The 234,786-nt window shown below is 44.3% G+C and overlaps 1 protein-coding gene across 9 annotated transcripts; it reads left to right on the top strand.

Annotated features, from left to right (window-relative positions):
- The first annotated feature begins 2,442 nt into the window (after window positions 1-2,442).
- Window positions 2,443-126,255, top strand: PTPN20 (protein tyrosine phosphatase non-receptor type 20). 9 transcript variants are annotated; one of them, XR_009734257.1, is made up of 12 exons: window positions 2,445-2,840; window positions 12,555-12,668; window positions 22,379-22,575; window positions 33,321-33,421; window positions 36,725-36,828; window positions 40,688-40,836; window positions 43,473-43,563; window positions 51,353-51,687; window positions 55,990-56,205; window positions 64,796-64,858; window positions 90,324-90,475; window positions 98,857-99,861. XR_009734257.1 is itself a non-coding variant. In XM_061405613.1 (11 exons), the coding sequence occupies exons 2-11, from the start codon at window positions 12,635-12,637 to the stop codon at window positions 122,538-122,540; spliced, it is 1,383 nt and encodes a 460-aa protein (XP_061261597.1). In that variant the 5' UTR covers window positions 2,444-2,840; window positions 12,578-12,634; the 3' UTR covers window positions 122,541-123,019. The 9 variants fall into 9 exon arrangements, 8 of the variants coding, with proteins under 8 accessions (XP_061261599.1, XP_061261597.1, XP_061261592.1 ...); XM_061405613.1 differs by lacking the exons at window positions 90,324-90,475; window positions 98,857-99,861 and adding an exon at window positions 122,448-123,019 and having other exon boundaries at window positions 2,444-2,840; window positions 12,578-12,668; XM_061405608.1 differs by lacking the exons at window positions 90,324-90,475; window positions 98,857-99,861 and adding an exon at window positions 122,448-123,018 and having other exon boundaries at window positions 2,444-2,840.
- Window positions 126,256-234,786: the final 108,531 nt, after the last annotated feature.

Below are 234,786 nucleotides of genomic sequence, written 5' to 3'. Positions count from 1 at the left end.
GTTTGCAATTCACTTCCTGCCACATCGTTATTTGACTCTTAATAAGCAGAGCTGGAAGTAGAAGGCAGGGCATTGTGGCAGGCTCCCCCGCCAACTTAGCAACTCTCCCATCATAGCCTAAGGACTCTCTCCTTAGGCTTGTGTGTGTGTGCAAGCAGAGCGGTAGACTGCTGCTCTGCAAATGGGTGAGCAACCAACTTAATGGATCGATCAATTAATATTTATGGGGCATTGACCATGTGCCAGGCCCAGGAACTAGGCAGCTGGGAATCCAGAACGAGGTAAGTGCATGTTCTTCGGCTTTTTAAATAAACTAGTGTTCAGCTTCCACTGGGATTTTTATTGGCCTTATACTTTCCACAGTTTATTTTTATAGAGTCTTTTATGTGAAGTATCTCAAGACTGAACAGAGAGATAGAAACACACAGAAAAGGCCCGCAGCTTCTTCCAAGCTCACAGTCCCCATTGACTCACACTTGGTGGTGCTGGGTGTGAAGAGCACCATCCAAAAATAAACCAGGCTGTAAAGTAGAGGTCTGTACCACGGGGAGCCTGTGGAAGGGCAGTGTGGCTGAAATGATTTGTTTTTTTGGTCAGCGTTGCTTGTTCTTAATTATCTGCTCTTCCCTGGCCCCAAGAAAGGTTTAGAAAACCCTGAACTTGAACACGGGCCTTAGGGGCTGTGAAGACATGACTTTGGGTCCTGAGGTTCTGGGTGCAAGCTGTTTACTGGAATCTGGGAGGCCCTCAAGGGTCCTTTCTGACTGTGTCTGGAGACTCACAGCTTGAGATGAGTGGCCATTTGGGCAGTAAATTCTTGCACTTGAAAGGAGCAGATGGGTCTTAGCTCAGGGGAGAGCAGAGTATGCCTGGCTCTCAGAGTTCATCCTGAGGGAGTCTGGGTGCTCAGACCAGGGTCAGGAAGGCAGACGGAGGTTCCAGAATCTGCATCACCTCTGTGCTGCTCACTGCTGCTACACTAGTTGAGCTTCTGAGGGATCCACAGTGGACCTGGAACTGAGCAGGGTATGAAAAGATGGTATCTGGGGGCAGCAGGGAGGGGACAACCAAGCTGTTGCTCTGCAATTGTCCACGGAGTTGGACAACCAACTCCTCAGTCAGGCTAGAAAGGGGACCTCTCAGTAGCAAAGGAGGAACTTAAATCTTGGCCTGCAAGACTCCTTGTAATACTTGTGATAGCAAGACTGCCAAAGAATGGCAGACATTTTGATGAAAAACTAACTTTATAATTCTTCAAATTTTTCACTGGTGAAAACAGAAGCAGCCTCTTGGGTATGTAACCACTGGGAATAGGATATGGTTTAAGAGAAAGCCGAGGGACAGGATGAGACCTCAGGGACCACTTCCACCAAGTGTTCATTCAGTCTCCATTCAGTGATTTCCCTATGCCATGCGTGACACTTCTCTCTGTGTTTCCCCATGACAGCCATATAATATGTAGGAACACATCAATAGAACATTCTGATTCATCTGTGCTGCTCAGATTTGTGAAACAGTGATGGTGTGCAGACTTTTGGCATTAGACACTAGGAGAAACAACAGAAACACCAACAGGAGCCCATCTTTTAAGGAGGAATCCTATCCTGAGATTGGAGGGATGGCCAGGCCTCTGGTGGAGAGTAGGCAGCTGTTGTGACTCACCGAGCAGGAAATTGACCCCTATGCCGGGACAGAGGGTGACCGGTTTTGCTCAGTTCCAGCTCAGTTCAGTTATATGGCTCCCTTGGATCAGGCTGTGGGCTAAGTGAGCCAGGTCTCATCATGCCTTAAGGAACTAGGTTCACCAGAGTGGCTCTGGTCAGGACCAAATGAAGAGAGGTGCTCTTGTTAGGATAAAACAATTCCGGCTTGTAGTACTGAGACAATGTCTATACGTTGAATTCCCCCTACACTGACCACCCTAGCTGAAACTGTCTCACTCGACTTAGCAGCTAAATGACCTCGCATCCTGGCACAGGCTAGTGACTCCTTTTCCAATAATCTATCCTGTCGGAAGTGCCTAAACACTACCTTCCTTATCCTGACACTGCAAACCAGCACCCTATCCTGGCTCCTCTCCAACTCAGTAGGAAACTTAGGGGCAGGTGTGAACCAGGCGGTCACCCCCAGAGAACACAGTCCTCAGTGGTTCAGTGGATGTGGGCATAGTTCAGAGAGTTGCTGGCATTGGGAAGGAGCATACACAGGGGAGCCGACCAGGGACCACAGGAAATCCACCACCGGGTCCGCGGTGATCGCGGCAGTGCTTCGGAAGGCCAGCAGAGGGAAGCACTGCTGCAGAGGCTCTGGAGCAGGGCGAGGCTCCGTGCGCAGGCCCACGGGAACCTCCAGGATTGGATGGCACCGATCTCGCCCGGCCTGAGAGCTCCCGCGTGAACCCAACTGGCAAGGGAGGGGGCTGGAGGCTGGCGGGCGGGGCGGTTGGGGCCAGGCTGGGCGGGGTATGATCCAGGTGAGGACAGGTAGTGGGGGCCAGGTGGGACTTGGGGGAGGGCAGAGGGGCTGCTGCACAGGAGCGTGAGAGGGCTGACTTGGGTCCAGCCAATGGTCTTGAGAGGAAAATGCCACTGGTGCCCACTGAAGAGTGGACTGTGGCCCCAGAGAGGTCTTTGGGCTGGATTCGGGCAGGCCCTGGGCAAAGTGAGGTCAGAGTCCGCTGAATCCTTGGGGGAAGATAGCCTGGGCAGTGTGATGCCCAGCTGTGCTGTGACATGTGTCATGGGTCCTGTGTGTCACAGGTTTGGGGCAGGAGTCACGTTGGTTCTGTGGTAAAGAAAGGCGTTGAACTCTCGCTGACGAGCATGGAACTGCTATGATTGGTAAGAAGCCATAATCGGGTCTTATGACACAGTTTCTGCTCCCTGGGCTGGGCAGGTTTGGAGGCCAAGAGCTCCATTCTCACTCAAGGACTAGTGAGGCTTGTAGGACTTAGAGAGAAACAGAGCATTAATTCATGATTAATTCCAAGGTATTTTTGAACACTTCCTGTGTGCTAGGACTTGCCTTCATAGAATTATATTCCAGGTGGGAGAGAGCCACTCAAGGCTGAGTTTTGGGCTTTTGCCTTGCTATTTAATGAGATGGGAGAATGCTGTAGGTGGATGGAATCAAAGATTGTTTTGAATATATTATGTTGAGACTCCTAATAGGTTTTTCCCCAACATACAACATAGGAACAATATACTTGGAAAGAATTTTACAGTGAATTTTACATTGAATATGCTTACCACCTAGACCCTACTATTAATATTTAGCTATGCTTGTTTTTCATCTCTACATCACTCTATCTGTCAATCACCTGGTATATTTTTTTTTTTTCATTGTGGTAAAACATATGTAATATAAACCACCTAGTCAGCTTTTAAGGTGGTATGTCAAATATGCCATTGGAAATTTGAGTCTAAAGTCCTAGGGGATTTTAGGGCTAGAATCGGTCTTTGGAATCATTACCACGTAGGTGGGATTTAAATTAAAGGACTAGGTGAGACCACCTAGGTTGGGAGTGTACATAGAGAAGAGGAAGGGAAGCCGGAGGGAGATGGTGGCCATCCACGGTGAATATGCAAGAATAGTTTGGCACTTAAGAGGATTTTCATCATTTTAAGAAGAAAAACTTTGGTAGAATAGAGGGGTCTTAAAGTCAAGTGGAATTTTCTTTTAAGATAAGGGAAACTAGAATATGTTTATGTGCTGCTGCTGCTAAGTTGCTTCAGTCGTGTCCAACTCTGTGCGACCCCATGGACTCAGCCTACCAGGCTTCTCCGTCCCTGGGATTATCCAGGCAAGAACACTGGAGTGGGTTGCCATTTCCTTCTCCAGTGCATGAAAGTGAAAAGTGAAAGTGAGGTCGCTCAGTCACATCCGACTCTTAGCGACCCCATAGACTGCAGCCCACCAGGCGCCCCCATCCATGGGATTTTCCAGACAAGAGGACTGGAGTGGGGTGCCATTGCTTCTCCGTTTATGTGCTGCTGCTGCTGCTGCTGCTAAATCGCTTCAGTCGTGTCTGACTCTGTGTGAGCCCAGAGATGGCAGCCCACCAGGCTCCCCCGTCCCTGGGATTCTCCAGGCAAGAACACTGGAGTGGGGTGCCATTGCATGGGATTGAATTCATAGAAAGGGGAACAGATGAGATGCAGATGAGAAAGGGGAACGTTTCAGGGGAAGTACTTGAGTACCTCAGAGAGGAGACCCCAGTGCTGGTGAGCAGTTGGCTTTGAAATGAATAGGAAAATACATTCCATCGTATCTAGAGGGGAAGCTGAGGAAAGTACAGATGCAGACAGGTGGTAGAGGCACAATCTATGAAGGCAGCCACCGGCTGAGAGTAAGGGCAGCAGGGGAGAGGAGAAGAGGCGTTAGGAGATACATGTGACGTAGCCCTTCTGGAGAGTGGGAAACTGAACTAAGGGAAATGGAATTGGATTGCTAGGCAGCGCTGAGTGCCTGTTTGGGATGTGTATTCATGAACTTAAAAGTGAGATTAACCCAGTGGGGTTGTTGGCTTCCTGTGGGTGGGAAAAGTGTTGTGAAGATTAGGTGAGGTAATACATGGAAAACGTTTAGTATGGTCGCAAGCATATGGTGACTGTTACCTGTTTGAGTCCTTACTTTGTTTTTTTCTTTTGTTTATACAAATGTGACTGAGGAAAATGACATTTACCACCAGAGGGGAATCTTCTCCTGTGACATATTCTCTAACCAACGTCCACCACAGTCTGCAGCTACTTGAAAGTGTAGCTCCTGGTGTGGTTACATTTATACAACTTGATACTTGAGCATGTTTTTCTAAAAACAGCCAAACTGTAGCAAATAGAGCTTTCCATTTCCAGACCAACTCATAACCTTGGACTGGAGGGGCTGGGGGTTTTCCTCAGTGACAGTGTAAGATTTTGTGAATGTCTGTTATTACTTGTTTTATTGGCTCTGCTGTTAATGGGAATCCACAGATCTAAGATCAGCAGGGAAAATGTTCAGCCTCATAGGTTGTAATTTCTCCCTGACTGCTTGGGCTGTATTATGATACAGATAATAATAATGGCTGACCCTGACAGCTCTTAAAAGTGCCGGGCACTGTCTAGAAGCACATTATATGCATAGTCTTGTTGAATTGTCACCTCAACTCAACGAGGCGGGTACTATTATCATCTCTGTTTTTCAGATGCAAAAGTAGGCTCAGAGGCGTTAAGTAACTTGCCCTGGGTACACATGGTCTGATATCTAGTTTCTGCTGCAGACTTCAACTTTTTTTTTTTTTTCTAAGAACTTAGTCATCACTCATCTATACCATACTAGTGGAGTAGACAAGATAATGGACTGAAGCAGGTTGACTGGATTCAGAAACTGCTACCAATTAGCTATGTGACTTTGGGCAAAATATTTAACCTCTGTTCCTTTTTTTGTTTTTATCCATGAAATAAGAATAATAATAATACCTATCTATAAGGTTCTTGTGAGGATCACATGAATTAATATACTTAATAAACTTAAATTAATGCCTGGTAGCGCAGCCATGGTGGTGTGTGTACTGACTGACACCCCTAAAATCATTTTCTGAGGTTTCTGCTGCTGGATTTAGGTTGAGCTTGGAAATGCTCTTAACTCAGGGATCATCTTTGTTTTCCCTACTTTTATGACCTCTCCGAGGGAAGCAAACATATCAGTTTTCTTCTCAGTGCAGAGAACAACTTGGATTTCATTCAGATTCATCTGACCAGTGATATTCATTTAATTTGTCCTGGCATTGCAATACTATTTAGAGGGAAATAAAGCTTGGGGAGTAATGTGATTCCATTTTGTCCTCACCAGATCAGCAGCCTCTCACAGGGGTTTGGTTAGAAAGGACAGTGGACTATATAGCTAGCGCTGGGCACAGTGTGTGGTAAATGATTGGGTCAAGGGGCATCACAGGAACATGTTCTGAAAAGATCTGTAAAATCAAGACCTACTGTGATGTGTCACTTCATCTGCTGACTAAAAGCCACTGAGCAGGCTTGGCACAGGAGGCCAGTGAAAGTCCTAAAGGATGTTTTCTGGTGGACAACAGGGAGACTGAATGCATGGCATAAAGTAAAGGTTCCCAGTGGGTCTGCACCAGAATATTGCGGGAGTTTTATGAAGCTTTGCAAAATGATAGGCTTTACATCCACAGATTCTGAATCAGTAAGTCATGATGGGGTTCTGGACTCAATCCGTTTTTTAAGAGCTCCCTGAATGATTCTTATGTACAGTTAGCATGGGATATCATTAATGCAAATCAGTGCTTTTCAGTCCTGTGTTTTAAAATCACTGTTGAGTTAAATTTTTAAAAAAATACTGATGTTCTAGACTCACCCCAGAGATTCTAAGTCAGTTGACTTGGGCCAAGTGATAGTTAAAAAAAAAAAAAGTCTTCTTAGGTAATTAACCTACAGCCAGGTTTGAGAATCACGTGGCTTCAGACATCATCTTATCAGGAGAGTGAAAAAGTTTGTATTTCTAAATGTGCCCAATGCAGATGTTCAATTTAATAATCAAGTAAGAAAGAAAAATACTAATTGATGATTGTTATTGTTCGTTGCTGCGTTGTGTCTGACTCTTTGCGACTCCATGGACCGCGGCCCACTAGGCTTCCCTGTGCTTCACCATCTCCCGGAGTTTGCTAAAACTCACATCCATTGAGTCGGCGATGCCATCGCACCACCGCATCCTCTGTTGCCCCTTCTCCTCCTGCCCTCAGTCTTTCCCAGCAACAGGGTCTTTTCTAATGAGTTGACTCTTCACATCAGGTAGTCAAAGTATTGGAACTTCAGCTTCAGCATCAATCCTTCCAAAAATTATTCAGGGTTGATTTCCTTTAGGATTGACTGGTTTGATCTCCTTGCAGTCCAAGGAACTCTCAGGAGTCTTCTTTAGCACCACAGTTTGAAAGCAACAATTCTTCAGTGCTCAACCTTCTTTATGGTCTAACTTTCACATCCATATATGACTGCTGGAAAAACCGTAGCTTTGACTATATGGACCTTTGTTGGCAAAGTGATGTTAACTGCTTTTTAATATGCTGCTTAGGTTTTTCATAGTTTTTCTTCTAAGGAGCAAGTGTCTTTAACTTCATGGCTTCAGGCACTGTCTGAAATAAGTTAATGATTGAATTAGCATTTATCACCAGGCAGTGAAGATTTCATCAGGTTTTCCCTGGGGAGGAGAATTATCATTTACTGAGAACTTTATCTGTAGTCTTACTTTTAGACAATGACTCCGGGAAGTGTGTATTATTTCCACTTTGTAGGTGAGAATTTTGGGGCAAAGGGAAGTTAAGTGACTTGTCCCAGATTTACACCCAGATGCAGGCAGCTCTGTGGTTTAGGCTCCGTTTCCTCAGTGGTTCCCAGCTTGATCTGGGGTAGGGATCGGCACTTTGCAAAGCTCTCCAGGTAATTCTGACACGCAGCTGAAGTTAATGGCCTCTGCATGGAGCCTTCTGGTGGTCCGCATTCGTCTTCTTTTATAACAGCATGTCGTCCTCTGTAGGGTACAGTCTAACAGCATGTCGTCCTCTGTAGGGTACAGTCTAACACCATGTCGTCCTCTGTAGGGTACAGTCTAACCGCATGTCGTCCTCTGTGCTCTGTGACTGGCTCCTTCCCCCACACGTTCACTTATCTTAGTGTCCTTTCTTTTCTTTCCTGCCTCTTAATAAATATGTTTTGAGTGCCCAGTTTGTGCCATCTTTCTTGGTGCGGAGATGACAAAAATGGTAACAAGACTGACCAAGTCACCAGCCTCATGGTCCTTATATTGACTGAGATACACAGTAAACATATAAGCAGATAAATTTTGACTTATTCCATACATACGTAAGCAAATTTTAAGGTAATAACAGGTGCTTCTAAGGAAAATAAACAGGGTAATAAGTGATCCAGGCAGCAGTAATGAGCATTCCAGTTGCTTCACATTGTTGCCAAAACTACTTTATATTGTTTTGTGTGCGTATGTTTCATTTCAGCCATTCTAAAAATAGGTATGTGGTGATATCTTAGTATTGTTTTCTTTTGCATTTTTCTGTTGGCCAATGGTGATGAGCATCTTTTCATCTGTTTGTGTACCATTTGTATTTTTACTTTGTAAAAAAAAATTATTTTTTTGAAATTTTTTGCCCGTTTGAAAAAACATTGTGTTGATTTTCTTTTTGAGTTGTAAAACTTCTTATATGTTTGGATATGTTCTTTTTCTAAAATTCCCCTCTTTTCTTTCCAACCCCTTTACTAGAATTGCCTTTAACATCTGCATTTATATATTTAATTTTACAAAATTAAATTCTTTTTTTTTTTTTGACCATGCCACACAACATGTATGACCTGGTTCCCTGACAAGGAATTGAACCCGGGTACCCTGCATTGGGAGCGTGAAGTCTTAGCCACTGCACTACCAGGAAAATCCCTAACATTTGTATTTGCATCAATAGTGTTTTTAAGGCAATCTAAGTTCTTTCTGTACCTCAGAACTCTTCCATCTTCTACCCATTACCTAATTCCAGATTTTTAGGTAATTATTACATCAGCACAACATTCTGGTGCCAGAATATATATTAGTTTCCTAGGTTTTCCATAACAGAATTCTACAAACTGGATGATTTAAAAAAAGAAAAATGCATTCTTTCACATTTGGAGGCAAAATTCTGAAATTAAGTTGTCAGCAAGCCTTGCTGGCTTTAAAGTCTCTATGAGAGAATCTTTCCTTGCCTCCCTCTTTTCATGATTGCCAGTACTCTTTGAGTTCCTTGGTTTGTAGACATTTGACTCCAATTTTTGCCTCTGTTATCGCATGGATTTCTTCCTCTGTATCTGTGTCCAAATTTCACTCGTCTTTTAAGGATATCAGTCATTGGGTTAGAAACTCATCCTCACCTGGGTATACCTGGAAATGCCCTATAAATTCACATTCACGGAGACTGGAGGTTAGGACTTTAAAATAGCTCTTTAAAGGACACAGTCACATAGGAGAAATCCAGATGACCTTGGTTTTGGCAATGAATTTTTTAGACACAACACCAAAAGAAAGAAGAAAAAACTTACAGACTGGACTTTATTAAAATTAAAAATTTCTGTGAAAGATATTGTTAAGAAAATAAAGACAAGTTGTACACTAGGAGAGAATGTTTGCAAAACACATATCTGATAAAGGCCTTATCATAGAGTTGGAATCATACAGCCAATCTGGAATCATACCTTTTCAGACTGGCTTTTTTCCCAGAGCAACATTCACTTAAGATTCCTCCATATCTATTTCTGGCTAGATAGCTTATTTCTTTTTATCATTGAATAATATTTCATTGTGGATATACCATAGTTTATCCATTCCACTGTTGAATCACATCTTGATTACTTCCAGTTTTTGCTGATTATGAATAAACCAACTACATTCATTTGAACGCATGTTTTTGTGTGGACATAGTTGCAGATCAGTTGGGTAAATACCTAGGAGAACAATTGCTGGTCATACGGCAACACTATTTCAAGCTTTATAAGGATCTGCTAAATAGTTTTCTAGAGTGACTGTAATTTTGTGTTCTCAGCAGTGAGTCCGCATTCTTGCCAGCATTTAATATTGTCACGTTTTTGAATTTTAACCATTCTTATAGTTAGCTCTTAACCTCTTATTGTAGTTTTATTTTGCAGTTCTCTAGGGGTGATGGACAGGGAGGCCTGGCATGCTGCCATTCATGGGGTCACAAAGAGTTGGACACGACTGAGCGACTGAGCCAACTGACCTGAGTGACATGTGCTGTTGAGCGTCTTTTCATATGCTGGTTTGCCATTTGTACCTTTTTTTTTGGCCATACCGAGTGTCATATGGGGTCTTAGTTTCCTGACTGGGGGTCGAACCTGTGCCCCCTGAAGTGGAAGCATGGACTCTTAACCACTGGACTGCCAGGGAATTCCCTGCCATCTGTACGTATTCTTGGGTAGAGTGTCAGTTTTGCTTTTTTCCCTATTTTAGAATTGGTTTGTTTTCTTATTGATTTTTACAAAAATACTTATTTATCCCACTCCTGGGCATGTATCTGGAGAAAACTTTTAATTTGAAAAGATACATGCATATCAGTGTTCATAGCAGCATTATTTACAATAGCCAAGACATGGAAGCACCTAAGTGTCCACTGATGGATGAATGGATAAGGAAGATACGGTAAACATAAACAGTGGGCTGCTGTCCAGCCATAAGAAAGGACGAAATAATGCCATTTGCAGCAACATGGATGGACCCAAAGATTATCACGTTAAGTCAAAGAAAAATACATGATGTCACTTGTCTGTATCACGTTAAGTCAGACAAAGAAAAATGCATAATGTCACTTGTCTGTGGGATCTAAGATACACAGATGAACTTATTTATAAGCAGAAACAGACTCACAGACGTAGACAACAAATTTACGGTTACCAAAGGCGGAAGGGGGCGAGGCAGGGATAAATTAGGAGTCTAAGATTAACAGATGCAAACCACTATATATAAAATGGGCTTCCCTGGGCGCTCAGATGGTAAAGAATCTGCCTGTAGTGTGGGACACCTGGGTTCATTCCCTGGGGTGGGAAGATCCCCTGGAGGAGGGCATGGCATCCTGCTCCAGTATTTTTGCCTGGAGAATCCCCACGGACAGAGGAGCTTGGTAAGCTACAGTCCATGGGGTTGCAAAGAGTGTGACACGACTGAGCGACTGAGCACAGTGCAGTGTTTATAAAATAGATAAGCAACAAGCTTCTATGGTATAGCACAGAAAACTATACTCAAACCCTGTAAGAAGCTGAAATGGAAAATACTCTGTGTGTGTGTGTTTATAATTGACTCACTTTGGTGTACACCAGAAACTAACACAATGTTGTAAACCAACTATACTTCAAAAACTTTTATAAAGATTGTATTGTTTAAAATATTTTCGGTCATATATTTGGGAGGCAGAAGCTTGGGCATCGTTCTTGGTGGGTTTCATTTAACAATAAATGTTTGACTTTTCAGTGTTATTTCCAGAGGAGGCTCATCACTTATGTCCAGCACCTCAGTACCAGTCACAAGGCCACTGCTGTCCTTTTATTATTTTTTTGGCCTTATGGCATGTGAGATCTTAGTTCCCTGACCAGGAATCAAACCCACGTCTTCTGCTTTAGAAATGTAGAGTCTTAACCACTGAACTTCTAGGGAAGTCCTGATGTCTTTTTAAAAAGAAGAAATCTACCCACCCCCCGCCCCCTTCATAAAAGTAGAAGTTTCAAAAAATTTAAAATGTATCTCATTAAAATTTGAAATGAAACCATGTTAAGGATTTTATTCAATTTATTTATTAGTGAAGCAGCCTGGAACGTGGCAAAGGTGGTTCTGAGAACATTTCGAGGGTCTAGGTTTTAATACGTATTTTGAACAAATGTCAGAGTAAGATTGCTAGGTCAGATTTTAAAAGCCTGGTCTATGTCCAACAGGGCGATAAATTATAATCTTTGGTATTATCTTTCTTTATCCAGACGGAAATTATTTGTATCCCTACAGGATGAAGATTTATAGGTTAACATGTATTCTTACTAAGTCTAGGACTTTTAATCAACAGTAAATAATGAATTGTACAAAGTACAATCCCTTTATATTATTAAATAATCCTTGGGAGGGCCTTTTAAACACCATTCTCATATAACGTTGGAAGGACATGCCACCTATGATTTTGCCTTACTTCCATGTTTTAAATAATCATTCTTAACATACTGTATCATAAAGTTTTAAAATATATGTTTCAAAATAATAACTTTTAGGTTCAGTTATAGTAACCTTATTTCTGTAGTGGAATGGAAAGAATCTTCCTGCAGTGCAGAAGATAAGAGTTCAATCTCTGGGTTGGGAAGATCCCCTGGCTTAGGAAATGGCAACTCACTCTAGTATTCTACAGAGGAGCCTGGCAGGTTATGGTTCATGGGCTGGTAAAGAGTCAGACATGACTTAGCAACCAGCACTTTCACTTCATTTCATTGGCAAGTAAACTATAAGTCTCCAGACCAAAACAAAACAAAAAAATTCCCTCTAAATTTTAACCAATAGGAACAATATAACATCATCTTACAGGCCTACTATGGCAAAGATCAGAAAAGAAAAAAATGTTTATCCTATGTGAGGGCTGTTTTATAGGTTGAAAATGAACTCCTTGAAGTCAGGCTCTGAACTTAATTTTTATCCTTCAATAATGAGTCCCCAGCACCTAATTCAGAATAAGTTTGGCATAAAAGAATTAATGCACTGAATCAGTTCAGTTCAGTCATTCAGTCGTGTCCGACTCTTTGCGCCCCCATGGGCGGCAGCACGCCAGGCTTCCCTGTCCATCACCAACTCCCGGAGCTCACTCAAACCCATGTCCATTGAGTCAGTGATGCCATCCAACCATCTCATCCTCTGTTGTCCCCTCCTCCTCCCGGCCTTCAATTTGCCGAATAACAGTGACTGAATAAATGAGTAATAATATGTTAAAACTGTGAGAACTCGAGTTGTCTAAAATTCCTTTACGTTGTATGTTTGACCAGGTGAAAAACAATTGTTTTCTCAGAACACAAGGCTCAGTACCTGGAGAAGCCTTTTACCCATCTCTTTTGGGAATGACGGCATGTCTTCGCCGGAAAATGCTACAGCAGCGTCTGGTAGGTTCTTACGCACTGTGCGCTGTGGCGGGTGCGGGAGCAGGAGAGTCAGGGCAGTGCTCCTCAGACTGCAAATACCTATGAACCACCTGTGAACGTGTTAACCTGCACATTCTGATTCACTGGGTCTGCGGTGGGGCCCAAGAGTCTGCATCTCTTAAGCCACCGTGCTGAGAATAGCAAAGATTAGACGCTTGTGTTTTATTTTACTCTGATTACGTAATGTTTATTTCTGATTGTAGGTGTACTATGTATGTATTACAGAAATGCCTCTGTACTTTAGAAAGTATATAAAAGCACAGAAACACAAAGAAGAGGATTTTGTGTATAATACTAACGCAGTATTTTATTAGAGGCTGACTGTCCCCAGCCGACCCCTGTTGTCACTGTCGTGCATGCCTCACACGTTAGCAGCTTGCCATCAGTTTTCAACATTTCTTTTGTACCTTTTTCACTCCTTCCTTGTTCAGCTTAGCCTTTGGTTGCTCTTCTACGCTGCCTCCCTGTCATCGGTGTGGGTGTTGCTCCCTCCAGCTAGAGGTTTAAGCCAGAGCTCTACAAAGGGCGTTCCCTGCCAGGCTGCCGCTTTAGCCTTGCCGGTCTGACTCCACAAGTATTCTGGTCCTGTTTGCAATCTGAAAGGCCTGGAGGCCACTTGCTTTCTCATTGTGATATTACTTATCCATAACATGGGTGTCGTTTCCAGTTTTTGTTCGCTTTGATTATAAATACTATTATTGATCTATTAATAATGTTTATAGATTTTGTTCTTTCATTGAATTATTTCTTTAGGATGTGTGCTAATCGCTTCAGTCGTGTCCAACTTTTTGCAGTGCCATGGATTGTAGCCTGTTAGGCTCCTTTGTCCATGGGATTCTCCAGGCAGAAATACTAGAGTGGGTCACCATGCCCGCCTCAAGGGGATCCTCCTGACCCAGGGATCGAACCTGCGTCTCTTACGTCTCCTGCATAGGCAGGTGGGCTCTTTACCACTAGCGCCACCTGGGAAGCCCAATTTATTCTTTAGGATAAATTCTCCAGATGGGGATCCTTGAGCTAATGGATCTGAATTTTGTATTACTTTTTATTATTAGAAGAGTTTATATCACACTACCAGCAATATATTGGTTATACTGTAATCTCACCACATTTGGTGTTATCATAGCAAGAAGAATTGTGGTTAATTTACTTGTTTTGAAATGATGCCTTGAGCTTCCTTTAATTTACATTGCTGTGTTTACTGTCCAGGATTATTTATTTCCTTTTGTGTAACCAGATTTTTTAAAAAAATCTGCTTGATACTTTTCCCATTTTAAGCTAACTGTGCACTAACCATTCTATCAATTATCTTCTGACCTTCTATTTGAGAACCTGATGAAATTTAAATTTTAAAGGAATCTTTTGAATTATAATTTGACTCAGCTTCTTTCCTATTACATCCTACGCACTCCATGACTTTGTTTTAGCGTCTGGGCAAAGGACAAAAAACAGTATACAAAGAATATTTGTCATTAATTTTCTTAAGACACTTCCAAATTAATATGCAAGTGACTCAACTGGGTGTGCTTTCTTGAAAGAAATAAAAATAAAATTAGCAATTCTCATAGTTTATTGGTAGAACTTTTCAGATTCTGAATGTATTTTTCTATATTCAAAAAAACCTACATTGTTATAGTAATTTATACTTTTATTCTTTATTGCCACTTAGTGAACTACCTCTTTTCTCAAGTAAAGATGATTCTTTGTAAAATTGAAAAGTTAAACATATGGATGAATTTAAAATCCAAAATAAGAGAGAGACGAAGCAAGAGCCAAACTACTTTATTATTTTTAAAATTTTTATTGGAGTATAGCTGATTTACAATATTGTGTAGGTGTGCAGCAAAGTGCGTCAGTTATACGTATATCCATTCCTTTTTAGATTCTTTTCCCGTATGGGCCATTACATAGTACTGAGGGGTTCCCCATGCTGTACAGGAGGCCTTTATTAGTTATCTACTCTATATGTAGTGGTCTGTACGTGTCAGTCTCAGTCTTCCAATTCACCTCTTCCCCCACTCATTTCCAGGTAACCAGAAGTTTGTTTTCTACATGCTCTACTTCCGTTTTGTAGATAAGTTCACCTGTACCCTTTTTTTGATTCCACATATAAGCGATATCATATGATATCTGTCTTTCTCTGTCTCACCTCCCTCATATAAGGGCTTCTAGGTCCCTCTATGTTGCTACAAATGGCGTTACTTTGTCCTTTTTTATGGCCGGTAACAGACATCCTGCAATGTGAAGTCAAGTGGGCCTTAGAAAGCATCACTACGAACAAAGCTAGTGCAGGCGATGGAATTCCAGTGGAGCTATTCCAAATCCTGAAAGATGATGCTGTGAAAGTGCTGCACTCAATATGCCAGCAAATTTGGAAAACTCAGCAGCGGCCACAGGACTGGAAAAGGTCAGTTTTCATTCCAATCCCAAAGAAAGGCAATGCCAAAGAATGCTCAAACTACCGCACAATTGCACTCATCTCACATGCTAGTAAAGTAATGCTCAAAATTCTCCAAGCCAGGCTTCAGCAATATGTGAATGGTGAACTTCCAGAGGTTCAAGCTGGTTTTAGAAAAGGCAGAGGAACCAGAGATCCAATTGCCAACATCCGCTGGATCATGGAAAAAGCAAGAGATTCCAAAAAAACATCTATTTCTGTTTTATTGACTATGCCAAAGACTTTGACTGTGTGGATCACAATAAACTGTGGAAAATTCTGAGAGATGGGAATACCAGACCACCTGACCTGCCTCTTGAGAAACCTATATGCAGGTCAGGAAGCAACAGTTAGAACTGGACATGGAACAACAGACTGGTTCCAAACAGGAAAAGGAGTACGTCAAGGCTGTATATTGTCACCCTGTTTATTTAACTTATATGCAGAGTACATTGTGAGAAACGCTGGGCTGGAAGAAGCGCAAGCTGGAATCAAGATTGCCGGGAGAAATATCAATAACCTCAGATATGCAGATGACACCACCCTTATGGCAGAAAGTAAAGAGGAACTAAAGAGCCTCTTGATGCAAGTGAAAGAGGAGAGTGAAAAGGTTGGCTTAAAGCTCAACATTCAGAAAACGAAGATCATGGCATCTGGTCCCATCACTTCCTGGGAAATAGATGGGGAAACAGTGGAAACAGTGTCAGACTTTATTTTTTGGGGCTCTACAGTCACTGTAGATGGTGACTGCAGCCATGAAATTAAAAGATGCTTACTCCTTGGAAGGAAAGTTATGACCAACCTAGATAGCATATTCAAAAGCAGAGACATTACTTTGCCAACAAAGGTCCATCTAATCAAGGCTATGGTTTTTCCAGTGGTCATGTATGGATATGAGAGTTGGACTGTGAAGAAAGCTGAGCGCCGAAGAATTGATGCTTTTGAACTGTGGTGTTGAAGAAGACTCTTGAGAGTCCCTTGGACTGCAAGGAGATCCAACCAGTCCATCCTAAAGGAGATCAGTCCTGGGTGTTCACTGGAAGGACTGATGCTAAAGCTGAAACTCCAGTACTTTGGCCACCTCATGGGAAGAGTTGACTCATTGGAAAAGACTCTGATGCTGGGAGGGATTAGGGGCAGGAGGAGAAGGGGATGACAGAGGATGAGCTGGCTGGATGGCATCACCGACTCGATGGACATGAGTTTGAGTGAACTCCGGGAGTTGGTGATGGACAGGCAGGCCTGGCGTCCTGCAGTTCATGGGGTTGCAAAGAGTCGGACACGACTGAATGACTGAACTGAACTGAATAAACGGTAATAGGATATAATAAATATAATAAGATGTAAAAAGTGGTAATAAAGATGATAATACTCCATCTTATACATGTGCCACATCTTCTTTATCCATCCCTCTTCTGATGAATTTATTGTAGGTTGCTTCTATTGTATTGCTTTTAAACCACAGAAATCTTTCATTCAGTTCCTTTCATAGATTTTCATTTGTTTTGATTATGCTTTAAACATATTACTTTATTTTTTTTAATTTTATTTTATTTTTAAACTTTACAATATTGTATTAGTTTTGCCAAATATCGAAATGAATCCGCCACAGGTATACATGTGTTCCCTATCCTGAACCCTCCTCCCTCCTCCCTCCCCATACCATCCCTCTGGGTCGTCCCAGTGCACCAGCCCCAAGCATCCAGTATCGTGCATCGAACCTGGACTGGTGACTCGTTTCATACATGATATTATACACAAACATATTACTTTAAAAGCCTTTGTTAATGCCAACATCTAGAACTCCTATATGTCTGTTTCTGTTATCTGTTATGTCTCTCATTTCAGTCTTGAGGGTGTATTGGATGGATAGTAAGCGTGAAAATAGCAGGCTTGTTAAAAGGCAGTGGCAGTAATTAAGACAAATGGTGACAACTTGAACAATGGTAGTGGCATTAGAAGAGGAGAGCAATATTCAAGAGGTCAAAAAATAAGGCTGCTCCCATAGGTGGGAAGGGAGCAAGAAGCTTTACGTCCTAGAGGAGGGAGTAATATTAGTATATGTATATTATTTGGGGTTGCCTTATAAAGAAGATTTGTTTCTATTCCTCTACTTATTTACTTATTAATTTGCTTATATCAGTATCGGAGAAGGCAATGGCACCCCACTCCAGTAACTCTTGCCTGGAAAATCCCATGGGTGGAGGAGTCTGGTAGGCTGCAGTCCATGGGTCGCTAGGAGTCGGACACGACTGAGTGACTTCCCTTTCACTTTTCACTTTCATGCATTGGAGAAGGACATGGCAACCCACTCCAGTGTTCTTGCCTGGAGAATCCCAGGCATGGGGGAGCCTGGTGGGCTTCTGTCTATGGGGTCATACAGAGTCGGACACGACTGAAGCGACTTAGCAGCAGCATATCAGTATGGACTCGTGCATATGTATTTTATAATTTATGCTATAATCTAGTTATGTTATTTACTTTGTTCAAATTGTTCCAGTCTGGGCCCTTGGGAGCTCTTTCACGTTGACTCCTGTGTCTCTTTGACATAACCCATGCTTTTGTTTTCTGAGCGTTTAATGACTTTAATTATGTGATAAGATACTCCAGGCTTATCTTACGGTATCTGAAAGTTGTTGTCACATGTACTTTTGTCCTATTTTCTGGTTGTGAATAAGTTTTGCAGCACTGAATCCCTCATGGGCAGAAGTGAAAGTCAGTTTCTTTATTAACTGATGATGGACAGTTTTTCATACATTTATTAGTTTTTAAGTATTCTTCTTCCATGAATTGCTTGTTAATAATTCTTCTAGACATTTTTTTCCATGTAACTGACCTCTGTAGCATTTGAAGCTCCTTCTTAGGTTTGAAGAGCTCACTGTTGTTTAAATCTGGATATGAGGCAATGGTGGCAGTGATATCCAATGTCAGGGGCTTTAGGGAGCTACAGTGCAATTATAACATTCATTATCAGGAGTGTTAGACTTGTATCCCACAGCATTCAGAGGACCATATCTTATTGCTCAGTTTTTGTTTGTTTTTTTTTTTAGTGGTTAAAGGAGTTTCCCAGACGACATGAGGTAAATTTTCTCTATTCTCAAATCAGTAATAGTTGGTTTCTCTTCTTATTGAATTTTAAGAATTCTTTATATATCCTAGATAAATTTTGTCATCAGTTATATCATTTTCCCCTAGTAAATGCTTATTTTTTGATACTATCTTTTAAATGAATATTCAAATATCAGTTTTTTCTTATATAAACTCTGCTTTCATGATTCCAAAATCTGTCTCTACTCTGAAATAATAAAAATAGTCTCTTTTCTTTTGTATATTTTGATTTTTGATCTTATGCAGTGAGGAAGGGATATGATCTTTCTTTTATGGTAGGTAAACCAATTGTCCCAGCCTCATTTATTTTATTTTTCTGGTGTGCAGCCTATACTTTATTTTTTTATTTTAATTGGAGGCTAATTACTTTACAATATTGTGGTGGTTTTGCCATACATTCACATGAATCAGCCATGGGTGCATATGTGATCCCTATCATGACCCTGCCTCCCACCTCCCTCCCCATCCTATCTCTCAGGATCATCCCAGTGCACCAGCCCTGAGCACCCTGCCTCATGCATGGATTTCTGTGTGTTAATTTTATATCCTGCAACTTTACTGTATTCATGGATTAGCTCTAGTAATTTTCTAGTGGAGTCTTTGGGGTTTTTCTATGTAGAGGACCATGTCATCTGCATACAGTGAGAGTTTTACTTCTTCTTTTCCAATCTGGATTCCTTTTATTTCATTTTCTGCTCTGATTGCTGTGGCCAAAACTTCCAAAACTATGTTGGATAGTAGTGGTGAGAATGGGCACCCTTGTCTTGTTCCTGACTTTAGGGGAAATGCTTTCAATTTTTCACCATTGAGGATAATTTTGCTGTGGGTTTCTCATATGTGGCTTTTATTATGTTGAGATATGTTGCTTCTATGCCTGCTTTCTGGAGGGTTTTTGTCATAAATGGATGTTGAATTTTGTCAAAGGCTTTCTCTGCATCTATTGAGATAATCATACAGTTTTTATCTTTTAATTTGTTAATGTGGTGTATCACATTGATTGATTTGTGGATACTGAAGAATCCTTCATCCCTGAGATAAAGCCCACTTGGTCATGATGTATGATCTTTTTAATATGTTGTGGGATTCTGTTTGCTAGAATTTTGTTAAAGATTTTGCATCTATGTTCATCAGTGATATTGGCCTGTAGTTTCCTTTTTTTGTGGAATCTTTGTTTGGTTTTGGTATTAAGGTGATGGTGGCCTCAGAATGAGTTTGGAAGTTTACCTTCCTCTGCAATTTTCTGGAAAAGTTTGAGTAGGATAGGTGTTAGCTCTTCTCTAAATTTTTGGTAGAATTCAGCTGTGAAGCCATCTGGTCCTGGGCTTTTGTTTGTTGGAAGATTTCTGATTATGGTTTTGATTTCTGTGCTTGTGATGGGTCTGTTAAGATTTTCTATTTCTTCCTGTTTCAGTTTTGGAAAGTTACACTTCTCTAAGAATTTGTCCATTTCTTCCAGGTTGTCCATTTTATTGGCATGTAGTTGCTGCTAGTAGTCTCTTATGACCCTTTGTATTCCTGTGTTGTCCGCATTTATTTTAGTACTTTCCCCACTCTAATCTGCACTGCCCTTGTTATCAGATGGCAGATGCTCTTACAGGCTCAGGACTGTTTTTGAATCTCAGTTCCTTTATACTGACCTGCTTTCCCATCCTTTCACCAATTCACACTGTTTTGATGACTTTAGTTTATAGTAAGTATTGCTGTCTTATAGGGCAAATACACCCAGTCTGTTCTCCTTTTCCAGAATTGTTTTCCTGTTCTTAGATTTCTGTTTCCTAGTTTGTTTACACACACACACATACACACACACACACGCAAATACCCCCCCACATCCTACTTGAATATTTATCAGATTTCCATTGAATCTGTGGTTTAATTTAAAGGGTACTTACCATTATTATGATAGGAGTTTTCATTTGTATGAAATATAGGTTATTTATTCTATTTTTGTAACTTTTAACAAAATTTTGCAATTTTCACTATACATTTTTGGTTTGGTCTATTTCTATTACCTTGTATTTTTATTGCTACTGTGAATGACACATTTTCCTTTGCAGTTGCAGTATCTGGTTGTTGGCCTATGAATGATCCTAATTTATTGATCTCATGTCAACTCTTTCGTCAGACTTTCTTATTATTACTAGTATTTGACCTTGGAGTCTCTTTAATTTTCTATGTAGACAATTACAGTATTTGCAGATAACAATTTACTTGCTTTTTCCCCAGTCATTATGTCTTTAATGTTAAATAAGTAGTAGGCTTTCTTATATTTTCTTTAAAACAATGAGAATGTGTCTAAAGTTTTGCCATTAAGGATAATGTTGGTTCAATATTTTGATTAGATAAACTTGTCTATAAATTAAAGAAGTTTTCTTCTGTTTCTACCTTGAAATACTATTGAATTTTTCATATGATTTTTTTATGTTCAGATGATAATAGGACTTCTGTCCTTTTTTTTGTTAATATGCCATTTTGCATTGACAGATTTTTGTGAAACTGAGCATACTTTGAATTCTTGAGATAAATCTTCATCTGTGCATTTTTTCCACTGTATCATTTAGTCGTATTTTATTTAGGACTTTTGCAGCTATGTCCATTTTTGAATTTGACTTGTAATTTTCTTACTTGTATTTTACATGCATTGTTTTCATGTCAGGATTTGCTAACCTTTTAATATAAATGAAATATCAGTACTTAACATTTTTGTTAAAACAGTTTGCATAAGAAAAAGATTTTTGTTCATTGGAAATTTGATAAAATGTCATCTGGGGATCTGTTTGGGTCCAGATTCCTTTTTCCTCCAGGGTGTGAGACATTTTATTATTGGTTTAACTTTCTAAATAGTTATACTATTCAGACTTTCTGTACGTTCTTGAGTAGATTTTGATAATTTATAATTTTATAAAAGTTTCCATTTAATCAAGTTTGTCTAATTGAATTTTCTTATTAGTTCTTAAAATGATAGTTGGATTTGTGATTGTGCCTTTTTTTTTTTCATTTTTGCTATTATAAGGTGTAGTGAAACAAGTTTGTATATTTTTAAGCCTTTGATTTCAGAGAAACAACTTTTGATTTTGTTGATTATTCTTATTATGTTATGTTAGCTTATTTTCTATTTGTTATTTTTCTTTGTGATATCTTTCTGTTTTGCGAGATTTCCTCAGTTATTCTTGGCCTTTGTTATTGAATACAAAATACATTTTTGTCATTTCTTCTGTCTTTTAAAAACTGTTTTTCCAACTATACATTTCCCCTTTAAACACTTCCTTAGCCACTTCACATTAGTTTTAATATGTTGTGTTTCATTGATATTTCTTAATATATACTTAGAAAGTTAATTCATGTTATAGTTCATAATTTCTATTTGATTTCCTTTTTTGACACATTAAGAAATGCATTTTTCCATTTTACTGTACTTGTTTACTATGCTTTACTTTTTATTGTTGATTTTTTAATATGCTATGTTATAAATTTCTAAATCGTAATGTTTAAGTTTACTGTGATATAAGAAACAGTACTCTGAGTGCTCACTTCTAAGATCAGAGAAAAATAACTCCCTTGGTTTCTATGAAAGATTCTGTGGAGTGAAATTAGCAGAGTAATTACCAAAAATCTTAACATAAAGCCAACAGTGGTGGGGATGATTCATATGACATTCTTCAATAAAGTCTAAAACAGCTTTCTATGTACACTAACATATTTCTGATTTATTATTAACAATACAAAATGTAAAAATAAGACTTACATAACACACTATTCTTTATCCAAGAAATAGACTCTGAAACACAGAAGAATTGAATTCTATAGATCCCAGTGCATAGGTTCTGTAGGTGGTATATATTTAGAATTTTCCTGAAGAGTCCTTTACTGAGTAATATGGAAGCAGGAACAAAGGGACTGCTCAAAAATCCACTTTCTGAGGAAAATCCTAGAGGTAGGATCATGTTTGCTAAGTTATTTTTTAAAAGCAAGGAAAAAAGTGATTAATATAGATTAAGATGAGGTGACTCTAAAATGGAAAAGTGGATGAAAATTCCCCTCATGTAACTTCACTTTTCTCACTAAGTGTCAACCTGTCCTCTGTAACCCTTTACATTTAATCAGTTCTTTCCTTTTCTTTGTTCAGGAGAAGATCAGCGAGGAAAGGACTCTGATATGAAAAACCTGAATGTACCTTTGCCTGTATCACCTCATGATGACCTTCCCTCATCAAGTCACGACGACCTGCATTCATCAAGCTGTGAAGACCTGCATTACTCATCATGTCACGACGACCTGCATTCATCGAGTCAGGAGACGACACCTAGACCAGTGAATCATAAGGTAAGCCTGGAAGGAGAGGGATCTCTGCTGGTTGGCTGTGTTGTTGCTGTTGTTCAGTTACCCGGTCATGTCTGACTCTTTGCCACCCCATGGACTGCAGCACAGCAGGCCTTCCTGTCCCTCACCGTCTCCTGAAGTTTGCCCAGGTTCATGTCATTGCACGAGTGATGCCAGCAGCTGTCTCATCCTCTGACACCCTCTTCTCTTGTGCTAGATGTTTCCCAGCATCAGGGACTTTCCCAATGACTCAGCTGTTCCCATGAGATGACCAAAATCATGGAGTTTCGGCTTTAGCGTCAGTCCTTCCAACGAGTATTCAGGGTTGATTTGATCTCCTTGCTGTTCAAGGGACTCTCAGGAGTCTTCTCCAGCAAGTTTGAAGGCATCAGTTCTTCAGCACTCCGCCTTATTTATAGTCCAGCTCTCACAACCATATGTGACTATTGGAAAAGCCATAGCCTTGACTAGACGACCTTTGTTGTCAGAGTAATGTCTCTGCTTTTTAATATGCTGTCTAGATTGGTCAAAGCTTTTCTTCAAGGAGCAAGTGTCTTTTAATTTCATGGCTGAGTCATCATCTGCAGTGATTTTGGAGTTCAAGAAAATAAAGTCTGTCACTGTTTCCACTGTTTACCCTATTTGTCATGAAGTGATGGGACCAGATGCTATGATCTTAGTTTTTTGAATGTTGAGTTTTAAGCCAGCTTTTTCACTCTCCTCTTTCACTTTCATCAAGAGCCTCTTTAGTTCCTCTTTGCTTTCTGCCATAAGGGTAGGGTCATCTGCATATCTGAGGTTACTGATATTTCTCCCGGCAATCCTGATTCCAGCTTGTGCTTTATCCAGCCCGACATTTCTCATGATGTACTCTGCATATAAGTTAAATAAGGAGGGTGACAGTATACAGTCTTGATGTACTCCTTTCCCAATTTGGAACCAGTCCATTGTTCCATGTCTGGTTCTAACTGTTGCTTCTTGACCTGCATACAGGTTCCTCAGGAAGCAAGTAAGGTGGTCTGGTATTCCCATATCCATAAGAATTTTCCAGTTTGTTGTGATCCACACAGTCAAAGGATTTGGCATAGTCAATAAAGCAGAAGTAGATGGTTTTCTGGAATTTTCTTGCTTTTCTGTGATCCAATGGATGTTGGCAATTTGATCTCTGGTTCCCCTGCCTTTTCTAAATTCAGCTTGAACATTTGGAAGTTCTCAGTTCACGTACTGTTGAAGCCTGCCTTGGAGAATTTTGAGCATTACTCTGCTAGCGTGTGACATGAGTCCAATTGTGTGGTAGTTTGAGCATTCTTTGGCATTGCCTTTCTTAGGGATTGGAATGAAAACTGACCTTTTCCAGTCCTGTGGCCACTGCTGCATTCTCCAAATTTGCTGGCATATTGAGTGCAGTACTTTCACAGCATCATCTTTTAGGATTTTAAACAGCTCACCTGGAATTCCGTCACCTCCACTAGCTTTGTTTGCAGTGATGTTTCCTAAGACCCACTTGACTTCAGACTCCAGGATGTCTGGCGTTAGGCGAGTGGTCACACCATCACGGTTATCTGGGTCACTAGATCTTTTCTGTATAGTTTTTCTGTGTAGTCTTGCCACTGTTTCTTAACACCTTCTGCTTCTGTTAGGTCCACACCGTTTCTGTCCTTTACGAAAAGGGAAATGCATTTTCATCTGGTGGGTGCCTTGCCCTTTTTTCTTATCTGATCTATTGGAGCTTTGGGACTTCAATCATGTTGCTGTCCTCATATTCACTTCCAGTAGGTTCCAGAATTAATAGAGATAAAAATCAGTGCCCAGAGCAGGAACTGTCTCCCCCACTTTCCCAATTTGGTTGCCGCTGCCACCCAGGGCCGACAGGTATGCTCCTGCTTTGAAAAACATCACTGTGGCTTGATTGTTCCCTCATGTAGAAGTCCGTCCATTCCTCTGGACATGTAAGATGGCCACATCTAAGCAGCCATCCCCTTTGTGGCTGGCAGTCTTTCTCAGTGTAATCCACGGTTCTCAGTTCCGCTGCTGATACTTCTCTCTGATCTGAATGATTTTCTACTTGGAGAAATATTTGGAAGTGAGAAACTTCATGGACTGTCTCGAGTAGATCCTTTACATAACAATACTTGATTGTCTTCTAGAACTGAGTATATCTTATTTTTAAAAATTTTTCAAAGTTATCTATTTAAAGAAAATGTATATGATTTTTTTTGAGTAACTGAGTATATTTTATAGTTTGGATTTTTCCTCTGTATTTTGTGACTTGACTTTTGTAGGATGAGTTATGATACTCTTTAAAGTTTCCTTTTAGAAAAGAATATCTTAGAATACTTCTGGGTGTTTTTAGAATATGTTGTGAAAATCAGCTAGTTTTATTAGAATTTGCCTTGCTTACATTTCATGAATTAATTTGGTATTATAGTCAGTTGATAGTCTTTCAGTTATGATGCTGTCCCTAGGAATTGTCTAGACTTCATAGACTTGTGTGTTGATGATTAGATTTAGTAGATAGATAAATAAATTTTTATTCCAACACTCACTTTAAAGGTGAAAAAACTAAGTCCCAGGGAGCTGAAATGATTTGTCTGTGATCATACAGCTCTTCAAGTCACATAAAAAAGACTGGAAACCAGGCTTCAATCTCTTAGCATGACTATTTTCAAATTTCACTCATAAATCTTTGGCATATATAGTGCTGAACAGTTAACTTAGGCTCCTTGGAAAAATGTATCCAATCTTTTTTTTGATATTAATTTGACAAAAAGAGCACTCTCCAAAAAGACCTGGCATCTTGATAATTTAAAATATTTCTCTTTGTGCCTTCTTGGCATTGTTAACCAAATCACATTTCATTCCATCAGAGACATGTTAGAGTCCTGAGTGAGCCTTATTTGAATTACAGCTGTGTAGAACAGTTTGCTTCTTTGATAAATATAATCTAGTTTATTTTGAAGCATGGCTTAAAGTATATCTCAGGTTTAAATTATGGTAGGACTTCTCACTCAGTTGATGTCACTTTTTCTTAGCAAATGAGTTATGTACAAATGGTTTTTTAGCATGTCTTTTTGGAGATGGGAGGGATCTTGTCAAAGTGTAAGCATGGCCCCATTTCTTTTTTGCATATCCTTTTCTTGTGGATGGTCTTGATCCCTGTCTTGTGTACAATGTCACAAACCTCTGTTCATAGTTCACCAGACACTCTGTCAATCAGATCTCGTCCCTTAAATCTATTTCTCACTTATGCTGTATAATCGTTAGGGATTTGATTTAGGTCATGCCTGAATGGTCTAGTGGTTTTCCCTACTTTCTTCAATTTAAGTCTGAATTGGCAATAAGGAGTTCATGATCTGAGCCACAGTCAGCTCCAGGTCTTGTTTTTGCTGACTGTTTAGAGCTTCTCCATCTTTGGCTGCAAAGAATATGATCAATCTGATTTCAGTGTTGACCATCTGGTGATGTCCATGTGTAGAGCCTTCTCTTCTGTTGTTGGAAGAGGGTGTTTACTATGATCAGTGAATTCTCTCAGCAATACTCTATTAGCCTAAAGAATAGCAAGGAGAGATAAGAAAGCCTTCTTCAGTGATCGTTGCAAAGAAATATAAATAGAGGAAAACAATAGAATGAGAAAGATTAGAGTTCTCTTCAGGGAATTTAGAGATACCAAGGGAACATTTCATGCAAAGATGGGCTCAATAAAGGACAGAAACAGTATGGACCTAACAGAAGCAGAAGATATTAAGAAGAGGTGGCAAGAATACACAGAAGAACTGTACAAAAAAGATCTTCACGGCCCAGATAATCACGATGGTGTGATCACTGACCTAGAGCCAGACATCCTGGAATGTGAAGTCAAGTGGGCCATAGGAAGCATCACTACGAACAAAGCTAATGGAGGTGACGGAATTCCAGTTGAGCTAATTCAAATCCTAAAAGATGATGCTGTGAAAGTGTTGCACTCAACATGCCAGCAAATTTGGAGAATGTAGCAGTAGCCACAGGACTGGAAAAAGTCAGTTTCATTCCAATCCCTAAGAAAGGCAATGCCAAAGAATGTTAAACTACTTCACAATTGCACTCATCTCACATGCTAACATGGTAATGCTCAAAATTCTCCAAGCCAGGCTTCAACAATATGTGAACCGTGAACTTCCAGATGTTCAAGCTGGTTTTAGAAAAGGCAAAGGAACCAGAGATCAAATTGCCAACATCTGCTGGATTATGGAAAAAGCAAGAGAATTCTAGAAAACCATCTACTTCTGCTTTATTGACTATTCAAAAGCCTTTGACTGTGTGGATCACAATAAACTGTGGAAAATTCTGAAAGAGATGGAAATACCAGACCACCTGACCTGCCTCCTGAGAAATCTGTATGCACATCAGGAAACAACAGTTAGAACTGGACGTGGAACAGCAGACTGGTTCCAAATAGGAAAAGGAGTACATCAAGGCTGTATATTCTCACCTGCTTATTTAACTTATATGCAGAGTACATCATAAGAAATGCTGGGCTGGAAGAAGCACAAGCTGGAATCAAGATTGCCGGGAGAAATATCAATAACCTCAGATATGCAGATGACACCCACTTATGCCAAAAAGTGAAGAACTAAAGAGCCTCTTGATGAAAGTGAAAGAGGAGAGTGAAAAAGTTGGCTTAAAACTCAACATTCAGAAAACAAAGATCATAGCATCCAGTCCCATCATTTCATGGCAGATAGATGGAGAAACAGTGGAAACAGTGGGAGACTTTATTTTGGGGGGCTCCAAAATCACTGCAGATGGTGACTGCAGCCATGAAATTAAAAGACGCTTGCTCCTTGGAAGGAAAGTTATGACCAACCTAGACAGCATATTCAAAAGCAGAGGCTTTACTTTGCCAACAAAGGTCCATCTAGTCAAGGCTATGGTTTTTCCAGTAGTCATGTATGGATGTGAGAGTTGGACTGTGAAGAAAGCTGAGCGCCGAAGAATTGATGGTTTTGAACTGTGGTGTTGGAGAAGACTCTTGAGAGTCCCTTGGACTGCAAGGAGATCCAACCAGTCAATCCCAAAGGAAATCAGTCCAGAATGTTCATTGGAGGGACTGATGTTGAAGCTGAAACTCCAATACTTGGGCCACCTGATGTGAAGAGCTGACTCATTTGAAAAGATCCTGATGTTGCGAAAGATTGAAGGCGGGAGGAGAAAGGGATGACAGAGGATGAGATGGTTGGATGGCATCAGCAACTTGATGGACATGAGTTTGAGAAAACTCTGGGAGTTGGTGATGGACAGGGAATCCTGGTGTGCCTCAGTCCATGGAGTCACAAAGAGTCAGACATGACTGAGTGACTGAACTGAACTCATGTCATATTAATGGATAATAAAACTTAATATAATGAAGATAACAGTTTTTCTTAATTTAAATTACAAAGTTATTTTAACCTAGTTTTAATACAGATTTCAAATTTTGTGTGTTTGTAGGTGAGGGAGAGAGAGATTTAATCAGCTGAATCAAACTTACTTGGGGAAACAGAAGGCCAAAAATATGCAGTATTAGGAAAGGAAGGCGAAGTGTGTATGTGGTGGAATGAGAACTGGGATAACTGCAGATTATCAAGACTCATTATAAACCTTAAGGGTTGAGGAAATGTGGTAGTAATTTAGGAAGTGGCAAATAAGACAGATGAAACTGCTTAGAGATTACAGAAGATGACCTATGCATATATGGGAACTCCTTCTGTGACAAGTGGCATTGTGGATAGAATGGTCTGTTCAATTTATGGTGCGGATACAACTGGTTATTCCGAGAGGAAAAATAGTGCTTTGAACTGCTCAGACTGAAAACTCATACACAACAGCCAGACAGTGCTGATAGGTTGTACTGAAAGGGTTTGTTTTTGTAAATTTGGGGTGAAGGTGTGGCAGAAAAAGATAAAGTCCCATTTCCTAATGAAATCACAGTGTGACGAATTCAGGGACTGGCTAGTGATGCAGCTCAGTTCAGTCACTCAGTCATGTCCGATTCTTTGTGACCCCATGGACTGCAGAACGCCAGACTTCCCTGGCCATCACCAACCAGACCAGCTTGTGATTTATCCAGTCTGGCATTTTCCCATGGTGTACTCTGCATATAAGTTAAATAAGCAGGGTGACGATAAACGGCCTTGTACTTCTTTCCCAATTTTGAACCAGTCTGTTTTTCCATTCCAGTTCTTACTGTTGCTTCTAGACCGCATACAGGTTTCTTAGGAGACAGGTAAAGTGATCTGGTATTCCCACCTCTAAGAACTTTCCACAGTTTGTTGTGATCCTCACAGTCAAAGGCTTTGTGTAGTCAATGAAGAAGTAGTATTTTTCTGGAATTCCCTTATTTTCTCCATGATCCAACTAATGTTGCCAATTTGATCTCTGGGTCCTCTGCCTTTTCTAAACTCGGCTTGTACATCTGGAAGTTCTCAGTTCATTTACTGCTGAAGCTTAGCTTGAAGGGTTTTGAGCATAACCTTACTAGTATGCAAAACGAATACAATTTAGGGTAGTTTGAATATTCTTTGGCATTGCCCTTCTGACCTTTTCCAGTCCTGTGACCAATGCTGAGTTTTGCAAATTTGCTGACATATTGAGTGCAGCACTTTAACAGCATCCTCTTTTAAGATTTTTTGTTTGTTTGTTTGTTTTTTCTCTTTTAGGATTTTAAATAGCTCAGCTGGGATTCCATCACCTCCACTAGTGGCTATTTATGTGAAGTTAAAACTTAATAAGTGATATGTTTTGACTTATACTGCAAAACGAATGTGCTTGATAAGAGTTCTAGGTAGTTATACCATTAATATGCTTATATTTAAAATGAATTGTGCTTCGGTCCATGTTCTAGAATGTCAGCTGTATATATGTCCACAAGTGTATACATACCCACAAGAAGTATTTCAAGTCTAGGAAATTTCGTGGAATCAAGCAAAACACATACACATGAATATGGACTAAGAAGAGGGGAAAGGATTAATGTTTCACAAAATAAGAATCATCAAAAGACACTTCAAAAAGATGACAAGGCATAACACAGTGTATGGCTGGAGATGCTGCCTAAGAAATAGGTGGGAGCTGAGGGTGGAAAATTAGGCAGAGGCCAGACCGTGGCGGCCTTCTGGACTTTCGACCTGCTGTTCCTTTTGGTCAGGATGCTTTCCTGTCTCTTTGTCTAACTTTCCTTCTATCTTTTAGGTACATGGTGATTAAGTATCACCATACTTTGTTACTGCATTATTTTAGCTTTTATATGTTTGCTTGTGTATTTTCTCTTTCCCCATGAGAATGTATGCATTTCACATGGGCAGAACACATCGTGCCTCTTATTCAGTGTTTTATCTGTAGCACTTAGAACAGTATCTCCATGTATTTGGACCCAGAAAAGAACTGTCAGATGAATGGGTTAATTGAAGCAGAATTGAGGGCAAAAATATTGATTACTTATTCCTTATTTTAAGGTGTTTTTTCCCTTTAATTATATTCAATTTATTTACCAGTGGTCTGGGTACTGTACAGGACAGTGCACAGTCAACAATGTGGACTAAAGTCCATTTAGTAGCACAAAGTCTCACGGCAGAGACATGCCTAGAATTACTGGATTAAATTACACAAGCACGGAAATAAAGATAAATAATCTTTATTTATTAGTGTGTTCAGATCAGATCAGATCAGATCAGTCGCTCAGTCGTGTCCGACTCTTTGCGACCCCATGAATCGCAGCACGCCAGGCCTCCCTGTCCATCACCAACTCCCGGAGTTCACTCAGACTCACGTCCATCGAGTCGGTGATGCCATCCAGCCATCTCATCCTCTGTCATCCCCTTCTCCTCCTGCCCCCAATCCCTCCCAGCATCAGAGTCTTTTCCAATCAGTCAACTCTTCGCATGAGGTGGCCAAAGAACTGGAGTTTCAGCTTTAGCATCAATCTTTCCAAAGAAATCCCAGGGCTGATCCCCTTCAGAATGGACTGGTTGGATCTCCTTGCAGTCCAAGGGACTCTCAAGAGTCTTCTCCAACACCACACTTCAAAAGCATCAATTCTTCGGCGCTCAGCCTTCTTCACAGTCCAACTCTCACATCCATACATGACCACAGGAAAAACCATAGCCTTGACTAGACAAACCTTTGTTGGCAAAGTAATGTCTCTGCTTTTGAATATGCTATCTAGGTTGGTCATAACTTTCCTTCCAAGGAGTAAGTGTCTTTTAATTTCATGGCTGCAGTCACCATCTGCAGTGATTTTGGAGCCCAGAAAAATAAAGTCTGACACTGTTTCCACTGTTTCCCCATCTATTTCCCATGAAATGATGGGACCAGATGCCACGATCTTCGTTTTCTGAATGTTGAGCTTTAAGCCAACTTTTTCACTCTCCACTTTCACTTTCATCAAGAGGCTTTTTAGTTCCTCTTCACTTTCTGCCATAAGGGTGGTGTCATCTGCATGTCTGAGGTTATTGATATTTCTCCCGGCAATCTTGATTCCAGCTTGTGTTTCTTCCAGTCCAGCGTTTCTCATGATGTACTCTGCATATAAGTTAAATAAGCAGGGTGACAATATACAGCCTTGACGAACTCCTTTTCCTATTTGGAACCAGTCTGTTGTTCCATGTCCAGTTCTAACTGTTGCTTCCTGACCTTCATACAGATTTCTCAAGAGGCAGATCAGGTCGGCTGGTATTCCCATCTCTTGAAGAATTTTCCACAGTTTATTGTGATCCACACAGTCAATGGCTTTGGCATAGTCAATAAAGCAGAAATAGATGTTTTTCTGGAACTCTCTTGCTTTTTCCATGATCCAGCAGATGTTTGCAATTTGATCTCTGGTTCCTCTGCCTTTTCTAAAACCAGCTTGAACATCTGGAAGTTCATGGTTCACATATTGCTGAAGCCTGGCTTGGAGAATTTTGAGCATTACTTTACTAGCATGAGAGATGAGTGCAATTGTGCGGTAGTTTGAGCATTCTTTGGCATTGCCTTTCTTTGGGATTGGAATGAAAACTGACCTTTTCCAGTCCCGTGGCCACTGCTGAGTTTTGCAAATTTGCTGGCATATTGAGTGCAGCACTTTCACGGCATCATCTTTCAGGATTTGGAAGAGCTCAACTGGAATTCCATCCCCTCCACTAGCTTTGTTCGTAGTGATGCTTCCTAAGGCCCACTTGACTTCACATTCCAAGATGTCTGGCTCTAGGTCAGTGATCACACCATCGTGATTATCTGGGTCATGAAGATCTTTTTTGTACAGTTCTTCTGTGTATTCTTGCCATCTCTTCTTAATATCTTCTGCTTCTGTTAGGTCCATACCATTTCTGTCCTTTATCGAGCCCATCTTTGCATGAAATGTTCCTTTGGTATCTCTGATTTTCTTGAAGAGATCCCTAGTCTTTCCCATTCTGTTGTTTTCCTCTATTTCTTTGCATTAATCGCTGAAGAAGGCTTTCTTATCTCTTCTTGCTATTCTTTGGAACTCTGCATTCAGATATTTATATCTTTCCTTTTCTCCTTTGCTTTTTGCTTCTCTTCTTTTCACAGCTATTTGTAAGGCCTCCCCAGACAGCCATTTTGCTTTTTTGCATTTCTTTTCTATGGGAATGGTCTTGATCCCTGTCACCTGTAAAGTGTCACGAACCTCATTCCATAGCTCATCAGGTACTCTATCTATCAGATCTAGGGCCTTAAATCTATGTCTCACTTCTACTGTATAATCATAAGGGATTTGATTTAGGTCATACCTGAATGGTCTAGTGGTTTTCCCTACTTTCTTCAATTTAAGTCTGAATTTGGCAATAAGGAGTTCATGGTCTGAGCCACAGTCAGCTCCTGGTCTTGTTTTTGCTGACTGTATAGAGCTTCTCCATCTTTGGCTGCAAAGAATATAATCAATCTGATTTCGGTGTTGACTATCTGGTGATGTCCATGTGTAGAGTCTTCTCTTGTGTTGTTAGAAGAGGGTGTTTGTTATGACCAGTGCATTTTCTTGGCAAAACTCTATTAGTCTTTGCCCTGCTTCATTCTGTATTCCAAGGCCAAATTTGCCTGTTACTCCAGGTGTTTCTTGACTTTCTACTTTTACATTCCAGTCCCCTATAATGAAAAGGACATCTTTTTTGGGTGTTAGTTCTAAAAGGTCTTGTAGGTCTTCATAGAACCGTTCAACTTCAGCTTCCTCAGCGTTACTGGTTGGGACATAGACTTGGATTACTGTGATATTGAATAGTTTGCCTTGGAAACAAACAGAGATCATTCTGTCATTTTTGAGATTGCATCCAAGTACTGCATTTCGGACTCTTTTGTTGACCATCATGGCCACTCCATTTCTTCTGAGGGATTCCTACCCACAGTAGTAGATATAATGGTCATCTGAGTAAGCTAAATGAGATAAGCACTCATTATAAGAATCTCCTCTGGGTTGCAATAGTAATTTTTTTTTTTTTTAAGAAAAATAAGCTTTCTTTTTATGAACTTTTGGAAAATAACTTGGATGATTAAAAGTTGGGTGATTCAATAGAAATAATTTATATGTGCATGGTACTCTACATGCTGTTTTGATGGATTGGAAAACATTGAAAGGGCGATATACATTTCAAGTGATTTTCTAAGAGTAGAAATCACACCATGATTGTGATTTAATTCTATTATTGAAGACCTTATTGCTCATCATGAGAAGCTATAGAAATCATTTTCTCTTAAACTATTGATTCCTAAAACATAGCTATAATTTTTTTATACGCCTATAGGTTTTTCAAAATGAAGTTAACTCAAGGAAGCTAAAAGTCTTTCTTAGAGATTTCCAACATAGTGATGATTTTGAAGATCAGTTTAAAGACGAGGCTGAAAGGTATAACTCATATGCTTATTTAGTAAGTTTTCTACTTATTCATATTCATAGCTAAACCTTTGATGGAGGCTGAATAGCGGCCCTCAAATGTTTGATTATTTTTAAAAATATAGTACTTTGTAGTAAGTACAATCTGACTTATCTAGAAATAGGATGTATTTATGATCTCATAAATATGATATTAACACAAGAAAAAGGTATTCCTAAAGAATTCAGTTTCTCTATCATCTCAACAATTACCCAGTTCCAAAACCTTTGTAAGTGTGTTTTGAGTTCTTGGATGGGGCAGTGTACTTGAAGTAAGGTAAAGCTTAGTACACAATTAAGTTTTATAAGACATTACATATTTCCAGAAAGAAAATAATGTATACTAGAAATGGAACTATTATCATGGTGAATACTATATATGAAAAAATTTAAAAACTTGGAGAAAAAGTAAATTTCCATTAGAAACAAAAGAAACAGTAACTTTAATGCTTATAAAATATTCTAATTTAGGTGTTATGTACAAAGACATTAAATAAGAAAATATTTTATTGAGTCATATTTTCTTAGAGATTTGTAAGTAATATTAGCTACAGTCACTGGAAGAGCACTGCATAATAAGGTATATAGTATACAGTTGTATAAACAACTTTCAGAAATGCATTAAATGAATAATAAATAACATTAATTCAAAAGTGTTTTGAGATAATATTATATGTTACTAATATATACTAATTATTAGATACTAATTACATACTAAGCACTGTATACAAATACAAAATATTAATAGTTCTTGTTCTGTAGTTTACTGTTGGGGCTCAGACACCTAAAAGAGAAAGTTAAATACAGTAGTAAATATTGTTATAGAATCAGAGTCCAAGGATTGTGGGTACAGAAAACAAAAACTATGCAAGGGGGAGAGTTCTCCAGCAGCTGTTTTGAGGAAAAGAGATTTTGGTTGGATTTAGGATCTTAAATAAACAGAGATTCAGCAGGTGAAACAAGGGAAGAAAATTTCAAGCTGTGGGAAGAAGTTTGAGTAAAAATAAGGAGCCGTGAAAATATCTTATTATTGATGAGAAATGTTATGTGTCAAGAGTTATAGGATATACGTTTCTTGGAATTCCAGGAAGCTTGGGAAGATGAGAGACAGAAAATATAAAGTGGGCCATAGTTTGAGTGAACTGAATATATGTGAAACCAAGGAGTACACATTTTATTCAGTCTGTTAGAATGAAAATAAAGCACAGATGGAGTCTTTTTGCATCTTCCTGTCTGTCTATCAGTCATCCATCTATCTGTTATCTATCAGGAAGGAGGCTTGATGCTGAAAGACAGCTGCTAGGAAATGGAGAAAGTGGATGTTTACAGTAACTCAAGAAAGGGGGGAGGAGCAAAGAGTTAGGAACCTGTTATGACCCACAGAAACAAAAGGGAAAGACATTTACTTTGTTAAGGCTGAGGCATAAAGTACATAAAGGAAATTAATAGAGATGAGGACAGAAAAGTAGGCAAGGGTGAGACTATTAGCCTCCTGGATTTATGGTTTCAGTGAGGAGCCTGAGTCTATCCTGAGGTTGGTGGGAAAGTACACCACCTAAATTTTCATTTAGGGGAGAATTTTCTCAGAAATTGGAGAGCAGACCCAGAAATCACATTAGGAGCCTTTTGCTAAATGGGCTTGCAAATGAAAGTGCAAAAAGAGCCCAGCTGATAGCGTAAGTGAGTACACTGAGTAGTGAGAAGGTGGAAAGGAAGTGGAAAGGGAACGTGGGCTGGTATTTGAGAACCTGATAGAGTATATAGCACAGTATTTCGATGGAGATAGAAAGATTAAAGGGTTTTTTAAGGGTTTTTTATTTTTAAGATGAGAGAGAATCAGTTGATTCATGTCTATTCTTACGATATGGAAGAATTTGTAGGTAGGGAGAAATTAGTTATATTAAGAAAATATTCAACATTCAAAAAACTAAGATCATGGCATCCGGTCCCATCACTTCATGGCAAATAGATGGGGAAACAATGGAAACAGTGACAGACTTTATTTTGGAGGGCTCCAAGAGCACTGCAGATGATGACTACAGCCATGAAATTAGAAGATGATTACTCCTTGGTAGAAAAACTATGATCAACCTAGAGAGCATTTTAAAAAGCAGAGACAGTACTTTGCCAACAAAGGTCCATCTTGTCAAAACTATGGTTTTTCCAGTAGTTACGTATGGATGTGAGAGTTGGACTATAAAGAAAGCTGAATGTGGAAGAATTGATGTTTTTGAACTGTGGTGTTGGAGAAGACTCTTAAGAGTCCCTTGGACTGCAAGGAGATCCAACCAGTCAATCCTAAAGGAAATCAGTCCTGAATGCTCATTGGAAGGACTGATGCTGAAGTTGAAACTCCAATACTTTGGCCACCTGATGCAAAGAACTGACTCATTTGAAAAGACCCTGATGCTGGGGAAGGTTGCAGGGAGGAGGAGAAGGGGACGGCAGAGGATGGGATGGTTGGATGGCATCACCAACTCAATGGACATGAGTTTGAGCAAGCTCGGGAACTGATGATGGACAGGGAAGCCTGGTGTGCTGCAGTCCGTGTGGTCGCAAAGAGTCGGACACAACTGAGCGACGGAATTGAGGTGAACCGAACTGAAGAAAACATAATTTTAGAAAGGTGTCTCAGAGGAGACAGCATAGAGGTGAAAACATGAAAGGATTAATTCTGAACGTGGAGAAAACAAGGAATAATGAAGAATGTTGATGCACTTAAGTGTACACTTTTAAAGAGAGTAAGTTGAAAAAGTTCTTACTTTCTGGCTTACATTTCATGGAAGGGGCTGCACTGTTGCTAAGGCAGAGCATTGAGAAAGGTAGCACATGAGAACGGTAGTTCAGAAATTAGGAGTGGTAGAGTAAACGGAGTAGACACACCAGTGTTTTCCAAACGGTTCTCTGCTGATGCTAGAAAGCCCAGTGACCCCCGTGCTTATGGTTCTCCGCTGATGCTAGAAAGCCCGGTGACCCCCGTACTTTTCTTCTACCGCAGCCTGGATAAAGCACGAAAGAAATGAATAGGGGGACTGATCTAAGGTGGCTGGTTTGCAAGCGAAGTGAAAGCTAAAGTTGGAGTTTGTGATCAGACGTTGGGACTTTGGAACTCTCTCTTTGAAACTGGGCCAGTTCCTGGGGTTGACAATGGAAGCGGGTGGTTGAACTGAAATGGAGGTGAATGTCAATTGACTAGTTAATGTAGATTATCAGAGATTCTCTCTTAAATACACGTACATTCTCTAAGCCATGGACAAATATAAATTTCTTTTCTAGTGAGAATGACGGCACCTTGCGGAAAACCAGTAGCTTCTTTCTAAAGCAGAAGTCGAGCAGTGAAGATGAAGAGCTTGCAGGGCCTTCCCATCCTGCACTTCAGGGTATGACCTCATCCCGTTTTATTAGCAGATTCTTGATGAGGCTCTATTTCAGAGGTATGCACAAAGAAATTTCTAATAGAGATGCAGGAAAAGAGCTAGGAAAAACTTTTTCAAAAGGGAAAAAGATGATTTTCTAGGATTTTCCTTTAAAAATGAAGAAACTGTTCCATACCTCACATTAATAAAGGCTACATTTCTATCTATTCTTTCTTTAAGTATTTTAGTATAGCAAACATGCCAATTTAATAAAATGAGCTGTTTATTTCTTAACAACTTTTATAGAGTAAATATGACCTGCTTCTTCATTTACTTAATTTGAATTTGTTGCACAATAGTTACTTTGTACTCTTGCCTGGAAAACCCCATGGACGGAGGAGCCTGGTGGGCTGCAGTCCATGGGGTCGCTAAGAGTCGGACACAACTGAGTGACCTCACTTTCACTTTTCACTTTCATGCATTGGAGAAGGAAACGGCAACCCACTCCGGTGTTCTTGCCTGGAGAATCCCAGGGATGGGGGAGCCTGGTGGGCTGCCGTCCATGGGGTCGCACAGAGTCGGACACGACTGAAGTGACTTAGCATTAGTAGCAGCAGCAGTTACTTTGTAAGTAAAATAATAGCTTTTTTGGGGGATTATACATTATCATATGTGGGGAAAAAAGAAAATATAGGTATGAATGATAAAGTAAACCATAATACTGTCTCTGCCTTCTCTCAGCAGTTTTTTTCCCAGCAAGGCTAGAACACATTGAGAAGCCAAATGGGTGTTTCTGTTGGGGATGGAAGATGATAAAAATGGCTTTGAATGGGAATTTTGTCTGCTCCTTGGGCTTCCTAGTGGCTACTTCCTGGTGGCTCAGATGGTAAAGCATATGCCTACAATGCGGGAGACCTGGGTTCAATCCTTGGGTCGGGAAGATCTCCTGGAGAAGGAAATAGCAACCCACTCCAGAATTCTTGCCTGGAAAATCCCATGGACAGAGGAGCCTGGTAGGCTACAGTCCATGGGGTCGCAAAGAGTCGGACACAACTGAGTGACTTCACTTCTGGGCTTCCTAGAGATACTTGTGGGAAATTTTAGGATTTCTGTGACTGCCTCTCCCCACCAACAGTTCCTCATTTTTGCCTCTAGAAAGAGCTTTTGGGTATAACAGGGTCCAAGACAAGATGAGTTTCTCATGGCAGTGCAGATTCTTAGAAACTTCTATCTTTTCTTTATGCCAGTTCTTTTGTTTAATTGCTTCTTGTGTATTTTTGCTGGTATTTACTTGATTTTTGTTATAAGATTTGGCTTTGGAAAGAGATTTCACTTACGCATTTTACCTCAGAATTATTCTGGTTTTTTTTTTTTTTTTAAATGAGAGCCCTTTTATGTATCAGGATTTCTCTCTGTTTTTCTGGCTGTGTTGGGTCTTAGTTGCAGCATGTGGGATCTTTGTTGTGGCGCCAGGCTTCTCTCTAGTTGTGATGCATGGACTCCAGAGCGCATGGACTTTGTAGATTGTGACGTGCAGTCTCTCTAGTTGAGGCACCTGGGCTCAGTAGCTGAGGTGTGTGGATTTAGTTACCCTGAGGCATGTGGGAACCAAGTTCCCCAACCAGGGATCGAACCCCCTGCATTGGAAAGCAGATTCTCAACCACCAGACCACTAGGGAAATCCCTCAAAATTCATATTAAAAAAAATTATTTTAATATTGACTTTCTAGATTTATGGCATTTTGGCCAGTGTACATGATCTTTAAAATTTTAGATATTTAGAATCTAGATTATTGACATGACCTAAAAGACCATTAGTTTTTCAGAAAATTTCCATATGTACTATTAAATAGAATGTATTCTCTTTTGTTATGATTGGTTACAAGTATACAGCTATATAATATAGATCTGTATCTGTAGTATAATATATCATTATTGTTTTTGTTGTTGTTCAGTCGTTCAGTCATATCCAACTTTTTGCAACCCCATGGACTGCAGCATTCCAGACTTCCCTGTCTTCCACCATCTCCCTGAGCTTGCTCAAACTCATGTCCATTGAGTCGGTGATGCCATCCAAATTACTTACAATTGTATATAGCATACAGAGATGTATGTTATACATTTATTTTAGTGCTATCAATTATATAGATCCTCTTAATCCTTGTGATGTGTGTGTGTGTATGCACACGTGCATGCTTGATCGGTTTTAGAATTAGAGTCAGAGGTGTGTTAGACTCTGCATATACTCTCATCTCAGATTCCAGGATCCAGGGACTTCTAAACACTTGGTCCCAGAGAGGACAAAAGTTCTTTCTTTTTCCCGTCCATGTCTTGTATGTGTTTTGTTTTAGTCCAGTCACTCAGATGTGCCTGATGCTTTGTGAGCCCATAGACTGCAGCATGCCAGGCTTCCCTGTCCTTCTGTATCTCCCCACTTCTTTACCATTTGAGCCACCAGGGACACCCTCTGTATCTCCCAGAGTTTGCTAAAACTCACGTCCATTGAGTCAGTGATGTCATCCAACCATCTCATCCTGCGTTGCCCCCTTCTCTTCCTGCCCTCAGTCTTTCCCAGCATCAGTGTCTTTTCCAATAAGTCGGTTCTTCGCATCAGGTGGCCAAAGTATTGGAGTTTCAGCTTCAGCATAAGTCCTTCCAATGAATATTCAGGAATGATTTCCTTTAGGGTGGACTGATTTGATCTCCTTGTTGTCCAAGAGACTCTCAAGTCTTCTCCAACACCACAGTTCAAAAGCATCAATTCTTTGGCACACAGCCTTCTTTATGGTCCAACTCTCATATCTATACATGACTACTGGAAAAACCATAACTTTGACTGTATCAGCAAAAGTAATGTCTCTTTGTCAGCAAAGTCATGTCTCTACTTTATAATGTGCCAAGTTTGCCATAGCTCCTCTTTCAAGGAGCAAGCATCTTTTAATTCCGTGGCTGCCATCACTGTCTGCAGTGCTTTTGGAGCCCTCCAAAATCAAGCCTGTCACTGTTTCCATTGTTTCCCGTTTATTTGCCATTAAGTGATGGGACCAGCTGCTGTGATCTTCATTTCTGAATGTTGAGTTTTAAGCCCGCTTTTCACTCTCCTCTTTCACCTTCATCAAGCAGCTCTTTAGTTCCTCTTTGCTTTCTGCCATTAGGTTGGTGTCATCTGCATAGCTGAGGTTATTGATATTTCTCCCAGCAATCTTGATTCCAGCTTGTGCTTCATCCAGCCCAGCATTTCACCTGATGTACTCTGCATATAAGTTACATAAGCAAGGTGACAATATACAGCCTTGATGTACTCCTTTTCCAGTTTGCAACCAGTCCGTTGTTCCATGTCTGGTTCTAATTGTTGCTTCTTGATCTGCGTACAGGTTTCTCAGGAGGCAGGTAAGATGGTCTGATATTCCCATCTCTTTAAGAATCTTCCACAGTTTGTTGTGATCCACGCAGAGAATTTAGCATAGACAATGAAACAAAAATAGATGGTTTTCTGGAATTCCCTTGCTTTTTCTATGATCCAACAGATGTTGGCAATTTGATCTCTGGTTCTTTTGCCTTGCTTGCCTTGGCATAATTGTCAATATATACACTTAGTCACATTATAAAACAGATTACTTCTCAGTGTATCATATCTATTTATAATGCAATAGTTTTTTTCTAAGAATAGTGGATTTTGTGTAATTTCAAGGCATATAGTCATGATTTTTCCAAAATAAGGACCCTTCCTTTAAAAATAATAATAGACTCTTCACCTCTGGAAAAATAAAATTTCATTAATTCTTAAATGGCTGGCTCTTTACTTAAAAGAAAACAATAAAAATAAAATCTCCCTTCACACATATATAAGTAACTTAGAGATGTGAATTTTTCTCTTTCTTAGGTATGGAAATTGTTTCTGAAAAGGAGCTAGCTCAGTTAGCTCTGGTTCGACCATTAATATTCAATACACAGGAGGAATCAACCATCAGGGATTATTTTAAAATACTTACAAAAAAAGTATCAGAAGATGAAATCACCCAGGAATTTAAAGTAAATATTTTGGTTTTAACCAAGGTCTATATGTGATTTGTTTTTCTACTTCTCGATCAGAGAATATCTGTTTTTTTTTTTTCCAGGTTGAATATATTGTTTTTATTTTTAAATATTAAATTTGTTTCTAAAGTAATGGGTGTACATAGTAAAAGAATAAAATAGCATAAAATGTTATAAAACAGATAAAGTCTCTTTTTCTCTCTTGATTCCCTATACCACTATTAAATCTGTCATATAAACTTTCAGAAAAATTGCTGGCATGTACTTTATTATTTTGCTCTTTCTTTCCTTTTATAAAGAATTCCAATAAGAAATAATTCCTAAATATATTATGAGCATATATAGCTCTATCTCATTCTTTTAAGTATTGCATGGTAGTTATATGAATGAAGACTTTTTTTCTTTAAATAGTCCTCTATGATGAACATTTAGCTTATTACAGATGTTGTTATTATGAAAAACATTGCCCCTCTTCATTCGTGTTCCTATGCATAGTCTTTAGAACAAATTCCTGGAAAGACAACCAGTATTTTGTGCTGTTAGATTTTTGGGTCTTTACTCATCTTTTAAGTGACAGATGATTTCTTGTTGATATTCTAATTGGCATTTCTTAATTTGAGAACAGATAGCTTTCCATATGCTTTTAAGCCTTTCATATTTGTTTTCAGTGAACTAGTTCCAGTTGTTTGTCTAGTTTTCTATTTATTCCTTTTCTTATCAATTATTAACTGTTTATATAATGAAGAAATTACCCGCTTTGTACGTGTTTTGTATAGACGGTAAAATTTTCCACTTTGTTTTTTGTGTTACATGTGTATGCATGTACATTTACTGTGAAGAAATAGCTAATTTTTAATGGTTGAATGTCATTCTTCTGGGGGCTTCAGGGTTTTCTGCATCCTTTAGGGACTCCCCTTTCAATCTAGGAACATAGCAATTATTTCTTGCTTTTTTTCCTAATATTTTGTGATTTTTTTCAATGCATAAATCTTTCATCCAGCTAGCATTTGATTTGTTATAAGATATTTGGTAGGGATGCAACACTCTATAGCTAGTCAGTTGTCCAATGATCCTCTTGTCGCAACTTCTCTTCAGGGATGTGAAATGCTACTTTTTCATATACTGAAGCACCACATGTATTTTATTTTTGTGGTTTTTAAAATTGATTTGTTTATTCATGTACCAAACTTTTAAAATTAACATAGCTTTGTATTATATTTTACCATCGATTAAGACTCGTCTTCCCTCATCACTCTTCTTTTATAGAATTGTTCTGCTTCTTTTTACAATTGCTTTTTTCTAGATTACTTTTAGAATTGGTTTGTAGAAAGATTAAACTGTAAAAATAGGTGTGGAAATTGTTTCTGAAAAGGAGCTAGTTCAGTTAGCTGTAGTTCAACCATTAATATTCAATACTCAGGAGCAGTCAACCATCAGGGATTATTTTAAAATACTTACAAAAAAAAGTATCAGAATATGAAATCACCCAGGAATTTGTGGTAAATATTTTGGTTTTAACCAAGATCTATGTGCTGCCCTGATATTATCTTATAGCTTAAAACCTGGATCCTCATTCTCCGTTGCAGTAGTGGCCAACATTAACTTATGGTAGTGCCAAATTGGCTACCCAAGAGTTACTGAAGAGGTTTTCAAAAGTGTGCACCCTCAGGCTTTCTCCGCAATTGTTCAACTAGAGTAGGGCTGGGTGCGTGCCAGTTCCCTCTGTGTGTGAGACGAGGCCTTCCTGGTTAGTTTGAGTCCCCTTGTGTTCTGCATGCCTGCGTCCTGTGCTGTTGTTGCCATGCTGCTGATTGTTTTCTAAGAGGACCTGTGTACGCCCATGCCTTTATTACTGTTCCCCTACCTGGTGTGATACCCATTCGCCTCTTCTTTCCTTTCACACACACCCATTTCCATGCTGCTAACTTCTGAGCCTCGAAGGCTCAGTTTAAGTGCTGCTTTCCTTCGAGGAGCTTTCCTTTCCGTGCCTTCGAGTGCAGTCTAGTCATTCATGCTAGCGTGTCTCTACATTGATCATGTGGCCACCTCTCTAGCTGCTGTTAACTTCTTACGTATAAAGCCATTTTCAGAGTCATCGTTGTACTGCAGAATGTGGGACAGTGATGAGTACATACTAAATGTTCATTTAATGTCGAATTCACAGTTGGTAATAAAGTTTTGAAAAGAAGAATTCTTTAGTGTTCTAACTCTAATTTCTTCATGGGGCAAGGAGTAAATTGTGAGAATTTATATTTTGTTTCTGTTATTTTATTATTTTCATTTATAAAATGATAGATATAGGGGTTGGTCCTATGAAGTTAATGTTCTGTATTGGCTTTTTATTTTAATGAAAAATGAAAAATCTTGGAGTTCAAGGGAAAAAGTATCTCCAGAGAGTTGAGCATTTCCTTATCAAGCAACTTGCTGATTCATATCTCAAATCCGAGATATTTTATATAGGACTTTTCCAGTGGAGCTCTGACTTCTTTACTTACCATATACACATTTAATATCAGGATATGTCATAAAGGGACTTGAGAATCATGAACACTACACAAAGACAGATATTTTTTCTCCCCTCCTTTTTTTTCTGTCATAGTAAATATATTACGTATATTTCTTACCTTTTAAAGGCTTTGGAAGTTAAGAATCTGCCTGCTGTTTTCCACTCTGGGAATGAACTACACAACAGAGACAAAAATAGATATCGAGATATTCTTCCATGTAAGCTAACAATGGTTTTAATTACTTTCCTATTTACACTTGATAAAAGGTAAGAAGTGGGTTGTATGGCTTTCAGTGTTAGCCGTTTTGACCTGTGGCCATGATGAAGAGCTCCGGAAGCTAGCACCGGCTGACCTGGGCATATTCTTGGTTATCTTAGGTCATGAAGAAGGTCCAGCCTTCTATCCCAGGTAAATCTACTCACTGTCACAGGATTCTTTTCACAAGTCCTTCAACCCTGTTCTTATGCATTGCTGCTGCTGCTGTCGCTTTAGTCGTGTCTGACTGTGCGACCCCATAGACGGCAGCCCACCAGGCTCCTCCATCCATGGGATTTTCTAGGCAAAAGTACTGGAGTGGGGTGCCATTGCCTTCTCCGTTTTTATGCATTACTACTTCTAAAACATCTTATGGCTATTCGAGGTGTTTTGTATTTCCATACACATTGTGAAATTATTTGTTCTAGCTCTGTGAAGAAACCGTTGGTAGCTTGATAGGGATTGCATTGAATCTATAAATTGCTTTGGGTAGTATACTCATTTTCACTATATTTATTCTTCCAATCCATGAACATGGTATATTTCTCCATCTGTTAGTGTCCTCTTTGATTTCTTTCACCAGTGTTTTATAGTTTTCTATATATAGGTCTTTAGTTTCTTTAGGTAGATATATTCCTAAGTATTTTATTCTTTTCATTGCAATGGTGAATGGAATTGTTTCCTTAATTTCTCTTTCTATTTTCTCATTATTAGTGTATAGGAATGCAAGGCATTTCTGTGTGTTGATTTTATATCCTGCAACTTTACTATATTCATTGATTAGTTCTAGTAATTTTCTGGTGAAGTCTTTAGGGTTTTCTATGTAGAGGATCATGTCATCTGCAAACAGTGAGAGTTTTACTTCTTCTTTTCCAATTTGGATTCCTTTTATTTCTTTTTGTGCTCTGATTGCTGTGGCCAAAACTTCCAAAACTATGTTGAATAGTAATGGTGAAAGTGGGCACCCTTGTCTTGTTCCTGACTTTAGAGGAAATGCTTTCAATTTTTCACCATCAAGGATAATGTTTGCTGTGGGTTTGTCATATATAGCTTTTATTATGTTGTGGTATGTTCCTTCTGGAACTGGAGGAATCAACCTGCCTGACTTCAGGCTCTACTACAAAGCCACAGTCCTCAAGACAGTATGGTACTGGCACAAAGACAGAAATATAGATCAATGGAACAAAATAGAAAACCCAGAGATAAATCCACGCACATATGGACACCTTATCTTTGACAAACGAGGCAAGAATATACAATGGATTAAAGACAATCTCTTTAACAAGTGGTGCTGGGAAAAGTGGTCAACCACTTGTAAAAGAATGAAACTAGAACACTTTATAACACCATACACAAAAATAAACTCAAAATGGATTAAAGATCTAAACATAAGGCCAGAAACTATAAAACTCCTAGAAGAGAACATAGGCAAAACACTCTCCGACATACATCACAGCAGGATCCTCTATGACCCACCTCCCAGAATGTTGGAAATAAAAGCAAAAATAAATGGGGCCTAATTAAACTTAAAAGCTTCTGTACAACAAAGGAAATTATAAGCAAGGTGAAAAGACAGCCTTCAGAATGGGAGAAAATAATAGCAAATGAAGCAACAGACAAACAACTAATCTCAAAAATATACAAGCAACTCCTACAGCTCAACTCCAGAAAAATAAATGACCCAATCAAAAAATGGGCCAAAGAACTAAATAGACATTTCTCCAAAGAAGACATACAGATGGCTAACAAACACATGAAAAGATGCTCAACATCACTCATTATCAGAGAAATGCAAATCAAAACCACTATGAGGTACCATTTCACGCCAGTCAGAATGGCTGGGATCCAAAAGTCTACAAGCAATAAATGCTGGAGAGGGTGTGGAGAAAAGGGAACCCTCTTACACTGTTGGTGGGAATGCAAACTAGTACAGCCACTATGGAGAACAGTGTGGAGATTCCTTAAAAAACTGGAAATAGAACTGCCTTATGATCCAGCAATCCCACTGCTGGGCATACACACTGAGGAAACCAGAAGGGAAAGAGACGCATGTACCCCAATGTTCATCGCAGCACTGTTTATAATAGCCAGGACATGGAAGCAACCTAGATGTCCATCAGCAGATGAATGGATAAGAAAGCAGTGGTACATATACACAATGGAGTATTACTCAGCCATTAAAAAGAATACATTTGAATCAGTTCTAATGAGGTGGATGAAACTGGAGCCTATTATACACAGTGAAGTAAACCAGAAAGAAAAACACCAATACAATGTACTAATGCATATATATGGAATTTAGAAAGATGGTAACAATAACCCTGTATATGAGACAGCAAAAGAGACACTGATGTATAGAACAGTCTTTTGGACTCTGTGGGAGAGGGAGAGGGTGGGATGATTTGGGAGAATGGCATTGAAACATGTATAATATCATATATGAAATGAGTCTCCAGTCCAGGTTTGATGCACGATACTGGATGCTTGGGGCTGGTGCACTGGGACGACCCAGAGGGATGGTATGGGGAGGGAGGAGGGAGGAGGGTTCAGGATGGGGAACACATGTATACCTGTGGTGGATTCATTTTGATATATGGCAATACCAATACAATATTGTAAAGTTAAAAAATAAAATAAAATTAATTAAAAAAAAATAAAACATCTTATGCATTGTTGCAGCTAAAACAGAAAGTTTATTACTGAGACATCTTCCCCTTTTGCCACCCTAAGCCCTTACCAGCTTCCCTGATCATTTTGTTTAGACACACAAATACGGTGGTGCTATTTCTATCCTTTGTCCTGAACAATGAAGCTGCCAATCTACCCTCCAACAGGAGGCTTCCCTTTGATCGTTGCCAAAGACTTACTCATTGCTTTCCAGGGCTAGTTTCTTCCCCACCCAGTTACAGATTCATCTGTCTCAGACCTTCCAAAGAGCAGAAATAAAGCAACACAATGTTACTTTTAGGGTGGAAATCTCATTTTTATGCCTCACATTCCTTTCAAAGTCAAAAAAATTTTCCCAAATTAAGTTAACATTTTTCTTCCTACAAAATGACCTTCTTCTTTATCCTGTATCTTGTTTAGTTTAACCACTCATTTGTTCAAGCCAGAGAACCCGCGTCAGCTGCAGTATCCAAAGTGGTCACAAAGTCCTTTCAATCCTGCCTTCTTAATACCGCAGGAGTCCTCGCGCATCTCAATTGCCACTGCCGCTAGCCTAGATTGAGCCTGGTTTCTCTCTCAGCCAGTCTCTGTTTTCTTCACTGCCTCTACTCCCATCTACTCACAGTAGCTACTGAAATAATCCCCCTAAAAGCTCTGAAGGCACAAATAAGTTACACGAAGTGGCCAAAATCCCCCACTTCTGCTGCATGACCTTCTCTTTCCCAGCCTGCACCTGCGGCTTCATGACAGGTTCCCCACGATCAGGTGACCAAGGACAGGAGAACTGGGCCCGGGTAACAGATGGCTCTGCATGCCATGCAGGCTGCGTGCTATGCAGGCAGCACCTAGGAGTAGCTAGCAGCTGCTCCAAGGGCCTTTTTGGGACATGCCTGAAAGACAGTGGTGAAGGGAAGTCCTCTCAGTTGGTAGAACTTTAAGCAGTGTACTTGGTTGTTCATTCTGCTTGGAAGCAGAAATGGCGAGAGGCACAAATCTTTATTAATTCATGGGCTGTAGTCAGTTGTTTGACTGGATTGTCAGAGACTTAGAAGAAACATAACTGGGAAGTTGATCACAAGGAAATCTGGGAGAGATAAGTGTGTATAGATCTCTCTGAAAGGGCGAAAACATGAATATATTTGTGTCTTTTGTGAACGTTCATTGAAGGGTGATTTAAGAAGAGGTTTTAACAATCAAGTGGATAGGATGACCTATTCTGTGGATACTAGTCAGCCTCTTTCCAAATACTCCTGTCATTACCCAATGGATTAATGAATAAAGTAGACTTGCTGGCAGGAATAGAGGCTATGCATGGACTCATCAACATGGACTTCTCACCAGGCTGACCTTGCTATGGCCATTTCTGAGTGCCCAATCTGCCAGTAGCAGAGACCGGCACTGAGGCCCTAAGATGACAGCATTTCCAAGAGTGACCAGCCCCCTAGCTACCTGATGACAGGTTGATTACATTGAATTGCTTCTGTCATAGAAGGAACAATTGCTTTTTTGCAGTCTAAAATAGACACAATATGGATTTGCCTTCCCTGCATACAAACTTCTACCAAATCTACCAAATGGACCTGAAGAATGCCTTACCACCATCGTGGTAGTCCACACAGCCTTGCTTCTGATCAAGGAACTCACTTAGAGGCAAATTATTTGTGACAGTGGGCCCATGATCATGTAATTCACTGGCCTTGACACACTCCTCCTCATTCCGAGGGAGCTGGCTTGATAGAGCAATGGAATGACCTTTTGTAGACACAGTAACAGTGCCAGCTAGGTGGCTGTACCTCACAGGGCTGGAGCAGTGTTCGCCAAGAGGTTATATTTGCTCCAAATTAGGGTTCAATACATGATGCTATTTCTGCCACAGCCAGGAGTCAGGAGTCAAGGGATGGAGATGAGAGTGGCCCCAGTCACTGTCACCTCTGAAGTGAAAGTGGCTCCGTTGTGTCTGACTCTTTGTGATTCCATGGACTGTAGCATGGGCAGCCATTCCCTTCTCCAGGGGATCCTCTCACCTCAGGGATCGAACCCCTGTCTCCTGCATTGCAGGCAGATTCTTTACTGTCTGAGCCACCAGGGAAGCCTCACTGTTACCGCTGCTGCTGCTAAGTCACTTCAGTCGTGTCTGACTCTGTGTGACCCCATAGACAGCAGCCCACCAGGCTCCCCCGTCCCTGGGATTCTCCAGGCAAGAACACTGGAGTGGGTTGCCATTTCCTTCTCCAGTGCATCAAAGTGAAAAGTCAAAGTGAAGTCGCTCAGTCGTGTCCGACTCTTAGCAACCCCATGGCCTGCAGCCTACCAGGCTCCTCCGCCCATGGGATTTTCCAGGCAAGAGTACTGGAGTGGGGTGCCACTGCCTTCTCCGATACCGCTAGTTACTGCTAGTGATCCACTAACACAGGTTTTGCTTCCTGTCGCTGTGACCTTGTGCTCTGCTGGTCTCAAGGTCTTAGTGGCTCTCTTCATTAATGGCATCTGGTATTTGGTAAGGACTTTCCACCTGAAAACTTGAGTCTTCCTTGAAGGGCAGCAAATCATGGAATTATTTGTAGATTGTGGAGTCTAGAAGAATTGCCGCATAATACGAAACAAATGACTTAGGTGCTTTGAATAAATATTCCTTATCTGAAAGGCATGAATAATAATATGACTCTTCAAAGGACTGTTTTGAAGTTCAGATGAGGTGATGCATGGCTTGCGTGTTTGCGCTAAATTCTCTTTTTGAGGGGAACTGAGACTAAACCGCCACCTCCACCTTTCTCCTGTGGCCGCCAGAGCTATTTCTTTCCTGCTGAATACAAGCATACCTGGTCTTATAGTGCTGCACTTTATTGTCCTTTGCAGACACTGTGTTTTTTTTTATAGATTGAAAGTTTGTGACAAGTCTGTGTTGAACACCATTTTTCCAACAGCATTTCTTCACTTCGTGTCTCCGTGCCATGTTTTGGTAATTTCTGCCATGTGTCAGGCTTCGTCATTATTATCGTATCTGTTACAGTGATCTACGATCAGCGACTGTGACGTTACTCTCGCAAAAACAGTACAACTTGCTGCAGGTTCAGATGATGGTCAGCATCTATTTTTTAGCAGTAGGGTATTTTTTTAATTAAAATATGTACTTCATTTTATATAAACATAATGTTATTATTGCACATTTACTAGACTACAGTGTCGTGTAAACATAACTTTTATATGCTCTAGGGGACAAAAAAATTCATGTGGCTTACTTATTGCGATAGTCCCTTTATTGTGGTGGTCCGGAACCAAACCTATGTGGTCTCCGACGTATGCCTGTGTTCTATAGTTTGTTTCTGAAATCCTTTCCTTTTATATATTCCCTTTGTATGTTCTGCATCCTTCAGTATTTTAATAATTATTGTCCTTCTTTTCATCTATTTTTTTTTTTTGGTTCTGGGAAAATTCCTTAAGCTGTTTTCTAAATCACTAATTTGTTTTTCTGTTTTCTTCTCACTTTAGGGATTTTTAATTGATAAATTGTGTTTTTTATTTGAAAGCAAGCTTTTATTACTTTAGATTGTTTAATTTTTACTTATTAAATTCCCCCTTTGAAAATAAAAAGTTACTTCCTACTACAAAACGGTACATATTCACTGTAAAAATTTAGATAATAAAACAGCCCCTACTAGCATTTGGATAAATGCTGTGCTGTGTTGTGCTCAGTTGTGTCGGACTCTTTGTGACCCCATGGACTTCCAGCAGCCTGCCGGTCTTCTCTGTCCATGGGATTTTTCAGGCAAGAATACTGGAGTGGGTTGTCATTTCCTTCTGCAGGGAATCTTCCTCACCCAGGAACTGAACCCACATCTCCTGCATTGGCAGGCAGATTCTTTACTTCTGAGCTACCAGAGAAGCTCTTATATATGATATATATGTATATATACATATATATGATGAAAGATCTCACTTTAATACTCTTTTACCTCCTTTGTAATTTAATAATGTAACAAATTTATATCAATAAACAAACATATATATGTATATCATCCTTTAAATAATAAAATAATGTTTGCTGAGATTTTATTTAAAATACAAATAAGAGTTTTTAAAGTATTCTTCTCTTATAGAAAGGAAGATATTTGCTGTGATTTCTCAGAATGGTATCCTTTTGTGGAGTACTAGGTATCTTTATATATCTAGTGATTGTTTTGTCTCTTCATATTTACAAGGAGAGATTTATGTCTGCTATTTTTGAATTTGAGAAAGGTTCTGTCAGAACTGGTGTAAGCCCTGTTCAGAGATCTTGTCACAGTGTGTTTGGTAGATGAGTGGGCTTCCTGACTTGAGTACTAGGGAGGAGCTACTGGTGAGACCCCTGCATGGCAGGAAAAGATCCTCTTTTTATTCTCTCTGTAGGAGCAGTGGTGGAACCAGAGCTCCAGATGTCCATGTAGAGTGAAGAGAGAGTTCCCGGGCCACTGAGCCACGTAATTGGCTTTTCCCCTCTCAAATTTGTTAATAGTCGTCCATACTTTGAGCAAGTCCCCTTTGTAGCATCCTTTTGCCACAGTACTTTTGCTTTCATGAGCATGCTGCTTCACCGGTGAAAGCTGAGGATGGATACAAAAGATGGCCACTCTGTGTGCAGGCAGTCGATAGAATTCTAATAATCCTAGAATTTGTATAAACTATCCCAGTCTTTTTTTCCAAAAACATTTGTTCCTTTCTGGCCACTGCTGCTCTGAGCTTTCAGGTTCTCTGGATTTGTAGGAGAACGCCATTCATTCACTTGCTCCTTCTGAGGGCTCCTCCTTTGCTGTGTTTAGTTATAGGCTAGGAGATAGATACCTCCCTTGGCCTATTCCTACTTGTGCCATATGTAACACAAATCTCTCAAGATGTCTGGATACTGCTGGCATTCTTCTCTTTTTAGTAGAAACCGATTTTTTTCTAAACCTTACTCTAATTGTATATTGCTAGAAATTTCTATGCCATCTTTTCTATTAGTCAAAGAGATAAACAGATTTACTTTTGTGAAATGGTTTCATGAAATCTGCGTGTATTGCACATCCTGCTTTTCCTTTATCTACTATATGTTTCTGTTTTTGTAATAGATGATTCAACACGTGTTCCTCTTGGAGAAAACAAGGACTACATCAATGCCAGTTACATTAAAATAGCCAATTCTAGAGAAGAGTACTACTATATTGCTACCCAAGGGCCACTGCCAACTACCACGAATGACTTTTGGCAAATGGTTTGGGAAAATAACTCTAATGTTATTGCCATGATAACCAAAGAGAAAGAAGGTGGAGTTACCAAATGCCACCATTACTGGCCTATTTCTATGAAGAAACCTTTGGAATTGAATAGCTGTCGTATCTTCCTGGAGAACTACCAGATACTTCGGTATTTCATCATTCGAATGTTTCAAGTTGTCAAGAAGTCTGTAAGTTAAAAAATAAAATCAGCATTAGATATATATTTCCTTATATATGCACACATGTCAGAGAGGAAGTTAGGAGTAAGGTGGGCCATAGCTGGGGACACTTGTTTAAAGTAACTTGTTTTTACTTCTCCCTGCTACCAGAAACTAAGACAATGCCATTTCTTCTTCTGCCTAACCAAACTCTGACTGGAGAGACGAAATAATTGAAAAGGAGAGTTGGGGCGGTTGAGAAAGAGTACTGGAAGTTACCTAATCCTGGGGTGTGCTTTGGCTATCTCTGCTGAGAGGGACAGATGTGATGAAGTCCTCGAGACGTGCTGATAATCACTGGGCCGGGCGTGGCAGCAGCTGTTTGGGGCGCTCACTGGTCCTTGCAGTTACTGCGCTCAGTGGATGGTAATACCGAGATCTGTATGAGCTGCAGAAAGGAGGCTCTCTTTTGGTTTGGACAGATGATTTGCTAGAGGAGGTGACATCTGAATTTATGCAAGTGAGAAAAATGAAAACAGTAAGTAGATGATGAAGGTATAAAATAGCATGGGGCATATGTACAGAGAGATGTGGGTAGTTAAGAGTTTCTGGAATGTAAAAGTTCAAATGCCAGGGAGAAATGAGAGATGAGATGAGGCTATAGAAAATAAGTAGAGAAAGCCGGAACATGAAATGTTTTGGATTTCAGCTAAGGAGCACAAACTTTATTATGAAGATAATTAGGAGACATTGAAGAATTTTATTAAGAAGGGTATATGATCAACTTAGGGCAACTAGCAATTAGACAGAAAGCAAAGACTTTGATGCTTTTCTGATAAAATTGGCAGACTTTATATGACTTATGACTTGTGACTTATAAGGAGTGTTCAAAAATTATACTGTCCAATGTGATAGCCACATTTGACTGTTTTAGATTTAAATTATTTAAACTTACATAAAATACCAAATTTAGTTCCTCACTTGCAATAGCCATACTTCTAGTGTTTAATCACATATTACTAGTGACTACCACATGGGCAGCACAGATACAGAGCGTCTGCATTCTTGTAGAAAGTAATACTGGGAAGTATTGGTCTAGAATAATCCATAGAACAATTCATGTCTTGCTCTAACAGACTCAGAAAATAGCAAAGGAATGAGTTATAAGAGAAAGTGATGTTACATTGCTCTAAGTGGATTTGATTAGCAAGTAGGTAATACATGTGTTCTATAGGAGTGAAGGGGTGGGAGTTAAATTGGAAACTTGAAGAGTGATGAGATTTGGAATCATCACCGAAGAAGTTGGTTGGAGCACAGGCAATGATCAGGAAAAGGTTGCTGAAGGTGCTGAGGTTGGAACCCATAATTTGCTATAACAATAAAATATGCAACTATGTGATTTTTTTTTTTTTTTCCTAACCATGGGATTCCTGAACAGAGATTATGGGACTGATTCAGGGAGGGATGTTGCTCAGGATATGTGGCAAGATTCAAAGGATGAATGGAGTTGACAGTTTGGTAAGAGAATGATTTAGATAATCAGTCATAAAGTCTAAACTTAGGGAGATGAATGGAGTCAGCAGCTAGGAGGAAATAGAGGACGTCAAGGGCAGAATTCCATCTAGTCACATTGTTGGAGGTGAAGCACAGATAAAGCAGTAGCATAAGAGTTTTTGCTCAGAAAATGATGTTGGAATCTGAGAACTGGAAGATTTTTGATACTGGCCATTATAGGTGATGGTGAGTCCAAGAAGTAATCACACTGTGAGGACTAGAAGACATGAATGGCCTCCTCTGTAAGAGAGAAATAAAAATGTGAGGCCAGCGTGTCGGTTTGGCTGTTGAGATCCCAAATTTGCCCTGTCAGAATCTGTGGTAAGGTGACAGTGATGAGAAGACAAAGTTAAGAGGTATGAAACTTAAAAAGAAGTGGAGTTTTTGTACAAGGAGAAGAAATAATGAGTTGGAAATTGTGTTGGGCAGCAAGGAGAATGCAACTAATCTCTAGACTCTGTAGTACCTGGAGCACAGGAGAATAGGTTGCCTGGATTAGAGAGAACTGCAGAGTGCAACACCCATGGAGGCAAGGCAAGGAAGTAGAAGCAGCATTTAGGGAAGTGATGATGCCTTCCAAGAGTTCACTGTAGCATGGGGGCCTGAGGAGATCAAACCAGTCAATCCTAAAGGAATTCAGTCACTGGAAGGACTGATGCTGAAGCTGAAATTCCAATACTTTGGCCACTCAATGCGAAGAACTGACTCATTGCAAAAGACCCTGATGCTGGGGAAGATTGAAGGCAGGAGGAGAAGGGGATGACAGAGGATGATATGGTTGGATGGCATCACTGACTCAACGGACATGAGTTTGAGCAAGCTCTGGGAGATGGTGATGGAGAGGGAATCCTGGCATGCTGCAGTCCATGGGGTGGCAAAGAGTTGGACACGACTGAGCGACTGAACTGAGCTGGGGGTCTGAGTGAGAAGGGAGATATTGAAAAGATAAAGTCGGGAGAGAGACAGAAAGAAAGAATTGAGGAGTCTGAAGATCAGAGTACACAGTGGTGTGACCAGGGAGGCCGAGAATAATAACAGTGTTTGAAATTGACGTCGGGCTTGCTAGCTGCGTGTGAGGCCCTGCCTTTGCTCTGTGCTGAGGCCCTGCCTTTGCTCTGTATGCCCGGGGATTTGCCTGAGGCCTCCCTCTCCTAACACTTGATTCCCCGATGTGAACCAAGTACTGTGTCAGGCGCTGGAGGTAGAAAGCAGGCACAGGCTCCACTCTTAGAGTACTTACAGTCTAGTGGGGAAGGAAGACACCAGTTCTAAATGGCATGTGATGTGTGCTGTGGCAGAGAAGGACAGCATGCTTGGAGAATATAGGTCAGGTGGGAGGCCCAGAGGAACAATCCGTCTGAAAAGATTCAAATGTTCAGGTCCACCTGTGGAGTTGGCAAGGTGATCTAGAATGGTGGCCTTTGGACTGATGTTCCCAGATCTCAAGACCATGGGGCTGACGTTTGAAGAATCTGCCTCATGTACTGGGTCAGGAAAGCAGTGATGCCCACCTTTGTGCAGATTCTCAGTGGTCACCAGTGTAGGAAAGGTTTAATTCCTGAAATACGTGATGGAGTGAGACCTATCCTCACTGGTTCCTTCACGCGATTTTTAAGCATCGTTCGCCTCGTCCAGTTTCATGCACCAATGATTCAAACTTGAGTCTATTTTCTAACACCATAGAAAATGGTATTTTTATTTGGAACTTGGGGGGGAAAAGTGGTGCATTAAGGAGAAGTAGAGAAGGAGTGAGAAATCCTTCCTGAATTTCTTCACAAGCGTGCCCACTGGAGTAAAATGAGGGTTCCACACTGGGGAAGGGGTGAACCCTCTGAAAGAATGATGGGTAAACTCAAAGCATCTTATCTGTCAACCCCTGGGAGAGTCCATAACTCCACTTTCAGGGGGCTCAGCGAAAGAATAAGGACCAAAGTCTACTCACATGGTCATTAACCACCCTGTCCTGGTTGCCAGAGGAGGTTGCTTCCCATCAAACCCTGATTAAGCAGCTTGACAGCACCTACCTGTTTTAATTAAATTTAGTATCATATTTGGGCTTCTCTGGTGAAGAATAAAGAATCCGCCTCCAATGCGGGAGACCTCGGTTATATCCCTGGGTTGGGAAGATCCCCTGGAGGAGGGCATGGCAATCCACTCTAGTATTCTTGTCTGGAGAATCCCCATGGACCAAGGAACCTGGAGGGCTACAGTCCATGGAGTCGCAAAGAGTTGGACATGACTGAGCGACTAAGCACAGCACATCATAATATTGAATCCAAGATATATTGCTTTCCTACATTATTCCCAACATGTTAGCTCATTTCCACTCTGTTTTGGATTCCTGGTTTGTTTGGTTTCTTCTGCATTCTCATGGTGCAGAAGAAAGATGGTAGCGTTAGATTTGGAAGGACTACATTATTGTCCCAGCTCTAAACATATGAGCCTCCTGACCTAGCATACATCTATCAGTCACTCAAATTCTTACTTTTTCATCTGTAAAATGAGGATAACACAGTGTCTGCCACCCCAGGGCTGATGTGAGGATTAAATGAGATAATGCATGTGGAGTCTTTGGCACCGTTCCTCCAGAGTAAGTCCTAAATTCATGTTACCTGTTAGTAGTCCTATTTTTATTAATGTATTACCATATGGCCATTATTATTACTATTTGTGGCATATTAGAAATTAAGAGAAGCTCTCTAATATGAGGAGTTGATAAATCTCTCTTCTCTCTCTCCCCTTCCCTGTCTCTCTCCCTCCCCACCCCCGCCCCCACAGACGGGAGCTAGTCACTTTGTGAAACACTTGCAGTTCACCAACTGGCCAGACCATGGCACTCCTGCTTCAGCAGAAGGGTTTATAAAGTACGTTCGTTATGTGAGGAAGAGCCACCTCACAGGGCCCGTCGTCGTCCACTGCAGCGCAGGCGTGGGTCGGACAGGGGTGTTCCTGTGTGTGGATGTCGTATTCTGTGCCATTGAAAAGAACTTTACGGTAAGTGTGTGAATTAAGCACCCAAACTGATGCTGTTAGTAAACACTATTTCTAACAGCCTTCTCATAGCTGGAGACTAATATTTGGCCTTCAAGAGCAACTGAGTCAATAGAAAGCGTGTCAGCTTTCGATACCTGCTTCTGACTTAATGGCTGCAGGTTCTTGGAGGTGGTTCTGAGGATTAAACTAAATAGATAATGCAAATGAATGGCTTCAGACAATGTCTGGAGTACAGTAAATATGAGTCCATTTTTCTTTTCTTGCTTCCACCCACATGTACAGTTTTTAGAGTCTTGTTAAAGAATGTCAGTGACGTGTGCCTGTTTATTTTTTGGTTGCCCTGCACAGCATGTGGGATCTTACTTCCCTGACCAGGGGTCAAACCTGTGCCCTTTGCAGTGAAAACATGGATTCTTAACCAGTGGATCACTGGGGAAGGCCCAAAGGTGTGTCTGTTTTTAATGAATAGAAATACATGCATGTGAGCACATTGGGGAAAAAAGTAGACTTCAGAGTTAATGAGAGGTCCCTGGGTCTGACTGCTAGTTTGCCACACACTTTAGATTTTGGTGTCTTTGTACAAATTGCTCATTTTCTCTGAAATCTAGTTTTCTCTTACATAAAATAAGGATAATAATATTGCTGGGTGTTAGTCAACCATTAACAATTCTTTACTTTCTTCCTAAATTTGGAACCAGCTAAGAGACAGACACAAGAATTAGACATGTAGTGATTTTACTCTTACCTTTAGATTGACTAATTAGGGAGCATGACTTTAGATTTGTGCCCCAGAAGGCCTGCTTGTACTGAACTGCTTTCCTGTGCTGCCGAGGTGAGGGAAGACATTGTTTACTTAGCAGGCACTTGGGCTGGGGAGGGTGGTGCCTCTTACTGTGTCTCCACGGAATAGGAAAGTCGGCAGCTCAGTCAAAAGGCAACAAGGGCTGGGAGGCATTTGCCCTGATAGGCAAATTCTGCGGTTTTCTTATTATCAGCATAAATGTTAAATCACTGCTCTCTCAGGCTATATGCAGTTATACCCCAGCAGTGACCAGGCCACCCCTATGACAACAAATGGGTTGCATAAGTTCTACATGTTTACATCCTAAGGTCGCATTATGTCGGGGATAGAAAAATGGCCTCTACCAGGGACTTTCTAAAGGACAGAGGAAGTCTCTTCTTCTCAGAAGCTTGAGCCAGTATCTCCTAGCATTTCCCTGTTTGTGATTCAGCTATAACCCTTTCCTTAAACTAACCACTGTGGGAGATACTGGTCCATTAAAGTCAGGACTACTCTAGGCTATAAGGCTGAGGATAAAAAAGTAACGGTTTCCCAAAGCAAGCTGAGAGTTTTATTACAAACAGGAATATAAACTGGGTGGTCAAAAAATGACAAAAATACTAAAAAATGCTGAAAATTTCAGTAGTATGAATCTGATGTTACCTGTTCCTGTAATTAATGTTGTTTTATCCTTTTAACAGAAAATACATTAGCATAATTTTTATTTTATATGTTCTTCATCATAATTAATTTGTTTATATTTGTTCTCATTTTATATAACTTATAGAAATTGTAAAAACTATAAATATTGTATTTTATGCTTCTACGGAGCACTTTTTTTCCCCTGCCGTTATACCTTTTGCAAACTCAAAATGTGGTTTATAATAAGTCATCTGTCAGCTTAAATAACAGTGTTTTTCTTAGCAGTATGTAAAATAGTAATGTATTTTACAATTAAGGGTGCTCCCCACTCCAGTACTCTTGCCTGGAAAACCCCATGGATGGAGGAGCCTGGTGGGCTGCAGTCCATGGGGTCGCTAAGTCGGACACGACTGAGCAACTTCAGTTTCACGCATTGGAGAAAGAAATGGCAACCCACTCCAGTGTTCTTGCCCCGAGAATCCCAGGGACGGGGGAGCCTAGTGAGCTGCCATCTATGGGGTCGCACAGAGTCGGACACGACTGAAGCAACTTAGCAGCAGCAGCAGCAGATTTGATGGAAAATGGTTCAGAAATAGGAAATGCATTCATTGTTGCCTTATTGGCTTTTCATAGAGGCTTGAGATGTCCAGTATCCTTACTGATGCCCATCTCTACTCTTTTCAGAAATTTTGTTCACCAGAGCTACTCAAAGTATGGTCTTAGACCAGTACCAATCTGTGAATGTTTGTTATTTGCAGAAAGATAAGTTTGCTGAAATTGAGAGTAAGCATTTAGAAACTTTCAAAGCAGTTTGATATATTTCAGAGACATCCACGAGCGTGACAGTGGGTTGGTCTGGTAAACAGGATGCAGACCGGTTTGTGTGCTGTGGAACTCACACAGAGAGTCCTACATGCTGCAGGCTGCTTTCAGCCACATGTGACCGACATTTTAAGATTAGTTTATCAGTTATAACTCTAAAGGATATGAAGATCTGAGAAAATATAATGCTTTATTTCTTTTTACTGTTATTTTATAGTCAGTTTTATTTTTAAGTAAGCTTGCGTAAAAATCCTTAAAACACTGGGAACAAGCTGGCTCTTCTCTTGAGGAAAACCTGAGATTGTTCTGTAGTTGAAACATTCTTGATAGAACTTTCCCCTCTAACATGCTGTTCATCATACAGCGACAGTTAAATATCAGTTACCATATTATTATGTAACGAAGTGAATAGTCCAAAATTTAACACATTAACCTTCACAAAATCAAAAATACTTACCGTATCACTAAACACACTGTCTGGTTCATCTGGAAGGGGTTCTTTGGTTTTTGTTTTTTTGGTAGCAAGACTGTTTTTAAAAATTTGTTTTTAATTGGAGGGTAATTGCTTTACAGTGTTGTATTGGTCTCTGACATACAACAGCGTGAATCAGTCACAAGCATACATATGCACCCTCCTTCCTGAACCTCTCTCCCACCTCCGACCGCATCCTGCCGCTCGAGGCTGTCACAGAGCACCAAGCTGAGCTCCCTGTGTCGTATAGCAGCTCCCCGTGCAGCTGTCTGTTCTACATATGGTGATTCATATGTCTCAGAGCTACTGTCTCAGCGTGTCCCAACCTCTCCTCCCTTCACCGTGTCCACAAGTCTGTTCTCTACGGCTGTGTCTCTATTCCTGCTTTGCGAATAGATTCATCAGTACCATTTTTCTGGATTCCACGTATATGCGTTAACGTATGATATTTGTTTTCCTCTTTCCGACTTACTTCACTCAGTGTAACAGTCTCTAGGTTCATCCACCTCACTAGAACAGACTCACATTTGGGATAAATTCTTTAATCTGTGTAACTATCTCAGACTGTTTTCTTGTCATTGCAGTTCTACGACCAGAACATAATCCTACACAAAACTTAAGCTCCAAATTACATTTGATGACAATGTCGTACTTTGCAATTTCATGCCATTTAAAATTAGTTCAGTTCAGTCGCTCAGTCGTGTCCGACTCTTTACAACCCCATGGACTGCAGCACACCAGGCTTCCCTGTCCATCACCAACTCCCTGAGCTTGCTCAAACTCATGTCCATTGAGTCAGTGATGCCATCCAAGCATCTCATTCTCTGTCCTCTTCTCCTGCTTTAAGTCTTCCCCAGCAATGAGGACTCTTTTGCAATGAGTCAGTTCTTTGCATCAGGTGGCCAGAGTATTGGAATTTCAGCTTCAGCATCAGTCCTTCCAGTGAATGTTCAGGACTGATTTTCTTTAGGATTGACTGATTTGATCTCCTTGTAGTCCAAGGGACTCTCAAGAGTCTTCTTCAACACAACAGTTCAAAAGCACCAGTTCTTCGGTGCTCAGCTTTCTTTATGGTCCAACTTTCGCGTCCATACATGACTACTGGAAAAACCATATTTGTGAGCAATTTTGTGCCATTTAAAATTAGTTAGTTGTAATTGCCAGTAATAAAACAGAAAAGGAAAAATTCTTCTTTCTTATCACTTCATGTTCAAATCACACATATACTGAGTCATTATGTTAGCAGTATCTTTTATTCAATAAGTTGTGATGGTAAATACTTTGCTACTTTTGTTTTGTGAGCTGGTACTGCTCTGTATCACTCGCCAGTCCCTGAATTTGTCACACTGTGATTTCATTAGAAAAATGGAACTTGACCTTTTTCTGCCACACCTTCACTCCAAATTTTCAATAAAACACTTTCAGTATGACTTCTATCACCATTGTCTGGTTGTCGTGTATGTGTTTTTAATCTTAGCCGTTCAAAGCATAATTTTGTAAGTCTGCAAAGTATATATGTTTCATGTGAAATATTGAACATGAGCTTTTTAATTTAGTATTCTTTAAAATAATTCTTTTGTCTTGGAGCCTATTTCTTTTGTTCTGTATGTGACAAGTAAATTTTAATTGTTTCTTTGCTATGTTAGCCAGTACATCTTTGCAATTAATACAAGTGTGGTTTTAGCACTTCACAGTCAATAATGGCTCTAAAACTCAATATATGAGGAATCATAATTCCAGGTAAAATTAACATGAACTCTTTTGGTCTTCATTTCTTTGCAGTTACTTCCATTATTATTATTTGGTTAACCACTAAAGCTATATTCAGAAAAGCTGTGCTTTTCTTGAGAAGACAATCCAGTGACACTTCTTTTGCTATCAGTAAATTAAGGTTAAAAATGAATAATACAAATTTATTTCCATAACTTGCCTAATCTTAAAATATAAATTATAAAACAGACTTTCAAGAAACAATGGATTCTAAATTCAATGAAGTTGAATTTGTATCATATTTCCTTTCATGGATCATTCTTTCGGTGTCAAGTTTGAGAACTCTTCACCTTGCCTGGGTCCCAAAGAATCTTTCCAATGTCATTTCTTCAAGTTCTATGGTTTCATGTTTGACATTTAAGTCTGTAGCCCATTTTGAGTTCATTGTTTTTAGAAGGGGCGAGGCTTAAGTCAAGGTTCACTTTTTTTTTTTTTTTGCCTAAAGATGTCCAGCTGTTAAGTTTCCTTTGTTGAAAAGGCTATTCTTCCTCCACTGAATTGCTTTTGCACCTTTGTCAGAAATGATTTTGAATATTTAGTTCAAAATCATTTCGTTTGAATATTTTGAATATTCTAGTTCCATATTCCGTTTCACTGATCTATGTATCTATCCTTTGCCAATACCACACTTTGGATTCCTGTAGCTATATAGGAAATCTTAACACAGGGAGAGTGATTCTTTCTCTTTCAAAATTGTTTTAGCTATTATAAGTCTGTGCCTTTCAATATAAATTTTAAAATTAGCTTTTCTATGTTTATAAAAAAAGCTTGATGAATTTTGATAGGATGAATTTTACTATGTTGGATCTTCCAATATGAATGTGGTATGTCAATTTATTTAGGTCTTCTTTGATCTTCTTTGATTTCTTTCATCAGCATTTTGTTATTTTCATCATACAGCTTCTGTACGTGTTTTGTTAGATTTATCTTATTTCATTTTCTTTCAAGCAGTAAATGGTATTGTGTTTTTACTATTGTGTTCATTGTATGTACATGTATATACAAGTGCAGTTGATTTTTTCATGTTGATCTTGTATCCTGTGATCTTGTTGAACTCACTTTTTGGTTCTAAGAGGGTGTTTTGCCCTGCTTTGTTCTGTTTTTAGATTCCTTGAGATCTTCTACATAGATGATCATCCCAGCCGCAAGCAGGGACATGCCTCTCCCTTCCCAATGCATTTGCTTCTTATTTCTTTATCTGGTCTCACTGCACTACCTGGAGCTTCAAGTGTTGTATTGAAAACGGGTAGAGCGTACATTCTTGCCATCGCTAATATTAGGGGAAAAGCCAATGAAAATAATTCGTTCTGTGAAAGACCCTGTGAGGTAGATGGAAAGACAAGCTACAGACTCAGAGAAACTGTTTGCAACCACATGTCCAACAAAGGTCTCACACCTAGAATTTGTAAAGACCTCAAACCTTATAAGTAAGCAAGCAATTCAGTTAGAAAATAGGTAAAAGACATGAAGTTTCAATGATAAGGATGAATCAATGACAGTCACATGAAAAGAGGCTCAACTTCATTAGCCTTTAGGTAAATGAAATCAAAGAGATTTCAAACCAGTCAATGTTAAAGGAAATCAACCCTAAATACTCTATGGAAGGACTGATGTTGAAGCTCAATGCTTTGGCCACCTGATGCAAACAGCTGACTCATTAGAAAAGACCCTGTTGCTGGGGAAGATTGAAGGCAGAAGGAGAAAAGGGCGACAGAGGATGAGAGGGCTGGGTGGCATCACTGACTCAATGGACATGAGTTTGAGCAAACTCCAGGAAATGCTGAGGGACAGGGAAGCCTGGCGTGCTGCAATCCATGGGATTGAGAATAGTCAGACACAACTTGGCGACTGAACAACGACAACAAAATGAAATTAAAACCATGGTGAAATATCACTAGGTATTGATTAGAAAGGCCAATACAAAAAATAATGACAACACCAAGTGCTGATGAAGATTTGAAAAAAACTGGATTAGTTATACATTGCTTATGCTTCGCAGGTGGCTCAGTGGTGAAGACTCTGTCTACCAATGCAGGAGACATGGCTTTGATCCATGGGGCAGGAAGATCCCCTGGAGGAGCAGTGGCAACCCACTCCAGTATTCCTGCCTGGAGAATCCCACGGACAGAGGAGCCTGGTGGGCTACAGTCCATAGGGTCTCAAAGTGTCAGACACGAGTGAGCAGCAGCAGCATCCATTGCTTATAGGAATGAATGTAAAATGGTGCATCCAGTCTGGAAAGTAGTTTTTAAATTTCTTAGAAAAAAAAAACAAAAGCAGAATTAAACTAATCTTACCATATAATCCTAGCAATAATACTCTTGGGTGTTTATTCCATGGAAATGAAAACTTCAGTTCATGTAAAAACCTGTATGTATGTGTTCATAGCACATCTATTTATCATCCCCCTAAACTGGAAAACAACCTAGATGTCCTTCAACACACCCATACTGTGAAATACTGCTGCTGGTGCTGCTGCTGCTGCTGAGTCACTTCAGTCGTATCCGTCTCTGTGCGACCCCAGAGACGGCAGCCCACCAGGCTCCCCCGTCCCTGGGATTCTCCAGGCAAGAACACTGGAGTGGGTTGCCATTTCCTTCTCCAGTGCATGAAAGTGAAAAGTGAAAGTGAAGTCGCTCAGTCGTGCCCGACTCTTCGCAACCCCATGGACTGCAGCCCACCAGGCTCCTCCATCCATGGGATTTTCCAGGCAAGAGTACTGGAGTGGGGTGCCATTGCCTTCTCCGACTGTGGAATACTATTTAGTAACAAAAAGGAATGAACTATTGATATACTCAATTTTCATGAATCTCAAAGCAATCAGCAATGACAAAAAGTCTCAAAAAATTGGATATTAAATGATTCCTTTATATAATCTGCTTGAAATAACAAAACTGTAGAGATTCAGAACAGATTACTGGTCGCCAAGGGTTGAGGCAGTTGGAGCGGGTGGGTAGTTCTAATAGACAACAGGAGGAAGGCTTATGGTGCTATAGTTATGCGTCTTGGTTGTGGCTGCAGTTACATGGATCTTCACGTGTGATAACTTTGTATACAATAATACATGTATGCCTATGTTGACGAATGATTGCGTGTAAAACTGGCAAAATATGAAAAGGCTAGTAAATTATACCAATGTCAATTTCCTGGTTTCGATATTATACTCTAATTGGTATAATACTAGGTGAAAAGATACACAGACTATCCCTGTACATTTTTTGCAACTTACTATGTATCTATAGTTATTTCAATATAAAAATATTTAAAGGAGTAATTAAACTTTTAAGTTATAGTAACACAAAGTTGTAAAAATAAAGGCATACTTAACATTTCTCTGATTTTTATGTGCTTTTGGATGATAGTTGACAGTTGACAAATCTTAAATTTCATGTGGTCTTATTGCACATGTCTGGTCCTCAGCTTGCACCACGTGTGACTTTTCAAGCAAGTTGAACAACACCTGAGCTGGTCTATATCCTGTTCCACTGATGAGGCTGCTTGGCATGGCACCACTGTCAGATTGCCATTAAGATTTTCTAAACACTTGTTACCAGTTTCTGGACTTAGCTCACTTTGGTCTGGCAACAGCCTTTTGCAGACCTGCACCAGCTTGGTGACCACACTGGGCAGTGCTGTTCTCCATGCACAGGTGCAGAATCTGGGGTTGGGCCAACTGCTGCTCAGGGTCTCCATTTGAGTTGAGAGGGCTCTTTATATGAGAAACAGCTGTGTTACTGTTGTGGCCAGAAAAGGTTTTCTATGCTTCAGACTCTTGCAGAATCACAATGCTGCTTTAAGTTCTCCCTTTGGAGAACAGAAAAGTATACACAGGGGCAAATTTGTTGTTATTTCTTTTGGAGAACATTTCTTATTATAAATGATTGCTTCCTGCTTTTTCCTGGAAACCCATTTGAACAAGTCTTCCTTATCCACTAGACTAGGTTAAACATAGTACATGCTCTTATGACTGAAAACGAGAACTTGCCAGTTAAATCTTGAGATATCTTTTACTGGAAAGAAGTATGGCATACTCCTTAGGCATCTGTGGGTTTTGTGTTTTCCCCCTCTCTGGATAATACAAAATTACTGTCATCCTGTTACAGTTCGACATCATGAATATAGTGAGCCAAATGAGAGAACAGCGTCATGGAATGGTCCAAACAAAGGTAAGTCATGCCACATAAATTCTCATAAGAACAATAATGATATAAAGATGAATATTACATTGTAACATACATTGTATAGCACGTTACAATTTGTAAAGCTGTTTTACCTACACAATTTCATGGAATTCTCACTGTTTGAGGTAAACATAAGTTATGCTCTGACATTACTGATGACCTACCTCAAGTTCAGAGCAATGAAGTTTGTTTTATCAGAGAGCAAGTGTAGGAGCCAAATCTGAAACTGAAGTCTCCTAATGCCCAAACACATGCTTAGTCCATAATACCATGTTATTTAAGTAACATATCTAAAGTTATTTTCCATAAATTTATGAATGGCAATTTTAGGACATTTATTTGCAACTAAAGTATCAGTCATTGGCATGTCATAAAAAAGATAGCATAAATATCACAGGTATTAGTTATACTAATTATTGAAGGGTCAAGAGAATATGGATAATAAAAACAAACAGGTACCCCTAAATCTTTTTTATGGTTTTTTAAGGCAATGTTCAGTGATATGAAGTATTTCCTTTGAACTAGGGTTGCCTAAGAGATGTGAGGCTACATCTTTAAAAAGTTTAAATTTGATTCATCCAATGAAGATATAAAGAGACTGATATTGAGTCAGATTCCCCTCTGTTCAGTTAACTAATTCTAGACCAAAGACTATATTATTACCGTTTATCTTCCTTATGCTTTAAAAAATGTATTCATATAAGAAGTTCTTGGTTAAATGTTAACCTTTTTTAGGCAGTTCTTTTTAGGTTAAGGCACTCTTTTTAGGCACTTTGTGGTTAAAAAGTACAAATGTCTTTTCTGAAAGTGGATATTGGTATTCAATTAACATTCCATTGTTTTTCATGTATGTGTGTGTTTAGGAGCAGTATATGTTTTGTTATAAAATTGTGCTTGAAGTTCTTCAGAAGCTTTGGACTGTAAAGTAAGAACTATTGCCTCACACTTGAAATTATAAGCAAGTGGCTTGGAGCCTCCTCTTAAAGAACACGTTCAAGCTGTGCTTGAAGGGCTTTGCTTATACAAATGTGCTTTCTTGGTATATCGTTTGACTTTCTGACAGTTCCCTGAAGGCAGTGCCATTTGGTTTGGGGTAAATGGTGTTTACCCACTGATCTTACTTAGGTAATATCAAATACCTTCCCATATTTTCCCATGAAATGAAAGTTATGTAAAACGACTTCCGTCTATTTGGTTGAAGAGATTACAGAACCCAGTAAAGGATTTAAACTCTATTATTTAAGATTTTATTTGGAAAGACAGCTGGAGGGAGCTGAGAATTTTCAGGATCACAAGATCATGAGCTTATATCATGATTTCTTACAAGCATTTTCAAGACAGATACGTATCCACGTTTTTTAACTAGAGTCTGTACTTTTAGGTGGTATTTGAATAGCTTAAGTCACTAAAGAACCCAGTTAGAAAGGGTCAACTTTCTATGCAAATTGGATTCCCTTTCGCTGTATTTCTCTACTCCTGTGGAGCCCCAGGGACCTCAAAGGACAAGCTGCCTTTCTAGAGCAGCTGGACAAGGTCTGGGAATTTTCATGGGTGGGCAGAGTTCCTCTTCTCCATCACTTGAGCACACTGGTGGACAGTCCAAAACTAAAATAGATGTTTATGTAGAAGTCCAAGAGGAAATTTTTGCCCGTTCTTGAGTTCTTTCCTATCCCACCCTAACACTTTACATGTTAGTCTGCTTTGTTAAAAGCAAACATTACATCTTACTTGCCTCTTAATCTCTGCCCTTTAGCTTTAGAGGGCAATAAACTTTGATATAAGCTTTATTACGTACTTCCAGGTATCTGTTACGCCAGATATATTTTTCAAACTAAAATCTATGATGATTATTTTTTTCTTCAGTGTTCCATTAAATCATTTATTTCCATTACTGCCCCACCTCTGCCGTGACGTTTAGAAGTTGGCTTTGGGAACCAGATTCTGGAGAACCAAATTTGTAGTTGTGAAAATGAAAACTTCCATATTCTGTTTTTCAAAAGATGTGGCCATTATTAAATTCATCTTATTATAGGACTTTGCCTCATACAGTTATAATGATATTTTTGTCAAGGAATTTTAGTGACCAGTTATACTTGATTATAAACTATAAAGCAAGTGATACATGTCTTTCTATGATGTAATTCAGTTGAGATCAGAGAAGTCTTTGCATTGTACTGAGAAGGTTTCTAATATTAATCCATAAGTCTTGAATTTTTAAGAGCTTATTTTGTTCCCTTAGCTGAATGAACACTTGAATAGGTTGAATTAAAATTGATACTTCTCATTTTAAAAATAATTAAATGCTGGAAATGTAATTTATATTAAATGAATTGATTTTGCCTATTTACATTATTTTTGTAAATAATAATCTGTGGTAAACATTAATTTTGATGATTGGCGTTTAATATTTATATTACTAATTTTCTCTTCTCTCATAGTAAAATAATAAATATAATGTACAGTAATATTTATGAAAAGGATTCTATGCTATTATTTAAATTGAAAGATTTACTATGTATTGCCTGAAGTATTTTTATTATTTGGACCTTGAAATGTTCTTATAAAAAAAATTTCCACAATTCTTGATGGAAACATGTCTCTTCTTTAATGTCTGCCTCATATTTTTATAGCTGGACTAATTTTTAGTTTTTCAGGGAAATAAGTAAATATGAAAATACTAATTGCATTTGTTTTTATTTCGTTTTGGGGAAGTGAATCCCAAATTGAAAATTTTTGACTAATTGAAATACAAAGTTTTATGCCAATAATAAATCAATTTTTGCCTTAGGATATGAATATGAAACTCCCACTAACACCTATGAAAGTGAAAGTGAAGTCGCTCAGTTGTGTCTGACTCTTTGCAACCCTGTGGACTGTAGCCCACCAGGCTCCTCCATCCATGGGATTCTCCAGGCAAGAATACTAGAGTGGGTTGCCATTTCCTTCTCCAGGGGATCTTCCTGACCCAGGGTTGAACCCAGGTCTCCCTCATTGCAGGCAGACGCTTTAACCTCTGAGCCACTAGGAAAGCCCTAACTAACACCTATATGAGTATATAAATGCTTATTTAGAGGAACTTTTACAACATTTAAATATAAGCATATATGTACATATTAGCCTCAACTTTAAATATAGTTTAAATCACATGCTCTTGGTGAATTTATATACTGGACCCAAACTTTTCAGGAATAAATGTAGGTTTTATGCTCATGTAAGTCTCACCAATTTAGTTGTCTTTTGGACCTTTGCCGGGGTCCAGCCCCGGTGGATCCAGGGAATTCGAAGGGGAGACAGCATCGGCGATCAGGAAACAACAGCTTATTTAAATGTTAATTAAAGATATAAAGAGTGGTTAAATAAGGTAGCTCAGTGAGGAAATTCAGTGGAGAAAAGAGGCTGAATAATTTCTCAGCCTCAGTGAGAGAAAGAACGACATGGGGAGACCAAGCTTCGGTGAACAAGGCCCGCACTTTATTTTCCAAAGTAGTTTTTATACCTTAAGTTATGCATAGAGGATAATGGGGGAAGGGGTGGAGTCCTGCAGTAAGCCAGGCTTTCTTTCTGCAAACTTATCATATGCAAAAGTTTAGGTGATTTGCATCATCTTCTGGCCCGGAGGCCTGTTAACATTTTAAGACCCTTTCTTCAGAAAACTTATTTTTCTCTAAAGGTGATTAGTCAGGCGACACCCTCCAAAAGTATTAGATAAAGTTGCATTCCTACGGGGCAAAGGTGTGGTGGGCTACAACAAGAAAAAGAATTAACTCAAGGGTCCCAGGTTACAAACATTAAAGCTACTACTTACACCAATTATATTAATCAATACACTGCCAGGGACACAGCAGGTAAGGGATATGGAAACAGCAGCAAACATTGACCCAACAAGTGAAAAACCCTTCACCAATACAATTTCTAATCAATCTTTTAACTGCTCAAAGGAATCTGTATTTAGACAGTTTAGAACACCTCATGCCTCTCACAGTTGGGAGGCTCTGAGCAATCACATGAGGCCGGAAAAACCTATTCAGGCAGGCTAGAGGACTTCCAAAGGAGTTTGTAGGTTGAAACACTGTCACACCCAGGAATTATTAACTGGAGCTGTAAGTTAACTCTTTTTTCAGAGAGAGGTAGTGGGGGACAGCCCCCCGTAAAGTCAGAGGTGTAGGTGAGAGCACAAAGCAGAAAGTAGGCAGACTCTGGTTTTGGGGGTAGATGCTCGAGAATTTCCAGGGGGACTCCTGAGGCTCGATCCCGCCTTTGTGTATGCCAAGCCTCCTTCCTCATGACCTTTGCCACGGGCGGAGCTCCTCATGCTGGCTCCCGGCAGACCTTTCACCCCCAATTTGTCTAAAGGACTATTGAATTTTTTATTAAGTTTACAATTGTTACTCAAAGGTCATTTCAGTGATTTATTTATACTGAAAAATTTCAAGGAAAACAGCTTAAATAACTTTAAAACAAATAAGTTTCATGTTCTACTTACTTTTTCTTAATCTCCAGAAAAAATTAATTTTCCTTAATGTTGTCTTGAATTTCAAGTAACTAAACGAGAAGATTGGAAAGTATTCATTAAATAGGTCAATGATGGGACAATGAGTCATTCAGGGGAGCACTCAGTTTGTCCATTGCCACAATCACAAAGCAATACTAATGACCTCATAATGAGACAGTTTGAATTAGAAGGAATTTTAAAAGATATCTGATGCAACCATCATATCTGAAACCTCAACATTTTTTAAATACTACTAGCAAGCAACATCATATTTGGAGATGAAAAAATAGAGTCTTCTGATTAACAAAACAGAACCTCCTGTTAGCACTATAGTGAGAACTGCTCTACAGTTATCCAGCCAACACAATAAGATTGCAGAATGGTATAATTGGCATAAATGTTAGCAAATTGGAACATATAATCTTTTGTTTGGATATTTTGCCCACCTAGAAATAGTGAACTCAAGTATAGTATTAGAAAACTCATTATGAAGTATGGATAAAAAATATCTATGCACCAAAAATTAATCTTTCTCTATATCAAGGGTCTGGAGAAGGCGATGGCAGCCCACTCCAGTACTCTTGCCTGGAAAATCCCATGGATGGAGGAGCCTGGTAGACTGCAGTCCATGGGGTCGTGAAGAATCGGACATGACTGAGCGACTTCACCTTCACTTTTCAGTTTCATGCATTGGAGAAGGAAATGGCAACCCACTCCAGTGTTCTTGCCTGGAGAATCCCAGGGATGGGGGAGCCTGGTGGGCTGCCGTCTATGGGGTCGCACAGAGTCGGACACGGCTGACGCGACTTAGCAGCAGCAGTAGCATATCAAGGGTCAGCAAATTAGCCTGCAGGCCAAATCTGACCTATTGCCTATTTTTGTAAATAGAGTTCTTCTTTGTATATTGTCTGTAGCTGCTTTTGTGCTGCAATGGCAGTGGCAAGGTGGTAGAGATCATATGGCCCATAAAGTCTGAAATATTTATCATCATGACCCTTTAAAGAAGAAGTTAGCTAAGCTCGGATATATATCTCTAATGGGAAAAGTATCTCTGAGCAATAGGGATATGTATCGTATATATTCTATAAAATGTATAAAATACTGAAGATTAAACTTAGCGGGAACTTGACCAACCAATGCTGATATTCTGAATGAATATAAATGCATGAACCATGATATTTTGTAAAGAAAAATTAATTGTGAGGAAGGGAGAGGGTTTGCCTTAGCAATAATCAAGGTATTGTCCAAAGTCACAGTAATTAAAACAATGTGATGCTAGTATAGGGATACATAAATGGTTCAGTGGAACAAAATAGTCAAAAGTAGACTCCATAGACTCATATATATTTGTGAATATTTAATGCATGTGTGTGCATGTTCAGGTGCTTCAGTCATGTCTGATTCTTTGCAACCCTATTGATCATAGTCCCTGCCAGGGTTCTCTGTCCATGGGGTTCTCCTGGCAAGAATACTGGAGTGGGTTGCTATGCCCTTCTCCAGAGGATCTTCCTGACCCAGGGATTGAACCTCCATCACTTAAGTCTCCTGCATTGGTAAGCAGGTTCTTTACCACTAGCACCGCCTGAGAAACCCATTTCATTTAATACATATCATATGTGAAAAATGGCATTTCAAATCCAGAGCTTCAAAATATATGAAGCCAAAAACTGATAGAACTGACAAAAGTGGAAAGATAGAAAAATCTTCAACTATAGTTAAAGGTTTTACCTCTTAATAGTTGATAGGAATAAGTAGACGGAACATCAGTAAGGCTGTAAAAGAGTTGTGGAGCAGTATCACCCTGCTTCACCTAATTGACATTTGTAGAGCACTGCACCAAACTATAGCAGAACACACAGTTTTTAAAGTGCGTGTGGAATATTCACCAGCAGATTATACTTGGGGTTCAAAATAGTCTCAATATAAGTAAAAGGAAAAGAACTATATGTTTATGGAATTAAATGGAGATCAACAATATAAAAGTATTTTGAAAATTCCAAGGTATTTGGAAATTTAACAATGTACTCCTAAATAACTTATGAGTCAAACAAAAAAGAGAAATTAGAAAATATTTTGAAATGAATGAAAACAGAAGAATATCAGCTTGTAAGATGCAGTGACAAAGTTTAGGGGGAAACTTGAAAAACTTTTTTGAGAAAGCTAGAGCAATATTTAGAGGGGAATTTGTGGCCTTAGATACATATGTTAGGAAAGAAAGGGCAAAATTAGTAAGATAAACAAACATTAATCTCAAGAAGTTAAAGGACAGCAAAATTAGCCAAAGTAAAGTTGGAGGAAGTTAAGACTAGAAACAAATGACATAACAAATATATAATAAGGGGAATCAATATAGCTTGATCAACATTGATTCTATTAATAGTAAGACATCTAGAAAGCTGAGAGAAGGCATAAATAATGAGGAGCATGAATGGAAAACAAATTATTATAGAATCTGGAGACTTTACAGAAAGAAAATGCAGGCTCCAAGTAAAGACAAAAAAAAAAACAAAAGCAAAAGTGAGAACGTATCAAACTAAAAGGCTACTGCACAGCGAAGAAAACTGTCAACGAAATGAAAAATGCAGCCTATAGGAAGAGATAAAATATTCCTAAATCATGCCTGAAAATGAGTTAATGCCCAAAACTTATAAAGAACTCACACAACTCAATAACAAACAACAAGTAACAACAAACCAAAAAGGAAGCTGATTTTTAAAAAATGAGCAGATGATCTGAACAGACATTTTTTCCACCCAAGATGTCCTACTGGTCCAAGAAAAGATGCTCAGCATCACTAATCGTCAGGGAAGTGCATATCAGAACCACAGTGAAACATCACCTCACACCTGGCAGATTGGCTGTTACCAAAGAGATACATAAGTTTTGGCATGTGGACAAAGGGGAACCTGCGTAAAATATTGATGGGAATGTAAATTGGTGCAGCCATCACAGAAAACACCACGGAGGCCCCTTAAAGTGAAAGTGAAAGTTGCTCAGTCATTTCTGACTCTTTTCGCAACCCCATGGACTATTCAGTTCAGTCCCTCAGTCGTGTCTGACTCTGCAACCCCATGGACTGCAGCACGCGAGGCCTCCCTGTCCATCACCAACTCTCGGAGTTTACTCAGACTCGTGTCCATTGAGTCAGTGATGCCATCCAACATTCTCATCCTCTGTCGTCCCGTTCTCCTCCTGCCTTCAATCTTTCCTAGCATCAGGGTCTTTTCAAATGAGTCAGTTCTTTGCATCAGGTGGCCAAAGTATGGGAGTTTCAGCTTCAGCATCAGTCCTTTCAGTGAATATTCAGGACTGATTTCCTTCAGGATGGACTGGTTGGTTCTTCTTGCTGTGTAAGGGACTCTCAAGAGTCTTCTCCAACACCACAGTTCAAAAGCATCAATTCTTCATGCTCATCTTTGTTTATAGTCCAACTCTCACATCTGTACATGACTACTGGAAAAACCATAGCCTTGACTGGATGGACCTTTGTTGGCAAAGTAATCTCTCTGCTTTTTAAAAGCTGTCTAGATTGGTCATACCTTTCTTCCAAGGAACAAGCGTCTTTTAATTTCATGGCTGCAGTCACCATCTGCAGTGATTTTGGAGCCCAAGAAAATAAAGTCTGTCACTGTTTCCACTGTTTCGCCATCTACTTGCCATGAAGTGATGGGACCAGATGCCATGATCTAAGTTTTCTGAATGTTGAGTTTTAAGCCAACTTTTTAATTCTCTTTCACTTTCATCAAGAGGCTCTTTAGTTCTTCATTTTCTGCTTAAGGGTGGTGTCATCTGCATATCTGAGGTTATTGATATTTCTCCCGGCAATCTTGATTCCAGCTGGTGCTTCATCCATTCCAGCATCTCTTATGATGTACTCTGCTTATAAGTTAAATAAACAGAGTGACAATATACAGCCTTGACGAACTCCTTTTCCTATTTGGAACCAGTCTGTTGTTCCATGTCCAGTTCTAACTGTTGCTTCTTGACCTGCATACAGATTTCTCAGGAGGCAGATCAGGTGGTCTGGTATTCCCATCTCTTGAAGAATTTTCCACAGTTTATTGTGATCCACACAGTCAAAGGCTTTGGCATAGTCAATAAAGCAGAAGTAGATGGTTTTCTGGAACTCTCTTGCTTTGTCTATGATAACAGATATTGGCAATTTGAACTCTGGTTCCTCTGCCTTTTCTAAATCCAGCTTGAGCATCTGGAAGTTCACGGTTCATGTATTGTTGAAGCCTAGCTTGGAGAATTTTGAGCATTACTTTGCTAGTATGTGAGATGAGTGCGATTGTAAGGTAGTTTGAGCATTCTTTAGCATGCCTTTCTTTGGGACGGAATGAAAACTGACCTTTTCCAGTCCCGTGGCCACTGGTGAGTTTTCCAAATTTTTTGGCATGTTGAGTGCAGCACTTTCACAGCATCATCTTTTAAGATTTGAAATAGCTCAACTGGAATTCCATCATCTACACTAGCTTTGTTCGTAGTGATGCTTTCTAAGGCCCACTTGACTTCACATTCCAGGATGTCTGGCTCTAGGTCAGTGATCACACCATCGTGATTATCTGGGCCATGAAGATCTTTTTGTATAGTTCTTCTGTGTATTCTTGCCACCTCTTCTTAATATCTTCTGCTTCTGTTAGGTCCATACCATTTCTGTCCTTTATCGAGCCCATCTTTGCATGACATGTTCCCTTGGTATCTCTAATTTCCTTGAAGAGATCTTTAGTCTTTCCCATTCCATTGTTTTCCTCTATTTCTTTGCACTGATCACTGAAGAAAGCTTTCTGATATTTCCATGCTATTCTTTGGAACTCTGCATTCAAATGGGTATATCTTTCCTTTTCTCCTTTGCTTTTCACTTCTCTTCTTTTCTCAACTGTTTGTAAGCCCTCCTAAGACAACCATTTTGCCTTTTCACATTTCTTTTTCTTGGGGATGATCTTGATCACTGCTTCCTGTACAATGTCACAAACCTCTGTGCATAGTTCTTCAGGAACTCTATCAGATTTAGTCCCTTAAATCTATTTCTCACTTCCACTGTATAGTCATAAGGGATTTCATTTAGGTCATACATGAATGGTCTAGTGGTTTTCCCTGCTTTCTTCAATTTAAGTCTGAATTTAGCAATAAAGAGTTCATGATCTGAGCCACAGTCAGCTCCTGGTCTTGTTTTTGCTGACTGTATAGAGCTTCTCCATCTTTGGCTGCAAAGAATATAATCAATCTGATTTCGGTATTGACCATCTAGTGATGTCCATGTGTAAAGTCTTCTCTTGTGTTGTTGGAAGAGGATGTTTGCTATGATCAGTGCGTTCTCTTGGCAAAACTCTATTACCCTTTGCCCTGCTTCATTTTGTATCCCAAGGCCAAATTTGCCTGTTACTCCAGGTGTTTCTTGACTTCCTACTTTTGCATTCCAGTCCCCTATAATGAAAAGGACATCTTTTTGGGGTGTTAGTTCTAGAAGGTCTTGTAGGTCTTCATAGAACCATTCAACTTCTTCAGCATTACTGGTCGGGGTGTAGACTTGGATTACCATGATGTTGAATGGTTTGCTTTGGAAACGAACAGAGATCATTCTGTTGTTTTTGACATTGCATCCAAGTACTGCATTTCGGACTCTTGTTGACCATGATGGCTACCCCATTTCTTCTAAGGGATTCCTGCCCACAGTAGTAGATATAATGGTCATCTGAGTTAAATTCACCCATTCCAGTCCATTTTAGTTTGCTGATTCCTAAAATGTCAGTGTTCCCTCTTGCCATCTCCTGTTTCATCACTTCCAATTTGCCTTGATTCATGGACCTGACATTCCAGGTTCCTATACAATATTGCTCTTTACAGCATCAGACTTTACTTCCATCACCAGTCACACACACAACTGGGTGTTGTTTTTTCTTTGGCTCTATCCCTTCATTCTTTGTGGAGTTATTTCTCCACTGATCTCCAGTAGCATATTGGGCACCTACTGACCTGGCGAGTTCATCTTTCAGTGTCCTATCTTTTTGCCTTTTCATACTGTTCATGGGGTTCTCAAGGCAAGAATACTGAAGTGGTTTGCCATTACCTTCTCCAGTGGACCATGTTTGTCAAAACTTTCTACCATGACCCGTCTGTCTTGGGTGGCCCTACATGGCATGGCTGATAGTTTCACTGAGTTAGACAAGGCTGTGGTTCATGTGACCATATTGGTTAGTTTCCTGTGATTGTGGTTTTCAGTCTATCTGCCCTCTGGTGGAGAAGGATAAGAGGCTTATGGAAGCTTTCTGATGGAAGAAACTGACTGAGGGGAAAACTGGGTCTTGTTCTGATGGGCGGGGCCATATTCAGTAAATCGTTAATCCAATTTTCTGTTGAAGGGCAGGGCTGTGTTCCCTCCCTGTTATTTGACCTGGACAAACTATGGTGGAGGTAATGAAGATAATGGAGACCTCCTTCAAAAGGTCCCATGCAGGCACTGCTGCACTCAGTGCCCCCAACCCTGCAGCAGGTGACCGCTGACCCGTGCTTCCACCGAGACTCCTGGACACTCACAGGCAAGTATGGGTCAGTCTCTTGTGGGGTCACGACTCCTTTCTCCTGGGTCCTGATTTGCACAAGATTCTGTTTGTACCCTCCCAGAATCTGTTTCCCCACATCCTGTGTAAGTTCTGGAGGATCTATTGTGGGGTTAATGGTGACCTCCTCCAAGAGGGCTTATGCCATACCCAGGTCTACTGCACCCAGAGCCCCTGCCCCCGCAGCAGTCCATTGCTGACCCGTACCTCCTCAGGAGACACCCAAACACAGTTCTGTCTCAGTCTCTGTGGGGTCTCTGGGTCTTGGTTTGTACAAGGTTTGTTTGAGCCCTCTGAGCGTCTCTGGCGGGTATGGAGTTTGACTCTAAATGCGATCTCGCCCCTCCTACCACCTTGCTGGGGCTTCTCCTTTGCCCTTGGACATGGGGTATCTCCTTCAAGTCACTCCAGCGCTGCACAGCCACCGCCCAAGCACCCTGCAGCTGCAGCTCCAGCCGCCATGCCGCTCCGTGGACTATGCAGTCCATAGAGTTCTCTAGGCCAGAATACTGGAGTGGGTAGCCGTTCCCTTCTCTGGGGATCTTCCCAACCCAGGGACTGAACCCAGATCTCCTGCATTACAGGTGGACTCTTTGCCAGCTGAGCCACAAGGGAACACCTTAAGGAGTTAAAAATGGAACTATTCTATGATCCAGCAATTCCACTTCTAGGTATTCATCCAAAGAAAATTAAAACACTAATTTGAAAAAAATATATGTACCCTCATCTTCACAGCAGCATTATTACTATAGCCAAGATATGGAAACAACCAAAGTGTTCATCCATAGATGGATGAATGGATATAGATGTGAGATACACACACACGCACACACACACACACACACACACACACACACACACACAGATAAACATACACACAGTGGAATACTATTCAGCAACAGAAAAGGAAATCTTGCTATTTGCAAGAACATGAGTGGACCTTGAGGACATTATGCTAAGTGAAATAAATCAGAGAAAGACAAATACTACATGATCGCACTTAAATGTGAAATCTAAAAAATGAAACAAAACAAAGACCAAGCTCATGGATATAGAAAACAGATTGGTGTCTACTAGAAGCCATAGCCGGAGAAGGCAATGGCAGCCCACTCCAGTACTCTTGCCTGGAAAATCCCATGGACGGAGGAGCCTGGTGGGCTGCAGTCCATGGGGTCGCTAAGAGCCGGACACGACTGAGCGACTTCACTTTCACTTTTCAGTTTCATGCACTGGAGAAGGAAGTGGCAACCTACTCCAGTGTTCTTGCCTGGAGAATCCCAGGGACAGCAGAGCCTGGTGGGCTGCCGTCTATGGGTCACACAGAGTCGGACACGACTGAAGTGACTTAGCAGCAGAAGAAGCCATAGCTGGGGAGTGGACGAAATGAGTGAAGGGGGTCAAAGGTACAAATTTCCAGTTATAAAATAAGTCATGGGAATATAATATACAGCTTGGTGACCATTGATAATAATATGGTCACCAATAAAATATCTGAAAACTGCTAAAAGAGTAGATTTTTAAAGTGCTCATCACAAGAAAAAAAATTTAAACATATGGTAAAGGATGTTAACTAGACTTGTTCTGGTGATCATTTTGCAGTGTATACAAATACAGAACCATTATGTTGTATACCTGAAAACTTACATAATGTTATATGTCAATTATCCCTCAATAAAAATGTTGAAAAAAGAAAATGAAAGCATATCAATAAGTTTGTGCCAATACACTTGAAATGGACAGATTCCTAGAAAAATACTAAAACTAATAATCAAAATAGAAATTCATAGTAAGTAGGTTTAAAATGTCAAAGAAATGGATTCCTAATTAGAACCATTCCTCAATAAAAACCAGGTAGGTGGCTTCACTGGCAAGTTCTAAAAAAATAATTAGAGATTTCTCCAATCTTATCCAGTTCTCTGATAGAAAAAAAGATTAGCATAACATTGCTAGCGAAACCCGGAAAGGAACTATGAGAACTCACCAGGTCAATCTGACACATGAACATGTATGCACATATCCGAGACAAAGTGGTGGCAAACTGAGCCCAGGAAAAAACTGTTAGAAGACAGTTTAAAGACAGCGTAATTATTACTTTAATTACAAAATATACACAAGTCAAAATGTGTGTTTATCTTATCAATTAATGATAGGGAACCCCTAACCTAGTTCTCAGGAAAAATTTTAAAAATCATTCATAATTAGGTAAAATATAAGCTATAAGAATAAATTTATAGTACAGGGAATATAGCCAATATTTTACAATAACTATTAATATAAACGGATTATAACCTCCATTGAGAACACCAAGTAATCCTTTTGGTCCACTTCAAAGTCTTTCATGAATTTTCATGGCAATATAAAAAGAATCATCATCAAATTTGGCTTATTCTAGAAATGCCAAATTAGTTTAACAATGTAAAATCAATGAATGTGATTCATCACATTAATGGATTAAAAGGGAAAATCCTACACACAGCTCAATAAATGCAGAAAAAAATTTTGATGAAATTTTATATCCACTTGATTTTTAAAAAGAAAGTTCTTAGCAAACTAGGAACCGAAGAGAATTGCTTTAATCTGCTAGCAAACAGATGCAGCAAAGTTAGAGGAAATGCTCATTTAACAGTAAGACATGGCTGCCCTCCGACAAGTCAAGGGCTGCTTCGGACTTGTCTTCTGAAATGCTGGGGAGCTATGGAACTGGGGAACCGAGTCCGCTACACAGTCAAGCTTGGATAGTAGCTCCAAGGAAATGACTCAGTGTCCCTTCATGGGAAAGATCATGCCTTCCTTACTGCTGATGATTCTTTCTAGATATTTGAGGGCTTTGGTTAATTATACACCATAGAACAGCATTAATATTCTCAAACAGTATCCTTTCTGCTCAGTATCAGCACTTGGGATGTCAGCAATCCAGAACCAATCTTCTCACAAATCCAACGTAGAAAACTTACTTCACAGAAATGCCTGTTAGTGTTTTTATTCTCTCAAAAAATACATCTGAAGAGCTCAGTACTGTAGTGTTAGGGTGCTTGTTTACAGGGAATTCCGCCTGTATGAAGCAGAAAATGAAGCAGAACATTAAAGCTGTTTGCAACAAAGGGCCAGATCAAAGAGACACAGCAGTCAGAGTCTGAGCAGTTCTGGCCCTACAAAACAAAACGGTGCGTGAGTCCCTTAGGGACTGTCCAAGCTGGCCTGTCATTGAGCATCGGGGTCTATTGTGGCCTGCCCGGGATGCCTGAGCTGGCATACTACTGTGAGCAGCTTATTTTTATGAGTGTTCTAATGACCTCTAAGGGGAGACAATGTCTCTGCCCACTGGCACTAACTGCTACCCTCAGAGCTGAGTGATGGCATTTGGCCACAGTGGCCACCCCCTAGCTCCTCTGGTCAAGTCCTGTGGGGGAGAGAGGGGGCAGAGAGACTGCCAGGCTTCTACCGGAGACAAGGAGCCTGAGTAAGGCATTTGTAAGGAGGCCTGGGGTTGAGCAGGGTCACTCACATCTCCTCTGGCTCTTGACCTTCAGGGGAAGTATGTTGATGAAAAGATAAGCTATAAAAGCAAGTCATAGAAAGCAGTGCAATAATAACAAATAATCTGGGAATACACCTTTGCTGGGATTCATTAAATGAGAAGAAAAGAGGCCTCTGCTCATCACTGTAATACCGAGGCCAGGGCTAGATCTGTGCCTGTGGCCAGGATGGTGTCCTACTCGGAAGGCGTCTGGGGAAGTGCAGCAACCTGCGCGGTAATGCTGGGAGACAGCGAGAGAGCCTGGGTAGATCTGTGGGCAGGGGGCACCCTGCTGAGTAGGCTGCTTTGCTGGAGAACCACAAGTGTACACTACTAGACTCTGATGCTGGGAGGGACTGGGGGCAGGAGGAGAAGGGGACGACAGAGGATGAGATGGCTGGATGGCATCACTGACTCGATGAACATGAGTCTAGGTGAACTCTGGGAGTTGGTGATGGACAGGGAGGCCTGGCATGCTGAGATTCATGGGGTCGCAAAGAGTCGGACACGACTGAGCGACTGAACTGAACTGAACTGAAGTGCCCTCTCTGTCTATTCTCACTCACAAGTTCCCTAGTTGTCCACACCCAGATACATGGAGTGTCATGCAGGTGTGATCTCCTGGTACTTCTCTGCTTTCCCCACCACCCACCTTTCTTCAGAGCAGAGCAGGAAGGGACAGTGTCACATTGCACTTAAAGCCCTCTCCTTGAAATAGGTGCAGAATTACGAAGCATTACACACTTTTCTCACCCTCACCCCTAGACTGTTAGAGTGATTGTTTATATCACAGCTTGTTTATATACTACAGCAAACACAACATCATAACTATTGATGGGTGACTTTCTTATGAGCTGTCATAGGCTCAACTGTGCTTTCCTCTGCTTTGAGTCATTATTACCGAGTGTGATGCCTAAAGAGAGTAAGTTCTCAGTAAAAGTCAGATGAATGGAGAATGGATGAACAGAAAAGTTGTCTGCATACCTATCATGTAATGTCAGTATTCTGGAGCAATGTTCGTTTCATAGGCATTGGTTTATGACATGAGCATACTATCCAGAAATGCTTAGGCATATTCCACAGAGACCAGTCCCATGAGAGTCAATACGAGAAGAGTTCTTGGGACATACTGCATTCCATAGGCTTCCTGGTGGCTCAGTTGGTAAAGAATCTGTGTACAACGCAGGAGACCTGGATTCGATCCCTGGGTTGGCAAGATCCCCTGGAGAAGGGAATGGCTACCCACACCAGTATTCTTGCCTGGAGAATTCCATGGGCAGAGAAGTCTGGGGCGCTACAGTCCATGCGGTCGCAAAGAGTCGAACATGACTGAGTGACTAACTTCATTCTGCGGGAGTTCCATAGTACAGATTAGTATACTAGCATCAGATGGACCAGAAGAAGGACTTGCACACAGAAAGTGCCATCTCTCTTGATCTTTGGCATGAAATTATGATTATAGGAAGAAGGATAAATGAATTAAATATTGGGTTGTAATAGAAAACTTACTTTTGTCTCTTTAGTGGTTACATAGGAATTCTATTGCATTTATTAGCATTTATCCTCCAATCGCTTTTCCCAAGAAGGGCTCATGAGTTCTATATTCCATGTCTGGAATATTTGAAAATGTCTTTCTCGTGTAGTATGATGTTTGTCTGCATAAAATTCACATGTCATTCTTTTCTCATTTGGAGGGTTTTGTAGATATTGTAGAGATTTGTAGACATTTTGTAGATATGCACCTAACCGCATAGCATTGAATGTTGTTATGGAGGAAGCTATTGTGTTGAAAACATAACTCTCATTCAAACAGACAGGTAACATATTTCATTGTTCCATTTAACTTATTAATGGCCAGACCAGCAGGAAGACAAAAGGGTTGGCTGGGTTTAAGAAACGAAATTTTTCCCCAAGCACCATGTACTCACGTTTAAACTTTTGTTGTTCTCCCATGGCCTTTTTCTCCTCCTCCTCCTCCTCTCTGAGGTCTTCTGTCTCCTCTAATTCTTGTTTTGTGGGTCCGTGATTCTCATCTGTCAGGTGTTCTTCAGCTGCTGGTTGCCTGTCTCCTCTCCTCTGGTGTTTGAATGTTTCCCATGGTCGCTCCTTTCCACTTGGACAGGAAACCCTGCTGTCTACAGTGAACACTCAAGGGTGGTGTGGGTATCGTCAGGGCTGGAAGCTTGGACTTCACTCTGCTGCCTCTCAACTTGTCCTTATTGGCGCTGACTTCTCGTATGTCCCTGCTCCTCAATTTCAAGTAGTTCATATATTTGGATGAGTGAATGAATGTCCATATCTTATTTTTCGGGTGCATTTTCCTAATGCTTCGGTGAAGCCAGTCACCACAAACGCTCGTTTACTGTTAGAGAAACCAAGTGAATAAGCAGCTTAGTGCTGTCACAGAGGGCCTTCAGGAGTTCTCCTTCTTCATGAAGTGAAAAGAGATGTTGCCTTCTCATGCTGCAGTGCTAAAGACTAGAATTGTTAGTAGATAACACTTGACACTCTCTCCCAGACCATCTCTCAAGAGAAGCAGTCTGGTAACAATGAACAACAACCACCATCTTGACTGCTGCTGCTCTTTTGTATAAGGCATTTTGGGAACCACTGTTAAGCGAATCCTTCTGGACTTCGGGATTCCCTTTTGCTTAGCTTTTTCTGTTGATAACAGGTAAAGCAAAGGTTGTTGGCTAAAGATAAGTCAGAGTGTTGGTCAACCCTAGTCTTCTCTCCACATGCATAGTGCTTGGGTATGCTGAAAGTGCCTAGCCCTGTGTGTCCCAGAGACAGGGGTAAGAAGGTGAGCTTCTGATTCAGAGCCCTTTCCACCCTGCAACCTGGGAAGACATGACTCACTCACAGAGAATGATCAGAAGGAAAACAAGGATTGCATCAGAACAGGGGCTCACCAGGCCCCTTCAGAACCCTGCTGCTGGCTGCGGCATGCTGTCCACGCCGGCCCGGCTATGTGCTTCTGGCCCCGCACAGGCGCAGTGCAGGCATCCTCTCGCATGGGTGTGGTGCATATGTCGTTCCTCCTGCTACGAGAGGAGGATCATGGCCATCTTTTAAGTGGAAGTGGTTGTTCATCTTTCCACAGACAGTAGTGAGACCCTGAGGCCTGTTCCTTGTACTGACTTTTCCTGGCTCGAGAGATCCAAGCTGAGAACAAGCCATCATTGTATTCCAGGCTGCTGAAAAGGAAGGGTGGGTACCAGAATTGGCAGGCCCCAGTTGCTGGGATCAGCTGTCATTTGTCTGTTTCTTGGTTGTTTCCCAACTTCTTTCTAACTCAGGGTCCCTTCAGAGAGGATAGGTCAGCACTGGGTCAGGCTTAGAACAGACACAGCTCCTCTCAGAATTGTTATGCTCTAATTTTCCATGTGATTTTTCTCTTACAAAACAATCCATCCCACCTGAGGACAGAAAAGAAAAAAAAAACAAAAACAGACCACAATATTAAAAGTTTATTGTTGGAGTGATAATTTTACTGCTCACCTCTGGATTAACCTTGGTCTAACACATTTCCAACTTCATTGTATTCACTCTGTATTGTTAGCGCTTAAAGTATTTTCTGTGCCCCGAAGCATTAATTAAATGAGCGGTTGCATAAATGACAGAAGAGGCAGAGAGGTGAGTTTATTCCAACTTTAAATGTAGTTGAATGCCTGTTCTTTGTGTGACCTGCCGGGGAGAGCAGCAACAGCCACCCTGGAGTGTGAGAGCAGTGTCTCCTTGCTGAGCAAGATCCCAGCACAGGGACTGCTTCGGTCTGTTACCCCATCTGAAGCTCACAGGAACCCCCTAAAGAGAGTTAATTGGTCTTTGTTGGAGAGGCGGACTCTAAGTCACATGGAATTATACCCAGAGCCGGCCCCACGGTTCTCCATCCCTCTGCACTCCCTGAGCTCTTCACTGGAGCTCAGGGTTCCCTGCTTTTCTGCTTGGATTTGGAGCTGACAATGAGCCTCCTTTTGGACAGAAACACAGCCACCCTGACACTTCCTGTGTGGGCTGATTTTCCACTTGGCAGCAGCACTGGCCCCCAGAGCCCACAGTGCCCAGGGCACCTATTGTTTGAACTCAGGTGGCTTCTGTGTGACCGGAAGCCCCACGTTCTCACCCCTCTGGGCTGCTCAGCCCGCTCCCTGGTAAAGGCTGACCTGGAATGACAGGCAGTTTCTACAGTTAGCTTTGAGAGGGTGGGATGTGCTCTATCAAAGAAGGAAGGTGGGAGGCCGTTGGATCAGTGTTTGCCTGGATCCTTTATAACCACCTCGAAACGGTTTCCTGCCACTAAGGCAGTCCCACCTTTGTCATCCCCCCACCACAGGGCACCCACTCACCCCTGCCAGCAGTCACAGTGTGTGCCCATCTAGGAGAGTCTGTTACCTCTAATGAGATTACTCTGCTCAAAGCCTGGCCTGGCTCCCCTCCATGTAACCAGAAAGCTCCAAACCGGCTGGGTAGGCCAACTGTGAAGCCTTCTCCACTGGCACAGCCTTCTGCTTCCTGGGGAAGGAAACTGGCCGACAGCAGCCTCACATCTAGGTCTGGAAATGGGGTGCTGGCAAACCAAGTCTGCTCTGAGGTCGCCAGGTTAGCCTCCAGGACAAACAGGCCCTGCTTACCCGGGGCCCAGGCACCGAGAGCGGGGCAAAGCTGCAAGGGCCCCAGGCCAGGAACAGCTGCCCACGGGGCCTTCAGCTCAGGAGGCCATCGCTCAAGCCAAAGAAGCGCCATGAACCAAGGCCAGGCTTGGACTCTCAGGGTGACTGGAATAACAGGCCGATAGTCTCCCAGGCTTGGAGACAGTCCCAGTGTGCGGAGAGCCCTGAGCCCACAGGGGCCTCTCAAGCTGAAGGGTCTCCATAGAGGTCGTACCTGCTGAGCAGGGTGCAGTGCAGTACCCTGGCCCAGCCTCCCCTCTCGGGCTCTCTTGTGGAGCTGAGCACGCTGCTGGCACTCAGCAGTTCATAAATCACCGTCCTGCAAGGCCTTCAGCTGGGATAACTGCACAGCTGGAGGAATTTTCTTTTTTCCCCCCAAACTTAACACATCATAAAACACAGCCGTTTAGGGAATGAGAACAACCAGGAGGTGTTTTTGCCTCAGAGGCTCTGTTCTAGGAAAGCTTGAAAGGTGAGGTTTGGAGCCTGATACATCTCCACTCCCAGTCAGCCTTACCAGAGCATGAGAACGGCCATTTCCACGGGTCCCCAGGCACCTTCTGAACTGGCAGGCTGGCTGCTTGGCCAGGGCCAGCCAGACCTGGGGCAGAAAGAGGCCAGGGCTCTCTCTCCAGGGCCATCTTGGGTTCGTGACAGGTGGGTTTACTGTAAGCGAGTATAAATTCGTCCCAAAATTTGGTCCTGAGTCTCCTCATCCCATTCAGAGTCTGTCGGCACATGACCCTAGGTTCTGCCAGCCAAAGACAAGGCCTAGTCCAGAGGAGAGCTCGGAGGTGCCTGGCTACAGTCTGGTTAAGGAGGGAGTCTCCGCCAAGCCACAGCTTCTATTTCGTATCAGATCAAGATTCTCCAACATGGGTATTAAAGACTTTACTTTCATTCATTAATTCATTGACTTACTCTCTTTTCCTTTTCTTTCATGTCATAAATATTACTGAGTATTTCTTAAGTGTCAGAGACAGCCTAAGCAGTAGAAGCAGATAGGTGCCTGTTCCCACGGTGCTTTCAAACACTTCAGGAAGATTACAATGCCTATAATTTAAACATCATCTCATCATGATTATTTGAGGAGATGCAAGGTATGAAAGGAAGCAGGCGCCTGGAGAATGTGACAGAGGAAGGGGATCCGTTCTTAGGGTTCAGGACTAGTGACAAGGGGGCAGTGACGTCTGAGCTGAGATCTGCAGGGCAAATAAGAGTTAGTTTGCTGAGGGCCCACCAGATGTGGCAAATGGCAGCGACAGAGCTGCCTGCAATGGGCCTATGCAGGGGGAGCGAGCTGTGTCCAGGGAATTGAGAGACCAGTGCAGCTAGTCAAGCGAGGGTGGCGGGTGAGAGCTGAGGGAGGGTAGTGGCTGGGCTCAGGGGCTCAGCTGGGGGCTGTGTACTAGACAGTTTCTCCTGGAACCTTTCCAGAAGGCTCCTCCTGGAAAGTAGGGGCAGTGGCATCTGCTTGGAGTGAGGGGGACTGTACACAGTGGGAGAGTTTAGCAGGAGGGCAAGTTGACAAGAAAGACATGGTGGGTGTGAAATACAGGACTTTGGGATATTGAAATGTGGGTCCATAGCAGAGTCCATTTTCTCTTCCTTTTCTGAACATCTCCATATGTATGTGCACCTCAAACTTCATATATACGGTTCTTTATACAGATGAACACATATGATTATATATATTAGATTTTATATATATTAAGATTATGCTCTTCATATATATGTATATTTTTTTTTAGTTGAAGCAAGTAGTATGAGAAAAGGAGCAGAAGAGAGAAATGTGTTGCATTCTGGAAACTGCAAGCTAATCAGCTTGACTGGAGCCAAGGATGAGGGGGAAGGGCTGGCTTAGTTTATGTCCCCGAGGGTAACTAAAAAGAAGGAACAGATGGGTCATATTAGCTTCTCAGGATAAAGGTCACCTTAATTGGAGGCTGGGGATGACTGCACGCCAGTGAACTGGTCCAGCTGATGTGACTTGCAGGATGCAGGAGGACTCACCTGCCCCACAGCCTCCTGAGAGCATTGCTCTTAGACTAGAGTGCTTTTCAGAATCGTCAATCCCATGAGTCTGAGAAAAAAGGCCAAGGAAATTACAAACAAAGAAAAACCAAAAACAGCCTCCAAACTCCCTTTTTCTCTCCTTGGGAGGACTGTCTTTGTTAAAGTCTCCTTGGTAGCTAAAGCTGTGAGAAGTCGTGGTTCAGCAAAACTGTAACTGTTTAACCCAGAATCAAGTTATTGATCCTGTCTTTTAGCTTCTGTATTCTGATGCTTGGACACCTTGGGACCTTGCTGCCAGTTCCCAAAGGTAGTAAACAACCTACCTGAGAGTATGTTTTTCAACTGCAAACCAACCAGCCCAGGGCCCATACCCGACTACCTCCTTCAGTGGTTCTCACACTTTGGGCCAGTATCCATCTGCCCTAATCACCCAGGGCCACATACTTGAAACATGCCCCAGAACTACTAAAATTGTTCACACTAGCTAATCCTAAGCAACCTCATTCTGCCCTGTCTAGTCATTCCCACGAAAACCACAATAAAGGCATTTGCCCACAATTTCCCCCTTCCTCTGCTTCCTGATTGACCCTGGTGGCCCTACATGGCAGGCTGTGTCTCCTGTTTCTAGGGATCTGTGGATATAACAAAGTCTTTCAAGACAATCATTTCCAAGTCTGCGTGTCTTATCATACCTGATTAAAACAAGTCCCAGTACCCTTACACAGCTCTATGGGTAGTCTGACCAGGACAGTCCTTCCTGACACCTATTGCTCTACGTAATTTCTATAATTCTCCAAAGTGTCCCAGTCTGGATGATAAGTTTTAAAGGGCCATGTCTCCTCATTGAGAATCCTAGGTGATATGGAGCAAAAGAGGAGGGTCAAGGGCAGAATCCTAGAGATTTGTGGGAAGGAAACAGGGTTAATGTGAAGTGGGAGAACTTGTCACATCAGAGAAACTGAGACTTGGAAAGTCACAAAAGTAACAATTCGTGAAGAAGCCAAAGGAAGTGAGCGCCGCAGACGGCAGAGTGGGAAGTGGTGACTGCACAGCTCACTGCTCAGCGTTAGAATCACGGAGAGAAGCTGGGATGGAGATGGGCAGGAATCCGAAAGGCAACAAGCCTAAGGACATAGTTTATTTCAAGGGGGTAAACTCGGTTTTCCTGAGTTTTGTAGAAGAGAAGTCACAAGACAGAAAACATAGCGAGAAAGCATCATCTCTTTAAAAAAAATGGTGCTGCGGAAACTGCGCTGCTGCTAAGTCGCTTCAGTCGTGTCCGACTCCTAGCGACCCCGTGGACTGCAGCCTCCCAGGCTCCTCTCTGTCCATGGGATTTTCCAGGCAAGAGTACTGGAGTGGGGTGCCATTGCCTTCTCCGGGGGAAACTCCATATCCACGTGCAAAAGAATGAAACTGGACTTCTATTTGATGCCATAAATAAAAATCAAAGCAAAATGGATTATATATGTAAGTGTGAGACCTGAAACTATAAAGTTCCTCGAAGAAACCATTGGTGGGGGCGGGGGGAACTTCTCGACATTGGTCTTTGCAATGACTTCTTGGATTTGATACCAAAAGTACAGGAAATAAAACCAAAAATAGACAAGTGGGACTTTATCAAAGTGGAAAAATGGAAAGGAAACAGCAGACAACAGTGAAACGACATCCTATGGAATGAGAGAAAATACATGCAAACCGTCCATCTAACAGGGGGTACTATCCCAAACATAAACATCTACTTCAACTCAACAGCAACCCCCTCCAATAACCCAATTAGAAAATGGTCAGAGTGCTTGTGTATACATTTGTCCAAAGGAGGCATACACATGGCCACCAGGCGTATGGAAAGGTGTTCAATATCCCCAGTCATCAAGGAAATGAAGATCAAAACCACAGCGGGATATTACCTCATGTCTGTTAGGATGATAATTAGCAAAAGCAAAAGATAACTGTTGGCAAGAATGTGGAGGGTTGGAATGCTTGTACAGTGTTGGTGGGAATGTAGAATGGCACAGCTGCTATGGAAAACAGCACAGAGATTGCTCAAGAAAATTAAAACCAGAACTATGATCTGGCACTCTCACCTCTGGGTGTATATCCAAAAAAATGAAATCAAGAAGCCTAAAAGATACCTGTATCCCCACGTCCACTACAGCGTTATACACAATAGTCATGATATGGAAGCAAATCAAATGTTTATCAACAGATGAATGGACAAAGAAATGATATGTATCATATATATGTATATACTGAATCTTTAAAAAAGGAAATTCTGCCGTTTGTGACTGCGTGGATGAACCTAGAGAACATTATGCCACGTGAAGTAAGCTGGTCACAGGACACACACTGCATGATCCCACTTATATGAGCCGTCTAAAATAGCCAGCCTCAGAGAAGCAGAGAGTAAAATGGTGGTTGTCAGAGGCTGGGGTGTAGGAGGAGGTGAGGAGTTGTTTTCAATGGGTATAGAATTTATTATACAAGATGATAAATTCTAGAGATTTTGTTATACAACATCTTACCTGTTAGTTAACAATATAGTATTGTGTGTGTGTGTGTATGCGTGCTGCTGCTGCTGCTGCTAAGTCACTTCAAGTTGTGTTGAAGTCTTTGCAATGCTATGGACCGTAGCCTGCCAGGCTCCTCTGTCCATGGGATTCTCCAGGCAAGAATCCTGGAGTGGACTGACACGTTCTCCTTCAAGGGATCTTCCCGCCCAGGGATCTAACTTGGGTCTCCCGCATCTCCTGCATTGCAGGCAAGTTCTTTACCACTAAGCCATCAGGGAAGCCCCATAGTATTGTACTCTTTAACATATGTAAAGAAGATTGATCTCATGTTATATTCTTACTGAAAAAAAAGAACACAAGGAAATTTTCTTGAAAGTGATGTATATTTTTAGTGCCTTGGTGCTGTGGTTGTGGGATCGTATCATAGGAGTATACATATGTCCAAATTCATCAAGATGTATAAATTAAATATATGCATGCTTTTGTATATGAATTATATCTCAGTAAAGCTAAAAAAAAGAAAAAAAGAAGTTATAAGACAGAAATGTGGAAAGAGGTCAAGAAGGAATCAGGAAGGTGAGGGATCCAGAGTCCAGGAGGAAAAGTTTGTCTTGAAAAGAGGAAGACTATTTCTCCATAAAGACCCACTGGGGGAAGATAGAGACATTCTGAGGCAAAGGGGAGAGAAAGTAAGAACGTCATTATCAGATGAAATCTCAATAAATTACGAAGCTCATTCCTCAGGAAGTGGGGGTGCGTGTGTGGGCTTGGAGAGAGGAGAAAGATTGGGAACAGCTGCTGGAGGAACCTGCTGGAGGCCAGCAAGGGAGGAAAAACTGGGTTATGCAGCAGCCTCAAGGGGCCCGGGAGGTTTGCAAGGCCTGGCTTGCTGAGCCGAAGCGTGCAGTTCTACAGCCTCCCTCTCTGCGCTGCACGGACCAAGGGGCACAGGGGAAGCGAGGTGCTGGCTCCGCTGGTGCTGGAGCCTGGCAAGGTGGGAATGGCAAAATGCCAGGAGAGCCAGGGATTTTGAACCATATGTGAGCTTAGAGTTGAAACTGATTTCGAAAAGAACTTGTGGGATGAGAAAATGGGTGATCTTTAGGGAGATAAAGAGCAGATGAAGGAGGACTGGGGAGAGATGGAAGTAGGAGCAGATTGTGGTCAATGAGGGTTACATCAGAGGGACTGGCGATGGAGTGATTCTTACTATTTAAGATTCTATGCTCACCTAAGTCTTCGCTACCCCAAGGGTCCCTTTCAGGCCAATTTTGCTCCATGAAAGTGCATGTAGCCCTCACTTTGCATGGTCTAATATGCATGAATGTCTGTTACCCAGCTTTCAAGATTTTCTTTTTTTTAGTTTTCAGATGTGTTAGCTTTGAAATTGAACAGGACACTTTGCGACACGCTTGGGTATAAGAATACTTCTCCCCCAACCACATCCCCCGTCTCTTGAAGTAAAAGCCTTTGCTTCAGGCCTCCCCTGAATCTCAAAAGGCTCAAGAGTTAATGGTTAGGAAAATGTGAACATGTAGTACTAAGAATATCTGTTGGGCCAGGAAACTGGTAATAATTTAAACAACACATCAGTCATACAGCATGGAATCTATAACGCATGTCAGAGTCTATAATGCACTTTTGATTATAAAAATTAAAGGTCATATTTTATATCTCAGGATAAGAGGTAAAACTGACTTCAGGCAAAAATAACCAATTGAAGACAAGGGCTCCATGGCTGGGTGGCTGAGCCTGGCAAGATCCTTATTGTACTTGAGAGGAAGGATTGAGATGAATAACAATGCAGATTATTCTCAGCTCAAAGGAGAAGGTAAGTCAGGGATACAGATTGGAAAGATCAGGGTAACAACTGCAAGAACAGAAAAATGTCATCATTTCAAAACCATCAAGAAAGCAAAAATTGCCTGTGCAGGAAAAATATAAATAAAAAGAGAAGCAATAGGAAGGTATGGAAAAAAGAAGTTATAAAATAAGATAGCTGAAGTAAGTCCAAGTTACATCAGTAATCACAAAAAAGCAAACAGATTAACTTACTTATTAAAAGATAGATACCATCAGGTTAAAAAATTTTTAAATCCATCCATATGCTGTTACAAGCGACAGAACTGAAATAAAATTATGCAGAAAATTAAGGGATAGAAAAAATACACATATCAGGCATATGTAAACCTAAATAATGATGGTGAAGCAATATTAATCACAGATACAATAGAATTTAGGCAAATGGCATTTGGGGGTAATGGGAATTCACTATCCTAAAATAATTATCTGCAATTATGAGCTGGATGTTCTTGAATAGCATAGCCCTGGAGTATCAAAACCAATATTGTATCAATATGCATAAGGCAAAAGCGAACAGAATGATAAAAAATTGCAAAGCTATAACCATAATGTAAGATTTTAATTCACTTCTATATATACAGATAAGAAAATTAGTAGACAGAGAATCCAAACACTATCCCCCTGCATAATCTGATAAATAAATATACCACCTTGGAATCATTGTTGGGGCAGTTCTCTGAAAACTCTGGTGGACATCCAGGCTGGCACTTCTTTCTGATGGAGATGGCTTTGTTGGTAACAAGACAAAAATCACTGTCCTTCAAAACCTAGGAAGTAATGGCACTGACATGAAGTAACTAGAAACCTGTCCGGGTGGCAGGCTAAGTGCCGTGTTCTGGGTTAGTGCTCTGAGCCTCAGGATTCCCATCTGGAAGATGGGCATGGGAACCGTGTGTGGTCTGCTGACTGGGAGCACAGACTGGCAGGAGGAGGGGAGGAAACGAATAGGCTTTGAGCCCATTAAGCTCCATGCATATGCCAGTGTCCTGATGCTGTGAGATGTTCTTGTGGATTCAGACCAGAATGCTACTGTGTTCACAGAAGGTACGAGACAAATCATGGCTGGATTAGTTAGACAGGGAGCAGAATAAATCAGCCATACCAAGAGTTTGGTCTTTTGGGAGGAAAGCCTGGTTTGAACAGGGAGCTATTATTGTCCTGGAAATGAGGGAATTGGGAGTGTCCAGGTCATCAGAGCCCAGCTAATTAAGGCTGGACTTAGTCACCCTAACAGGAAGTCTGGGAGCCTGATAGCTGGAGGCCAGCGGACTTGATGCTACCATCCCCTGAGGTCCTGCCAGGCCACAGAGGCTTGGCCCTGGGACACTAACGGGTTCCATCCTGGGCCCACGCCTGAACCCACCGATGCGTGGAACCACTTACTCCTGAGAGCTGGTTCAGGGGCCCTGGTTCAGGTGGGGTAGATCCCCACCCCAGCCAATGCTTGAAGGCCTACATGACACTCCATTTTCAGTGAAGAAAGAAAGGCTACTTCCAGGGAAGGAAGAGTCTGGAAGCTAAAGGAATGGGGTCATATTAATTATCTATGCTGTGTAACAGGCTACGAATTTAGCAACCGAACACCCAGTTATCATATCTTAGTTCTTGTAGGTCAGAAGTATAGATGGGCTCTGCTGGGTCACCTGCCAAGGGTCCCACGAGACTGAAATCACCAGGCCAGAGTCTTATCTGGAGGCTCTTGGCGGATTCTGCTTCCCAGCTGTCTCAGGTTGCTGGCAGGATTTAGGTCTTTGTGAATTTCCATCTGAGGTCCCTATGTTCTTGCTGGCCACGATCTGGGTTCTGCTTTAAGCTCGCAGTAACCATCCTCAGGTCCTGGCCCCCTGCTCCTCTCTCTCAGCAAGGGAGCCCCTCCTTCATGCCTAAGCCCCCTTACATGTCAGACCTCTCCGAGTGCCTTGTCTCCCACCAACCAGAGAAAACCGCATTTAGAGGTCCCAGGCAATTATGTTAGGTTTGACGAGATCCCTCCAAGTCTCCCTGTCTTAAGGTCACCTGATTAGCAGCCTCAATGCCATCTGTAAAGTCCCTCTGCCATATAAGTAACTTCATCCAGGGAGGGGTATTTCATCATAGTCACAAGTCTTACCCACACTCAAGGGACAGAGGTTGTACAGGGCAAGGGGCTTCAGGCCCACCTCGGCCTTCTACCCTTCCCACAGGGCTTGGAGGTGAAATGGTCAGGTTGGGCCAGAAAGGAGTTTCCTGGCCCCTGGTGAGCTGTGGAGTTTGATTTTGGTGAATTCCTGTCATGCTGGGAATCTAGAAGCCTGGACCTTGCTGTCAGCTGAGCTGTGCTCACCACTTCTTGCTGTATCTGTTACTTAAAGTCACCCTGAACCTACTGGCTTGAAGACCAATGTTTATTTAGCTCGGACACTGCAGGGTGAGCTGGGACAGGACTCCGCATGGAGGTGTCAGCAGGGGCAGCTTGACTTGGGACTAAGGGTCAGCTTCAAAGGAGTCTCACTTTGTGGCTGATGAGCAGGCGCTGGCTGGTGGCAGGGTCCGGGCTGCAGCTGAGGCCCGGGGTCTGGGTTCCTCCTGTGCATCCACTCAGGCTTCCTCACACATGGTGACTGAGTTCCAAGAGCAACATTCCAAGAAGTGGAGGCTACCAGCTCCTTGCAGCCCACCCGAAGAACTGGCACAGGATTGCTCCTGCCCCGTTCTCTTGGTCGAGCCATTCCAGGACCAGATTCAAGGAGAGAGGGCAGAATCCCAGCCTCTAGGTGCCAGGAGTATCATAAAATTGGGGGAACAAAGACTGTTTAAGAAGGGCCACCCATGCTGTGTGACCTAGCCAAAGACTCTGAACCTCATCTAGAAAAGAGGACAAACACTTCCTCCTCTTGTTGGGAGGAAGGACGAAGCTGGTGCGAGCCCCGTCTGGGAGCCTGGGACTCAGAGGCGAGTTCTCTGTGCTTTGCAGAGCTGTGCCGCTGCTGCACCTGATCCGAGGGGCCACAGGAGAAAAGGGGCTTGGCTAGGCGCGCACAAGGGGAGACCCAATAGCCGCCTTGAACATGGCTCCCAGGGCCTGTTTTGGAGAGCCACGTCCTGGGATGCCTGCAGAGAGGCCGCAGGTCAGCGTGCCAGTGGGCTGCTTTAGAGCAGCAGCAGAGGTGGAAGCTGGGAGGCTTCCTCCCACTCTCCCACTCTAGCCAGGAGGACACACAGGGACTTAGAGATGCCTGAGTGCTGCTGGGGCAGTAGAAGCTGGACAGGTGTGCCTCCCACAGCTGTGGGTGGTGACTGAGTGCATCCCTGGGCTCCCTGGGAGAAAGGCAGAGTCAGCCCGCTATTGGGGCTGTTAGCACCTGGTCCAGGGGACTCCCAGCAGGCCATCAGAGTGCTGGAGCCCTGGCCCCGTCCTCATCCTGGAGAGGGTCCTGCTCCCTCCAGTAAGGGCAGAGGTCAAGGGCGTCTGTGGCTGGAGGTGACACCACAGCCCCACTCAGCGGAGGGAGGCCCATGCTGACACCATCAGATCTGCTCTCCAGGCGGCTGGGCTGCCAGGTCCTGATTCTCCAGAGATGGCAGTCTGCACTCCGGTCACCAGCTGGGAAGAGGTGGGCTCTCCATCAGCCTCCAGCCCCCAAACAGGGTCTGACTTAGGGTTTTCCATCACTTCAAGCCGTTTGGGAGAGCGATACACCAAGCCAGGCTTCGGTTTGGAAAGGAGAAAGGAAACTTTTGTTGAGTCTGTTTCGTGCCAGGCACTGTGCTAAACGTGTCCTCTGATCCAATGCCTATTTTGTAGCAGGGAAACTGGCACTAGAAAGGCGAAGGAAAGGTCCAGCTGTTAGTTATCCAAGGCTGCACAGCAAATCACTCCAATTGGCAACTTAAACATTTATCAGCTCACAGCTGTGTGGGGCAGGAATCCAGGTGTGGCTTGGCTGGCCCCTGGCTGAGGTCTCTCACAGGCTTCATTCAGGTGTTGCCGGGGGCTGTGGTATCATCTCAAGGCTCGACTGGGGCGGGCCTGCCTGCGAGCTCGCCCAGTGATGCTGGCACCATTCACTTACGTGCTGTTTGTTGACTGAAGCCCCTCTTGTGAGGTTCCTTGTCACGTGGGCCTCTCCATAGGGTAGCTCAGGGCCTGGCAGCTGGCTTCCTTCAGAACAAGGAAGCGAGAAAGCAAGAGTGGGCACTCAGGATGGAACCCAGAGTCTTTTTTGTAACAATTTTGGAAGTGATATCACATCATTTCCCCATATTCTCTTCTTTAGAAGAAAGTCACTAGGGGCCCCTTCTGTTCAAGGAGAGGAATTACACAAAGGAGATGGGATACCCAGGATACCCAGAGCCAGAGCTGGGTTTGACCTCACCTGTCTCTGACTGCAGCCTTTGTGCCATAGACCCCACCCCACCCACCACACACTCATACCACACACTTATCACAATCTGCATGTACACATACCTACACACATTCAGAGATACTCACACAAACCACACACACACACACACACACACTTACCAAACCACATACATGTACACATTCACACTCACACCCCGTTGTCAGGAGGAGGCTGAGGACAAGGCAGCTATAGCAACGAGCACTGAGAATCGGGGTTCTGTTGTCACTTAGAAAATCATCTTGGGACCAAAAATAGAATGCTGGGCCAAGCACGAATAGAAGTATTAGTTCAAGAAGGAAGTTATAGGCTCCCTAGCAACATTTTAGAAAATGCAGTAATTTCTGGAGCTCAGAGGAGCGGCGGCATCAGCTGCAGGGCCCGGTGTCTGGAGTCCCTCCCTGGCTGGGTGGGCTTGGATAAGCCGTCCTTTCTGTGTGATGGTGACGCCTACGTCACGGCTTGAAGCCTGGCAGTGCTAGGCCCTTAGCAAATGTGACCTCACCCCATTTCCCTTTCAGACACTTTGGCTGTCCTCACAAGTCCCAGAATCCGTTTTTGGATAGAAAAAGGAAGCATTGTTTTACAGATGCTGATGGCCAGCCCCAAGGCGAGACCCAGCAGGGGGCAGGCTGGGAAACATCTGCGTGTGGGTGCAGGTGTGGGGAAGGGTTGGGGTAAGCGTTCGCTATGGTGTATGTGTGCCTGTCACGCGTGAGAGAGGTGGGATAGGAGGGTGCTTAGAACACCCACCCCAGAAAGCTGCTCACTGATGCGTGGTGCCAACTATATCCAGGAGGTGGCGCTGCGCGCCTGTGCAGCCGCAGCTCAGGGCCAGAGCCGGTGAGTCCTGACTGCTGCGTATCAGGTCTGTGCTCCCAGCTGTGTTCCCAGTCAGAAGTCTGTGGCCAACAAATGAGCCTCATCTGGAAATTGCTGCCATCAGACCCACCCGAATTCTATTTGAGGATGGGCTTAATAGTCCACTTCCCAGTGCTGCACTTGTTAATTTCAGGGAGGAAGAAAGCCTTCACTTGCACCAGGAAAGCACTTTTCACGCAATACTGATTTGGATCTTCACAAATAACCTGTCCAGTGAGGACACTGAGGTTTAGAGGTTCAGCAGCTGCCCAGGGTCACACAGCCGGGAGGCGAAGGAAACCTGGACTGCCTTCAGTCTCTTCCTATGGCCCCACCTTGGTCCTGCTCCAGGCTCAGTGGAGGGGGCTGTGCTGGGGGCAGGGCAGGGAACTTGTGGGCGCATCGAGGGTCGTGGACCGAGAGAAGACTGAGGCCAGATGGCGGAGGGGCTTCTGTGATCAGGGCTTTGCTCTTCCTCTGCCTCCTGGGGTGGGAGTGCCTGTAGGGCTTGTGAGCCCAGAGCAGTGTGAGTGGACATTAATGGCCTCTTTCTTTAAGGGGAAGAAGCCATGGGCATGCCCTAGGGTTGCCCAGCGTGTTTCCACAGCTGCTAGTTCCTGCCATATGGGCAGCCCTTCAAGCCCTTGACACACGGTTCTGAAGTCCTGAGTCTAGCAAGGCAGGACCCTTTCCAGTGGGACACACACGGGCAGACTGGGCTCAGAGGCAATGGAGCTGGGAAGGAGCTCTTGGGGAGTTTGAGGGTGGGGGCTGGGGGAGGGGGAGAGGCAGGCTGATTCCTCTGCGTTTCTGAAGACTCTGCAGTCCCCTAGTCAGGGAATCCAGGTTTCCCCTGAGTTGCCTGAGATGAGCAAAGGTGGCTGGATGGCAGGGAGCGGAGGAGGGTGGGTGACCAGGACCCAGCCCCAGCCTGAGCAAGCACCGCTGCAGGAGGGGAGGGAACACCTGATTTGCACCCACCTCTGAGCCAGGTGTGCAGGACAGGTTGCCTGGCTAACTCCTGCGAGAAACCTGATGACGGAGCCACCTTACCCCAGGAAGGGACGGCATAGGAAGGGTGGGGAGGGTGCCGCCCAGGCTGACTCGGACAACAGAAGATCACGTACTGCCCTGGAGGAGGGTAAGCGCCTGGCTCAGGTCTCTGTGTGAGGCTCTCTGTTCCCCTGGCCCTGTCCACCCAAGCTCAGTGTCCCTTTTCCTCATCCTCAGCCTGTCTGCAAGGAAGCTGCACTGCCACCCTTCCTTTCGCACTTCTGTGTCCCCAGGGCCTGTCACAGAGCCCCATGCTGGATACCTGGAGTGCCCTCTGCCTGCCCACCCCCGACAGCGTTTGTCCAGCTATGCCTGGCTTTCTGACTGAAACACTGCAATCCCTTCGCTCTGTTCCCCACCGCTCTGCCTGAACAGGGGGATGTTTCCCTAGTCGGTGTCCCAACTCCAGGATCACCTCTCTCAGGCTTTAACTGCCAGTTCCACTCAAGAGAGCTTCAGTGGGAACCTGTCCTGAAGCCATGCTCCATGTTCCCACAAGGAATGGTTCCCACGCAGCAGGAAAGGGGCCTTTCTGCACTTGAAGCACCTCTGCTCCCAGGGCTGCTTGCCACTTAGAATCTAAAGTGGGGGCACCTTAGCACGTCTCTCCAGGCCCCGAAGGCCCAGGCCCTCTGGCCCCTGCCTGCCTCTGCAGCCTGTGCCCCGCCCCAGCATCCCAGCAGCCTGGGCGGTCTGCATCTGAGCCATGAGCCACAGTGGGGTTCCTGCCTCTGCTTTGGATGGGCCTTGCCAGGGGGTCAAGGAGTGGGAACGTGCAGGCTGTGGTAGGACCTGGGAGGTCACCCTGCAAGGGAAGGAAGCCCCCAACATTTGTCTTTGGGGCCTTGACGTAAAATAAATTTGGACATACATTTGGACTTTGCCCCCAGTTCCCGGCACACAGCTCTAAAACCTTTGGAATTTCCCGAGCATAGGAATGTCTCTAGTTATTTGTAAAGAGCACCTTGACTGTACCTGGCATTATGTCTCGGAGGCACATGGCACCCTGGTGGGCCCTCAAGAGAGCTACAGGATGGTGGTGGGGGGGGGTGGCCATCAGAAAGACCAAGCAAGAGATTAGAGGTTGAGAACTTTCAGTCCTACCAGTTCTGACCCCTGGAGGGTGGGCATGGGGGGCTGAGCAGTGATTTGCTCAATCTCCCTATGTGATGAAACCCCAAGAAAAGATCCCGAACCAAGGCAGCCTGAAGAGTCTGTGGGCTGGTGAACATGTGGACGTGCTATGAGGGACCCCTGGACCCCTGCGTCCCCCCACCCCGATCTTGTCCTGTGCCCTTCTTCTGGTTGTTCATTTGTGGCCTCTAAACTGTATTAGTCAGCATAGGATTTTCCCACGTTCTCTGTGTTGTTCTAGCAAAGTATCAAATCTGGGGGGTGGTTCACGAGAATCCCCAGTGTGTGGTCTGCTGAGCAGAAGTGCGGGTAGCCTAAGGACACCTGCCAACTTGGGGCCGGCATCGGCAACAGAGGAAGTCCAGGAGGACTAAGTCCTTATCCTTATCCTGTGGGGTCTGCTCTGACATCGGGCAGTTAGCATCAGAAATGAAATGAATTGTAGGCACCCCATCAATGTGGAGAGCTGGTGTTGGAACGGTGCAAGCCTGCAGCCTTCTTCACCAACCTCACCGCCTACATTCATCCCCTCCATGACGATGTTCCAGACACACTGGTGTGTGATCCAGGTGCCATCCTGAGGCAAAGTGAACTCCCAAGCATTACGGGAGAAAAATCAGGGAGCACAAGGGCAATGCATCCTTCTGTGGTAGAGTCATCTGGAGTTACCTGGAGGAGGGAGAGAGAACAGAGACAGTTCCCTGGGGAGGGCTTCCCTTGCCCAAGTACTCAGTCTCATGTTCTCAGTCACTCAGTCATGTCTGACTCTTTGCGACCCCCTCTTTGTAGCCCCCCAGGCTCCTCTGTCCATGCGGATTCTCCAAGCAAGAATACTGGAAGGGATTGCCCTTTCCTACTCCAGGGGATCTTCCAGACCCAAGAATTGAACTTGTGTCTCTTGTTTCTTCTGCATTGGCAGGCAGATGTTTTTACCACTGCTCCACCTGGGAAGCGCCCTTTGCCCAGGGTTCAGCACTAAATCTCAGGCCAGGGAAAGGGTTCCCACAGTGACTGCTGCGTGGTGCCCAGGGGACACGCAGCCATGGATACAGCCGCCACACCCGCACACCCTCTGTGAAGTCCCAGGGTGGTTGGCAGCACCTGGAGTCAAGGTAAACTGAGGAATGTGATAACAGATGTCCCTCCAGTTAGGTTTACCATTTCAGAATCAAAGTGGACCAGCTTGGGACTGAGGGCATATGATGAGTGAAGCAAGGGGACCTGCCTGGCTGGCATGGCTATTCTGGACATTGAGGTCTTCTTTAAACTGATCGTGACTCTGGCAGGCATGGTGTCTGCACAATTCCTGCTTGTGTGGTTATAGGCTGGCTCACTAAAGAACCTTCTCTGGCATTTTCTGGGTCTTTCACATCCTGTTTTCCAGACTCCCTCCATGAGAAGGGACTGCTGTGGGCATTTGAGAGCTCTGAGGCTTGCTGGCTTTTGTCCTCCAAGCTTGGCAGTGGGCTGGAAATGGGAACAGGACACGGTAGCAAGAATCAGGGCTGTTGGAAAATCACAAAAACGTGTTTTGATGATGCTGTTGTAAGCTCTCCAGTCTATAAAGAATTCCAAATGGTGTAATGGGAAGCAGTCACAGATCCCAGGCCTAGACCCTCCAGTTCCCATCCCTGTGCCTGGGAAAGATATTGACTCCTCCAGGCACACAGCAAGGCTCCAATCATAGAAACTCAGATGAGCCCTCCAGAATGTGGAGAGGGCATGATGTAGTTTGTCTTTTTTAACTTATTCAGAAATTCCACCCGAGATTACTTATATGTGTAAGACCTGATCAATAGAGTCCTCGTGATAGGCTGAAAAACTTGAGTTGGTCAGCGTGTGTGCAACTCATTCACTCAGTTGACATTTTCTGAGTCCTTTCTGAGTGTTCGCTGAAGCCCTGGGGTAGTGCTTCTATAAATGTGGCCACCAGCATCATCACTAAGAAGATTTGAAGTTGGAAATGCAGATTTTCAGATACTATCCAGACTCACTCATCAAAAACCGTGAACAGGAGCGGCCCCAGCGTTGTGCTCTAACAGGCCTTTACAGTTGCTTTTGATGCACGCTTAGGTTTGACAGTCACTTCCCTACAGTGTGCTCCGTGCTGGGGGTGGAGGACAAAGTGGGTCATAGGGAAATAGAAAGAGAGTTAAGAGTGTGGGAAAGCGAAGAAAGGCACCAAGTTAGGGAAGCAGGCGCAAAGCCAGGTTAGCGAGTTTACTTTCCTTGAAATGTATGGGAAACCACTGATGTCCATGCTGGACGTTTAGGAACAGCTTCTTGAGTACTGTGTTGAGGGTGACTTGGAGGGGATCCAGATTGGAATTCAACCAGTTAGAAGGCTGGTGCATGAATAATCCAGACCAAAGATGACGAGAGTCTGAGTTAGGGGAAGCGCAGTGGGAAGGGCAGAGGGTGGCTGGAGCTGAGAAAAATTAGGTAAATGTGAACTCACTGGTGGGGTAGACGTCTCAAATGAGTCCCAGGTTTCTGGCGAGGGGACTGGGTGGTGGTGATGTCATTCTTTGGAGCAAGGAACAGGAGTGAGTTTGGAAGAACCAGTAATGAGTTCAGTTTGGGACATGGTGAGTTTGAACGGCCCTTGGAACTTCTGGATTGAAATGCAGGTCTGGCGCCAGAGGAGATGGGGCTGGAGGTGTGGAGGGAGGTGGGAGGGCCCCCCGGGAGTGTCAGGGATAAGCTGAGCAGGGGCCCCTGGCTGGGCCTTCTATAAGCACAGCCCCTGAGACCATTGCCCGTCACCAAATCTACTGTGGCTTGAGTTCAAGGATGTGAAAGGGTCAGGGACATCTCGTGTGGAGGCTGGGGAGCAAGGCTCTGCTACTCGGATTGGGTGGGGCCGGGGGATGAAGACGAGGTTCAGTGTGAATCAGGGCTGCCAGAAGCCCATCCCCATGCTCGCTGTATCCATAGAGGTGGGACCGCTCGAATGAGGGCATGGGGCCTCTTCAGGGCCGCTCAGGCCCCACAGAGGTGGTGTCCCAGAAGAGCCTGAGAGAAAAAGAGAAGGGCCCGGAACCCACCCAGTGTAGTGGCTGAGTGGAGGGTGCTGCCCACACAGCAGGGTAAAGGGAGGGAGCCGATGCGTCTGTTTCCTGGTGGCACTTCCTCTGGGTGGCTCTGTACCTCCTGGAGAAGGCAGCCAGAGGAGGGGGCTGCCAAGACTTTGAAGGAGCCTTCTGACTGTGGAGTTGTAGTCCCTCCCAGGACCCCGTCCCCCAGGGATGTCTTGAGAAGCTGGACTCCATTTAGGGGATAATACAGAAGTGGCCCTTCTTGCAGGAACTGGTTCTGATGGATCTTGGAAATTGCCTCTGCGCTGAGAAGGGGGTGGTTCTGTGACTCGTTCTCCAGGCAGCTGTACACCAAGTATTGGCTGGCAAGGTGATCCAGGTTGTGGCCTTGGTCGTGGTGGTCATGACAGCTTACTGGATGGCTCTTGGCTGGGAGGGCACCTTGGGACAGCTTTCCCTGAATGAAGGGCCAAGGGTTTCAGACTTGATCCTATTTTCTTTCCATTCATTTGCTTCTTTGTTATGGTTCTGGTTCTCCAGCTATATTTGCTTAGTGGCCTTTTTATTAAAAGGAAATCAGAAACTGGGAGATAAGCATCCCGTGACTATTTTGAGGATGAAGAAGGGTGCACAGGCAATTCCAAAGCCGTTCATACAGCTTTGAGGTGAACGTGCTAAGTGGCAGCATGTGATGCAAGGGTGGCCCAGGGCAAGTCGGGAGCCGGGAGCCCTGAGAAGGCATGTGCCGAGCAGACATGCGGACGTGTGTGTGTCACAGTTCCTATATTTGGCCCCTCTAGACTGGTGGTGATGAGAGACACATGGACACGGGAAACAGCAGGCAGAAAGCATGGTATTAGGGTTGGTGTGGTGGATGGGTTGAGGTGGGCACAGAGTGCTTAGATATTGTCTGATAATTGATGGATAAATAAAAGCAGTAAGACCCTTCCAAGCCAGGGAGTAGTTGGTGTTGGGATGTGCAGGTGGTGGAGCCCTCAAGCAGGTTTGTGGAGTTTCCAGTGGTTCAGTGTGACTGAAGTAGCAAAGAGGAGGCCAGGGGCTAAGTAGGGGCAGAGGTGAGGTGACGTGCCCCATGCCCTGCTTCGCTCTGCTCTGGTGGAGACAAGAGCTCTTCCATGACTTTCTGCAGGGAAGTGGCACCATGGGCATTTTCTCAAGACTGCTTCAGCAGCCGTGGTCTAGATAATGGGTAAGGAAGGTGCAACCAGGTCAGTGGAAACGGGTCAGGAGAGGAGAGGGTGGGCAGAGATAGGAGGTGGGGCCAGCGGTACTCTGAAGCTGATGGGAAGCTTGGCTCCTCACGTGCATAATCTGGCCTGGAAGATTAGAGAAAGATCTTCGCTCCCTTGGTGGTAGAGTCGAGCCCTGGGGCTTCATTCCTGGGCATGGCTCTGAGGCAGGTGTTAGTCAGGGGTGAGTTGCCCAAGGTCACAGTGTTGAAAGCAGAGCTCTGCCTCCAACCTGTGTTGCTCCCATGAATCATGATGTTTTTCACTCATTCCACAGCCTTCCCAGCGTTCAAGCTCTAAATGCAGCTACACACACACACACACACACACACACACACCCTAACTACACTGAATACACTAAACAATCGGCTTTGTTTGAATCAAGAAACAAATGGTTGGTTGAGGGGCCAGCTTGTGACCAGAGTCACCAAGCGTACTTGCTTCTCTGTGACCTCAGAAAGCCAGCCCCACTGGCCCAGGGATCACTTTCTGGCAGGAAAAGATGAGGGGCAGGCTCAAGCGCTCAAGGCTTTGAAGCAGTTTCAGTTGGGCTTCCAAGCCAAGACGCATGGCTGAATTTGTCCAGGGAAGCGATCACGCACCCATCTTCATTTCCTTGGCTATAAAATGGAAGGAGAACCCAAGAACCTAATCCCATAGAGTTGGTGTGGGTGTGACCTGGGAAGAACTGGACCACACGATGGCCATGGTACCTGGTCGTGGCAGGTGCCCCTGAAGTGACAGGGCTCATGGGCATTGGCGTCGGTGGCCGCCACCTTCTCTCACCATCACCATCATCAGCATCACTGCTGTCATTAACCTCCCCACCTCCTTGTCTTTGCGGTCTGTTCTCTACGTTAACCTAGGGACAGTGATTGGGGGGAACAGTAATGAATACAAATCGCTCCCTAGCCACCTCGGAGGCTGTCGTTAGCATCTCGGCCTCCCAGGGCTGATCGTCCTCGTACCGCCTGAGCAGCTGCTGTCAGAGCGCGGGAGCATGGGCCTGATGAAGACAGATGACGCCTCCTCTGCCGGGCCTTCGCCTGGGGTAATGGTGTGCAAAAACGGGGCCAAGCATTTATTCAGAACTCTGCTCTCTGCTCCGAGCTGAGTAATTGGAGGCAGGTGCTAACTGCAATTTAAATAAAATGTTGAGTTAATCAGGTCAGTCTGACAAGGATGTTACGAGTCCCCTTTCAAGTTTCCAACAGAAATTTGAAGGCAACTTGGAGGCCTGAGGAAGTGTGGTCATTTCTTAAGTTTCTCTGCAAAGATAAGTTAAAGGAATTATTTTTTAAAGGCCTATTTATTTTCACTTTTGTGATATAAAAATGAGATGGTTAGAAGACCAGCAAATATATCTGTCTAATCCATCATATAATTATGTGAAGTACTCAGCATGGGGCTGTCACGCTCACCTTTTGAGGGAGCACCCAAAGCGAACATAGTCAAATCCAATAGACCTAGATGCCTGGCCTTGGACAGCAAAATCAGTGCCCATGGGTTCCCAAACTTAGAAGCCAGAATGCCACCCTTCCCCCCACCACAGTGTCTGGACAAGACCAAGAGGAACGATATAAAGTCCATACCTGTCCTGTCCGCACAACTTAGGCTCAGAGGGTTAAAAAAAATAAATGTCCGAAGTCCCAAGACTCCTGGCGTACAGGGGCCCTGCTGGGGTGCAAGCCAGAGGCATTGTCTCATACAGCCACTGTGGCCTCTGCCCAGGCCACTCTCAGCTCCCGACCTGCACAACCCACCCAGTGGCCAAGCCCTGATCATGCTGCTCTAGTACGACCACAAGCCGCCACAGGCTCGCTTTCTCCATGCTTTGTCTTGGTCTCAGGCCCTCCAGGAATCCGATCCCCCACTCAGCTCCTCCCGTGGCTGTTGCCCGTGAGTGAGGCTGCCCATCTTGAAGCTAACTGGTACCTTCCAAGCCCATCCCTCCTTTCATCATTCCAAACATGATTAAAAATTCCATTTTCATTTCTGGAACCTACCTGGTAGTCCAGAAATTTGACAGTGTTTCCTGAGAAGTCCAGAGTTAGGTCAAGAGGCTGCCCTGGACCTGAAAAGACTTGTTAGGGAGGCCGCGGCTGGGAGCTGAGTGAAGAGGAACATGAGACAGTCCCAGCCTTATCTGGGTGGTGGCCGGTTCCTAAGGTTCTACAGTAAGTGGTGTGACTCCTTGTGAGGCAGTGTGGGCTGCAGGAAAGGCATGGTCTATTCAGTCCAGAGAAGCTGGGGGACTGAGTCCCAGATCCACCTGTTACTATTAGTGTTGCTTTGGAGGGACATCTACTCTCTTCAAGCTGTTTCTCTGCAGACCTGAGTCAGCTTCAGCAGAAGTTGAATTTATTGGAAGAGATCAGGCCAGGGCCAAAGAAGCCTGGTGCATGGGCTTGGAGAACAGGTAGGAATCAAGGCAAGGTGGCGCTGCCAAGGTCAGCTACATGACCTTGGCATGTGGGTTGGGAGGGTGTGGGCCCAGGCCACTGCTGCCGCCACGCTGGCCCCACTGCCCCGTGCTGCCGCCCCCGCCCTTTCCCACTGCTGGCTGGAGGAGTGTGGGGACATGGCCTGTGGGCGGGGAGGAGAAAGGCTGAAGAGCTGTGCGTGAATTGCTCAGTTTTGATAGTGGTGGTTGTGCCTTGCGTCCCCTGAGCCTCAGGCCAAGGCCGGTTCTCCAAGCGTGAAAGGGCATCCAGAGGCTTGGCAGCCAGCCGAGAGAATGAGAAGCAGCCTAGTGCCAATTCACATGTTTTCTGGGGACCCTGGTGATTAAAGATAAGGTCTGAAGTGTTCTGGGTGCCCTAAGGCCCTTTCCCCATCAACTTCCTCAGGCTGAGTCTCGTGGCCCGTGGGGAATCCTCTGATTTTCCCGGAGAAGATTTTGAGGGGTATGTGGCCTAGCCTTACCCAATTGGTTTGGGGTCCAAATGCCTAATACCTGGATCAGAGGGAAAAGGAAAGGGGCTAATTGATTGATTGACTTTTATGTCACAAACCCAAGGGTAAAAGGAGGGACTTAGTCATCTGGGTGATTAATTTGGGCATCTTGGGAGATAATTAGGAGGTCATTTATCTTTTTCTTTTAATTAGGATTTCCATGGAGAAAAGCTGGAGTCTGCTACCAGACATCTTGCTGGTTTGTGAGCCATAGCTCTAGCTGCCCAAACAAGACCAAGGCAACTGTTCACCCTCAGCTTGTTCTACCAAAGACACAAAATAAAAGCCAAGTGCCAAGAGTGTGGTGGACTGAGGTTTGTGTCCCCTCCTTACTGACTGTGGGTTTTACTTGACTTTGCCAGGCTTCAGAAGCGTCTCTCCAAATAGAAATCAGGGTCTAGTGTTCAGGGTGACTATGAAGATACAACAAAACCATTGTTGTAAACTTCCTGGAACAAAGTTGGCAAAATTTCTCTGTAAAGAGTCAGATAGTAAATATTTTAGGCTTTGCGGGCCATACGGTCTTTGTCGCAAATACTTAATCCTGACGTTGTAGCCTGAAAGCACCCAAAGACAAAACATGGACCTGGTTGTGTTCCAATAAAACTTGACTGACAAACGACAGTGGGCAGAATTCAACCTGCAGGCCTTAGTTGGCTGAAAATAGTAGGTGTTGAATAAAAGTGAGGTCCCTTCTATCAGAGGAAGCTGAATTGGATGATAAAGAAGCTGAATAACGTGTTCAACAAAAGTGGGGCTTAAGATCAGGCAGGAGGAAGAGAAAGGGGCTCAGAAGGTTTCCTCAAGAATGACTGGATTGTACCATAGAGCATCTGCCCTGACACATAAGCACCACCAGCCACAGGCAGGCCTAACTTGAACGCTCTCTCTCCTACAGGGGTCTAGAAAGAGGCTGGAGAATATCCTGGGCCAGTAGATACAGGCTGGCCACATGGCTGCATTGAGTAGGGATAAGTCTTGGGCCAGGGCTGACCATCACTCCAAAACGGAAGCGCCACCACTGGGAGTCCTGACCAGAGGACAGTGAGTGGGGCAGGGGCTCTGAGCTGGAGCCTTGCCCGTGCTACCTTGTCCTGGAAGTGAGCATCTTTGCTCATCCTTGCTCATGCCCTGTGGACATTTTCCGGGCCCATGGGACACTTTAGAGCTAGTTCCTGAACATATGAATACTTTCTGTGCAGGAGCTCATGCCAACTCTTTCATCTAGGCTGATATTGCCAGGTCTTAACTTTAGTGGTCTCATATTTATAGCCTTTGTTTTGCAATCAGCAAAGGAGTCTTCTGTCCGTTTGTCCTCAGCTGGGATCTGGAGCAAGATAAGAGCAAGATGAGAGCAAGGGCTGGGAGCTGGGAGGAGGCTCGAGCAAGGGCCCCGGGTCACAAGAAGGACTGAGTGAGTTTGGGAGGCAAAAGGAGATATGACTGATACCTGGGTATATTATTCACCCCTTGTGCAAGGATTTGTGCTCAGCAACTGACTTGGCCCCAGGCTTTCACCTTTCACCTGCCCTTCTTGGGTATAGGGACAGAGGAAGATCATATTGATGGAGTTGCTCATGATCTAGGGGGCTGAGAGTCTGGGAAATAACCAACAAGAGAAGCCATTTAGGATTACATTTTTATTTCTCCCCTGTATGTTTGGCTAGTTCCCATTATTCAGAATTGTCCTTGAATTTTAATCTGTTTTGTTTTTAATGACAGCGATATAGACCCTCAGAATTATCCCAAGTATCCTGATGCTGCTGCTGCTGCTAAGTCGCTTCAGTCGTGTCCGACTCTGTGTGACCCCATAGACGGCAGCCCACCAGGCTCCCCCATCCCTGGGATTCTCCAGGCAAGAACACTGGAGTGGTTGCCATTGCCTTCTCCGCCAAGTATCCTATTAGGTCATAAGTGTGTTGTTATCAACGTGAGAATATCCCGCAGGGCCCCTCCAGTCTCCTTGCACTGAGAGGAGAGGGCCGCTGACGGTGGTGGTGTTCGCAGCATGTGGCTAGGCTCTGGCAGCGGCACCATTTGTGACCCAGGCATGGGGTCCAGGTAGGAGAGCCCCTCTTCTGGACTTGGTTAAGGAAGACCTGTCATCTTTCCTGAGGCACAGCAGGCTGCATCACCTTTTTCTCTCTCTCACTTGGCAGAGTGGGCTTTCTTAGTCTGAAGCCCCAGCTGTGCTTTTCAACATCCCATTAGCAGAGGGACTGAGGTTGAAGTCCGGTCCCCTCCGTGATGCTTGACCCTGGAGTGCTTAATTAGTGTGTGACACCAATTGTCCATAATTTCCGCCCAAGCCCTGCTATGATTTCTCCAGCACAAACATGGCTCAGGGATTACTGATAAGGGGCAGAAGGGCCAGAGCAGAAAGCCCAGCATTTCTCGCGTCCACGGCCAAGGCATTGCACAGCCGATGTTGCTAATCCTTTAATGAGGGCCTAGTGGCTGCTGAGGGCAGGGGCCAGGGAAGCAGGGAGGGATGGAAGAGCACAGCCTGGACTGCACAGAAGCCCCAGGAATGCCTTACATTAACAAACCTAGCTCGTGGGGCAGCTGTTCCCACCTCTTCTTGATGCTTATGGAAACTTGTGCTAATTATAGACAGCAACGTGGCTCTGGAAAGGAAGTTCTTTCTGAAATCTCATGGCCTCCAGTGATAATATTTTAGAGCTGTGACATGAACATCAACGGTCCATTGTAGGTGGGCAGGATGAGAACATGCCAGCCCAGCACAGCCTCCGCACCCATGCCTGCCAGACAGATGCCCGGGAGAGCACCATCTGGCTGTGAACCAAAGTGGTTCATAAGTGCATTTTTGAAACCAGACAGTCTTAGGTTCAAACCCCACTTCTGCTTCTACCCATTGTGGGTTTGACCTGTGGTGCATTTCTTATGGGCCCAAGAGAGGGTCTCCTGGCTGAGTGGAGACCTGCCCTTCAGCCTCATCATTGCAGCTTGCACATTCAGGGCACCCCTGCCATATCTCCTGAAAGATGCTGCTGCTGGACTACAGAGAACCTGAGTGGTTCCTTCTCTCTTTAATCCCAAAGCCCACGGCAGTTGGCAGTTTGCACTATCTCCTCCCAGCCCTGGGATTTAGCGACAGGTGCCTTGGAACGTGTGCCCCAGAGCCCATCCTAAGCAACCCATTGAAAATAAGGAAAATAATTTGTTTGCTCTTCCAAAAGAGGTGTAGAAAAAATAGGCCTTATCTTAGATGCGAGCCAACTCTCTTCAAATTGATCTGTCTCAGAAGAAGTAAGAACGTGCAGGGGTTTTCCTCCTGGGTAAGAGGGGGATATGACAAGAGCCTGGAAACTTGGCAGGGATGCCCTGGATCACAGCTCTGGCATCAGTCCACTTGGCCGTGGACAGGGGAGAAACCTTCCAGTTGTCCGGACGCAGTTCCCTCCTCGGCTTTAGATGAGGCAGGCACACGTGTGGGCGTGGCACAGATGGGACTCGAGCCAGCAAGGGAGGTCTCACTCCTCCACTTGACCTCAAGTTGGTGGACACTTCCCAGCATTTAATGAGCACCACTGTGCGCCAGGCACTCACAGGTGGTACTTCCCACGGTGACAGGTGACCCTGGAGGAGCACAGTTTTCTAGCCTATCGCAGGGCCTCCTGATCCTGGCTAGGTGGGGTGAGCTCAGAGGTCCTGGGACCAGCCAGGCAGGAATAGCCTGGCTATGTTCTTGTGAATAGCCACCCATGTGAGGCCTGATGGGCGGAACTGTTGCAGAGAGAACTTCAGGAGGTGGCCCTGAGCTCTCGGCACCTGGATCCTGAGCCTCCAAGGATCACAGCAGCCAGGCCTCCATGTAATCATGGACTCAGGGAGCCCAAGGACTCACTGGGATGGCTAGGTTACAGCCTGAATGGGAAACAGCCATGGGGGATGGGTCCCAAGACATCCCATGGGAGAAAGCATTTCTCCAAAAGGGCCTGGGGACAAGAAAGCTGATTTGCTAGTACTTTCTGGGTCCCCTCCTTAGTGTAACACAGAAGGCATCTGTGTGTTAAAGGCCCCCACCTTGCCCTCTGCCAAGCTGTTGCTGAGGCAACCTGGCCCTGCTGAGGGGCTGGGTGTAGAGGTGAGACCCTGGGGCTGGAGGCAAACCTGTCAGAGGAAGTCCTGGGTGGCCAAGTGGGCTGGGGCGACCAGAGCAAAGAGGTGGGCTCAGAGTGGGGACACAGAGAGCCAGCGTCTAGTCTCGCAGGCCAAGGGCAGTGGGCACTGTAAGGGCTGAGGACACAGCCTCCCCAGTGTAGCCGCAACAGAGCCCCCAGAGGGGAAAGTGAGACAGCAGCCCATTCCACCTGGGTGTGGGGGTCTCTGAGTGCTGAGGATGCTCAGATTTGGGCAAGCAAATATCTGAGAAGGAGCTCTCGCTGGTGCCAGATGCTGCTCTGGGGCCTGTGCACGAGATTGCTCTCTGAATCTCCACGTGGGCCCTCCCAGCTTGCTTTAGTGGGGAGAGCGTGAGGAGACAGGGCAGGAAAGGTCCCCTCGCTTGACTGGGGTCACACAGTGGCTTGGAAGGGACCCGGTAATGTGGACTTTGGCTCTGTGCACCCCTCGAGCCCATGCAGGCTGAGGTATCTCTGGGTGATGGGAAGAGGTGGTCTGGGGGCCAGAAAGGACCACCACCATCCAGGAGCCTGGCCAGGCTGCTAAACCTTCCTACCTACCCACCTCTCCCAAGCCCTCCCTGCTCTGATGGGCCCAGTGCCGAGGCCAAGCAAGCTGGAGGCGGGCGTTGCTGGGGAGGCAGGAGGGCCTGGTGCAACGCCCCAGCTGGAAGGCGATGTGGGAAACTTCTGCTTGAGGAAAGCTGCTCAAACGCGCCCCTGGGCCTCTGGGTTCAAGGTCTCGTTTTCCCACTGCCTCTACAAATGGAAAAGGGGCTCCAGCAGCTGAGGCCTGAACAATGGTCCTGCTGGCTGCCCGGCTCACCACCAGGATGAGGGGCCCTGGCGGCCAACAACTGCCCTCTGAATGCGGTGCCTTTGAAAGTCTCCTCCTGGGAAACTGGGCATTGGGGCCTGGGACCTTCATGCTGCCCCATGTTCCTCCTTTCTCCGCAGAGCCCTGAGCTCAGGGGAGAGCCTGGGCATGAGAGGGTGTCAGGGAAAAGGACTTCTGGGAGCAGGGGTCTTACGCAGAAAGGTGAGAGGAGGGGGACGCACGCGGCACAGGGCAGCGAAGAGAAGCGGTGTGAGTCTGTCTGCGGGCAGCAGGGCTGGGGGCTGTGAGGGGTGCATAAAGTGGGTGTACCTGGCAGGCGAGCGTGTCTGTGAGGTTGTGGGTAGGAGGTGCTCCCAGGAAACAGGGCTGCGGTTTGAGTGGAGGGTGGATGAGTGAGCGAGTAGGAAGCCGGTAAGCAGGCTGGTCTCAGGACGCAAGGCTTTAGTTGCCATGGGGAGCCCTCAAGGCTTGGGAGGAAGCAGCGGACGCCTGTGGAGTGTGGGGTGGAGTGCAGAAGCCCGCAGAGGCAGGGGACTAGTTGGGCCCCAGGCCCTCCTTCTGTGAGGGCGATGGCCTGAAGGAAGAGGCTGAGGGCCAGTTCTGTGGGGCGGGGGCCATTGGAGGAGGGCCAGGGGACCCCACAGCAAACTGAAGACAGGGAGTGAAGGCTGGGGGCACCCCAGACACGGTGAGTCTGGGGCAGTGTCTGCATGCAGTAGGTCCTTATAGACTTGTTGGCTATGTGACTGGTTGGTTTGTGGTGCCAGTGGGCACAGGGTGCTCAAGACGGGCATCCGTGTGTGTGTGATTGAGGAAGTGGTGTATGTGTGCACCACTCGTCTCTCCCTGTGGCCAAGGTTGAAGCGTCATCTTCATCATGACCAGCAGGGGGAGCTATGCCACTGAGTGGCCCCTCCCCCCAATCTTTCCAGGAAACACTTCCAACAGCTGAAATACATACTTTTACATTTTTGAGTGGGTGCCCATCTCTGGCATCGCTTGGATGGTAATCTAACTCCCGTCCTAGCTGGCAAGCCGTCCACACCTCATTGCCTCCTGTGCTAATAATACCACAGGATGTCGCACCCGGAGCAGCCTGGGGTTCCTGGTCCCCTCAACACTTCTCAGCCCTGAGGAAGGGACAGACAGTCCCTGTTAAAAGGCATCTGAAGCGTGTATGAAATAAAGTCAGAGAAAGGGAAGTCCTCCGTCCACACAGGAGGAGCAACAGGGAGCCTGAAGGCCAGGGGCTTCTCTGGAGCAGGACACCCAGGCCTCTGTCCTCCCAGATTTGGGGGCCTCAGGGCCGCCTGGCAGGGTATGGTTTTCTTGGGAGTGGCAAACAGTAAGAATGGGGCCCTGGGAACGCTGCTGGGACCCTCAGGTCACACCTGGAGGGGGCTGCTTGGCCTCTGCTAATTTTGTACTCACTGTATTGTGGACTCATGCAGCATGCTGCTGCTGCTGCTAAGTCACTTCAGTTGTGTCCGACTCTGTGTGACCCCAGAGACGGCAGCCCACCAGGCTCCCCCGTCCCTGGGATTCTCCAGGCAAGAACACTGGAATGCATGCAGCATGAAGAATGCACCAACAAGGCAAGAGTGGGTGTCAGATGGCCCAGAGGAGGGGTTCACTTCGGCTGGGGGTTGGGGGAGCTGCCAGGCACAGCTTCGGTGGAAGGTCTGTCTGAACTGTGTTCTGGAGGATGAATAAGAGTTGGCTGGGCTGCGTTCCACGATCAAGGCCTGTGTTGCACAAGCAGGAAGAATGAGCCGGGTGGCTGGGGGCAGGTGGTAGAAGGTCACAGGTTCGTGCCAAGAGCTGAGGCCAACCACCGCCATGGGGCGCTCAGGCAGCTGAACTCACACATGGTGGACCCCAGGACCAACGGTAGACTGTCAGGGAGGGGCTCACTCCTAGGACCAGGGGGCTGGAAGGGATGGAGGCTGATCACTGAAGCCAGCAGGGGTGGTCCCGAATCCTACCTGGGTATTTTTAGAGTCAACATTAAGACAAACTAAACTTTCAAATCTGAGCCTTTCCAGGGACAACTAGCCAGCTTCTCTGGAGCTGGGAATTCCAACTGTAAATGGGAAATGGGAGTAGGGTGGGGCGATGATAAAGCCTGACAGGGCAGTTGTGAAGGTTAGATGAGACATTCATAATCACTCATCAGCACCTCACGCATAGTAGGGATCAACAAATGCTAACCATTATTATTATTCCAGGGTTTCTGCAGGTTAGGAAGTTGGGATGAAATTTAAGTATGGTATCTAATTTTGTGTCTTTTTATCTAGCATGAGTTTTATGGATGAAGATGAAGGTCAGTTGAGCTTAGTCACTTGCCCTGGCCACTCAGCCTTAGCTCAGCAAAGCTGGTAACTGACCCACACACATCGCTTCTCACCACCTGAGGGGTAGGCCTCGCTGGGGCCAGCTGTGCGTGGCAGGACCAACTTCGGGTGCTGTGGGACTCAGCCCCTGGCAGGCTCTCAGACCTGGTTGCCTGAGTGGAGACAGAAGATAGCTGTGCGTTTAAACATCATCTTTGGTAGCAGCAAAGAAGGGGAAAGAAACCCAAGCAAGCATGTCATCAGCAGCCTGGCCCTCCAGGGACCCCTGTGCCCTGGACCATCCTGCTGCCTTGGATTAGTTTGTGGTCGGCCATGCTGGGTGAGAGGCAGGAAGAGCAGCCCAGGGGTCTGCAGGCCAAGGGCAGGTTGAGCAGTCTGGAGGCTGCAGGCTGTCCTGGTCCCTGCGTGGGGAGCATCTGAGTACCTCGATGGCTCTGGGGCACAGGGCATGAGGCCCAGGTGGGGGCAAAGGAAGAGTGTGGGATATGTGAGGAGCCTTCCTGCCAATCCTCAGGGTGGTCTAGAGGTTAGGGGATGGGTGTTAGGGGATACCAAACGGAGGTAGGGCATAAACGTGGTGTGCAGGTCAAATTTGTCCAGCCAAGGTATTTGACTTCACTTACATAGTGCTTCTCAAAATATTTTTGATTATGTCCCACACAGCATTTTGCTATCAAAAAATCCAGGTTTGAAGTTTCTCTTGAAAAAATGGAGGATCTAACCACACTGCGAGAGAAGAGACAGCCTCTGTGGTTGGGGAAAGGGCTCCTGCAGACCGCACTGCTGTCTGTACTGCCCCTCTTCACTGCTTACATGTTCCCCACTGGACCACTCTGTTAGCAGCCCCCACTATGGATGGGGTGCCCTCCTCCAGCCCTTGGCCCCTCCCCAGGGCCCTCAGTCTATGATCCTAGTTGCTCTGGAGAGGAGTATGGGGGTGGTGACAGGTGCCCAAGGTCATTGGTCTCAGCAGTCCAGAGTAGAGTAGGGAGTGAATGGGGGAGCAGTGAGAGAGGGCTTCCCCACCTCAGAACTAATGATTCGGGTTTGGGCTGGAAACCCTGATGGGAGGAACCACCCCAGGACCCTGTGAGTGGCTCAACCTCTGATTCTCTCGTTCTGGGAGACAGAAGGCTGGAGCTGAGTGACCCCAGTCACAGTGATAGGGAGGAATGCTCCACTCACTCTGGGGAGGTGAAGGGAAAGGGCAGAAAGAGGCTCCTAAACTTTCCAGAAGCTTCCAGATAGATCACAAGCTTCCAGGACAGACAACAGACATGGGAGCAACTGCTGTTAACCCCAAGCTGAGGGGGAGGCAGGAATGTGGAGAAGAGGCTCCACAGTTCCCTGGGGCAGGCATGCCTGGGAAGCACAAGAAGAGCTCCCTGGTGTCAGGAACAGAGGCGAGCGCTGGGTCAGCCTGGGCTGAGCAACGCAGCCGGACCCACCATGCAGGCCCCAGGTGACCCCGGGCACAGAGATGAGCCTGAAGGTGACGGGGTGGGGAGGAGACAGGAGAGAGAGACTGAGCGAGAAGGGGAGAGGGAGAGAGACAGAGAGACAGACAGAGGGAGACGCAGGTGAGAGATGGAGACAGACAGAGATCTGCAGAGACAGGGAGACATAGATTTAGATCAAGAAAGAAAAGGAAATTGAATGAGCTTCTTGGGACCTGTCAGTTCGACCTGACTTGGGACCAGCCGGGGGCCCACCCCTCTGCACTGAAGACCTGAGAACAGCTGGTCCTCTTGTCTCCCCTCCAAGGCCTGGCTCGTGGCCTGTGTCAGGGCTTGTCCTGTACTAATGATGCTGGCGTGCTCCAGGTGTCCAAGAACTCTCCTTATGATGATTGCAGCTCTGTCTCCTGCTAGGAGATCCCTGCCCTCCAGGGAAAGCACACCAGGGAAGCTTCAGCCAGCCTGCAAGCATCTGGGAAAGCACCGCGGGGGCTGTGTGTGTTCTGCTGATGCCCAGTAAGATCGGGCGAGGCCAGTGCTGTCCTCAGAAGCAGCCGGGCTGGGCAGGAAGGCTCGGCAACCTGTCTGAGCCCAGTCTCAGGCCCTGCCCACCGAGAGGGGCCTGTTGTTGAGGACCCACAGACAGAGGTTTTGGGAGGCATTGATGACAAAATTAAAACCATATTTTTCTGTGTTGGAAGACTGAGCTGTGATAAATTTGGAAAGTAATAAATATCAGAGCTTTGCAGACCATTTCCCGGCATCTCACAGCACACCAGCCGGAGTGGCTTGCCCCCAGCTGTGTGTGGCCTGGACCAGGGGCTGCTCCAATCGGTTAAGGTGGGGCCGTGCTTGGGAATGCTGAGTGCATTTCACTAGATGCTGGTGGGGGGGCGCTTCCAAGTGGATGGTTTGGAAGCCCACGAGCAGGCCATGTTGGGGCGGGGGGAATGCCCTCTTGGGAGTTGTGGCCAAAACAGACCATGGTTATTCAGTGTGGTTTCCAGCTGCCTCCAAGTCTGCCTTGGCCAGCTGGGACTGTGTGGTACGCCTCCCCCCGTGGATCTCAGTTTCCCCAGCTTCTCCAAGACATCGGCCAACCTTCTGTGATGCGGACATTCTTCCAAGCAGGCTCGAAGGAGGCACCCAAGGCTTCCTGGAGGTAGAGCCTTTGCAGTGGATGGTTCCCTGTGTCATGAACCGGCCTGAGTAACACTGAGTAAAGGATCAAAGAACTTACAGTCATTGGAAGGGCTCTGTGTCACCTCATTTCTGTGGCTGCTCGTGGCCTTTGCTAGCTGGATAGACATATAGAAACTCCTTTTGTATGAATACCAGGATAAGGGAGATCAGAGGGTGTGGGTGCAGAGCCTCTGGCAGGACAGGGTCTGCGGGCCACACCATGTTCAGGTACCCACTTCTGGGGGCTTTCCTCCTGGGCTGCACCTGGCTGGTGGCCTCAAAGTGCCCTGAGCCCACGCTGCCCTTGGGGTTTCCTGGCTTTTCTCTGTACCTGGCAGAGCTGTGCATCTAGCTTGACGTCTCTGGGCCCCCCTTTTTCCCTCTGGAGCCCCTTCTTCCTGGGATTGGGCCCCAGGACTCCCCTGACCTGTGAAGACTTCCTATGGCCCTGAGTCCCATGAACAATCTCCTCATGGCTGGCCCTTGCACAAAGGCGACCATGGCAGGACCAGCCAGTGGCACCAGCTCCATCCCTGCTCTGACCACCGTGTTTGCCCATCTCCTCCCTGGCTTCAGGGGCGATGAGCCAGCTCGTGGGCTCGTCTCACGCGTACACAGGTGCCATGCATGGACCAGGCACACAAAGGCACGTAGGATTTTTGCCTCCTTTCCCCTCGCTTATTTCTGTTTAAAAGCTTATAACTGTACAGCATGTTTAATTTATATATTTCCATAATCCCAGCCTTATTTCTAAAGACTGAGCAGCCTAGAGAAGCTAGTTTGAGTTTGGGATGAATAATATTGAACCATTCAACCTAAAATGGAGCCATGAGAATCCCACTGGACGGGGTGGAGTCTATGTCCTCGCTTTGTAGTTACCATGATGTACCACTGTGATAGCAGTATCCAAAGGGGCAGAGCCAGGTTCCCAGAAATAACTCAGTCCCTCACTTTACGGAGAGGGGAATGAGGTCCATCACGTGGGCTCTTGTTCTTTTTCTGCTTCCTGGTCTTTGTAAGGTCTAAAGAACGCCACAGCTGAAGGACATTTTCAGATTATATTCTCTTAGACATTCCCATCCAGGTATGTCCATAACTCCTGTGACAGTGATGACCAAGAGTATGCCTGGGGGCTGCATTCAATAGCTTACCTACAGTGGGGAAAGCCCACATTAGAAGCAAGGAATCTTGCAGAGTGGCTCCTAACTTACCTGAGTTGCTGAATCAAAGTGGGCAAAGGCTTCAGGTATCCTGGAGAAATGAGGTGGGTTTAGTCATCATTTTTTTGATGACTAAAGCAATTTATTTTAAAGAAAGACAGATGACAGACATTCCTGTGGGAGCAGGTGTGTCAGTCTCTTAGTGTAGGTGTCTGATTTCCTTCTATGACTGGTTCATTTGAATAAAGCATGTTCTTCTGATTATCAAAGTTACCTGTGCTCATCACACACACACACACACACACACACACACACACACACGGATAGAAAATAAAGAAGAAATCAACAATCGCAAATGGCAGCACTCAGAAGCATTCTAGCAATACTCTGGTAAATTTCTTCTAGTTCTAGACACCTAACTGCACACAGGAGAGGAATTTTTTAAAACACTGTTGCTATCATATCGCCATTGTGCCATGTAATGCCATGGGAGCTTCATTTTGCTGACATATTTGCCTGCATTTCTAATCATTTCTGTTCATAGATTCCTGGAGGGGCATCACAGGGCTGAAGGGTGTGAGCATGTTGACTATATCCTGCCAGTTTGTCTTCCAGAAAGTGTGAGCCGCTTCATTTTGTCTCCAGGAGGGCGATAGTGCCCACCACCAGTCTTTAAGAAAGGATTAGGGCTGGGGATGACTCAGAAGTGAGCTGGTGCCTAGTTATCTAGTGACCTGATGCCAATCCGATCCTCTCGTGATGCAGAGCTGCCTGGCAGGGGTCCTTCTGCTCAGGTGTCAGGGACAGAGAGCTGGCCTCCTGTAGAAAAGCCTACACTTCTACAGGTTCTTAGGTTGGCTCTGTATGCCTTTGGCCACCAGGCAACTTCCCACGAAAGACTGGGGCGATGGCGAGTCTGGGGGCAAGTGAGCCCCATTCCGGCCATGTCAGTCGCAGTAGACCTGGGTTCTAGTAGTTCTTCTTCAATTTGGGAAACTTCTTTAAGAAAAAACACAGGAGTATGAGCACAAAATTAGATCTAAAAAATGAACGTTTCCAATGTGACCAGAATCACAATAAATCAGACATTTTTAAAAGGCGATAAATAACATCAATACCATTAAGCCCTTCAAACACATAATTTTGACTCACTTCTAGCCATCCTTCTATAACACTTTCCTTACATTTGGCTGAGCAGTCTTTGTTCTCTTCATGTGACAATGATTTTCTGCAGTCATAATAAAAAGATAATTTAGTCTTTCTTCAGAGCATGGCTGATCAAAAATAGTAATAGTGTTTGAGTAGTTTAGAAAAATTGCTTTCAATTTCGTAACTCTCTGGTAATGATATGTAAATTATAGGATATTATCAGATTTGGGGAAGATTTGTTTTATGTTTCTGTTTGTATCTGAGGAATAAAATTTGAGGGCATTTCAAGCTTTTGCATGGTTTTTATTCTTAAATAGTCTTTGAATGATGATATTCGCATCTTTGTCCATGTTATAGCGACATTTCTCTATTTTGTGTTTTTTTTCATTGTCAGTCTTATTGAATTCAGCAGGAAATTTAAATATCTTCCCATTATCTTTCTGGGATTCACTGCTTTTAATTCACTCCTTTCAACATTCCAAGACCCTATTTATGCTTTTCATTAGAGAATTAGCTCTTCCTCTTCATGGTAAAACCTGAACATTTAAAATTTTAATATGATTAACAATATTTTTATTGATTCCATTGCACATCTTTAAAACTTGTCATAGTCCATTTGATTTTCTAATGTGATATTTTTCTTAGTTTCTTTTTTTTAAATATAAATTTATTTATTTTAATTGGAGGTTAATTACTTTACAATAGTGTATTGGTTTTGCCATACATCAACATGAATCCACCATGGGTGTACACGTGTTCCCCATCCTGAACCCCCCTCCCACCTCTCTCCCGATACCATCCCTCTGGGTCATCCCAGTGTACCGGCCCCAAGCATCCAGTATCATGCATCGAACCTGGACTGGCGATTCGTTTCACATATGATATACATGTTTCAATGCTATTCTCCCAGATCATTCCACCCTCTCCCTCTCCCACAGAGTCCAAAAGAGTGGTCTATACATCTGTGTCTCTTAGTTTCTTTTTTTTTTTAATTGAAGTCTAGTTTCTGTACAATTTTATATGTTACAGATATACAATATAGTGATTCACAATTTTAAAGTTTCTCTCCATTTATAGTTATTGTCAAATATTGGCTATATTCCCCATGCTGTCTGATAAATGCCTCCTTGTAGCTTATTTTCTATTTAGTAGTTTGTGCCTCTTGCTCTCCTACCCCTGCATTCTTCTTCCCACCGGTAACTACTGGTTTGTTTTCTATATCGTGAGTATGCCTCATCTCTAAGTTTCTTAATTAAAAATTTAAGTACAAAAATTTATTTGTACAAATAACTTATTTGTTTTATTGCAACATTTTAAGATGCCTTCTTAAATTATAATTTAAACAATGTATTCCCAATTGAATCTCTCCTTAGCTGGATATGAAAATGCCTGGAGTCCCACCAGGGCCACGTAGTGGGGGTGGGGATGTACGTGACAAAGGGGTATCCCCCGTGCAAAGAGAAGGCAATCTCACTTTTTGTATTGGGCTTCCCTGGGGGCTCAGATGGTAAAAATATCTGCCTGCAATATAGGAGACCTGGGTTTGATCTCTAGATTGGGAAGCTCCTCTGGAGAAGGGAATGGCTAACCACTCCAGTATTCTTGCCTGGGGAATTCCATGGGCAGAGGAGCCCGTCAGGCTGCAGTCTATAGAGTCACAGAGCTGGACACAACTGAGCGACTAACACAGGGCCTTGAAAGGGGCTCCTGCAAACTCAGAGCCTGGCTTACAAGTGTTGTTAGCTTGAAGGTAAGGCCACCTGTGGCATTGATCTTGGATTGCCATCCCTGTGCACTTTGGAATCTCTATTCAAAGGACTTTCAGTCTTTCCAAAGCCTTAGCCTGAGTTGATGACAGTGGCTTAGCAGGCCAGGTGAGATGGACTCGACCATGTTCGTTATTCAGCTTCACCAGGGGAGCTAAGAAGACATTTCTGTAATCCCGACAAACCTGCTCTCTCATGTTGAGGAATACCTACCAATCTGCGTTTGTGCTTGGGTTCAAGAGCAAGGGAGAAGGCCTGAAGATATTTTATGGATCTATATCTCTTATAAATTCCTTAAAATAGTTTCAGGTTATTTTTGTCTTTAAAAATCAATATAATTCAAGAAAAAGAAAAGACAAGCTTCTGACTGGAAGGTATATCTAATAAAAGACTTATGTACACTATACAAGGAACTCTCACAACAGTAAGAAAATGCATGCCGCTGACTAGGAGAAAATGTTTTCAAAAGACATATCTGATAAAGGACAATGTCAAATATACAACGACTTCTTAAAAGTTTACAGTAAGAAAGTGAACAACTCAAGTAAAAATGGGCAAAAATTTGTATATACAGTATGATTCTAACCAAGTGATACCCTAGAAAAGGGAAAGTGATATTGTAGAAAAGGGGATAGTAAAAAAAGATCAATAATTGTCAGGGCCTTCTGAGGAGAGAGGGATGAAGAGGGGAAGCACAGAGGCTTTTTAGAGAAGATCCGATGACTGACAATGGTGGATGCATGTCATTCCAGGCAGACCTTGGAGGTACTGTGTATTCAGCTCCAGACCAATGCAATGAGGTAAATTTTGCAAAAAGCAAGTCGCAAATTTTTTGGTTTCCCAGCACATATAAAAATTATGCTTACATTCTACTGTGGTCTATTATGTGTACAATAACATTATGTATAAAAAACAATGTACATACCTTAATTAAAAATGCTTTATTGCTAAAAAATGTTAACTATTATCTGAGACTTCAGTGAGTCAGAACGGTAACATCAAAAATCACTGGTCACAGATCACCACAACAAATATAATAATAATCAGAAAGTTTGAGGTATTTCAAGAACCATCAAAATATGTCAGACAAGTAGTGAGCAAATGTTGTTGGAAAAAAAATGGCACCAATAGATTTGCTCATTGCAGAGTTGCCACAAACCTTCAGTTTGTAGGAAACACAGTATCTGTGAAATGCAATAAAACACGATATGCCTGTGTACACTTGTCCAAACTCATAGAATGTATAGCACCAAGAGTGAGCCCGAGTGTAAACCATGGACTTTGGGTGATGGATGTGTAAGTATAGGTTCGTCGATTGTAATGAGGGTACCACTCTGCTGGGGTGGGTGTCGATAATGGGGATGGTAAGCACATGAGCGCAAGAACATATGGCAGATCTCTACATTACTCCCGGCTCAATTTTGCCGTGAACCTACCTCTCCAAAAAATAAAAAGCTGTTAAAAACAATATATTCCATGATTTTATACTTTAATAGCCACTTCTAAGTAATTCATTCAATCCATATTTATTAATCGGTCTCTGAGGCCCAAGGGACATAGTCAAGAAACAGGCTGAAGAGATTCCTAGGGTCACAATATAATTCTGCAGAAAGACCATCATCCAGAAATGAAAATAACCGAAATAATCATAATAGCCATAAGTGTTTTCTTCAGTCATCTGTATTTCACAGAAATAATGAGCGAGGTGGGGGCGGGGGACATGAAATAGTCTACAGGATGAGGGCATTTTTCCCAAGGAAGTGACATCTGACCTGAAGGGTGGTTGGAGTCACTCAGGTCAAGAGAGCGGCAGCAAGAGGCCAGGGGAATAAAAAGATCAGTAGGAGGCCCTGAGCAGGGAGGGGCTGGGGCTCTGAGGTGCAGAGAGAAGGAGTCTGGCTGCAGCTCAAGTTGCAAGGGGGTGGCTGTCCAGAGCGTGTGATTGTGCACAGGGCTCTGCGGAGGGGCAGGGCCAGCCCTGCTGTGCCAGGGGCTGCACCAGGGCTCTGCTTTCTCTCCAAATGGACCAGAAATATTCAAAAGGCTTTAGTGAGGGGTGGACATGATTGGACTGTGTTTCGAAAATATTATCCTGGCTAATGCCCAGAATGGGTCAGGTAGGGGAAAGAGTGGATATGGAAGACTAGTTAAGAGACACCGCAGTGACCGAGGCAGGAAAGCATGTTGGCCAGTGTGGTGAGAGAGAAATGGACAGAGCCAGGAGAGCTTCTTAGACTGGAGACAGGGGACAGCATCAGAGAGATATGGGGTTATATCCTGAGACAGAGGACGCTGGAGTGGAGGAGACCTGGGAATGAGGATGAAGCGGTCGCTGTGGATCTGCCGAGTGAGATGGGCTGCTTGTAGCCAGACCCCCACGTGCAGTCTGGGCTGGAGACATAACTCTGAGCAGATAGACAGTAATTGGAGCCATGCGGCAGATGAAATCATCTAAGGGGAACGTGTGGGCTGAGACCAGCAGGGAACAGGGCCCCCACGGCCGCCTCCGTCCCCTGTCAGGACATCATCAGTTCTTCAGCAACCAAAGCTGGAGCCTACATTTGCTCCTTGCTCTCCAGGTGACAAAGGCCTCACACCAAACCATGTCGCTGTGATTCCTCACCAGACCCTTAGAGGCAATCGTGCTTATACCCACTGGGAGGCTTTGCAGTGCAGGGGAGACAGAGTGGGGCGGGGAATCACAGAGGCCGAGGGTCTGATTCACAGGGTACTAATCCTGACCCCTGAGAGAAGTGGAGATCCAATGACATGCTGCATTTATAAAGCACCAGGCACCGTGCCTGACACATGGCTGTTGAGGCTTTAAGGGACTCATAAATAACACGCCATTACGCTCCTCCTCTGCTCACATCCAACTGAGAAATGAGACACTGGGGCCAGATCAACTGAGAAGTGGATGAGCGATGGCATCCTTGCGGCCCTGCTGATGGACAGCAGGCTTAGCTCTGCAGTCCACATGGGGTGCTCACCTGTCTGCACCTGCCAGCATCCTCCCCATCACATGGTCACATCGAGGGGCAGCCCACCTGAGGGACTGTGTGGGCCAGCAGAGCAGTCAAACTCAGCCGAGAGCAATGGAAAGATGCTCAGACATTTCACTCTCCCTGGTGAGCAATCCTCCAGGCACCTGGAGCTCCCCTACGCCAGCCCCCGGACCTTATTATGCTAACCAAGTGTCCGTCTCTGTCATCCTAGCCTGGTGTGTTCCTGACTCAGAGGAAGAGGAGAAAGAAGAAAAGAAAAAAAAATCTTCCACATACTATAAAAACAAGCAGGGATGTATCATGAGGGAAAATGAAACTTGTGCATGAATTTTAAGGATTATAAACAAGATTTCAAATAATTTTCTGGATTGCTGCTTCTTTCTGTCTGTGCCCCAAATGCCCCAAGTGACTTCTTCATTCACTAGAGATTCGTTGGATAAAAAGTTCAAAATGTGCTGACTTCACCCATTTAATCATTTCCTTGTTGTTTCTTTGGTAGATTTTTTTTTAATTTATGTTTATCAAAGTCATACATGTACATAGTTTTAAAAGTTAAAGGGTTCTGCATGACTTGTAATGAAAACCAGCATTTGCCTTCCCCCCTGCCGACCCTCCTCCCCAGAGGCCATCACTTTGAATCCTTCTGGTGCTTTCCTTCTAATTTTAAAATAACATGCTTAGACTTGCATTTCTTGATTTTCCAGTTTAAATGTTATTTGATGAATTCTGACTATGGAAGAGGAGGACTTAGCACTCTAAAGCCACCCTCCACCTCTCCCCCCCTGCAAATGCACACTCTCTTCATCCTCCCGTCACGGTAGTTATAGCGTGATTTTTGGCCAAATCAATACTCGGTTTTATGTAGTTATGACTATGTTCATATTATTCACAGCTAAACCATGTAGAGCACATTTCCTATCTTGTACAGCATTTTGTTTTGCTTGGAATAAAGAGTTGCCAAGTTTTCTCTTTGTTTAGTGTTTGATTACTAGTCATTCGTAGACTCTGGGCTCAAGGAGGCTCTCCTTGCTCTTTGTACAGATTCATGTGCTCTCCAGCGTGGACTGGCCACTCCCTGTACTGACCCCCTCCACCTCATGGTCTTGGGGTCCTGGGCACCCCTTTGACTTCCCCGAGTTGAGTCTCTTGGTTTTCTCCTGTTTTGATGAACTGCCTCCTCCAAGAGGTTCCTGAGAAACGTTTTATGTTAATACAGTGTTTTGAGAGTTTGTTCAGGCAAAACTTAGCCATTCTACCCTCACATTTTATTGGCAGCTTGGGTGAGATGCTTGACCCTCAAACTGAAGCTGTCACCCACTGCCTTCCGGCTCACAGAGCTGCTGTTGAGAAGTCAGAGGCTGTTCTCTTCAGGCCAGTTTCCTCTCTGAAATCTCTCAGACATTTCATTCTTGTGCTGCTCGGGTGTGGGGTATCATTTCATATGGGGGTTTTCAAACTGGAGACTCATGATTGTTACTCACAATCTGGTAAATATTCTTTTATTATTTTCTACCCCTCCAGCTCATCCTCCCAATCTTTCTCTCTGGTTCTCATTTCTAACCCGTTCTGCTTCATAGTCATGGACCTCCTGAGCTGATTCTCTAGAGTTTGCAGTTTTTCTCTCCTATGCTTCATCTCTTTGGTTGTGTTTTGTCTTTTGAAAGATGTCTTAACCTTTCTGTTGAAGCTTATTGTATGCTAATTTGTTTTACATATTTGCCATGCTAATTTCCAAAAACACTTTAAAAATTCTGAACGATTCTTTTAAAACCATCTTTATTTTGTAAGCATCCTGCTCACTCATTTCATGGATACAAGAATTATCTTCTTATTTCCTGGATATAGCACTTGTAATTTACATATATTAATCATTTTTTTCTCCCCCACTCTTTGAGGTGTCTCTGTTTCTTCTAAGTTCTTTTTTGCTGTTTGATAGTTTTCTCCTGTGACTTGATGTAATAGTAAGGCTGTAACAAACACATTGGAAGTTCTGTGTGTCTGGGTGGGGCTTTGTTGGAGAAAGACTAGTCTGGGCCATTTTACTGGATGGGGGTGAGGGATTGAATTGCCAGTTCTGAATAGATTCTATTGGGCTGGCCCAGTATCCCCAAGAGAAAAGTCATCCAAAATCCCACTGAGTTCTTAGTTCTCAAGGAGAAAGAGGTATAGGGTGTGAGTTTCAGCATTCAGCACGTTCACTTTATCTCCGTGGTCAGCCTGGTACCCTCATGTGCATCTGCGCCCATGGCTCCTGAATCCAGAGCCCCCAGTTCCCTCTTGCTAGACAGCAGAGCCCCATCTTCTGCCAGGATAACGGGGAAGTAGTTCCTGACCTGTACAAATCAGGGCCAGGGACCATGGGCCGAAACATTCTCATACTGATTTTTAACTAGCCCTTTGTTTTTGGTTCCACTCATATTACCACCTGCAGAAGTACTTGCCGCTTGGATCTTGATCCTTTACTGGCAGACCCTGCTTTGCTTCCAGGCTCCGCCTGTCACCTGGGTAGGCTTCCGGCTTCTCACATCTGCTGCATCACGGCCACTCAGGCAGCTGGTTTCCGGGTTCCAAGCTCTTGTCTCTGTTGCTTCCTCTCCGTTTTTTTGTCCTCACCTTATTTTCCCTCCTTCGCTGTCATTTAGGAAACTTCCGGGAGAGACTGGATTAACACCCTGGGTAGCCCACGGATCTTCCTTCGCTTACTCTCTTCTGGAGACTCCTCCATCCCGCCCTGCCCTGCCCCTACCAGCCCAGGACCGAGCCCCTGTCTCCCTCTGCCTCGCAGGTGGGTGGGAAATGAGTGATTAGAAAGCACTTCTGGCAGGCTCTGCACCCAGCCTTTGGGCCCTGGGGGGTAGTTGGCATCCACGGTGCTGTGCTCGACCTTTGGAGTCTGCGCAAACCAAGAAAGAAAGAGCCCCCTGGAGCATCCAGCACCATCGCCTTCGTCTTAATGGTCTCTTCCAATCCTTTACCTATTTTTCCATCAGATTGTTTTCTTTGTGTGATTTGTAAGAGTTGTTTTTGGCTATGAATCCTGTGCTTGCTAGAAAATTCCAAATGCTTGTTTTTTTTTTTTAAAGTTTCTTTATGATGTGTTTTAATTTTTGTGAGATTACGCAGTTGTTTCCTTTATGGATTCTGGGTGTTGAATCTTCCTTTCTGTGGAAAGGCACCCCCACCCTAAAGTTGTGTAAATAATTCTCTCCCTAAAGCTTTCATGGCTTTTTTTTTTTTTCATGGCTTTTTTATTTAGCCTTTTAAAATATCAATTTTTCACGTCAAAGAATGCATCCTAATGTACCCCAATAGTCAACACAGAGACGTGTCACAGGATAAGTTAACAATCCTTCCCTTTTTACTTCCAGGTCAACTTCTTCAGGTTATCAGCCTTAGCAGTTTGAGGTCATCCACACCCTTCTTCTGAGTGCTAAGATGCTTCAGTCATGTCCAAATCTTGTTGCAACACTATGGACTATAGCCTGCCAGGCTCTATTCATGGAAATCTTCAGGCAAGAATACTGGGGTGGGCTGCCATTACCTTCTCCACCCCTTCTCTTGCTGCTGCTGCTGCTGCTGCTGCTAAGTCGCTTCAGTCGTGTCCAACTCTGTGCGACCCCAGAGACGGCAGCCCACCAGGCTCCCCTGTCCCTGGGATTCTCCAGGCAAAAACACTGGAGTGGCTTGCTATTTCCTTCTCCAATGCAAATTCAGATTTATGGGATTTAATTTTGCTTTGTTTTTATTAAAATCGGAAGATGGCACTTTAATATCTCTGAAACTAATTTTAAAGCTTTATTTATTATAGATTCTGTTGTTGCACTTTAAGAACATGTTTAATAAAAATTTTAATGGAGATAGCTATAGATTTACATGTACTTGTAAACAATACTGTGTATCTTTCATCCATTTTCCTCCAACAGTAATATCTTGCAAAACTGTAAGATATCTTGTAATATCTTGCAAAGCTGTTCAGTGTCACAGCCAGGATAGTGGCTCCAGGGATGACCCAGGGATCTTCTCCCCAGCTTTATTTGTACTTCTCTCTGTGTGTATGTGGGTGTACAACATTATCACGGGGGCAGGTTCATGTATCCACCACCACAGTCAAGATACAGAGCAGTTCATCACCATCAGGATCCTTTTCTGTCTCCCTTTTATTAGCACATCCGCTTCCCTCCTGCATGCTCCCTGCAGCAACACTTCATCCACCTTCCTCCAGTCCCTAACCCCTGGCAACATTAGACTCCTCTATTCCCATAATTTTGTCATTTCAAAACGTTATATAAATGAAACCTACAATGTAGTAGCTTTCTGGATTGCTTTATTCACTCAGCGTAATTCTTTGGATCATCCAGGGTCTCCCAATAGCTCCTTCCTCTTTACTGCTGAGTAGGATTCCATAGAATGGACAGACCACTGTTTGTTTAACATTCACCTGTTAGAGGACATCTGGTTTGGATTTTAGTTTTGGGCTACTGTGAATAAAGTTACTATGAATCCTTGAGTACAGGTTTCTGTGTGAACACGAGTTTGATTTCTCTGGAAAAATGCCCAGGAATGAAAAGATGTGGGTCGTATGGTAATGCATGGTTAGTTTTATAAAAATTTGCCGTTTTCCATTTTCCAGACTGTGAAACTATTTTTAAAAATATTGTCTGAGACCCTTCGGGGTTCCTAAACGCAGATCGAGCCTTTTTGTTTCTCGCAGCTCTGTCTCATGGTGTGGATGTCGTGCAGCTGAATCCACCATTCGGGTTGTCTTGGTATTTTGCTGCTGTCAGTGATGCTGTGATGCGCTTCCTCTTACAGAGAGTCTTACACACTGGCCTTGATTTCCACAGGCTGGGTTTTCAGAATTGATAGATTTAGTAGATGTGGCGTATTTCTTTCCAAAAAATCATGGGAATTCACAGTCTCACAAGCAATGTGTGAAACTGGCCATTTCCCCACTTCCTCGCTAGTAGTGTAAACTGTCAGTCTTAATTTTATTCTAATCTTTTATTTTTTAAGTTATTTAAATCCCTATGGAACTAACTTTGGAGTGCATTATAGACTAGAGGTCTAACTTTACCCTCCTACCCTAAAGTCTTCCAGTTAGCTATTATTGCATGGCAAGCTAATCTCCAAACTTAGTGGCCAAAACAAATAATTTGTTATTACTACATCGTCTGATTATGGGATTAGAAATTGGGACAGGGCATAGCAGCAATGACTTCTTCTTGGTCCATTATGTCTGGGAACTCAGCTAGGATGCCTCATACAGCTGGGGGCTGACCCAGGATCTTCCTCCACCTCTCTTTCTCACTGGCTGTCCATGTGGTGAGCATGGACTTCCTCACAGCATGTCTGCCGCAGGGTATCAAACTTCTCACACGACAGCTCCGGGCTCCAGGAGAGAGGCAGCAGCCAGCGGTCTCTTAACGTCCAGGACTAGAGCCGACATAGCGTCACTCCTGCCGCCCTCTAGTGGTTAAAGCAGTTAAAATCCACCCCAGATTCACAAGTGGAAGCAGAGACTCCGCCTCTCAATGGGAAGAGCATCAAGGACTTTATAACCATCTTTGATCTGTTACACAGATGTTGATACCTAATTCTGCTAGTTCTGTTTACTTCATTATTCTTTTTTCATTTGTGGGCTTCCCTGGTGGCTCAGATGGTAACGAATCTGCCTGCAGTGCAGGAGACCTAGGTTCAATCCCAGGGTCCAGAAGATCCCCTGGAGAAGGCAATGGCAACCCACTCTGGTATTCTTGCCTGGAGAATTTCATGAACAGAGAGGAGCTACTTTTTTCTTGGACTCTATTCCCTTTCACTAATTTGTCTTTTCCTCACCTAAAGCTGTTATGTTCTGATTCCTACAGCATTATAATATATCTTGATACCTAGTAAGATTTGTGCACCATTATTGGCTCCCTTAGCCCAAAATCAGCCCTCATACAAGCTGATCATTTTGTAAATTTGCCTTTTCAGGTTCCCTGCTGCTAGGCTATATGGCCCAGAATCACTTGTCTGACATCCTAAACTGGGAGCCAGTGATGTAAAGAATCAGGGACAATGCAGAATTATTTCCAGAAGCAGTAGCAGCAAGAATGTGTAAGTATACATTCAAGTGATGTTTTTCCTGCTTTGGGATTTGAAGATATTTATTTTCCCCTTTGAGGGATGGCTAGTGCTGCCCGGTCTGTTTGGTTACCTGAATGGGGATCCCCTGGACTCAGATACTGGCATCAACTCTGAAGTGTGAACCAGGGCTGGGGGAGAAAAGAAAGTTGTTCATCCCAGTGAGAAGAACTACAGGGCCTCCTGCCTCAGAAGCTTCCAACGATCAGCGTTCACACAAGGTATGATAAGTGCTCTGAGCACACAAGAGGCTGCCTCCCCTTCATCCTGGCTTACTGCTGTCGTCCTTCAGTCGCTCAGTCGTGTCCAATTCTTTTGAAACCCCATGACTGCAGCCCACCAGGCTCCTCTGTCCATGGGATTTCCCAGGCAAGAATACTGAAGTGGGTTGCCATTTCCTCCTCCAGGAGATCTGCCTGACCCAGAGATGGGACCCACATCCCTTGCAAGTCTCCTATATTGCAAGCAGATTTTTTTACCACTGAGCCACCAGGGATGCCCTCATTATGGCCTACAAGCACACTAAATGTCTTTTTGGAAAGGCTGGCATGTGAGGGGAGGGTTAATTTGGGGCAAGTGCTTCAGATGTACAGGAAGACCCTGAGTAAGACAACCATTGCGAGAAACATGCCAGGCACTATTAAGCCACCTCAAGGCCAGTGAAGGGAGGGAGACCCAGATAGAAGTGATGCTGGCTGCCTCGGACATATGCTGTAGTGTCCATTTCCTAGATGTAGAAATGAAAGAGGAGCTTAAGAGAAGAGGCCGTCACACCTTTGCATGGAAAGCTGCAGCCTCAAATTGTGAACCATTGTTTCTTTCCTTCAAAAGACTGAGCAATCAGTGCTGCTTTGGTTTTGATTTTCCATGTAAAAGAAAAGGGCAGAGACATAGCTTTTTTTTCTGAGAGCTACTGTCCACAGACAGGAAGCCTGGGAAGATTAGAGGGAAGATTGATGTGTGACATTTTAATATGGGATTTGGGAAGGATTGCTGTTTTTTTGTAAATCAATGTCTTTTGTCCATAGTCTCAATAGATACGGATTTGTCACTGGTGATAATTTAACCATAACATAACCTCGGGCAAAATCCCGTCTGCCTCTAATGAGAAGCCTCTCAATAGGCCATAGCAAAATCTGCATGTGTAAGTTTTCCTAGATGGGGAGGGACTCACTTTACCTATTTCCAGGAGATGGGGAAACATGTTATGACTGCTAAGATGGAAAACAAGTTTCAGCTGCTATCTGTCTGGGTCTATAGAGTGATAAGTCACAGTCACACTTCTAAGGGGATCAATAGATATAAATATCATCTGTAAAACACTAGTAGATGACTATGTGTTAAACTGGGCTGCTGTTCCAGGGCATGTGGTGAGGAAGACCTGTGCTATACTACACTCTGAGCACTGAATAAGGATAAAGGTGTCCCTACTTTCAGCTTTTATGAGTTGGAACAAACAGTATTTACCAAGTAGTAGAGCAGAGAGCTCGGAGAAGGCAATGGCAACCCACTCTAGTACTCTTGCCTGGAAAATCCCATGGGCGGAGGAGCATGGTGGGCTGCAGTCCATGGGGTCACTAAGAGTTGGACATGACTGCGTGACTTCACTTTCACTTTTCATTTTCATGCATTGGAGAAGGAAATGGCAACCCACTCCAGTGTTCTTGCCTGGAGAATCCCAGGGACAGGGGAGCCCGGTGGGCTGCCATCTCTGGGGTCGCACAGAGTCGGACACGACTGAAGCGACTTAGCAGCAGCAGCAGGGCAGAGAGCTAGATTGAAAGAAACGGTTCCTTGTGATACAATGGGAGCAGTGCCTGCAGTGCCTACATGTAGCGCACTTGTTGGGTGTGGCCATGTTAGCTGGGAAGGGCAGCTTCTCTGCTGACAGCTCAGCGTCCGTGCTGAGTGCTTGACCATGGGACGAAGGGGAAGCAGACATAGGGAGGTCTTGTCCTATAGACCCTCTCCACCACTTGCCTCTGTAGCCTCCATGAGTTTAGTCTCTTATCTGTCATTGGGCTCTAAACAAATTCTCAAGTTTCAGTTCCTCCCTGCATCCTGCTCCTTTGTTTAGGACATTCACACACACAGGCACACAGCTCGTGTGCCTACAGTGCTTTCCCCTGGTATTAACCTGGAGAACATCTGGCTTTGTGTTTTCCATCTACTACCTGGGCAGCATTCAAAACCCCAACAGGACACAAACACATGTGTTGCTGAGTAAGTCTCCCCTCTGCCCGGGCGCCCGCTCCCTCAGATCTCAGCACAATGGCACCGCCTCAGGAGGCTTCCCTGCTTCCCATAACTCAGTTATGCTCTCCTGGGAGGTTAATCTTAGTTCCTAGGAAAGCTGTTAAGCATAGATTTATTCGTGATTATTTATGTGGTGTATGTCTTCCCCGTATAGTTGTATCAGGAGAAGAGAAACACTGTGCATTTTGTTAATCACTTTTCTCAGGCTCCAACCCAGACCCTGATGCTTGGATGATCCATCAAAGTTGGTCGTCTATGCTCATCTTGCTGCTTGAAGAATAAAGAATGATGCGTCAGTGTCTTAGGGTGCTGAAGCAAATCATCACAACTGTGGGGCTTAAAACAAGAGAAACTTATTCTCTCCCAATTCTGGAGGCCAGAAGTCTGCTATCAAGGTATCATCAGGGCTGTGTGCCCTCTCAAGGTTGTAGATCCGGCCTTGCTTCTCAGTTTCTGAGGTTGTTGGCCACCCTTGCTGTTGCTCGGCTTGTGGGTACACACTCCAGGCTTTGCCTCCACTGTTGCCTGACATTCTTCCCCTATGTCTATTTGTGTCTCTTCCTCTTCTTGTAAAGAAACCAGTCATATTGGATTAAGGGCTCACTTGACATCAGTATGACCTCATCCTAACTTAACTAACTCTATCTGCAATGGGCATACTTCCCAATAAGGCCACATTCAGAAATTCCAGGAAGGACATGAATTTGAGAGCCTACAATCCGACCCTACACAGCTGAGGTGTCTCCCGTTCAGCCTTCAGCTATTGCTGGGATAATGCTCCTGGTGTGCCCTCCTCACTAACGGATCTGTCCTGACTTCCTTGGGCTCCATGAAGGAGCAAGTTGATGCCTTTTGATCTATGGCAGAAAGTTGTGGAGGAGCAAGGAAAGGCCAAAGGCTCACTCCTGAGAGAGGAGACCCACTCTTTCACTGACAATCCAGAGAGAAGGGTTGGATTCAAATCCAGGTTTCTCAGAAGTTAGTAAATACTTGTTTTTCTGCACACTCTGCAAGCCGCTGTAGCATCTGCAGGCTGGGAGGCATGGCTCCTCAATATCGAGAATGAACTTGAGGTCTTCCTTGGTAATGACAGAGCATCTTTATAATGGGACATGGGCACTGTTCCTCTGGGTTCTTCCTAAATCACGAGGTTTGAATTACATCATCTGGGTAGTGGGATCCAAATCCATCCTGGGTTTGCCAGCTCCAGGGCCTGAGTACCTGACCTTGGGCATGACATATTTGAAGCCTAGAACACATGGGCCAGAGCAGTGGAAAGTGAGCCTCAGACAGGCTCTCCTCACACCTTGGGGTCAGACATGTTCCTGGGCAACTGATAAGCCCTTGCCTCTAAAAGACTCACAGTCCATTACATTTTGCCTTTGCCAACATAGGGGGTGGGTGGGCTTGGTTTGGTTTCCAGGAACCAAAGAGAATAAATACAAAAATGTTTGTACTATAGAAGACTGAGTGGAGCGGAGAGATATGAGGGAAAGAAAGAAAGTGAAGTCGCACAGTCGTGTCTGACTCTTTGAGATCCCATGGACTGTAGCCCGACCAGACGCCTCTGTCCATGAGGATTTCCCAGGCAAGAATACTGGAGTGAGTTGCCATTTCCTTCTCCAGGGGATCTTCCCGACCCAGGGATCGAACTTGGGTCTCCCTCACTGCAGGCAGACACTTTACCATTTGAGCCACCAGAGAAGTTGATATGAGGGGAGTTAGAGCATTTTGTCTAGTTGGCTCTCAAGTACATAAAATCTGTAGCAGGATCGATGAAGGCATAAAAGTAATGACCTTGTCAAATAAAACCATGGATATCTTTACTGAGCTATAATTCACATATCACACAATCCCCCCATTTAAAGTGTACAGTTTGATGATTTTGATATATTTACAAGCTATGAAATTTCAAATCAATTTTAGAACATTTTCATCACCCCAAATAGAAATACTTCATTTTTAAGCTCTAATTCCTGCATTCTCCAAGCTGTAACAAAGTAGTAAGCTACTTTCTGTCTCTGTAGATCTGCCTGTCCTGGGTATTCCATATAAATGAACACATACAGTGCGTGGACCTTCGTGACTGGCTTCTTTCACTCACCATCGTGTCTTTTAAATTCACCCACACCGTAGAGTGTGTCAGTACTGCATTCCTTTTGTGGCTGGATAGTGTTCCATTGTACGGATATACTGAATCTTGTTTTACCCATTCATCTTTTGATGGGCATTTGGGTTTCACCCCTTTTGTCTATCATGAATAATGCTTTAATAAATTTATATGCAAATGTTTGTGTGGACATATGTTTCCATTTCTCTTGAGTATATACCCAGGGGTGAAACTGTTTGGTTACATAGTAACTCTATTTTTAACATTTTGAAGAACTGCCAGATTATTTTCCGTAACAGTTGCACCATTTTGCATTCTTATCAGCAATGTTTGAGGGTTCTACCTTTGCCAACACTTGTTAGTATCCGACTTTTTGATCATAGCAAACCTAGTACCTATGAAGTGCTGTCTTATTGTGGTTTTGGTGTGCATATCCCTGATGGCTAATGTTGCCTCTCTCTTCACATGCTTATTGGCCTTTTGTATGTCTTCTTTGGAGAAATGTCTATTCAGATCCTTTGCCCATTTTCTGATTGGGTTATCTGTCAATTTATTATTAAGTTGTAATAGTTCTTTGTTTATTTTGAATACAAGTATCATATAAAATCGGAGAAGGCAATGGCACCCCACTCCAGTACTCTTGCCTGGAAAATCCCATGGACGGAGGAGCCTGGTGGGCCGCAGTCCATGGGGTCGCTAAGAGTCGGACACGACTGAGCGACTTTACTTTCACTTTTCACTTTCATGCATTGGAGAAGGAAATGGCAACCCACTCCAGCATTCTTGCCTGGAGAATCCCAGGGATGGGGGAGCCTGGTGAGCTGCCGTCTATTGGGTCACACAGAGTCGGACACTACTGAAGCGACTTAGCAGCATCATATAAAATATAAGATTTGTAGAAAGTTCTTCCCACTCTATGTGTTGGTATTTAATTTTAATGATGGTATCCTTTGAAGCACAAAGTTTTAAATTTCAATGAATTCTAAAATATCAGTTGTTTTCTTTTGTTGCTAATGGCTTTTGGTGTCATATCCAAGACTCCTTTGCAAATGACAGGCCTTGAAGATTTAGGCCTGTGTTTTCTTCTAAGAGCTCAGTAGTTTTATCTAACATAAGGTCATTGATTCATCTTGACTTAAAAACCACAGATATGTTTTACAATAATCAGATGTTTGGAAAGAAAGTGCAAGACAACTTACCCAATGACAAATTTGTGGTCTTTAGCAAATTTATCTACTTAACCTATTCATTTCTGTGTGCTCATTTATTTACACAAACATATAATAATAACAGTAATACAACAATAATAGCTATTGTAGCCATTAAATGGTGTACTAATTTCCCTCACAATAGGGACTTGGTAGTGAAAAGGTGGGGGCTCTTGGTGCACCACAGCCTCTACTAGAAAATCCTTCAAACTAGCACTTGACCTAGAAAAGTAACCATTTAATTCAGCTTTGAGGACCAGTACACAAAGGCTGTGCTCGTGTTTTCACTCCTCTGAATGACCAAGAAGCTGCCACTACTTTCTAGAACTTCTGTTGTAATTCTACCTGCCTCCCAACAGGGGCAATCCAGGATAAAGGAAGACAGTGGCAGCCTCATGCCAGTGGGATTGTTCTCACTCAGGATTGACTGTGGGAATAAGAATCCCCCATGCTGGTCTGTTCAGGGCATCTGGAGTTGGAAAAGCAGACAGAAGCAACACCAGTTCCCTTGTAGACAGCAAGCAACAGCCAACTGAAGCTTAGCCAGAGAGTGGGAGCCAGAGGGCTGGCTAGTGTCTGCGTTTGGTCTATCTGAAGGAAGGGCCAGGGAAGGCCATGCCAGGCAGGGTTCTTTTTGGTAATGATACAGATACAGAAATCTAACTTCTCAGGGTACCTGGGACTGTCTGAGCACAAGGGATTGACTAAAAATAAACAAGCTGTTAAGATATTGATGGTAATTACAATCATGGTGGTGGTGATGATGATGATGACATAGCTAACATGTACTTTGGAACTTTTTTGTGCCAAGGTCTAGGCTAAGTAGTTTGCATAAACTATCTCTACAAATCTTCTTCATAAACCTCTAAAGTAGATACTATTTTTATCCTTTATAAGAGAAAACTTACCATGAGTAGGCTGGGTAAGTTCTTCAAGTCACATAGCCAGAAAGTGGTGAACCATTATTTAAACTTTGCCAGTCTTACACTAGACCCTACGCCCCTCTCCAAGTCTTCCTTTTCTCATTAAAGGGTGCCATCCTTCACCTAGCTGCTCAAGCCAAATCTTCTAGGAGTCAGCCTTTAGTCCTTTTATTTGTAAACATTCTATAACTAATTTATCAGCAAGTCTCATAAATTTTACCTTCAAAGTTTCTCTTCAACATGGCCAGTTAGCCTTATCCCCCAACCTGCCACTGCATCAGTCAGAAAGAGCTAGGTTATGCCTCAGTAACAAGTAGATCCTAATTCTTGGTGGCTTAAAATAGCAAAAGTTTTCTTGCTCTTGTTCTACATGCATTGCTGGTTGATAGGGCTCTGCTCCATATTATCCTTACTCAAGGAGGCAGGTTGACAGAATTTCTAGAATTCAGAAAGTGTGGCAAAGAAAGGGCAAGGTGTGTGCAAGCTCTTAGAAGTATCTTCTCGCATGTTTTGGTTGAAGCAAATCACATGTCCACGCCTGATTTCACAGGACTGGGGGATGCTGCTCTATCACAGCCCCAGGGGAGCCCTAGAGACACGGGAGAGCAGCAGCATCACTGCCGCAGCCCCTGGAGGTCCAGTCTGCGCTCTCTCCTACACAGAGAACTTTAACAACCTCAAACCAGCCCCCTATTTCTGCCTTTGCCCTCCAAGGCTTTCTTCATGTAAAGATAGAATGATCTAAAACCTAGATCACTTTCCTCTCAGGCTTAGAGTCCTAAATAGCTTCCACGACATTAACAGTAAAAATAAAAGCTCTCACCCTGGCCTACAAGGCTCCAAAACAAGGGTCAGCACACTACAGTCCTCTCACCAAATCTGGTCCACAGCCTGTCTCTGTCAATAAAGTTTTATTGGTACACAGCCACACCCATTCATTTACACATCGCCTGTGGCTGCTCTCATGAAACAGCGGCAAAGCTGAGTAGATATGACAGAGATTGTACGGCTGCAAAACTTGAATATCTAACTACCCCCTTACAGAGACAGCTTGTTGACTCCTATTGTGAAAGACCTGGACTCTGCCTCCCCCGACCCCCAATCTCATCTCTTCTCACTCCCCGTGGCTACCTCCCTTCAGCCATCCTGGACTGCCTATTATTTCCCAAACTGTCCAGGTCCCTCCCACTTCAGGACCATTGCACATTCCACCCTTCTTCCTGGAAGCCTCTTCCTTCACTTTTTAACATTATTTATTCCAGGAATGAATGGCTGATTTCTTCTCTGATAGCACCACCTTCTCAGAGGGTTCTGCCTGATCCCCCCTACAACAGCAACCCCTCAATCTTGTCTGCATTCCTTGTCATATTCCTCTGCCCTTGACACTGCAATACAGATTTTATTCATTTGCGTGTTTCCCATCTTCTTCCATATTTAAGTTTGTGAGGTCTTAAAGTTTTGGGTTGAGGGGCCTGGAATTATCTCAGTACCTGGGTAATCTCTTACAACCTGTGCCTTCTGCATCTCCCATTCTAAACTGATCAATACCCTCCTGAGGAAGGGATTTTTAATTTTTGGCCCGAGCTCTAGCGTACATTTCCAACAGATTTTCAAGATCGTTTGATGTTTGAGGATTTTAATTTTTGCATTTGAGGAACAAGGACAATGGTGGTATTATGATGCCTCTTTAAAACCACTTCAAGCAGATTCCGGCCATCTCTGGGAGGCAAACTTTGAACATCTCTGCAGTCCCCAGGGAGAACAATCTTCTGTAACTTTGAAGCCAAATAGGATTTCTGAAAAGGAAGTTACAGTCCATTGAAAACTCTCAGTGGAGCGTGAAGAGCAGAGGTTTCCCTGTGGTGGAGCTGCAGCTGGGCCTGCCCGGGCTAGACGTGCCCTTCTCAGCTGGAGGGAGACCGCACAGACAGCACGGTGGGCAGGCTGGAGACGGGATGAGTCCTGGATCTGACCATGTGCTCCGAGACCAGCTTAGAAGATGAAATATCCTTTCCTCAACCTTGCTGTGAATGTGGCCAGCTCAAACGAATTAAGGTGACTAAGACAGAGAAGACAGAATAAAAACAAACAGAGATTGCCTTATCTGTTCCTCGGCAGAGATACTCTGGAATGGGGCACTCAGTGGTCAAGAATCCACCCGCCAAAGCAGAAGATGCGCGTTCGATCCCTTGGTCAGGAAGATCCCCTGGAAAAGGAAATGGCAACCCAATCCAGTATTCTGGCCTGGGAAATCCCATGGACAGAGGAGTCTAGCTGGCTACAGGCCATGGTGTTGTAAAAGAGTCAAATACGATTTAGCTTAAACAAAAACAATACATTGGGATATATCAGAAACAAAGAACTGAGATTTCTGATGGTTGGGTGAACGTCTACGGGGGAAGGTAGACGTTTGCCCAATCTTCCTGATAAGAGCTCCTCATGCCGCCCTTTCCTGCTCGGCCACACGGAAGGAAATGCAGGGGTGCTGAGAGATTTCGCTGCCTTCCTGGCTTCCTGCCACTCTCATGGGATCTTCTGCCACCCACACCCTCGTCTGCCTGTTCAGGGGCTGGTGCTCTGGACCATTCCCTGGAGTACCCTGGGGTCTGCCCTGCCTCACCGCAAATGATTCCCTTTCCTCCATTGATCAGTAAAGTCCAAGCTTAGCTGACCATTCCAGGCCATTTGCAGTCTGTGTCCAAGATCATCTCCTCTTTCTTTCTGCCATCAACTTACCCTGTGTTTAACCAATTCAGCATCCAGCTATTTCTCAATGATTCTGGCACTGCCCTGCTCCTTGCTTTGGTTCATGGTTTTCCAGACTCCCTGGTATCTCCTACTTCTGTCTACAGGAGTGTATTTATCCTCCAAGGCCTTTATTCCAAAGGCCTCCTATTCCATAGGCCTCCCATTTCACCTCACCTGTGACATTCCATCTGCTTCCTTGTAGCCCCATCATGGGTATCTGTGCCTCTGTCATGGCAGCTTCACACACCTCCCTTCCACGGAACTCCATAGGAACAGACCACGGCTTATTCAGCTTCTTTCCATTCCTTTTTGCTGGCCACCCAAGGGACCTGGTGCAGACAGTGAGTTAGAGGGTGTTTAGCAGATGAATAAATGCTGTAAGAATAGGGACTAGTGCTATAATTCACACTGGATTTACATGTGGCTTCCCCAGAAAGCTTGGCATCTCTGAGGTAGTGGGTGAAGGTGGAATAGGACAAGATACTGTGAAAGAGAAGAAAACCTAAGCCAGAGAAGGCACTCGGGTTGTGGCTCCCGTGCAAGGCTGGCTAACTGATTGGAGCGAATGACTAGGGTGACTGGTTGGAGCAAGGACAGGAGTAACTGGTCAGGGTAAGCGATTGGGGTTATCTGCTGAGTCCTGTGCAAGGGGACGGAGAGCCTTTATCTGGCTCTTCCAGGGCAGGTTATGGAGTGCTGCCTGATGTAATCCCAGTGGAACATACATGAGTACTCACATCTGTGTCAAAGGTGCGAGTCTCCGAGAAAAAAAAGAGGAAGGCAAATCTCAGCTTCAGGGATCAGATGAGCTATGCCTGTGGAGGCTTTGCCACTTCTCCTGCGGTGCCCTCTGATGCCTTTAGAAGTACCTCCAGGTGGACCGAGCTGCTCTCACCTTGGATGTGTGTGGGGAGCTTGTCCTTGTAGCTGTGCAGTCGTGAAGCACAGCCCTCACCCCATCCTGACTCCTTTCTGTGTCTTGTCGACCCTTGGCCATGCCCACTGGGGTCTCAGCCACACACATAGCCCAGACCTAGCCACACTTGGGGTCCTCTCCTCACTCCAGCTCTCTCTCTCAAAGGTCAGAAACCTCCACAGGCACCATGCTACAGTCATTCATTTCAGAAAGTTCACTTTGGCACAGTTCTGACAAGGGCCATGGTGGGCAGGTGGCCTGGTTCTTGTTCTGGGTGCGGACTAATGCTCTACCAAGAAACCCATGTTCTACAGAAAGGCCCAGCAGGTCCCTGTTCAAAGGCTGCTCCCCTCCAGTGGCTGAGCAGAACAGCTCCACCCCAGAGGTCGTGCTAGACGCCAGGAGCTGCAGTGCCGAGGGAAGAGAAGCACTGTCACTAGAATCCTGATGGTCACTGGGGTGGGGGGATAGAAAATCTGGGGGTAGCAATCAGACGAAGGGGAGAAGCCACGACAGCCAGGTGTGGAGGAGAGCACAGTTCAGGGCAGGCCAGGCCCACTGCCCCCCTGGATGGGTTTAAAATCATCTACTTCCCAGCAGACGAAGGCCAAGAGGTCAGTGCTACCCCCCAGATTGCCTCCATAATGTGGGGGAAAAAAGGCAAGGTCAACCAGTCCATCCTAAAGGAGCTCAGTCCTGGGTGTTCATTGGAAGGAATGATGCTGAAGCTGAAACTCCAGTACTTTGGCCACCTCATGCAAAGAGTTGACTCATTGGAAAAGACCCTGATGCTGGGAGGGATTGCGGGCAGGAGGAGAAGGGGACGACAGAGGATGAGATGGCTGGATGGCATCACTGACTCGAAGAAAAGAAGTTTGAGTGAACTCCGGGAGTTGGTGATGGACAGGGAGGCCTGGTGTGCTGCAGTCCATAGGGTTGCAGAGTCAGACATGACTGAGCAACTGAACTGAACTGAAGTCCCTTTTCCATTAGCAAAGTCACACTTGTTTCCATTCCTTTGGGGGAGGGTCAGGATAGGGGCAAGTGTGATATAGCCAGGGTAGAAGAGTCCTCATGGCTCCCAAAGACACAAGGTGAAATCTATCCTTGTTTTCTAAAGATGTCACCTCACAGCCATATCCTAGAACAGCCCAGAGTCCTCCTAGGCCCACTGAAGCCCACATGGATGCCACCCTCCCATCCTGGTGAGTGCCACTTTTTGGTTGCCAGTCCCAGCTCTGCCCGCTTACATCCTTATCTCTTCTCTTACCACTTCTCATAAGAGCTTCTTCTGCCATATTTCTCCACCAATGCACCTTCCACGTGCCTTTTGGAAAGGTCTCTCAAGGTGAAAATCTGTGCACACATCTCTCCCTGTGCACACGCTGTGACTGCTTTCTGGAACACCCTTCCTGTGCCCTGCTTTGGGCGAGGGCAGGAGTGATGGGGAGGGAGTTAGGATATCTGGGAAGGACTTGGGGCTGGATCCTGTTGACTGGTGATTCTCAAACTTGTTCATGTGGCAAAGGTCCTGGAAGACATGGGCTCATTCTTCAGAATACCACAGCCTACTGGTAGATTTCATTCTAATGTGACCACAGGAAGGTACATATTAAATTCAAAGACGGTCCTCTGATATGCAGGACTGTCACGCTCCTTATGCACGTGCAACTCTTGACATGTGTAATGTGTTAAAACACATGACCAAGTCTTTCAAATCATGTGCACTTTCAATTTGCTCAGTCATTTTCTAATATGCTTGGTTTCATAGACTGGAGCCCATGGTTGTATAAATCTTATCACCTTGCTGAGCCCTGAGTTTCTAAGCCTACAAGGTAAGCATAACAGCAATTCCACAAGGATTCAGTAGATAAACCTCCAGTGCACACTGGAGCTGCTCAGGACATGCCAGCAGCTTTTTCACTGTCACTTTTCCATGCATACCACTGGCCCCTCTACTTGTGACCCACGGTCCCAGCTGGGAACGTGGTCTCTTTCAATAGTACATATTTAATCATTTTTCCTGCCCAATATCCACGTATCTTCGTCATCCCAATATCTCTGTGGGGAATTCTCCTCCCTCTGGGTGAAGGATTGAAGGAATTTAATGCAAACTACTGGCCTCCCATAGGCTTCCCTTGTGGCTCAAGGGTAAAGAATCCACCTGCCAAACAAGAGTTGTGGGTTCGATCCCTGGGTCAGGAAGGTCTCCTGGAGAAGGAAATGGCAACCCACTCCAGTATTCTTGCCTGGAGAATCCCATGGACAGAGGAGCCTGGCGGGCTAAGTCCATGGGGTCGCAAAGGATAGGACACAACTTGGTGACCAAAGAACAGCAACACACGGGCTTCCATCGAGGCAACAGGGCTGCTTTCTGGATGCTGCCCGGTGGGTCTGCAGAGGAAGCCAGGCTCATTCCCGAACTTTTCATTATAAAATTCTCAGTTTTTTTTTTTTTTCCTCCATGTGAAAGAAAGTTGTGGGAACGGCTGGGACCCAGGATCTCCGAGGCCTGTGTGTCACAGATATCACTCTGACCCGTGAGGGAGGTCCCAGAGGTAGGTGATCCAGGACCCCCGAGTTCTCACAGGTCACTGGGAGGCAGACGGGTCAAGGGTCTGGAAAGTTTTTCGGGGAAGGGCTTATTTTGGGTCCTGAGAGACTGGGGTCTCTGATACCACACACAGAGGAGGTTCACTTCTGCCACCCAAGGCGCAGCACGACTGCTCTTACCAGCACGGAAGAGCCGTTGGAAGCCAGGCAGAGATCCTTAGCAGAAGTCCAGGGTGTGCTGAGGCTGGGGAGCTGCAGCCATAGAAGTGGGAAAGAGAAGTGGAGGTGACTCCGGAGCATCAGTGTCCACTCCCCTTGCTCCTGCAGGCCAGGCACATCTGCTTCCACTAGGTCCGTCTGAGATCCTCTGTTTCTTTGTCTAGAAAGGGGACACACTACTTGCCTCCTGCCACCATGGAGGTTAAATGAAATAGTGTATCAGAAATGCCTGGAACATTGAGGGCCTTCTCCCTGTGGCAGATGGCATCAGAGCAGACAGAGGAGGGCTCCAGCATGCGCCAAGTTCACCGTATCTGCTATGGGCAGGGAAGGAGCAATGTCACTGTATCTTCTATGATTAGAGACCAGAAATTATAGCCAGGAGAAAAAGCATTCTCGAAAAGGTTGGTACCGAGGGTGGGGAAGCCCAGGAGTAGCATAACAGGATTTGAACCACAACATGGGGACTGACCATAGACACAGGACTGAAGACCAAGCCTGAGTCCAGCCCCTGGGCATCTCTTCCCTGAAGCTGATGGCTGTGTGAGCAGGTGGGTGTGTGTGAGTTCATTATGAGTGTGTGGAGACTGCTAGTCACAACGAACTCATGCTGGAAAATTCTTCTCCTAATTAGTCATTTCTGTTGAACTTAAACTGCCCAGCAAATCTCATTTTGAAGTTTATCCAAGATGTGATTATGTTCTTTTCCATATAATCTCTTTCTTTGAGAGTCCTGGTAAAAGAAGGCTAATTGGATGCTGTTTGTTTGTAGTAAGAATACACAAAACCAGGTGGAACCAAGTGGCCTTGTGCTTCCTGCTGTGGGGCCAAGGCCAGGACCATGGCCCTGATTGGGGCTGTTCATCCAGGACCCACCCCTGGGAGGGAGGCCGCTGGCGACGGGCAGTCCTGAGCAGGACCAGAAAAGTGAGGACAGAGGACTCCTCTCACTCACACTCTGCTCTCCCCTTGGGAGTCAGCAGCCTGCCCTCAATCAGCTTTTGGCCTCGCTCTCAATTTCCATTTCCCTTTCTGACAACACAGGCCAAACTCCCAGAAGAAGAAAGATGAGTTTCTAATGCAAAACAGAATCTGTTTGAACCAAGGTCAGGAGAGTTTCCTGACTTTCATGAGGAAGGGGAAGAACTTCCAGGTCAGGAGACCAGAGGTGCCACTAGGCATGGAGGCATGGAGCTAGTGGGGATGAGTGTACTTAGGTTGGACAGGAAAGCTTGGGAGCGAGCTCTGGGCATTAGGGCGGGTCTGCTGGGGGAAAGTTGGGAGAATGGAGGCCTTTCATTCAGGCCTGTCCTGAATCCCATCGTTCAACCCCCTTTCATTCTGCCAGAGGCCCCCTTGACCTGCTAAAATTGAGTTGGGGGCTGGTGGTCTCCAGCATCCTAAGGGACATGCAATATTCAGTCCTCAGGGGAGGCTGTGGGGGCCAGAGGAAGAGGAAACTGGCCTCCACCTGTTGCAGGGCCAGTCCTGACCCAGGATGTCAAGAGAGAAAGGAGCTGGGAGGGGAACAGAGTGAAAGAAAGGCAGCCAGGAATCTGCCACAGTGGCCCCGAGCACAGGGTCCCCCCAGCTTCCCTCGGCCTCACCCTAGAAAGGCAGACACCCAGGTTCCCTGGTAAGGCGGCCTCCTGCTGGGAGGGAGGTGGGAAACAGGACCCAGAGCAGGTGTGGACTCGAGAGCTCGAACACAGGGTCCTCCCCAGCTTCCCGCAGCCTCACCCTGGAAAGGCAGACACCCGGGTTCCCCAGTGAGGTGGCCTCCTGCTGGGAGGGAGGTGGGAAACTGGACCCAGAGTGGGTGTGGACTCGAGAGCTCAGTTTCTCCAGCAAGGAGAACCTTTGTAGCCAAAGTGATGACCAAAACCTCAAGAGCTAAGCTCCCCTGGAAGGGAGCGAGCAGAGAGAAGACACTGCAAAGTTCCCCAAGTTTTCTTTCCTCCTTTGCCCTCTTCGCACTCTTCACACACACAGGCCCACAGAGCCTTGCCCGTTTTCCCTTCTTGTCTTTGGAACTTGTGAGGTAACTGCTGGAGAGAGATGGATGAAGTCAAGTGTAAAACCCACAGCCCATGTGGCTCCTCTGAATGTCAGTAAAACCCTCATTGAGCTAGGGGGAAGCTCAAAGGTTTCCTCAGACTGCACAAGGTATCAGAAATCCAGGCTCACGAGCCACAGTAAAACTACGAAAGAGAGTGACAAGCCTACCTACCCTGTGAAGGCTGCGTGCTGGCCCAGATATGCCTTTCTTCTGGTAAATCTGCAGGAAATCCAACCCTCTGACTGCAGTTCATAGGGGAAGAAAGACCTCAAACTACGTGGTGAAAAAGTCAGGGAGATTTATCCATACTGGGCTGTGCTTAGTCACTCAATCGTGTCTGACTCTTTGTGATCCCAAGGACTGTGGCCGAGCAGGCTCCTCTGTCCAAGGAATTCTTCAGGAAAGAATACTGAAGTGGGTTGCCATGCCCTCCCCCAGGGGATCTTCCCAACTCAGGGATCAAACCCAAGTCTCCCTCGTTGCGGGCTGATTCTTTACCATCTGTACGGGAACAAATAGAGTATCTAGAGAAAGCCACCACATAAAACATGGGAAGGATTTAACAAATGTCCAGGCACCGATACAAACATACTTTAGCAAGAAAACAAGATGGAAGGAAAGAAATAACAAAGGAAGGAAAGAAGGGAGGGAGGGGATAGAGCCTGGAAAACATAGATGAGAAAGATATTCTGAAAGAAAATGTAATCCAAGAAAGAAACTCCTTTAGGTACATCTGTTTGTTCATTGAGCATTCTCTATGCTCTACCAGGCCCTCTTCTACGCACTCAAACATGCATCACTTTCCTTAATTCTTATAACACTTATAAGAATTAAAGTGTTACGGAGGTAGATCTCATTATAAACCACATTTTATAAGCCTCAAGTAAATTGAGGCTTTTAAAGAGAAATGAGAAAACAGACACAGAGAGGGTAATTAACTTGCCCAAGTGGCAAGTCTAGTATTCAAAATCACGAAAATCTAGATAAATTACATGATTACCAAAAATCTTGATAAATGCATAAAGGTACAAGAGAAAAAAATTGTAATTCTACTGCCAAAAGTTAACAACTTCTTCCTGTCAGTTATCTATTTAAGTTTATTTTTATAGCAGCTCTTAGTGTACTTTATTACAAAAATTTTTGAAAAAGAAAATTTAAAACTACTTAAAATCTGTGAATTGAAATTACCTTTCCACAATATCTGCTTTCTTCTGCCTCTACCAGTCTACCAGGAGAAGGCAGATTCTTTACCACTGAGACACCTGGGGAGCCCATACTTGCTATTGTTTAAAAACACTGCTCTGGAGCAGCGGCTGCATGGTGCTGGAGTGACTGTGAGGAGGTACCCCACTCTAAGGGCAGAGAAGCCCCAGCAAGATGACAGACACGGGAATGGTGGCTGCGTGGCGCTGGAGCGACTGTGAGGAGGTACCCCACTCTAAGGGCAGAGAAGCCCCAGCAAGATGACAGACATGGGAATGGTGGCTGCGTGGCGCTGGAGCGACTGTGAGGAGATACCCCACGTCTAAGGGCAGAGAAGCCCCAGCAAGATGGGAATGGTGGCTGCGTGGCGCTGGAGCGACTGTGAGGAGGTATCCAATACCCAAGGGCAAAGGAGAAGCCCCAGCAAGACGGTAGCAGGGGCGAGATCGCATTTAGAATCAAATCCCATACCCGCCAGAGACGCTCAGAGGGCTCAAACACACCTTGTGTGCACCAGGACCCAGAGACCTCAAAGAGACTGAGACAGAACTGTGTGCGGGTGTCTCCTGAGTAGGTACGGGTCAGCGGTGGACTGCTGTGGGGGCAGGGGCTCTGGTGCAGCAGACCTGGGTATGGCGTAAGCCCTCTTGGAGAAGGTCGCCATTAAGCCACCATAGAGCCATCAGAACTTACACAGAACTGGGGAACAGACGCTGGGAGGGCACACACAGAATCTTGTGTGCACCAGGACCCAGCAGAAAGGAGCAGTGACCCCACAAGAGACTGACCCAGACTTCCTCCTGAGTGTCCAGGAGTCTCTCAGAGGCATGGGTTGGCGGTGGCCTGCTGCAGGGTCGGGGGCGCTGAGTGCAGCAGTGCATGTATGGGAGATTTTGGAGGAGGTCACCATTATCTTCATTACCTCCACCATAGTTTGTCCTCAGGTCAAATAACAGGGAGGGAACACAGAAAATTGGATTAAAGATTTACTGAGCATGGCCCCGCCCATCAGAACAACACCCAGTTTCCCCCTCAGTCAGTCTCTCCTATCAAGAAGCTTCCATAAGCCCATTATCTTTTTCCATCAGAGGGCAGACAGACTGAAAACCACAATCACAGAAAACTAACCAATCTGATCACATGGACCACAGCCTTGTCTAACTCAATGAAACTATGAGCCATGCCATGTAGCCATCCAAGACAGACATGTCATGGTGGAGAGTTCTGACAAAACATGGTCCACTGGAGAAGGGAATGGCAAACCACTTCAGTATTCTTGCCTTGAGAATCCCATGAACAGCATGAAAAAGCAAAAAGATAGGACACTGAAAGATGAACTCCCCAGGTCAGTAGGTGCCCAATATGCTACTGGAGATCAGTGGAGAACTAACTTCAGAAAGAATAAAGAGATGGAGCCAAAGCAAAAACAACACCAAGTTGTGGATGTGACTGGTGATGGAAGTAAAGTCTGATGCTGTAAAGAGAAATATTGCATAGGAACCTGGAATGTTAGCTCCATGAATGAAAGCAAATTGGAAGTGATCAAACAGGAGACGGCAAAAGTGAACATTGACATTTTAGGAATCAACGAACTAAAATGGACTGAAATGGGTGAATTTAACTTAGATGACCATTATATCTACTACTGTGGGCAAGAATCCCTCAGAAGGAATGGAGTAGCCATCATAGTCAACAAAAGAGTCCAAAATGCAGTACTTGGATGCCATCTCAAAAGCAACAGAATGAGCTCTCTTTGTTTCCAAGGCAAACCATTCAATATCACAGTAATCCAAGTCTATGTTCCTATCAATAATGCTGAAAAAGCTGAAGTTGAATGGTTCTATGAAGACCTACAAGACCTTCTAGAACTAACACCCAAAAAAGATGTCCTTTTCATTATAGGGGACTGGAATGCAAAAGTAGGAAGTCAAGAAACATCTGGAATAACAGGCAAATTCGGCCTTGGAATATGGGATGAAGCAGGGCAAAGACTAATAGAGTTTTGCCAAGAGAACCCATAGGTTAGCATAGTAAACACCCTCTTCCAACAACACAAGAGAACACTCTACACATGGACATCACCAGATGGTCAATACTGAAATCAGACTGATTATATTCTTTGCAGCCAAAAATGGAGAAGCTCTATGCAGTCAGCAGAAACAAGACCGGGAGCTGACTGTGGCTCAGATCATGAACTCCTTATTGCCAAATTCGGACTTAAATTGAAGAAAGTAGGGAAAACCACTAGACCATTCAGTATGACCTAAAGCAAATCCCTTATGACTATACAGTGGAAGTGACAAATAGATTCCAGGGATTAGATCTGATAGAGTTCCTGAAGAACTGTCAACGGAGGTTCGTGACATTGTACAGGAGACAGAGATCAAGACCATCCCCAAGAAAAAGAAATACAAAACGGCAAAATAGCTGTCTGGGGAGGCCTTACAAACAGCTGAGGAAAGAAGAGAAGCGAAAAGCAAAGGAGAAAAGGAAAGATAAACTGATTTGAATGCAGAATTCCAAAGACTAGAAAGGAAAGATAAGAAAGCCTTCCTCAGTGATCAGTGCAAAGAAATAGAGGAAAACAATGGAATGGGGAAGACTAGCAATCTCTTCAAGAAAATTAGAGATACCAAGGGAATATTTCAGGCAAAGATGGGTACAATAAAAGACAGAAATGGTACGGACCTAACAGAAACAGAAGATATTGAGAAGAGGTGGTGAGAATACACAGAACTATACAAAAAAGATCTTCATGGCCCAGATAATAACAATGGTATGATCACTCACCTAGAACCAGACATACTGGAATGTGAAGTAAAGCAGGCTGGAGGAAGCATCACTATGAATGAAGCTAGTGGAGGTGATAGAATTCTCGTTGAGCTATTTCAAATCCTAAAAAATGATGCTGTGAAAGTGCTGAACTCAATATGCCAGCAAATTTGGAAAATTCAGCAGTGGCCACAGGACTGGGAAAGGTCAGTTTTCATTCCAATCCCAAAGAAAGGCAATGTCAAAGAATGCTCAAACTACCACTCATCTCACACACCAGCAAAGTAATGCTCAAAATTCTCTAAGCCAGGCTTCAACAGTACATGAATTGTGAACTTCCAGATGTTCAAGCTGGTTTTAGAAAAGGCAGAGGAACCAGAGATCAAATTGCCAACATTTGTTGGATCATCGAAAAAGCAAGAGAGTTCCAGAAAAACATCTACCTCTGCTTTACTGACTACACCAAAGCATTTGACTGTGTGGATCACAACAAACGGTGGAAAATTCTGAAAGAGATGGGAATACCAGACGACCTAACCTGCCTCCTGAGAAATCTGTATGCAGGTCAAGAAGCAACAGTTAGAACTGGACATGGAACAGCAGACTGGTTCCAAATAAGAAAAGGAGTACATTAAGGCTGTATATTGTCACCATGCTTATTTAACTTATATGCAGAGTACATTATGAGAAATGCTGGATTGGATGAAGCACAAGCTGAAATCAAGATTGCCTGGAGAAATATCAATAACCTCACAGATGCAGATGACACCACCCTTAAGGCAGAAAGTGAAGAGGAACTAAAAAGCCTCTTGATGAAAGTGAAAGAGGATAGTGAAAAAGTTGGTTTAAAGCTCAACATTCAGAAAGCAAAGATCATGGCATCTGGTCCCATCACTTCATGGGAAATAGATGGGGAAACAGTGGAAACAGTCTCTGACTTTATTTTTGGGGCTCCAAAATCACTGCAGATGGTGACTGCAGCCACAAAATTAAAAGACGCTTACTCCTTGAAAGAAAAGTTATAACCAACCTAGACAGCATATTCAAAAGCAGAGACATTACTTTGCCAACAAAGGTCCATCTAGTCAAGGCTATAGTTTTTCCAGTAGTCATGTATGGATGTGAGAGTTGGACTATAAAGAAAGTTGAGCTTTGAAGAATTGATGCTTTTGAATAGTGGTGTTGGAGAAGACTCTTGAGAGTCACTTGGACAGCAAAGAGATCCAATCAGTCAATCCTAAAGGAAATCAGTCCTGAATTTTCACTGGAAGGACTGATGTTGAATTGAAACTCCAATACTTTGGCCACCTGATGCAAAGAACTGACTATTTGAAAAGACCCTGATGCTGGGAAAGGTTGAAGGCAGGAGGAGAAGGGGATGACAGAGGATGAGATGTTTCGATGGCCTCACCGACTCAGTGGACGTGAGTTCGGGTAAACTCTGGGAGTTGGTGATGGACAGGGAAGCCTGGCGTGCTGCAGTCCATGGGGTCCCAAAGAATCAGACACAAGTGAGTGACTGAACTGAACTGAACTGTACTTGGTATATATAGCTTGATTTTTTGTTTGTTTCTCGGATTGAATTATTCCTTCGTTAGCCATTATATTTCATTTCTTTAGAAAGGTCTGTTTAGATTGCCGTTATTTTGTCTGTAACACGATAGGTACTTTTATATGCAGATTGAAATTTTTCTTCACTTCAGTAAACTAAAAACATCTGTATCTTCAAATACATGTTTTGCTCCTATATTATGATTCTCTGAAATATCAATTTCCCCCCGTTGTATTGTCTTTATGTATTATCTTCTCTTAACAGTTTCTATCTGCTTTCAAACAGATCTGTCTTATATGTCAGTTGCTTGACATTTAGTTGGATGAGGTATAAAATTCTTACTACTATTCTCAGAAACATTCAAAGAATATATTAAGATACTTCATCCCAAAACCATGAAAAATATTTTCTATGGAAAATTTCTCTGTCCGTTAGCAGAGAGCATGAAATTATACACAGAAGTGAAAATAATAATATTATTATCCCAATGTCAAAATTATTATGTAATATACAGCTTGGTGACTATATTTAATACCATATTGCACATTTGAAAGTTGTTGAGAGAGTTAGACCTTTAAAGTTCTCATCTTAAGAAAAAACATTTTGTGTGACTATGTGTGGTAACTAACATTAACTAGACTTTTTGTAATGGTTATTTTACAATATATAAAAATATCAAATCGTTATACTGTTTATATCAAATTATTATATTTGATATATATCATTATATCAAATCATTATATTGTACACCTGAAACTAACATAATGTTGTATGTCAATTATACCTCAATGAAACAAATTTCATAAGACTTACAAAAATGAAAACATATACATAAATTAAAATATTGTGCATTATTATTCCCAATTTTCAAAATTCCACATAAAGCTTAAAAGAAAATGCAGAGAAACTCTCCGAGGACTTGGAACAATGTAATAAGAAAGATGCAGATGTGTTAGAGAAGAGGTAAATGAACTGGAAAATGAAATGTAGAAGAGTTGCCATCTATCCGTTCCAGGAAATAGGAACAGAGAAAATGAAGAGAAGTAAGTAAAGAAGTAATAGTGTTTCCATAGTCTAAACAAATATCTTCAAATTAAAAGGAGTTGCTGAGTGCCAAGCAGGAAAGATGGGGGAAGAGTGAAGGGAAAGTTGAATTCCTTCTAGAGAGAACAAAGGAGAAAGCTACAATGGAAGGAGAATCCAACAGGCCTTCTGGCCGGCATCACTACAAACTGGAATTAAAGGCAGAAAGGACTTCGGTGTCCTAAAGGAAAATTATTGTATACTTATAACCCTGTCAATTAGATGTCAGAGTGAAAGTCAGATATTTTCAGTCTTAACAAGGATTCAGGAATTTTCTCTCCCATATGTCCTGTCTAAAAAGAAAAAAAAAAAAAGACAACCAGATTCTCCAGACAAAACAAAAGGCTTGAAAGAAAGTCATGGTGCAAACATGAGACAAGCTAAAACTTGGCATAATTTTAAGCAAAGAATGGCATTTTTAAAAGGGAATCTATTTGACTTTAAACCTTAGAATATTCTCAGTAGAACAGCAAAAATTCAGTGACCTAGGAAAACATTCTTGTCCTTATGTAGATGTTTCTCTAATAAAAATATCTGGCTGAACCACAGGAAATTGCCACATTTTTGGGAGGTAAAAGCAGATTGAATATAAGGAATTTCATATGGTTCATATGATTCAACTGAATACATAATTATACTGTCAAAAGTTCTTTTTGTTGGGCTTTGACTTTCAGAATCAACATATAAATAAAAGCTGAGACACAATGGCAGTTTCAAACAAGATATAAATGATAAAAACTTTGAAAATGTAAAAGCCATGCTCTGTTTAGGAGGTGGAAGTTTGAGGAAGGTAGAAAGAAGTTCAGGGGTACAAAATCCCAAGGATACTGGAATCCCAAGATACTAATTATACTTAGTGAATCAAGAATAGAATGGATATTATAACGTAAAACAAATAGGTACGTACATTAATACTGAGAACTAAGATTTTCACTAATGTCAAAGGAAATATGGGTAAAAACTAAAATAAAAATCCTATTTCATTAAATTTGAATTGGGAAATCACAACAAATTCATAAGTTTATGTGTAGCCACCTGTCAATCCATCCATACAGCTACCGTAGATCTGCCTGAAGAAACAGCAAAATGCCAGTAACAAGGGACCTATATGGTGACCCATAGACTACAGAGGAAGTGACATTATGTGACACCCAGGCTAGAGTGTAACAAAAGTAGGTTATTCCAGGTTCTTCTGGTGTTATTCACTCTCGGAACCTACCCATCTCGTTGTGAGAAGGCCTAAGTAGCCTGTGGAAAAGCCTCCATGAAGAGACCCCAGCCCACAGCCCCCGCTGAACTCCTAGCTGACAGCCAGAGTCAGCTTACCAGCCTTGTGGATGAGCCATGTTGAAAGCTGACCTTCTAACCCCTAGGCTTATGCTAGGGACAGAAATGAGCCACCCTGTCCAGCTGAACTTATTCATGAGCAAAATGAAGGACTGTTGTTATTTTAAGCCACTATAGTTTGAGAGCAATTTGTTATGCAGCTACAGACAACTCATATGAAGCTCATCTAAGAAAAAGATATAAACTGATGCAGGGTTCAATAACTGAGGCACATTAATATGAGGAGATGACAGGCCCAGCCCTGACTGCCACCTGACAGCCTTCTCTTCTGAGCAAACCGCTCTTACATTCTGGCAAGTCTGGAGCATTACAAGACAAGAGTGAGAACCGCCTGCCCTCTGTCGGACTTCCAAGTTAAAAAAATTATACCTCTGTCACCATATATAAACATTTTTTGGAACGGCGTAAAAAGTGTTCTTGTTGTAATACTGTTTTTGAATTATGGGATTCACTAGAGCTCCAGATTACTCCTTTGCAAATGTCAAGGGTTTCCCCTATCATCCAGGTTTATAAAACTCTTTCTGCACAATTTGTGTTCCCACTAGGCTGTCGAGAGCATTTAGTGAGGGTTTATAACAGTCTGAACATTATCCTGCTGCCCTTTGTAAATCATGTCCATCCCTGTGCCAACTAAGTTGGTGCCTCTCAATCTCCTGGGGGCTTGATTCAGCAGCCCTAGGCGGCCCTACAGTCTATACATCCAACAAGGAATGCCCTTGAGAAGAAAGCGTTGGGAAGGGATGGTGCTGGTTCAGGTCACAATCCGTCATGTCCCTGGGGGAGATGTAAATTCAGACAATGAATATCGAAGCCTTAGGCTAGTTGGCAACCTTCGAATTTTACTGAGGCTCCTACTTATTTCCTATGGGAAGAGCATGAGTTTTCTAGAGAAAGGGAGGATCCTGTACCTGGTAGCACTCCGAAGTCCTTTCTGCACTGTAGTTAGCCAAATGGAGGTTGAATCTATCTCTCTACCTGAGTTGAGGCAGCCTGTCTCTAGCCCTGAACTCATATCCCCTCAGTGTGTCTGGCCTTGCAGCCTGAACTAAGCCAGGAAACCTCTTGGGAGATAAACCTCACAGCATCTCCCAACCCGCACCCGCCCCGTCATCCTCACACTTGTTATACTTGGAATATAGGCAAGAGGTCTGCCTATGGAGCTAGGCACGTGTAAGTCAGCAGCTCAGCTCCAAGCCCCTTACTAGCTGAGCGATCACAGTGAAGGTCCTCTCTCTTGTAAACTTGACTTCTTCATTTGAACGATGAGCCATGATACCCTCCCAAAGGCCCATGTGATAATGCAACTACAGCAGAGTTACTTAACAGAGTGCCACACACGGACACATGCCTAAAGAGGGAGCTAGACGACACAGCTTGGGAATCTGGCGATACATCTCATTTAAACACACTTTCAAGATGAGAGCCCAAGGTATCCATTGACCTGTGATCGTCAGAGATGACTTGTGACCTGAGAAGTGCTGGCTGAATGCATTGTTTTCTCTGCCTTGCACAAAACACCACTCTATTTCACATTTGAACACACAGCAGTCGGAAATCAGAGGCCCCTGTGTGTTTTATGGACTCCCCTTGCTCTTGAATTCAGCATTATAAAGAGAATTTTCTTGGCCCCCAATGTCTGCTTCCCCCACAGTCACAATTCCCCAGTTCCTCAGTAAGCCATCTGCAAAGCCTGCTATCATATGTCATATTCCCTGATGCTTCCTGTGGCCAGGATTTTGGGGCTCCCCTGAGACTGTCCCAGGCCAAGCCTGTCAGCCCTCACCTCTGTGACGACCGCTCCCCGACACCCCTGCCTCTAATGGGCTCTTTGTCCTGAGCAGGGTTCCCTTGAAGAAGGAGAGATTTGCTTTCTCCCTGGGCCCTGATTTCTACCCCTTCCTCAGTCCCCACCCTCCGAGTTGGGTTGAGTCATGAATTTTGTTTTTTATGAAGTGCAGTTCGTCTCAGCAAGCTTTCCAATCACGCTTCTGTCATTTAAAAGTACTTTTATTCAGATTATGTGGACTGGTTTATGTAGCTTTGTGGTCAAAACTATTTTTTTTAAATTTTTATTTTTTATTGTATATGAGTTTATTTTTTCCCTATCATATAAATACTAAGATTTGCACACAGTAAAATTAACTCTTTTGGGTGTATAATTCTTACAGTTCTACGTACATAAACGTACGTAGATAGGTTCTTAAAACCATCATCACACAGGGGATATAGAACAATCCCAACATCCTGAAGAATCCCTGACCCCTACCCAGCCTCAGCAACTATTGGTTTACATTTTTGTCCCTGTCATTTTTCCTTTTGCAGATTGTCACATAAATCTGCAGGCAATTTGCAGATTGTCGCATAAATGGATTAAAACACCTTTTGTTACTGGCTTCTTTCTTATTTTTGAAAATATACTTAATTACAAGACAAATGCCACAAGGATGCTAAAAGCTAGGCAGAGATTTTTTTCCTGCTGCAAAATCAAAGTGATTGAGTTGCTATTTAGACCAGGTAGGAAAGCCTGGCTGTGGGGTCCTGTGGTGGGACTGAGGCCTGCTGTGGGTGCCAAGCAGGTGCCCAGAAGGGGACCATGGTGCTCAGTGACTGATGACCCACGCTGTGCTGGCACAGCCTGGGGCCACACTGCCTTTAATCTCCACACGAACTCTGCAAGTCCTGTCTTCCTCAATCTGCTGAAGAGGAAAACCAGTCAAAGAGGCTAATACATTGTGTAAGGTTGTGTGTTAGAAGCAGGTGGGGCTGAAAATCAAACCCAGTCCTTCTGATTCTTCTCACTGAGTTCCCAGGACCAGCTCTGGCTCAGCAAATGCCTCCTATTCACACTCTGGAGACAGATGGTCCCTGAGAACCTGTCTTAAAATTGACATTTAAAGAAAATGCTCTTGGACACCAGCGAATTTAGCTCCGGGACTTACAGACCTCTGCCAGTGGAGAATCACTGGCTTCCTCCCAGGGCCTCAGTTCCCTCCTTGTGTAATGGGCCAGTGCTACATGCTGCCAAGTGTTCTTGGAGGCTCCAAAGAGATGCTGTACATGCTGCTCAGGGGGTCTTTCTGACGGTTCTGCAGGTCCAGTTGAAATGGAATCAGAGATGGCTGGCCATGCAGCCCTCCCCATGCCAGGGCCCAGTGGAGCCCGGCATCTTCCAGGCCCTTTCTGGCCCTGGGCTCTCTAGGGTGGGCGCTGTCAACCAGACGCCTGCGTCATTCTACGGAGCAGTTCTCCTTTCCTTTCCAAGGGCAGACCCTAAAATGGCTCCTTTTCTTTTCTTCCTACGGATTCTGGGGGATTCTTATCTACATGGAAAATGTAGTAAACAGTACAATTTACAAACTTAATCTGCTTAGTATGAAATTGAGGTGCTTGAGCTCAGCTGGCTCTGGGCCTATGGTCCTTTTTAGACTGTTTTGGAAAAAAAAAAATGTGTTAGGGTCAGCAAATCCTTTTCCTCCAGACCGCCTCTTAATTTTTAAACCCCTTTGTACTTCAAGGGAAATGCAAGCCGTATGTTTCCAACCCATTTTCCCTTCGGTCACTAAAGCTGTTGTGAAAGAGTTATTGAAGGTTTGGACAGCGCTTTTCTCAGGACAGGAAGTTGCGTTGCTTTCCTGTGAGCAAGCTCTGATTTCCAAAGATCTGAGAAAGGGCCAGAACCCCCAGTCCAGCAGGATTTCAACAGACAGAAGGAGTGCCTTCTTTAGCCAATACTTACATTTTGGTTCTTTTAGATTCTATGTCCCTTTGAAGAAACAACTCAGCAAGGATCATTAATTTATTTTTCCAAAAAGCCATTTCAAGGCCAAATTGCCAACACAATTCAACAGAGGTACATAAACGTTTTTGCAGTGAAATCTGAAATTGGGCAAATTCCCCCTGTCTCATGTTTCTTTGTGGGTTTAGAATTGGACTAGAAATCAAGGCAGGCTCTGACTTTTTCTATAGCCTCCAGTGATCTGCAGTTGTCTTAGTGTTGCTGAGATGGTTTTCAGATTAGTCTCAAACAATCAGATTAAGAGAGGAGCTTACCTAGGAAAGGGTCTGGGGTCTTAGCAGTAAACCCAAATATAAAATCAATGGAGGTCTTAGCGACAGTGGTTCAAAGCTATTGATTTGTGCCTCAGGTTTTCTGAGTAATGGGCTTCAGGTTTGGTTCTGGTTTTATTCCACATGCGAGTTACCTCTTCCTTCTGGTCTTTCCATGAGGGAAAGAAACCAGCTGGCCTGTGAGCTCCAGAAGGCCCTGGAGGGGCCCTGTCTGTTTTGTTCCTATTGTATCCAACTAGAACCTGGAATATAGTTCTAATTTGGTATATTTGTTAAAAGGGAGAATGAATGAATGCCTAATGCCCCTGCTCCTTTATTTCCTGTAGTAAAGGTCTCAGGTAACTAAGCCTCCTCACTCTTCAGCTCCCCTTTCTGATGTGGTCCCAGAACTTCCCTGTCTGGCCTTCAGACTGCTATAAATCATACCTCCATTTGTAAATCAGCTATGAAAATTATAAAAGAGCTATTGAGTTAGAAATTCTTAAAACTTGTCTATTGGCTACTTCCAGGTTCCCCCTGGTACTTACATGGAGACAGTTTCTGTATTAGCTGGACATGGAGGGATCACTTATGACAGAAATGTCCTAGATCTATAATTTCACCTGCCAAACTGAGATGGGGAGACAATGAGGGTTGGTGGGGGTGGGGTGGTGAATCTGGCTTTATAAGAAAAACAACAGGCCCAGGTGACATGGCTCAGCAGGCATAGGCAGCAACGGACAGACCATAAGGGTGCACTCCTGGCTCCCAGATGCGTGAGTCCTAAGATAGTGTATGATGGCTGTCCACGGGGTGGCCAGGGTGGATGACATTTAGACTTTCAGGAAGGCTGGGAGGTGGTAGGCTTGTCCTAAACCCCTAGCAAGATTCAGAGTTAGGTCTCCAGTCTTGGGGGGCTACTCTCTCCAGCCAAAATTAGCTCTAACTCAAGAAGAGCTGGGATTCATTGAGAATCATCTTTTAGGAACCAGGCAGAAATTCAGTTGCCAGAAGGAGAACACAAGGCCAGAACTAGACCAGCAGCAGTTGTGACCCTCAACACAGCCCTAAGTGAAGAGTTAGGACTACCTCAAAGCCCCGACTTGACACTAGGACTAGGGTGTGAAGAGCGAGAGGCAGAGGCAGGCTGAAACAGGTCAGGCGCACCCTTCCTGCATCCAGCTTCTCTTCTCAGGTGATTATGACTTAAAATGCTTGACAGTTTGGAAATGAAATCAGAGCACAAGAGAAGGACCACAGCTCTTCTTCACATGCCAGGTCCTTCTTGGACAAAGAGGATTTTCAAGCTGTGCATGGATTGCCTTTAGCTCTATCTGCAAACTCTGGATTACCTGTCATGGCATGGCTGGGTCTGATCATGGGCTTCTACTTTGATGAAAACAGCCACTCAGCCTGTGGTTGTGGATACTTCACTCTACTCTCTTTCATCTCCAGTTTAATGCTTATAAGATCCCTGAGAGGTGGGACCCCCTCCCCTACCCCGCACTCACTATTTACATGTGGGAATATGGATGTAAGTCAGTAAATGAGAAGACAGGTCAGAGGCCAAAGGCTTGGCCAGGTCCTTGCTCATCTCTGTGGATTCCCAGGATGACCATGGGCTCCTTGGGAAGCCCACGTCATCTTTGCCACTTGAACTCCCCCAGAATCCAAACACTCAGTTCCTAATCACAGTCACAGTTGTCCCAGGTCATCTACCCACAGTCTGCAGAGGGACCCAGGCTTCTGTGGCTGCAGCACTACAGCTCGGCCTCTTCATCCCTCACTGGGCATGTCCTGGTCACTGCTGCCCTGTGTGTCCAGCCCTGGCTCATCCACTACTATGGCCCCAGCATTGCCTGGTGGTTGCCCTACCCCTTTCTCAGGAGGCTTAATACATTTGGGACAAATCCACAGGGAAGTGGCCCCCTGCCATCCAATATGAAGTGGTGAAGGCCAGAGGTGGACTCTGCAAGGGATTAAATGTGCTCAAGGGAACTTTCCAAGAAGTTCTCAGAGCATGCATTCTAAGCTTCAAACAATAAACCTGGAAATAAGCAGAAAAACCAGGACCTAAAAGCACCTAACCACAAAGGATCTAAAAATAGTTTCCTAAATATCAACCAGGCAGGGAGGAAATTCAAAGAAAGTAAGAGCATTTGAGAATATAACTAAAATGTAGATACTCTGACAAACTGTGCAGACTCAGACCACACCATTCTCAGAGAGAAAGTAATTTCTTTAGATGGCAATTTGAAAAAAAAAAAAAAGCTAAAGGAGCTTTAATGACCTAAAAAATTAACAAAGAAACAAAGATGTTGATTCACAGAACAAGAGGAGGGGTGGGGAAGAAAGACCAATGGCAGGGAAAAAACTGAGCTAGAGACAGAGCAAATCAATGTGGGTTAATTCCTAGAAAAAAATGTTTAACAAAGCCACAGGAACAATTTTTAACAGAAAATAGAAGCTGACATACTTAGAGATGAAAAAAGGCTGATGAAAATTCAGAGCAATATAAAGGTTTGAAGCCTCAGCACACACTTTCAGGAAGTAAACAGAACGGCCAGGGATGGGGGTGGGGGAGTGGGGTTGGTGTTGGGGGTCAGGGGGAGGACCGGGGTGGGGGTGCCCTCAGAACCAGACTGCTGGATCTGCATCTCGTCTCTCCAAGCTACTTAACTTCCGTTCTGCCTGGTTCCTTCCGTAAAATAGGGAGGATAATGATAGCCTTCCTCTCGTGGGTTTTGCAAAATTTCAGTGAGTTAATCCAGGTCACCTATGGGAGCATTTCAGGGAGAGAAGCCGTCTGAGTGCCACGTGATGCCAGTCACAGAGCTCAAAGCAGCCCACAAGGCCTGCACTAGTCTTACCCTATCTTACAGAGAAAGACCTCTCAGGGTCATCTAACATTCTTAGAAAGATTTTTCCAAGTTGGGGAAGGATCGTAGAGCTGTCACAGGGTTGAGAGAGCTGAGTCTGTTTTCCCTAAGGTGGCATGCCCTGGGGAATAGCTGACATCACAAGTGGAAGCTAAAGGGAGGTACATTGTCATGGCTAGTTCTACACGTCAAATTGACGGGGCTCAGGGATGCTCAGAGAGCTATACAGCATTATTTCTGGGTGCGTCTGTGAGGAACAGATTAGCATTTGAACCGGTGAAATGAGTAAGGAAGATCCACCCTCCCCAATGCAAGTGCATCATCCAATTTGCTGAGCGCCTGAATAGAACCAAAAGGTGGAAGAAGGATGAATTTGCTTTCTCTGCTTGAGTTGAGACATCCATCTTCTCCTGCCTTTCAGTATTTGTGCTCCTGATTCTCAAACCCTCAGGCTTAGACAGTTAAGACACCACTCTACTGGGCCTTCAGCTGGTGGATGGCAGATCATTATCTTCTCAGCATCCATAATCACATGGGCCAATTCCTTATAATAATCTCTTTCTCTGTATGCAGGTCGAGAAGCAACAGTTAGAACTGGACATGGAACAACAGACTGGTTCCAAATCGGGAAAGGAGTACATCAAGGCTGTATGTTGTCACCCTGCTTATTTAACTTATATGCAGAGTACATCATGAGAAATGCCGGGCTGGATGAAGCTGGAATCAAGCTGGAATCAAGATTGTTGGGAGAAATACCAGTAACCTCAGATATGCAGATGACATCACCCTTATGTCAGAAAGTGAACTAAAGAGCCTCTTGATGAAAGTGAAAGAGAAGAGTGAAAAAGTTGGCTTAACTCAACATTCAGAAAATGGAGATCATGGCATCCAGTCCCATCATTTCATGGCAAATAAATGGGGAAACAATGGAAACAGTGAGAGGTTTTATTTCTGGGGGCTCCAAAATCACTGCAGGTGGTGACTGCAGCCATGAAATTAAAAGACGCTTGCTCTTTGGAAGAAAAGCTATGACCAACCTAGATAACATATTGAAAAGCAGAGACATTACTTTGCGAACAAAGGTCCATCTAGTCAAGGCTATGGTTTTTCCAGTAGTCATGTATGGATGTGAGAGTTGGACTATAAAGAAAACTGAGCACCGAAGCATTGATGCTTTTGAACTGTGGTGCTGGAGAAGACTCTTGAGAGTCTCTTGGACTGCAAGGAGATCCAACCAGTCAATCCTAAAAGAAATCATTCCTGAATATTCATTGGAAGGACTGATGTTGAAGCTGAAACTCCAATACTTTGGCCACCTGATGTGAGGAACTGGCTCATTGGAAAAGACCCTGCTGCTGGGAAAGATTGAAGGCAGGAGGAGAAGGGGATGACAGAGGATGAAATGGTTGGATGGCATCACCGACTTGATGGATATGTTTTTGAGCAGGCTCCTGGAGTTGGTGATGGACAGGGAAGCCTGGCGTGCTGCAGTCCGTAGGGTTGCAGGTGGGACACGACTGAGCTACTGAACTGATGTATCTGTGTATCTATCCTGTTTGTTCTGTTTCTCTGGAGAATCATGACTAATACATTCAATTCAGTGTAAGTGTGCTAACTTAAATGTTTGCACATTTAACCGTCAATGTCTGTTTTCTTGAGTATTTTCCCCTTTCTCTCTCAGCTTCCAAGTTTGGGAGCAATGAAAAAATGGCTTGACTTTTATGTTTCTCAAAACCTTAGTCTGGTATAGAAGCAATATCTTGTGCCTATGAGAAGAAAACTGTTACTGCTAAGGGAAAAAAGGGCTTCTTCTAGAGGCTAGAAAAGATCTTGGTTGGTGATATAGGCATGGAGGGAGTGGGCACATGGAGAGACCAGGATGCATGGTGAGAATGGACATGCCTACTTCCTGGGCAGAGACTGCTGGAGTTTCAAGGAGGCAATGAAGCCCCAAAGAGTAACTGAGAATGTCACAAGCCTCTTGTGCCCAGGATGCTCCTCAGAGGCACAGGCAGACTCCAAGTGATGGAAGGCACAGTGATGGGGCAGATGAGCTGAGGACAGCTTGAGGTCTGCAGGAGCCATGGCAACAAGCAGGAGAGGGCCTCCAATGGAGACGGTGGAGACCCAGGGTCAGCAACCGATGAGACTATGCTCATCGTGGCAGACATCCAAGTAGACAGAGAGCTCAAGGGTTGGGCGCTGCTTAGCTTTTAGTCTCCTCTTAAACAACCACGACCTTGGTGGGGAAAAGAAAGGACAACTGATGAAATTTAATTTTTTTCATAAACTTAATAGCATGAGACTTTCAAATAGAAATTAAGTAGAATTGGATTTATAGACTGAGAGTCTGCTTTCTATGTTAAGAAACAATTTTTTTTGCCCACTAGTTCCCTGGTGGCTCAGATGATAAAGAATCCTGCAATACAGGAGACCTGGGTTTGATCCCTGGGTTTGGAAGATCTCTTAGAGAGAGAAATGGCTACCCACTCTAGTATTCTTGCCTGGAGAGTTCCGTGGACAGAGGAGGCTTGTGGGCTACAGTCCACATGGTCAGAAAGAGTCAGACATAACTGAGCAACTAACACTGCTGCTGCTAAGTCACTTCAGTCATGTCCGACTCTGTGTGACCCCACAGACGGCAGCCCACCAGGCTCCCCCATCCCTGGGATTCTCCAGGCAAGAACACTGGAGTGGGTTGCCATTTCCTTCTCCAATGCATGAAAGTGAAAAGTGAAAGTGAAGTCGCTCAGTCGTGTCCAACTCTTAGCGACCCCATGGACTGCAGCCCACCAGGCTCCTCCGTCCATGGGACTTTCCAGGCAAGAGGACTGGAAAGTGGGGTGCCATCGCCTTCTCCGAGCAACTAACACTAGAGGTACTAAATGTAGAGGTCCTCTGTCACTGAAATGTTCCAGAAGGGACTGGATAAACCTTTGCTGAGGACACTTAGAAGAAATGCACACAGAGTCCAGAAACTGGCCCACCTAGAAATTCTATGATTGTATGAATTTAATAGATAGAAAGATGACAGCTGCCAAGAAAGACTCAGGGGGAAGTCTGAAATTTTCTGACTCCAAAATGTCTCCTTCTACCAACTAAACCTCATGATCATTGATCCATTTCTGATGGAAATAGTCATGGAATATATGAGGTTGATGAAGGGAGATATAGAATTTGGGAATAGAAGATGGTGATGCCAAAGAGAGGTTCTGTGTGGGTCATTGAAAGGGAGTGGCCAGCACATGGACAATGCTGTACAGCATGAGTGACTAAGTGGGGTTTGCACAGTTGAGGGATGCTCTAGGGGAGTGATGGCAGGGGGTGCATACTATGAGGATGACTGATGGCTTGTGTCAGGAGATACAGGATATGGGTGCCCAGTGGAGAGGATGAGTGGGGTATACAATTGGGAGTTGACTATGTGTGGAGCATAAGGCAGACTATCCTGGTGGGTGTTGGTTGGTTCAGTGGTCTTTCCTCTGTGAAATACCCTTGTGGGTACTTGGAATTGTACCAGATTGATTTTTAAAAAATGATCTAACTTGGCCTTCTGTAAGCTTTTTCTTCAATTCTAGAATATTATCAGCTATTATCTCTTTAAATATTGTCTCTCTTGTTTTCTTATTATAGAACTCCTGTTAGTTGTATGTTGAAGATTCTTAATCTATCCCCCATGGTCTTGACTTCTTTGTCATATTTTCCATCTCTCTTTTTTTTTTGGCTCTTCTTACTAATTAGCTTATTAAAGATTTTTAAGTTTGGTTTTCTCAACCATCACTTCTCTTCCATTCTATTTCTCTGTTTATCTCTTCTAACATCATTTGTTTTTGTTTCAACAACTGTACTTTCTGCTTTCAGATTTCTAATTCTTTTGTATGCTCCTATCCTATCGTATAGCGTCTGCTGTTTGACTCATAACCTCCTATTCTTATTTTATGAATGTAAATTCTTAAAATTTACATTTATTCCTTCCTTTTTCTCTAGGGGAATTTTAAGCTTACCAATTTCAAAGTCCTTTTCAAATGACTTTGTTATTTTCATTTTCTCTAGAGGTTAGTTCTCCCATTTATTGGATTTGTTAACTGTCATTCACAGTGTTATACTTTCTTGTTTGTTTCATACTTTTGGCTTTGAGGCTCATCTTGCTGTGGGTTTATTTTTCTGGTTATTATTTTTAAAGTTTTTTTTCCAAATTCTCTTCTTATTGCATGGTGGTTTTCCAAATTCAGCCAGCTTTCTTGTGGTCTGCATCTCAGAACAGTCTTATGAAAGGGCTCAGGGTTCCTACCCTTTGGGAAGAGGAAGTCCTGGTCCCTGGGCCTGTGAATGCACCCAGTTACACAATCCTAGGGACACCATTTACATGGAATAAAATGTCAACAGGGCCCTTTAGAAGTGTGCAATAAGATGGCCCTCATGGTAACCCATTTCCAGTCTTGAGACGCCCCTTCTCTTGTCTTTGACTTCTTACAAGTACCACTTTTCCGAGGCTCAGAGAAGATACATCTCCTACTTAAGGAAATTCATCAGGGAGTGGTCCAAAGTCTGTGCATTTTTCTGCTACAGTGTGGTGCAACACAGAGCTGTTAAAAAATGTTATAGAAAATAAGAGGGTCCTTGAAATTTGGCGCTGAAGGTATTTCTAGGATCTACTGAAAATAAGATTACTCACATTTTGCCACGTGTGCACTTGTTTGTGGAGAAGGAGGAAGATGAGAACACACTAGTTGGGGCTTTACTGCTCCAGACTGCCCCATGTCTGCTATTGCTGAAAGGACTGGATCCTGAGAGAGTATCAGAGAAGGGACTATGTTTGTCCCAGGAGACTTGTCTGTGATTCTTGCAGTTCCTTTCACCACTACTGAGATTGAGAGGGGCTACTCTCCTCCAGTCAGAACTGTCTCTGGCTTTCAAACAGCCCCAGGATTGTGTTACACAGATATTGGATGTGATTTTCCAAAACCACGCTTCACTTTGAGTTTGTATCACTGTCAGGCAGCCTTCCCTACTGCTTCAGAGGCGAAGGATGGAGCCCAGCTGAAGACTCAGCAAACACACACATAAGCCTTTGTACGTTTCCTTTCTGATACATGACCTGATGGGTTCAATAACCCCGGAAATATTTGATCTTTATGCTGTGAGTCCCCAGGTCACCAGTGTACTGGAGACCAGTGCTTGAAGTCTCTCCTGCTAAAACCAAGTCACCAGAGGAAAAAAAAATCTCAAGGTTACCATGGGAACTGACTGCATGTTCAACCAATCTGATTTTGGGAGGAGGGTTCAAGCCCCCTCCTCTGGGTAAGTCTGTCATAGGGAGTGGGGGAGCTGCCTGGTTTTTACCATGCTTAGCATGGTACCTGACACATGGATGACTCTTAGTGACTAAAGGGGAACACTTGAACCCATGATAATAGACCTATCCATTGTCACCACTCAAGAATGGCAAAGGGGAAAGGAGCAAAATAGTTCATTATCAGTGGATCCAATCCAAAAGATGACAATCTGCATGCACTCCGGGTTTTCAAAGTAGATGAAACTGCTTTTCTAAATGTTTTAGGTCTGGAAAACTTCAAAGGTACTTGGCCAAGCAAGTCCTGTCTTAATTTTTAAATCCTGGTCTATTTTAAGAGAAATGTAAGTTGCCTGTTTCTGATTCACTTATACTTGATTTGTCAAAACACTCTTGTTTTAAGAGGTATTTGTTGTCCAGAAGTCCTTGTGACCCCTGCTGGAAGTCTGCATCCTAAGTCAGGAATTGGTTCTGGGCAGTTGCCCTCATTTCAGATCTATGTCTCATCACCCTGGAGGGCTCCAAGGTCCTAAAGAGTCCTGCCTGTCTTTCCCCCTCTTTTAGAAGTAGACAGGGACTTTAAAAGAAGAGGCTGTGGCTGGTTGTCCTCAGATCCCCAACCAAGTCTTAGAGGTTTGGCTAAAAACCTTGAACACTCTTCCCAGAGGAGAGTAAATAGAGCCTTGTAAAAATACAGCAGTTGTGTTCCTTTGACTTTACGAAGTTTACACACTTGAAGTGTAGCATGATAAATGAATGTGTTTTTCTGTGCTTACCTCTATTTGGTCTGCTGTATAAGAGTCTGCATTCATTAGAGTGATATCTAAAATGACAAATCGTCCTTTTAAAGTATTTTTAAATTGAAGAAAAATTTACATGTAGTTAAAGGTACAGGTCTTAAGTGCATAAATTGAGGATATCTGACAAATGTATACACCCATATACAACAATACAGTCACATTATACAATATTTCCATCACTCCAGAAAGTTTACTTGTGCCTCCTTCCAGTAAATTCCATCGTCTGTAAGCAGCTGCTGTTCTGACTCCTGCGACTGTGGTGGCCAGCTTGTAAGATTGCCTCCCAAAGACGTGCATTTTAGCATTCATGCTCTGTGTATCCCCTCCAATGGTGTATGTGTTGGATCAAGTGACGTCTTACTCCCTCTGTGGGTAGGGTGGGTTATAGAGACTACAACTTCTGTGTTTCTTGCACTGTCTCCTGGACACCCGTCTCTGGAGGAAGCCAGCTGCCATGGGACAGGTCCATTAGAAGAGGCCCATGAGGCAAGGAACTGATTTCACCAGCCCACAACCATCAAATAGCTGAGATCTGCCAACAGCCACACCAGTGAGCTTGGAAACAAGCAGTCCTCAAGTAAAACTCTGAGATGACTGCAGCCCTGGCCAATACCTTGAAACAGCCTGTGAGAATCTAAAGACATCCTAACCCTCAAAAACCATGAGATAATACATGCTTGACAGTTTAAGCTAATAACTTTTGGCATAATTTGTTATGCAGCAATAAATAACCAATGTAATCACTGTTGATTTGTTTTGCTCTTGAACTTTAAGAAAGTGAAATCATACAGCATGTATTCTTTCATGATTGGCTTCCTTTGTTTAACAGGATACCTGCAAGATTCATCTGCGTCGTTGTGCGGATCAGAACTTCATGCTTTTTCAGTGATGCGTAAATTTCATTGCATGAATATGTGACCGTGTATTTACCACGTCCTATTGGTAAACAGTTGGGTTGTTTCCAGTTTTATGCTTTTTTGAACGGAGGTGAATAAAGCTGCTATGAACATTCTTACATAAGTCTTTCGTTGAACATACGTTTTCGTTTTCCTTGGGTAAATACCTGGGAATCCAATTGCTGAGCCATTGCTGATTAATAATAGAAGAAACTTCAAAATGGGCTCCAACGTAGCTGTACCATTTTGAACTTCTTTGTGCAAAAGTATCTATTCAAGGCTTCCTCCTACTTACTTTTTTATACTTTTTCAAGTTTTTCGGTGGAAACTTAGATTGCTGACTTTTATTTTTTTTATTTTTTTTTAATTTTATTTTATTTTTAAACTTTACAATATTGTATTAGTTTTGCCAAATATGGAAATGAATCCACCAAAGGTATATCCACGTTCCCCATCCTGAACCCTCCTCCCTCCTCCCTCCCCTACCCTCCCTCTGGGTCGTCCCAGTGCACCAGCCCCAAGCATCCAGTACCGTGCATCGAACCTGGACTGGCGACTCATTTCATACATGATATTATACATGTTTCAATGCTATTCTCCCAAATCTCCCCACCCTCTCCCTCTCCCACAGAGTCCATAAGACTGATCTATACATCGGTGTCTCTTTTGCTGTCTCATACACAGGGTTATTGTTACCATCTTTCTAAATTCCATATATATGCGTTAGTATACTGTATTGGTGTTTTTCTTTCTGGCTTACTTCACTCTGTATAATAGGCTCCAGTTTCATCCATCTCATTAGAACTGATTCAAATGTATTCTTTTTAATGGCTGAGTAATACTCCATTGTGTATATGTACCAAAGCTTTCTTATCCATTCATCTGCTGATGGGCATCTAGGTTGCTTCCATGTCCTGGCTATTATAAACAGTGCTGCGATGAACATTGGGGTACACGTGTCTCTTTCCCTTCTGGCTTCCTCAGTGTGTATGCCCAGCAGTGGGATTGCTGGATCATAAGGCAGTTCTATTTCCAGTTTTTAAAGGAATCTCCACACTGTTCTCCATAGTGGCTGTACTAGTTTGCATTCCCACCAACAGTGTAAGAGAGTTCCCTTTTCTCCACACCCTCTCCAGCATTTATTGCTCATAGACTCTTGGATCGCAGCCATTCTGACTGGCGTGAAATGGTACCTCATAGTGGTTTTGATTTGCATTTCTCTGATAATGAGTGATGTTGAGCATCTTTTCATGTGTTTGTTAGCCATCTGTATGTCTTCTTTGGAGAAATGTCTATTTAGTTCTTTGGCCCATTTTTTGATTGGGTCATTTATTTTTCTGGAGTTGAGCTGTAGGAGTTGCTTGTATATTTTTGAGATTAGTTGTTTGTCAGTTGCTTCATTTGCTATTATTTTCTCCCATTCTGAAGGCTGCCTTTTCACCTTGCTAATAGTTTCCTTTGTTGTGCAGAAGCTTTTAATTAGGTCCCATTTGTTTATTTTTGCTTTTATTTCCAATATTCTGGGAGGTGGATCATAGAGGATCCTGCTATGATGTATGTCGGAGAGTGTTTTGCCTATGTTCTCCTCTAGGAGTTTTATAGTTTCTGGTCTTACGTTTAGATCTTTAATCCATAATATAAATATTAAAAGATATAAATTTTCCCCTAAGCAGCAGCAAGAATCTCCCAAATATATCATGTATGCCTCCTCAGCTCAGTGAAACATCCTCTGTTTGAGTTCCATCCCCACCTCCTTGTATGATGGCTAAAATTTGCTTCTAGGCAGAAAACCAGCATGAACGTGGAGCTCACTCCATGTGATTCCTTTTTTAAAAAGATCACAGACCTGTCTTTTCCTTGGCTCAATACTCGTAAACATTTTCCTCGTATATTTTGTGCAGTCTTATAGTTATTTTCATTAGGAGGACAATTTTAGAACCAATTACTTCGTGATGACTAGAAGCTGAAATCCTGATTGATCATTTTTACATTTTGGTTCAAGGGCTCAATAATTTATTTTCTAGTTATTTACACTTTCCTTTCAGTTTTGGCTCCTTGACATTTGTTTTTGGAGAGCAGTCATTGACGAGCTCAGACATGAGCTACTGGAAAGGTAGTTAGTGTTGTGGAAAAACATGGGCTGTGGGAAAACCTGACTTCAAATCCTAGTTTAGTAATTTTAGTAAGCCTACAACTTTAGGCCAATTTAACTAATCAGTGTGAGCTTTCTTATCTGAAAATGGGGATTGTAATATAATATGAATACTGATGCTTTAAGATAACATTTATAGAATGATCACTCTGTGCCAGGAATTTTGCTAAGGGTTTTCAACTTGAAGTTTCTTTGCGAGGATAGACATAATGATATGTGTAAGTGGGCCTGGGGCATGGGAAGAGAAAAATGAAAGATTCTGGAACTCAAGTAGATCTGACAGCCCTAATGGCCAATCTTTGCCTAAGCATTATTGGTTGGTACTAAGTCCTCATTATGGTGATGACATTTTGTCCTCACCAACAGCAAGGGAAATGATAAGCCTCATGGAAGCGTGAGTGACTGAATGACTCCTGGATGTTAGTTGCTAGTTTTCTACATGAATATATTGGTAATGGGATTATACCCATTACAACTTCTCAGTAATATTTGTAGTGCAATTAAATGTTTGAATGATTAAAAGTTTAAATAAGTTATGGAAGGGAGGACTTAGTTAATGTTTTATTGCATCATTGAGTTCTGTTCTCTTAGCAAAGTAGAGAGCAGCAGCTTTCTTGATCAAGACTGTTAAATAAACCTCAAGTGTTGCATGAGTCAGTGTAGTCTAGGTTCCATTTTAATGACAAACAGTTCCTAAATCTCAGGGAGTCAGTGCCAAGCTTGTTTCTCATTGTTACATGTCGAGTTCAGGGCATGGAATCCAGCTCATTGTAGTTTCTCAGGGATATGAGGTTATTGAGACTACTTTTCTATGTGTGCTTAAGCATTGAGACGGGGGAAAGGAATAGAGAACCCACTCAGCTGTCTGTCAAGAGCTTCTGCACATCTCATCAGCTAAGGAGGTCATTTATTCATACATAATAAATTATGAGGAGGAAAATTTTAGTACATCCCCAGGATTAGGCCCTATTGACTACACTATATTTGTAGGTTTCACCAAGGCAGCTTGAGCCATTTCAGCCACACTTTCATTTGGCAGCACCTGGCATTCACAAGTGTTTTTGCCAAAGAACCATCATGACTTTAAAATGATTATTCGTCTATTGGACGTATGGTCCATGTTTTTTCCTTAAGACTCTCGTAGCTAAAAAGACTGCCATTTCAGTCAGTCTATGTCTCACTCCATCTTTTATAACAAAGATTTTCAAAACCATGAAGTTTCATTTTAGCCAATGAAAAAAGATACATCAAGCATAAAAAGTTAAAACTTCTGTCAAAAAATCAGGACTGTGTGCTTTCTTTGGTTCCTAATTACTTTTGAAACTTAATGGCACCTCACTCCAGTACTCTTGCCTGGAAAATCCATGGACAGAGGAGCCTGGTGGCCTGCAGTCCATGGGGTCGCTAAGAGTTGGACACGACTGAGCGACTTCACTTTCACTTTTCACTTTCATGCATTGGAGAAGGCAATGGCAACCCACTCCAGTGTTCTTGCCTGGAAAATCCCATGGACAGAGGAGCCTGGTAGGCTACAGTCCATGGGGTCGCTAAGAGTTGGACACGACTGAGCAACTTCACTTTCACTTTTCACTTTCATGCATTGGAGAAGGCAATGGCAACCCACTCCAGTGTTCTTGCCTAGAAAATCCCATGGACAGAGGAGCCTGGTGGGCTGCAGTCCATGGGGTCGCTAAGAGTTGGACATGACTGAGCGACTTCACTTTAAGTTGACTAATGATTACAATATCATATAAACCTTAATCCATTTGTATACTAGGTCAACAAATTCTTTCAGGGCCATTAACACTTGTCATCAGATTTTCTTACACTGCGTATGTGATAGAAGGATCACAGCGAGGTCAAGCCTATTGGTATGTAAGCTTGTAGGGAACATACAGATACATATATGTACATACACACACATCAGTGCAATATACTGATGCACGTGTGACGCAATACACTGACACATTTTTGTCTCTTTTCTTTTCTTTTGAGTGACAGCACATATTCACAAGCTTTACAAACACCGTGGTGGGCAGTGGGACTGTGTTGGCAGCACGAGCTTTACGGGCATAGAACCCATCCAACCCCACTGAGCCCCATGTTCAGAAGGGTCTCATATTTAGCTTAATGCTCTGGTGTTTCTGTCTTGAGTTTCTTAATAACTCTTTAATAAAGGACCCCACATTTTCTTTTCACACAAGGTCCTGCATATTTTGTAGCCAGTCTTGTAGATGGGGCACTGACTATTTGTCTTTTTTCCTCATTGGCAGACGTAAAAACTGAGGTTTGCCAATGTGGCCATCACCTGCAATTGGGAAGTGGAAGACGGATGGGGCCAGTCTGGCCAGTGCTATATGTGAGTCTGAGGGAGAGATATAAATAACTTAAACAGTTTTCCTTGAAACAATAAATAAATGTTCCCCTCCCCAGGAAAGTCTCTTCCTAAGGTTCCTTCTATGGGCCTTTTTGAGGCCTTTTTCCAGCAGCAGCAAACCTCTCGCTGCCTGCCATCCTAGGACTGGCTGAACTCGAAGTCAGCCGGTACTAAACAGGGGAGGGGTAATAGCCAAGTTATACAATAACTGGTATAATAGCCCCCAGATTCAAGGATGATATGGATCATCCATGATATGGATCCCCATGCAGGTACTCTGGGCACCCAGAGCTGCTCTCACACACACATCTCAAGGCTAGGACAGGAGGCTGCATTGTCCATACCGCCAGGCTGATGCTCATGGTGAGAGCTAGTGGGGACCCCTGCTTTCTACCTGACTGTCACGCCAGGAGCCCTCTTTTCACTTCTGCCACCAAACACCACTTCAGGAGATTATTTATGAGAGCAGTTTTGTGCCACACGGGCCAGTCCTAAGAAGCAAAACTTACAGTGAGATCCCAGCAGGTGAAAGGAAGTTCTCCTCCCACCCTGACACCAGACTATCTTACTTGTAGACCTGAAATTTGGTCTAAGATGGATATGGGGGGCTGGGGCTGAGGCTTCCAGAGGTTGAGTCTGTGTTATGTGCCTGGCTCTCATTTTCCCTGCCTCTTGCTCACACAGTCATTAAAGGACCCTCACAACCTCCTAACCAAACCCAATGATCCCCATCAAGCAGATGCTCAGACTCCAACTGGACGGGACTGGAAGGGGAGGTCCTTATTTCAGAAACATCCCAGTTCACCTCAGGATAGCTCTGATAGTAAGAAAAATCTTCCCTACTGTTATAACTTTGGAAGATGTCAGCTTGGATGAGTCCAACTCCTTTTCTCAGAATTCATTTTCAGCTATGTTTCTGATTACCATGGGTCACAGGAAGATTCTTGGGAGACTAGGAGGGTTGACAAGGGGCCCCTTGGAAGAAAAGCTATGACAAACCTAGATAGCATAATAAAAAGAAGAGACATTACTTTACTGACAAAGGTCCGTCTAGTAAAAGCTATGGTTTTTCAAGTAGTCCTGTATGGATGTGACAGCTGGACCATAAAGAAAGATGAGCACTGAAGAACTGATGCTTTTGAACTGTGGTGTTGGAGAAGACTCTTGAGACTCCCTTGGACAGCAAAATCAAACCAGTCAGTCCTAAAGGAAATCAGTCCTGAATATTCATTGGAAGGACTGATGCTGAAGCTGAAACTCCAATACTTTGGCCACCTGATGAGAAGAAATGATTCATTGGAAAAGACCCTGATGCTGGGAAAGATTGAAGGCAGGAGGAGAACGGGATGGTTGGATGGCATCACTAAGTCTATGGACATGAGTTTGAGCAAGCTCCAGGAGTTGGTGATGGACAGGGAAGCCTGGCATGCTGTGGTCCATGGGGTTGCAAAGAGTCATACATGATTGAGCAACTGAACTGACTGACTGAGGAGGTTTGATGGGGAAGTAGCAGCAGACACTTTCTGCTGACTACTGATTTACCAGAATGGTATGAAGCCATAGCCTGATCTGTTCCTCTAAACTCAAGGCCAAATATATGTGTTTAACCTCATGATGGAGGGCCCAGCTTCTGCAGGTTCTTGTCACCAGGGCAGAGACAACAAGAGCGGACACATTTTTAGCCCAGCCTCCCACTTGTAGGTTCCAGCCTCCTTGTGATTGTCCCTCCCTGACAGCCTTCCCTGTGGACTGTAAGCTCCAGCATCAGCCTGGAGGACAACAGCCATGCAGAGACTGCTTAGCCAAACCACCTCCCATGACTGGGTTAGAGCAGTTCCCTACAACAGAGCATAAATATATATAGATATATAAAATCTCCTATTGGTTCTGCTTCTCTGGGTGAACCCCAACGTTACACTTAGGTCACATTGGAATTGAGGTTCCTTTAACTTGCACGTGTAGGCCCCAACTTGACTTCTGGGTGTCATCAGTTAAGTTCAGTCAATTGCTCAGTCGTGTCAGACTCTTTGCGACCGCATGGACCACAGCACACCAGGCCTCCCTGTCCATCACCAACTCCCAGAGTTTACTCAAACTCATGTCCATTGAGTCAGTCACTCCATTCAACCATCTCATCCTCTGTCGTCCCCTTCTCCTCCTGACCTCAATCTTTCCCCGCATCAGGGTCTTTTCCAATGAGTCAGCTCTTCAAATCGGGTGGCCAAAGTATTGGAGTTTCAGCTTCAACATCAGTCCTTCTAATGAATATTCAGGACTGATCTCCTTTAGGATTGACTGGTTGGATCTCCTTGGAGTCCAAGGGAGTCTCAAGAGTCTTCTCCAACACCACAGTTCAGAAGCACCAATTCTTCGGCGCTCAGCTTTCTTTATAGCCCAGCTCTCACATCCATACGTGTCATAAGGAACACATTTTCCTCCCTGTGCATCAGTCCTCTGCCTGCATTTGCTCTTCTCCAGCCTAGAGATCCTCGGGATCTTCAGATGTGCTGCTCTGGAATGCATGAGCCCTTTCCAAAGCTGCCTCTCTTATGTCTAGTCCTGTTGTCTCAGTAGGACACGTAGGACTTGCCCAGATTGCCCAGATGAGACCTTCGCTTTATTAAGTCCTTGTCACAAACCCTTCACACAGGGCTCAGACAAAACATGTTTATTAATGACCCCTAGTTCTTGCCTGAGTTCACAAGCACACTTTGTTTTTTTCTGCCCGCAGTAGGGAGAGATTGGCCATGGGAGAAACTAACCCACTCTGGATTTGTTTGGTTTCTGCCTGGAGTCTAAATGCCGGGCCAGGCTGAGCCTCCTCTGTCTCCTTATCACTCATAACACATGCCAGGCTTGGTGGGCCTCTGTCAGCCTCCGCACTGCCCCTTGCGTGGGTTTTGGCTGCAAGAGGGCTTCAGGGGCCTGGCAATGACATTGCCTCACTTAAGCCGGGCCTGCTCACGCACCCCCTCACTCCCAGAATGGACTCATAGTGAAGCCACTTTAGCTGGCTGAGCTTTTCCACTTGATTCTCTGTGGCTAACTGGCTTCCTAAGTCAGTGAACATTCCAGACCCTCACACCCTCCCCCCGCCCCAGTCTTGCCCCCATGACTCAGGGCTCTGACAGACGGATGTAAAAAGAGAACTAGAAATGGACCCATCTTTCGATATGCTTCTTTACTACTGCTATCCAGGGCCCGTGGTTCTGTCTTTTGGCCTCATTTATCTGCCCAGGAAAATTGTTCAGCCCTCTTTCAGACTTTTTCATTATAACAATGAGGCAGTAAGACTAAGTACTTGACCTCTGGATCCCTGAAAAAAACAGCTAACCCCCAAATCTAGGCAGAGTCCAAACCTCACTTTATCCTTGGCCCACCCAGACTCCTTAATTTCTGGCCACATATGTACACTGTCTGCAATTGTTAAGCTCTCCACTGCTTACTCCTATGCTTTTAATGACTCTCATAACCTTGGAACAAAAATCTCTTTCAAGAGAGACGATCCCAAGAAAATTCAAAGGATATTTCTGAGATCCCAGAGGAGAAAGACAGAGGGCAGAGCTGAGGTCTTAGAGGTTGACTTATGTATGCTTAGTATCACTATAAGCTGTGACTCTGCATCAGGCATTGCCAGGATAGTCATTCAGAATGACTGTTGTGTCTATGACAGTGTATGTCTGTCCCTAGACAATTACTATGGAGATAATTAAAGGCAGATTCTGGGCTTCCCTGGTGGCTCAGGCGGTAAAGAATCTGCCTGCAGTGTTGGACACCCAGGTTCAATCCCTGGGTCAGGAAGATCCCCTGGAGAAAGAACTGGCAATCCATTCCACTATTCTTGCTTGGTGGGCTATAGTCCATCGGGTCGCAAAGAGACATGAGTAACACTTTCATTTCCTTTCACATTTATCCGAGCTTCTCCTAAATGCTGCACTCTGTTGGGAGAACCAGGAAGAATGGGCAGGACACCACTTCCTACCTGGGCCGTGCCAGTGCACCCAGGGGACCTGCTGGGGCCGGCAGGACAGCAGCGTGATGCCTCTTCCTTTCCCATCACTCTCCCGTGCCTCTCTCCAGCCTCCCAAGCCTGACCCCTTTGGGAAGGCAAGCAGAGTTTGGCTTCAGCTTGCAATGCTCCCACTCTACCTCACTCCACTTGGTTTGCTGCCTCATATGTCCTGAAAAAGATGGTTTTTCTCAAGCAATTTTTCCTCTTCCCACACCAACCAGTGGACCTCTTTTCATGAGGGCACAGTGTTTGGGTCAAATCTAGATTTTTTTTGACCTAGATTTGAATCTAGGTTCTCTCACTTGATAACTGGGTTCCTTTGCCAAGTGAATGATACCTTCATGTTCCAAGTAAATGGAGACAATCATAGCCATGAGGAAGGTCCCTGGTAGAGTGTAGCACCTTATAGGCACATTTTGTACATATAGGACTCCTCTCTTCCTGTTCTTATCAACCACAATCACTCAGTAATCACCTCCTCATGCCCCTGACCAAGGATACTGCTCTCTTTCAAGCAAGGGAGCCTGGAGCTCAGTGGCCTCAATCTGCAAGACCATAGATTCCTGAGTGTGTAGCCCAGCTGAAATTCCCTCCCCGGGAGGCCGTCAAAACAGTCCATGCCTCCTAAAGCAATTCTCCCAGGAGGTGCTGCAGCTCCAGAAACAACTTACCACAGTTCACGGGAAAGTTTATCCTGTAATCAAACTGTAAGAAACACAACAGCCTCTTCTGCCCTATGCTGCTGAAGCTTATGATAGTAACTCAGTGATTTAAAAAATATATATATTGTGTTGACATATGTCTATTCCTGGGCAAAAAAAGAAAGGAGAGAAGATACAAGTGCAATTTTTTTTAACCCACGTTCAGGAGAAAGCATGCAACTGTGTTCCTCCCACAGCAGGATTCCTGGGCTGTGAGGTTTTGGTCCCAGGGAAGGCAGGGCTTCCGCAAGGCTGGCGGCGGACTTTCCAGTACCCTTAACTTTGGTGAAAACAGTGCAGCAAGGACCAAGAATAGGCACGGATGAATGCAGACACAGGATGCTGGGAGTGTCTCCAGCTGGAAGGGCCCGGCGCGAGGAAATGAGGCCTGGGATCTGCTGAGCCCTGCAACTGATACATGTGTGGCCTGGATCAGGTCACCTCTGATCCTCTACTTTCCCTACTGTGAAAAGCATCACAATCCCAGTGAAAACTGATAGGCAGGTGTCTGGTCTCTCTCTCTCCTTTGTCCCATTGGTGAGGATGGGGCCCAGATACTGTCTCTGCCTTGGAGGAGTCTTTTTTCTGCCTCCTGCGCTCGCGAGACCTGTGGGTATCCTGGGCACCTGCCAGTCTTCCCCTGGCAACGAGAGCAGACTACCAGCAGGGCTCAGCCCATAAACCTTGCAGGATCTTCAGAGGGCAGTGAGCGAGCAGGGAGAGGCCTCCCTCAAGCATAGCACACAGGGCCAGTGTTTATCAGCTCATGCCCTGTGCCAGGTACACACGCCATCCTCACAACAGCCCTGTGAGGGCAGTATGGAAAATGAGACCCAGAGAGGTTTGGTCACATGCCCCGGGCATCCAGCCAGTGGACCCAGAGGGCCATGACCACCTCCTAAGCTACCTACTTGGGAGGGAGCGGAAGGCCCACTCCAAGAGAGGTCCTGCAGATGGTGTGTGGGTGTGCTCCTTACTGCAGACAAACTTTCTCTGTCTCCACTCTGCTTTGTTCCATCTTCCCTGGGATCAGAGGCTATGGACGAGAAGCACTGTGGAGTCCCGATGAGTCCATTGTCCAGGACTCTGCAATCACTGGGGCCCTGCCTTCTCTAAGCCTTGGGCAGGAATCTGTATGGGTATCTATAAAGGACCAGGCATGATACCAACTCCTTATTCCATAACCTGCCCATTATGCGGATTGGCAAACTGAGCCTCAGAGAAGATCAAAAACAGTTTAAGCTCACCCAACATGACTACAATTCTCTGCAAAGCTGATGGTCGGGTCATCCCAACCTTCTAAGGTGACAATGCTGACTTCACCCAGCCACTGAGCAACCAGGGGATCCCAATCAGCAGAATCGCAGCAGCAGCTCTCACCTCATCCAACTGTAGAGAACATTTGTTAGGATAAGTAGAGCATGTACGCTTTGCTTAAGAATCTTGATCTTCTCTGATAGACAGAAGACTGCTCTCTTTTTCTTTTACACCTTGGATCCTAATCATTGCTGTGTGTGCAAATACATGTGTTCTGTTTTGCATTGTAGAAAACAAGACAAAACCACCGACACCTAAAAGGCACCTGAGAAATTAGGAGGGAACTAACACGTGTGTTTGGTTGCCTCACGTGCCAGGCTCTGTTTTGGTGCTCTGTATACTGACTCCTCTCAGCATTTCATTTCTGTGAGAGAGGTACCACTGCCATCTCCATATCACAGATGAGGCGCCTGAGACTCAGAGCAGTGATCTGGTCTGCAGTTCTGGGACACTGGGACTTGAACCCAGGGTTCCAGCTCCAATTGGTGGGTCCCATGGCTTTCTCATCCTCTCTCGGAGCCTGGAAGCAGAGCAGAGGGAGGAGGGAGCCCCAAGCTGGCAGATGTGAAGAAAGATCTTCCAGGGCAGAATGCCACGAACTGTGGGAGGGTCTGGAGGTGAGAGGATGTAGCGAATTTTAAACCTGACATATTTCACTTTTAACATCCTCCCCTGACAGTCTCCAGATGCAGGAAGTGGTGAAAGTGCACATTCTTCAAAAGCCATCCCAGGCGAATAATCTGACACTGAAGCAGAAGGGGAAGCAGGTTAAGAAAGCGGGGTGCGGGGCTGAGGGGGGGCTTACCTGCAGTGCAAGGCCAGGTCGTGCACACGACGTCCTTCACGCGAAATCCAGGGAGGCCCTCCTGAGGCTGCTGTGGCCATATGAGCTGGTCAGACAACGTCACCCTCGTGGTTCCGAGACATGAAGGACGGGGCAGGGTGAGGGGCCACTCCCCTCGCCCCACCCCCACAGGACTAGAGTGCATGCCACAGACCTCTGACGATGCCTTTCAAAAGGGTGTGTTCTCTAAACAATGTCCCAGAAATAATAACTCCAGTTTCAAATTCTCAACCAAAAAGCATCCCAATCTGGCCTGGTTCTCTTGGTCTGGGACCCCTGCTATTCAGCCTCTTTCACTGAGGCTGGACTATATCAAGGGTCAATGTGCCACTCTAGCCTCCAGACTCAGGATGGTCAGTGCCCAGGCTGTGGCTCATCGGGCACTGAGATCTGTACTGAGTCTTCAGGATTGGGAGCAAGAAAGACCTGTTCTTGCCAGGGTCCTGCACACCTCCCTGGGGCACTGTGCTGTGGGGACTGGAGCCCCAGAGCTGCTGCTGCGTGGCTGGCTGGACTTAGGTAAGGTGACAACTTCGCTGGGCCTCGGTTTCCTCATTTGTCAAGCAAGGATCATGATTTCTCCCTGGAGGGTTCCGAAACGCTGCTGTAGGGGCAGAAGAGGAACGGGGAACCCAGATGGTCGTTGTCTTGGAGAGGAAGGAGGCAGAGAAGAAGGAGGGAAGCAGAGAGATGGGAGAAAGTTCTTCCGTCAGAGTTAACAGTCAACTACTGAAGGAAAACCAGGCAGTTGTATTTTTTTTCAAGGTCGGTAGAGGGCGCCACCATCCACAAACAGGTGCACCAGAGACCGCCATTCACAAGCTGCTCGCCTGCACTCCACGCTCAGTCCAGTTTTGATCCATGTGTCACTCCAGCCCGCCAAAGCCATCTGTCTCCCGCTGTGCCCACCCCCGATCTTGGGCCCACACCCCCTTCCCCTACAGCAGCCAGACCCCTGTTCCATCCCTTCTGAGTTTATTGCTGCTTGTGGGATGGAGGCCAAGGCTTGGTCACTTCTGGACTGGCCAGCGTCCATGTGTGAACAGCCCTGCCTTCCCTTCTAGCCTCCTCCCTGGCCCTGCGCACCTCAGACACCCTGGTCTTTTCCTTCCCGAATCACCCGCCACACTCCCATCTGCCCAGAACCTTTGCACGTGCCACGGTCGTCCCTTAGTCTGTCTTTCCTCTCCCTCCAGATGGTTTTCTCTTTCATCCTTCAGATACGTGGTCTTTGTGCCCAACAAACAACCCTAAAGTGCGTTGTGTACACACGCCACGACTATACTTTTAAAAAAATTTCAGCAGGAGAGTCCCTTCTGATATAATTGTTGCCTCCCTCCCATACTAGAGGGTGATGTTTGTGAGGGCAGGAGCCCTGGTACCCCAGGGCCTCGTGCCAGAGGCAGGAACATGTGCTAAATGCTGGAACGCCAGGCCCATGGGGATTTAGTTAAAGCACTCAGGTTCTAGAAGTTTCTGTCATCTTAGAAGAGTGGTTTCTATGTCTTGTAGCTATAGTGTTTCATTGGGCTGTGCAGGGAGTCAACACTTCTTAGTTCTGGGTGCACCTCTCGGTGTCCAGAGAAGATGTGAGGATTCCTGGTTTGCATCGGAATCGAAACAGAAGCAGGAGGCCTTCCCTGCATCACACCACCTGTCAGAGCAACGCATCCACCCTCTGTGACAGTGTGCATGACAACCCCTGAGCTACGCCTCACCTTCTCCCTAAAGCAGAGCCTGAACCACAACCTGGAGCTCAGATTCCAAAACCAAAGCGGCACAGTGGGCCAGCCTGCTTTTAAGGCCTTTGACCTCCTTTGGCTTCGTGAGTAGGGAAGTAACCAACAGTGACCCCCACTAGCTCTCTCTGCAGAGCAGGGACAGCTCAAGCGAGTCCCAATTAAAAACAATGCTTGAACTTATCTTCAAGCAGAAGGACAGCCTCTGGCAATGTTTCAGGGCCGCGTTTGGGAGGGGTGCAGGTAAAGGCCCAGAGGGTGGACAGAAGTGGCATATTCAGGACATCATAATTGGTGGCCTTCAAGGAGAAGAGGCTAAGACTCTGCGGTAGCAGCAGAGGAAGAGCCCCTGAAGGACTGAAAACAGACTCTGCTGCAAGAAAGATGACCTTGGCAGCCATAGGGAACTCTTCCTGTGTGGGGAGGAGAGGCCTGGAGTGGGAAAAGGAGAACAGGCTGTGGCTCCACTCCAGCAAGGAGAGGGGAGGCCTGGATCAAGGCCAGCCCACGGGAGGGCAGCAGGGACAGGGAGGCAAGACAGAACCCAGCACCCAGCTGCCACCTGACGCAGAAGTGACCAAGCCCACGGCCTGCTCAGGGCCAAGCAATCCTGCCAGCAGGGCCCATAGCTATCTGTCCAGACAGCACACACACTTCTGCTCTGGTTCTCTCCATTAAGCTCCACCCTGGAGGGGTGGCAGCAGGCAGGGACCACACAGAAAAACCAACTTAGCAAACTGGTAAGTGTAGGGAGAGAACAGAGGAGAGAAAAAGATGGGAAGATGGGGGCAGGGGTGGGCAGAGGGACTTATTAATAACGAGACTGAGAATCAGAGAACGGAATCTCCAAGCAGGTGATTTAAAGTTGAATTCTGAAACCAGTAGGAACTGGTCAGGTAAAGAGTCTGGAAAAGTCTTCAAGGCAGAAAGAACAGCACAGACCAGCCTGTGAGGAGGTGAGTCCCACCAGCCTGGAGGAGTGGGCAGTGCAGAATGGCTGCACTGTCCCTGAGGAGCATCAGGAGTGGAAGCTAAAGAGGCAGTGAGGCCTGGATGGCCCTAGTGAGACCCTCACTAGGTCTGGTGAGGCTCTGGGGAGGTCTAGGGAGAGCTTGTTGAGTTGGGTCCCCAAGAGTGGGAGTCAGGTCTGTGACCTTTATGTCTCAGGGTCCAGTCCAGGCCTCCCACACAGCACAGCAGATGCTTGGTAATTATCAGCCTCACAGGAAGGGATGATCTTCTGGCCTCAGCACCGTGGGTCCTGACAGCTCCTCCCTGGGGGCTGGGGTAGTATTCTTTGGAAGGTCCAGGCCTTGTCTGCACCCCCGTTGGCCATGCCCTACACACTCTGGCCTGCCTGAAGCAGAAGGACCCCCAGCGGGCAGCACAAGCTCTTTTTCTTTGCTAATTACTACCTGACATTTTAATGTTCACTTTTAATTACATTCTCCACCCTTTGGTACAAAAAACCAAAAATGCATGAAGCCTTAGAGGCCTATAAACCAAATAACAGAACTTTTGTAAAACCCTTTGAAGTCCCTGCTGGAGCCCAAAACTGCTTTCCCTTTGAATGTGCCGATTGTGTGTTGGGGCTTTTGAAATGAGGAAAAGGCTCTGGGATCTGGGGACACATTCACAGCAAAATGTGCTCCCAGGGATGCATGCACGTGTGCACACACACACACACACACACTCCCAGGGATGCATGCACGTGCGCGCACACACACACACACACTCCCAGGGATGCGTGCACGTGTGCACACACACACACACACACACACACACACACACACACAGTCTGGAGCTACCCATAAACATGTCACTGCCTCTCAGGGACTTCCTGAGCCTCTGTGAATTTCTTGATTCTTTCCTGGGAAGCTGCACCCATTACCCAGAAGAGTAACACTTAAGAACTGAAGGTTCAGAGCGCACAGTCTAGCCTCCCATCCCTCACGTGTAACCTGGGCACATGGCCGTGTTTCTCCCTCCTCGTGGAACAGGCAGTGGTCATGTCCAAGAACTAGTGCTTCACACGGGGCTTGGTGTGTGATCTCATCCCATCTACACTCGGTTTAGGAAGGTGACTTGTTATATGAACACCAAACCATGAGGTCACTTTATAACATCTTAAAAGATTTTCTATGAGAATAAATTCACCTTCACCAGAGGAGGACACACCTCCTCTGGACACAGTGTCCAAACGAAGCAGGCCGGGTCGGGGGGCGGGGGCCTGCTCTGAGCTCCTTCATGTAAATGCTTACGAGCTCCCCAATGACAGCTGTGCCATCAGGCTGTTCTAACACAAGGTCTTTTTGATGTTGGTCTGCAGCACCCATAAGGCAGACTCATCACTCCCACTTCATCTTCTTTCCTGGTGGCTCTGGAAGCAGAATCAAGTGGTGGCAGGGTGCTATTTCCTCAGTGCACGAACAGTTTCTGTCCCATTTAGAATTCTGTGGTGAGACTTTGCTGGCCTCCCGAAAGGAGGTAGGGGCTACCCAGGTGACTGAGTGATAAAGAATCTGCCTGCTAATGCAGGAGTCAACCTTCCCTAGGTTGGAAGACCCCCTGGAGGAGGAAATAGCCTACTCCAATATTCTTGCCTGGATAATCCCGAGAAGGATCCTGGCAGGCTGCAGTCCATGGGGTCTCAAAGAGCTAGACATGACTGAGCATGCACGAACTCATAAAGACGTGGAGGTCGATCCCCCTCTACTTTGAGTCCACACTGGACATAGTGACTTGCTGGTAACCAATACAATGGAGCAGAAGCGAGGCTCCGTGGCTCAGTGACGGGTTAACAGAGGTCCTGTCTTGCAGTTCCTGTCTTGTTCTCCAACACTGCCTCTTGGAACATTTTTTCCTGGAATCCAGATGCCATGCTGTGAGAAGTCCAAACCCAAACAAAAGGCAGTTGACAGCTGCAGCAACCAAAATTTACGTACTTGGCAGCCCCGCCTTCTAGTCATCTCAACTCAGGCACCACACGCAAGTGAAGAATTCTCCTGGTGGTTCGAGCCTGAGCTGAGTCCCGGGTAACAGGGAGTATAAACCGCTCATAAACCCCTTTCTGCCTTGTCCAAATTCCTCACCCACAAATTTGTGACCATAATCACACAGCTCTTGTTTTACACCACTGAGCTTGGATGGTTTATCAAAGAGCAAATGAAAATGGCGATAGCCGCAAAGATGTTCAGATAATGCAACGCTGAAGGTCAAATTGGGAGATGGGTGGTGTGATTACATAATTTATTGTTCAGCTTGGAATAATTTTAAAAGAAAAAGGGAACGCTATTAATCTGTATGTCAGAATAATGAGCATAAACTGGAATTCTTCAGGACTCGCAGTCACCATAGTGACGGGACAACTTCATCGCTGATGCTTCTTTCCTTCTCTTCCTGTTATGCACGGGAAAAAGTCTAAGCTTGGTTTTAGAATATCTGAATTTATGTTCTTGCTGTCACTTTATCAGTTGAATAACATTAGATACATCATCTAGATAATCTTAGATAACCTTCTAAAACCTCCGCTTTCTAGTCGGCAAAATGAAAATAATAATTCTTTTCTTTTTTTCGGCCAGCCTACAAGCCATAGCAATTAAAATTTTCATCCTATGGCATTGAGAAAACTGTCCTAGAAGAGGTCCTCAGTGACTGGCTCACAGACCATCCAAAAAGTGCTGTTCAGTTCTCACCTTACATGACCCCTCGGCGGCATCCAACTGTGAGGGTTAATCTTGTGTGTCCATTTGACTTGGCCATGGGGCACCCAGATATTTGGCTAAATATTATTCTAGGTGTATCTGAGAGGGTATTTCTGAATGAGATTAATATGTGAACTAGTAGACTGAGTAAAGTAGATGTTTCTCTAGGCAACTTTACAGTAAAAGAATGGAGAAAAGATATAGCATGCAAGCATTAATCAGAATAAAGTAGGAGTGGCTATATTAAGATCACTAAGACTTCATAGCTAAGAATGTTTCTAGAGGTCTAGAGGGATACTGTGTAATGATAAAAGGGATCAATCCTCTAAGAAGCTAGCGCAAGGAAACACAGAAGGTCACATCGTGTGTCTTGAGGGATGCCTCATCTAAGAAGATAAACACAAGTGTATCTAAACAGGGGGAGTGAAATAAGCAAAGACACCGCATATAATTAGAGGATGGGAAGAGAACATAGACAAGAATGGAGATGAGGTAAGAGGAAGAGCCAGAGGCAGACCATCTCTGGTATCACCCTAAATGCCAGCATGCATCTGTAGCTGCCAGAAAGCATGGAGGGCCATCGGCTTAACAGTGACATTGGACCAACTGACTTCCCACTCGACTTTTTCAATCTACTCTTACTCCTTAAAATGCTAGTTTATGAGCTAATCAAGATGGACAGTAAGAGAGTTTGTGCTCGGTTTTTATGTCCTAATCCCCTGTAATTCTAAGGAAGAGCATTGGGCAGCTCAGTTTGTCTGGCACATATTAGATCCTGATGAATATTTGCTAAGATGAACAAAGTGTACTTTAATACAAATTGAACTAAACTCGAGCCCTTTGGGACAACTTTGGAACACAAATGCTTAAGGAAAAGTGTTTACCCTTAATGAACCTTAGGTGACCTGCAAATTACTCATATTCAGTTCAGTAATTGGCGGTTATTTAGCTAAGTCTTGATTACATGTAAAAAGCCAGAGCTGGCCAATGGATAACGCTGCGGTGCTGTTTCACCTCCTCCTCTGCCTGGACGTCCTTTTCACGAAAGGACACTTTGCTGCTTGTACAGCAGCCGGAGGCTCACATGTGAATTCTTTATATGCCCTGCAAGCAATCCAAGCATCTGACTTCCATTCTCCACTCACAGCTGGGGCAAGCCCGAGAAGTCAGCAGAAAGTTGGAGGTTTGTTAACAGGGGGTTTATTTTGGCACTCAGTTGCAATTAAATCCAGTGGGTTAAAAGCTTCTGAATGCATTACCCTCTTTGAAACAGGGCACTTTTAAAGAGTGTTTCCACAGTGAACAATATTCATCACCGATGTTATATATGGCTGTCTTTCACCCTCAAATAATGCTTTCTTTCCTTGGAAGGAAAAGCAACTTTCTCATCATCATAATTGAATCCAAACATCTGTCACCCACAGCAGCATGGCTTTGGAGGTCGGCTAATGGATATCTGGCTCACAGAGCACCCAGAACCACAGTCATTTGCAACACATTTACACCCACACCCACGTGTACAGGCACACACCCTGAATGCCTTACTCCAGAAAGTTAGGCTTTTTCACTATCATTTCTTTGAATTAAAGTAAGACACGAATGAATGTAGCTGGAATAGTAAAAGGAGCAAAGGCCTTGGGGATAGGAGACCTTGATTCTGCCTTCACATCAGCATAACCTCTCTAGTCCTCAATTTCCAAACCTGTGAAAAATGTGAAAGATGAAGCCACCTCTGTTTAACTCTTATGACCCTCCAATGACCTCATGGGTTCATGTATTTGGACATTGGTATGAAGGCCTCTCCACTAGCTGTGTTCTACTAGAGCCTCGTCATTCTTCAAGACTCAGCGATTATAATGCTGCTTCCCCAAGCAAGCTCTCCGTGGTTCCCTCACGTGGAGTGACCAGCTCACTTTTCACATCCCAGAAACCTTGCAACTGGTTGCACTTTAGTATCCACTGCATTCTATGGCCACCACTTAGTCATGCGCCAGTTTTCCAGTCTAAACAATTAATCCACAGAGAACAGACCAGGTCTTATTTTTCTCCATTTCCCTGATGGCAAACAAAGGATTAGCACAGTGCACGTGCTAAGAAAAGGTTGAAGGAATGAATGAACAGCCCGATGAGTAATTACCTGAGGGACACAACACCTTAAAGGCAGCATCACACGAGAAAGTCTGTGTGCGGCCACTAGCCCCTGCCTCTGCAGATGATGAGAACGTGCTCTTGCAGAAACCCGGTGCTTGTCACAACTCATCTATTGTCACTCCACACATCCCCCCTTCTCCTTTCCCTCCACTCCTTAGTTCTGGAGCTTGCATGAAATAAATGATGGAAGATTTCCAATGCCCTCCTGTGTATCTTAACCTCTTTTTCAAATACCCACACTTTCTACTACGCTGTTCCCTTTTTTATTTTATTTTTTATGGAGCTCAGACACAGAGCTCTGATGCCTCTTCCTTTTCCTAATTCATGACATCGGTTGTAATGGATCAGTGTGTGTGTGTGTGTGTGTGTGTGTGCGCGCTCAGATGCTCAGTCATGCCCAACTCTTTGAGACCCCATGGACTATAGCCTACCAGGCTCCTCTGTCCAGAGAATTTTCCAGGCAAGAATACTGGAGCAGGTTGCCATTTCCTACTCCAGGGGATCTTCCTGACCCAGGGATTGAACCCAAGTCTCTTGCATCTCCAGAGAAGGCAATGGCACCCCACTTCAGTACTCTTGCCTAGAAAATCCCACGGATGGAGGAGCCTGGTAGGCTGCAGTCCATGGGGTCGCTAGAGTCGGACACGACTGAGTGACTTCACTTTCACTTTTCACTTTCATACACTGGAGAAGGAAATGGCAACCCACTCCAGTGTTCTTGCCTGGAGAATCCCAGGGATGGCGGAGCCTGGTGGGCTGCCATCTATGGGGTCACACAGAGTCGGACACGACTTAAGCGACTTAGCAGCAGCAGCAGCAGCTCTTGCATCTCCTGCCTTGGCAGGCAAATTCTGTATCACTGAACAATTGGGGAAGCCCACAGAGGATTAGGATCCCCTTCTTATGACCTGCTGAAAGGTCCTGTCTCTAAACACAATCAGATCAGGGGTTTGGATTCAACGTATGGATTTAGGGGGACACAATTCAGTCCATGGCCCTTTTAGTGTGACCTGTGTCAGAACCAAACAGAACAAGTAGTGCGGAAAATGGAGATGCATGCACTTGGTATTTCTCTTTTTTTCATCAATGGTTTTAACAACAATAAAATGATGTCTTTTGTGATACAGAGCTCACAAACACTCTCTTGTACATGTGTCCCAGTATTCTCTTGAATCTCTGTTATATGTTATGAGTGTATGGGAGAGGTTGTCCAGTGAGGATGAACTTTAGCTTATCTTAGTGAGATCCACTCCCGGCCATCAGTAGAGACACCACATCACCTTGGAGCTGACTTCCTTTGTTCTTGGTTACTGGATGGTAGCAAATAAATGCTCTCTGCTTATGTTTATTGTTTTGCATTGAGAAGGTCATTCTTCTCAATATTATTCTTGGTCCTGGAAGAAGACAAGCTCCTAGGCTCCCTTTTTGAGGTTTAATGTTAAAGAGTAGAATTAGGGGGTCCCTACTGGTAGAGCTGATGGGAAAGGATAGAAGAGCTCCTAACAGGAGGTGCACTGTGAGGGCAGAGAGGGTGGAACTGGTCACCCTGGGCAACATAGGGCCTAGGAAAGGCTATGGCTGAGGCTGGACATCCTCTTGCCAGGTCCACTTGAGCATGTCTGGGAACATGTATGGGGTGCACGTGATTGTGGGTGTCGTATGCACCCCCGTGTACGTAAGTCAAAGCAGCTGTCTATCTGAGTAACTGAACACGAGAGGCCCAGATCCACCGAATATGGGTCCACTGTGGAGCAGATGAGGAAAGCCCCTCCCTGCCTCCTGCCCTGACCTAGTGCTCTGTGTCCCCAGATCACCAGATTCATGAGTTTCTGCATCCGACAAGGGTTTCTGAAATGGAGGAAGCAGCAAGAGCAATGTCCAGAAGAGAGTATTACGAGGACAGACTGGGGGAAAGTGACCAAGAGGACCTGGGGTTGGGCCAGCCTCCCTGAGTTCTAAGGATGGATGATGACCTGATCCCAGGAGGAAGGAAGCTTCCTGGGGAGGGAGAGAGGAGGGCAAACACAAGCAATTTTAAAATGTAAATAGTAGAAGCAGTAAGATTTCATGTTATACATCAAGCTTATGAATTGCCTCCATTATTTAGAAGTCAAGGAAACCATCGCAAAAATATATATTTATGGATCAAATACATGCTTATTAACACCTGCTGCTGCTGCTGAGTAGCTTCAGTCATGTCTGACTCTGTGTGACTCCATAGACAGCAGCCCACCAGGCTCCCCCGTCCCTGGGATTCTCCAGGCAAGAACACTGGAGTGGGTTGCCATTTCCTTCTCCAGTGCACGAAAGTGAAAAGTGAACATGAAGTTGCTCAGTCGTATCCAACTCTTAGTGACCCTATGGACTGCAGCTTACCAGGCTCCTCTGTCCATGGGATTTTCCAGGCAAGAGTACTGGAGTGGGGTGCCATCGCCTTCTTCATATTAACACCTACTTTATGCCAAAACCAGAATTACACTTTGGGGACACAGAGAGACTCAGCACTGATCCGCCTGCAAGGGATACCTAGTCAGAGGAAGCACTTCAGTCAGCTTTGCTGAAGCCATGCGATCCGTGTGGAGTGAACACGCCTGGACTGATTGGAAGGAAGACTTCCCAGGGGAGGTGTCCATGGGTAGTGCATTGTAAAGTGAATGAGAGCTTGTTCGGAGTGGAATGAGGTGTCAGGCGATGACCAGCTGTCTTTATTTCACATTTTGTGAAAGTAAGAGTCTTCCATCCAGGGGGTGGGGCTGAGCCCATCTGTGACCACAGATGGTTCCAGGGAGGAGTTGGCCGTTGCCCACACTGCAGTCAGGGACGTCCGGGGGTGTGTAAAACAAGCTGTAGCATTGGAACTCTCCGTCCTGCTCTTGGGATGTTCCCCCAATATGGAAACACGGGAACATTCCCTTTGCATCTGGCCAAACTGGAGCTGGTGCTAGAGACGCAAAGACCTCCCCAGCCTGGCGGGCCCTGCTGCCCAAGTGGAATGCTCCCCAGGAGGACAGCCATCAAGCAACTCCTGCCTTCATCTGCTTTCCATCATCCTCCCTTCGAAGCACATTCTCACAAGTTAACAAAACAGTTTTGTATTCACCAACTGCTTAACGCTGGGTCAGGAAGCTCAGCTCCATGTGAGAAACCTGAAGGGTGAAGCCCCTTGACCAAGCACTTAATTACATCATCATTTACTTAGGTCTGGGGGTGTGGTCCTGGTGCTGGCAAGCCCTTCACCATGCCTCTAATTCCCAGGGTGGTCTGGATATCAGCTGAGCAGTCCCTAGGCCCCAGCTGGCTGTAGGAAGCTCTCTGGCAGAGGTCTGAGTTCTAACGAGGCTCTGTTTGTCTACAGATCACATTTTGGTACCTGCTAACAGAATCAGGGAACATCCAGGATCCCTCATCCCACAGTTTCTTAAGTTGCTGTCAATAGGACTTTGGCTCAACTTACTGCTCATCTCTCCAAGTAAGTTACGGAAAGAGCAGCTTTCTGGGCCTTCACACATGTCAGCAATCAAGTGACAGCCCCCAGGAGGCCCCGCGCCCCCAGCTCAGGGTATTGCTGGTGAGGTGGTGTTGTTTGAAGCCAGGATCTCAAAAGCATTAGAATGCTTTGGAAAGGGAGGAATTTTGCCATCACTTCTCCACTGTGGAATTCGTACACCGAAATGGCGGCCCACTCCAGTGTTCTTGCCTGGAGAATCCCAGGGACAGGGGAGCCTGGTGGGCTGCCGTCTGTGGGGTCGCACAGAGTCGGACACGACTGAAGCGACTTAGCAGCAGCAGCAGCAAGGGGCTTTCCAAGAAGCAGGGGCATGGATACAGAAATGCACAGCACAGCAGGTGACCTTCCTCTTCCTCTGTGGCGACAATAGCAGGGATACTTGGGCACCTGGGAAAACAGGTGGAGATGCGACTGGCTGTGTTTCGGGCCTTCCATGCTGTTTGTATTTTGTGGGAATTTCTTGTGCTGATTTCTGCCATCCAGAATCTCACTGTGGACCGAATAGGTTTTCCATGACTGCGTATGCTTCCCTGGCACGGAGACCCAGCAGAAAGTAGGTCTAGCCAGGCGGAATACAGGGTGCGTTCTTTAATGTGGGTCGTGGCCATCGGGGACTTTTGAAATCGTGTACCGGAAGTATAACTTTAAAAGGCTAAACTGAGTTGGGGCATCTAAAGGGCAGCTGCAGTTAGATCCCTGTTGACCACTAGGCACTCAGGCTTGGGGTCCTAGAGTGTGCCCAGTGGGGGATAGGTGGAAGGTGGGTCTGTGTTTTAGGGCTTTACTAACATCCATTTCTGCAGTCATCAATAGCCTGGCTGAGAACCATGGACACACTTCCTCTATGATTAGAGGGGTAGGAGGGCGGGACAGAGCATTTTAATGGTACATAATCCACATAAAATTGGTATCTGTGTCCTTTCATGTTGGCATCCCTGGCTGCCAACCTTCCTTTTGAGCTCCAACTCATAGTGAGGAGAGCAGGAGGAGCAGCCTGGAGAAAGGTCCCCCTGTGTGAGTGAGGGTTTGCAACCTAGCCTGTGCCTAGAGAAGGCAGGAACCCGAGAAAAGGGAGAAGCCCTCTAATAAATACAGAAGCATGAAAAGCTAGAGGGAGCTGAGACCCCAGGTCAAGTTAAAATTAATAAATACTGAGAGGCAAGAAGAGATGCCAGTGGCAAGCGAAGGGCAGAGCGGCCCAGAAATCCAGCAGAGATGCAGTTGAGTGGGCTGTTGGGTTGCAGCTATTTTTATTAAGCTCGTTTCCTCTGGTAGATTACAAAATGGCACTGTAACTCGCCGCTCCTCCCATCCATTGTTGGGGTCTGTCTTCAGCACCCTGAGCTGGCCTTGAGGCTTCTTCTGGCCAGCGGGGTAACAGCTCGTGTGAGGCAAGCGGAGACTTGCTCGCCCTGTGGGGCTCCCCTTCTGCTGCTCCTGGACCTCCATGGCCATGTGACTACATCTGGAACCTCCTGGATAGTGAGACATGGAGCCCAGTTCTCCCTTTCCCCCTTCCACCCCTCTCCCCTTTCCCTCCATTTCCTCCTCCTCCTCTCTTCTTCCTTGACTTTTTACTGCTAAGTTTTCAGAGTTCTTTATGTATTCTAGATACTAGTTCACTCTTGGATATGTGATTTGCAAATATTTTGTCCCAGCCTGTGACTTACTTTTTCATTTTCTTAAGGGGTATTTTTGTGGAGTAAAGTTTTTGTATTTATAAAGTCTAATTTATCAATTTTTCCCATTTATAGATTGTGGTTTTGCTAAGTCTACTAACTCTGTCTAACTCTAGCTCCTGGAGGTTTTCTTGGGTGTTTTTATTTTTTCTTGTTGGTTTTTTGTTCTGTTTTCTACATTTAACTTTATCATCTATTTTGAGTTTGAGTTAATTTTTATAAAGCTGTAATACTTAGGTTTAAGTCCCTTTTTCTTTTCTTTTTCTTTTCTGTGGGGGGTGGCTGTGAATGTCCAACTGCTCCAGCACTTTTGTTTAAAAGACTATCTTCCACTGTTTTTTGCACTTTTGCCAAAAGTCAGATATGCATATTTGAATGGATTTGTTTCTTAGTTTTCTACCCCATTCCACTGATATCTCTGTAGGTCTGTCCCTCCCCTGATATCACATGATCTTGATAACCATAAGTCTGTAGTAAGTTTTAAAATCAAGTAAACTAATCCTTCCCATTGTATTATTCCTTTAAAAACATTTTTTTGCTTTGTTTTAACAATTCAAGATCCTTTGCCTCTTCATATAAATTATGGAATAATTTTGTCTATATCCGCAAAAAAAATCTTGCTGAGACTTTCATGAAGTATCATTAAACCTGTATGTCAACTTGGGGAGAATTGATATTTTTACTACATAGTTTGTAGCATGAAAGTCCTGTATATATTTTGGTAGATTCATACCTAAGTATTTAATTTTTCTGAGAAATTATAGATGGTATCATATTTGGTATATTTATTTTAAAATGAAAGTTCGTTTGTTATTCCATAAATGAAAACCAGGTATCACTTGCCATAAATAGAGAATAATCACAAAAATACAATCATACTTCATTTAACTGTGCTTCACGTTATGGCTCTTCACAGCTGTTGTGCTTTTTACACATCGAAGGTTTGCAGCAACTCTGCGTCAGGCGAGCCTGTTGGCACCAGTTCAACAGAATTTGCTCACATTGTGTCTCTGTCACATTTTGGTAATTCTATCAATATTTCAAACTTTTTCATTGCTGTTATATTTGTTATGATGATCTGTGATCAGTGGTCTTTGATGTCATTACTGTAGCTGCAGAGGTGGTAGAAATAGCAAAAGAACGAGAATTAGAAGTGGAGTCTGAAGCTGTGACTAAATCGCTATAATCTCATGATAAAACTTTCATGGTTGAGGAGCTACTTCTTATGGGTGAACAAAAAAAGTGGTTTCTTGAGATGGAACTACTGTTGGTGAAGATGCTGTGAAGATTATTGAAACGACAACAGGAGATTTAGAATACTACATAGATTTAGTTGATGAAGCAGTGACAGGGTTTGAAAGGATGGACTTCAGTTTTGAAAGAAGCTCTATTGTGGGTAAAGTGTTAGCAAACAGCATTGTATGCTGCAGAGAAAAGGCTCAAAAGCAGCTGCCCCCTAGTCCTCTCCTGAGGGGGTCTGCCATGCTCTTGCCCTGGGTCTGCCTGAGCAGCCTGGAGAAGAAACCCTCCCTTCGTGGGATGTTTGTTTGCTCAGCTCCATTCATCCAATGAGTGTCTTTGATTAAATAGTCTTACCTGAACCTGGTTGGGAAGATGAGCGAGCTAAGGGTGAGGGGGGTCAGGAAGTGTAGGGCAGAGGAAAGAGTACACCTGAGTTCACAGCTCAGACCTGCAACCCCAAGAAAGGAAGCGGTTTGTCTAAGGATGGCATGTTCATCAGATGAGAGCCAGAATTTAGATTCCAGGTTTGCCTGGGCCCTTCCCTTGTGCCCCCTCAGCCTCCAACAGAGATTCAGAGGCATAGGATAGAGCAGTCAACCAGGCTGACCATGCAGGTGACCCAAGAGCAGGAGTGGGTGGCACAGAGTTCCCCAGGGCAAGGGGAGAACGCATGTCTTCCTTCTGCCCCAGACAGTGCCCTGCTAGGGCGCATTCTGCATCCTTGGAGCCCCAGACAGAGGCCTCATTCCAGCTTCCTCCCCAGCAGGGCCAAGAGCACTGCAACAGCTAGGCAGCTCCCAGCGAACCCCGTGTGAACCCTCGGGGGCTTTATTTTCATTTCTTCTTGGCAGGACGTAACTTCCTGCTTCTAAGAAAAACATCTTTCAGCAGAGTCACGAACCAGTTCCAGGGTGTCCGCACATCCCCCAGCTCCGACTGAACAGCAGTGTGATGAGCTAAATGGAGCACGATTGGAAGCACATGGAGCCTGTTTCCTTTCAAAATCCCTGCGGGTCTTGGGGCTGGAGGAGAGAGGTGTTTGATAAATCATGTTCGAGGTTTTATCAGGTCCAGTGTGCATGAGCAAACACCAGGCAAGGGAGGTGGAGACCAAGGGCCCCACTCGGGGAGGACCGAGGAGCCAGAATTACCAGGCTAAGCTCAGGACCAAACCGGAAGAAGAAACTGTTATTTATTGAACACCTACTATGTGCCAGGTACTGGGCTTATCCAGAGCCAGAAAGAAGTAAGCTGAGTCCTGTCCCAGCTGGTGCAGAAAAGGCTTCCCAGACTGTAGTTACAGAGCACAGAGAGGAGAGAGTGTGAGCGGATGTCCACTCGGCGCACCACGATGCCAGCTTGTGATGATGCTCTGTCCTCATCCTCACATCCGAGGATAAAAGGGAGGTGTATTTGCCAGAGCTGAGGTGAACTGTTCTGAGTCATTCCTCTCTCTTCCTTTGTTGCAGGCAGATCCATTGCTTTTCAACCATTTCTTAGCACCTCAGGGAGCTCCACATGAGAACAGAGAAACTTGGGGTAGGACAAGGAGGGGAAGTGAGGAGCAGCAGAGGGGGAGCGGCTGAGGGCCTGAAGGGTCTCCCACAAGCAGGGAGCCTGCTCCCCGACTCCCCAGGCAGATGGGCACGCTCCATGTCTGACTCTCACAGGAAGAGCTTGGTCATCCCGGGGCCCGTACAGACAACTGGTCTTGCTAACCATTATGGTCAGGATGTAGGTCACACGCAGAAGACACCAGGTTTGTCACTTAGCTTTAGTGGCTTATAAACAAATATCCTTTAAAATATAATATTCATCAATAATTTCCTTGCAATCTCTTGGAAACAGAATTGCTCCTAAGAACTTTACAGGTGCTCTTTCTTACATGACAGGAAAGGATGCTAAGACCACTGGACTTGGGGATCCTACAGCAATGATTCTACTTGTACCTTCTTGGCAGACTCAGTCTTCAATGATCAGTTTCCTTATCTGTGATATAGGAACAAGACACTTACCTTATGGGTTTGGTGTGAAGGTTATTTTTGTTATTAATGTATCCTTTTTGTTATAAAACTATTAGAGTTTCTTAGGATACATCACTTCAGTTCAGTTCAGTCGCTCAGTCGTGTCCGACTCTTTGCGACCCCATGAATTGCAGCATGCCAGGCCTCCTGTCCATCACCAACTCCCGAAATTCACTCAAACTCACGTCCATTGAGTCAGTGATGCCATCTAGCCATCTCATCCTCTGTCGTCCCCTTTTCCTCCTGCCCCCAATCCCTCCCAGCATCAGAGTCTTTTCCAATGAGTCAACTCTCTGCATGAGGTGGCCAAAGTACTGGAGTTTCAGCTTTAGCATCAGTCCTTCCAAAGAACACCTAGGACTTATCTCCTTTAGAATGGACTGGTTGGATCTCCTTGCAGTCCAAGGGACTCTCAAGAGTCTTCTCCAACACCACAGTTCAAGAGCATCAATTCTTCGGCGCTCAGCTTTCTTCACAGTCCAACTCTCACATCCATACATGACCACAGGAAAAACCATAGCCTTGACTAGACGGACCTTTGTTGGCAAAGTAATGTCTCTGCTTTTCAATATGCTATCTAGGTTGGTCATAACTTTCCTTCCAAGGAGTAAGCATCTTTTCATTTCATGGCTGCAGTCACCATCTGTAGTGATTTTGGAGCCCAGAAAAATAAAGTCTGACACTGTTTCCACTGTTTCCCCATCTATTTCCCATGAAGTGATGGGCCCAGATGCCATGATCTTCGTTTTTTGAATGTTGAGCTTTAAGCCAACTTTTTCACTCTCCTCTTTCACTTTCATCAAGAGGCTTTTGAGTTCCTCTTCACTTTCTGCCATAAGGGTGGTGTCATCTGCATATCTGAAGTGATTGATATTTCTCCCGGCAATCTTGATTCCAGCTCGTGCTTCTTCCAGCCCAGCGTTTCTCATGATGTACTCTGCATATAAGTTAAATAAGCAGGGTGACAATATACAGCCTTGATGGGATAGACTAAAATGGTATAGACATAAAAGGGAGAAAAAAGTCAAAAGAGAGGGTAGAAAATGAATTCAAGAATAAGGCCAACACCCACATTCTATAATGATAGTTTACTTTCTAAGGGTGAAGAGTTTTTTTCTCTAAGCGTTCTTGCTACATATGAAAATAAGACCAGGTTTTTTTCTGCAGTTCATGTAGGTCATATGATGATACAGAAGAATGTCAATAGTTCATGGTACAAGATGAGGCAGCCATTAAGCCTGGAAGTGTTTTTTAAAGAGAATGCAGTGTGGGATGGTGAATGATGTCCTGGGGAAATAGTATCAGTTCTTACATAGGGCAGCCTCTCAGGCTAGATACATAGCGTCATGCATCAAAGCGGTTTAGTAACAGTGACTGCCTGTGCGCTCCAGGTGCCCAACTCCTGGCTTAGCTGGCTTGGTGTAAATATAGATTTCACAATACTGGGAAGAATGACATAACTAATGGTCTTTCAAGAAATTATCCCTATCACATGTCAACAAATTGAAGACTATCCTCTCCAACAGCTACAGGATGGGCAGCTGCTCTCAGCTGCTGATTAAATGCAGACCCCATAAACTTTGGCAAGAAGTTGAGCAGAGGAAGTGTTGGCCTCCTCCCGGGAAAACTGAGATGCCCGACAATGAGTCAGGCCTCGGCTCTTGCTTGGGGGAGGGTGTGCATGTGTCTGTCTGTGTTCCATAGTCCTCTGTAGAAAATTAGTTTGAATCCACTAGAAAATGCAAACTTTAATGAAAGATCAAGGCCCTAACATACATAAACCTTATTAAATGGACACAATAGTTTTAGTCTTGAAAATATTCAGAGCTAGCAAACTCTGTTAATCAAATAATCAATCAAATAATCTCATAAAGTATTCCAAACTTGAGGCTGAACAATGCCATTTCCCAAGAATTGTTAGTGAAGTGAATTATTTATTTAAAGAGATTATTGTTTGTAAACCACTTAGGTTAAGAATTGTCTACGAAAACTATAACTTGAATTTTTGAATAGTTGGTTCTGCTTTCAAGCAATGCATAGCTATAACGCATAGTCATTTGGGCCACAGACAATCTGAGATACTATGTCTCATCAACTGCACAGAGGAGGATGCATGTGTTTACACTATTTACACTCTTTATACCAGGCAATTACATGTCCATCTTTCCTGGGACTGCATAAGATAATGGATAAGTAAGTTTGGAAGTGTATTTTTCAGTGCTAGATTGCATTTTTCTAAAATATTAATAACAGTGATACACTTAGTAGTAAAAATCCAAACAATACTAAAAAATATAGAAAAAGCCTCTCCCTTATTTGCTTTGCTTATGCACCTCTCCAAGGGTAATCACTTTTCAAAGATTCTAATTTTGATTTTCCTGGTTGTGACCTCAACGCTCTCAATAACATGTTCAAAGCTCTATTTCTTGACCTGTTTATTCTCAACAGTGTCTCTTGGCTCCCCCTACTTAAAAAAACAATAGAAAATTCAAATTAATTACATCAGATTTTACTCAACCAAAGCTTTATTTATATTATATATAATTATAGTAGCTCTCTGTTAGCTCTTTTAGCTTACCTTATGATGTAAAAATATGCCCAAATTGAAACATATACATTACCATATGTAAAATAGATAACTAGTGGGAAGTTGTTACATAACAGGGAGCCCGCCCCCTGTGCTCTGTGACAGCCTAGAGGGATGGGATGGGGTGGGAGGTGGAAGGGAGGGGATATATGCATATTATTCATTCATGTTGTTGTATGGCAGAAACCGACACAGCATTGTAAAGCAATTATTCTTGAATTTTAAAAAAATGCTCAAAGTTATTTCTTAATCTCTATTTTCCAGGGCACCTTTTTGAATCTCCATCATGTAAATTAAAGAAATTAAGACTTTTGCTTTCTCTGCTCTTCCCCATCTCATTTTCTATCATTTCTATTTTTACTTCAAACTGTTAAGGTTTATAACATTTTCTTGGTCCTCTGTCAATATATAAAAGTTTATTGCATATAGTATGTCATCAGTTCTATGACACAAAATGGTTTTATATTCCATTAAGTTAAAAAATGCTGCCAATGATATTCCATTTTTTTAGAATTGGTGTCTTTTTATGAATTTATGAAAGATGATAGTCTCCTGTGCTTGCTGATCAATCCATCCTAATAATAATAATAAGCTACTTTTATAACATTATTACTGTGTAATATTCCAGTAGGCTGATTAGGACCATAGAGAGCTTTTTGTCACTATATCTGTGCTGCTCAAGTGGTATTGTCCCATGTTAGAGAGGTTCTCTTTTCTTACTGTTCATAATTTTCCCCAAAATGTGCAACATTTTAGTGTTCCTCATATGACTATATTATACACCTTTCCTGGAATATTTATTGTATGTATTTTTCTTATCATTTTTAAAAAAGAATGTTTTGACTCACCTTATCACTAAGGTTATCTCATCCTGAAATCATATTGCTGGTGCATGATGGTCAGTTGCTCAGTCGTGTCCACCTCTCTGTGACCCCATGGACTGTAGCTCACCAGGCTACTCTGTCCATGGAAATTTTCAAGGCAAGAATACTAGAGTGGGTTGTCATTTCCTTCTCCAGGAGATCTTCCTGACCCAGGGATTAAACCCAAGTCTCCTGAATTGGCAGGTGGATTCTTTACCACTGAGCCACCTGGGAAGCCCATCAAAATCATGTTATATATTGTAAATCTACTTTTTCCTGGAAGATCTCTGGTTGGACCAGTTCATTCCTAGACCCACCACCTACGTATCTGCTGTCTTTAGACTTTCTCAGCATTGAGTACTGGTTTATATCTTCAATTTCTCAAAAGCATACGTCTTCTCCTCTTCATTAGATCACTTCTTCATTATTTTGTAACATATCCTCAGGTAATTTTTTTTCGGAGGAGTGAGAAGAAAGTGTATTTCCAGATCTGCAAATACTCCAAGAGAGTTTCTGACTAAGCATGTTCATTTATCTCTGCTTCCTCACCAAACCCTGTTAAAATGATAGTCATTTTTTTTTAAAGCACAGTTTTCTAAAGATATAAGGGAGTAGTTAATACCAATAGAATGTTGGAAGTTACAAAGAAAACTAGAAGCAGTAAATGACTGAGCAGAACCTCAAGCCACAAATGACAAATGGCTCAGCATTAAGCCTAATGGCTAGTCCCCCATTGTCTGCTACGGACTCAGGAACTGGTGACTCATCTGTCTCTGGGATTAGGATACACATGGGTTTTGCCAGCAGTGTGTTTAAGCTGCTTAATGTTTTCCTTAAGGATCTGATGATCTTCGGTTGTCTGTTCCTCTTTATGATCAAATTATGATGATAATTAGAGTCAAGCACAGTCATTTTTAAGCTGCTAGTGTATACTCTTCCTATTCTCACTGCTGTTGTGAAATTTCCCCGTTCCGTGTCCCTTCATTGTCATTGCACTAGAAATTTAAGGAACATCGAAGATATTAATAGGTAGGCGTGCAGATAGAGGATAGACAAATGATAGATAAAGTAAGCAGTCAATCATTTTGAATTACTATTATTGCTGGAAAAACTTAACATTTTTGCCAAGAGATGGTTCCCCTTGATTCATGATGCAGATCCTATAATCTTGATCCATGATTCAAAAGCAAAACTCTTTGCTGACCTCATACAGTTTTTGTCTATGACCAAATTACATCAATAAGTTAAAGGTCACTGAAGGTTAATGAAACCCACCAATAAGGGAGCATAATTGTAATGTTCCCCAAGTGTTAAACAGTTGAACATTAGGCTATATGTAAGGTCCTTTGGCTACATCGGGAAAACATTGCCTTAAAAAACCCCGATCTATAGTATGTCAACCAAGAAACAGAAAGACATTTGGATACAATGTTGTTAATTAAATTTTCAGGTAGAAATGAGGGGTCTTTTTAAAGACAGAGTCCCCTTTCTCAAACCACATGGGACCATATCTATAAAGTTAAAAGTGAGTGAGGGTTTCAGAAGCAAAGCCCATCCCACTATGCAACCCTTTGTGGCCTGGATCCTCAAACCAGGGGACCATTTCCTAGTTGGACTGTGTTAGTCTACTAGGGCTGCCTTAACAAATACCATAGGTTGAGTGGCTTAAGCAATAGAAATTAATGTTCTCACCATTCTAGAGACTGGAAAGTCTGAGGCTCCAGCCAGGTTTGGCATGTGGTAAGAGCTCTCTTTCTGGCTTGTAAGCAGTTACCTTCTTGTGTTGTCACATGGCAGAGAGAGAGAGATCTGCTGCCCGTTTCTCGTTTATAAGGACACAAATTCCATTGGATCCAGGAGCCACCCTTATGGCCTCAGTTAATCTCAGCCACCTTCTTAAAGGCTCCATTTCCAAATACAGTGGCATTGGGGGTTAGACCTTCAACATATGAATTGGATGGGACACAATTCAGTCCATAGCAGTTCCTCAGGCATCAGGCACATGGGGACCAGAGGCCATTATTCATAGATGAGAGTAGAATACATCTCACAAATGTCCCTGGTCTGGGACTCTTCACCTCACTGGGTGCACAATCAGCCTGTTTCAGACCATAACAGCTTGTCTCAGTTCCTCCACCACAGATAAACTTACAGCACTCAAGTTCTGTCCATTCTAAGGTAAACAGTGGCTGCTCCTGGTTTCTACCAAGTTCTTTCGTACTGTGTCGGTTCTGATCCAGGCTCTCCCATTCCCTACTTTGGTAAGCTTGAGCAAGTTATTTAACTTCTTTGAGCCCTATTTTTCCTCTTCTGTAAAATGGGGGGCATAGCATCAATCTCCGGGCTGTTGGGAATATCAAGCAGACGGTGTATGTCAGCCATGCGATGCTGTACATGGTGGAGGTGCAGCCCAAGTACTCAGTCCCTACTCCTTCCCACCCTTCACAGGACATCCTGTGGGTCCCTTCTTATTCGAGATTTTTCAAAATGTAAATTCCATTTGGTATCACTCACTGACAGTTTTCCTAGGAATACTCAGACTCAGCTGGCTCTGTGCAGAGACTAAGTCTCTGAGGATAAACCACCCCTCTCCAGGTTTTGCTGTGTGGCAGCAGTTTCTGGGTTTCTCTTTCTCTTTCACCCTGTCCCAAGGTAGCTCTGCCGATGGGTCTGCTCCTGTTCACTAGTTCCCTCTGATGTTACTCTCATGAGATGGTACTCCAGAGCAGGGTTTCTCCAAGTGTGCCCCACCAGCATCGGCATTCCTGAGAATCTGTCACATGTGCACACTCTCAGGGCCCAGCCTGCATGCACTGAACCAGAAAGCCTGGGTGGGCCGCAGCATCAGTCTCATTTTAAGTCCTTTAGAAGATGATGATACACACCTGAGAAATGCTGCTTCAGTGACTGACAGGGGGCAGATAGGAGGGGGATGTGACGGAGTCGAGGCACACGCTATGAAAAGCATGAGACGCACTTCACAAAGGAAGGTCAGACGCAAGAGCTGGGGCTGAACTGTTGACTGTGAGTCAGGGCTGAGTGTGGGAAGTCGGGGGTTACAGAAAGTCATGCGATTCCCTTCCCTGAAGCACATTCTGCCTTGGGGATGATGAGCAATCTCCTCACTCCCCCCCCAGGGTTAGAGCAGACCAGCAGTGGCGCCCAGCTATGGACTCACACTGGATTCTGCGCTGGCCAGCTTGCAGGCCACGTCTGGTGACGGCCCTGCTGGGGAGCTTGCATCCCTTAGGACGTCACACACGCACTGATGGAGTTCTCTGAGGCCTGCATCAGTTGCCATCAGTTCAAATTGGATTTGAAGCTCTGTTGACTGTGTGGCCTTGGGCTACCTGTGCCTCAGTTTCCCTGACTGCAGGGTGGGGTCCAGGACTAGTTAGCTGACCCTACCTGTGTTCTCAATCCCTTCTCGAACTTCCCTTAGAAACCGAGGGTGACTTGGAAGCCCTGGTAACTCCTGCTCGTCAGTGCACTCTGTGTGCACAAACACTCACACTGACAGTGACTCTGAGCTGCTTGGGAGGCAAGTCTTCGCCTCTGAGAGTCTTCGCCAGCCCAGTGAAAAGTCACTAAATTACGTATGAGAAGGCACTTTGCCAACAGCCCATCTCTACACAAATCAAGTGCTATCATCCAGGCAAGAATATACAATCCAAACGGGGTGTTTGGATTCCTTCCAGCAGTGGGATTTTTACTCTGATGAAAGTCTCCAAATGATGGGATGGAATGTTCCACTGGGCCAGACGGGCAGCGAAGACCTCAGGCCCTAGAGGACAGGCTCTGCCCCACATGGGGAGAGCGCTAAAGGCATTGGCATCTGTCCTGTCTGTGGGTAGTTCCTCGGGTGGGAGGATGGGCCAGCCTCAGCAGGCATCTCCATTGTTGAGGCCTAGCTGGAAGTGTGACTGGGAGACAGCCCAGACACCAGTGATGAGATCTGTTTGATTTTCCTATGGTCAATTAGCCTTTATTTCTAAAAACCCGGGGGTCACAGTGCTTCCATCAAGCAGCGTCTCTGAGCTCTGTGCCTCCTGAAGACAAAGCCTGACCTAATGAAGACTGATGGCCCGTTGAAGCCTGCTGGGCCTTTCCCCACAGTGGGAAGAGGGACTTCGAGGAGCCTGGGGGAGGCAGGCGCCAACTGCTCCTTTTGGACACAGCCCGCTAGCAAAATGGGGTATCTTACTGTTGGCCTTTAGAAGCAGGTTAAAAATAAACTCTGATGAGCTCATCTCTGCCCCCAGGCCTGTTTCCATGCACCAAAGAGACTCTAAAACGCAATGCTCTTGGTTACCTTCTGTTACTTCCTTCGGGATGAAAAAGCAATGGGCACACAGAGCTTCTCCATCAGGGCCCAGCCTCTTCTTCCTGGTTTCCTGCCACTCCTTCCTGGGCGTTTCAGCACCTCTGCGCTGATCCTAGTTGTAGGCCCTGCGTCCTGTCTCCCTGGTGGGGACGCGTGCTGGTGGAGGCCATGTGTCTGCAGGCTGCTCCCACTCATCCTGTTTCTCTTAGCCTCCCCTGAACCCAGCAGTTAAACCTGACTCCATGGTAATGCATCTACTTCCTCCTCTGTCTCCTCCTTTCGTGTATTCCACGGTCCTTTTTTCAAACCTCAGTCCTTTGTTTTTTAATTACCAAAGGGCTACATGTTTACTGTAAAATAGAAAGCACAGGAACATATCCACCCAGTCAAAAAATGGGCAGAAGACCTAAATAGACATTTCTCCAAAGAAAGACATACAAATAGCGTCTGGAAAGATGCTCAACATCCCTAATTATTAGAGAAATGCAAATCAAAATTACAGTGAGGCATCACCTCACACCAGTCATTAAAAAGTCTACAAATTACAAATGCCAGAGAGAGAGTGGAAAAAAGACCTACACTGTTGGTGGAAATGTAAATTGGTGGAGCCACTATGGAAAACAGTATGGAGGCTCCGTAAAAAAGCTAAAAATAGAAATGCCATGTGACTCAGCAATTCCCCTTCTGGGCATATATCTGGAAAAAACTCTAATTTAAAAAGATCCATGCACGTCAATATTCATAGAAGCATTATTTACAACAGCCAAGATATGGAAGCAACCTAAATGTCCATTGACAGATGAATCTATGAAGAAGATGTGTATCAGATCAGATCAGATCAGTCGCTCAGTCGTGTCTGACTCTTTTCGACCCCATGAATCGCAGCATGCCAGGCCTCCCTGTCCATCACTAACTCCCGGAGTTCACTGAGACCCACGTCCATTGAGTCAGTGATGCCATCCAGCCATCTCATCCTCTGTCGTCCCCTTCTCCGCCTGCCCCCAATCCCTCCCAGCATCAGAGTCTTTTCCAATGAGTCAACTCTCTGCATGAGGTGGCCAAAGTACTGGAGTTTCAGCTTTAGCATCAGTCCTTCCAAAGAAATCCCAGGGCTGATCTCCTTCAGAATGGACTGGTTGGATCTCCTTGCAGTCCAAGGGACTCTCAAGAGTCTTCTCCAACACCACAGTTCAAAAGCATCAATTCTTCGGTGCTCAGCTTTCTTCACAGTCCAACTCTCACATCCATACATGACCACAGGAAAAACCATAGCCTTGACTAGACGGACCTTTGTTGGCAAAGTAATGTCTCTGCTTTTCAATATGCTATCTAGGTTGGTCATAACTTTCCTTCCAAGAAGTAAGGTCTTTTAATTTCATGGCTGCAGTCACCATCTGCAGTGATTTTGGAGCCCCCCAAAATAAAGTCTGACACTGTTTCCACTGTTCCCCCATCTATTTCCCATGAAGTGGTGGGACCGGATGCCATGATCTTTGTTTTCTGAACACTGAGCTTTAAGCCAACTTTTCCACTCTCCTCTTTCACTTTCATCAAGAGGCTTTTTAGTTCCTCTTCACTTTCTGCCATAAGGGTGGTGTCATCTGCATATCTGAGGTGATTGATATTTCTCCCGGCAATCTTGATTCCGGCTTGTGTTTCTTCCAGTCCAGCGTTTCTCATGATGTACTCTGCATATAAGTTAAATAAACAGGGTGACAATATACAGCCTTGATGTACTCCTTTTCCTGTTTGGAACCAGTGTGTTGTTCCATGTCCAGTTCTAACTGTTGCTTCCTGACCTGCATACAAATTTCTCAAGAGGCAGATCAGGTGGTCTGGTATTCCCATCTTTTTCAGAATTTTCCACAGTTTATTGTGATCCACACAGTCAAAGGCTTTGGCATAGTCAATAAAGCAGAAATAGATGTTTTTCTGGAACTCTCTTGCTTTTTCCATGATCCAGTGGATGTTGGCAATTTGATCTCTGGTTCCTCTGCCTTTTCTAAAACCAGCTTGAACATCAGGAAGTTCACGGTTCACATATTGCTGAAGCCTGGCTTGGAGAATTTTGAGCATTACTTTACTAGCGTGTGAGATGAGTGCAATTGTGCGGTAGTTTGAGCATTCTTTGGCATTGCCTTTCTTTGGGATTGGAATGAAAACTGACCTTTTCCAGTCCTGTGGCCACTGCTGAGTTTTCCAAATTTGCTGACATATTGAGTGCAGCACTTTCACAGCATCATCTTTCAGGATTTGGAATAGCTCACCTGGAATTCCATCACCTCCACTAGCTTTGTTCGTAATGATGCTTTTGACACAATGAAATATTATTTGTCCCTAAAAAAGAATGAAATAATGCCATTTGCAGCGACATGGATGAACTTAGAGATTATCATACTAAGTGAAATAAGTCAATCAGAAAGAGAAAGACAAACACCATACGGCATCACTTATATGTGGAATCTGAAATATGGTACAGATGAACTTATTTACAAAACAGAAACAGACCCACAGAAACAGAAAACAAATTTATGGTTATTACCAAAGGGGAAAGGGGGTGGGAGAGGGATAAATTAGGAGTTTGGGGATCAGCAGATACAAACTACTATACATAAAATTTGTTGTTCACCAAAGTCCTACTGTATAGCACAGGGATCTATATTCAAAATCTTGTAAGAAACCATAATGGTAAGAATATGAAAAAGAATATATATATATACACACACATACACATATATATATAATGATTCATTTGCTGTACACTAGAAACCAGCACAAATTGTAAATCAACTATACTTCAATAAAAAAATTAAAATGAAATATTTATTCCCTGTCACCCAGCTACTCTGCGTGTATCTCAGTGTTCCTGCGTTTGTGTGTCCATCTCCCCCACGTCAGGGGTGCTCCTGGAGGGGGCGTGTTGCCCTACTGTCCTCTAGAGCACTGCTGACTGTAGAGCTAGAAAGAGCAAGATATGAGGACCCCACTCACTCTCACAGTCACGTCTAAAGCAGATATGGCCTCAAGACCTCACTCCCAGATGCTTCTGTCTTTTTCCTATAGTCCCACCCTCCTAATAAGCCCCTGGAAAATGGCAACGTGAGATCAATTTCACAACACACGTAGGGCCCGAGCTGCCTTCCTGCTGCACATGTTTAGCTGGGAGAGATAGAGTAAGAACTCTTAAGCCCACAGGTTTAAGGAAGATGTGGAAGTTCAGACCTCTGACCCAGGATCAATGGTAGCAGAACTGAAATCTTTTTGAGCTGCATGCCCCAAAGAGCAAAGTAAGAATACAGTGAGCCATGGACTCTCCCAAAGCTGGATGACTGAGCTGAGACTGAGTCCTAGGCCAGTCCAGTGCCTAAACTTGCACTCTGTCCATGGCTCCACACTGCCCCCTACCCAGCAATAAACAAGAATAGGACTATTTTCTTTGGGACTCAGCAGCCAGCACCAGATGCGGACCTGAAGACAGACCATTGCAAATCAGGATGACTCATGCGATGGTGGCTTTGGTGAGAGGCTGTCAGCTCTTGGGTGGGTCTGCAAGTGCTTCAGAGTCAGTGCTTGTCTTCAGCATATTTTCCACACATCTTGTTATCTGTCTGGCCCTTTCTAGAGCAGATGGTCATTAACCTTGAACATAAGGAATCTGGTCTTGGCTGGATGTCCAAAGTTGACTCCATCTCAATGGCTCATTTGAGGACTTCAAAATAGAATTTACTTAGTCAACAGAGCTTTGTGTTAAAAGTAAACAGGTGGAAAATAACAGATCATGCTTTCAAACTTCAGCCGAGTAATAGTACATGACAGCACGACCTGCGTGTTACCAGGCTTCATGGAAATGTTCTGCGCGGTTTCAGTCACTCCACAGGCTCTGGCCGCTCCAGGAAGTGAATAGTTTTTCAATGATGTGCACGCTTATTTGCAAGATCCACGGCCAGCTCAGAAGGAACTTTGACTGAACCGCTGAGGGAGAAGCTAATAGAACCTATTTGCAGACATGGATTTTAAGAACCTACCTTCACTTCCTCCCAAACCTCTCAAATTGTCCACATCTTTATAATCCCCATATTCACAGTCCACCTTCCTGAGGACCTTCCCCCTACTCACTCATGTCTTCTTCGAGTCTTCATTTCCTTTCCCTCTTAACAGTTCCCACTGGGAGGGAATTGAGGGTCAGGGGAAGTCGGCCAAAGGATCTTCTGCCTGGGGAGCATTTGCTGATGCTTCAAGTGCTCAGAGATCCGTAAATCCCAAATGGACCATGCCAAGCACTTTTCCCTTAATTTTGGAGGCCCATAGTGTAGTTTAAAGAAAATCTAATCCATGTGTTTCTGATCCATCTCCACCCAGCTCGTCCAAATGCTGGATATGAAGAGTTTGCAGATATGCATGATGCTTTTGGAGTCAACTTTATAAGCCTTCCACGCTCTCATTTCTGTTGTGAGAGGAAGCTGTGTTTTGCCAAGAGTAAATGAGTTGGTGTCTCAGAAGGTTCACGTTGGGTCTGTAACACTGAAGCCATAAGAACTTGAGTGGAAGCTTAGCCTCAGAGAAAGTAGTCTCATCTCTCCCCAGATTCAGAGATTCGTAGGAGGTGTTAAAGCCTTTACATCTTCAGCCTCTGCATGTTTCATGCTCACTTGTCATATCTCCCCATGGAGCTCAGCAGTGTTGAGATGGATCTAACACCACCAAGAGGTTCTCATCTGTCAGGACTGCTCTCTGGAGATGCTGGAAATGAAGCTTTGGCAGAGAATTGATGACTTTGCCTTCTGGTTTTAAGGTATTGAGAAGAGAGGTACAATGGTCCCCAAAGCTAGCAGTTTGAATCAGTCCCTAAACTGTCAATGCATAATGTTGAAGTTCAGGCCAGAGGAACATGAATGTGGACCTAAACTCAGCTCCTCTAAAATTAGTAGTGGTAGCCAGGAAGACGTGTGGAAAGAAGCATGGTCTTTCTGGAAAGTCATGAACTAGGCAAGGAAAGAGGGAGGGGGCTGTTAGGCCTTGACTGGAATAAAACAAGCTGCATATCCAGTAGAACACTGAACAGCATGAAATGTGCTGCCCAGGATTTGTCCAGATCCACCACGTGGCTGTGTAATTGACACACAGTTCATATAAAGAAGGAAACACTTGCATGCACAAAGCAAGATGCATGGTTTCATGAAATGCTTTCATTTCCATACATGTCATGGAGCCTATAAGACAGCTGCAGGCTACAGTACAAAGCTGGTGGAGGCAGATGAATCTGGATTTTCATTCCAATTCTACCCCCTGTTAACTATGTGACCATGGGCAAATTCCTTTACCTCACTTTCTTCCTCTGTAAAATGGGTATAACAATATCAGTCTCTCACAACTGGGAGGAAATCCACTAGAAAATACATAAAATGCTTAATAAACAGGGTCATAATGCATGAGGAGGGTAACAACGCCACCGCTAGCAGGAGAGGAAGGTTCTGTAGCTCTGTGAGCTGGTTGGCTGAGGTCTCAGGAGCTCTCCTCTCCAACTTGGTCCCGGGGCCTTAGTGTGTTTGAAAGGAGCAAAGACAGAGGCTTTCACGGTTCACATAGAGAGGCCATGTAGAGCTGGGATTGGGCTTGGCTGTGGGAATCCAAAATCTTGAGTCTCAGCTTTGTCTTAGAAGGTTGAGTGGCTAAATCTCTTGGGGGTCTCAGCTTTCTTATTTAGAGAAAAGGGTTCATGTTACTGGAGCCCCCGAATCGCCCCCAAGGTTTGTATGAGAAAAGGAATATGGAAATGAGTTGAACTCTAGGCAAAAGCCTCAAAGCCAGTGCTCATGGGGACCAGCAGATGCAGGAGTGAGGGGGCAACCTGGGGGCAGCTATAATGGTGGAAATGGGATGCTGGTGCAGACCGAGAACATTCACTTTCACCTTCACATATGATCCCACCACCTCTAGCAGGAACCACACTCACCCAAGCAAAGCATACCAGCTTCAGGGAGCTCGGACAGAGCCTCTGAGAAACTGGTGCCTATACCACTAGCTTCTATATTACATGAGAGGTCCTACAGCAAGGAAATCTCCACTGGCTGCCAATAAGTCAGAGAGGGTTGGAAAGCATCAGAAAAATACACGAACAGAGGGGGCCCATTCCTCAGCCTACCAAGGTCTTGGGCAAGTCATTTCCCTCATCAAGGCTTAGTTTCCTGTCTGCAAAACCAAGTGTCAGTAAAGATTAAAGGAGAATGCAAACACCAGACACCTGGCACAGTGTGGGCTCTCAGTAATTGTCCTGATCTTGTCTTCCCACACAAAAAAGTCAAGCTGCCCCCATGGTTTTCCAACGGACAGTGCAGTTTTTTCTTAATGTTGGTGGCCAATTATACAAAAGAAAAGTTGGTTGTGAATGAGGTCGGTCTGAAGATGGCCTCCTGCAATAGGCTGGGAGAAAATACAAATCTGATCTGGGCGTGATTCAGTTTCACTTTGTATAAAATAGAAATGCACGTGCTTGTGGGGACTTTTCTGTCTCACTTAGGCAGAGAGCTTTCAGGAAGGCCCACTTCCTCACAGGCTCTGCTCACAACTGACTCCAGGAAGGCAGCTCTCCCATCTCCCTGGTGCATTTTGATTCTGGAGACCCCGCCAGCTCCTAACAGAGTCGCTATTCACTGCCTCCTCGGAAGAGTAACAGGGCATTTCACTACTGCAGGCAGCAGGCTCACAGAAACCAGGTTTATACAGAGTTATTTTTTTAATAGATTTTTGAAAAGTCCATCTCTTTCTCTCTCACCCATGCCCAACCCCCATATTCTTGTGATTGGACCAGAAATCTCTGCTGCCAAGCTTTTCTTGGACCGTGTGAATCGAGATCAGTACATATCTGTGCTGGAGCATGACATCCCGGCGCCTCTCTGTGTTCTGGAATACGGGCCCTGGTTGTGCACGGCCCTGCGGCCCTGCTGCTCGCCAGCTCTGCTGCTCTTGTGCGCGTGCTGCGTGCAGGCCTGTCAGGATGCTGGCCCCCAGAGAGGAAAAAACCTTTTAGGGGCTGAGTACCGGGAAGAATGCAACTCGAGGGCACTCTCCCAGGAGTGGTGCCAGTAAGGGTTAGGAAAGGGCTCTGTTAGTCTGGGCTTTCAAGGATAAATTTCCAGGCCATGTGGTCCACAGCTTGATTTCAGATGGTTCATGAGGTGTTCCAGGAGCAGCTGCACATGTGGGCTTTCACGTGCCAGCACAATTCCTTGAAAGAGTAGGAAGCGGTCTCTACTCCCCACCGGCCCTTCCTCACCCCCTGTCCTCCCTTAGAATCACTCCAGTCAGGAGTTTGCCCCCACTGTTCCACCAGAGTCACACTCATGGCGCCATCTTGCCAAACCCAGTGGTGACCTCGTTGTGTTCATCTGGCTCAGCTTTTCAGTGACCGTTGGTAGCTATCACTCCAACATTGCCCTGATTGTGCTTCTAAGAAACCACGGAGTACCACAGTGGGCTGCCTTCCTTTAACCCCTGAGCGGGCCTCCTCTTCTTTGTGACTCGTTGGTGTGGGAGCATCAGGGGCCCAGGTACCTATGGACACTCACTCCTGAAATAATCACATCTGAGCCTGTGGCTTCAAACACCACTGATGCAACTAACACCCTGACCTTGATCATTTCAGTCCCAACCTCTCCACACTGACCTTGCTCAAGTCATCATTCAAATGCATACTTGAAGTCAGTATTTTCAAAACTCACTGAGTCCAAAACATAACTTTGATTCATCACCCCTCGCCTGTGGCAAATGTGTACTCCACTCTCCTCTCTTTCTTTGCTTAAAATTTCCTTCTTACAGTTAGATTTTTTTCATTTGTTTACTTGTAACTTCTCTCTTTCCTGATAGGTAATCAACTCCACAGAGAAGAAACTGTATCTATCTTATATTTAGTGCTTACTCTTAGTCCCAAGGAACAGCCATTCCGTTAGTTAGTTCAGTCACCCGGTCGTATCCGACTCTTTACGACCCCATGGACTGCAGCACGCCAGGCCTCCCTGTCCATCACCAACTCCCTCGGTTTACTCAAACTCATGTCCATTGAGTCGGTGATGCCGTCCAGCCATCTCATCCTCTGATACATGTTTCCTCTTACATTTTATTTATTTAGGCAATATGATGAATCAATTTAAAGAAGATAGTAAGTAAATAATAGAAGACTGGACACTGGGACTAGCTGGTGAGGGAGAGACATCTGCCAACATCACCAGATACAGCATCACTGGGCTCCAGCGTCACCAGGAAAGGAAATGAGTCTGGTGCCTCCTCATCACTGGACCAGGGAATAGCTTGATGAGGCAAGGGTTCCCAATGGGTAGATTCTGAACATCTCCTCTCAACTTCTGCTGGGTGTCTGGGACCCTGCCTTCCTGCCAGGATACTGTGGAGGGGGGTTTGCATGTGGACAGAGGTGAATGACCTTAAGAGCCTTCTAGGCAGAGTCTAAGCAGGAGGAGAGTAAAGAGGGAGGACAAATGGAGGCATGGGAAGGAGAGCAGGAATATATTAAGGATTTATTATTTGTCAGTTTTGCAAATTACCTCAATCTAACTACTCTAAATGTATGATATCATACAGACACAAAGCAGCAATTATCTAATTGCTTCATTTTCTACTCTGGAGCCATTGTCTTTGGCAATAAGACTGGGCATCGTACCTCCTTGCATGAGGCCTCTGATGTGTGCAGGCTGCTCTCTGAGACTGGGAGCTGAAAACGGCAGGGCCTCAGCCTATACTCCTCCTCTTGGTGGTGTCCCCAGAACCTTAGGAATGCTCAGCTGCTCAAAAGTCTTTGCCCAATAAATGAAATAAAACTGAAAGTAAATGAGGGGAAATCCCTGAAAATATAAAATCTCCACCAATAATTTAAGACAAGATGATATAGGAGCAACTCAATAAATGTGTGAGGAATAAATGAATGAATGGGCCGTAAAGCTGTGAGATGAAGGTGAGGCTGGGGTGTTGGTGTGGCTTTCTCAGTTCTCCAGGGAAGACATGCAGAACATTCCTTTACCAGGGTTTCTGGCCTCTCCAACAGTGTCCTTGGTGGGAGGCACATATATGGTAGGTGAGGCTGGCAGCCGTTCCCCAGGTTAAAGCTCCCCTCCCTGTCCGCCAGGTAACTCCTCATAAGAGGGTTTTCTGGATGGGAAAGAATATCTCCTGTCAAAGAGAAATTATTCTCATCCTTGATTTTTAAAAAATGACTTTGTTCAAGATTACTGCAGTAGGGGAAAGACATTGAACACAACTTCAAATGCAAACAGAGACAAATGGGGATTTATAGCCAATGGGAAAGTAAGGGAAAGAACAGGGAATTATGAAGAGGGAATTGGTGGGATGTCCATGGTTGGGGAAGTGAAGCTTAACTGGACATTAAGGATGGGGGAGTATTCATGATGAACTGACTAAGCAGGATTCTTTGCTATAACTAGGTTTGCATGACAAGGACTAAGCTTAGTCTGGGGGAGGGCTCAGAGAAGCCTGATTATAGTTTGATCAAAGAGTGGGGACTTTGTTACTACTAAGAAAATAAAAATGCTTGCCTGGGGCATGGACCAGGCTTGGGAGAAAGTAGTTTTGAGGGCAGCACTGCTAGAAGTCACTCTGATGTCTCTCGGGCCCCAGGGAATATGCAAGGTCCATCGGTTAGAGGAATGGTCTGGAGGATACGGCAGGGAAAAGCTGAGCCCCAGAGTCCTCAATATGTATCCCAATCAAGATGCGTTGCAGGAGAGAGTAAGGTGTATCCTCCCCAGCCCTGCATTTCAGCCGGTAAGACCCCAGTGAGCGGCAGGACACTGCCACTTGGAGAGAGATGCAGTGACTGGAACCAGGGCTCTTAAAAGTGGTCATGAGTTCCAGGAATGCAGAGGGCATGGGATCCACAAGGGGAAAGCAGGGCCATGTGGACCCTCAAAACTACCCAGGGGCTGATGATGGAGAGGAGGTGTTCAGATGGGGATGGTGGTGAGCCCTTGGGAATTTTATGACTTGAACTAGAGCCAGAGAGTACTAAGCTGAGATTGTTGGGGACCTGTTCCTTGGTCAGACCCCCCAGGCTGGCGTGGTCTTCTGGGGCTTGGTCTACATCACTATGAGCCTGGAATGATGTGACAGGATGATGGCCAAGGCCTGACTCCCTTTTAATCTTTAATGACAGAGTGAGTTACTTTCACCAGACTAGGCAACCTGTGGCATCAGGGTAGGTGAATGCTTTACTTTCCAGAGGAATGTTTGAAAAAGGTAAAGTTTCATTACATTTCTGTCCAGGTGTTCCACTATTAGAATCCTAGCCAAAGTAAATAATATTAAACAGAAATCAAGCTTTATGCACAAAGATGTTTATTGCAAACAATCTAAGTATCCCACCACAGGGCATGATGATTAAGTAAGGTCTTTCACAATCCAGTCATTCAATATTTACTCAGTCATTAAGAATGATGCATACAAAACCTATAACAACATGAAGGAAAGTTTAAAATGAGTGAAAAAGTAGGAAACAGAATTCATTTATAGTGTGTTTGCATCTGTGTACAAGAAAGAAAAAATAAAATCCCGTGCCTTCAGAATTCAAAGACATCGTTTAATCAGAACACATAGCTTTTCCAGATAACCTTCTCCTAGAAAATTCTAGCATTGTTGCATGATCTAGGTCATGATGCCATGCTCGCCAGGCAGACACCTGGGGTGAATGCCTGCAGCAGGTGGTCTGTACTGACTCCGCTAGTTAGTATGGGCTAGGCTGTGCTGCAGTAACAACCAACTGAAAACAACACAAGTCGACTCCTCACTCAGGTTACAGGTCCAGGGCTGGTCAGCAGGAGATGTGCTCCTCACTGTCCTTACTCAGAGTGCACTCCAACAGCATCACCTGATGCTGCTCCAAGATCTCTAAGGTAGATTTCCTGGTGCTGATGGCTCAGCTAAGACCACCACCAAGAAAGGCAACACCAGACATTTGGTCCAAGACTTACTAAGGAACCGTAGCAAACTTCTTTTCTCCCCTACTCCTTTCATTTTCTTGCTGCAAAAAGGAGATATTTACCTTCTACAAAACTGTTCATTCTTGGGCACTTTATAGAGTGTGCAGCATTTTCATACCCACACAGCCCAAGGTTCAAGACCAACGCAGAGATACACAAGATCCGTCACCAAATGGGCTCTTTGTTTGTGGCTAGCTCTCCCTCCAGACCTAACTCCTAGTCTGCAGAAATGCTCCAGTCTCTGGGGAAATAGTTCTAATCAGGGGTTGTAAAGGGGACTTCCCTGGTGGTCCAGGGATTCAGACCCTGTGCTTCCATTGCAGAGAGCACAGGTTCAGTCTCTAGTTGGGGAAGCTCCACATACCACTATAGTGTGGCCAAAAACAACAGAAGTAATAAAAATTAATTTTTCATTCTCGTCACTATTTGAATGAAAGAGTTTACAAATGAATGAGTAAGTAAAACAAAGCAAAACAACAGTGTTTAACATAACAAAAGTACAATGTCTGGAGAAACTACGGGAGTTTCCCAGTCCCTCTCTTTCTCACTCTGTCTCTCATTGCTGCGCACCTCTGCTCCATAACCGTGTTTCAACTGTATGTTGTAATGTTCAATTTTTTTCTATCAGACATGCTTGAACTGAGATATGTCTCTGCCCAGGTGCCAGACTTAGCTCAAACTTTACTTCACATGCCCTGAGAGATTTATCAATAGAAGTGTGGAAGAGGATACATTAGCTTTTGATCACTGTGTAATGAGTTACCACAAGCTTATATGGTAATTTCATCTCACAGTTTCCTAAGCTCAAAAGTCTAGGCAGGGGTTGGTGAAGTCCAATGCCCAGGGTCTCACTGGACTGAAATCACAGTGTTGGCTGATTGCATTCTCCTCTGAGGCTCACTTGTGTTGTTGAGAATTTAGAACCCAGTGATTATAGCACTAAGGTCCCTATTTCTTTGAGGGCTGTGAAGCAGAGGCCACTCTCAGCTCCTACAGAGTCTGTGGTTCCTTATCATGGTCCTCTTCATAGGCAGCAGAAGGGCTACTGCTTCTGCCTCCCATCTTCTCTAAGGCTTATCTGATTAGATCAGGCTCACCCAGGAAATCCCCTCCCCTCTTTTTTTATGCATATAGAGATTTATTTTCAGGAATTGGCTTACATAATTGTGAATGCAGACAGGTCTATTTCATATAGGGCAGGTTTAGTGGTGATAAACTCCCTCATTTTTTTATTTGGAAAGATCTTTATCTCTCCATCATTTTTGAAGGACAGTTTTACCAAGTATAGTGTTCTTGGTTGATCATTTTTTTGTGCTCTCTTTTAGTACTTTGAATATATCACTGTACTCTCTCCTTGCCTGTGCAGTTCCCATGAGCTGAGACGCAGGGGGGCCACTAAGGCAGCGTCAAATACCGAGGAAGTTAGATGTCCTCCTTGGTCTCCCTTCCCCGACAGGAGAAGCTGGAGACCCGAAACATCCTTCTTGGCACTGTGCAGCTGTCGCTTGAGGAACAGGTGATGTGGATAAAGTGTACCTCTTGCCCATTTTAATGTGGTTTTTCTACTTTATTTTTGCTCCACTGGTGTGCTGTAACTTTTCCTCTGGGATTTTTAGTTCTCATGAAGAAACCCTCATTCCTGGATAGTTGCTTAGCAGTGCTTCTGTTGGATGGGACTAAGGCTGAGGATCCTCTATTCTTCCATACCTTGACATCGCTGAGGCTGGCAAGTCCAAAACATGCAGCACAGACTAGTAGACTGGAGACCCAGGAAGAGCCGATGCTGCTGTTTAAGTCTAAAGGTTGGCAGGCTGGAGACTAAGAAAATCCAGGTTGAAGTTCAAGTCCAAAGCCTACCTTCTGGCAGAATTTCTTCTTGCTTGAAGCAAGTCAGTCCTTTGCTCTGATTGGACGAGACCCAACACATTATGGAGAGCAAGCTGCTTTATTCAAGGTCAACCAATTTAAATGCTAATCTCATCCCCAAACCCTCATGCAAACATCTAGAATAATGTCTGACCACATTTCTGCGCATCATGACCCAAGCAACTTCACACGTAACATTAGCCATCATACACCTGGGATGGATTTAAATGAAGATATAGGGGAAAGAGAAAGTGCTGGGTTGTGCAGAAGCTGTTGCATTTGAATGGAAGGGGTCCCTTTTTATTAAATCAAAGTTAATCTACTAGGAAACTTAATAGTATCTGTACAATCCATCTTTCCATATAATGTAACTGACTCACATATGGAGAGGAGCTACGTGGCATTGTATTCATGGGCTCTGCCTACATTAAAAGGGAGGATCTGAGTAAAGGCATGCACACGTGGAGCAGTCATGCGGCCATCTTCGAATTCTACCCACCCCAGGGCTCTGCTTTTCCATGGTCATTGGATTCAGTGCACAGCTGGAGGAATCTCCAAGATGGTTGCACTAAGCTGTCTTGAACACTGCAAAGAACCATATTTTGCTCACAGTTCTTTGTTCTTACATGCCAAGCTCTTGGTCAGAGGGGAGCCTTCTGAATCCCAGAGCAGAGAATGGGAGCCAGCCAGCAGTAGACGCTTTTCCAATTTCTTTCTTTCTCCCTGCTGCTTCCTAAGGGAGCTCAGGGAGGGCCAGGATGGCCCTGGAGGAAGGCAGAGCTGTCAGAGCAGGATAATGCCACACACAGAGCCCTTGCAGGCCTCAGACCCCTGGGGCAGCCATGCTAATATTTTCTTCTCACCAGTCAGGGGAAGCAGAGGGTAGTGGGAACCAGAGAAGTGATAGCAGATGTGTGCAGGGCTTTGGCTGAGAATGGATGACATAAGGGTGGCAGAAAACTGTCCCTCTCTTTGGGAAGAGACTTCCTGGCTTCTGTTCAGAACCGTCTCTCAGAGCTGTTCCCCCACTCTCTTCCCTGGCATCTGGGAACCCCTAGGGGGAGCAAACAGGCAACCAGGACTCCTGGGGACTATACTGGGATTAGACCCCGGGCCTCGGGGTCCAGTCCTGCCTTTTTTGCTGGCTGCTGGTCTAGGGCAAACACTGAAGCTCTCTGAGCCTCAGTTTCTCCCTCTGAAGATGAAGGAGGATGCAGGATAGAGGGAGGTCCCTTAGAGGAGGCAGATTTCTAGCCCACTGTACACTCCTCTCATAGATGTGCTCCTCACATCTTTTGTTCCTGGGCATTCCACTGCACATCTGGGCCAGTGGCCACCCAGCTTTGCTCAGAGGAAGGTAAGGCAGAATCCAGGTGGGTCCAAAATGATGCTGTCTCCCCTCCACTACCACCTCACCCACATAATGACACCCTTTGCCAGACTGAGTCAGGTAAGTCAAAGATGGCCTCATGTGGCCAACAGGCCATATGCCTGTGCCAAACCCTGAGCCAGACCTCAGGTCAGGTCCAATAAGCCAAGGCTGTATTCAGTGCCTCAGATTCCCCATCTCAAAATAAGGTAGCTGAGTTGGTCCTAAAATGTCCACTCTGACGCCCGAGGTCCAGGGCTGAGCCCCCCTGACTTGGAAGCATCTCGGTATATTTCTAAATCTTTTTTTTTTAAACTAAATGGTCTAACATCCAGTACTTAGCAGCCTCAAAAAAGTTTACTTACTGAAGCCCAGTTGAACAGGAAAATCTCTGGGTAAGACCTACCCAGCCCCCAGTTGGAGAAATCTGCAAGTCTAGTAAACGTTGACTGTGCATTGGAAAATCCCATCACTGAAGACAACGCCCAGCCCAAGCAGGGGCCTCAGCCCCACCCTCCCCAGAGATGGGAGTTCGCTGCCCAGAGACCTCATTTCACTTTCTGTTGTACAGTTCTGCTTAAATTGAATCTAACCTCCCTGTCCTCTGCATGACAGCGTTTGGGGGTGTCAACAAAGAATGTCACTTGTCATATCAAGTGAACAAAAGACATTGTGGCCACCAAGCTGTCAGCCCAACTGTGCACCCTGAGGGGACTCAGGATGGAGAAAAGCAGGGTACTAGCCCTAGATAGCTAAGAGGCATCTCAAAGGAATGATTTCGACGAGCCCAGACGCTTGTATCTTCACATATGCAGAAAAGCTAGAAAAGCACTCAGTTCATTCACTTGAGATGTCTGGTTTTCAGCCAGTCGTCTTCAGCAGTCATCTTTTTGGTGTTTGTTACCAAAACTCCTGTATATTCTGACTCCTCCCTTACCTCTTCTGAGCAGTCCCTGAGAGCTACCTGAGAGGCTGTCTTCTGGGCCTAAATCCTCAGAAAGTCTGCCAAGTAAAAAATAATTCTCAGCTTTCAGGTTGTGTGTTTTTTTTCAGCTGACAGAGGGTTTAAGGAGTCTGTGCAGTGCCTGGCATGTGCTCACCTGGGGTTGTAGATTGGACATAAGTGTACTGTGGTAAAAATAGGAGATCCTGAAATCCTACACCTCAGGCTACCATCTGCCTTTGCTGGCCGTGGGAGTTGGGAGGCAGCAATTGCCTTCCCAGAGCCTCAGTTTCCTTCTCCACACAGTAGAACCACCAAACTAGTTTCTCCTGAATTTATAGGGTGTTCGAAATTGTGTCCCTGAAATTTCCACATATTGAAGCTTTAACCCCCCCAGTACTTCAGAATGTGACTGTATTTGGAGATTTGGACCTTTAAGGAGGTAATTAAAATGTGGTCATTATTAGGCAGAATCTTAATCCACTATGACTGACATCCTTCTAAGAAGAGATTAGGACACACACACAAGCCGAGGGAAAATGTTGCAAAGACAGAGAGAAGGTGGCCATCTACAAACCAAGGAGAGAGGCCTCAGAAGAAACCAGCTCTGCCAACACCTTGATCTTGAACTTCTAGCCTCCAGAAGTGGGAGAAAATGACCGTTGTTTAAACCTTCAGTCTGTTGTATCTTGCTACAGTAGCCTGAGCTCACCAATACACAGGGGAAGATTCATTTGTCTTAGTCAGGAAAGGAAAAGACCTATGAGGGCTGGAGCTCCACCGTGCAGCTTCCCCAGCAGCCAATTCCTGCATCCAGCCTTTGCAGCCCTGGGCCCCACATGCCCAGGCCTGCCCTGTGGCCTGCAGCACCCAGTGCTTGGTGCAGGACAGTCAGCAGGGCAACGGGTAGTGTAGCTGACAGCATGCCACTGCAAACTTGTTTTGATTGTAGGCAACTCTGCTGAGAGGCTGCAGAACTCCGCCAACTGGTCTAACATGATTCCACGAGAAATGTTGACTCTAAATTACAAGGACTTAATTTTTCCAACCACAGCTAGGCAGTAAATGACTCTCTGAAATGACAGATGGAAAGTTCTGTTAATATGTTTATCTTCTGGCTCTCAGCAGCCCCGCCTCCCCCAGCACTGCTCAGGGCAGCCAGCACAGGGAGGGGAAGGTGAAGTCTGCTGTCCCCAAACACTGGCCCACTCCCTAGACCTGGATTCCCAAACACCCCCGGGCACGAGATTGCTGCCATACATGGGGCAGAAAAGCAAGCCCAGGCCCAGGCCCCTGTACAGCCAGTCTGGCCCTGTCCATCTCCAAAAAGTCAAATGACCTGTCCTGAGGCAACAATGCCCTGGCTTTGTTCCCAAGGTGGCAAATCACATGACCTCTCAGCCTGATCAGCTACTGAAGAGTAATACAAAACTCTCTCTGCCAGTTCCTCAGGCAATACCAGTAACAGATCATAGTTAAAACAGCCATGATCCACACAGCGTTTTCTATGGGTCTGTTCAAAATGGGATGTAGGTGGTATAACTATCCTCCTTTTATTGAAGCACAGAGAAGTTGAGCAACTTTCTCAAGGTCACACGAGTAGTTATGGTAGAGCTGGAACTCCAACCCAGACAGGCTGGCTTCAGAACTCATGCTTTGATTTAAGAGTATCCCAGGCAGAACAACGGCCCAGACAAGGAAAAGAAAGCGATACAGTAGTAAGGGTGGGGCTGGTGTGTGTGTGATGATGTGTGTGACCCTGAGAGAGTGATTGCCAAAGCGTAAGGGGGAGGCCAGCAGACCTGACAGACAGACAGACAGATGAGGCTGGAGGGGACGGACAGACAGACAGACAGATAAGGCTGGAGGGGACGGCAGAAGCCTGACCACACCAACTTCTATCAAGGTCACATGTACCAAGTTAAGGAGTCTGAGTCTCATCTTTCAGAGGATGTGTCTGTTGTTTGTGGAGAAACAGACAACATAAAATTGACCATGGAACTAGTGCAATTAGTGTAACCAGCACTAAGTGGACTTTAGTGTAATAGTGTAATTAATGTGCAGTTCCGTGGCACTGGGAGCTTCCACGTTACTCTGCAACTCTCCCTGCATCCTGCCATCTCTCTGTAGACTCCAACATCCCGAACTGAACCATCACTCACTGAACACCTTTCCTTCCCCTCCTCCCAGGCTTCTCAACCACCATTCTCCCTGCCATGATTATGGATGTGAGGGCTCCAGGTAAGCAGACTTGGTCTCAACCTGGAAGCATGACACAGTGAAGGGTTGGTCCCCCTCACTGCAGGAGCTGCAGAACAGACTGTGGGTTCAGAGAGTCCATGCCAAAGGCAAGGGCTGCTTCTCCATGGAGGAGGTGGCCGTCGGCAAGTAGCAGCCTGTTCTCTGTCCAGAGCCAGGTTTATACCAAAGGCTTTAGATGACCTGTCTCAGACCAGACTCAGGCCTCTTTAGAGTGAGGGAATCTAAGTCAAGGAGAGTGAGGGTTATTAAGGTTCAGGGATTGCAGCCCAGTATTTGCAGCTGAGAGAACCTCAGCCCAGCACAGAGGGGTTGCTCATAAATGAGAATTTACGTACAATCCCTCCATAAATGTAAATCAACCATTATGCTGAATGTCTCACATGAATGCATGTATCAGTCATTCAGGTAAATGGTACTTTCAACTCCTGGAGTTGCTCTATAGTTCAAAGCAAAGTGGCCTCAAAACAGATCTATTTCAGCACAGACATGGTCCCTGCAGGAAGTCTCTGCTTCTGTTGAAAGGCAGGAAGGCCCCAAGACCCTGTGTGGGGCAGGGCAGTGGGGGTGGGAGGAGGGGGGAGGGGGGATGGAAGGGGGCGCTTTGCCTGAGGCTGGCTGGGGCTGTTCTCTGCTCTCCCTCACCTCAAGAGTGTGAGAGGCAGCAGTGCCTCAAGCAGCTTCCTGGAGACAAGAATAACAAGGGGGCTTTTGGTGAGCATCTCAGACACCAGCCTCTGCCACCTCAGGCAAGTAACACAACTTCACAACTTTTTTTTTTTTTTTTCTGCCCACGGGAGAGGAGGATGTGTTCATGCAAGGCTGCAAGGAGGAAATGGTGTTGCCCCCATGAAACCCCAGAGCTGAAGTGGCTGGAGCCAGGCGGTCAGTTGGTGAGTCCAGGCTGCAGGATTCTTTCAAAAAGCCTGGCAAAGGGTCCTAGCCTGTCATGGTCATAAAGAGGCAGCAAAAAGGCTGGGGGGGGTGCTGTCCTGCCCAGGTCGTGGGCTCCTATTCTTCCCCCTCGTCCTCTGCAGTGTTCCACTGCCTGCTCTCACCTCCTTAGCCTGATACCCTGGTCTCTTGTGATCCAGACTGTCCAGTGCCATGCAGTCCAGCTGGACTCACCTCTCCCCACAGGCACTGAGCTTGAGCTGAGAATGTCAAGTCCCTCTCCATCCTAAGTCTTCCATGATTTAGTGCCTATAAGTAGGCTGTGTCTTTCACCTAGACCTGTTTCACTTTCTTCTGCTGACCCAATCCTACCAAAGTTGTCAGGGGAGTGTATAATTTCCTCGGTTCTGTCTCCTCGCAACAAAAGTTTGAAGTGACGGACATTAAAGCCCTCGGCGTGTCACAGCTCTTGGACAGAACAGTGTTACAGCTCCATGTTACAGCTCAGTTTTATTTAGAAAATAAAGGAAAATACATTCAAGAGGTGTGAGGGCATGCCGACCTGAATGACGAGAAGAGCAGTGAGCGAGCCCCAGCTCTGTTATATCTTTTCTCTCCTTCCCCTGGGCCTGCCTTATGTAAACTGGGCTAGCCAGGGGTGCTGTTTGTTCTACCTGAGGGCCTCACTCCGGTCCTCAGACCTTCCTTTGTTCTATTTTCGTGGGCTTTTCGCTTCCTTGTCTTTTAACCACCACCATTCTGGACTCCTTTTTCCTATTCTAACTACCTAACAAAGTCAACTTAATGTCATCTCCTTCAGATACCTTCTGGGACCCTCCCCATCAGATGGAGTCCAGCCCATTCTCCGGTCCTCCTCACTCTGAGCCCTGTGCTCTTACGGAGCTGGGTTCTGCCTCTAGGGCCATCCTTCCACATGGTAGGCTAACACATCTGTCCATGTGTCTTGCCCACCAAATGGGCAGGAATGGTGTCATAGTCTCCATGGCCATTATGTCCAGCATAGATCCTGGCACAAGGTGGTGCTCCAGATAAGCTGCTTATGTGACTTAAGCAGGGCGTTCCAGCTGGATCCTTACTTGGTAACAAACCACCACAGCTGTGGTAGCATAAAACGGCTCTATCGTGCTCATGGACACTGTGGGTCTGGAATTCAGTCGCAGTGCAGTAGAATGCTTTGCCTCATTTCCACAAGGTCTGGGATCTCCTCTGGGAAGCCAGGTTCAGGTAGGGGTGACTTGATGGTTTGGAGGCTGGGATCGCCAGATGACCTTTGGACTCAGCTCCTGCACGTGGTCTCTGCGTGTCACTGGGCTTCATAACAAGATGGAGGCCTCAGGATGTTCAGACTCCAGCACCAGTTTCCAGTGGAAGAGGTTGTATTGTCGTTTTTTTCTGTTCTATTTTTTTTCACAGGCCCACTAGATTCAGGAGGAGGAGGAGATAGGAGCCCTGACCTGTGAAGGTGGCAGAGTCAGCCTGTAGAAGACCATGTAGCATGGATGGTATTACTGCACACTTCTCTGCAAACGCAGTCGGCCACAAAAGGAAGAGCAGAGAAATGGAAATATACACACTCAACTGAATTTTTCTTCTCTTTCTCTCTAGAGAATCCACTTCCCCCAACCCCTTTATCCCTATCTCCAAAATCAGGTTTTCAGTGCAGTGAGGTAAGCAAGCACCAATAGTGTTATGCAGTTGAACTCAGGCATGGCTCTGGAAATATGCTAAAAGAAAACTTCTTTGCAAGCACATATCCTTGTGCGTATTCAAAGTATGACACATCAGACACGGTAACAAAGAAAGTGTTCCTTCCATCTTTCCTACAGGGTAGTTTCCAGAATCAGACTGGTTTTTGATCTGAGTCTGAAAACTGAAAGATGAACATTAGGTCCTAATTTCCATCAACAAACTCCTTCCAGCCAAGAACTCCCAGGTTCCACTTTGTTCATTTCTGTAGGAATTTGGACAAGCTAAAAGAGACACTGTTTTTCAACTCAAGATCTCCATCCCATCCAAGTGGAATTAACGTCAGGTTTAAAAGGGAGTGGTGGTGGTGGTGGTAATTTCTTTAAAGGCATGTAATATGAAGGAAGGAGCAGAGAACACCTCAGAATAAACAAAATGCTGGGTGTTGAAATGCGCCTTTGCTTATTGAACGATTTTTAAAAATTAAAAATGCCACTGGACCTATTTCTTTAATTAAAATGAGACCAGGAGATTGGGGATGTCGAGGTTAGCTGAAAACAGGGATGAACTGACCTCAGTCTAAACAGAAGGAAAAATAGTGTAAGCACCAATAAAAAAAGCATTTGATTATTTTTCTCTAAATGTAAATAATATTTTTGGCCAGTAGAGAGTTGAGGACAGGCTAAAACTGCTTTGCTGCCTTTAGCAAATAAAACTTGTTCAAGACACAGGGTTGACTTACTACCAATTTAATCTGTTTTCAAAGTTGTATGACTTTATTTGAGTCTTCCATGTCATTTGGAAGGAAGATGGGACCTTTGGGTAACATCTGGAAGGCATGTATGTCAACAAATACCAAAAATAACTTTTAAATACCAATCCTCTAGAATAAGTGATGGAGAGGGAGACTTTCTTCAGAAATGATGGAAAGAGCAAACTCATTTTATTGGAGAGCAGCCTAACCTCTAATGCATCTTGTGATGCTAATGTAATGTGATCAAGAGGTACCTTTCTCTAGCTTCCCTCCACATTGCTCCATCACTGTCAACAAGTGGGTTTGTGGAAGAGATGAAGTTATCTTTCACTTAGGAGAGTGCCTGTGGTGGTCGAGTGGGTCTTTGGTTTTTCTGGGATTTCTTGAGAGACAACACTACCATTTAGCTCAGCCAATGGAGCACAAAAGAAGGAAGGCTTGAGAAGGACTCTAGGAAGAAAAGCTGTTGAAGCACATGGCATACCTTGCTCTTGGTGCACCTTATTCCAGCAGCCTCCATAATCCATCCTTCAGATTGCACTTGGATATTCACTAAGATGGGGAACTCACTGCCACTTAAAATCTCCTATTCCATTAGGGGTCTTTATTGGGCAGCTCTCCATAATACTAAGCAGCCCCGTCCAAGCAGTCACTGGATAAAAAGAAAGAAAGAAACCAAGCTGAACTCCTTCTCACTTATACCCACTGGTGATGCTGTGCTCCCTTATAGAAGGAGACCAAGACAGTAAAGCAGACGGATGGGCATTGCCTGTGGGTCATTCTCCACATGCGTGTTTCTCTGCTGAGGCATCAGAGATTACAGGGCCAGCAGACAGGGACAGTCTTAAGCAAGACAAGATCCAGGGTGCTGTGAGCATGAGATGTGAAATCTGGAGGCAGTTAGCCAGTGCCTTGCTCACTGTAGTATAGGAGAACCATGTGAGCCCTCAGGACATGGAAAGGTTTCCCCACACACTGATGCTTTGCTGAAGAACAATGAAGTGAAGGAAATTAGGGATGACAACTAGGTTTTTTTCAATGCTTGAGAATGCTTTCCCTGTTCAGATCTTGCAGGACCTTGGAGGACTCTGTGTGGATACAGCTCTTGCTCTGTAGACATGGAAGCCATGGCAGAGTCTTGGCTGAAGAGCAACAAAACCCAGAACATGGTGAGATTACTCTGAGAGTTGTTGCATATTCAAAACACACTTCCAGCACAAAACCATGGAATGTCATTGCTTTATTCATTCATTTAATTAGTCATTCATTCAACAAATATTTTTGGAAGACCTACCACACATTAGGTGTTAATTGTCATTAGGGTTGGGGACAGGGCAGGGAACAAATCAGGTGTGTATTTATCATCTTGAGGCTCAGTATCTATCTGGGGGATGCAGCAGTAAACAAATGGCGACGTGTTTTATAAAGATGCACAGAGCAAGCTGCGGGGAAAGGAGGGAGCGTGGGAAAATCTCTTTAGAGAGGACATTCAGCTGGGAATCATGGGGAGAAGAGCATCTCAGCAAGTCCCTTCAGAGGAATGGGAAGTGCAGAAGTCTTGTGGCAGCAACATGCTGGGCTGCAAAGGACTAGAAGCAAAGAAACCAGTTGTTCTGGAAGTGAGTGAGCAAGAAGGGAAACAATGGGCTGGAAGGTCAAACGGGTAGTGAGGCTCTGATGACACAGGGCTTTGAAGGCCACTACGTGGATGCTGCTCTTACTTTGTAGGATAGAGGCCACTGAGATTTTTGAAAGAAGAGCTGTATGACCTGGCTTGCATTGTGAGAGAATTACTCTGTAGGAGAAAAATTGAGTAGGAGAAACAGGAAGAAACAGAATTCTACTTCAATAATCAATGCAGGAGATGATGGTGGCCCAGAGGGGGCCAGACTGGGCCATCCTCAGTTGCAAATCTATAGGAGTGAATATGTCTGGCTGAGCCTACTGTCTCCTGAATGCAATCAGAGTCCTAAAGAGGAAGATGTGAAAAGATACAGGCTAGGTATCAAGGCCTGCCACAGCTCCTGTTTACCATTAGGTCCAGATTTGGGTTTTCAATACTAATTTCCACCAAGTGGCATCAGGACTCTTGTTCTCAAATCTTAGGGTAGGAAAAGTATCAATGAATATGGAAGATATTGGTAATGATGATAAATAAGGTTGTTTTTAAAAAAAAATGATGGTAAAATTATAGTTGAAAGGACAAAGGAACCCTTTGAAGAAATCACAGTCACCAAGCTGAGCATAAAAACAAAAATAATAATGAGGCTTACTTGAAACAAATTGATTTTGTGGAAGACCACGAATTCATAACAATACTCAAAAGAGGAAAGTTAACATAAATGTATGCATAAAAGAATCCATGCATTAGAATTTGTTTAATTTTTATTGCTTTTTAATAAGTAGAAAGTGTTTTTTTCTGTGATGTTTTCAAAGTACAGAGTTATATTTCTCATTGCCTCTGTAGATAAGAAAGAATAAACACAGGGAACTATAAATAAACTAAAATAATTCCCCAAACATGGGTTCTGCATTATGTAACAAGCAGATGGAGGAAAAATGAAGCAATTGATTGCTTTCGTGGTCCTACACAGCAAGCAATTAAGCAGAGAATCCCACAGAGTGCTCCAAGATGATTAATTAGCCAAATGCTGCATGCACCCCATCTCTCATCTCTGAGTGTATGGAACCTTGAGATGGCCCTACTAATTATAATCCAATATTGATAAGGCATGCATAAGCTTCCAATTAATATTTATAGACCAGGTCAATTTATCATAATGACGGGACAATAGTGTAAGTATTGCCAACCATAAGAAACTTTCAGAAATACATCATTTCTGGGAATGACACCAAGTTTCAGAAAATTAAATCTTTGGATTTAGATTTTAAAAGGCAGGGGCTTAAGTCTGGATATAACAAATAGAACTTCATTATCAAAAGGAACTCAGCCAGTGATTTGGTTTAGATCACTGTAGACTGTACAAACTTGTCCTTGGTCAGAATCTGTGACCTCTTCTCTCCTGAAATGCTGTGCATACATGTAGGTTAGGGTCTCCTGAGATTATTAGTATTCAATAGAATTTGATAAAATTTGATAGAGTATTAATATAAAAATAAAACCTTGGAAATAATATAAGCAAAGGTAAAAATTTCTTTTAAATCCAGGGAATTCATAATTACATGACCACTTTTATATATTAATCATTGTCTTAAAAAGACTACTAGTGGGGTATCCTAGGCTATGCTGTGATGATAAGTAATCTCAAAATCCTAACAATCTGATGCATGTCTCATTTCTCTGTAATGGTTCCTTTCCTGCTAAGTAATTAACACAACACACTTAGTCTGGTGTATCATCAAATCATAATTTGAAATGATCCTGTTAAATTAGAAAATGGTCTGAAGATGAAGTAAAGCACGTTCACGGAGAACCTTTAACCAGTGGACAGGGCCATTTACTCTCCTTTACTTATTACTTTCAGAACGTGTTTCACGGCTAGTAGAAGAACTAGAAATCTCTCTCCTCCCCTAAGTGTAAATGGTCGCCTCATGGTAAGCACACTTGACCGTCTTGCAGAATGTGTGTGTATGCCGTATGTTTCAGCTTCTTCATGTTAAAATGAATGAGTGAGTTAAGTCAACCTCACACTCTTTCCTAGTTGTCTTCGATACAGATGGAGAGAGCTGAGGTCATCCTTCAGCACTGGAGAACCAAAATGAATTTTCTGTTCCAGTTTAGATCAAAGATGCCTGCCTTTTGTCAATCTTGGGATGCATGCCCAACCACTAATAAAGCCTTTTCATTTTAATTTTCATCTATTTTTGTCTACAAACCACTGGACAGAACCCTGGAAGGGAAGAGGGGTAAGTCTTAGGCTGCAGTTCCCAATAGGTCCAGATGGAATGTAAGCTCAGAGCATGATGTACTTGCTCTAAAAACTAATGTTGTCTTAGTGGCACTGCTAGAATTGTGCAGAGTCTAGAAAAGAGCAGTGATAACCTTATTTGGCAATGGTAAGACTTTTGAGCTCCACAGAGAGTGGTGATTAGGACAGTGAGTAGTGGAAGTCATGTCAGGGTCATTGATGGTACCTGAGGCTGTGTATCCTGGGCTGAAAGGAGACATGTTGATGACCTCAGGCATTTTGAAGGGTCATAGAAGAGGCTATGTGGACAGAGCAAGCTCCATTTAAAGGCAGAAAGTAGTTCTGGGTACTGAAAGAATTTTCCAATCAGGCTGTCTCAGCATGGAATTTTAGGCTCTTGAGGTCGTAAGATTCCAACATTGGAAGAGCAAAAGAGAGACTTGATGGTCATTTGTTAGGATTCATGTCAAACATCCTGACTTAAATTGAACTGCTGCTGCTGCTGCTGCTAGGTTGCTTCAGTCGTGTCCGACTCTGTGCGACCCCATAGACGCCAGCCCACCAGGCTCCCCCATCCCTGGGATTCTCCAGGCAAGAACACTGGAGTGGGTTGCCATTTCCTTCTCCAATGCATGAAAGTGAAAAGTGAAAGTGAAGTCGCTCAGTCGTGTCCGACTCTAGCGACCCCATGGACTGCAGCCTACCAGGCTCCTCCGTCCATGGGATTTTCCAGGCAAGAGTACTGGAGTGGGGTGCCATTCCCTCCTCTGTAGCTTTCAAATTTATTTCTCACCAAGACTCTATGATCCTGAATCTGACTAATCCAAAGAGAAAAGCGCCCAGGTTAGCCAGATGGAACTCTTTATCTAATCAAGAAAACCTTGGTCTATATGGTCCACAAAATCAATGTTTGCCAGTATCTAGTTCTCCTTTAACTTTGCTCACACAGAGAATTATAAATTCTGATCCTTGCAGTTAGGTATGTCCATGTAACTAGTTCTTACCAAAAAAAAAAAAAATGGAAATGAAAATGATGGCCAAACTTTGAGCCAAAGCAATTAACTACAGATGTTTGACCTTCTGACTCTTCATCTGCAACAGTGAAGGTGTTGAGATAAAGGGGCCAAGAGAAGGAAACTATGTAAATTGTTCAATATGGAGGAGAGCTGCCCTGGAGAGTCACCGGGATTTGCAGCAGGCTTCATGAGAGCCAGAAATTAACTGAGTTTTTCTTTTTTTTTAGGTGATTTGTTACTGTGGCAAAATTTAGCCTACCCTGATTGGTACACTTCAGGAACAGAGAGCATGTGAGTTTCTAATAGGAAAGAAACTAGAGAAGCTGGAAGGATATCTGGTGAGGCAGCTAGGGAAAGTCACACTCGGATCTCCTGGGACTATAAATTTTCAAAGAGCACTGAAGCATTATATACATCTCTAATGTTCCCTCTGAGGCCACAGATACATCTCTTTAACTGTTAAATGAAGAATATCTGATATGAAATTTTTGAGGACCAAAGTGACTCTGAATAGTGAAATGAAGTTAAACTTGGCTTCTGGAGTTGCCATCTCGGTCCTTCACAAAAACCAAAGACTTCTCCTCTGAGAGAAAAAGCCAACCTCATTGTGTCTATAAACATAGCATATCTGGGGCTACACAGAATCCACTGGTTTTATAAACAAATTCCTGCTGAAGAATCCAAACTAGCCTGATATTATAGGTGTAGAAACCAAGGTGCTACCGGTTCCAGTGATCCTGAAGCTTGGTCCTCTGGATTTCTGTCTTTTCACCAAGCCAGGCTATGGTGATTGCACAAGGGAAGTATTTCTTCAAAGGAGAATCAAACAACATTCCCCAGGTTCCGTGTCGACAGCCCCGGACTGGAGAGGAAAGCAGGGCTCCTCACAGAAGTTCAGTTTACAGCAGAGCTCTCCCTTGGCCCCAAGACAGCTTTGATCACCGTGAAGTTTCCACAAACACAGAATGAATGAGGAAGAAGATGGTTATGCTTTTAACCTGATCGACACTGATGAGAAATGAGGCATATACAGTCTTTTCTGTAGTGCCCTGCTTCAAACAGCTGTCACCCTTCCCTTTAATGTATGGGCTTAAAATAGTTGTATATTTTGTTTTCTTTTTAACACTTCTCATCACATAATTAAGGTATGATAGTGAAAGGCACTTATGACTTACTGATATGGTTCAGTAGAGTACAAGGCCAGAAAGTAACCAGCCTACCTTAAAAGCCCAACTCCCGCTTCTAATTTTCTGAATGTGTGGCTTTGGGCAAATTACTTAACCACTCTGCACTTCAATTTCCTCATCAGTTAAATGGGTATCATAACAGTATCTACCTCATAAGGCAGTTATGGGATAAAACGTGTTAATATATGTAAAGCATTTGGAAAAGTGCTTGGCATATGGTAAGTATTCAAGAAGTAGTATTTATGTTTTCCTAAGTTCTTGACTGGCAGCCAACCAAATTCCAAGAACTGTGAAGCCTCTGTGTGCTCAAGTCTACAGGGGTTTAAAATAAGGTAATTCATGGGCCTCCCCTAAAGGCCCTAAAAGTCCATCAGAAAAAAAAAAAAAAAAAACTAGACTAAGCAAAAATTCAAGGATTATTATTACGAAGTTAAGAATGGGCGACAGACAGGAAGCTAACAACATCCTCTCTACAGTCACAGGGCCATACGATCACCTTCAGCTACAGGGATGCTGAAGGTGGAGGGAAAAAGAATTGTTTCAAATGGCAAGGAAGGCCAAAGCAGACCTTTGCAGGGGCTTCTGGCAAGTTTTGCCTTCCTGCTCTAAGTGCTGCACTTTCTTTCTTGTCTTATGTTCCTCCTCCCACTCAGAAAACAAGATTGTCTGTTTCCAGTTAGGAAAGGCCACAAGAATTTCAGACAACGTGGACCTGACAGCCTCAAACCTCTGAACCAGTACCTGGTGCAGGAGGGAAAAAAAGGAAAAAAAAAAAGCTGTAGTAGGTTTCGATGTTACTCTTAAGTGGATTTTGTTATTTGTGAGTTATGAGTCTTGCCCACCACACTGGCAAAAATTTAAAAGAATATTGTCCAATGTCATCTAAGATGTTGGGTAAGCACACATTCATGCTCTACTGGTGAGAGTGAAGATAGAGCCAATATTTTTGAAAGAGGTATTTTTTACTTTGGATAAAAGGCATTTATTTTGACAAGACAATTCTACTTAAGGGTGTTTAGCCTTTGGAAATAATCCAGTGATCATAAAAATGCGTACATATGGGGAATTTTATTAAATAATATTTATAGTAGCAAAAAATCAGAAGTGGTGCATGTCTTCAGCAGAGAGCTGGGGCAGTAGGGAGAGCTGTGTTCTACAATGGTGCCGTGCAGGCTGCTGTAGCTCTGTGTGGGTTCATGGCCAGGCTTTATTAAGTTCAAAATTCAAGTGATGAAACAGTCTGTCTTGTAGGATCCCATTTGGGTGAATATGGATCATATATTAAATGTAAAAATGTACATTGAAAGTATTTGCGGTTGTATATTTGGGGTTATATATATCTAATTGCAATAGCTACTACCACAGACGTCTAGAAATTTTGAGGAAGTTTTTCTTTTTAACTTTCAGAATTGTTAGACATGTTTCCAACTCATTAACATTTTAATGAGAAAAAATAAACAGCCATTTTTGGAGGGGGAGACGGAAAATAAAGACTGCCTCCCTACCACCAGCCTCCCTGACTCAGTGCTAAAGAGGGGAGGGGACTGAGTGTTGGCTCAGAGCTGGTGTGCTTGTTTTAAAGCCGGGAGGCCAGGTAGCTAATCAGGCATCTCATCAGTGCCAAATCAGGACTAGCCATTTGAAACCCAAGTGATCACTTTGGAAGGTTTCCTGTCATTTAACTATGACTGGATAATGACCCTGTGTAGGTTCAACTCATGCATTTACTTAGAGGTACTTTTTATAACTGGTTTATCTTGGAGTGTTGCTCAGGAAGTCACATAACTTAAAGTGAGACATCCTTTGCTAAGCTTTACTAAGGCTTTTATGACTAACACGAGCATTTAGTAACACCTATTTTAGATTTTCCAGCCTAGAATTGTTGCTCTAACCTAAAATCTTGGGCCTTGAACACACTTCCTCTATTGATAAAGTAAATCCCAATTCATGTCTCCTCTCATTAATTCTCCAAATATTCTTCCAGTTTGCTTTTGTGCCTGACATTGTTAGGGGATGCAGTGGTGTTGTGGGTTGAATTATGTCACCCCAAAATTTATATGTTAGAGTCCTAACTCCAAGTACCTCAGAATATGACCTTATTTAAATAGGAACTTTACAGAGGTCAGCAAGTGAGGGTAAGGTCATTAGAATGGGCCCTAATCCAATGTGACTGGTGTCCTTACAAAAGGGCAAAATCTGGAGACAGACAAACACACAGGGAAAATGCCCTGTGAACGTAGAGACGGCCATCTGTATGCCAGTGAGAGAGGCCTGGAACCAACCTTGTCTACACCTTGATTTCAGACTTCTAGCTTCCGGAACTGTGAGACATTTTTATAGTTTAAGCCACTCGGTTTGTGACACTTGGTTGTGGCAGGGAAACCAGTGGTCAACAGACCATGGGCGGGTCTGACCTTCAGAAAGCTCCCTGCCCATGGAGGCGAAGACAGAAACCTGATCTGCACGTGATGAAACTTAGCAGTTGGGGGAGGGGGTGGGGGTGGGAGGGGCAGGCAGGTGACTTCCTCTTTAGACAGGTGTCGTGGTCAAACAGCTGTCCAGCTCTCTAGAGGATGGAATCTGGGTTTCAGTCTGGTCATATGTGTATGCGTATTACCCTAGATCTTAAAGGCAATGAAGACCACCTTCACTCCTGGTTTCAGAGAGTAAAACTTTGAAAACATTATCACTCCATAATTAAACATTAAATTTAGACAAATATTATTCCTCAAGGACTGGGTGAAGGATTAAGTCAGAGCAGCGTGGAACAAACTCTTTGAGCCCCCTCTCCTGGAGCTCTTTTCATACAACTGTACTTCATAGTTAGCGTATATGTAAAGCAAACCCAAAGACAACCAGGAAAACTCCCAGTCACCGGCCCTGTGAGGATTCTGGTAAAGGACACGGTCCCCTGTCCTGCATAGTGACTGCTTGGTTTCAGGCCAAAGCGACACGAGTCTCAAGTCGCAGAAGCACAAAACTGAGTTACCTCCTGGGTCGCTGTGGTGGTTTGCTTACATCACGGGCACTGTAAACCATGTTGCATGATCATATTTTCCTCCGCCTTTGGCTGCTCAGAAACTCAGAAACACCTTTAAGAGCACTTTGACAAATGCATGGGTACTTGAAGGGCACATTCAGATTATTTCTATCCTACTAACCCACACTGACTTTTCTTTTAGCCCATATCAATTTTCATAAATACCTCCTGTAATTGTGTGTGTGTAGAGGGGCATGCTATTTAAAATTAAACAGACCAATTAATTGACTTTGGTTACCACTTAAAATATTTTGTTCAGTTATTAAAAATGATAGAGCAGCATGGGTAAATATTTATATTTAATATTTTATTTCATTTAATGTTAAGAAAAGGAGATCCCAGGATGAGATGTCCCTATTGTCCTTTAATGTGAAACACACTAGGAGCAGTGCAGGAGCCCCTGAGAACAACTCTGGTGACATTCCAGGGAGCAGAATCAGGCTGCAGTCAGGGGCATTCCTGGCTGACAGCAGAAGCATATGGTGAGATGGCCTCACCCGTATCTCCAGAAGACTCATTCCATTATAGGATCAGGCTCTTCTAAGTTAAGGTTCTTATCATCAAACTCATTCCCAGGGATTTGCAAACCGAAAGGCTAGTTTCCCCCGTCCCCACCTTAGGATACAATGATGAAGCTGTAAGAGACCCCTCCACCAAAAGGATGAAGCTGAAATGGAACCACATCACAACTGCAGCAGTCCAGCTGGGCTCCTACTTATCCCCGTGCTGTGGGGTAAGAGACATCCCTGATTAGAGACCGTTCTTTTTCCTAGAAGTGGTTCCTAGTTCACTGTTCTCACAAGCTCCTGGACCCAATCTCTTTGAGGTTCTTCCTTTTCTGTAAGAAATGTCTATGTTTGCAGCTGAGTAGCTTTCTCAGCCTGATTCCTGCCTGGAAATATTTGGGGACCCAGGGGCCTTTTTGCAAGTTTCACAATCTTAGTCCCTTCTATAGCAGTGCTGCCATTTAGATCCCTGAATGAATCTCTTCATGAGACAAGTAAAAAAATAGATACAATATAAGAAGCATCTTTTCAAACGTAATGCTGAGCTAGCACAGAATAATATTAAATTTGTTATGCTTTATTAGAATAAATACTAAGTTTAAAAAGAATACTAAATTTTAAAAACAAAATGAGGCTCAGCGTCTTGGAAAGAGCTCACACAAATGGAGAGTCCCAACATGCGATGAGTTGACTCATTAGAAAAGACCCTGATGCTGGGAGGGATTGGGGGCAGGAGGAGAAGGGGACGACAGAGGATGAGATGGCTGGATGGCATCACTGACTCGATGGACGTGAGTCTGAGTGAACTCTGGGAGTTGGTGATGGACAGGGAGGCCTGGCTTGCTGTGATTCATGGGGTCACAAAGAGTCGGACATGACTGAGTGACTGAACTGAACTGAACTGAAGACTCATGTTTCATTAGCTTTACAGTAAATCTGCTTCTAGAAAGTAGTCAACCTAGAAAAACCATATTAAGGTTATCATTTGAGATGACAATAAAGATATTAATAAACTTTAGACATTCTCAGATATGCATATTGAAATAGCTAAGATGATCGATAGAACACACACATACTGTACACCCTTAAAACAAGCAGAGGGAAAACAATGGAATCAGATTTTATGGCACTCCATCCAAATTAAGTCACAAAAGGAGAAGATAAAAAAGAAAAAAGAATGATATAAGTAGAAATTGTGTAGTAGGATTGCAGGCATTAACCCTAATCATACTAGATGTACATGGACAAAAGTCTGGCTTAAAATATGAGGATCATCAGTTTGAAACAAAAGAAAATCCAAATCTAACCACATAAAGTTTACAAGAAATAACTGTAAAACCTGAAGACATGGAATAATTTAAATTAAAAGTAGAATAACGTGTGTTAAGGAAAGAATAATTTGAGAAAAAAGTGCTGAACTTACTACTAAAGCAACCTCAAAATTACAGAGCAAAAATTGCCAAAACAATGAGAAATTGACTAATCTACCTTACTAAAGGAATATTTTAACACAACATATTTTAGTAATTGATCAACAAACAGTTATCATATGTAACAAATGGGGGAATATACACTTTACTCACAAAGAAAACATTTATAAAATCTGACCACATATTGAAAATAAAGCTATCCTCAACAAATTTTTTTTTAAAAATGGTTTCATATAGAAAATATTTATAAATAAATAAAATTAAAAATACCATGTGTTACCCTTGTGGTATTTATAGGAAAATTTATAGCCTGAAATGATTATGGTAGGAAAAAAAGGCTCAAAATTAATGATTTAAGCATCTAAAATATGAAATTTGAAAATAATAGCAAAAAATATGGAAGGAACAAAACAAATTTCTGTCAATAAAGCTCCCAGTGCAGCATTTTGTTATGGCAGCCCTATCAACCTAACAGCTATATAATGTAATTTTTACAGTGGATTCAGTCAACAAAGCTAGACAGTCACCAGTTTAGCTGTCTCAAAGAGCCACTCAAACTTGAAAACTCCTTGGAGGCTGAAAGGAATAAAGGTCTGCTTTTCAGTTTGCAAGGAAGCGTCCCTAGGGGTCTTCATTCCCCATCAGCACTCTCTATGAGTGTGCCTATGCAGTGCCCACCGGGCCGAACCTGGGCATGCAGCAGACCTGTAATCTGCCTCTCATCATGAAAATGAAACACACAGAGTGTGCAGGAACCAGCCACAGGGGCCCAGCGGCCAGTCGGCGCTTGGCAGCAAGGGATTAAAAAAAGAACTAGACTTTTGAAAGGTTCAGGGCCAGGTGCTCCTCGGAGGCTGTAGATGTTTCTGGATCCTGCTTCATTTCCCTCCGTCAGTCCGCCCTGAACACCATCCCAGCGTAAATGAGGGTGAGTCCTGCCCCAGCAGAGCAGGCCCCACGCTGGCTGGTGCTTCGGCACGCTCGCTGTAGCAGAGTCCAAAGGTGAGTTTGTACACTCAGTCCCCAGGGCACCATTCTGTGAGGACCTCCTCTTGGCAGGTCTGCTTGGAGTATTCAAGCGTCTCACTCCTGGAGTCACTGTGTAACCTCCAACGCCTGCTGCTAAAGAGTTTTCTGTGTCCAAAAATAATCTCTAAATGATGGTTAGCATGACCCTGGCATAATTCATCCTCTCCAAATAAGTGAAAGGGAGCTAATGCCCAACTCCTGGCACAGCCACAGAGAGGGTCTTGGAAGAGAAGGTGGCTGTGACTTCAGTCCTTGGCAGAGGGCTGCGGACTGAATGAGGAGCCAGGCCAGCGGCAGAAGCATGGCCACAGAACGCCTGGCTTGGGTATTTCCTTCTGCCTGGGGCCAGGAGGCAGTCTGAAGCTCCTCCACCATTCTGCACAGAGCTTTGGGTATCTATCACCTGGACTGGCCACATCACCTTCCCTGGGTATCACCAGGCTATCACTCTCCCAAGAGCGTCCTGATGCGTACTTGATCACCAGGAAGGATTTGCCTGGTCGATGGAGCTGACCCCTGATTATGTTAAGAGCCTCTCTCCACGTCCTGACCTGGGCCTCTTACTGGTCTTAGGGAGAGATCAAAGATCCCTGCCCGTTATTACATCATACATATATTTTCACTCAAGGCTGTTCTCAGGCCTAGAGGTATACTATTTTGTTCTGAGAGAGGGATACCATTGGCTTCTGCGTGCTAGCTTTCTTCTCAAGCTCCTGTTCCCAATCAATCAGGGATATTGATCTGGAGCATTTTGAGGCTGGGAGAGAGGGAAGTTGGAACCTGAGATAGAACAGGAAGAGGTTATTCAGCATCCTTGGTGTGCAGTTCATCTTTTCAGCGCTCCAGGAGTAACAGTTAATGTATCCACATTACAGAAGAGAAGACTAAGTTCTGGAGGTTAAACAACTTTCTCCAAGTCACTAAGGTCTTTGAGGCATTTAAACACAGTTTATTTTGGTTGGGATCTATGATCTTTGCATTCTCCCTCACGGTGAAACTGGAAAGGATATATAAAGGTTTTGAGAGAGGCAAATAAGAGTAGAATAGGGGCCCAAGGATGAAGATGATGGGAAATCTTCAGGGACTTATCCAGAGAAGCACAAAAGGTGGATTCCTGGCCAAAGGCAGGTTAATGCGGTCAATTCTTACCTTGAAGTAGCCATCCTTCATTCGGCTTTAGAGGCAGCGTCATGCAGAGTAAACCTCAGCACCCAGGGTCAGGTCTAGCACCACGACTCACTGCCCCGTGACTCTGGGCCAGTCTTTGGACCTCTCAGTGCTGGTTTCCTCCTCCATCTCTCACCACTGTTGGGAGGATTCAGTCCCACCCTGAGCATCCCTCTCTCTCACCCCACACATGTAGTCGGCATGTGTGTGCGGGCTTCTCACCCTCTGCTCAGGACATTTGGAGGTGTTGAAGGCAAATGGAAAATGTATGCTTCTTCCACAGAGCTCTCCTTGTTTGAATGA

Source organism: Bos javanicus, chromosome 28 (genome assembly GCF_032452875.1).
Source record: "Bos javanicus breed banteng chromosome 28, ARS-OSU_banteng_1.0, whole genome shotgun sequence".
Lineage (NCBI taxonomy): Eukaryota > Metazoa > Chordata > Mammalia > Artiodactyla > Bovidae > Bos > Bos javanicus.
The sequence above is the reverse complement of the archived record's forward strand: the minus strand, read 5'-3'. Positions and strand labels throughout refer to the sequence as shown.

Bases quoted from the DNA above. Each gene is read 5' to 3' on its own strand.
- PTPN20 (XM_061405608.1), top strand. The intron at 36,829-40,687 runs GTATGACCTCAT...TCTCTTTCTTAG, and splicing joins TTCCCATCCTGCACTTCAGG to GTATGGAAATTGTTTCTGAA. The intron at 64,859-122,447 runs GTAAGTCATGCC...CTGTCATCCTAG, and splicing joins ATGGAATGGTCCAAACAAAG to CCTGGTGTGTTCCTGACTCA.